General features: G+C 43.3%; 7 protein-coding genes across 16 annotated transcripts; 3 read left to right on the top strand and 4 right to left on the bottom strand.

Annotated features, from left to right (window-relative positions):
* The first annotated feature begins 10,679 nt into the window (after positions 1-10,679).
* Positions 10,680-62,682, top strand: KPNA3 (karyopherin subunit alpha 3). 2 transcript variants are annotated; one of them, XM_076363969.1, is made up of 17 exons: positions 10,680-10,808; positions 29,946-29,990; positions 42,310-42,399; positions 42,613-42,642; positions 42,724-42,776; positions 42,860-42,955; positions 45,318-45,403; positions 48,373-48,459; positions 48,856-49,025; positions 50,173-50,217; positions 52,791-52,922; positions 54,113-54,241; positions 55,965-56,069; positions 56,205-56,276; positions 56,375-56,537; positions 57,456-57,550; positions 60,098-62,682. In XM_076363969.1, the coding sequence occupies exons 1-17, from the start codon at positions 10,725-10,727 to the stop codon at positions 60,194-60,196; spliced, it is 1,581 nt and encodes a 526-aa protein (XP_076220084.1). In that variant the 5' UTR covers positions 10,680-10,724; the 3' UTR covers positions 60,197-62,682. The 2 variants fall into 2 exon arrangements, with proteins under 2 accessions (XP_076220084.1, XP_076220087.1); XM_076363972.1 differs by lacking the exon at positions 10,680-10,808 and adding an exon at positions 11,449-11,592.
* Positions 62,683-76,358: 13,676 nt separating this feature from the next.
* ARL11 (ARF like GTPase 11) lies at positions 76,359-85,679 on the bottom strand. Its single transcript, XM_076347289.1, has 2 exons — positions 85,661-85,679; positions 76,359-78,506 (listed from the first exon to the last, which is right to left on the bottom strand). The coding sequence occupies exons 1-2, from the start codon at positions 85,677-85,679 to the stop codon at positions 77,890-77,892; spliced, it is 636 nt and encodes a 211-aa protein (XP_076203404.1). The 3' UTR covers positions 76,359-77,889.
* Positions 85,680-90,864: 5,185 nt separating this feature from the next.
* RCBTB1 (RCC1 and BTB domain containing protein 1) lies at positions 90,865-123,200 on the top strand. Of its 4 annotated transcripts, none has more exons than XM_076363959.1 (12): positions 90,865-90,995; positions 97,187-97,357; positions 98,224-98,374; positions 98,852-99,018; positions 101,758-101,916; positions 103,024-103,131; positions 104,084-104,226; positions 107,288-107,478; positions 117,488-117,614; positions 118,106-118,257; positions 118,954-119,084; positions 122,228-123,200. In XM_076363959.1, the coding sequence occupies exons 2-12, from the start codon at positions 97,214-97,216 to the stop codon at positions 122,366-122,368; spliced, it is 1,614 nt and encodes a 537-aa protein (XP_076220074.1). In that variant the 5' UTR covers positions 90,865-90,995; positions 97,187-97,213; the 3' UTR covers positions 122,369-123,200. The 4 variants fall into 4 exon arrangements, with proteins under 4 accessions (XP_076220074.1, XP_076220072.1, XP_076220081.1 ...); XM_076363957.1 differs by lacking the exon at positions 90,865-90,995 and adding an exon at positions 91,108-91,373; XM_076363966.1 differs by lacking the exon at positions 90,865-90,995 and adding an exon at positions 91,175-91,194.
* Positions 123,201-124,431: 1,231 nt separating this feature from the next.
* PHF11 (PHD finger protein 11) lies at positions 124,432-149,992 on the bottom strand. Of its 2 annotated transcripts, XM_076363932.1 has the most exons (12): positions 149,934-149,992; positions 146,853-146,987; positions 146,145-146,263; positions 145,120-145,255; positions 143,363-143,470; positions 142,434-142,567; positions 139,284-139,330; positions 135,968-136,026; positions 134,381-134,447; positions 132,567-132,689; positions 131,188-131,259; positions 124,432-125,330 (listed from the first exon to the last, which is right to left on the bottom strand). In XM_076363932.1, exons 4-12 carry the CDS (start codon positions 145,225-145,227, stop codon positions 125,191-125,193), a joined length of 858 nt encoding a protein of 285 aa, XP_076220047.1. In that variant the 5' UTR covers positions 145,228-145,255; positions 146,145-146,263; positions 146,853-146,987; positions 149,934-149,992; the 3' UTR covers positions 124,432-125,190. The 2 variants fall into 2 exon arrangements, with proteins under 2 accessions (XP_076220047.1, XP_076220056.1); XM_076363941.1 differs by lacking the exon at positions 146,853-146,987.
* A 5,294-nt stretch (positions 149,993-155,286) lies between these two features.
* SETDB2 (SET domain bifurcated histone lysine methyltransferase 2) lies at positions 155,287-175,570 on the bottom strand. Of its 2 annotated transcripts, none has more exons than XM_076363896.1 (14): positions 175,500-175,570; positions 174,645-174,704; positions 172,181-172,303; positions 170,489-170,554; positions 169,575-169,677; positions 166,833-167,399; positions 165,368-165,487; positions 163,999-164,168; positions 163,341-163,569; positions 161,240-161,324; positions 160,122-160,230; positions 158,997-159,328; positions 157,723-157,811; positions 155,287-155,601 (listed from the first exon to the last, which is right to left on the bottom strand). In XM_076363896.1, the coding sequence occupies exons 1-14, from the start codon at positions 175,513-175,515 to the stop codon at positions 155,484-155,486; spliced, it is 2,187 nt and encodes a 728-aa protein (XP_076220011.1). In that variant the 5' UTR covers positions 175,516-175,570; the 3' UTR covers positions 155,287-155,483. The 2 variants fall into 2 exon arrangements, with proteins under 2 accessions (XP_076220011.1, XP_076220019.1); XM_076363904.1 differs by having other exon boundaries at positions 163,999-164,141.
* CAB39L (calcium binding protein 39 like) lies at positions 175,546-245,291 on the top strand. 4 transcript variants are annotated; one of them, XM_076363910.1, is made up of 10 exons: positions 176,474-176,609; positions 197,247-197,473; positions 206,313-206,461; positions 218,318-218,482; positions 223,043-223,161; positions 228,635-228,803; positions 232,318-232,377; positions 234,529-234,594; positions 235,281-235,424; positions 243,402-245,291. In XM_076363910.1, the coding sequence occupies exons 3-10, from the start codon at positions 206,360-206,362 to the stop codon at positions 243,579-243,581; spliced, it is 1,005 nt and encodes a 334-aa protein (XP_076220025.1). In that variant the 5' UTR covers positions 176,474-176,609; positions 197,247-197,473; positions 206,313-206,359; the 3' UTR covers positions 243,582-245,291. The 4 variants fall into 4 exon arrangements, with proteins under 4 accessions (XP_076220042.1, XP_076220033.1, XP_076220025.1 ...); XM_076363927.1 differs by lacking the exons at positions 176,474-176,609; positions 197,247-197,473 and adding an exon at positions 175,546-175,583; XM_076363918.1 differs by lacking the exon at positions 197,247-197,473 and having other exon boundaries at positions 176,473-176,609.
* Positions 245,292-252,940: 7,649 nt separating this feature from the next.
* CDADC1 (cytidine and dCMP deaminase domain containing 1) lies at positions 252,941-271,714 on the bottom strand. The gene is made up of 9 exons (XM_076363891.1): positions 271,610-271,714; positions 268,297-268,391; positions 263,797-263,974; positions 262,366-262,944; positions 260,233-260,282; positions 258,974-259,143; positions 258,250-258,439; positions 257,525-257,585; positions 252,941-256,225 (listed from the first exon to the last, which is right to left on the bottom strand). Exons 1-9 carry the CDS (start codon positions 271,686-271,688, stop codon positions 256,152-256,154), a joined length of 1,476 nt encoding a protein of 491 aa, XP_076220006.1. The 5' UTR covers positions 271,689-271,714; the 3' UTR covers positions 252,941-256,151.
* Positions 271,715-286,848: the final 15,134 nt, after the last annotated feature.

Raw genomic sequence — 286,848 nt, 5'->3', positions numbered from 1 at the left:
ATGTGTAAATGTGGGGACTCGCCACTTTGATGACTTCTTACAAATTGAAGTTACTGAAACAAGAATATTATATGTTGTTCATAACAGCCTGGTACCAAATGTATAATCATTTGCACAAGAACATCTCCTCAAATGAGCAGGAGATGGTGGCGGTAGCCAGCTGTGGTGGGTCTGTGTTGGTACCAGAAGCATAACTACACTTGACTTTTCTTCCATCAAGGCACATAAAGGGAAGTGTCTCTTGTTCCAGATGCACATAGCACCGCATCTGTGACTTTCTTATCTCTGCAGCAAGACAAGCTATTATACAGACGTATATATAAATATATATATATAAAAAAATATATATATATATAAAAAAACTTACACCGGAGTAGAAACTAAAACTTGTTTTGCAGACGAGAAGTTATTGGAATCTGCCTCTACTTCTGTGTAATCTCTACAGTGAAGCGATCTCAGGCTGTGCTATCAGCTCTGGCAAATGAAGCGATGTCAGGGCAGGTTAATACTTGGATATGAGAACACAAAAGAAAATCCGCCTTTCTAAGGATGCTGTAATCAGAGCTGCATTAACCAGGGACAGAGACAGCCTGCTCTGGGTGGGTGTGGGGAGGCGCTGGTTGCACAACATGCACGCAGCGTGGAAATGCACGTTGCATTGCTGGGATCGAGGGCAGTGGGGGGAACAAGAAGCCCCTCAGATCCATCTCAGTTAATCTTTGCCTTGTCTGTCATAATTATTTGCATTAAACCGCCTTTGCTTATACAGAAAGTTCTTAATGTGAATTAGTGAAATCAGATCAAATCCAAGTGAAGGCTCCTGATAACCTTTAACAATGTGAACACTACAGATACTTTGGTGTCACTGCAATTCCACTTTGAGATACTTCTGCTAAAAAAAATGCCTATTTTCTGCAGTGCGGGTGTAAGTCCTGCAGCTCTCAGCGACTGAGTTTAGGAGAAAAAGTGTATTGCTAACATGTGCCAAAATCTGAAACGGGTCATTGCACTTTGTGATGGTGTGGTAGGCTGACCCTGGCTAGGCGCCAGGTGCCCACCAAAGCCGCTCTATCACTCCCCCTCATCAGCAGGACAGGGGGAGAAAAATACAACAAAAGGCACATGGGTCGAGAAAAGGACAGGGAGAGATCACTCACCAATTACCACCACAGGCAAAACAGACTCAACTCGGGGAAATTAGTTTAATTTATTGCAAATCAAATCAGAGTAGGGCAATGAGAAATAAAACAAAATCCTAAAACACCTTCCCCCCACCCCTCCCTTCTTCCCAGGCTCAATTTCACTCCCGATTTTCTCTACCTCCTCCACCACAGCGGCACAGGGGAATGGGGAATGGGGGTTGCGGTCAGTTCATCACACATTGTCTCTGCCGCTCTTTCCTCCTCATATCCTTCCCCTGCTCTAGTATGGGGTCCCTCCCATGGGAGACAGTCCTCCATGGACTTCTCCAGTGTGGGTCCTTCCCACGGCCTGCAGTTCTTCACAAACTGCTCCAGCGTGGGTCCCCCACAGGGTCACAAGTCCTGCCAGCAAACCTGCTCCAGCGTGGACTCCTCTCTCCACGGGTCCACAGGTCCTGCCAGGAGCCTGCTCCAGTGCAGGCTTCCCATGGGGTCACAGCCTCCTTTGGGCATCCACCTGCTCTGGCGTGGGGTCCTCCACGGGCTGCAGGTGGATATCTGCTCCACCGTTAACCTCCATGGGCTGCAGGGGGACAGCCTGTCTCACCATGGTCTTCACCACGGGCCGCAAGGGAATCTCTGTTCCGGCACCTGGAGCACCTCCTCCCCCTCCTTCTTCACTGACCTTGGTGTCTGCAGAGTTGTTTCTCTCACATGTTCTCACTCCTCTCTCCAGCTGCTGTTTTGCAGCAGTTTTTTTCCCCTTCTTAAACATGTTATCACAGAGGTGCTACCACCGTCGCTGATGGGCTTCAGCCTTGGCCAGCAGCGGGTCCATCTTGGAGCTGGCTGGCATTGGCTCTATTGGACATGGGGGAAGCTCCTAGCAGCTTCTCACAGAAGCCACCTCTGTAGCCCTCCTGCTACCAAAACCTTGCCATGCAAACCCAATACAGATGGTAACGTGCTGGCTATTCACATCTGTGCTAGCTAAATATATCTGGCTATGGTGGATCAAACCACCATTTTCCCATCCATCCATGGACATTAACATGTGTCAGTTAATGTATATCATTCAGTACCTGTTAAAAAAAGCAGTGTCACAGCACCATGGTGTTAAGGAAGCTGGCAGTACATGGGGCTTTCAGCATGGCTTCGCATCACGATTTGGACGTGATGAAGGTCACTCCAACCACAGAGCTCCAAACCTGCAGTTTGGTTACTTCAGAAGTGATCCTCCAGTGCCACCAAACCAGAGGCTACAAGAGAAAAGCCATCTTCTTCCTTTGTGCTGCTGAAGTACAAAGAATTGTCTGATGTGCATCAAAACTCTCATCGCTTGGGGCTGTCAGCACAAGGGAGTTTGAGAGCTAAGGCCTGCCCGGCAGACTACCAGTGTCCTGTCTGGATTGCCTTTGGGAGACCAACCAGAGCCAACCAGGTCTCTCCCATGTTTCACAGTCCAGCTGTAGCCCTGAGCTGGGTATACAGGCTGGTTTGCAGGAGCTTCAATACCTCTGGGGAGGACCAGCCATGGGCATGCGTCCTGCCAGCCAGCAGGAGTAGGCTGTGACGGCAGAGCTGCCCATCCACTGCTGAACCTCACCAACACCAGGCCTGGCTGGCACACCCAGCTCCGCATTGTCCATCTCATGCACACACTGCGACCACACTGAAATATGCAGTACCATCACCCTGCTGCAAGTGATGCTGATGAGGTCTGACCACGGAGGGTTGCCCCAAGCTCACCCACAGTCTTCAAGGCAAGGCCAGATGGTTCATAGCAGGTGGATCCTCCTCATGCTAGAGCTCACAGGCTGAAATATCCCATCCCGCAGGGGTCCGTATTGGGACCGGTACTGTTTAATATCTTCATCAATGACATAGACAGTGGGATCAAGTGCACCCTCAGCAAGTTTGCAGATGACACCAAGCTGAGTGGTGCGGTCGACACGCCAGAGGGATGGGATGCCATGCAGAGGGACCTGGACAAGCTGGAGAAGTGGGCCCGTGTGAACCTCATGAGGTTTAACAAGGCCAAGTGCAAGGTCCTGCACCTGGGTCAGGGCAACCCCCAGTGTCAATACAGGCTGGGGGATGAAGAGATTGAGAGCAGCCCTGCCAAGAAGGACTTGGGGGTACTGGTGGATGAAAAGCTGGGCGTGAGCCAGCAATGTGTGCTCGCAGCCCAGAAGGCCAATCGTATCCTGGGCTGCATCAAAAGCAGCGTGGCCAGCAGGTCGAGGGAGGTGATGCTGCCCCTCTCCTCTGCTCTGGTGAGACCCCACCTGGAGTACTGCGTCCAGCTCTGGAGCCCTCAGCATAAGAAAGACACAGACCTGTTGGAGCGGATCCAGAAGAGGGCCACAAAAATGATCAGGGGGATGGAACACCTCCCCTATGAGGAAAGGCTGAGAGAGTTGGGGTTGTTCAGCCTGGAGAAGAGAAGGCTTCGGGGAGACCTTATTGCAGCCTATCAGTACTTAAAGGGGGCTTATAAGAAAGATGGCGGCAAACTTTTGAGCAGGGCCTGTTGTGACAGGACAAGGGGGAATGGCTTTAAACTAAAGGGGGGTAGATATAGACTAGATATAAGGAAGCAATTTTTTACGCTGAGGGTGGTGAAACACTGGCACAGGTTGCCCAGAGAGGTGGTGGATGCCCCATCCCTGGAAACCTTCAAGGTGAGGTTGGCCGGGGCTCTGAGCAACCTGATCTAGTTGAAGATGTCCCTGCGCACGGCAGGGGGGTTGGACTAGATGACCTTTAGAGGTTCCTTCCAACCCAAACTATTCTATGATTCTATAAATATGCACCGTGGCTGATGACAGTTGTCCCCATGGGCCCAAGGACCATCTCCTCATAGATGGAGAGCAGCAACCTTCAGCTGGGCCCAGGACTCTTGCAGGATGGAGTACAGGGTGATTTGGGTGGCTAACCCTTAGTCCCAGGGCTCCAAAGACAGGCTTTCCTTCACCCACTGTGACACTCTCTGCCTTGCCACAGTCTCTACAGCTTGCATGAGGGCTTTGAGGACTCCTTTTGCCCAAAGGATGCACCAAGACAGGGTTCCCCCAGTGGCATCAGCACAGCCTGGCACTGCCACAGCTGATGGGCCTGGTTCCCTGGCCAGGAGGGACACCTGGGAAGCCACACATGATCATACAGTTGACACAGGGCTACCTCCACCATGCCCCCAGGGTCATAACACATGGACTTGCACCACCAAGGATATCACCCAGGAGCATTGACTCTCCCCTCTTCTTTGCCATGACACAGAAGTAATCCTTTTCTGCTCCAGAAGGTGAGGAATGTGTTATCCCATACACTGTGACTAGCACGTTTAAAGGAAATCTTTATTACCTCTGCAGTTTCCCAAATAGGATGACATTTAGCTGGTTGCAGACCACTTCTGCAGTTACCTCCCTCCCAGACATGCTTCCCTCTCGCTGTCTCTACTACTATATTCTGTGCATCCATAATGAAGAGAAGAAAGAAAACTCCCAATTATGCCAATTAAATTATCCACTTTGAAATATAAATTAAGAGAGCCATCCTGCAGACAGTCACTCCCAGGTCCTCAGGGACCTTTCCTGTAAACTGCATCCCTTTGCTGTCTCCTTCAGGTGCAGCGTAGTCTGTGTCAGGGATTTCCTGGCCCTTTTTGCCTCTGGGGCTGGGCTTCAACCAGTGCATCTCTGGGCTGCCTGTGCTGAAGGCTCTGGGACATGGAACAGACCGCCCAGAGCTGTTTCCACCAGGAAAACCAGCGAGCCCATCAGGTTTTGATGTTTGTGGCACACCCCAGCTCAGCCTCCTGAGCACCTGCATCAAACGGAGCTTTGCTTGGATTGAAGCTCTGGGCAGGATGGCATTCTGGCTGCTGATCACCTCTGCCTTAAATCTGGGAGAGCTGGCCATGCCCTCGTGTAAGTCTCTGTGACCCCTCTGGTTCTGCAGCAGCCTGGAGCTCAGACATCAGGAGAAAGGGATGTCTTCAGCTCCAGGTGGGTGCCTGGGCCCTGAGGACATCCCTCTCTTCCTGGGGCTTGGGCTGCCTGAGCCCAGGGCCAGCTTTGACAGTGCAGCTGGCTGGCCTTGAATCAAAGAGCTGTTTGAGAACAAGCTGTGAGGAGCCTCGTCAGGGACTCGCTCCCCGTATCTCGGGAACTGCTTTTAAGCAGGGCTCTTGCCCTTAGTCTCTGCCTGAGCTACACTGCAGCTATGCCTGTACCTGGCCATATAACTCACCAGTCTGGACCCTGACATGACCTGGGACCTGCCTCATCACTGTGGTCTTGTCTGGTGATTGGGCTTTTGAGTGACCTCAGCTACCATCACGCAACCAAGCTCTTCTTGCTTGGGTACTGTGGCAGCAGGCCCTTGTCCATGAAGCCCCTGCCCCATGCCCACCTTGCTGTCACCCTCAACCCCAGCTCACCTTCTTGTATGGAGCTGCCTGACAGTGGGAAACAGCAGAAGATGAGGAACCAGTGTGCACTTACTCTGGGGTTTCTTGTGAGAATAGCGGAGGAGAAAAGTGATGCTCTGTCCCAGGAGGAGCTTCCCCTAATTCTCCTGCCGGTCAAAGTGTGGACAAAGATGCTGAGACAGCAAGTTGGCTCACACTGAACACAGAGGGCCTATGAGTAACCAGAGGTTTTATGGTTCCTCCTTCATTAACAACGTCCCCCAGATTCTGGAAATGCTAGCAGACCCGCCAGCTGCTCCCTCAATGCTTCTGTTCCTGGTCTGCAGATAACGAGGCATTTATAAATCCCGACCCTGGGCTGTTCACTGGCTCTTCCAAAGCCAGCCTCATGCCAGCTCCTTCACCAGCTCTTTGTGTTGCCCCCAAAAGCAACTTCTCCCAGCAGCAAGGGCAGCCCTCTGGGACCGGTCCTGGCACAGATGTACTGAGGAGGGTCCTTGTTTCCCTGGGCCCTGTACCAGTCCACACTCCTCCTGATAGCCCAGTGGAGCTGCCTGTTTTTGCAAAGTGCCATTGAATGTGCTGACTATGGGTAGCGGGATATGGTGCACTGCTGCAGAGAGGTATTTAAGACTGCCAGGTCCATTGAGACACTGTTGATGTCTTAAGAAAAGCATAAGATCAGGAAAAAATGTGATGCTTCCCCCAACGCTTTCCCAGCTTTCAACCATTTTCAGATTAGGGGTTTCCTGACCTGGGTGTGGATCTTTGTACACAGCAACTTTCCATGGGCTTCTCTTCGGTGAACCTATCTCATCTCTCCTTGAGTGTGTGTTACCTCATAGCATCCATGGTATTTGATGGCAGCCTTTGACAAAGTTGGAGTCTTTACCAGGATTTACCTCACATTCATTACTAAGCCTTAGTTACCATGAGGTAAGAACATAACTATGTTCCTATGAAGACAAATTTTTACTTCAGTGATGGAGAGAAATGCAAACATGCATTAATAGTCTCACTGAAATGATACATTTATCTTAAGGGAAAATGAGTGTCAAAGGCATTGTTTGTAGGGGACTTTGCCTTAGTTTACTTCATGCGTTACTCATCCTTTTTTGTCAGAGAGCAACACCCGATGAGACGCTGCTCAGCCGGTTGCTGGAGAGCTGTACGTATGGTGGGGACAGCTGCAGATGATGCAGGCAGGGACCTCGGCCGCACGCGTGTCTGAGCCTGTGCCAGTCACGCTGCCTCTAACAGACACAAGAAAGCAAAGTTAACATCTGCTGGGAGTTAGAGAGCACACGAATAGCAGCAAATTTTGTAGGGAAAAGCTCCCTCCTGCTCTGCCGTGCCAATGGCACTACACAGTTACAGCTGTCATGCAAGCCAGAGATGCTTAAGCATCCCGTTTTGAGATGGGCAAGCAAGATGCGAGACTCATGAGTGGTTTAGATCAACTTAAAGGCTTAAATAACTGTCCTTGTACCTTTCTGTGATTACAAGTTGCATGATTTTACACATTGCTCTTGACAGGTCTATAACCAAGTCAGCAGCAGTGGTTTAAGATGATACCACCTCGCCAGCTGCCCCACTCTGCTGGGAGCAGCAGGAGGCATCCAGACCTCCTCCACCCCACAGGTCTTGGCTTCAGCTGCTCGTGGCTGTGAACAGAGAGACTGAGGAGCTGACACATGTTTTATTTGCCTCTCCTACCTCACCTTCTAACCTCCACTAGCAGGGTGGGACTGACAACAGGTAGCGTCTTAAAGCACTGCACCTAAATCTCCCCAATCTTTCTTGGAGGGACTGCCAGCAAGAGGATGACTCAGGTTCATTGTATTTCTTTTACATGCTAGTTTTCTTGCAGCTGTATCAACTGGTGGATATAGACAAAATTACTGACTGCAAAAGAGCAAGTGACCAGCTACCGCGGGGTCAGTGGCCTCTGACTCTGGAGCTGTAGGTGGGGTCCTGAGCTGATCACGTGCACTTCCCAAAATATGGCAATATCACCTGCTGGGTTCATTTTGTTCTGCTGAAGCCAACAGGTCATCCCAGAAACAAGCACAGCTCAACTCTGTTCAGCAATGGGACACCCGAAGAGTTGTTACTGTTCCACATCTTTGAATTATGAAAGATCTTTCCTCCCCATAGCTCTTTAAGCTATGAAGTTTATGTTGTCGGGGCACTGAAGGCACCCACAGACCTCGCTGGCCCTAACCATCCTCTTTTTCTTCCCTTCACCCCTTCCCACCGCCCAGGAGTCCCGTTTCAGCCCAGCCAGGACATCAGCCTGCACATCAGGGCCAGGGCTGCGGTGGAGTTGGAGACCGGCACCGCTGCAGCGTTGTTGAGGCAGGGACTGACAGCCCCAGGGGGCTGAAATGGAGTACAGGGAGGCTGCTCAGGGCCAGTAAATCCTATTAGTGTGCTCACAGCCCTGATGTATGTCTTGCAGGTCTTGGTGACAAGAACACATTGATATGAAGCTCATATGGTGAGGAAGAATGGCCACCCTGAGCCACATGGTTCGTTCAGTTTTCAAAGTAGCAAAGTACTTGTTCCTTGTATTTTAGTAGTATCTGTTAATTACTGTGCCAAAAAGTAGTATTTGCTTAACTACATCAAAATGTTTTCTCTCTGAATACATGCAAGTTTAATTATCTAGTCAAGAGCTCCACCAAGAAGCTTTATTCAGGCAGTAAAACTAATCAAACTTCCATGTAGCTCCGTCTAAGAGGCGTTCAATTCCTGAGTGTCTACTAAGACTAATGAAATGCAGTATCGTAACTCTGAAAGGCTTATATCATGGATAGGAAAAAATGGGAAAGAAAAGACATCACCACTGTTGTATCTATAAATCCTATCTAGTGGAATGGGTATAGATTTATGGATTGGTAAATGGAGTTGTCCCAGTCTGGAGACACCCCATTTTTTATTTGCAAGTTTTCCTTTTACCTCACAGATTACGCTGGATGGAGCTGAACAAAGCGCTTTTGTTCGTGGTAACGGTGAGCACCTCCTCCAGAGGATAACTGCAACACCCCTGCCTGGCAGGGATCGGATCGGCATTGCTCTAATGTCCTAGCAGGCCTGAGTAAGCCACAGCTATCATCTATGGCCACCTTCCTTGGCGGGTAAAACAAAGTTCTCAGCTTCTGAATCTGCATTAGTTGCTCTCTTGAAGACAGCTGGACAGCTGGATCCAATTCCCCTTCAAAAGAGCAAGTGTCAGAGCCTAGAAGCCGTCTCTGACATTAGCAATCTTGACAAACACCGTCACATCGGTCATGCCATTTGGGCTTTGCCTGCCTCCGGCTCCTTCTCTTCCATTGCTAGCAATAATGGTGCAGCACACCCAGACAAAGCCAAAAGGCACGGAGGAATGCGCATAGGGAGCCGAAACTACTTGAGTACGAGACGGATGGAAATGCTACATTGATCCCTCAGATAAGAACATTTGGCACGCAGCTGAACGACAGTGAAGAAGAGCATTAGTCTTCCAGATTTTTATTCATCTCCATCAGGCTGCAAGCCTTATTTTGCCAGAACTGTGAGTTACAAGTTACAGTCATTTGAATGATACAAAGAAGGGCTGGGGGAAAGCAATCAAAAAGCCGAGCTGTCAATTAGAGGGAGAGACTCTGAAAGAGGTCTGTGAAAAGCTTATATATAGCTATAAGGGTCTGTTGCTGAACCTGATGTGGTATAAGATGAGCTAGATATGAACGTTACATGTTTTTGTTATTTTTGGTTTTGGTTTTCTTGGATGCTTTTCTTCCAAATAAGTAATACTGTGCTTTATGGAAGGTGTTAGATCACTGCTTACCATTGTCTACAATTACCCCCACACATCCTCTTTTCTAGCCTGGAAATACTGGGCGTGACTCGAGGCGCTGCGTTTGACCCAGCCTGCTGTGCCCGGGCTACTATCGACCTGGAGGTCCTGGGTCTGTTTGCAATGTATACAACTACCACCCCAGCTGCACTGACGGCTTCGGGGGGGTTGCAGTAATTTTGAAAGTTTGCGGACAATTTGTTGGATGGGCAGAGACCATTTGTGCTCCGCATTACGGTAGATACAACACCCCCAGACGCACGCAGCCACTGTGTGCGCGAAGGGCGTGTTCGCAAAGCGCTGGATTTGCTTTCCCAGTAGGGCTTGCTTGCACGGCATGGGAGCTGAAGGAGTCTCAGGGCTGTCCAAAACATCTGGATTTGCTAGATGCTGCTTGTGCAGCATTTCCCAGGCGACGTACTGCGTCGTTAGTGCAGACGTTGGGAGCAGAGGGAGGCACGGAGCAGACCCCCGACACCCTTGGCTGGCTGAGCCGCCCGAGGCCGGCTTTGCAGGTGAGCCACGCCAGGGGAGCCACCGCACCGTGCATTTGGGGGACAAAACCTCAGCGAACAAGGGCGCGGGGGCTCAGGGAGCTTCCCGGGGACCGGGGCGGCCCCGAGCCCACCGCAGCTCCCCCGTCAGGGTTGATCCCGATGGGGCGGGCAGGGCCCCGGGCCGCCTCAGAAGCACGAGGCCACGGAGGAGCGTATGCGCACCACTGCCAGGCCCTCCCCGCTGCCCCCGGCGCTTCCCGGAGTCCCACAACGTTCAGCACTGAGCCGGAACCCCCCCAACCGGACCCACGCAGTCCCGGGCCGAGGCGTGGGGCCGGCGGCCTCCCCGCTCGCCCTGCAGGGCGCGCTCCCGCCCGCCCCACGTGCGAGGCCTCCGACGGCCGGGACTACACCCCCCAGAATGCAGCGCGGGGGCCGCCGCGGCGCAGGGCGGGGAGCGCGGTCCCCAGCCGCCGGCCCCCCGAGGCCTCCCTCCGGTCGGTACGCAGGGCGGGCGAGGCGAGGCGGGGCGGAGCGGGGCGGGAGGGCCGCGCCGCGATTGGCGGAGCCCGCCCGCCGCGTCACGTGCGCTCGCGGCCGCTCTCCCAGTCACTCAGCAACGGCGCGCGCGCTCGGCTCCCCCCTCTTTCCCCCCTCCCTCCCCCCCTCGCGCTCGTCACGGAGCGTCCCGCTTCCCCCCGCCCCCCTCTCCTCCCCCCCCGCCCTCCCCTCGCGCGAGCCGCCGGGAGCCGCCGCCGGAGCCGCCTCGCAGGAGCTGGGAGCCGCCGCCGCCGCCGGGAGCCGCCGCCGCCATGGCCGAGAACGCCGCCGCCGCTGCCGCCGGCCTGGAGAACCACCGCATCAAGAGCTTCAAGAACAAGGGCCGCGACGTGGAGGTAGGTGCGGGGCCGGCGGGGCCCCGGCCGGGCCCGGCCTCCGCCTCCGGCGGGCGCGAGAGGAGGGGCCGGGGCCTGGCCGCGCTCGCGGCGCCGCCGGCGGGCGGCGGGAAGGAGGCGGGGAGCGGCCGCCCGGGGCGGGCGGGCGGCGGCGGGGAAGACGCCCGCGGGGTTTTTTTTTTTTTCTCCTCCGTCATGCGGGCGCGGCCGGCGGGGGGCGGAGGCGGCGGCGGCGGGGGGAAGGGTTGGCGCGGCCGGGCCGAGCGCGGCCCCGGCGGGCGGGCCCTCCGCGCCCCCTCCGCCGTCTCCCCGGCTTGCCGGGGTGCGGGAGGGCCCGGTGGGCCCCGCGCCGGCGGCTGTGCCCGGACAGGGCCGGCAGGCGGCGGGATGCACCACCCCCCCGCCCGCCCCGCGTCCCCTCCTCCCGCAGCGCTCCTTCTTTTCCCCCACCCCAGCCGCCTCCCCGTCCTGCCTCCTCCCCGCGCCCCCTCCCCCGTGCTCGGCGGGATCGGGGCTCGGATGGGGTGGACAATGGTGCCGGCTGCCTTTTGTGCCAGCCCCTCTGGGCGGTAATAGCCCTTCCGCCGGGGCGAGTGGCTGCCCTGCCCGTCCTGCCGTGCCCCGCTGTGCCGCTGCCGCACACGGAGGCCTGTGCTGGTGGTAGGGGCCGCTCCCACGCTCTGATCAGCCTTTTTACAGTGTACTGTGCTGGCCGATTTTGCTCCCTGCACTGCCTTAAATCAACCTTTTTTATTTCTTCTTTTTTAAAAATGCTGGTAGGCACGTAAGTAATCGTCTGCTGGGCGTCTCCATCTAAATGGAGAGGGAGCGTGGTGCTTACTAAGGCTTCTGGGGTAGTAGTTTACTCCCCCGAATTTGAGAGACGCTGGGTGATTGGAAGCTTATTCCCTGGAGGTATTCCGAAGGTCTTCTGAATCTGTGTGTCATTACCGGGGACATCTTTCATTCTAGTTGCAACTGAAAAGGGAGGAAATCCCAAATCTTGTGTTTAAGTTTCTGTAATAGGAAAGGAAGGGGGAGGGAGTTGTTCTGAAATCAGACTAGGGTTGAAATCGGATTAGGATTTGCTAGGGTGAAAACCTAACTGTGTGTCAGATTACTTCGACTTCACCTGAGGGTGTTTTCCATGCTTCTGTTGATATTATCACTTAATTTCACTTCTGTAATCAGTAGGGCTGGAATTTTAGTGTTTGAAAGCAGTTTTGTATTTTAGCAGAATTCACACCTCTGCTGCTGTTGTTTGGGTGGAGACAATTTTATGCAGGTCAGGCTTAGCAGCAGCAGCAGTGTCTTTAAGATGACATTCACAGTGTAAACTAATCTTGATCTTAATTTTTGTTTAACTTGGTGACAGCGAATCTTCCTCACAGCAAATATTGTATGTAAGGAGTATGATAACTTCAATGCTTCTGGCTAATGTTAGTAAATGTTAGAAGGTAACTAAAAATTGCCCATCCTTCTGTTTAGCAGTTTCTTTTCAGGGTGAGGAGGAGGCGTGGTGGGTTTCTTTTTCCCTTCTCACCCAGTGAGTCTCTTCCTGCTGCTCCTCATTCATTTTGTCCTTGTCTCATCCCCCCGTATTGGTTACTGGCTTTGTTGCTGCTTTCTCAGGCACTGGCCTGAATCCATCAGAGCGCTAAACAGGGAAAGGTTAGGTATGTTCATGCCTAGTGTGAACTGATCTGTCATCCATACTTGCTTATATTATAACATGCCCGAGACTAGGGGAATTAAATATCTGCCTCTATGGGGGGGGAAGAGGAGACTTGACTGCCTAAGCTTTACTGAAATTAGTTATACCAGACCAGCTAAGGTAGCTTAGCTCTCATTTCTTCCTGAAGGGGAGTAATTATTTTGGAATAGGGTATTTGCTGTTATGGAGAAGTATATCCTCTAGGGTTATCTTCCAGTGTGCTGTCTGACTTCCTTTTGTGGCTGAGCCTAAGACTGTTTGGCAGATAGCTCCAACAATGTTAATGTGGTTAAAGCTTTCATCCATGCTTTTGAAAAGGGTTAAAATCTAAGAAGCATCTTTCTTTTAGGGGCAACAAACAGATAAAACACAGAAGTATGTAGAAGATGTATACCCATGGAGGTATGCTAAAATGAAACTTAGATTCATTTAAAGGACTGTAAAAGATCAGAAATGTGTCAGCGTCTTTCAAAACAACTTAATTTGTATTAAATGTCTGAAATTTTCCACTACACCTCCTTTTTGACTCTCCTGGTCATGGTGCTTAATTAAAAGTTCATGTTAGAAGTACCCTTCTAAGTAAACTTTATCTAACTTAAGTCTCTGGAAGTGAAACAATGTAAATTAAGTTTGTAGTGGAAAATGAAGGAGCACAGCAGTGCTATAGAATTGCCATTACTTACTGTGCTGCTTTTGAGATACTGCTACACAGGCTGACCTGCTGATTGGACAGTTTGGCTGTATTTAGTGAAAGTTATCAGTTCTCCACAAAATGATTCTTTTCTAAATCAAATATTATACGTAATTCCCAACTGTCAGCAATTAAATACACTTGTTTTGGTCCCTGTGCTGCAATAAGGAATTTTACATAGAGATCCTGCCTCCAATTTTCTGTACTTAACTTTGAAACCAGGAGGCATCAGTGCTATTGTTGGCATTGATCTGCATCTACACATTTTGTCAAATTCCACCAATGAGAAAATAAGTGGTTAGGATGATGGAGTAATAAATCATGGTCTGATATCTAGGTTATATCCTTTGGAAAATCTAAAATATTCAAAGCCGTACGCTCTCAAGTTCAGTTTGAAAACAGTGCCGTTTGAGTCACCTTCTGCCTGGAGACAGTCACTGCCTTTGAACTCATCAGGTTTGAATACATTCTTTAGTAATCTTCCTTTGGCTTCTAATAAATACTGGTGAGTTATTATTGATCCCCTCTGGATACAGACTCTTCTGGCAGACCAAAAGAGTCTTACTTACTCCTTTAATTTGTAGTCAACTCATATTTTATTACTGGGTTTGCTAGGCCATATAATTGTCTTGCTTTTTGTTAATGCAACTTTAAGGGAAACAAAAGATGAGTAAGTGCTTTTGTTTTATGTTAAGACAGACTTCAGTACCCCATGCAACTTCTCACTATGCTGCTTTTCGGAGAGCAAAGAAACGGATTTTTTGAGCAGAAGCCAAAGCTTCTGAATCCTTGACCAGCACATGTTCACTTTGCTTTTCCTAGTTTCAGGTTTGGGTGGAAGTTTCTTTCCTTTTTGTTGGCTTCCTCTGTTAAGGAGGTAGAGTTGCGTGTATGGAACTGGAAGTCTGATTTTGAGGTATTAAGACTTCCAAAAAGTGTTTAACCCCCAAAAGGGATAATAGCAAAATCAAAATCAAATGCCAGAAATGAAGCGTTACTCACTTAATGAGTTTGTGTACTTGCTTTTATTAGTGAGACTCTTATATTTTTATAGGTACTGACATGTGATTAGCAGCAGACAGCTAACCTGAACCTGCAAAGCTGAGCAATAAGGAGCCAAGACACTAGCGGCTTCATCTGGACGAACAACTGCCAGAACAGTTTCTCCTCACAACCTTCTCAATTTTATATTCTCTAGAGATGTGAAAGGGCTTTTTAAATTGTCCCATATATGAAGAGAAAGCTTTCCTGTGTTGATCATAGGCATGTAGTCTTAAGTCTCAGTGAGTTTCTTCTAAATGTACGGCACTGACTATTCCAACAGAATTGAGGCTTTACAGGTCAAGATTAAACAGTTACAATCACTTAATTCGTAATAACCCTTGTAACTGCTGCATTTATTTGTTTATATTGACATCTAAGCTAACCTAGCTTTCAGAAAACCTAATTTGAACCTTCTGTTTTTTCAGTTTGCAGTTCTTCAGCTTCATTTTTTGCTTAGTAACATCCTTCTTAGACTTTTTTACTTCTCCAACTTCTTGGACCAGAAGTGTTACTTATTCTTTATTACAATAGCAGGCACCCATACGTTGGCTCACTGTTCTGATGTTTAAGGTGACAGATCGAACAATTCAGCCCCTTTCTTTTTGTCAGGATTAGTCGGCATCCCTGACTGAAACTGAGGAAAAATTCTTGACGAGCGGGGATATTATAATTTGTAGGGCTGTCTGCATGACTTACTTTTTGTGTGTGGTGCAATGAGACTATGTGGTCATGTCATTAGCAAAATGCATACTGCATCAAAAGTAAAGCTCCATATGCACTCACTAAAAAAACCCCAACAACTAGTGAGGAGTTAGTGCGTTATAACCTAAATAACTTTCTGTAAAAACACTTCAATGACTGGGATTAAAATTTCCTTTTTGTATACTTGTCATACCCCTAATCATAAGTCAAAAGAATACAAGTCCTTGAACTTCTGTTGCTTAGGCCATGGGATTAGCCTCCTGAAATCTGTTGAAGGCTATTTACCAAAAGGAGACATAATCACTCTGTCATCTTTCACCTACTCCTGCTGTATTTGATTTTAAGCTTCAGAAGGCCTGGCCACTGATGTCTTTTCCCCAGTTACAGGTTTTTTGGGGCAATTGTATCACCTCTTGGTCTGTATCATCTTTGGGTCCAGGGACTTTGAAGGATCCATTTTTATTCTGTACCTTCAGCATCCCGACCCCAGATGAGGCAGAGGAAGAAACTGGGCTTAGCCCGGATCTCCATCATCAGCTCTGGCAGCTTCAGTGTATTTACTGTTGCTGCTTTGCTAACAGTGTGGATCTAGTTCTTGAGGATGCTTGAATTTATTCATACTTTTCTGTCATGCTGCCATGAATTTTTTTGCAAGCAGAGGAATATCATTCTGGGGAGGCCAAATCTGTGCAGTCTGTGGGCATCTGAGAAAGATACAGGTTGACTTAAAGCCATGTTCCCGTCAAATGTCAAAGGCTTATTGCAGTGGAGGTACTATAGCTGTGCAGTGTTAATGAATGAGCAGACATGCTGCTACCAGCTCATTTCTTGATACTGTTCTGTGCACGGACTAGTGTTTTTGCTGTCTCCCTGTACTCCCCTCAAACACTACATGAAACGGATAAGGCTTGTAGCAATCCCAGAAAGCCTGTTACTCCCAGCTACTTTACAACAACCCAGTTTCTTTCAGGAGCTCACTTTTACAGATTGATCAGCTTTCTGCCTTTTGCTGGCACAGGAACTGATACTGGCAAAAGAAGAGATGGGAGGGAATAGGGCTGTAACAGCTGATTTAGGTTGGTTTAGGGTACTGTGGACCTGCTGTCTTAATAGCCTCACTGGCTCAGTGAATCTCAGTAGTTTAAGTGAAAACACAGGTGTCAGGTAGCTTCCTGTTGGGAACTGGATTTAATATAAGATCCAGTACTCTCATGCAGAGTTTCTAAGCTCTGACTCCTGCAGTTTCTTTATTACCCTTTCAGGGCAGTGTACTCTTGGGAGAATACAGGTGTACATGTTTGTACCTTGGAAAGGATTACATGGGTAGGAAGTAAGAGGTAGATGTGGGAAGCCTCCTTGGTTGCTATTGCTATAGAGATCTCCAAACTTTAGTTAGTCGGCAAGTAAATAGTACAATGCTGTGAAATGTTTGTGACTCTTGGCAGAAAACAAACACCTGGTAAGTCCACTTACATATACTGTCTTATATTTTTCTTGTGAGGTTCAAAATCAATTGAATGCATTGCATTTTAAAATGTTTAAACACACAGATACCTTAAGAAGTCATTGTTTGTTTCAGAAATATCTGTGGAGAAGACAATTTGGAGATGGCATCTCATGATGAACATAATCTTCATTAGCTGATTGGGATCTGTGCTTGCTGTATTGAGGCCCAATTATTGCTGTTTGTTGTGATATACCAAGCCTTAGCTAATCTTCCTGTAATTACAGAATTTGTTTTTCTTCATTCTTGTGTATTTCTAACACTATGGCAGTTGCTCTGGTATCTCTAAAGCTGCTTCTATTAAAGGATTGATTTTTAACTTGTAAACTGTCAAAGTCTGGTCAAGGTTGGTAGCAGCGTAACTGTCATACTAGTTTTAAGAGCTCTAACTATTTTTACGTAAGTTCTTTGAGGCTTTCATAATATTTGTGCAGTTCCAGCACAAATCCAAGCAGGACGTTTTGTCCTCTAAAACTGTGTTATCTGAAAAGATCAGCGATTAGGAGGATGTATGAGCTATGAGTGATCAGATCTGTATTTATTGTGGGATTGGAAGTGGAATGAGGCGTCTAATTTATAAGACTAGGCTAGAAGAGGCAATGAACTGGTTGAAGCTGATGGGGCGTGTCATCAAGTACTAAAGACAAATTGGCAAGTGAACTGACTTGAAATGAAAAAGAAATCTAAAACCTATGTATCTTCCAAGAATAGAATTTATCTGTTGTTTCCAAAATACCCAGCACTGTGAAACTCTGATACTGAATTGTTACTCCTGATTACTTCTGTAATAGCGGAAGCTGTGGGCTTTGCATTCCGTTTCACAAAATTTGACATGGGTAGTCAAAAGAGCTAGTTTCTTCCAAAAAGTTAGTCCTGCATCAGAACCATCTGTGCCTTGGAGTGAACTAGTTGCAAAGCTCTTCATGTTTCTTTAATTTTCTGCTCCCTTAGCTTCCTGAGCCAGCCCTTCACGTCTGGAGAAGACCAGTGCTGGCTCAAAGAGGTCAGTGTGAAGGGGAGAAGGTGTACCTTGTCTAGTGATATTTAACTGTTGGATTGTTATGCCTTCACAGTCAGAGTGACACCATTAAATCTGCTCAGGAAGCCCCATATCGTTTCTTCTGGGTCAGCTGACACTTATCTCCTTTCTCAGGTTAAGCAAATGTTAGTCAGTTTTAAACTTGATTTTGTGTGTGTGTTTAATAAATACAGCAAGTACAAAATAGGAACATATGCTGTACAAATGGCTGCAGAACAGGAGACAAAATTAATATCTTCCCCATTCAAACACCTATTACTGAATGACTTGTTTCCCTCATATTCTGTCATGTCTGACCAGCTGAGGGTCTCTTGTGCATTTTTAACCTTGGTTATTGTCAGATTCAGTAACAGGTGGACTTTGGAGGTAGTGATAGAATAGGTGATTTGCAAAATCAACTTGGAGAAATGGCTTCCTTGTAGTTTGACTTGTTAGCCTTGATAGAGATGTATTTTAATGAGTGCTCAAGCCCGATTGCAAACTTGCTGGTGTGGAGCATAGTGAAAGCTTGTCTGCATGAGGAGAAGGTGGTTAGAAGGTGATCAGACAGGGTGCTAGGGTGACTTGTGGCCAGGTTTTCAGAGGTGCAATAAGGGATTCCTGACCAGGTGCGGTGTCAGATTCCAGGTTTGCAGTTCTCAGAACGTCCTCGTCCTTGCCTTTTCTTAGTCAACTCACTGTAAGTCAGAAAGTTGATGGAATTATGCAGAGAGACATTGTGTGTGTCTCTCAGGTAAGCTAAGGTCACCTTAACCAGCAGATACTGTCTTTGCATGCAGCTTTCTGGCATCAGGGTCTCTTGCTTCTTTTCATGCACACAAATGTTAGATGCAAAGTCAGTGGTAGTGATTTCTCTGCACCAAAAATCTGACTTACAGCCAGATATAGGCGGCTTTCCACATCAAGAGAGAATCCTGAAATGAGAGCACCCTGCTAGGAGTCAGCAGGATCCTGTTAACCACTGTTCGTCAGGCGTGCAAGAAGAACGTAGGCTGTTAATGGGTGGTGTTCATAACACTGAACAAACAGCAGCGAAGAGCAACCTTCCAGACAAGAAGAGACGTTTAAGGAGCTCTGACACAGGCAATCAATGTGACAGTGCCTTCGAGCACCATGAGCTGCCAGCGGCAGTTCTGAATCTGGCAGTACCCTCTTCCCGCCCATTGCCGATAGGGGTATGGCCCACTATACCACTGTGCTCAGTGTAACCTGTGTTTTGGTGGGCCCTGTAGCTGTGAGGTTCAAAGGAGTTTTGTATTGATTCTTGTCCATCAAAACCAGACTGCTTTTGGTGGTCTAAGCGACTTCTTAGGGCTAGCTGATACCTTTTTTTATGGAAAGACATATAAATTGGAATTTTGAGAAACTGCAGGTATCCTCAAGGAGAGGGAAGTGTGATACCCAAAATGTTCGAACGGCAGAAACATGGAATCAGGGCTTATGTCATGTTAAAAAGTGAGCTAGAAGCATCTAGAATTCATGATGCTGAAATGATTAAATCGGAAGGGTTGCTGACAGGGTTCATAAAAGATTGTGGGGTGTTGCTGGAGTGTATTTTCTAATTCCTAATGCTCCATCTTCTTCCTGGGTTGTCAGCTGGGTTTGTTGTTTTCTCTTGCATCTTGAGCAGAATGATCTCTTCATAGATTTAATTAGGCAGCTAGCACATGTTTAATCTTTTTTGCCTTTTGATTATATCTTTCAAAAAATAGAAAAAAAATCTGATTTCATTTGAGCCATGTACTATTATACCAAAAAAGCTTGCTGTGGTTGAATATAGACTAGCTCTCTAGGGACTTGATTTGTTGTTTTTTCATGGCACCCTGTGAATGTATGCAAATTGCAATTATTGTTTCCCGTTTTATAGATGGAATAATAGCACTTTTTTTCCTCACTTCACAGGGAGGTGCTTATAAATACATCATAGAATCATAAAATGATTGTCTGAGGTACTTTGATATTACAGTTGAAGGCTGTTTAAGTATCTGGAAAGGGAGTGTCTTTGTTCAAACATAGATTGCACAAGAAGGTATCTGGCTAGTATTTAGCCTAGTAGGTTTTCTTTCTTTCTTTCTTCTTTTTTTTTTTTTTTTTTTTTCTCCTAGGGGAAACTACTATAAATATTTGGCAAGCTTAAGAATGTCTGGTCTTCTGTGGCATTTGCCCCAGAAGTCTGTGAGGCCTTTCCGACCAAACATTTCATTTTGTAATTAGATTCTTGAAAGCGGTTATCTACAATTTTAAAAAAGCTTTTACATTTAAAAGAATTTATTTAAGTCTTTATGTTGATCAAAATTTTACTCTGATGTTTGCACCTAGTTACCATGAACAGTCATTTTAATTTTGCTCTGCCGTTTTCATGTCCTGTACACAAGCAAAGATGGTATTTTGGCTGTGAAGTATGGCCTTAAAAGTGGTGGATTTGGTTTCTGGTAACACCTGTTAGAAAAAAACTGAATGTATACCTCTGAATTGGGGTATTCTAGACTATAGAAGATGAAAGGGACTCCTGCTCTTTTGCAATGGCAATTAACTGTTCTGCTTGAATAGACAGGTCGGTGTACTTTCCCTCCTCGGTAAGGGAATGGGAGGGACGCTTGCTTAGAAATTCTAAGAGAGGACAGAGGTGGTGTCATGTCTTGGGAGAGACCAAGGAGTCATGTAGGTGCTTTGCTTGTTCTTCCTCAAGGACAGGATAAACTTCTGTTTCTAGGAGATTCTAAAGCGTCTGCTACACTGTCCATGCAATACAGGAAAATAACAAATATCTTTTTAGTGTTCACACATCTGAATAGAAATTTGTGTACTGGCAAAAGCAGATTCCTGTAACGTAAAACTGTACCAAATTTCAAATCCTTGTATGTATTTAGAGTGTGTCAAGAAGCCTTAATCTTCTAAATTTTTAGAAAAGTGTGAATAGGAATCACTTGTAATTAGGCTATCTCGGTTATCCACTGTTCTTGGTGCTTATTTCGCCTATCACAGTATTCAGATAAGGCAGAGCTGGCATCATTGTAAAATTCAGTATGCCCTTCTGTTTCCAAAAAGTACAGTAAAAGAAGAAAGACTTGATACAGGTATCCTTCAGACCAGTAGTTTCTTTTGGGCTGTAGCATAAATGACCAAACTCCACAGTTAAGTTCTTCAAGGTGGGCCCTTGTCAAAGTGGAGATAGCAGTGGCTGCATTGCCACTGCTCTTTGGAACACTACATGGACAGGTTCCTTGCCCTCTTAGGACCACAGGACAAAATGAATACTTTGAATTAGTTGGTGGTCCTTGCTGCCTGCCTGTTGGTCTGCGCAGACCAACTGTTGTGCAGTGATGAGTTAGCTTGGGGTGCTGTGGGATTACCTGGAAACTTCAGTTTGACTTCAGGTGGAGCCCATATGGCTGCGTTGCAGTCTTTGGTCTGATGTTAGTAAAAGTGTGATTAACAGTGTTAAGATCTACATCTGAATGGAAATGCTGTAAAACTTTTGACTAGGTATAATGTCCTTGATTCATGTAACAGCAGTAACTGGAAATCTACTAGATTCTGTCTTCCTTCCCCCAGTTGAGTTTTGACATTGAATAGAGAATTTCAGCTCTTCTTTTATTCTATATTAAAGCAGGTAACATGTTGATTGTATTCTGGACTGCTTTGTGTCCTTCAATATTGCTGCAATTTATCTTGAATGCAGCCAACTAAATTGCTTCAAGTCCAGTCTCCTGAGGATTGTTTGATATGTCTGTACTTGTAAACTGGGCAATTGGTATATGGAAATTAAAACATGAGTGCACACATTTCACTCCTTTGCTGGTAGTTGCTCAGCATGCAGGTTAAACAAATGCAGAGAGGATATCAGGACCTCAAAGAATATGCTTACAAAAGAGCTGGTAAGAAATAAACTTAGCAATTGCTTTTCTGTGAAGATCTGTTGGAGCAGTAGAAGCAGATCATGTGGATGGGCAGCTTTGTCTGCTTCCATAGGGCTTTCAGGTGAGTCAGCACCATGAGCAACAATAATTGGAGGCTTGTGGCTTTCCATATTGGCATGCATGTCTGACTTCAGTGAGTCATTACCCATCACTAAGTAAAAGAGTCACAGTGGATCTCTCATGCATCCCGTTTGCTGAGGCTAGCCAGGTTCAGATACTTGAATTATCTTGCCACAGACTGGCTAACAAAAAGCAGCTGGTATTCATTTTAGGGGCCCCAAACTGGGGATTAAAAAAAAAAAATAGCATGGCAGCTCCAACTGCAAAAGAACTCATTTTCCTTCAGTGGCCTTTATTAATGCTGAGGAACACAAGTCCCAGACAGATTATGGCATAAAATACAGTAGCGTAAATACTGCACTCTGCTCCTAATGTACCTAGTGCTGCGTTAAAGGTTACAAGCCAAAAGGAAACTTTATAGTATTAAGGTTCTGCAGCATGCAGAGAATCTGAACCAAGCTCTAATACTTTGTGCAAAATAATAGAATGTTTCCCTAAAAGAGGAGCAAATACCTTTTGGGTCAAACAGTAGTCAAATGAAATAAAACTCTCTTGGAGTCTCGGGTCAGGGTACAGGTACATTGTAAGTGTATTTGGCTGCTTTGGTAGATCTGTTGCTTGTACTGTGGAATCCATGCCCCCTGCCTGCATTTCTAACTGGGTCAGCATAATTTAATATGGAGCTATGATAACAAAGCCAGAGGTGAAGTTGTTCTAACTTTGTAGTCTATATGACTGAAAAAAAAAAATTACTGTTTTTCTTAGAAGCACAATTTGGAGCTTTATGGGAGTACTTGGTAATTAGGTAAATCTCAAATTGGGTTTGGGGAAGAAGAGTCTGCCTAGAACATAGGCTGGGGGGTGGGGGGGGAAGGCTGGGTAATAATCCATGATGCTTGTAACTAAAGGAATAAACCTAGCAGGAAGGGTTAATTTTGACTAAACATTTGGTTTAGTTTGGCATAGATGTCAAATCTTTTTGTATGTCCAAAAGAAATAGTGGGGATCAGTGTGCGCAGTGTCATTGGTTTTAGTTCTTTAGTTGTGATTAAGTAGTTGCATTCAGAACATCATGATGCTGTCCCAGAATTTTGATTTAATAGTCCCAGAATTCTTTCTTCATGTATTGTGATTTGCTTGCAATTCTTGGAGTACGCTATATGCACTTTGAAAGTGTGAACAGGTAGAACAGCAGTATCACCTTCTATTGGTGTCCCTTTGTCTCTTTGTTTTTGGCTGAAGCCAGCTGTACCAGAACAAGTAGAAACAATATCATCAGTCTAAGCCTCAATTTTACACATACTAACAAATTGTGTTCCTATGCAAATACGGAATATTTAACTTCTAATGTTAACCAAAGATAGGCAGCTGACAACCGTAATCATCTCAACTATTCTATACAAACAAGCACTTGAATTTTTTTTTTCTGCACAGAACCAGCCCAGCTCCTGAGGCTTCTGCATTTTCATGTGCATTGCAGTATTTCATGCTCGTTAAAAGGTGTCAGAGAAGGAATAAGGAAAAAAGGCTACTAAAGCAATTTCTAGGGATGAACAGTGTTTACTTCATCAATGCAAACACCTTCTCCTTTCATTGTATTGCACCCACACCTACCTTGTAAAGTATGTAAACTGTACTCTAGGGTATGCTCATATGCAAGAGGGGAGGTATTAGTTAAATCCAATCCAGCTGTTGGAACTGGGCCATTTTTTTTCTTTCAGTTAGGCAGGTGGAAGTAGTCTGGAATTGACTTGCAAATGCTAAGCTCTTTGGGTACCCTGTATGTTTAATCAAGCTACTTTACTATCCCAGCTATATATTCAGGGTAGCTCTTTCTTGTCAGCATGTATCTTCTGGTTTTCTGACACTGGTTCCTGTAATGTTGAGAGGCAAGAGCAGAAATAAAGAATTTAAATGACCAGGTATCTTTTAATGAAGTTTGTAGATGCAGAGAAATTAGAATCAATCAGTGAATTTGTTCTCTCTTTTCCACTTAATAGCTGAACTTTCAAAAGCAACTAAATGCACATCTTACCAAAGTTCCTGAAAACGTATCTTTTGTATCCGTGGAATAGCCAAAACTAGCATTGGTGTGTGGTGTTCATCTTTCAAGGTGAGCCTGGCTTTCCAACTTCTGTGGGCTAGCTGGAGGCTGATGCATGCTAGTCGGCCTGCAGGAGAGCAGGGATAGCCAGCTAGCTGCTTGCGGGGCAGCTGGCAGGCCAGCCACACTGGCAATACTGATATACTGGCTGGCATAAAAACATCTTGTTTCCTGCCTCTCCACCTCTGATGTTCTCTGGACTTGCTCTTGTTGCAATGGAAGTGGTGTAAACGTGTTGATTAAAAGATGACACTCCTCAGGTATCCCACTTAATGAGGTGGCTAGTCTGGGTGAGCACCACACTGAACTCCAGATCTCGTTGTTACAATGGTAGGTAGATTTTTAGTCATTAAATGGTGGTTATGCTTTAATCTTCCTTCTGACACAATTGGTATAGCTAAAAATGGTTAAAATGTTTAAAATTCATACCACTTACTGTTGCAGCATTTGATTATTTTTTTCTGTACAGAGAATGTACATTATTAAATACCTTGTACCTGAAACTTCATTTTTAATTTCATTTAAGAAATATTTATCCCAGTATAACAAGGGGAATGTAATGACTTGAGCTTCTCACTAGTTGTATCATTCACATGTTTAAATAGTTTTGGTGTTTTGATTTGTACTGTAACTGGGGATGAAGTAATCTTATCAAGTATCCAGAATTTCTTGTCTCTGAAAGTGATATACTTAAGGGACTTTAAAGTGCTTATAATCAATTAAGATTGATTTTCAGATGCAAAGTAGAAACTTCAAATTAACAGAAACCCTAAGACTAGTTCTGATATTTCACTGTGAATGAGATCTAACTTGCATAAAGTAGTACCAATGTTTTAAATCATTCTTTCATAAATAGAAGGACTATTCTGACTGCTTTGTCGCAGATGTGATTTTGTCCTTTTGAATTAGCCTAAATTTTCTTCTTCTAGTCTTATATAACTTTGGTAGGGTTTTGGGTTCCCCCCCAGGAAAAACCCACTACATTATGTATTTGCTACAGAAGGTTTTGGAAAATGTTATCTTGTTCTGATGTATGTTAGACAGGTACAGCTGATTGGTTTTGGGATTCCTTGAATATTTTTTTTAGTTTACAGAAGCTATATGAGTTGCCTTTTTGGGTAGTTTAATGTATTATGCAGTTAAACTTTTCTTATGTTAAAGAAAAGGCTCAAGAAGCCAGAGAAGCTTGCTAGACTTAATTCTCTCCTTAGAATCTCAATGCTATTCACAACTTCAAAGTAACCTTTTTTTTTTGTTTGCCAGGAAGGTGTGCATGGGCTGTCTTAAGACATCAAGTGGTAGTGTTACAGCAGTGATACTTGCTCTTTAACATGTAGTGAGCATCTTGTGCACCTTTGTACAGGGATTCACAAATGGTACTTGTGGAATATGCGTGGTTGAGCCAGAGGGTCCCAAATGTTTAGTCACTTAAAAATAATTCTTTGAGTGTGCTGGCGGTAAGGGTTACTATTATGCTGATAATTCAGAATTTCACAAGGTTATCTTTAGCCATTGCTTTTTGATATCAAGAGTTTTAGGTACAGTTTTGTGTTCTGTCATAAACCAAATATCAACTGAAAAATCAGGAAGACGTTCCCCTTCTCCACAGGTGGCCCTGAAATTGAGCTTTGAGTTTCTTGTCAGCTTCTTGTTGGAAGAGAGATACCAGTTGAAACACTGATCTGATGAGGATGGCTGTATTCTGTGTTGCTCCTGCCCACTGAGTGTGTTAAAGGCAGTTTTACAGGGACTGTGGCATTCTTTGAAGCCTTGTTTTGGGCATTGACTTGAGGCTTGCTTTGTTTTCAGGGTCTAGTGTCTCTTAAATCTCTTGTCTTTTGTCAGCTTAGCATTTTTGTGTTTTGTATCACCGTGAAACAAGGTTCCCTTGCAGCCCTTAACACAACAGCCCTAATGTGTGTAGTGATTGTCTTTATTGAAATTAATTTCAGTTTTGAGACTTTGAGGGAACGAGGGATTATTTTTCTTTCAAGTGGAAGCTGTTGGGGAGAGATTCTTGGCATGTAATACTTTGTATCTGGCTTTGGAAGAGTATTCGGAAATTCAGGGTAGAAGTGAGAACACTGATTTATCTAACAGCATCTAGTAGATCTTTTGGTTAGTTAACAATTACTGGTAAGTAATTGTTCTTCACAGATGGTGAACTGGGGAGAAGAAATCTCTTGTTACAAAAGCCTTATGAACTTAAGTCTGACTTGAGACGCATGTAACAACTGAGATGTAATGTTGTAGCACAACTTAGTAAGTGTTGTATGTTCTTGTTTCTTACATAGTAAGAAATAGTACATGCTGACTGATAGTTACTCATTTTTACTTTCTGCACCTTGCGTGTGGTGCATTAATACCCATGTGTTTAGGAGTGGCCTCACAGTTCAGATTCTGCAGGAATAAACTGTCATCATTTTTGTGATTTGTAGGATTTTGCCTATGCCGAGTTTTCCCTTTCTGAGATTTGGAGTCTGATTTTATTCAGTTAAACAGTTCAGATCTGTCTTGGGGGTAGTTTTGACATGTGCTGTTTCAGCGTGACATGAAGTTACTTCTTTGAGTACATTAAGCTGAGAAGTGACTGTAGTCAGATGCTGTGGATGTCAAACACTGTATTAGATCCATTGGTAACATCTTGCTAGGCTTCCACTAGTATTGAATACATAGACTTTAGCAGAAGATTGTCCTCCCAGCCTGAAAGCTGGAAATGAATCCGTGGGGTTAAGTTGCAGAATAATTTGGTCTCTACTCTGTTTTAGCTGACCTGTGTTAACTGGGGAAAATGTTTAACCTTTCTACTACTGTATAAATCCCTTGTAAATGCCTATCGGTTCCCTATGTGCTGGGGCTTGCAGGTAGTGTAAAAGTGTGGTATTCTGCCTACAGTGGTAATGCTTCCTTAAAGGGAGGCTTGCTTTAGTGCTTAAGACTGATTCTTTTGTATGCTGTGGGATTATAGTATGTTTATTTCTTCTGAGGCTGTAGGATGGTGCTGATAACCTGCTGTATTTCTAAAATGCTTCATCTGAAACACAAGCTTTAAATACCTACTTTTTACGAAATGCCAAGTCAGGACAAAAAATGAACTGGATCACTTAAGTCTGTTTTTTGGGGAATAAAATTTGTGCATACATGTGTTTTTCATGTACAGTCTATAATTGCAACAATTGACATGTATTGAGTGGAATTCATGGTCTTAAATATATTCGTATATAATGGTCATCTTATATATCGGGGACATGAAGTGGAACACTAGTATCATCAGGTTAGAAATAATGTCAGCATACATCTAGCTGAGAACACTGGTCATGATCCGACCATGGCAACCAAGTTTAACTGCCAGAATGCACCATAGGCCCTTTGGGAACTTCAGTCCCATATACTTGTAGGAAGATTCTAGCCCTAACGCTGTACTGCTGATTCTTGGATGATCCTGGTGACCCTGACATGCTGAATTTTTAAAGATGCTGTGCTGGCAGGAGACTCTGCAAGACTGGGAGCCCTTAGTTCAGTGGAGGCCAGATAACGCTCCTCAGTTCTGTGAAGTTAAGGCTGAGTGATATCCCCAGTTATCAACCTACTTGCTCTGTGAATGGCGAAGCAGCTCTGGACTTAGTGTCGAGTACTGCCTATTCGCCCTTTTAAAGGAGGAAGGAAAAAAAGAAAATGTACCAGAGCTGCTTTGAAAGAGAAACTACATATAATAAGTTTAAAAGGACATAGAAAAGAACAGCTAAAAGGGTAAACCCAGGTAGTATGGAGATTGCCTTAAAAAGAGTATTAAAGCTCAGAAAATGTATGCTGCTAGTCAGCAAAAATGGCCGCGTAGTTGATAACCTATTTTGAAAGATTTTGAAGAATCTTTCTAAAGAGTGGTAGCTCTCTAAATGAGGAAAAGATGGGAGATTCTTGCACATTAAATGTAAAACCATAATGGAGTAGTCAAGTATTTTGAAGATCAGATTGATAAAAGCAAAAAACTAGTAAAAAAAATATTGAGACAGAATTGTAATAGGGTAGGATCAGTGGGGCTGAAATAATGGAAGTATGAAACAAAGGTAAAACCCTAATTGAAAAGCTGAGTGAATTATTTGCCTTTAGAAAGAAGCTTAGAGTCTTCCCAGTAGAGCCTTTATGGATGGATGACTCTGGGTAACTGTCTTTAGTCAAAGCATTGTTAGAGGAGGTTTTAGAGTAAATTGAAATGAATAGTAATGCCTTGCCTGGGACTACACTGTGTTTGTTTTTTTCTAAACCAAAAATATTAAGCTGCTGAACTGTTGAACACAGCATATAGTCTTAAATCTGCCTTGCTTCCAGAAGAATGGTGGGTGGCAAATGTTATTGCTGTCCCCTAAAGAGCTTCAGATTTGGTCTGATTTTTCTGCTCAATAGAAAATATTCTAGAGTATTATCACATAGATAAATGAAAAAATGTAGGAGTAAATTGTAATTAGGGAGCAAATGTAGAAGTAAATTGTGCCTTGCATCAGTGAAATCACTGAAACTTCAAATGTGGCACATACAATACTGGATTTTGGGGAAAAAATGCTAATGGACACTCAAGTTAACTGATTTGTCATGTGATGGGGTACCCCTTAAAATTTAAGATAAGTAGCAACAAAAGATTAAAATTTAGGGGGAGGTGGGGCGGTGTTACTAGTGGGAAGTTCCATAAAGGACTTTGGTGTCTAGCACATTCAGAATGATCAAGAAAAGGAGGTTTTGTAGCAGAAATCCAAGAGCCTTGTCTAATGACATTTTTCCATTGAAATGCAGAGTTATCATGGGGAAGAAGTATTGAAAAACATTCTTAGGCTATTCAGTGCCCTTACATTTGATGCAGTTTTTAAGATAATTCAAATGTAGAATTCTAATATAATGAGAAACTTGAATGACTAGTCTAGCTAGTTACATGCAATAACTTTTCAGGTTCTTTATTTGTCCCTTCCCAACCTACCCAGTGTTCTCCTATTCCTCAGCAATCCAGTCCTATCATACTGAGCTTTTGCAACAGGCTCAGATGGTCACAAGAATCAAATGGTTTAGCAAAATAATGAGGGGGGGAAGAAAGTGTAGCTTTAGTAGATTCTCTAGTGCTAGTGTCCTCTTACTGTAATGAGGACTTGCTTTGTTTAAAGTAGTATAGTTCACGTTTGTAGATGTCAAAGGAGGATTGTGTCTGTGTTTACTTGAGTGAGTTGGTTAATCAAGCAGTGGACAGGAAGACAAGGCTTCCTTACTCTCAAGTCAACCTAAAATAATTAAATGAACACTGCTATGCAAACTGGTTGAGAACAGTGAAGTTAAGGTAGTGTTCTAAGCACTGAAACTACGTCCTGTATAGGTTCATGGTGTGAAGTCTGCTCATATAATTTACCTGTTTTTGAGCTTTAGCACGTTTGGTATTTCCTCCGATGGATGATGGGGAGTGCTAGTGTTTTCTCTGTACTGCTGGCTTTCACTGATACTTTTGAGTTCAGGGAAGTTATTTGCCCTAACTCAAAAGGAACGTGATAGTAGCAGTGAAGGTCAGTAGCAAGGATAGGACATAGAAAGTATTTTAAAAGGCTAATTTTAGTTAGTGTGGCGGATCTTTCTAGGCTGCCAGCCGTCATCCAGTCCTGATTTTCTCTGAATTGCATTCTGATGGTACGTGTCTTTTCCACTGATTGTAAAATGAACCTAGGGAGATTGCCTTCACTAGGCTAAAATTGTTCTTTCTCCATCTTTTGATCTCTTTTAGCTAAGAGGTATAGCAGCATTGTGGGGAATGCATCCTGAGTGCCCAGTATCTTAAAGGAGCCGAGATATTTATGGGCTGGTTTTCCTTTACAGTGTCTAGGCTATAAATCCTAAGTAGACTCAGTGCCACTGTACTACTTTGTTTCCTTTTGCCACAGGCCTAATCTGTCTTGTTTGCATGGAGCTCAGTCATCTTCTGTCATCAACTCATTGTTGATTTTGGCCAGATAACTGGCACAGCTAATGTGTTTAGGTTGTGAATGTGATCATATGTGAATGTGAGTGTCTAACCTGTATTTACTGCTTCTTTTGGTGTGCACATATAAACACCCCGAGAGTCATTCCAGTGAAACTCCACGGGGAAGTAAATGTTTTCTGCCTTTGGGATACTTACTGTGGTTTATGACAAAGCTTTCTGTAAGGTATATAATCTTTAAAAAAACAAAAAGCAACTCGTGCATCTTGCTTGGAAAGATTGAGTTATAAATTACGCACACTGTTTTCCTTTTTGATGAATAGCTGCATTTTTGACCTAGAAACAACTGACTCCAAAACAAAACACTTCTTTCTTTACATACAAATCTCTCTTATTTTTTTATTTACAGACTATGAGAAGACACAGAAATGAAGTTACAATTGAATTGCGGAAGGTGAGTCTGCTTTTGTTTATGAACTGTGTTACTTTGCTAATAATGCTCTGGTGTCTTAGCTAAATATTTTACCGTAAGCTTTGCTTAATGGCCCCAAACTGATATAAGAGAGTTGTACATTTGTAGATTACTAACTGCAGATTCTAATGTTAGCTTTACTCTCCAACTCCTTAAGCTTAGTACAGCAGAACAGTACTGCTTTACTCCAGTGTATTGCTTGGAAATAATCCATATTCAGTTTCTGTACCAGTTCTCATATTATTACGGTAAAGCTGTCAGCTGTTTGAATGTTTTAAGTCTCCAAATAGGAAAAGGGAGAGTTTTAGCATTTAGAAGGTACAGATGTTCTTGTATTTTGTTTTCTGGAAATTACTGCTTCTGTGCTGTAGAGGAAGTTAATTTTAGGGTCAGATTTTGGTTATATTGGGTAAATGCCATTAATATGGAAGATCGTGACCATCAGAGGTGATCTAGTTCAGCACTGCCTAAATACAGGATTTATTACAGCCTCGTCATTCATAACACTTCCAACAGCCTTTCTAGGCACCTTAAAGGCTTGCTGCTGGGGAGGACATTTTCACAAGCTAAACTACTCTTGGGCAATATGTATAAAGAGAAGGGGTAAACTTTTATCTGCTTTTGGGTACCTTCAGTATACTTGAGGACTGATACTGGCCCCTTTAGTTTTATCCTGTTGAGACAAATTCAGTTCTTCACCCTTTCCTTGAACATTCTGTTTCCTAGGTTTGACTTGTTGCTGCTCCTCACATCCAAATTGCCTGTATCTTTCTGGAAGTGTGGAAGTCTGGAAGGATGCAGGCCACAGCTGAGGTTTAAATGGGACAGTGAAAAGCAATTCTTAACACAGTATTCCTATTTATATTGAGTATGTTGTTGACTCGCACTCAGTCTGTGATCTGTTATATCCTTTGGACACTTCCTACAGTACCGCAAAGCAAGGGTAGTTGTTTACGTTCTCTATTTGCATAGTTAAATAAATGCAGAAGTTTTAAACATGATTGCTTCTTGTCTTTTGAATTGCATCTGCTTTTTCCAGACTTTCTTAACTTGAATTCCCATTCTGTTCCCCAGTATGCTTCAAGGCCTCCCCGGCTTAGTATCCACCCATGTTTTCTAATATTTTCATTAATGACTTGATGGAAGTGTGTGCTTTGAATATTCTAGATATAGGCCAAGCTCCTTTGGGTCTTCCATTTGATGCGTATCTCCAGTTTGCCAGTTGAATCATTGACAGTCTGAGTGGTGCTTACTTAGGAGTGCACATCCACCCAATTTCATCTAAATTTTTTTTTTCATTATTCGCAAACCAAGAGAGAAGAAAAAAGCCTTGCTAAAAATCAAAGTGAAGCATTTGTAAATAGAAGTTATGTTGATAGAAATTAGCTTGACTTGTTTTTGAGAAATTTTGTCTGCACTTATCACCTGATTGTGTAGGCACTACCAAAAATCTTGTGCTAGTATTTTCCTGGGATCCTTCTGCTCTTCTTTAAAAAAAAAAAAAAAAAGACTTTTTTTTTTCCAGGTCTTAGAAAAAATTCTGTATCTCATTACAATATCAAAAATAAATATTTGTAAGATTCATCCTGAGACTATAAGAATTAGTTGAAGAAACCTAATTGGATCCAGATGACTGGAAAAAAAAAAATCTTAGTACTTACATGAGCATGATGTGTCATCTAAAAATTGTTTAATGCTTTCATATTTTCCTAATCAAAGAAACTAGCTGAACATGTCTGAATGTGTTGTGTAGCTTAAGCTGGCTATGGCCTCATCAGTACTGGCAGATGACTGAGGTGTGGAGAAAGCTACTTTTACATACAGTGGCAGGTACCAAGTGAAAAATGAAATTAGCCAGTTTTTGCTTAAAATGAGATTCAGGTAATTGATTTTGATATCTGAATTATCAGCAGTTGAAGTTTATGCTGACATGTTAGAGGCCCTCTCTGTTCAGAACTAGTGTGTTGACTCAGTGTAAAACTCACTGTATAACTGTGAAATCTGCATTGGGTAGAGTCATTCATAGCACTCGGGCAGCCTATGCCTGCTAGCAAAGCAATGCTGTAAAAGATGGCTTAGCTAATGCAGCGTATCCTCATGCATCTGGTTAAATTGTGAGACTGCATGCGAGCATTCCAGTGCAGTCTTTGGAGAGACCTTTGCAATGCAAAGTGAGAATTTTAATTTTAATTTAATTCTCATAATTGGTTTTTGTAACAGGTCACAGTTTCAAGGCTATTTTATTACAGAAGCATGGTGGGGAGCAAGTTTTATACGCTTAAGACAAGTCAATGGATTGTCTGTGTGGAAGGAATCTTCTATGTGCCAGTAATACGTGAATGAAAATGAGGAAGAGGAAGCCTATGAGCTGCTAGTGGCTTTTCACTGAAAACTGCATATGCAGAGATCAGTTACACACTTAGAGAAGCCTAAGCGCTGGATGTAGGTCAGGCTGTAAATCAAGAGTGAACAGCAGCTGCAGAACTTTTAAACGCAGGAAGTTGTGTTCTTCTGGAGTGTTTGCTGAACATCTTCCACTGCAGAGACCAGAAGAAATCTGCTTTAGTAAGAGATTCACCATGTGTCTGAGTTGTTGGTTTGCAGCAACTGAACTGGTGCTGGTGGGCAGCTGGTTTGCTCTGGGAACACTGTGGCAGATGTGAGGCCATTGCTTCTGGTACAGAATTGGGACTGAAATGTAAAGGGATATTTGTTCAGTCTGGAGAAGAGAAGGCTCTGGGGAGACCTTAGGGCAGCCTTTCAATACTTAAAGGGGGCTTATAAGAAAGATGGGGACAGACTTTTTAGTAGGGCCTGTTGCGATAGGACAAGGGGGAATGGTTTTAAACTAAAAGAGGGTAGATTCAGACTAGATTAAGGAAGAAATTTTTTACGCTGAGGGTGGTGAAACACTGGAACAGGTTGCCCAGTGAGGTCGTGGATGCCCCATCCCTGGAAACATTCAAGGTCAGGTAGGATGGGGCTCTGAGCAACCTGATCTAGTTGAAGATGTCCCTGCCCACGGCAGGGGGTTTGGACTGGATAACCTTTAAAGGTCCCTTCTAACCCAAACTATTCTATGATATTTTATTAGGCTCCAGCAGTGGAAAGGATAAGCTGCAATATCATTGCTTCAGTTTTCATCTTTATGGCTAACACTGCCACCCTAGCATGAGTATGCCAAATTCAGGAAATGTTTGTGTTGGCATGACCTTAGTAATCCACCAGTGCCTCTTCAAAACAAAGGGGTATCTTCCTTTTATCCTAGCTATCCAGATGCTGAGTGTACACCTGGCTTTTGAAGAAAACAGGCAAATTGAGCACATTCTTGATCTGTACAGTTGAAGCACTACATAGTCATGGGTTTGTCTTTTGAATCAACTTTTGTATAAATATTAAATGAATGGATCTGATGAAGTTGCTTACATCTCTGTTTTGTAAGATGGAATAAATAAAATCACAGCTTTGAACAGTAGCAAACAATTTCTGCATGCATTACTGTGAGGTGTTTATGCTTTTGAGATTACAGACATCAAGGTGCATTTGCGACACATTCTGTGTTTCAAGAATATATTATCTCTATTCACCATCTTCACACCACACCACAGCTCTTATTCAGAGAGAAACTTTACTTGGTTTTCCTTTTTTTTTTTTTTCTTTTCCCAGTCACTTATTTCATTAGGAATTGAGCTAACAAACCTATCCCTGACATAAAAGGGTAGCAGTCGTCTGGCAGAATCCTGGCTGAGGCATGGGGTTGGCACCGTGAACCAGTCAGATAACACTCCTGATGGTCAGATGCCCTTTTCTGATTCCATATTGGCCTTGCTGAACATGTGTTTTATGCATTTTTGGGAATGGACCTATTACACTTCTGGAAAGATGGTCTTGGTCTCTGGCTATGTTGTTAGTGCAGCAATGGGCCTAAGAGCTTAAAAAGTAGCCATGTCTCTTTCCAGACAGACAAGATAATGATGTCAGTGTTGGTGATGGAGAGACTGTCTCAGGATTTAGAATTTAAACTTCTCAGTGTAGTGTCTTGGAGGAGTCTGATTTAGAATGTTTATCACTTAATTTCAGCATCACAGAAACCCAAAGGCTTCTCTGTTAGCAACAGGGACCCTGGAATTAATTGGCTAACTTAACTGATTAGTCTCACTCTAAAGGAGAGTGGGGTGGGTGAGTAATGGTTAGGATTCAGTTTAAGGTTCCATACCTAAATGAAGCCTATAACACCATTGCTGTGAGAGATCCTTTGGTTCTAGGTGCTTGACTTCCTATGAGGAGGAAGCTTGACTTAGGCTGCTTGTGTGCTTTAAGAAAGGTAGTCCTTAGCCGGGTCAATGCTATGGTCACTGAGTTAGATGCCACCCTTCAAAGGAAGCTTTAACACTCGTAACCTCAGCAGAAACAGAGGATCTTGTCTTCCTTTAAGGCCTGCTAACTGGAATCCTAAGAACTTCCAGGATCTCTCATGAGGTTTATTTTTGACTTTCTTAGCAAACTCAGCTGCCTCTGAGAGCTCATAGACATGAACTCATGAAAGCTCTAATTGCCAATTAAGTTTGATGCAAGGCAAAGCAATTATTTGCTAAACAAGTGGTGGATTAAGGAGCCATGGGCATATGTCTTTTTTTACCTGTTTCTCTGGCATACTGTACTTGTCCCTCCTGTGATCTTTCTTAAATAAGATTGCTTATATCCACAGTAGCTCCTAAATAAACTGGTGAGCCTTGAAGAAAGGAGTCTGTCTTCATCTTGCTGGGAGAGCTAGGGTGGGAAAAATCTTTTTCTGATTCTCAGGAAGTCTGAGAATGCAAAAGAAAAAAAATCCACATTTTCAGGTTCAGGATAGTAAAACTTGCTTCAGTTTTACATCTTTTCCAGTTCAGTGTGAATGTGTAGCTTTTCATTCACTGTAAAGTACATTTTTTTTTTTAGGCATAAGTCCACCAACTTTAAAAAAAAAACAGCTGCAGTCACAGGGAGACTGAAGCACTACTAGTATGTTCTTCTAGAGGCTTCTCTATCCAGTGTTAGTAGCACAAATTCTCAGGAAAGATCTTGCATCTACCCTGCCTTGGTTGATTCCTCAAAGAAAAGACCCTAGGAGGAAAATTATATTCTCAATGTATTCTTCTGGAGACTTAGTTGAAAAGGGCTATGAAGAAATTCCTTGGAGGCTTGCTTGAGTCCATTTTAGTAAGAGCATGCTTTTGCCTAACTTAACAGGCCTCAATCTTTGGAATCTGTGCTTGGGGCTATTGGGCCATACACTAGTGTACACGTATGCATCTACTTATTTTTAGTCAACCTGCTCATCTTCTGAGAAAAATGTGCACTAGCCAAACAGGAACATTGTGACTGCTGTCTGTTGTCACAAAGGTGAGTTAGCAGAACTCAAATGTAGAAAAGTTGCCTTTGTCTTCTAACTGCATATCTGTAGCTGTGCTCTTTATCTGAAGAACAGTCTTGGAATCTGCTTGACTGCCTTTGGATGCAAGGGACCTAGTTCACTAAGCATGTAGGATATAATTTTGATACCCATGGATTGTGGGATCATCAGATTGACCTGTTCAGCCTTTTAATAGGTTTGCAGGGGTTTTTTTAAATCTCTAGGTGTTAATGAGTTCTAAGACAGTGAGTAGAGCCAACTAATGGTCCTTTCCCAACCATTAAAGAAATTGAATCTTTCCCCAGGTTCATATCCAAGAGCTGTTACTAGAAATTCACTTAGGCTAGATAGCCCACCTAAGAAAACTTTCATTAAGAGGATATTCAGTAGAGGTTTTCAGAGCATCCCTATAACACAATGAGGTTGGAGTGGTAGACATTTTCTTTTTCTTCATGATGGACTGTGGCAGGTGCTCTCACTCCCCAAAACCAAAACTGGAGATTACATGTAAGTGAAACCTAGAAGTTCAGCTCAGTCTGTCACAACAGTGGTAGCTTAAAAGGGACATACAGACAACCTGAATCTACCTCCATCACTGGCCTGATCCTTTAGTCTTTCCTAGGATGTAAGAGCAGAGGAAAAAGTTGCTTGTTGTCATCTGTAAGTATAGCTGATGCTGGCTAGCACTCCAGTTCCTAATGTTGAGATGTTCTTGAAGTTCTGCTCTTTGTCCCCAGAGGACTCAAACATAAATATCGTAACTTTCATGCCAAAAGAACTTCTTCCCACTAGCTCCTGAGTTCCTAAACCTTTCCCTGACCTGAAGAGGCATTTCATAATGGTGCTTGTTACCTGAGGGCAAAGATTTTCTTGTTTATTTCTTTTCCCTTTTGATCTTGAAGTTTCCCAACAGAGTTGAGACTCTACATAGAGTTTTCCCATGCTGAAAAGCATGTATACATTTATATTTAATGCCTTTCACAGCTCCATTAGAGTGTCCTATTGGCCATGTCCTATAGTACGAAGTGGAATGCAGCACAGAGCTTGGTGGACATCTTCTTTGCACACAAGGATTCTTCTTCTGTTAATCATGTTGTCTTTGAAACTTGTTTGCATTGATAGGCATTTTTTTGAATCCTGTGGCCATCTTCCAAGAAAGTAAACAAGAAGTACTGGGATCTGCAGGATTTGCATATTTACTGTTCGTGCAGCCAAATTATGGGTATCTGTCATCAAAAACTCTTAACAGATCATCACACTGGACAAGAAAGTGCACTCATGGTATCATCACTGTTGTTTCTAACCATTTGGCATTTTTGCCTGGCATATATGTCCACATACCTTTCGTTTGTACGGAAACCTCTGTAGACTCTTGTAGTGGGATCTCTACCAGAATGTTGACATGCTTATAACAAGCAGTCAGCTGCTGTTTATAAACTTTCAGACTTCATTGTACATAGCACGCATGGTTCGGGCAGTGGTTGAGGATCTTCCCTTTTGAAGGAGACCTGCTTAGTTTTGTTAGTGACAAGGTCTTACCCTTCATCAGGGATTCCAGTCTGATGCCGCTCCCTTTGAAAGGGCGCTCTCACCAGGCTTTGAACAGGACAGCTGTATCCAGGTATGCTCATTTGTCTTCATTTTCACCGCAGGAGCCTGCAGAAGAGGCTGGTGCTATGATTTAGGCAAAAACTTTTGAGTTTGTTACAGTATGACAAAATGCAAGCATTTTAAGGTCACGCCAAGCTGCAAATCATGTTCTTTTACCTTATGCAGGGGAGTGATTGGTCTATCAAATTACTGTATACAATGGTTTAGTTGTCCAGGAATTGGATGCTTTTTCAAATGGGCATAGCTGTTTCAAAACAGCCACTTTCAAAGAGCCACTTTTTAGGACTGGAAGGTTCCACGAACACTTTGACTTTATAAGAAATACTAATAAGAATCACTTTTTCTTAGTAAGAAAGTTTTAGTGCTTCTCAATAAGTACTAGCCGCTCTGCTTCAGGCTGCTGTGGAAGCTCCTCTATGTATGTTCTTGACAGTTGTTTTTTCAGGCCAACCATCTGCAAACAGTGAGTAGCTACAGGAACATTCTTTCTCACTCTTACTTTCCCTGGCTAAGGTAATTTTTTCTGGAGCCCATTGTGGCATATGACTGACAGCCTGAAGATGTTGCCTGCATTTGCAGAAATTTTGGTGTCAGCCTGTGGTCAATTATGTCCTATGGAGTTCATCTCTCTCTCTCTCTCTTAAGGAGGGTAGAATATCTTGGCATTAGAACATACACGCTTGCTCAAACTTATTTTGGTTAACATCAACATTAGGAAGCATTCTCTTAGGCATACTCATGTTGCCAAAGGAATTGGATAGTTGTGTATGCAGGTATAAAAGGTTCTCTAAGGAGCTAGTAACTTGCTTGCTGGAACGGGAGGGACCTAGGCTCTTGGTTAGCTCAGTTATGGTGTATATTATGGCCATCTTTAACATGCAGCTACAAATGGAAGGCTTTTCAGTGTTACTCAGTCTTACCATGCTAAAATTTCTAATTAGTCTGAGGCAGTTTTGCTCTTGTCAAGAGACCCTGTCCCATAGTGGAATTTAAACCTAGGTTATATATGTTTGATAGGCCAGAATTTGAAACGTTGTTCCTTTGTTACCATCTTCAGCATCAGTAGCCTCCCAGTGGGATATCTCCATTCCTGATAGCTGCAGAACAGTTAGCTGGAGCTCCATTTTATTTCACCTCTCAGCATGCTGCTGCCATTAGGAGAACAGTCCTTCAGTGTCTGTTCATCTAGGGATTCATGGGACTCTCCTCCAGGTAAATGGAGTTTTTGTGAGGAGTAGTGTTTGGAGGTACCCACTGCATCAATGTACGCATGGGCAATTGCTTGAAGGAGAGAGGCAAGTTACTGTTCTGTTACTGTTCTTCTGTGACTATGTGTTCTTTTACAACCTGCCCTCCTTTCCTCTTTGTCCAAGTCCCTGAAAGATTTCTAGGGAATTGGAAGAACTTAAAAAAAAAAAAAATTTGCTCACCAATTCTGTGGCCACAAGCAGAGAGAATTTGTGCATGCCCCTCTAAATACTACTCAAGCAAATTATTTCAGCTAATGGTACTTGTATAGAAGCGCGCTCACTGTGAATAAACATGAAATGTGTATCGAATAATGGTTACAGGCAGGTAGTCTTTCTGAAGTTCTTCAGGTGAAGTGGCATGGAATAATTCAGTGCTTTGTCCACTGGCATGCTCTAGACTTACTGCCCGGTGTTTGTGGAAGGTGATTTTCCAGCTGTTCGGCTGCTGAAGGCCATGCAGCTCATTCCTGCCATTCTGTGAGGATGCTCTTCAGTCACCCACGGCGGGACTCTTGCTTTGTTCCAGCTATATTCTCTGTATTGTATTGGGGGATTGGACTAGATACCTTTAAAGGTCCCTTCCAACCGGAACCATTCTATGATTCGCTGCTGTATTCCAGCCTCTGCCATCCTGGTATGTCAGGATGTTTGAGAGAGGATCTCAAGATACATCTTCGTTCTTGCTTTCTAGAGTAACTAGATACCATAGCCTTTATGTTACACTCTAGTAGAGGCACAATCCTGACAAACACTGATCACTCTGAATGATGTATATGTTGAAGAGACACACACATCTGTAGAGGGATACACACTCAGTACCACAGCTGTTGCAGTGTGACTTTGTTTTTTGCATCCAAAAAACTTTTAGATCTTTCAAGCTAGAAAATGCATGATGTGTTTTCAACTGTTTCTGGTTAATGTCTTTTGGGGAGGAAAAATAGTGAGGGTGGAAGTAATGCGCATTATAGATGCGGCCCACATGTATGTGAATATCTAAAATTATTTCCACTTTAATAATGTGATCTTTGTTCCGAGTGGATGCCATCTATTTAATGTCAACACAATTGAGAAGGCTTTGGCCTTATTTAAATTTCCACTTACAATAGCAGTGAAGTAGTATGACTTCAAATGGCTCTTGCATACCTTCTGCATTTTGGAGGGATTTCAGTTGAAGCTCTCTGAGGTGCATCCATTCTGTGCCAGCATAGATGCTTTTGTGGGGAGCAATGTGGAATGTTGGTGTACCAGTTTCTCTCTGCAAATACAGGGACAGCTCCTTAAGGTCAGAGGATTCAGTGGTGGGGGAATCTGCTAATACAGTGGTGTGAAAGACCTAAATGGGAGAATCTACTGTTTGAACTCTTAAAAAGCTTTATCTTTTTTTACTGACAGAAGAAACCTGAAAAAACAAATGAGATAATGTGACATTTCCTAACTAGAATTTTCTTTTCAGTAAGTTCAATAAAAATAGTTTGTTTGCTAAATTCTTGACTATTCTAGGTATTCCATCATTTTTTTGAATCAAAGGATCTGCAAGAGGCCTGCATCTAAAAGGCTTTTAAACAGAAGTTTAAAAGTAAAGATCACCTGTCTTTATTGCAAGATGTTGCAAAACACGTAGTTGAGCGCCACTGATACTGAATCATTTGTTTGAAAAACAAGTAGGTATCACCAGGTGAATCAGTGTGGATAACAATTCTTACATCAAACATACTTTAGAAAAACCCTGCAAAGCTCTTTCCCTGAATTTTCTGAGCATGAGCTATAGAAAATCGATCCAAATATTTTAGGAGGAACAGAATCGCAAAACCCTGCCTTGTACCACAGTAGTTTGCTGCTAATGACAAGGAAACTTTACCCTTCCCAGTAAATGATTTAATATGAAACGTTTAACTTGCTCGAGCAGACAGTGGCGATGGTTCTGCACTAAGACCCCAGTTGCTTCGGGCTGCACCTTTTCTGAAGACAGGGAATGTCTGCTGGACCAGTCTCTGCCACCCTCATAACTAAATACGTCTCCCTGTACATTCATGCATGTGTGGGCTTGCTCACCACCATAATCTGTGATGATAACTCTGGGTAGCAAGAGGACAGTTAATTGAAGACATCAGGACCTTCCTCCAGCTTCAATCCCTTCTCCCAGTATTGCCTTGTTTTACCATAACAGCAGAGCTGATCCTGTAGGAGCCGTTCATCCGGGGCAGGAAGGAACTGCTTCCTCCACAGGTGGATGTGTATAGTAGCTGTGCTTTGGGGAGGAAGGCTGACATGACCATGGAGAGGGCCTCTGGGAACTGGGTCCGGTCCCTGCAGTTGCCAGAGTATAGGCTATGGTTTAGACAAACAGTAGGGAAAGGAATTGTACTTGAGCAAAGCCAGATTGACTGGGGTTGAATGATGTTTGCTCTTTGCTTGAAATGGCAGTGCCAAGTACTTGGTGTGGAAAAATAAGAGAAATACATTATAAGTCTTTTTATGGTGAATCCACCTGTCAATGTGTACCTGCCTGATACAGTTTGTCTGTATAACGCTATTTTCTCAGCATTTAACTGCCTGCTCATTTCTATCTTCCTTCAGTGCAAAAACACTTGACAACAAAATACCTTTAGTGCTTCTCTGTATGGATGTGCTCAGAGTATGCTGCCGTTACTGTACAGCTCTGCAGAGGCTGTCATAGCTAATCTAGGTGATCTTGTGCACTCTTTGAGGATTTAGTTTCTGTACTTGGACTTTACAAAAATTAAACTGCACTAAGTTTGTGGAATGTTGTCTTCCACATTAAAGGGTTATTTAATTCTGGTGCTTGTTTATTGTTTTAGCATTCTGCTATCTGAAGAAAAATCTTAATATATTGCTTGGGAGCCTTTCAAACTGAGGCTGGAAAAGTTGTTTTAAATTCTTTTTAAAATGTCTAAAAAGTAAACAAGTCCCAGAAATTTTGGACCTGAGGTTGCTTTTTTTTTTCTAACATAAAATAAAATATTGGGACTCCTTCAAAACATGATTCTGTTTAGAGGCTTTTTTATGTATTATAAGCAAGGCGTGATATAATAAAATCTCTACAGTCAGTACTGTTTGGTTATCAGATAATTGTTTGGAGACTGAAAAGCCTGCCTTTCCTTGCTAGTAGAATAGATTTGTTTTAGGTGTTACAGCTGTTTGTTACACCTTTTCAATGTTCTGCTTCATTAGAGATTGAAATCTTAATGTGCTTATTAAAAAAAAAAAAAAAAAAAACTACAAAAAGGTGTTCAGATATACATGCTGCATCATCATCTTCCATTGCCCTTTCTATCTTTGATTGTACCTCTAGACATACCAAACAAAAAATAAAGTCTAAAATTTAGAAAAGAGCACTTCATACTTTTAGAATAATACTTTAAATACATTTTAAATTTGTGAAAAAGTACATTTGGATACAGTTACAATTGATCTTTTGATTCCTTTCTTTTTAAATTAGGGCTTTAGGTGTTCAAATATTCTAATTAAGCATGGTAGAAAAGTTAAATGTGTACTTTACCACTGAAAAGGTAATTTTTTTCTTCAGTAATTCCTTAAAGGAGCTAAGGCTGGAGGGTGCTTTGTTTTAAGTCAGAAATTAGACTAACAGTGTGAGTGGGAAATGTTACAAGTATCAGTGTACATGGAGCATGCTACTTTACACACAAGATGAAAATATGTGTAACTGAGGAACTTTGAAGTAGGTTTAGCTGAAAACTAATCTTATACTGGAAAATAATTTCTGTTATGTGTGGCTAAATGTTAATGTCATGCAGATCTATGTGTATTGTAAATGTCTGTTAGAAAATTGATCCCCAAACTGTAAGTTTTAATTCGTTCAAATGTCATGGATTGTCATAGTTCTGTCTGTGATTAGCAAGCTTCTAGATTCTTACAGCTGAAATACTGCAAATTCTGTTGACAGTTACAAATGCCTCTAAAAAAAGGCAATCTTATCTAAACTTTTATTTTGAAAGGGGCCATTATATCGTCACCCTGTACTAATAAACATTATGTGTCTTTATTTTTCGTCATTCCTTTACAGAACAAAAGAGATGAACATCTTTTGAAAAAAAGAAATGTTCCCCAAGAAGAAAGTTTAGAAGATTCTGATGTTGATGCTGATTTCAAAGCAGTAAGTTCCTTGATTCTGGAATTATTTTTAAAACTTTGGTGGTGTCTCAAAACAATGTATTCTGGTTTTACTTTAACACTGGAAGTCTTGCAGTTATTTGAAAGCAAAATTATGAACTGATAGGCTGTTAAAATTAGTTTGATTGTATTAAATGTTTAAAAAGAATATAATTTAGCAACAAAATTACTAAAACACTTTCTTTTTCTTTTCAAGCAAAATGTAACACTAGAAGCTATACTGCAGGTATGTTACATTTAACTGTTTTTTTTATTAGAAGTGCGTGTCCTGTGCATTTTTAGTTTTTACTGTTAATTTTTTTTTCAGAACGCCACAAGTGACAACCCAGTGATCCAACTAAGTGCTGTCCAAGCTGCAAGGTAAAAATAAATAAAGGCACAGAAATACATTTCTTATACGTTTTTCATGATGAAAGTTACTTATTTTACTTTTAATTTCACAGAAAACTCCTATCCAGTGACAGAAATCCACCTATTGATGACTTAATAAAATCAGGAATTTTACCAATTCTGGTAAAATGCCTAGAAAGGGATGATAAGTAAGTATACTTTTAAAAATGTTCACCTTTAACTGAAAATCTGCATTCAAAAAACCATCTCATTATTTCAAATGAAACTGGGGATTCATAGCACCATATAATCTGACACAGTGGATCACGTTCCATGATGATAAACGATAAATTCTCCAGGAGTATTTATTCTGCCACTGAAAAGTCATTTTATTTTTTTAGAGCTTGCATGAGCATATCCAGCTAATGGAGAAAACCTTACTAAATTTCTCATTGGTTTTGAATATTTCAGACTTTTTTGTTAACTGTTTTTAAGAAACCTGTCTCAGACTTACTGTGTGTATTTGTGTGAAGGCAGAAAACGTGCCTGGTTGTGAACAGGGCTCTTCTCTTTGTCAGAATACACTTGTCATCTTTTTCATTAAGGTTATTAGCATAAGTTTCTAGCTTCTTTCGTTCTTACTGCAAGGTGGATCTCCTTCTGGTTCTGTGCTGCTCCCTCATGTGATGGTACAACACAGTGAGCATGCTCTCTGTTACGATTCTTTGTTGGAAAACAAGAGCTTCAGTAAAGGAGGTAGAGAACATTGAGCATGTAGTTGTGAGAATTTAATGACATGTAAGAAAAATGCCATATTCCACAATCCGTGAGACCCTTATTCAGATAGATGGGGATGAACACATTTGAGGTAAATGTTTTAGCCTATCTTTGGTCTCAGTATTTACAGTATTTCTATTTTCAAGGTTATTTCTGCAGCCATGAGGGCTAGAAACTTCAAAAATGCAAATTGGCATTTTGAGTATAATTTGGTGGTTGCAAAAACATGAAGCGTGAGTAGCTTTGTTTCTAGCTTGCTTAACAAAACAGTTGCTTAGAAGGCAGCTGGCAATAACGTTCAAATCAGGAGAGCATTTTAAAATGGGTCATGAATGCCTGTCTGTTCTAGAAGTAGATGGTTCAGTGCTGTGAAAATTCTTTTAATTTGAATTTTCTGTCTAGTTTTTGTATGATTTGCCTTTGTAAATATTTAATAAGCCTTTCGAAATTGAACTCAACATTTTCTTAAGCAGTCCTTTTAATTGTGATTGCTATATAATATTTAGTAGAGGTAAACTCTGCAAAGACTTTGTGTAACAGATTGTTAAAGCTGTTGTTCATGTTATAACTGAAAGCTTATCACTAGAGGAAGAAAAGAAGGACCGACCTAGAACTAGAATTTTAAAGCATTTGATCCTAGAATTTTTTATAGATTTTTATATACTACAAAGGTTTATAGATAGCTGCTGACAGGTGCTATTTGTTTTTACAACTCTTTATTTACACATCTTGGGCCCTCCTATCTAATTCTTCTGCAATCCCATCCCCAATAAAACCTTAAAATGCTTTGGAAACTAATGCACAAAGAAAAAGCTTAAAGGAAGCAGGTGCTATGGCTGTATATAAAACCTTATTGGTAAAGACCCAAAAAAGCATGGAAATGAAAAATAGTTACCTAACAGTAAATATTTTCTGCTCCTCCCAAAGCCAGACACCTTACTGTTACGCTAACCACCATAAGCTGTAAACTCTTTTATAGCTTCTAGAACTCTTAACCTTTAGCATTTGCTTGAACAACAGTTTTCATGCAAACTGTTTTACTAAACTGCTGTTGGCATAGACAACAGTTGACAGACATCTTGGAAGAGATGTTCCCCCAGCTTTCATAATATTTGTAACTAATTTTATCTGCATTTAATAAGTCAGTTTTAATACAGGTACGATGCTGTCTTTTGATACTGATGCTAGATCTTTCCCCTGTCTGTGGTGGAGCAGAAAAATGTCTTTATCCCAGTATACCAGCTTACGCTTGATCTGGGATGTAGTGTTAGAAGGGCCAAGTTTTTATTAGTTATGGTCAGACATGGTTAATTTCTTGAGAACTACTAATGGCAGCAAGACAGTTGCACTTTCTTCACTAAATATGAATGGTGTTTGGATCAGTTGGATGTGAAGAGGTCTCTCTTGCCCATCGGAGAGGCATAATTAAATTTTATGATGAGGGGTGCTATACAGGAGAAAATTAGTTGACTAGAGTAATGGTCAGCTTCACTGGTTGGTATGTACTTCAACAAGTATTACTGCTTTTGGGTTTTTTTTTATTACTAATATGAAGTCAGAATGATGGGTGGTTTACAAAAGGTCATAGAATGTAAAATCTTCTTTTTCTTATAGCTTTTCCTCTGAAATGTCCAGGCTTAGAGGTTTTTGGGGTTTTTTTTAAACTTTTAGCCCAGTGGCACTGCTTAAATGTAGAGTGTGTCAGAGTGGATACAGCTAGTAATACTGAAATGAACCATAAAATAATCTGCAGATCATGTTTTAACTTATTACTATAAAATTATTTCATTACAGTCCTTCATTACAATTTGAAGCTGCATGGGCATTGACCAACATAGCATCAGGCACTTCTGCACAGACTCAAGCTGTTGTACAGTCTAGTAAGTATTACAGTTTGGTTTTTGGGGGGCAGTGGATATTGTGGGTAAAAGGGAAAAGGGGATATTTGAGTAGCAAATGCATTTGTTATCAAAACCAATAAAATAATAAAAGCATGTCTGTCCTCTTTCTAAAAAAATTTCTACATTTGCTCTTAAACATTAATCTGTTTGTCACTAACGATTAATATTAAGGATCCCAGACCCGATTTTCCCATAAAGAAGATAGTGACAGATGATATAATGAGTATGACAAAAAATGTTAGTCCTTTCTAAGTCTTGGGTTGATTTCTGAAATCATGTACTGTTAATTCCCCTATGGCTAAAACTTATGTTAGGAAGTAATTCTTTCTACCTCAAAGGTATGTTCATAAATCTTATTAAAGTTGTTAAATACATATAGTTATGTAAGGTTGCCCATTTAAATACAAAGTTAAGAAAATTACCATCCTTTCCTTGACTGTATGATTAGTATCTCCTGTACACACTGAGTTTGTTGTGCTGCCTTTGTTTTTTGCTTAACCAGCCAGTGAGACTTCCATTATGAAAAGAGATAGGAAATAAACTCTGAAGTTGATTGAAGATAAATTATTCAAATTAATTTTTCAAGATTATATATATAGCTTTTCTGTATCAGCACGCTTATCTTAAAACAATCACCTTTATGCTAAATACAACATTTTGTCGTTAAACAGGAGACTATAGATAAGCAAACATATAATAAATTGTCTTGGCTTATTCATATTCAGTGTTCTTATATGGGAAAATGGTGGCTTATTTGATTTCTTTTTCTTTTTAAGTGTATGAACCTGCCTTTCAAATCAAAATGCTGTTTTGTATGTTTTAATAGCTAATAAAATATCTCACTAATTGTTAGATTCTGTATAGTTAAGATATTGGAGCAATAGAATAAGAATGCTTATCAAAATAAGCTTTGGATAAAAATCCAACGCCTTTTAAAAAAAATCGGTCTTGAATTTGCTTAAAAAAATCCTGATGTGGTTTGGGCATCTTTGTTTTTAGATTGCTTTTCTGATGTCTAAATATCTTTGAAAAATCTATACCCAAGGTTTTTTCATCCTTCCCAACTTGTTCATTGGTTAGTCATTGTTTTCTTCCTTTTTCAAGTCCCACAATGTTACCATATTTGAATAAATGAATCTAATGAAAAGGCTGTTTATAGTATTAGCTTTGCAGAAAAAAATCTGGAAGAAATCATAAAGTAAAAATTAAAATTAGAATGAAAATATGTACAGCACAGCCAAAAGCATTGCTGTTACCTGAACAATTACTAGAAGTTCAGGCTGGGATATGTCTCTCCCAAAATCTGTTTAGCTAACGCTTGAAAAGAAGAAAATGTGATAAAATGACCTTAAAGAAGCAAAAAGCTTTTTCCAAGCTTTACTCCTGAAGAGAAAATGGAAGAAGTTTAGTCTAAAGTCTTGCTGCTTTGGCTGGGAGATGACTAAAGGAAAACAGCCTCCCAACTCTACTCCCATTAGATAAGGGACTGTTTGAGGAGACAAAGCGATAGACCCTTGCAGCTATAGAAGAGGCTGGTGCAGCCTAAATACAAAAGGCGGCGGCCTCCTGCAATCAAGAGGGACAGATGGCAGTTGGAAGGCCCAGCAAAAGAGAAGTACGATATACGCAGAATAGATCTTGGCAGGAGCCAATTTGGAGGAGAAGTAATTAATTTTTCGAGAGCAGTAGATCAGATAGCCTGCAACTCATGCTTTCTTAGACTGTCCTTCTGCCGGAGTGCTGATATGAAATAATTTCATTTGTGCTTTTGAAAGCATACCAGGATTGCAATCTGATATAAACTACATACTTGACCCTCCTCTCTGAAATATGTTGAATACACATATGGCTGAAGTGTAATCTCAGTAATCACTGAGAAGGAAGCTAGAATATTCCACTTGAGCTAATGGAAGTGGGATGATTGTTACAAGAACAGAGAGTGTGTTCTTAAGCGACGGTGTGTTGCTGTCCCTCCTAACTTGTCAGTTGTAGGCAATTGCTGAATTATTCATCTAGGGCGGGGAAGGAATTTTAGGTTGTCTTTATTCTTCATCGCTCTGTATTTTTAGGAAGATACATCAGGAGTTTTTGGCTCATTATCACATGTTAAATTATCAACAGAATATTGATTCACAGTTGCTCACAAATTGTGTTGCAATTTTTAAAAATTTCTGAAGCTATTTCTACAAGAAAAAAATATTATTTCCTTCAACAGTATATAAATTGATCTATTTTACTTTGCTCAGAAAGACTATAGGACGAGTATGATCATATATAGATTTAAAAAATTGCTGCAAGAATTACTGTCTTTTCAACAGTATGGGTTATCCAAAGGGAAGTAGTGCATGGGAATAGTAGAGGGATGGTTTCTTAGCTCTATTAAATTTATTTAACTCAGCAGAGACTGATATCTAAAATCAGTACCGCTTTCTTAATCTGGTATGTTGCCTGCGATATATAAAAGCAAATTAAAACGTGTCTTAGGACTGGCAGATGGATGTAAATCTTCACTGCATACAGAAACTAACTATAGCCACCTCTTGGGAGGAAGCTGTTTTCTTAAAGTCAAGATTTGAAGCACGTTTGCATGAGTAGGGATGTCATTCTGCTAGGTATGTATTGTGATGTTGGATAACTGGAAAATCTGAATTACCAGGACATTAAACCTAGCATCTACATACTCGAGGCTCTTGCATATCACTTTGAGAAATCTGGGGAAATATTTACACGTGGGGAGCATTGTTGTTTAATAGTCGCTTCTCAAGTCTATTTTTTCCCCTCTCTAGATATGTATAGAAATGTTTAACTGAGGTTTTGTATGCTCTTCATAATAGAAACATGTATCTTAGTATAAGGCATGGTAGTGAAAGCTTTTTGTATTAATCAGTGAAAGTATTGTGCATATACCATGTCCCAGTAAAAGCAAATCTGATCTTTGCATTCTGTAGATGCAGTACCCCTCTTCTTGAGACTACTTCATTCACCACACCAGAATGTTTGTGAGCAAGCTGTCTGGGCTCTCGGAAATATTATAGGTAACTCTTGTTGTTATTATAATGATTTGAATTCAGGGAGCATTTTATTTTAGAATTTGACTTTTTGAACATTGGCATTATCATATGAGACTATGTTTCCTCTGAATTCTGTGGCTTAATATAATTTTTCATGTGGCCAGAATTACATACGTACATCCTATTTTTTTCTAAAGAATAGTAGCACTTGCTGCACAAAATATTAACAGGATAAATTTTGTGTCTCGTAAAATATACATACATGTCTGCACGTATGTATATTTATTTGAACACGAACTGCTAGTAGTAGACTATTGGTGAGGAAACATAGAATTTCAGTATCCCAACATGTCATTGCATACATTTCAGGATTTTCCATTTTTAATGTAATTTCTTTTACAACAATTTTCATTTCTGTAGGTGATGGTCCTCAGTGTAGAGATTATGTCATATCACTGGGAGTTGTCAAACCTCTTCTGTCCTTCATCAATCCCTCCATTCCCATCACCTTCCTTCGGAACGTCACATGGGTCATTGTAAATCTCTGCAGGAATAAGGACCCCCCACCGCCTATGGAGACAGTTCAGGAGGTAAATAAAGAATTACAAGACAGATAATTTTTTATACTCTGGGCTAGAGGCCAAATGTTTTACATTGTCATACTATGAATTTATGCATGTTTTTTGCCACTGTCTTGTGCCACATACCAGTTGTTAAATTAAGTAGTTTGACCGATTTGATGCTTCTTACTAAGGCTGTTGTAAAGGTATTTGTAACATCGGAAACTGAGTAAGACTAAAGACTGACGAGCCATATATTAAAATGGACACAACAAGAAATTAACACACTAGAAAGTGTTAACATACTCAGCATTTCATGTTTTTGTCAAAAGAAGGCTACGAACGTGATTCTGTATATAGAAGTATTCAAATGTAATTATTTTCTGTAAGAGGAAATGTAAGTAAACTAGTGAATGTAGTGCAGTTTGTGTTTCGACTACCTGTGAACATGCAGTCAATGTCAAGTCCCCACTGGAGAAGAGAAGCATCTGAAAATCCTTTCAAACTGGTGAACAGAGCAAATGCAGTGTTTGTAGAGTAGGCACAGCTAAAGTGATGATATTTGACTAGAACTATAGCTGTAATGTACGTAAAATTCTTCATTTTAAGATAAATTCCAAAGTGTAGATATAGTTTTTGAAGCCATGTGAAGTATAATATTGTTAGCAACTAAACTTTAATGAAATTTTAAAAATGAAACAGAGAACGGGGAAACCTTTAGAAGTAATACTTTACCAAATAAAAAACCCTGTTCTAAGCAGTCTTATCATGGCTCAGTTTTATATTTTCTCCGTAAGTGAATACAAAATTAAAATTTTACTTTAATCCAAGAGGGTTTTATATATTGATAGTAGGCTAATGATTTTTATTATATTGTGTGGTAACAAAGCTTTCAAAATAGCAGGGGGTTGTCTTATCTCTGTTTGCTTGTTTTCCCTCAAAATATAGTCTGCTCTCTGTGTGTCTTTGAAATATAGCACTGTCTTGTATTTTTACAAATTTTAAATATTATATATATATTTTTAGACATACTTTGAGGGAATGACCAGCTGCTGGGAAGTGTGTGAATGCAATATGCTAATGCAATCTCAAGCTAAGCTTTGTGGCTGCAGTACTTGGATTCATGATTGTACAGCCAATTTTATTCTACTGTAATGACTGATGAACTTCTTTTCAGATTTTGCCAGCATTGTGTGTTCTCATTTACCATACAGATATAAACGTAAGTAATTTCTAAAGTTTTGGATATTTAGATTGTTTGTTTTCTCTAGAGAGAAAATGCTGCAAGATTGTGTTTAAGTGGCAAACTTGTTTTTGTGTGTTAACTTATGTATAATTAAGTAGTAAATGCACAATTAAATGCAAAGACTAATACAACTGTAGTTATTCAGAGCATGAAAAAAAGTGCAAACACCATTTCTGAAATCTTTTCTAGAAGTTTTTTTTATCCTTTACATTAGAAACCTCATCAAAAAAATCCTATCTTGCAGAATTGAGCACTAGAAATTTAAAGTGCCAGCTTTACCATCAGCTTCACTTTAATTCTGCCCCAATTTATAATTTTGCATAGGTGATATATAATGCATGTATAGAAAAAATACATATAATTCTACATATCAGTCCAATCAAATATTGTGATCGTATGGGTTAATCTGACTTTTGTAACCTGTTGAGTGCCTGACTTTGCAACCTGTTTAACTAAGGAAATCACATATGAAAATATACTTAAATAAACAGTAATAAACTATTGTTTTGTGGCACCTTTGACAACTTTTCTTCAGGTTTTTAATACTAAACCTTCAGTACTTCCCACATTCCAGATCCGTGGGTTTACATATATTTTTCTGAGTAAAGTCCTAGAGGGGTGAGTGAACTTACCTCCTGAAGTCACATACTGGGATTTCAGGAACAAAGATCTGTGTAACTAAGGAATACTGAGCTGCTCTTTTCCTCCTCCTCCTGTCAGGACTTTGTAATGTCTTTGACCCTTGCTCCCTATAGTGATCCTTCAATTTAGGGAAGCAGGAATTGAACCCTTGTGGTGGGTCTGGGGATAGAGCATAAGATTGGTGGAATTGTCTTTCATTACTTCCATGCTGTGGTAGTGATGTTTCTGCTGCTCTTTTAATGGTGAAGTGGGCTTGGCTCCACAAAATATTTGCAAATAGTTTAATTTGCGATTTTGCCAGGGTTTTCCCAGTGTAATGTGAGTGGGAGACAGCACATGGTGACATTCCAATTTGTAATTTGGACAAACCTGAATGGAAATTCATAGCAAAACCCAAACATATCTCTAACCTATAGGCTTTTTTTCCCTGCCAAATTTGAAAGCTTTTGCAAGCGATGATTGTGTGAGAGCTTCTTGAAGTAGATATGAGACTATGTGATGCCAGGTTTTGACTGATCTCAATTAGAGTGCCCGTCTTTTTGATCCTGAGAGTCAGGTGCTAGTTTGGAGGTACCAGTCTGGTCCCAGCCTCTCTGTACTGGAGCAGCAAACCTATCTTTGGAGATGAGTCAGTGATGCAGGTAGGTCAGCCAACAGTCCTGTGAGCGCTTCTGGCGGCTGCTGCTCTCATCACCAACAGGGCTGTGGGGCAGCAAACTGGTGAGGCACCATCTCTCACTGCTTCTGCTGCGATACTGGCTCCACTGCAGCACATTCTGCTGTCCCTGTGGCATTAGCAGGTGAGGGCAGCAGCAGGCTGTGTCAAGAAAGCATTAGGTCTGTGCTGTCTGGTCCCTGGAGCTGGGTGGAAGCAGCCTGTGGGTCAGGACTTTCAAGTCCTTCCTATGTCTCAGTACTGTAGTATTTAGCTATCTTAACAGCTGGAAATTTTAAATGGGTATCTGTTTTAAAAGTAGCGTAGATCTAGGTACCTCAACAGATGATGTCCTCAGTGGGGTGCAGATTTCTCTTCCGGCAGTTCCTAACAACATCTCTAAGTGATGGGATATCCCTCTTTCTGCTGGCTTTGTTTCTGCTTCAGATCCTGCCTTCCAATGACTGTAACTTTTGTACCTTTCTTCTTTTGAGGGCTCTCAAGTCATCCTTACCAAGTCATCAGTGACTTAGTCTTTTATTTTCTTTAAGATACTAAGATTGCCGTGCATGATAGTCATTTCTCTGTGGGTTTTTGCTTTGCTTGAACAGTTGCCACCTTACAATAGTTGCTAAGTCCTGTAGTTGGTATAAGAACTCCTTTCCTTTGCTGTGGATTTTAATCTTAATATGAAGGCAAAAAAAGGCATACCTCCAGAATAGTGTGGAGTTTCACTTCAGAACTGCACTATGGATCAGAAATGCTAAGGTGTAGATAGATGGATTAGAGACTAAGGGGACTTAGGTATTCTGTCATCAAAAGATAGCCCAGCTAACAAATTATAGCAGTGCTAGGAGGCTGGGTCGGTATTTTCCTCAGAAAGTTACTAGGACAACTACGTAACTGAGCTGGTTGTCTTATCTTTGAAATGCAAATCAAGCCCAACAGTTTACCTTTGTGAGATGCTGTATGCTGTCACTTTATGCACCATTTTTAATTAAAAAATAATTTTGAGAGAGGACATATAGAAATTGTTACTATGGAACAAATGGCCCCAGTTTTCATAGTTGTACATAATGATCTAACATTTTACTAATTAGGTCTCGTCATAATGTTTGAGTTTTTCCTGTAACTAAATTGCATGCCCTTTTTTTTTTCCCCCCAGACATGTGGAATGTTGATCACTAAATTAAGACTCCATTATATGGATTTTACTGTTCAATGTGTAAACCGTGTTCTTTCCAATTTGTAGATTCTTGTGGACACTGTTTGGGCTTTGTCCTACTTAACAGACGGTGGAAATGAACAGATACAAATGGTGATTGATTCAGGAGTTGTACCTTTTCTAGTTCCCCTTCTGAGTCATCAGGAGGTTAAAGTTCAAGTAAGTCTGGTTCAGTTGCTATTGAATAGTCCTTCGTAAGCTATTTTCTAAAAAATGTGCCTTAGAGTATTTATTGGTGGAGTACCAAGATGAGCATTTATAGCTACATTTGTTGCAGGTAAAACTGAACAAGTGTTGCCTACAGTGGGGAAAAAAGATTATTAAAATGAAAGACAGCTCTAACAAAACAGTTCTAATATAGTTTTTAAGTAAAGTGGCAGGTTAAACATTAACTTCCATTGTGTGATTACCAGGGGTGCCTTCCTTTTGTAGTCCTAAAAGATTTAATGACAGATTTTACGTTTTCCAGAATTCAAGTTATATGCACTCTTTCTGTTGCTGCATACATGGTTGTGCATATTCTGTCTGAATAGCTCATGGAAATCAAGTAATACTTGAGGACCTTTTGAATGTTAAAATATTTGCAGATGCCGAGTCCTTTTAGTAAAGTAAATTTCTAATTAGCTACAAAAGGTAGGTTAACTGAGCTTGTCCGATTTAATTTCAAAGGCAAAGAGAAACTAAAAGTTAGTTAATGTGTGCTTGATTTTTATAAACCAACCATTGTAATTGGGAGCTTTTTTTATGTATCTGTGCATTTGTCATGTTTGTTTAGTTTGTACATTGGATGAGACTTGGCTGTATTGAAATTTGTCAGACCGGTTCACTTGATGAAAAGGAGTCTCTCCAGTATTCTGTCACTTGTAAAGCATTTACTAACCAATACATAAAGATATAAAGTCCATTTCTGAAAGTCAACTGAGAGTCAATAAGAAGAAAAGTAGTCGTGGGTTTTTTAACTCTGTACTGGAGAGCTGAATGGAGAAGGAACCAACCTTGGTGGACATAGTCAAAGCCTAGAAACAGTTAATGTAATTTTGACTCTTCTATAAGATAAAAACTCTTCTATGAATTAACTCTTCTATTGTTTTAATATTGTTCTAATTTCTCATCTTTACACTTTCTGAGTTGAGCTGCAGTGCGTCTATTCAGTAAAATGCTGTACTGTGTGTTTCTGTTTTGATGAAACAGTACCCATTTTTAGGATGTAGCTCAGAGGATGAAGTGCTAAATTGTATTTTGCAAAGTGTTTTTATAAAGAGATGTCTTAAAATGATGTTTGTTTTAGCATAAGTAACAGCAATGTCTTTAACATGCAATTTTTTTTCCTTCCCACTTTGGATATTCAGACAGCAGCACTGAGAGCAGTAGGCAACATAGTAACTGGTACTGATGAACAGACACAAGTTGTTCTCAATTGTGACGTTTTGTCTTATTTCCCAAATCTCCTGACGCATCCAAAAGAGAAGATAAACAAGGTATGATTTGTTTCTTCCTAACTTAATCTTTTTGTTTAAGAAATAAAACAGTAGTCTGTAGAATATTACAGAAGAATTTCTTACAGCTATTATTTCCGGCATGTGAGCAATTTAGTATAAAGATGCAGCCTTTGAGGCTGATGCTTAATTAGGGCTAAAGCCAAACAGCCATAGTGAGGATCCATGCATTGGTGTTGATGCCTAGTGCTTTTTGGGAGGACTGATGGTTTTTGCTTTGGAGCATGATACTTTTTTTTCATTTGCAAAGTGAGTAACTGGCTAACTTGCATTATAGTTTTTCATAACTAAAGAGTGTTACTTTTGGTTGAGTCCAGTGAGTTGAGTAAGATTGATCCAGTTTTTCCACTCCACCTTTTCATAGTGGAGTTTGTTCTCTTGTCCAACTTCACCTTCAAGGAAGTAGGGACTACCACTGTCCTTTTCTGAAAACGGTCCCTGCATTTCCTCTCCTTCCTTTTGGCAGAGGTAACTTCGCTACTGCAAGGACTGGATGGAATAGGGGGAGTTAGATGAAAGTGGTCAGTGCCCTCTTTTCCACAGCTGTATTTCATGTTATTTGCATTTTTGGTTTATTTAATCATCATGCCATCTTCCACTGCAAAGATGGGGCTGGCTGAAGAGGAGACTTTTTTGTTTAGCTTACGTGATTCCCCTATTTAGTGTACCATTGAGGGGAAAACTGTTTGTGAGGAAGCTCTGTTTCTTCAGGCCCTGTCAACTGCCAAGAGGTCTGAAGAAGTTATCCTTGACAGTTCAAACTGCTGTGATTTGTTTCTGCCTGCCCTTCTAGCTGTCAGAAAAGAATGATGAAGAGCTCCTTTTGAATGCCAAGAAAGGAATTATTTTTGTATAAGGGGAATCTATAAATGCTTTGAGTTTTGTTTTAAGTGTGTGTTGTGAGGGGCTAATACAAATAAAAGCCAGATATACATCCCTTAAAAAATGAAACCCATTATGTTTTTTTCCTGAAGTACTTCACAATTGGTGGCTTGCCACATCTGTTTGTTTTTAACTTAAGACTGGAGCCTTTTTAAGATGTTCTGGATTGCCTTGACACATATCACCCTTTGTAACCAGGAATTTGTAACTACCATTAGATAGATGTTAGCTATGCCGATGAACCACCTGAAGGAGATAACTGCTGAGTAAGGTCTCAGGACTGAGAGTCCTGTCTGATACTTAATGGGAGGCCTTGAATGAGCTTTCGGAGCTGCACTTCATGTTTCAGGAAGAAAACGGGAGCTGGAGTTGGTCTTCCTTGTATCAGCACAGAAAGCTACTACTGAGCTGTTAAATATTACAGGATAGGTCCTTTTTTATATGAGGTTTTACCAGTTTTCCTATTTTCTTTGCAAAACTGTTCTCAAGTTTAAAACATGGCTGTGACTCCAGCAGTACAAAGTGGATATAAGCTTTAAGTCAGTATTGCTCCCAGTGTATGGAGACACTCCTTGTGTAAGTAATAATCTGGCCCTGTGAATTAATCATATCAATTTTACATTGATCCCCTGTGTGTTTGGCTTTCACAGTGCAATAAAAGTTTCTGTGCTAAAAGTGCTATTGGGGATGAAACCTGGAGACTCTGTTTAGTGATTGGTCATGGTATGCTTTTAGGTTTTGAGGTTGTTTTGTTTGGCTGGGTTTTTTTTTATCTGTTGACTTTTTTAAAGTGTTTTGCTTTTTTTATTTTGTCCAATTGTAGGAAGCAGTTTGGTTCCTTTCCAATATCACAGCAGGAAACCAGCAACAAGTCCAGGCTGTAATAGATGCTGGGCTAATCCCTATGATCATACACCAGCTGGCTAAGGTCAGTCAAACTATCAGCTACGCGAGTTGTCATCCTCTTTTTATAAATCTGACATGAGGAGTCTGTGATTTTTAATAATAAGCTTGACAGATGTTTCCATGCTGATTTTAATGAGCTATTAATTTTATTTTTCAGGGGGACTTTGGAACACAAAAGGAAGCTGCTTGGGCAATTAGCAATTTGACAATAAGTGGGAGAAAAGATCAGGTATGTGTAGTGGGATTTCAAATTGTCACTAAAACATTGCACATGCAGCCATTTGTAAGCAGCACAATGTTGAAAGCCCGTTTCTTTTCATTATTTAGGTTGAATACCTTGTACAGCAAAATGTAATCCCACCATTCTGCAATCTACTCTCAGTAAAGGATTCTCAAGTGGTACAGGTGGTGCTGGATGGTCTGAAAAACATCCTGATAATGGCTGGTGATGAGGCTAGCACAATAGCTGAAATTATAGAAGAGTGTGGAGGTAAGTGCTTATTAGGCTTTTAAAAAATTTAATTTGCTGGATATTATTCTGTCTTCCCCTTGCTGATTTTGATATTTACTACAGCATTTTTTTACCATGGGCTGTTTGAATAAGCAAGTGAGACTTTTGTAATGAGAAATGACTTTTTTTTTCTATTTAGTTCAGTTTAAAGATGGTCATGTTGGAGGCAATTGTTGAAGGAGCTTTCTGTAGCTTAGGGTTTTTTTAGGTTTAAATGAGAATCGTACTTCATTTGATTATTGCATATACATTGTTCTGTGGTAAAAAACACAATTCTTGCTTTAGTTCATTGCCTTGGAAGCAGTTGTTAGGATCACCATTTCATTACAGACCAAAGCAGGATGAGGAGTCTTTTGGATATTGCAATCCAAGTTTTAACACATGCTAATTAATGTATTATAGTAAGATGGCAGTAAAAGGATGTTGAAGAACGTACTACACTGGAAGTTTTTCCCTTGTATTATTCCATACCCAGTTTAAAAATGGGACTAGTCTTGGTGTGAGGCTTTGTTGCCTGTTGTTTTAAACTCGTATGCAACACACAAATGTAGCCACTTCTTTTTGGTGATATACAGAAAGCACAATGACTAAAACAAAAGCTGTGTAGTAGACAGAAGTCGTCTTAAAAAAATTAAATACAGAGAGTTTTATCTAAAAAGAGAGGATTATCCCTTGTTTATAAAATGGGATATTCCATGGCATGCAAAGGTTCACAAACTATTTCTCTTCCCTTTTAGAGACAAAGATAGCTACTGTGTAGATAATATTTGCAAACTGAGCTACATCTTTTCTAGTATGTTTCAGTAGTAATGTTTCATTATTTTTCTTAGTTTTTTCAAAGTAGTCAGTAACTCCAGTTTAAACTTGTAAACCTCTTCTCCGTTTTCTTTTATTCAGGGTTAGAGAAAATTGAAGCCTTGCAACAGCATGAGAATGAAGACATTTATAAACTAGCATTTGAAATCATAGATCAGTATTTCTCTGGTGATGATGTAAGTATGCTAAAGATTGAAGCGTATATGCGCTGTGCTGTTAGCTAAGTAAGTACATTGTCATTGTTCCTCAGTTCCAATTGTCATGAACATATAGGTTATCTGGGAAGTCAGTTTTCCTGCTCCTTTTTCAGTACAGCTTCCCTTAATTGGAAGTCTTTGAAGAGTTTCTCAATATCAAGAATTTTCTTTAGCGACATCAAGATGACTACTCTGGTTTTGCCTAATAAATTGACACTGACCTAATTTTGTCACACTGACATGTAAATTGACATGTAACTACTTGTGATTAGAATATAAACAGTTCTCTGGCTCTCCTTTTTACTTTCTCGTACATCAGTCTTTGGAGGGGGGGAGTGGATCCTTACTTTCAGATAGATTACTGTATTTCAGCTCTATAATTGCTCAGTCTGGGTTCTGCATTGAAAAGAGTCATCAAAACTGTTAACACTTTCTGCAACTGATTGATCTAGATCATCTGATATTTTGTTGCACCCTGATTAGGTATTTTGACCCTTTGGGGTCAAATTTGTGTGCTTGTGTTTGCTGAGTGCCTCAGAAGCACTTCAACAAGCAATTTGAAGACAAATAATAATTATCTTTTCTAGGCCATCCAGTGTGTCTGTAGTTCTGCAGCCTAGCAGAACTATGTCTTCAGTTCTTCTCTTAAATTGAACTCTTCAGATACCAGCTCTAACTTTAGGACTTGTTAATTTTCAATTCATGGGCCCATCAAGTGATTGCGAAGTTAGTCACTAGAACTTAAGATATGTGAAAAGTTCCCTATGCTTGTAATGATTCTGTGAGCAGTGTCTAATAGTCTCCATAATGGCTCTGAGACTTCTGTAGCTAACTGAAGAGCACAGTCTAGTTGGTGCGGGTGGAAAAATACCCCTTTTGAGGTTAGTACTCCCTTTTGTGCATTTACTTTTTATATAAACTAATGCAATTTAATCTTCGCCTGATTTGCTGAATTTACCTCCTTTACTCAGGAGCAAGACTTTACTTCAGATTATTGTTCATACTGTTACCATGTTTTCTGGGGCTTCTGAAACTTGAAATTGTAGATTCCATGATTGGGAGATAGGAGTTAAAACATAAACCCAGACAAATTTTCAGGCAGTAACTGTAAGTAGGCAAATAACCCTTGTCATTTGAGGACTGGTGCAAAAATAACACAGAAAAAAATCCAAATTGCCCTAGGGAGACAAGAGACTGGTTATGTTAGCCTGCTTTTGGCAATGTTAAGATTGACTGCCCAGGAGTATTCCTGCCTTCTGTCACTTCAGGATCTTCTGTATTCTCATGAGATGTTGCTGGCTACTACATACCCCTTCATTGTTAATCCCATCTGCTCGTTTGCTGAGCCCTGTGAAGTGCACAGGCCTGTACTTTAGGACCAGCACTAATGCCTTCCTGACTTTAGTTTTTGTGTTAAAGGCATGTGAACTTAGGTAACGTTACTTGGTAGTTCCCCTGCAGAAGGCGGAAGTGCTAATTTATCAACTTACAAACGTTTTGCAAAGCATTTTGAAACCGGATTCGATCTTCATTTGGGCATGACATGCCCCACTCTTCCTCCTGCTGATGGTTGCTGTTGCCAAAGGCCTTAATCTCTTCCCTCCAATTTAGGTATTGTCACCCAAAGTAAAGAGAAACAAAGATTTTTAGGTGAGTCAGTTCTGATGTCCGCACTACTCCAAGGCCAGATCTCAGAAAGCTATTTAGACCCCCACACACAAGGGCTCTTACCTGCTTCAGAATGACACACGGTTTGAAACGAGGCATGTGGCTCCTGCAGCCTGGTTTGTAGAGGTGGCATGTTCGGAGAGTAGATGCAGTTGGTGATTTGGAGGAGGACGGGTGGGGTTTGAAGTTGTGTGTATTTATGCTACTGACCATGTTATGTGCTGTTCCTAGAGGCAGTAAATACCTAAATTCTAACAGCTGTGAGGAAGTTGGGTGAAGTTGGATACTGACGCCTTTCATTCTATATCCATAGAGTAATGAAGTACTTTTGGTTTAAAAAAAAAAAAATTCAGATTGCGCTTATGAGAGCTATATAAAACTGCTCTGAAATGAGTAATTCTAAATCCTTCAGATTCTGATAGGAGATACTGAGTACTCTTTTAAGCTTTATGTAAGTCTTTCTATCAGCTGCCGATAAAAATGATTTTCATGTTGAAAGAAAACAGAAAGTACAAAACTAATTTTGGAATTCACAACTAGTGATTAGCCAACTCCAGAAGTACTAAAAATTGGCATTGAAAATTAAATCGTACAGCTAAAATAGCAACTGCTTTGACCCAGCGGCAACCCAGTCTCTAACCGTTACAATTTTCTGTTTCCCTAATGGTATTAGAACAGAGTTGATACGTTGTTCTTTTTAAACATATTTGAGGAATTGAGTTGCAAAAACTGATCCAATTTTATTGCAATAATGTTTAAAAAAAAAAAAAAAAGATGAACATTTGTGAATCTCTTCTACGTGTACTGAATTGCACAGGGATCTGGCCTCTCATGTATTTTTGTTGTTGTATTTTATAGATCGATGAAGATCCCAGTCTCATTCCTGAAGCCACTCAAGGAGGTACTTACAACTTTGATCCAACAGCCAACCTTCAAACAAAAGAATTTAATTTTTAAGTTCAAAAAAGTGCAGCTTCTCTGTCCCACACCAGTATGAAGCACCACCAGATGGCTACCAAGTGAAGAAACAAAAGGCTCCAAGACACACATGCCTCTTCGTTTTGATGCTTCTAAAGCAAGCCATGTATCGGTCACTTTGCAGTTGCCAAACGTCACTATCACATGGACTGTAAATGCATATGCATGATCTCTTAAACTGTTTCAGAATTCTTTTTAACAGTCCCAACTACCTTTTTTTGCCTTTTTCCTGGTGCCACATGCTGACAACCGCAATCTGCAGTTTTGTTAAGAATATTCCATAGTGGTGGCACATTGGCTTTCCACGGAAAAGTAGCTTCTTTGGAAAATGGTGCGCTGTGGATCAAGACACTTTGGTATGATGCGTACATTTTGGAAGACTTTACAGGGGCCCAGTTTGCTCTGAGCCTCCATCATCGTCCTCCACAAACATATTTTCATATACTTTATGTGGAAGAATAGATTCAAAAATGCAAGCCAAATGAATTTCATTGGTGAAACTGAAATAAAAGTAACTTAAAAAAAACAAACAAACAAAAAACTTGGCAATTGATTAAACACTTAAGTTTAAAACAAACAAAAAAACTACTTCAGCTATCAATAATTGATGTGTGTTCATTAACTGCCTCAGAAACCAGGGTTGGAGAATGAACTGTAGATTTGGACTGGTAAAGCTTTTGCCATTATACCTAATTTTTGAGAACAGCGAGCCCTATTTGACCACTCACTTCAGCCTGTGTGTTCCTGCTGTTTTGAAGTAATCAAATGCTGTGCATGGTATTTTACCTGAGCTACAACCTGTTATGGACTTGAACTTCTGTTTAAGCTGAAAGCAAGAGTCCCAGACTGTAGGAGGAAAAAAAAAAAAAAATCTGTCCAAAAATGTATTAGTTAAAAAGAATCTTGCTTTCAACTTTCAGTAGTCAATATATTTTGTTTTAAATTGATAATTGGATATGGTTGATTTATATTGGGTTTAAACTGTGGAGCTTTCATGTTTACTGTAATTTAGTCTTAAACTATTTTTTACTTAGTAACCAGTGCTTATGATGATGTGGTTGGCAACAAACCAGCAACTACTTAGAAGCGTCATAAAAGCTTCATTCTTGGAGTATTGGAAGAGTAATTCAGAAATTAGTCTCAAATCTATTTCACGTGATTAAAAAAGATACAAACTGGTTGATGTGTGAGGCTGTATGGAAGCTGCCGTTATTCAGCATAAACCTGATGTGCAGCGCACATTAAATAACTTTACATAAGGTATGTGAGGTCACTGCTTTTGGAAAATCGTCTGACCCAGTCATTTTCAAAGGGATTTTGGTATTGCTGGGGTGAAGATCGATAATTCTGAAATTCTGTAAGCTATCACACAAACTGGTTTTGTTGCTGTTGTTTACTGGGTGTAATTTCCCAATGCATTGATGTGAAGGGATAGAAAAATCTAAACTAATTTAGTTATTGGATGTGGGTTGTATTTACTGTGATGAAGATAAGGACAGATGCCATCAGAGCTTTGTGGATCAGCTGTTTTTCCACTGATGAACAACGCATAGCAGGTGTGCATTCATTAAATATATATCTGCCAAGGTGGAGCCACTTTAAAGAGTGAGTTGTCTTGTATCTCAACTGGATACAAGCGTATGTTTAAACTGCAAGATTTTTACTTGCTAGATAATCTGTTTTAATATAGTGGTTTGGCCTCTGATTATTTATAGGTTTTATAAATTTTAGAATCAATTTCTCTTTAAGGTGGCTCAGATTTTTCAACTCTTGTGCACATAAAATTGAGTTGAAGTTCATTGTGCCTTTTTTCTTTTCCCAAAAGTTGAGTTGAAGCTTCATATGGTAACTGCATCCTATTCACACACTATAGTCTAAAATCTTGAAACTGTGTGGTGTTCGCTAAAAAACTAAACAATAAAAAGTCAAAGTTAGGTAAGGTCACAAAGTTTTTGTGAAATTAGAGTTCCAGCAGATGTTATTGTGAACAAATATTTCCCCCCTTCTAATGCAATTTAGTCTCCCTACATGCCATATAGACTGACGGATACCCTGTTCAGCCTGCACTCGCTGTTATCCTAGAGATTACGTACAAATTGATATCGAAACAACAGTTTTCCAGTACTGTGAAGATTTGATCCTTTTCTTGCACTCAATGCATTACATTAAAAGTGAACATCGGAGAACTGGGTAAGGCAGGACAAAGCGTTTGCTCAGTTCTTTCTGTTGTGACCTTATCAGCTTTTGATTGGGATTGCACCATTTCATAGTTAATAAAGGAAACAAAGTATATTGCTGCACTTTTACGTTTTCAGAACAGTGTTTAAAATTGCATTGTTTTTATTATTTTTTTAAACTATCAGTTAAAATAGACTAAAACGTTCTTTCAAAGAGGCATCTAAATGTGTTCCTAATTTTGTATATGGGCTTAGGTTTTGTAACCAATAAAAAGCTGCTATCAAATACTATAAAAATTCAAGAACTTATTTTGAAGATTATGAAACTGCTTAGTCTTCACAGATTGACTTAGGGGTTTTTGTCTGTGACTAGGTATTAGTCAGCAGAACTCGGCATCAAAGTTTGAAGTATGTTACAAGAATGAATAAAGTAAGCTAATGCAGTCATCCCTGAAACTTTGGATACCGTTCCAGTACGGAGTTTTATACTTTTTAAGGAGATGTTTCCCAAATGTGTAGAGGAGGCTGTGGTAAGTGGGGTGCAGCTGATCCACGTAACTATTACATAGTGACTTCAGTTTAAAGGTTTGAAGGCGCACCATAGTGTCAAGGAACTGTCACAGTCTTTTTCTACCTCCAGAAACGTCCTTTCCAGGCTCCCAGTGCTGGGCTGATTGCTGATTCAGCACTAATTTTAAGCTCGGGATGCTGTACTAGCAGGCCCAACTCCTTCTGCCTGCTGTGCGTTGGGAGGGGGTGTGCACCAAGACCGGCTTTAGGCAGGGGACTCGCCTTCCATGGCTCTCCGTAGCTGGGAGGGATGGCCAGCATCCCTCACCTCGGGCACGAGTGACCCCGTTGGGGTGCCGCTCAGGGAGAGATTGGAACCATCAGAGACTTGCATTGTCCAGCAGACCCCTAATTAGTACAGTCCTGCTTTAGTTACATGACAGCACCAGTGGAGGAAAGCCTCTGGAACTGCTTGAAGGGTGCCTGCGACTCTGCAGCTGTGGCTTTGCCATCCCTGCTCCGTGTCAGTCGGGTGAGTCACCTGGAGAAGCCCCTCTCTCTCCATGGGTGTGTTGATGATGGAGATGAGCTTCCAGTGCCGTATATAAATCCTTGCAAATGCTCTTCCATGAGGATATAAAGGATAAAGATTTCAAAAGAGCCCAACTCCCATTTCCAAAAACAGTTTAATCTCTTTGGTTCCTTCAGCTTTCAGTTGACAAAATGAAACTCTTGAATTGTGTTGATTTTTTTGTGACCTGTTAATCATCCAGCAGTCCTACCTAGATGACTTGAAAGACACTACATTGGAATAAAGAATGCATTGTTTTAAGAGACGTCTTATTTAGAAAGAATAAAACCTAGAGGATATCTTAACATTCCCCATACTTCTAAAAATACAGACATTTCCATTTTGCTTACTTGATCTGCTAAACAGAGAAATGAGTAGGACGACCCACTGACAGGCATATTTTTAAAAAACGCTTTAAAATCTCAGTGGACTGAATGATAGTTAAGGCCCATTTTGTTATTCTAATCTGATCTGTAACGCCCTCTAGATTCTGTGTGTGTTTCAAACTAGTCATTTCTACCAAAGCAGCCTAGTTGTGTTGTGTTCCTTCTATTTTGTTGCAGAAAAAACCCTCCCTTTGGTGGCATAATTATGCTTCTATTCAAACATATGTAGGACAACAAATTATGCCAAGCCATTAGAAAGCACTTTTCAAGAAGAAAAGGAAAAAAAACAGTAGAAAACCATGGGCTCCAACAGGCAAAGCCTTGGAAGATTTTGCCGCAGGGGCTTGTCATGATTGCCAACGTCAACTCCACGGCAGCCCGGGCAGGGTGAGCTGGAACTGCCCGAGCTGCTCAGGTCTGCTTCACGTTACTTCAGACTGCTCAGGAAAATTGCCTCCTGTTAAGATGCGGAGTTACGAACTAGAGCAACTTTGCACTTTCCCGATTCTGGTTTGTGTACGCGTTATCCTGCCGCAGAAGCGGTAACGGGCAGGTCTGATCTGTGCTGCTGGCTTAGACCCAGAGATCTGCAGCTGCCGCTGCAGCAGCTTCCTTTTCAAATGCAGTCATGATACAGCTTTCTTGAGCAGCTTACAAGTTCACAAAGGAACATAGGAGCTGGTTTTTTCCGACCTTAGTTTTAAAAAAGTATGTTGGGGACATTACAGCCTTGTGTATCACACCTAAGAATATTAAAACCATGATTCATGTGTTTTAAAATGAAGGCTAAAGTCTTTATTGCTCTCTGCCTTCACCCATCAGCAGTAAAATAGGGTGAATGTCACCATGCACCCTCGGAGGAAAAATTTCGTGAAGGATTTAGCCCACAGGAAGGCTCTTCCCTGGACACAGCGAGGGGACTGCAGGAGGAGGTTAGTTTTCAGTTTGCTCAATGTACATTAAGTAGGGCCCAGGGACGCACAAAGATGCGGAAGATGGATTAACCATCCTCCTTACCAAATGGGGTCCTGCAGAAGACGGTGGTGGTTGGATCTTTCTAATGTGCTGAAATGAAGCATAAGGGAGCTCATGTCTGCATCCTAATTATTTGCAAGCTGATCATCTTTAGTGGCTTTTTTTTCCTTTTGGGTTTTTTTTCAGCCTACCTCGTGAAGCCGGATGATTCCCCCCTACAAATTCTCTGTACATGAAAAAGGAGGATGAAATTGCAGTATTTTGCCGGTGGCTTCAGCGAGTTCAATTCTGGGTTTGTGCAGGGAGGTGCTTAGGGAAGCTGCACCTCTTGCCCTGGGATTAGACCCATCACTGTTCGTTTCTGTTTGATGTAGTTTACAGCTGGTTTGCCCTGCATTTCGTACTTCTACATCCTGGTAGGGCTCCCTGAAATCTAGATACTGCCTGCATTTTATCATATTGAAAATAAGGGATAAAGTCCTTCTGTTCTCCTTGCCATGGTGACCCTAGCTTACAGGAGAATTGACCGCAGTGAGGTCTGGCCCTGTCCCCGTAATTGTGAAAGAGAGTATTTGACATTAGTTCTTTGGGAACAGTTTTTGTGGTCTTAGTTTTTGCTCTTTAGAGCACGGCAGCGCGTAAGAAATCTCAGGGAATGAAATGTGTGTATGCGGAGTCTTTGGACTTGTCAAATTCTCACATTTAAATCAAAGACATCCAAACTCTTCCAAAAATGTGTAACTTCCTCAAAAATGTAGTCTTCCAGCTTTTGCATCCCTCGATCCCTGTCATTTTTCACGTCTCTGAGCCATTGCCTTTACTGGTTTAGAACAAGTATTAAAAATAAAAATTTAAAAAATGAGAGTTTAAAAACCCACCTTTTTTCTGCATGTTTGGAAGTGGGGGGGAAAAAAAAAGGTTCAACTGCCACTAAAACACATGCTGATGCCTGCGTCTCACATGGAAAAATTTCCGTCCAGAGGGCTCGTTTGTGAACACTTCCAAGGAGCTGGATGTGCAGACACTGTGTTGGACACTGAGCGATAATACTCACTTCCAGCTCTGTCTGTAATCTCAGCGTTTCAGGGCTCTGTGCTGAAATGTTTAACCCATTGCTGAGAAAAGGGCGCAGTCCAAAAGGAGTATTTAGCAAGGTGGCATCGTGCTTCTGCAGCAGGAGCATGTTCCTACTCTCCCTGTTAATCAAACTGCTGGCGTTTTAAACCTGACCTCATTGCCAGCAGCGCGGAGCCAAGTGTCTGCACTGAGCTTTGCATGGCTATCAATATCCAGGGGGCTCAACCAGAGGTCTGTGCCTGAAATATTGAAAACTGATGGAAAGGGAAGTAGTCACTGCTTGTAGTGGTCACGGTTTTCTCTGTATTTGGTATTTTAGTCAACACCTGAGCTCTCAAAATGCTCCAGGAGTTTTACTGACCTAAGCAGTTGCATATTAGCCTAAATTGAATAGAAGAAAGATTTGGCCCTTAAAGATGGGAGAGAAAATTTGAAAATGTGAATCCTACAAGTTTAGAAATGGAAGTTTATTAACTCCATGATTCTTCTTGAGGTAACCTGGGGACTGCTTCTCGTGCTTTCACTTGCAGGAATACTGCTACAAGTGTTCCTCAGAGCCCTTGAGCCCGTCAGTTTTTTGCTCTTACCCCTACCCCAATCACCTACTCAAAGAGAAACGCTGCAAGCATTTAAGTGTTAACACTGAGGACCTGGGGGCTCTTTTCTTCTCCCCTCTCACTTAGAAATCATCAGAAGAACAGGTTGCTAAACTGCATCAATGTTCCTTCCAAGCTAAGTTTGTATGAGACCTAAAAGTAGCGGCAGAGGGGCAAAAGCTCCTCGCTGGGCAAGTTTCATCGCCGGCTGCAGGCTCCGTGCCCGGGGGCTGACCTCCCAAGTCAGGCTATTCCCCTCCGTTACACCTGAGAAACTGCGCGTAACTTGCTCCCGACTTACTCGGTGTGTAGTTACTCAGAGTTGCGAAGCGGCCGGCTGCACGGCGGCGGGCTCGCTGCTTGTCCCTGGAAACCAAACAACTGACTTGAGGAGGTTTGCTGCTTTAAGAGGCTTTTGGTGGCAGTTTGCACCTTGGGGAAGGTGACTGCTAACTTACAAGAGGTTAAAAACCGCCCCTTTGCAACATCTTATGTGGGCGTATCGCTGCATTAGCTTAGGTTACTGTCACCAGATTCACTTCGGTGATAAAAGCCGAGCCGGGAGTTTAGCCGGTCTCACCTCGTGCAGGACTGCTACAGTCAGAGCTCCCGTGTGCACTTCTGCTTTGTTTCACAGATGAAAAACCACCTGGGACAAGTAGCTCGATGACCAGCTGTGTGCTATTTGGACAGGAGCTCTGGCTGGCAGCTGCCTTCCTCCTCCGCGTGACCGGGCTCCTTCGTTTCTGCTAAAAAACAAGGAATAAACTATTTTGCCTTTGCTGAGGGTAAAGGTGGCCACTTGGCAGTGATGGACTATAAACTGAAATCTAGCTTCCCTTTTTGTAACCTGCTGCCTGCTAATTGGCAGGTATTGGAGCAGGGCACCTTGCCCCCAGGGTGTCTTGGAAATTGCAGTCTCCGTGTGGCAGCCTGAGCAGATCAGGCAAAACCTGCTCCTCAGTGTATTTTATCTGAGTACATTTGGGCTTGTTTCTCATGCTCCCAGCAGAAGGGAGGTGAAGAAAGTGTTTTGGGAAGCTTCGTACAGCTGGGCTTTGGGTCTGAAGGTCACAGGCGAGGTTTGGAACTTCCCCTGGGACTCCTCACCAGGGGCAGCCTCCTGGTGGCATCTCCATACACATTTGAGAGACTGCCTGTCCTGGCAGCTTGCAGCTCCATGACACATGTTCCCCCGTGGGACAACAGCCGCTTGGGACGCTTGCCAGTTAAGTCCTTGGCCTCAGTGCAGTGCATTGCCCCAGCACCAAGGACCTGCCACCTTCTGAAGAGCCTGGAAATCTACCGCGAGGTGCAACAGCTTTCCTCCAGCTCTGCAGGGATCGTCTTGGTTATCAACGCAGCTTCTGGAGGACAGCTCCAGCTTTCCAGCACCACCAGCTCTGCCGGAAAGTGTCTTTCCCATCAGCTCGGTGAAGAGGTTGGAGCAAACTCCCGCAAGAGCCATGTCCTAGCCTAGACCTCACCTACCTAAACTCAGAGTTTAAAGCCTCCTTAAGTATAATGTCAGAAGAAAATGCTGAGGGGAGGCTTAATGTTTTAAACATATGAAAGGCAGCTGCAAAGCTGAAAGGAATAGATTGGTCTCCATGCCCACTGGGAATAAGACAAGAAATGCAGTCAGCAAAGGAGTCTGGGAGGGATGCTAGAAAATGTCCTACGGATAGGGAGAGAGTCACCAGAGAAATACACAACCTTTATCTTCTACCCTGTTTAAGGACAAGTCAGTGAAGTCCCGTGGGAGGGAGCGGGGGAGTGACCAGTAGACCTGGGCATGGCCATGCCTTCTTGGCATCTCCTCTTGCCCGGTGGGTACCAGAAGTTGCATTTCCCTGGGGCGATGGGAGATGAGGCCAGTGATTCCTCCAGTCTGGCATCCGACTCTGTGAGCTGGGCAGAGAATGGGCAGTTATGGCCTGGTTGCAGTACAGGAAAATAATTTATTTGGGAGGGATCTCTCCCCAGTTTATCATCGATCTGTCACACGAATTATAGTCATGCCTTTGGTATTCCTGTGCCCACAGAGCAATGCCCAAATTTGCTAAAATGGCTTGAAGTGCTGAGGGGAACATCGCTCTGCAGGCTGAAAACCACCTCTCAGGCAAGAGCTTTGCATGGTTGCAGCAGAACCAAGCCCCTGCTCACCGCTACCTCCTGGCCACCCTGGTGGGTGAAATCCCGGTCCCTCATCCCCGGCCCTCAGTGGAGAGCAGACAGCTTTGTGCAGCCTTGTGGGAAGTGGGGGGACATGGGACAGACATGTCTGGCCCGTAGTGAGCAGCATGGGCACCCAGGCGCTTCGGAGGCTTGCAGGGTGGCTGGCTGGAGGCTTGACCCCTCCAAACATGCAGGGCACGTTGGATGGAGAGGTCCCCTTTTTTTGGCTCCTGCATTTCACATCTCTCTTGCAAAAGGAGCTCGAATTTTTCCCCTCTTGCAGCAGGTGATTTGCAGCGCTGCTCCTCTCCTGCAGGCTCCCAAATGTCACACTCAGGTGTTGTGTTGGTGCGGGCAGTGGCACGGCAAGGTAGCAGGAGGGGGGTCTGTGCCCACCAGGGCCCCCGGCACATGTTAGGGCAGGAAGGGTTTGTTGACTGCTGCAGCAACCACCCGCACCCCTCCCTGCCGCCTGTGGTGGGACCAGCAGTCAGGGCACCCCTGTGCTGCCCGCTTGCTTTTTTTATTCCTTTAATCTGACACCTTCTGCTGGGCTTCATGAGATCTCCATTAGCTCCGTTGAAGATTAAATGCATTTCAGCCGGAGCAGCAGTGGTTGTTGGGCATGGTGTTTCAGTTATGGCTGCAGACAGACCAACGCACACTTCTGCAGCAATTCCTGCAGTGTGGGAATCTTGGCACCTTCACGGTTTTCTGGAAGTTTGCTCCCCAGACAGGTCCCTCAGCTCGAGAGCCCCTTGTTCCCAGTCCCTCCTGCTTGCCAAGGGTGTTTCCTCATGTCGTGGTTTAATCTCAGTCAGCAATTAAGCACCACGCAGCCGCTCGCTCACTCCCCCCCACCCGGTGGGATGGGGGAGAGAATTGGAAGAGCACAAGTTAGAAAGACTCGTGGGTTGAGATAAAAACAGTTTAATAATTGAAATAAAATGATAATAATAATATGATAATAATAATAATAATACACAAAACAAGTGATGCACAGCACAATTGCTCACCACCCGCTGACCGATGCCCAGCCAGTCCCCGAGCAGCGGCCCCCCCGGCCAGCTTTTCCCAGTTTATGTACTGAGCATGACGGCACATGGTATGGAATGTCCCTTTGGCCAGTTTGGGTCAGCTGTCCTGGCTGTGCCCCCTCCCAGCTTCTTGTGCACCTCCAGCCTCCTCAGTCAGTAGAGCATGGGAAGCTGAAAAGTCCTTGGCTAGTGTAAGCACTACCTAGCAACAACTAAAACACCGGTGTGTTATCAACTTTGTTCTCATCCTAAATCCAAAACACTGTACCAGCTACTAGAAAGGAAATTAACTCTATCCCTGCCGAAACCAGGACACCTCAGGCGAGAGCAGGTGTTAGGCAGGATGCTGCTGCTGAGGAGCTTGGATAGGACAGCAGGGGAAAAACACATTCTTTTGCTTCCAGGTCATTTGGAAAAAAAAAAGGTGTCCTCCTTACCCAAAGCCTGCTGTGGCTGTAATCCACCAAGTGCTAAACCAGCGTGAAGGCACGGCGAGATTCCCACCGACCGTTCCTGCAATTGATTCAGGTGAGCATCACCCACACATCGCCAAAGCTGGAATGACAAAGTCTCCTAGAAAAATTACCGTAGCTTTTAAAAATTATTTTTATATCACTGCTTCTAAACCTTTAGAAATTAAAAGGAAACTTTTATGGAGCACTGATAGTTTCTGTTTCTGGGAAGATATTTGTCCTGAAGCTACAGTGTGGAGCATGTACTGCCGTGTCGGCTGTGGTTTATTCCCTTGGACTGAATGTGCTGCGTTCAGTTGCTGAATACAGAGATGTGCGGTGCTGGGAATACATAATGCTGTGGCCCAAACTAGGTATAAATAAAGCAAAATCCAGGCAGGACGTGACAAAAACAAACAGTCTGACCCCGACTTCTTAATTTTCTTGACTCCATAGTTGATGACTTTAATGAGGCAGCCTGGTTTGGGTGTAGCTTTTGTTTTGCAGCTGAAACTTCCTGCACTGTCCCTGGTTTTTAGGGTTTGGGGGTTTGTTTAGCTTTTTTTTTAACAGATGTATTATTTACATTGCTACCTTATCTTTTTTCCTTTTTAAAAGGTTGACGTGACTTTTAGTGCAGTAGTTGTACTAGCATCATGGGTATAACATGCAGTCTCGAAATTCACCACAAGTATGTTCTCAAAAGCTCTTTCCTTGCCCCTGTGTTCTTTCCTGGGGCACATCACCTCCAAGAAAATGGCAAGAAGCTCCATTAAGTTCCAGCACCAAAATGAGACTGAAATCATTTAATTAGGATGCATCTCCCATGAGGAAGATGGCAGAGATCGTGATATGCTCACGTGTGGCTGGAGCGCTAGTGGCCGTGAACCGGGTGGCTGGGGAACCGCATCTCAGCAGACTGCTGCCCGTGACGAGATCAAAGTGACAGGCAAAAGCAGGGCGAGCCAGGGCCAGCCCCGAGGACGCAGTAAGGCACAGCCTGCCATAAGCCATTCTGTGGTGTTTTCAGCTTCTCCCTCTGGCCGAGGCCCTGATCTTTCCCGGAGAGTTAACGCTCGCCAGGGCGCCCACCGTATTTTGCAAAGGACCTGTTCTCCTGCAGTTTTCCTGCGTTAGTGCTTTCCTGTCAGCAGCGGCGCGTGAGATCCCATGCAGCGGTGGAGGCGGCTAATGGGGTCTTCAGCTCTGGAAGGGGAGGGAACAACAAGGTCATTTGTTACCTCTGCTGGTGGTGCTGGGGGGATAGATGGCAACGTGAGCAATTTTTTAATATGGGATGAAGATAGGGTGCAGAAAAGAACAACAAAAATATTGAGGCTGTTTTCTTTATCGAAGACAGAGCGGCATCTGATTGAAGTAAGTCACAAGTGCAGGGAGAAAATACGGGAGAATAAAGGTCTCTGTAAGGGAGAAAGCCCAGGGGGAACCAAGGGGCTGAACCAGCGCCTTTCTGCCAGGCTGTGGTGCCCATATCGTCCTAAGCCCTGGGGTTGCCCTCAGCCACCTCCACCCGAATGCACCCCCCACCCTCCCAGTCGTTCCCATGTGCTGTCTTTGAAGAGCTGCTTTTTCTCGGGGGCACGGCAGACGTTGTCTCCATCCCTCCCGCGGCAGCTCTGGAGGCTCGGGACCGCTTTCCCGTGATTGCAGCCCAAAACCTGCTCTTCCTTGCTGAGCTTCCCTTGCTTTGCTGGTGACGGGTCCATCCTGTCTTGCAGAAATGGGGCATCCTTGGGAATGGTCTGTCATATTTTGCCTCTGTATTGACCTTCCCCCAGGAACAGGGGGAAGCTACTTCTCCATCCTCAACCCTGAGGCATGCTGTGCAGATACCTTACAACTGGTGCGGTGCTGGACTCCTGCTCCAGCCCTGTACTGACCCAAACCTCGTGTCTCTGGAAATACTGCCTGTGTTGGGGGATGGACTTTTAGCATGGGTCTTCATTTACACTATTATCAAAGAAAAGGACTACTGTTAAGTGCTGTCAAAAGGCAGAAAATAATGAGGAGTAAAGTGCGTGTCTTTATGAGCAGAATAGACCCTCCACCTGATCGCACGCCCCCCGGGAAATGAGGGCCCCAGCTCTGCTCTCAGCTGGTATTTTTCTTCCCGAGGAAACCTCCAGTGTGGTCTTTCCAAAGTCCTTTCCCTCCATTATCAAACCTCACGTGGGCCCGCGTGAGTTTGTCCTCCCATTGCAGAAACCAGTAGCTTCATAACCCCACCACGGTTTGGTTAAAAAGCAAATATTGCTCCTACATCCAAGGCAAAGCGGAGCGTTACCGCAGAGCTGCCGATAGCCAAGCGGTTTTTGTTTGTGTGAGTGGTTGCGGCCTGTTGAAAAACCCTCGTTACCACATCCAAATGCGGTTAGCCAGCACAGGCCAAAAAAAATTTAATAAAAATCTGAGGCCTAAGGGAGAATTTAAGAACAGTTCATCAGCTCTGGGAGCTCCAGGGAGATTGTTTCTCACAGCAATTAGCAGAGAAGACGTTGATGGTGCTGGACTGATTTAAAGCATTAGAGCTTTGGGGGTGACAGGTGTCGGATTGGGTCGGAGCAGAGGTTTACGCTTCTGGTCCGACCACAGAGAGGCAGGCAGGGGCGCGGGCAGAGGTCTGGGTCAGCATCGCCTTTCACATCAGATGGCTAATTTATCTTTTTTTTTTTCCTTTTTGCAGGAATTTCATACAAATTTCGCATTGTGTGAAGTACGAGGTGGGGGGATGACGTGCTCCCAGCCATGGGTGCATTGCTGAGGTCCTAACCCAAACGCCAGCCTTCACCTGGCATTTTTAACGTTATCTGGACGGCAAGCTCAGGGCTGCGGCTCAAGCAAACGCATCACTAACAAATCAAGTATCGGAAAATTTAGATGAAGGCCAGTTAATTAAGCCTTTGAAGGCTGTCATGTCTTGAACTGTAGTTTGTCATTTGTCTTAGTCATAATTGCATGACTGGTTTTTAATACCATTTGGCAAGGTTATTAGGTTTTTTTGAGAGGTGGCATCACACATGGTTTTACTCCTTGTTTTTTCTTGGTGAGTTACATGCGGTGAATCTTTCTAGGTGGTATTTCAGGGTTTCTTTAAGAGGAAGAAATTAATTTACAGCCGTTAGGTATATTAAAATGACAATTAAGACATTCCACTGCGTTACACAGCCTGTCTCCTAACAAAAGGGTTTTTTTTTTCAATCTTTTTTTTCATGTTGCATTTGAAAAGAAATCTCTTCTTAGCTTTTTTTAAAATTCTTATTGACCTTTTTTCCCCCAGGCCTTTCCCAGGTCTCTGGCTGCTGCCCTAACACTCTTCTCCCGGCATTACAGCTGGTCACAGCTCCCTCTCATGCGCCCTGTGGCTGCCTGTTCCCTCTTTAAATAGTTCATTGGCAACCATTCATGCCCTCGCCCTGCAGCCCTGGGATCGCCTGGTTCCCCTCTGATCTCAGGCCCTTCAGCAAGACCATGGTGAAATCCATCAGAGAAGCCCCGTCAGTAACTGCGGGGCAAATGCCATGTAGGTCCATCCAAAAACAAAGAAACAGTGCCAAGAGCAGAAATCAGCTAACGCACAAGTAGAAACCGTTTTGTGTCATGGGTTGGCTGAAATATGGAAGTTGTGAAGAGACCGGCGAAAAGGTGAATCGTCCTTCCTGTACTGGTTTTTAATGTTGTTTTTTTTTTTCCAGCTTGCTGCTTTCCTTCTCTCTGGGGGCGGATGGAAAACTCCTTGTCAGAAATTAAGAAATAAATCTGCACGGAATTCATAGTCATGAAAAGGGTTTGTTGAAGCTGCTTTAAAAACCAGTCCCACAGAAATGTTAGTAAATCCGTGAGTAATTAGCTGTGTCCTTTCATAAAGAGTGTGAAAGATGACCAAAGTGTCTCGGCTGTCCTGGAGGCAGCTCCTGCTGCAGTGATCCCTGCAAAGCAGAGAAGGGATGGGAGGTCCCAGGGCTGGAGGAGCTGATAGCCCTGGGCAAGGAGGCTGCTCTGACAGCTCCAAGCAAGGGCAGATACTTACCAGTATGGCTTTTCTCAGTGGAGTGGTGACCTGGAAGATTAATGCACAATTATGGATTCTGGTTACGTTACTGTAAAGGTTACCAGAGTGCCTCTAAAGGTGTTGGGTTGTTGAACCTCCATCCTTGGAGGCATTCAACACTGCTGCACCAGGCCTTAAGCAACCTGATTTAAGCAGGGTATCGGACCAGATGTCCCTTCCAAACCTTGCTATCCTATGAATCGGCCACTTTGCCAATACATTTAGCTCATAACCACCAGATTCAAGATCATGGAAAAGCAGACCACATTAACAACTAAATACTGACCAGGTCAGTTAAAGAGAGCTGATGAAACTGTAGGAAGCTACTAGCAGAGTCTGGAGGCGGGATGCAAGTTATAACCAGGGTGGTAGGGGAAAAAAACAGCAGTGAAACTATTCCCAAGCAATACTTTTCCTTTATAAAGAGAGCCAAATAAATTCTTTTTGCTGAAAAAAAAACAGAAAGGAAATAAAAGAGAAACAGCCTGCTGTTCCAAACATCTCCTTTTGGCTTTGAGATAGCCAACATCAGGGATAGCAAGTGGATGGATTTAGCATCCAGAAAAGCTGCTAAAAAGGAACCTTGAGCAACCAGAGCGGGCTCTGGGGCCAATAATCCAAAGGATACTTCAAATTTGTGAGGAACCTGAAACAAGAAAGTGTCCTATGGATTTTTCTTTTGCCTGCTACTAAGAGAGAAGCTGTGTTATTTTAGAAATCAGCGCAGAGGCTGTGACATCTATCACACACCCAGGAAGATGGAAACTGTAAGTTCAAGGGTGCCCTCCTGGCTGGAGTCCCTAAGTGCAGATGTTTAAGGGATTAATACCGCTCCATGTGGCAGCAGATCTCCTGCAGAATTACCAAGAAAAAGAGGCAACAAACTTCCCTCCCTAGAGCTGGCTTCCTCCTGCAAACCTCCACGCCGCTCCTTTTGAACTGTGCAGGAGTTTTGACACTGAAGCATTTAAGTGCCATTGGGTGAGCATCCTGCAAACATTTGATTAGAGCAGTGCAGGGCTCATTAGATTGACCTCTTTTAACACGCTTTCCGACACAGGAGAGAAGAGAAAATAATTACAAGTAAACTCTGTGTTGCTGTTTCAAACATTATGACCCAGCATCGTTTTGACAGTCTCTAACAATGGCATAAATGAACTGAGTAATATGACCGAGCATCTAGAAAAGACTTATTCCAGAAAACAAGGATGGTAAATCACATGACGCCCCATGAGATGGGGTATTTTGCCAAATTACTGCTTCAGGGGAAGTGAGAACACTTTCAGTAACTGGGATGTTGCTTCATCAGTTTCAGGCATTCAGGGTTATCACTGCCAAGAACCACCCCTTCTTCCCTACCTCGCTATTTTAATTTTTAATTGGCGATATCTAACAAAGGCTGGTGGTTACCCCTATTTGCTGCTAGAGGAGCCTATTTTTTCTCTTTAAAGGGCTTAAAAAACACTCATGGGGAAATGGGAAGGCTTCAGTGCCTTTTTTAACCAGCAGCAGACAATCCTGTAGAGTCAAATGCACACATCAAGAGCCAAATAAGAGTAAAACATCATCAGGACAACCCTGCAGTCTGTGTTGAGTTTAAACTATTCCTGATCTCCCACCCTAATGTACAATACTCAGCTTTGTACCACATGAGATGCAAGACCAAAACACCAGCGAACTCAATAAAGAGAATTTTTTTTGGCATGGCAATATGACACAGAGCCTTTTGCATTGTGCCTCTAGGACTGGTGATCAAAACAGCTGGATGGGCCCCTGAGAAGATGTGGCTTTTTCATGTACTGGCGACTGGGTTGCATAGATGACCTGAGTTCATTCATCTCTGTCAAGATACTAGCATGTGTGCTGCCTCACAAAAACTGCTTGGTCCACCTCTGACAGCCAAATACCCAACATTGGCCTTGGAGACTTGTGTGTTAGAAGCAAACAGTGACCACCTACAACAAGCCAAAGGCAGATCAACCTGCTTATGTTAACTGCAAAGATTTAAAGACGTGATTTTGTCCTCCTTACCATGCACACAGCTTTGTCATATAATTCATTATACAATTCAGTGCTGTTTAAGTATACTCATAACCATGATCACTTAGGCCAGATCAACACTGCAGTACTATTTTATAGCATATAACAGTTCTTATATATTAACACAGCCAAAACCCGTGACTTCTTCCACTGGGAAGGATTTCTTTTATTGAGACCTTCCTATAAATGTCATATTCTGTTTCTTCATGACTGTTTAAGCCTTGTTTTCCAGCTGCTGCCTTCTACGAAATGAGGCTAATAACAGTACCAGTAACAGCTGGATGATTAATTCCTTAACAACTGTAAAATGCTCTGGTATGAACAGAAGAGGATTTCATCGTGTATTTCTCCTTGGTGTTTCTCAGTTGAATAAGTTCTTCCTTGAAAGCAGCTGACTTCTGCTGCCTGAAAATTTTGTGTCCTTTCTCTCCCCTTCCCCCACCACTTGCATTCATTTAATAATAAAGTAGGGACTACTATGAAATTTCTTAATTTTAACCCTGAATAACAGAATTTTGGGTACAGGGAGCCCTCCAGCACACATTTTATAGGTCTTTCCAATGGTAGGTTCAGCAGGATCGGACAAAGACCATCACTGCAACAAGGGACCCAGCCCTATTGTGAGCTGCCAGGGGCATTTCGACTCCCCAGATGCAGCTGAATGCAGAGAGCCCTTTGGTTACCAACTTGTCTGTGCCCATAGGTGCCCATGGTTACCAATCATTGCCCGCAGAGTGGCCTCATCCAGTTTCAAAAAGCCTTAGAGACGGGGCTTCAACTTGGCTGTTCAGGCCACCATGAGGATATTTAGAGGTTGACTGGCCATGCAGACAGGTTTCCAAGCATCTAGAGGTCAGATTTGATTTCTTTATATTTAAATATAATCCAAAGAAAATGAGGTACCATTTTCATGAAATCACTATTTGGTAAAAATAACAAATGGAAAAGAAAGACCCAAAACAAGAAACGCAGAAATTAATATATACCGCATTACGCCATCCAATCCTGACTCACATCCATGGCTCAAAGATTATACCCGTAGATGCCACATTAAAACCAATTAGCTGTCATCTGTTCGAAGTCCTGTGCTTACGCTGCTCCAGTTCAGCCATCCCCTTTTAGCAGCTGCTGCTTTTCCAGCTGATGAACGTGCGATTAGAGCTGAGCGAGAGGCGGCATGGGGCACATTCAAACACCCCCCTGTGGGGATCACCCCATCAGAATAGCTGCATCGGGGCTGGGAGCCGCGGAAAGAAAATAACCCCCTCTGTCCCTTGTGCGCATCTCTGGTATAATTTATATTGCTCTGGCAAAAACCATCCCTGCTGAAGCACTGGACACACACACAATGGATGAGCAGAGCCTGGCGACTGAGGGACAAGCTGCGGCCGGTGATGAGAGTCCAAGAGATGGAGCCAAAATTGCTCCACGGTGGGAGTTTTGCTCAGAGATCTTCCTGGTGGGTTTTGGTGGCAAGCAGCTGGGTGTTTTTCGGCGTGGCATGTGCCAACTGCAGGTCTGCTCATTTTAGGGGTCATCTGGGGGCTGGGATCCTCCGCAGCAAACCTGCAGGCAGCAACGAGTGGGAAGGGTCCACTCAAGGTTCAGGTTTGCACGGGGGCTCGCCTCCTCCCCGCCGGCCCTGTGAGGGGCTGCTCTTGGGACGGGGAGCTCTGCTCCAGACCCCGCAGCAGCTCTCCCAGGACGGCCAGGGCTTCCTGCAGGCCCTGTCCGGTGTGGGCGCTGCACCCCTGAAGCACCCAGCGGCGCCCCGCCAGCCTCCCCCGCTGCAGCCTCTCCCCCAGCTCAGCGGGATCCAGCGCTCCCGGCACCTCCTGCTTGTTGGCCAGGAGGAGGACGGGGACGCCAGCCATGCTGGGGTGGCTCAGCGCTTCCTCCAGCGCCGCTGCTGCTTCAGGCAGCCGGGCCGTGTCTGTGCTGTCGAGCACGAAGACAAGGGTGTTGGTGTCCTCCAGGTAGTCAGGCCAGCTTGCCCGCAGACTGCCTTGTCCACCGACGTCCCAGAGGGTGAAGGATACGCGACAGGGAGTTTGCAGAGATTCCACATTGAAGCCCACCGTTGGGCAGGTCTCCACAGCCCGGCCGTTCTTCAGTTTGTACAGAAGGGTGGATTTGCCAGCGAAGTCGAGCCCCAGCATGACAACTCGAGCATCTCTGTTGCGCCGGCCTTTGGAGATCAGCTTCCCCATCAAGATGTCGCATCCGTGGCAAAAAAATTGCAGCCAAAAAAAAAGAAAGAAAGCGTATTTCCTCTATAATGTCAGTTAATAACAGTGCTCAGTTCTGCCTCTCCAAGAGAGCACCTTAGGTTTGCTGAATAAAGACACAGGCCACTTGCTTTTGCTTCTCTTTGTAGCTAAAATGAGGTGAGAGCTATTATTTATGAGGTGTGGAACACAGCCAGGGAGCGCCGGTGGAAACAACAATTTCTATATCCCAGCTCTGCTGCTGCTAACTTCCATTTTCATTTGCGACCTGAAGTGATCGGTGCAAAAGAGAGCCAACGTTTTGCAGGAAGAGGTGGGGAGATGGTGGAGCAAGTTTCCTCCTCGTCATACAGAAATAAATGAGCTTTTGTTCATTGGCTTCTCTAGAGGAAATCCACCCCTGGCAGGACAGGACAAGGAGGAACCCGGCTTTCAGACCAGAGTTACTCCGGGAATTTGCTGAATCACAGCTCATGGGTGTGGGTTTAAACATGAGCAACAAGACAACTGATAGTTTTTCTGCCAGTCTTACAGTAGAAAGTACAAAACCAATCTCCGTAGCATCAGCTTTCACCACCTGTTGTGCAGATGGTAACAACAGCAATTTTAAAAAATGCACAAAAGCATGATTTTTTAGTATCTCATTGAAATACGACCAGTCAAAAAGCTTTCCCTGGGGTGAAAATCTATAAAATTCTTTATATCAAGGTATTTACTACATTTTAACTTTTGCAAGTGAAGCAAAGTCAGTCCTCTGTGGCTGAGGGGGTAAAAAAATCCCTTAAAAGAAGGGAAAAAATGTTTAACAAGATAGCAACACTTGAACTTTACACGCCAGAGGCAAGAATGTGCTGCTGAAACAGCTCCCAGAGTCGCTCATGCAAGAGCAGCTGATGACAGCCAGGCAGAGGCCCAGCAAAGCTGGTATTTACCTTCTTTATCGGTTGGGGTTTGCTCCTAAAAGGCTGCCCAGAGGCATGCAGAACTGAAAGCATCTGTAAATCTCACATCGCGTCGTTAACGCAGAGCTGCTCTCCAGCCACTTTTATTTGAGGATGAAGAAGGAAATGTGATTCATCTGCACTTCCCTGGGACTGCGGGGGACTTCCACATATCTGTGGGAGATGCAGTTTCCCCAGCGATGATCTCCACAAGACGCCTCTATGTCGCAAGCCACCATTGCTGGGGATGAAGTTCATCACGTGAAAGGGACTGTCTGGTCAGTGACCAGGTCACTGGTGGCCAACCAGAGACATATTTCTCACCCTGGGGGCAAGATGTGTCAGTTTTCCATCTTTAGAGAAAGGAAGATGAATGAGAAACAAAACAAAACAAGGAGTCCAGCCCAGATAGGCTGCACGGGATTGCAAGGGGTCCTACAGACCATATTTTGCGAGATTTTTCTGTGATACATCTCTCCCATAGTTAACCCACAGAGCTGGTTGGCACCAAGAGCCTCCACAAGCTTTGTGCAGCTTGTGGGTATGTAAGATGTGTTGCTATGGTCAGGCTTTATTCAAAAGCTAATGCTTATTTACAGCAGTTGTTGCAGAGTTAATCTAACAGTATAAATGTACCACCACGCATGTGATAAATCATGCAGTATATGGTCATGTGTGATCTTTTCTGAAACCAGTCTATAAATGGAAAAAGGGCAGGAAGCTCTCTAGATGGGAATAAATAGAGAACTATGATGTGCAGCGGATCCCGATCCTTCAGGGAACTGTTTGCACACTCTGCAGTGCATGCTGCTGCCTGAGGGTTACCCATTTGTCTCAGTTCTTCTTTTTTAAAAATAAGTTAAATTGTTGTCTGGCTCCTTAATCTGCTTGTTCTCCATTTTGGGAAAACCTTCCTCCCCATATTGCATCATGCTGTAAGATCAATGTAGTTGGTATTTTTTGATGTACCAGTGGGTCGAATGAATTTTCTCTTGATCTTTCCATGTTTCTCCTGCCTTTGCTACTGCTCGTCTTCTCCAAGGCTTGATAGGAGGCTGTGGCACACATCTGTTTCACCTGACCAGACATTCACAGCACTGAAATTTCTTTTTAGTAAACTAAAATATAGACACAGGAAGCAAGGGTGGAGATTCTACCATCCGATGAGTAATTGAGTATTTGAAATATGATGTGATGGAGTCTTTATTGCATCACTCTCTAACATGCTACAGAAGTAGGCTGCTTCTGTAAAAAAAAAAAAAATAAGAAAAGAAAAAGAAGAAATAAAGCCAGAATAAAGAATGCAACTAGGGTACAGTTTTATTGAAGATTGCTTTCAGGTTTTCTATTTATTTGCCTATGAATTACTCTATTCTGTGCCATGGGCAAATAGAGGCAACTCTATATTCTTTTTTTTTTTAACGTTCTCATACCCTATGTATTGAACCGCAGCCTATTTTCTTTCTTCCTGCCAATTATTCCAAATATGGGGTGCAAACTGTGCCTACAGAGTCTGTTCCACCCACAGCTATGTTATAAAAGCATAGTATTTCCAATAAATAATACATGGGAGCAATTGCAATTCTGTTTAAGAAAGAATGAAAGAAAAGAAAGTAAAAGCAGACGAGATGACCTCTGAGTGAGTCTATTGCCGGAGCAGAAAGGCCGCATGCAAAATAATTCAGAAATTGTGTTCACAGACGAGGACAGCCCCTACCCCAGCTACATCTTACATGGGCAGAACAAATGTTCTTGCCTTGTGTTTCATGTCTCCGAATTCACAGGAGCAAAGCCAGTTGTTGCTAATTCCATTTATAATTTCATAGAATTTCAGTCAGTTTATTTGTTTGCTGTTTGTTAGGCATGCATTCCTCTGTTTCCTTGATATTCATCACAAGGAGCAATAATCAGGACTAGCACTATAGGAGAGAATCCCCCCTCCTCCCCATGCCCTAAATTTTCTAGTAACTGGAATTTTGTCCCAATTACTATATTCACTGTCAAAGCATTTTGCCCTCACTCCATGGGGCGCAGACAGAAGGAAGAAAAAGACTTTAAACTGCAAGAGGGTAGATTTAGACTGGACATAAGGAAGACATTTTTTACGTTGAGGGTGGTGAGACACTGGCACAGGTTGCCCAGAGTTGTGGATGCCCCATCATTGGAAGTGTTCAAGGTCAGGTTGGACGGGGCTCTGAGCAACCTGATCTAGTTGAAGATGTCCCTGCCCATGGCAGGGGGGTTGGACTAGATGACCTTTAAAGGTCCCTTCCAACCCAAACCATTCTATAATTCTATGATCCTCTGACCTGCAGTAGAACATGAGATCCAAGCTTTGGAGAAGAAGCCGATAGTTGATGGTTCCCTAGGGAGATCACGTCATCACAGGGTTAGACCACGACGCTCCTAGCATGGCTGTCAAGAAAGTCTTCATGGATGTAATGCCATACACCAAAACAGTGTGAGCTCTGAAGCAGGTAGGTCTAATTCTAACCAATTCACTGGAAATCAGTGTTAATCATGTAGTAAAAGGTGTGGCTGAGTCCATCAGAAACGCTTCCTGAGAAGGCAGTGCCCCTTATTACACATTACCAAACTACCAGAAGTATCCCGAAAAGCAAGGCAGAAACTTCCAAGGAAACTGCATGTCGATCTTTCCCTTTTGTCAGTGCAAAACACTTCCCATTAATGGCCTCACAGGCATTGCGCAGCCACTGCTGCTCTGTCTCTTCTGTTAGACATGCAGTGACCTTTGCATCAAAGAGGTAATTAGAGGCATGTGAAAGCTGTCCCCCTTGCCACTGAAACCAAAAGATTATTTTTGCTAAAACTATAAATACTTTTTCATCATAAATAGTTTTTCATCCAAAACTGAATTTCTTTGTAGATAATACAAGTATATGGGTCATTTCCAAATGACCTCACAAATCTCACCCAAATAATATTCACAATACCCATGTGAGTGTCAGGGCGCTGAGGGCACTGAGGGGCCCCACTGTCCCTAACCAGCCTCCCTGGGGCTGTCCCTGCAGTGTCCCCAGGCAGTGTCCCCAGCAGTGATGTTGTGGAGCTCAGGAGACAGGTGCTTTCCCCCCCCAGCACACCCCTCTGACAGGCATGACCTGGAGGGCATGTCCCTGCCCAGTGGTGGAAGGAGCTGGGGCGGGGGGTTTGGTCCAGCCCATGTCACCTCTTTGGAAGGCAGCTCCGGGGGACACAACCCTCAGCAGAGCCAGGAATAACAGGAGTAGATCTGGTCCTTACTGTGAGTGTTCGTCCTAATGGCATCTGCTTGGAGCAACAAGTAGATCCCAGCCCGGTGAAGGCACAGTGTACCTCCCCATCCAGACTTGCTTGTGTCTCTGAGGAAAGCCACCAAAGCTGCCATTCACCCAGCCCTGCCAGTGTTTCCTGCAAGATCTCCTCGCTATATCATACGTGGAAGGACCATCGATGGAGGGGATGTTCAGATTAGCAACTGTCGAGAAAGCCTGCTGGGAGCTGAAGGAGGCCCTGGACACAAGTGGATGTGTTGACCTGGAGAGCCCACCTGCCTACCTGCTGGCAGTCATCTTGAAGGGGACTCCTTCCGAGTTTGGGCTGTGAGAGCTCCTTGCAGAGCTGCAGGGGACCACTGGCTTGACCTAGCCAGGACCCCAAGCTAAAGCCACAACAAAGCCAAATGCGACGGTTCAGGCTTAGGGAAGTTTGGCCTTTTTCTTTTCTGTATCCTGGTCCATTCCTCTTATTCTGCCCCTGACTTCTGGTGTGCCCATGGGAAACTCGCCTCTCGCTCTTCCCCAGTGCTCTCCTGCTAACAAACTAATGCTGGTTTGCTTGGCACGTGGCCGGGAAGCTGCCTGTCCCATCAGGGTCGATGGGTAGCTGTGAGAGCCAGCAGCTGAAGGCAAGCTGCTTCTTCCTGAGACAGAGTCCCAGAGGCTTGAAAGCTGGCTTAGCATACTCTGAAAGCTACACAATACAACCAACCACAGGCTTTGACATGCCTTAGAAAAGCCTGCCTGCCGTGACATCTCTTGACAACATATGATTGCTCAAAGTTGTTGACTGACTCCCAAAAGTTCAGCGTGACAAGATTCACAGAACAAAACGCACAGCAGATGTTAAGCACCTGCCCTTCAGGTGGTCATCAAGCACTCTGAGAGAGGTGTTGGTACCTCTGGGGCATTCCTTGTGGGGTTGGAAACAGGGCATTGCTCTGTCAGCCCAGCTCATCCCATGGTCTCTGTTTTGCCCCTGCTTCTTGGGACAAACATTTGATGAAGGAAAATGCTTTTTGGTAGCATAACTGGCAGTGGATATGCTATCAGCTTTGCCCTTGCCTTATCACAGTTAACTCTGCCCAGAAATGTGACTCTAGCTGGAGAGCACAAAAAGTCACCTGCTACGCCCTCACTGATGCCTTGTCACAGTTTTCAAAGGAGAAAGTTTGGTCCTTGTCTCTTCTTAGTCCCCACCTGTCCAGCCTGCTGCAACCCCTGTGTCAAAGGACAGCAGTCACTAGGACACAAACATGCCCACAGGTGTGAGGTCGTGCTCCCTGCTCAACACAGTGGGATACCATGAAAGGGGATGAATGTTTGTTTGCTTTCCATTTCTGAGCACCCTGCTGTCAGTGAGACGGACAAACTGCAGAAGAAAAAATACAGCTTGTGGTACCTACCAGTTGCCCAAAGGTGTTTGACCAGGAGCACTGAACTGGCCATGGCTAAGCTCTGAGAAGAGCTCACTTCAGAGCTCTGCCTTGCAGAACAACCGTGCAAGTTTCCCCCCATGTCACAGGCTTGGATTTGAAAACTACAGGATGGGAAATCTCAGAGACCTGCCCTGCATGTGGCTATGGCCTCCAGCGGCCTCCTGCTTGTGATGAGTTCAGTGGCGTGACAGTTCAGCTCCTTCTGTGGTTGGGCTCAGCGTTCACAGCAGGTTGAATGGACACAATGAGCTGGTCCTCGTACCTGGAAATGTCAAGAGTGCCCAGGACAGGTCCAAATGGAGTCTCCATTTGAACTTCCATGAGCGATGTTCTCCTCATCATGACAGACCAGCACTGCCTGAAACAGTGTCAACCATGACATGGTGTTGATTTGTTTGTCCTCAGCGCTCCTGAAAAGACATGGTATATGCTCCAGGGTATCTGGGAAAGGTTTGATGCTTTTTTTGGTGTTGTTTAGTGAACACTTCCCTGTTGTTCAATTTCTGTATGTCTCATACAGCCAGAAGAAAAAGCTGTTGAGAAGACATCAGGGCCCTGAGGGCCTCAGCCCATCCCCTTTCTTAGGGAGGTGCCTGATGCCCAGGGCTGGGGCTGTCCCTGCATGCCTCCCAGCCTGCCTGCTCCCTGGCTGGGGGCAGTGGGATGGGTCCTGGCTGCCAGGCCCTGCCCTGACACCCCCTTGGGAGCCCTCATTGCACCCTGACAATGAGGTAGATGTGGAGAAATACGGCACAGAGCAAAGACTTTTCCCTCATGTTCTCATCCCTTAGCTGGCAGGTGTTGCAACAACTGATGAGGAAAGGAAAAGTACTTACCTTGCTTTGATTTTTATTTGAACCACTACATCTTTTGTATACGACTGCAGAATATTTTTCATAAATAGTTACCCCAATCTCTGAATTTATAATTTCCAAAGCTGTTTAGAATTTTACCAGGATGCAGGTCCTCTCTGTAGACTCATTTATTCAAGTGCTACCCAAATTGTTTTAGTTTTTCCCACATAAATTGGCAATGTTCTGTACTCTTCTGTCTATACCTCTGGAACTCTCATTCCAGGTCCTTCTTCTTATGTCTTAAATTCACAGATCTCTTCCTCCTTGACTCCTGACATCTCAGCTTTGTCTCCTCAGGGCAATTCAAAACTGAGCTTCTTTGGCTTCCTTACCTATCCTAACACCATCACTCCCTTTTCTGAGACTATTCATTAGCTCTTCCTCTTACGGTTGGTCTCTATCTCAGTTTAGGTCATACATTCATCTATGCTACATACTGCATACATGCTGTTTTCACCTTAAAAACAAGTTAAAATACAGCTCTGACTAGCTTGAAATACCTTAATCTCAATTCTTCCATTATTCTTAATGTTTCTAGCTGAAAAGAAAAAAAAGAGCAAAAAATGGGCACACTTACAAAAACATCAATGTTATGTATGCCAAAAAAAGGCTTTTACTCCATCTTCTCAAGTATCCTAGTATTTGCTCCTCCATCTGTTGAATGTAAAAGCTATGAAGCAAGGACTGTTTTTTTTACTATTCCTTCAGTTGCTATCAAGAAGAAGCCCTACAGACGTGATCTAATGATGCTTAACCATACTGCCTACCTGCACTATATATAATATAGGTAATATCTCACCTGTTACTTCTATGGGAAGTAAAAATTACAGCTTGGAGGTACGCTGATAAAGCTCATCTCTCCAGATTAGTCTGGAGGAAATTCTGCTTTGCGATATACAAATACAGTTCCCCTTAAGGGGCCTTCCCTCGTTCCAGTTCCACAGGAAGAAATGTGATTAAAATGACAATGTAAGCATGGACCGGAAAATGCACTTCGTACAACTTGCCAAGTTCCAGAGCAACAGTGGAGTCTCACTCTCAGCGCTCCTCAGATTCAGGGGTTTTGGATGCGACATTTTGTTCGATCTTTTGTTTTTAGTTTTTGTCTTAGCTTACGTGTTTAGGACATTTTATAACAATAAAGGAAATGTATTGAAAAGATACTGGAAATTATCAACGAGAATGAAAGCTACAAACTGATCTTTACTGCCTTTCTGTCTGGTAAAATGGATGAAAGCAAAGAAAACCAGTGAAAATTCAGAAACTGCATTTTATATGGCTGGCCATGGAGTGTCACTGTTATCCCACACATTTCTCAACGGAGAGACTCGAGAGGACTCAAACAGCTCCTGCCAAACCACAGATGTCAGAGCTCCTGCTTTGATTAGGGGAAGGCTTCCCTCTGTAGAGCCCTCAGGCCTTTGGCACCCTTTTGCGGCAGGATCACCTTGAAACAGGTTTTCTGTACCTCTTCTTTCACATCCATAGAAAGCTGATGGTGAGGATTGTGGAACAGAGTTGGAATAAGATGCCAGCTCCATGCAGGTGACATTTAGGTCCAGACTGTTTTCATATCAGATTTAGCTGGCATCGTATCCTAGGACTCTGCAGTTTGAATGAAAACAGTTAACCGACTGACGAAAAAAATAATGCTGAATGAGGAAGAGAGAAACACTTTGAAGAATTTTCTTCTTTTAATATCCTTTAACAGGTCACTGACAGTTGCCATCATGACTCTTCACTGTGGTCACTTATAGAGCTGCAGATACAGAACAGACTTTTTAATCTACAACTAACAAGATTATAAATTCTCCTAAACTTGGATTTATCTGTGACTACGCACACATTTGTGATCTCCAGTTTCAACAATGTATACTTAGGAATTAAACTGCTGATTCAGGTTGCAGTAGGGTTAGGGGTGTAATTCCACGCCATGCTATTGTCCATTTTGAATCTCAAATGTTCCCAGTTTGGTCACTTGAGAAAAGCACTTCATAGTCACCCGCTACTGTTATCAAAAGAGAAGTAAGCTGAGACTATCAGTGTAAGAGAGAGGGATCAGCATCTGAGCTAACCCACCAAAGTCAGCAATGAGTTACACACGTTATCTGTATACTGTCTTAAGCAATAATTCCTTGTATTCTACAAAACTTGTCTCTGAATATCATTGCTTTGCCTGGTTGACCTATTTAATGCTTTCATAACATTTCCAGTCTGTCATAACTTTTCCAAGAAGGATATAAGGTTTCGTATCCCTTTTCCTTCTAGAAAAAAATGATGGGGGAAGGTTGCTTTTTGTTGCTGTTGGCTTTTACAAAAAGCCAAACTGAAAGAAAAAGAACCAAAACTAGTTATCTGCAAGATTATGAAATTACTTCTGCTCCATACAGAGGACTTCTTTAGCTGTTTCAGCCGACTGTAAAGCTCAGACACAGTATAAAATGCCTGCAACTGCTGTTTAAGGACTTATTGCACACAGTAAAAACTAATTAGTGATAACTAACAACAAGAAACTTAAACCCACGTGAATAAAAAAACCTGACTGGGGGCTTGTGTTCCAGTAGTTGTTAAAACAACTGGGTTTCTGTATGTTGTAACTAAGCAGCAGGTCTGTTCTACAGTACTAAATAGGATCAAAGTTCTGTTTTTCACAGCTCCACCTTTGCACCATTTCCTAGCAATGTCAGGAAAGGCGGTTGTTCTTGACAGACGATTCCTTTGCGGAGCCACAAACACGAGCTGAAAATAAGTGTTGTGTATGTTCCATTTCTGGCTCTTTTAGGGCTTCCCATGGAGGCTCTGATGACAGTTTTCCACATATCTTCTTATTTATGCTTTTTCTTTTTGTTGCTCCAGAATTTGCACAACCTATTCAGCAGTGCCTTCCTGATGCCAGCTAAAGTCACTCAACAGCGCAGTAAGCAGGAACTTGGCAGGGAAAATCTCTTTTTACCCTGGACCTACTGCTGTGCCTTCCTTGCCTCATATTCCAGGGCAGAATTTCTTCAGCATCACTGATTCCCTCTCAGAGCAACCCATCCACACTTGATTCCTTGGGTACTGAATTGATTTTTCTTCTTTTTTCCCTTTCTTTTTTATTTACAATTTCTTCTTTAAACAGCTTTCTCCTAAATTGACCACCCCCAAAGACAGGTTGATACTTCCAGTGGACTCTACCCTACTGCTTTGTTTCAGATCGATCAGCTCCCCACTCACTGCAAACACCAGCTGCCTTCTGACCCTGTGCAGAGTCAGGAAAGTAAGTAAATTTTAAGAAAAGCGGAAGCCATTTCCTGGTAACAACTCTGTGTAACAAAAGAGCTCTCTTGGGAGCGCTGGCCTCCAATCTTCCCTTTCCCGGATCCTCCCGCAAAGCTCTGTCTCCTACTTGATCTGCAGGTATAGACAGAGAGAGCTGTAAAGAAAGATTACGTCAATGGTAAGTTTTAACCGGTACTTAAAAACCGGCTAAAAACCTCTGAAGGGAGAGAAGTCTTTATGTGACTGTGTCAGAAGACCCTTAACACGATCTCTAGCAACCACCTGGTATCAGACATTACAGGCGCTAGCCTGAAGTATAACCAGCACGGATCTTGCCACAGCCCTGCGAAATTCTGCTTGATTGTGACCAGGGCAGGAAGCCTGGGCTGGCTGCAACCCTGCCTCATTTTCATAGAATCATAGAATCATTAAGGTTGGAAAAGACCTCTAAGATCATCGAGTCCAACCGTCGACCCAATGCCACCATGCCCACTAAACCATGTCCCTAAGCGCCTCATCTACACGTCTTTTAAATACTTCCAGGGATGGGGACTCAACCACTTCCCTGGGCAGCCTGGTCCAATGTTTAACCACTCTTTCAGTAAAGAAATTTTTCCTCATGTCCAATCTAAACCTCTCCTGGTGCAACTTGAGGCCATTTCCTCTCATCCTATCGCTTGTTACTTGGGAGAAGAGACCAACACCCACCTCGCTACAACCTCCTCTCAGGTAGTTGTAGAGAGCAATAAGGTCTCCCCTCAGCCTCCTCTTCTCCAGGCTAAACAACCCCAGTTCCCTCAGCCCCTCCTCATAAGACTTGTTCTCCAGACCCCTCACCAGCTTCATTGCCTTTCTCTGGACACGCCCCAGCATCTCAATGTCCTTCTTGTAGTGAGGGGCCCAAAACTGAACACAGTATTCGAGGTGCGGCCTCACCAGGGCCGAGTACAGGGGCACGATCACTTCCCTACTCCTGCTGGCCACACTAGTTCTGATACAGGCCAGGATGCCATTGGCCTTCTTGGCCACCTGGGCACACTGCCGGCTCATGTTCAGCCAGCTGTCGACCAGCACCCCCAGGTCCTTTTCTGCTGGGCAGCTTTCCAGCCCCTCTTCCCCAAGCCTGTAGTGCTGCATGGGGTTGTTGTGGCCAAAGTGCAGGACCCGGCACTTGGCCTTGTTGAACCTCATACAGTTGGCCTCGGCCCATCGATCCAGCCTGTCCAGGTCCCTCTGCAGAGCCTTCCTACCCTCGAGCAGATCAACACTCCCGCCCAACTTGGTGTCATCTGCAAACTTACTGAGGGTGCACTCGATCCCCTCATCCAGGTCATTGATAAAGATACTGAACAAGACCGGCCCCAGTACTGAGCCCTGGGGAACACCGCTCGTGACCGGCCGCCAACTGGATTGAACTCCATTCACCACAACTCTCTGGGCCCGGCCGTCCAGCCAGTTTTTGACCCAGTGCAGAGTACACCTGTCTAAGCCGTGAGCCGCCAGCTTCCCTAGGAGAATGCTGTGGGAGACAGTGTCAAAGGCCTTGCTGAAGTCCAGGTAGACCACATCCACAGCCTTTCCCTCATCCACTAGGCGGGTCACCTGGTCATAGAAGGAGATCAGGTTGGTCAAGTAGGACCTGCCTCTCATGAACCTGTGCTGGCTGGGCCGGATCCCCTGCTTGTCCCGCTCATGCCTTGTGAGCACCCTCAAGACAAACCGCTCCATAATCTTCCCCGGCACCAAGGTCAGACTGACAGGCCTGTAGTTCCCCGGATCCTCCTTCTGGCCCTTCTTGTAGATGGGCGTCACATTGGCAAGCCTACTGGCAAGCCGTTTTCCCCTCGGCTTCACTCCAGTGAGGACGTGGAAGCAGAAAGGTGCCTTCCGGCATTGCTGCCGCGGGGAGCGGCAGCCGTGCCTGCCAGCCTGCCCCTGCCGCGACACCACCGAGCGAAACCGGTCCCCGGAGATGCTCGCCGGGCCCGGTCCGCCACGGAGCCCCGCCCCGAGACCTCACACGAACCCGCCGAGCGACGGAAGAAGCCGCCGGGCCCGTCTGAGCGCCCTCAGGGCGATGCCTGCAGGGACGCCAGCCAGGACGGGGGGGCTGTGCCGGAACAGGAGCCGCAGCTGAGGGGTCAGGAGGGGCCTGCGAGCTCTCGGGACAGGCCCAGGCACCACCCGCTCCCCTCTCACGGCGGGGACCGGGGCCGCCCCGGCGGCGGCGGCGGCGGCGGCGGCGGCGGCGGCGGCGGCTCCCCGCTTGAGGAGAGGTGGCTCGCGGCGCCGGGCGGGCGAAGGGGGGATCACGTGGCCACGCTTACAGCGTCCAATAGGCGGTGAGGAAAGGGGGGGAGAGCCACCCGCCCTCGTGCACGTGACGGCGCGCGCGAACGGTCAAGCGCGAGAGGCCCCCCCTCCCCGAGGCTTGGTGTCACGTGACGCGCTTCTCTGCTGCCCCCCCCCGCCCCCTCCCCCTCTCCTCCCCAGCCCGCCGCTGTCACGTGCGCGGTGCCGGCGCGCGCCACGCACCCCTTCGGCCCCTTGACGTGCGGCGCGCGCCGGCGGGGCAGGCGCCGAACGGCCGTAACGGTCCTAACGGCCGTAACGGCAGCGGCTCTGGCGAGGGCCGCTTGTCCTGGCGCGGGGGCACCTTGGAGGCAGCGGGGCCGCAGGGAGCCTGCCGGGTGACGTCGCGGGGGCCGGGTGAGGAGCGCTTGGGGCGGTAGCGTGCGCGGCGGGGTCGGCGCCCCGCCGCCGCCAGGCTGGGCGTCCCCTGCGTGGGGCCGCGGGCTCCCCCCGCCCCTTGCGTTTCCGTTAGGGTGCTGTGAGGGCTGCGGTTTGGCGTGGGCGGGAGCTGTCGGCGGTGGGGAGCGGCTGAACGGAGGTCACGGCGGGGACCCCGGTGAGGGTCTGTAAGGCTGGTGATACCCATCCGGAGGAGGAAAGGGCCCTTCTCACGTAAACAGGGCTTGGTTAGGGGTCGTCGTCCGAGTGACTTGGCGAAGCTTTCTTTTGGTCCGCCTGTGGATTTCTCCCACACAGCTCTCTGAAAGTCTCTCTTCCTGCTTGGCGTAGCTCACAGTATGTTCTTACAGTTTGGGGTTTTTTTTTCTGATTCATGGTGTTTCAGTTCATCCTTCCCTTTGTTGTCTGCTTCCTGAAGGCTGAGAGCTAGCTTACTGAAAAAGCAGGGCTCTCAACAATTTTCTTTCCTTACTGGGCTTTATATAAATAATTAGTGTTTCTTCAGTTTTTAATACAGTTCTTCTAAATTAAATATTAAAGGAAAATTTACTTTTTAAAAGGAACTTTCAGAGTTCTAATTTAGGCAATTTAAGTGATCTCTTTTGGAAAGCATGTTGTCTACTGTCGAAAGGTAAAATGGACTTTAATTGTTTAAAGTAGGGGTGGGGTTGTGAGAAAAAGATGCTAAGCATCGTGAATGGAAATGTGTTTGGAGCACAAAGTTTTTCAGGAAAAGCAGTGTTTGGGAGATGCAATAATTCTTTAGAGCCTTAGTATGAGTATTTTCCTTTGAATGCTTGTATCTGTATGCATCAGATTGAAATATAGGTATTGCTTTAGAAGATGTCCTGAGTGAATGGCTTCAATAAGTTGCAGCAATGGCTCAGCTTAAAAACAAAAAAAAAAGAAAAAGAAGGCATATCGTGATTGTAATTACAGTTTTGTTATGGTGGGTAGATGACTGTCATCCTACTAACGGTTTTTTCCTGTGGCTAAACCAGTCTTATGTTCAGTAATATTCATGTACGTGGTGGTTTTTGCTTGCCTGTATTTCTTTCAGCTGGTTACTTAAAGCACATAGGAGGTCTGGTTGTCAGGTCTTAGATCAGCAGGCTTTTCTTTCCCTGTATTGCTCATAAAAGGCATCCAAAAATAAATCGTGTAGAGGTTTGAACATGCAGATTTTGTCATAGAAATCTTGCCTTATGCAAGGTCTAAGGAAAGTAAGTTAAGGCACGTGATTTCAGGGAGTGCAATATCTTTTTGTTGGCAGGGAGAAAACCGCAATAAAATCACTTGGTTCATGCATCTGATTAATGTCAATAGTATGTATTGTTTCCCTGTTCTTTCTCAATACTGAAATACGAGATTAAAAAAACAAACATAAACTGGAGAAAACATGGGGAAGATTAGTGTTATGTCTAGGATTTGACTCTTTCTTGGTTGAGGTGTACTTAAAATTAAAAAAAGATCAAGTGTGCCAGTCATTTTGTGTTGTTCTAAAGCCAGATATCCCAGCTTTTGTGTTCTCATTGCTGTTTATAATTCCCACAGACAATTGGGAGAAATGAAGGCCTGAGCCTGCAGTTTCTTTCTGTGCAGGAGTAAGTCTGCCCAGCTAAAATAAATTGCACCATTGGAGCCTGAGGAAAGAGTGAAACAAACAAACATGCAATTGTGTTCAAATAGCCTTTACAAATAAGGGGATTATCTTTGAGGAGTTAACTATAGTTTTTTGTTGCAATGACAATTGGTACTGTTTTCCCGGTAGGATGTTGTGTTAGGTTATTGTTCTCTCCAGCATGGATTTGTTTAGCTGAGCTATAAACACTGTAAAACTTTATCTAAAATCATTTAACAAAACATTTTGTAAACACTGTCTTTTTTCCTTTTTTTTTTTTTAAGGCAGGGATTCATCTTTGTCCACATGTACCACTGAGAATCAGCCTGCACACTGTTTCTTTAAGAAAGCAAGCTAGTGAGAAGTTGAATGCCTAAGCAGCAGTTTAGCATAGAATTTTTGAAGGGCTTGTCTCTGAAAGTGTGTGGCTTTTTTTAATTGTGAGATCTAGATAGTTTTTTTCCCTGTTAGTGACTGCTCCGAGTTCAAATTCTTTTTTATCACAATATGCGGCCAGTTCAGTTTCCTTCTCTACAAACCATCCTTTCTTGCTTATTTTTAGCCTCACTGAAATTCAAACAATCATCTTTGTTTCTGTTCCTGTTTGTATACTGATATTGTTGGATAATTTCAGATGTCAAAGCAGTTAGAAGAGGTATTGTTGATATAAGCTCCCTCTGCTGGTTAGTTCTGCAGTAGAAATAAAGCTATATGGTATATAGTTGTTTGTCACTGAATCATGCAGGAGAAATGAAAAGACAGTTAAAAGCAGTGACATACAGTGTTTCTAAAAGCAACTATGTACCAGAGCACCAAGTTTAAGCTTATGACTTTTACACTTATAAAGTTTTTGATTGCAATTAACTTAAAAACTAGATGTTGATATGTGAGTGACAGATACTCCTTAGAACTGCTGCTGCCATGTTGCATACAGAATCTAAACAATAGCTTGAGAGCCAATATATTGAGACAGCTATTTGCATGCAGATTAAAATAACTTCATTACTTTGGACTCCATCTGGTACATTTGCTACTACATTGCACTTAAAAACTTTCAGTTAAGGTGCAGTCATTGCATAGTAGTGGGGTCCAGGCCTCTATGTGATTATCAGGAGAAGTAAACAATAAACTTAGCTCTCTTATTGATGCAGTACAGGAAGGGTGAGTGAAGGACACTGTGTTTCTTTGTGCAACTGCTTGCAGTGACATGACTAAAGTCTCGTAGATGAGCCTTTCATAGCAAGGATTTGCCCAGAAGAAACTGCACACGCCTTCCCTCCCCATATTCAGACAAATGTTGCACAAGGATGAAGTTTGAGTGTGATTGGTGTGAGAGGTCAATTGCAACGTTGCAGAGTGTCTATCCATTTGGAAAGTGTGCAGTATGTCTTAGAGGATGCTAAAATTAATTGGGTTTCTGTTTTGGTAACACTGAGTTACTTTACTGACATCTCCATTTACAGTACTATATATAAATATATACTCCCCAAATACTTTCTTCCCCACTGTAGACCTTTTTTTTCCCCTCCTCTGGCAACTAGAACTTTTATTGGAAAACTAGGAAAGTGGCTAAGGTTGTTAAGGAATCCATCTTTAGAGAGGAAAAAGGTGGTGCTTATGCTTAGATTGGGCATTTATTTTCTGTGGAAAATGGAGAATAAGTAGTTAAAACAGCTTTCTACGCGCAGTTAAAGCTAAGAAACAGTAGTCCATGTATAAACCCCAGAACTTTCAGATTTGTATGTTATTTCACTTATTTAGACATAAGCATAAACAAAAATAGCTGCTGTTGCTACTGTAAAAATGTTTCAACTGAATGATGATAGGTACTCCAGCAAATGGCAGCATCTAAGGACAATATTTGTAGAGGAGGGGAAAAGGGTGTGTGTTTGGGGAGAAACAGTACATATTATATAAGAGGCAAGAGGTGGTGTTTGTTGTTTGCTTGGTTTTGTTCTTAAGGGTTTTTGTTGCTAAACCTAGAGAGACTTTAGGATTGAGATTTATTAAAGAAACTAACCTGCCAGTGGCAGATCAGTTGTCATTAAAAACCTTCTAGGGGAAACCTTTGAAATAACTTTGTAGGATTGTACTAACAGTTGAAATTGGAAATACACAGCATTGTTTTAGATAAAGCAGTGTTACACCTGTCAAAAATTGTAAGGCTCTTCATCTGTGGATAGAGTTCATTGCTCATGTCTTCAATCTGGAAAGTCTTGTGTGCTTGAAAGCTTTTCGTTATCTACTGGTATTAGTTTGCCTGACAAGATATCCAGTTGAGCTTTGAGGTATGGGAAATGCGGTGTAACTCGCATAGGTTTTGGAAGTGCTTGGAAAGGTTTTGTCAAAGAGGAGTGGTTAACTGAGTCATACAGTAGTAGAAAATAAGCCAAGCGGATTAAAGACCTAGTGCAAAGATCAGAAAGGGATAGATGAAGTAGCGCATTTTAAACTGGTTACCTTTAGAGTAGAATAGGTTCTCAGGGTGCTGTAAAACTTGTTAATGTTAATTTACTAGGACATTCTCCATCAAAATAACATTTTGTTTTCATGTCTTAAATTGACAGGATGTATTGAAAAGAACTTCAGTGAAGAAAATATTTTTCTTGATGTCCAGTTTGTGCCTTGCCAGTTGTATATTATATGAGGCAAATTAAATAGGTAAAGTCAGAAGGGACAATTACTTGGCCTGCTCAAAAGAACACGTCATTGCTGTCTCCTTTTAATTGATTGATAGTGTCATATGTTAAAAGATTTACCAAAGCGAGGTAACAAATCTTAGCAGCTAACTAGCCTGAGTTTGTAACTGGAGTAGAAATTAAGAAGGCTTAAATGCATTCACATCTGTTTAGCTGTGTAGAATATGCTGTGGTCCTGGCATCAGGTAGACTTTCAAAAGCTGTTCTATAATACATCTAGTATATGAATGTGCCATCTGGAGACTTCAGGTGTTTTCAAGACCTGCTTCAAATGTGAAATGTAGAGTGAAGTCAGGCTCTTAGTGATAGAGGTGCCTGTAGAGCAGATCTGGGTTTGTTGGAGCAAGGTTATGAAATTTGATAAGGAGACAAGTCTGGGTTTTGTGTGTGTTGGGTTTTTTTTGTACACATACTTCCACTATGACCTCAGTGTTTCTCAAACTTCTTAAAAATAATAATAATAAACCCCTTCCTTCCAAAAAACATGTGCACTGAACAACCTGTATTTTAGGATTGACTGCTGGTCTTGAATAGCTTTCTGAAGCCATGTTTTGGTTGTCAGCACAGTTTTGAGAACCAAGCATCAGAAGTAAAGGAAAGACGCTTTCTTTTGTGTTCTCGCTGTTGTCCATATCTGATACCCAGGCATCATCAAGAAGCAGCCTGACTTGAAAGCAACAAAGCAAAGAATAGAGGGATACTATAGGACTGGAGCAAACAAATGAAAAGGAAAGAACTAAATGTTGATGAGAGGATGACATCTGGATAGAGACTGCATTTCTTACCCATTGAATGATTCCTTAGTCTTTTTTTTTTTTTTAAATAAGTGGTTTATTGTGATTTATATCATGTCACTGACATTCTGTGGAATTCTCCATCTAGTGCTTTTCAGATTTCACAAAACTTGCTGATACTCCTGAGCGTGGATCATAGATTGTCAGTGGCAGAATCCCTTCAGGGTATGAGCAATGGTACAATTTTTATGTGCAGGATTGAAGGCCTAAATAAGCTCTGTAGGTTTGTGTTGACTGTCAGCTTTGTTCTTGAGCTGGTGCAATTGCCCTGAGGAAACAGGGGAAAAAGGAGCATTTTGGAAGGATGGATTGTATACATCTGTGTTCACTGACAGATGATGTCTATACTCAGTCATGTTTCCAGCTTTTAATGTGGTCCAGCTTGTTTCTAAGTAACAGATTACAATTTCACTTAATCACTTTTCTCTGATGTGTTTCACTGCTTAATTGTACAAACTCATGAGCTTACCTCATGCTTTTGTGCTCTCACAAACAGTTTTTGACCATAATAACGGCTTTTGATTACGCAAGAGATGGCAGATTTGGGTCATATGCTCAACAACCCCAGCTTTATTTTTATTTGCAGGTTTCACATATACATTAACAGCTTGCTTACATGGCATATATAAGTTGTAAGACTATAAGAAATTGTCACCAGTGAAAATTTTATAAATGGGAATTCCACCTGAAGCTTCCTCTGAAAATGCCCTCAGAATCCACTCTGCCACCAGTGGATATTTGCTAGATCACAAGCTTTTAGTAAGTTTTCTTGTAGAACAGCAGATGTTCAGTTGTACTGAATATGGTTTACTTAAATATCCCGTTAAGAAAAGATCTGTTCTTCCAATGTCCTACCAGTGACTTGCTATTTGTTCACCTTAATACATGGAAATATAATTACATATTTTATATAGAATAGAATGTTATACTATCAGAGCCACAACACGTCTTTTCTCTCATTCAAAGGAAATCATCTTATTGCCGGTTGGTGAAAGTGCAAAATACACTTTTAATAAGCTTTTGGTTTTATTACAGCAATGTCATCTTACCTGTAGAAACGTCATGACACACAGCAGCATCATGGTGGATGTAGGCAAGTGGCCAATATTTACCTTACTGTCACCTCAAGAAATAGCATCTATTCGGAAAGCATGTGTATTTGGTACATCAGCCAATGAAGCTATATATATAACACACAATGATGAGGTAAGGCTGTAATAAAGTGGAACATATACTCTACAATTAGTTGTTTTCAGAGTCCACTGAATACTTGTAAATTAATAGCTTCTCAAAAGCATTGTGTGAGATTTGTGTATTTCAAAACATATTGGATGTAACTTGTAAGTTTTGGGGCTTTTTTTTCTTAGTCTTGTATGGGGGCAATATAGATGGAGTTTTAGAAAACTTACAAATGACAGAGGCCAGGATGGATTACATGCACTTTTGAAGGCAGTCAGAATTCAAAAGAAGTTGTGGTAGCTTGAAATTAAGTGCAAGCACTCCAGGTATGAAGATATAAAATGAGGTTATGGCTTGCTAAGTAACAATACAACAGAAGATTATCAGTGGATTTTAATGATTTGGAAACTCAGTGTGAGTTAGCGTTATGCTGCTGAAAGAAAACAAGCCAGATGTTCTGGGATGTATTAATGGGAGGGTTTCTTCTAAGACCAGGTAGAGTAGGATTTTTTTTTTTCTTTTTTCCCTTAAGTCCTATCAAAGCTGCCTGTAGGTTGAGCCTCTCACAGTACAGGTGTGGCTGCTCTTTACAAACTGCTTTTAAAAGGTGGTGTCTTCCACTTTCACAGTTTAATACTTTTCATAGTACAGTTTCTGCCAATGAGAAGGCTAGCTTCCAGGCCTGCACGGATCTGAAGAATTCAGACTCATCAGCTAACTTCCAAAGTGTCCCTGCGCTGACTCTTGAGCTTGTTAACTTCCATGAAGGAGGTCTCCGGCCCTCGAGAGTCCATGGCAAAACTCTGTCCTGGCTTTATGAAGACCTGGATATTACCACCTCTGTGCATACCTGAGTATGAATCACTTGAAATGAATATTCTTCTGTTTTTCAGGTATTTGTTTTTGGACTGAATTGCAGTAATTGTTTGGGAACTGGAGATAATCAGAGCACAATAGTACCAAAGAAATTAGAAGCCTTATGTGGAAAGAAGATTTCCAGTCTCAGTTATGGAAGTGGGCCCCATGTTGTACTTTGCACTGAAGGTAGAAAATTAACATTTAGTATAGAAACATAAGTTACAGATTTTAAGTTCCACTTGCATTTAACAAGAATGGATTAAAGTGTAATTGTATTAACTTGTTAATTGGTTAATCTACACTAAGGGGTTCTCATTGGTCTTAAGTGGAACTAAATGTATTCTGTAATAGGTAAAGTAAGTTTCTGTTACATTTCCATTATGTTGCAACTGTAGAGTTTTATGCTATTATTTATGACATACTCAGTCTTACCTGTGCACTGTCATGTATTTCCACAATAAATCTAGAGGTTATACTGTGGTATATGTATATAAAATAGTTGTATACAAAGTACATAATTTTTTAGTATACAGATGATTCTTGTAATAGTTTCACTACTTGTTAATGTCCTTTCGCTTTCATGTTGGCATTTGCTAATTTCTTAGAATTCTATCTAAACTTCCTTGGAATTTTTGGTGGTTTTTATCACAAATATTTTTGCAGATGGTGAAGTGTATGCCTGGGGACATAATGGTTACAGCCAGCTTGGGAATGGCACAACCAATCAGGGCATTACTCCCGTTCAAGTTTGCACGAATCTGTTAATAAAGAAAGTGGTGGAAGTAGCTTGTGGCTCTCATCATTCCATGGCGCTGTCGTTTGATGGGGATGTAAGTTGAAACCTGTTCAAACCTCTTAATTTCCTTCTTGAAGTGAATAGTGCAGGTGACCTTGCAGTCTGAAGTTCTCTCTTTCTCTACATTGTAGTTACAACATAACCCGTTCTCTTGCTGCCTCAAACTAGAGTGTCCTTTTCTTCAGAGCAGACTTGAAAACAACTCAAAAAAAAAAAAAAAAACCAACACCCACAAACCCCAACAAAAAAACCCCAACCCAACCACAAAAACAAGGAAATAAAAGGCTAGTAAACTTTTGTCTTTCATTTGTTGTATGTCTCACAGGGATGAGACCAGAAAGCTGTGCCGCTTACAGGTGAAAGAATGGTTTGTAAGGTGCAAAATGTAACGTTATTTGCTTGCAATTCTGTTTTTTAAGGGGTATATTGAGTTGTTTGTACTCGCTGATTAGCCTTTAGTCTGTTTCTTGCAGTCTTCATGATTTCCACACTGGTACTCTGAAAGAATGTTGCTCTGCACACCTCTGAATATTTCTGTGTGTAGCTAATGAAAGAGCACTTGGTTTATATCCAAGTCTCCTTTATGCTATTTGTTGACGTGGCTTAAGGCTATGTGTAATGGGAAACATGTACAATTAGTTTCCAGTTAGTCAGATTTGACTAGTGTCTGTGTATCCGCTTTGAGTTGCGTGTTACTTCATGGAGGAAAGCCTGGTTTCAGCTCTGCTTTAACAAAAGAAGAGTTCTAATTTTAAAACCTTCCTAACAATGAAAATGGAAACTACAGTTCTTTCCATCCTGATAATCTGAGCATGTCTGTGTTATGATTCAGTATGGAGTCATAGTGCAACAGTAATACAAAGTAGCAAATCAGTATTTTGAGGGTAGGAAAGAGACATTTGGTTAATTTAAGTGATCTGTGTTGTATCTGAAAGGAGAGCCTACACTTAGGAAAGATCTTCATGCTGTCACGTTTGACTTGGTTAATCTATAAAATTTGGTTTGCATGCGGGAAGGCGAGGGTGTTCATGTATTAGTTAAACTAGTGGTGCGAGCTGCAGTGTGGTAGCTGCCTGTGATGACCATGCTGTCACTTGTAATAAATGTAACATGCTTGAAATCTCAATGGAAGCAGGGAAGTTTCATTGTATTTACCATGGAGTTGATATTTGCAGCTCGCTTGCCATTGTGTCTAGTTAATGTACTATAAATCCATCCCTAGCGTACCTTGCAGTAGCTTAGTCTATTTGTGCTCTGAGGTTTTGTCTGTACCAGAACTGATTATACTGAAAGCAGCGAAACGTGTTAAGTGGAGTTTTATTTACAGAAAGATTTGGCTGCAAAAACCCTTGTGACTTGATATATCATCGGAGTTTCAGAGTGGCATTGAAGTCAGAAGTATTTGTGGAAATGATTTGTACGGCTGGTTCAGTGCAATTTTAATGCAGTGCAAATTTAAAAAAAAAAAAGTATCTTAATGATAGACTTTAAGGACTGCAGACATTCGTGCTTCTCTGAGAAAGGAAACATATTAGCTCTTTGGCTTTTTGATCTACCTTCTGAGATTCTGTACCTTACCTGGAATTTTTTTTCCATGTTATAGAAGTTAAGTTATTTTATAGAGCATCTTCAAATATTCAGTAGGAATCAAAGATCCAGCAAATACAAGTAACAAAAAGCAAAGGACTAATGCTTTCTTTTGTTCATATTAGACATGGTAAATGAGTTGTGTTGGTGGGAGGTTTTTTCTTCTTGTCTTTGGTGGGGGTTTTTTTTTGGTTGGTGTGTTTTGGGTTTTTGGGTTGGTTTTTTTGGGGTGGGGTTTTTTTTGGTGGTGGGGGAGATGTTTGTTTCTAATGACTGACTTCTGGTTTGGTGTTGCAGTAAACAGGTGGCTTCTGGCACCAAAGGATGTGCAGACTTCACATTAGGGTATCTGTCAGAATGCTTTTACTGACTAGCATGTCTGTGGCTGGGTATTTCCAAGAGGACAAACTTTTTTTAACTGGGTGAAGCACCAGAGGATGAACTATCAGGAATAGTTTTATGCCAAGCTATGGCTGTGTATGCACATAATAAAAATTGAAAGAACTGAAAATACAAAACTGTAATTATTTTTCTATAGCAAACTACTTCCCTGTCTTCTGGACTTTTAGATGAAAGGAACCAATATTTTTGTTTTTATTATTATTATTAGTTTGCCACTAGCAAACTCTGAACTGTCAGAGATGGTGCTTTTTTCTTAATGCCATTGTGTAACAGAGTTTTGCTACTGGGAAACATGGGCGGACAAAACCATCTCCTGTCACAGCTCATGAAAGATGTCTGATGAGTGTCTAGCAGTAACCTGGTTTAGAGTTCCATGAAGAAAACTAAAAGCTGTAAATTGGGGAGTTCAGCTTGTCTGGGAAACAAACAACATTCTGGCTTGCATTCCTTTTTCCAACATCATGAAAGTATAAAGACAGTCCATTCACTATGCTCTTTGTCTTATAGTCTGACTTATATTTAATATGAAAATAAGTTTCTTTTGTTTCCTCTTGTAGTCAGATGCTCTGGTTCTGTAGCAAGAAGCTGAAAAAAGTGCTATGTTCATATTTGCTAGATCAGTCCTATTGCTGTTTACAATTTTCAGCTGTTGAAAATTAATTTTAAGCATTTTAGCTTGTTAAATAGGATAGTTTACCCAATCTGATGCTGACTACAGCAAGATTGTAATTTGTTACTATTATTAAGGCTTAAACTGCAGTTGTTTGTTTGTTTTTATGGACAGCTGTACGCTTGGGGCTATAATAACTGTGGTCAAGTTGGATCTGGATCTACAGCAAACCAGCCAACTCCTCGCAGAGTTTCGAACTGTTTACAGGGTAAAATGGTAGTTGGCATTGCTTGTGGTCAGACCTCCTCCATGGCTGTAGTAAACAATGGTGAGGTAAGCATTGCTGCATTCACACGTTCTCTCTCTGTTACCCAGACTTACAAGGTTAATGTCTGAACATGGAGAAATGCTGACATGGAGTGCTCAAGTTATAGAGTTATATTGATAGAGTTATATAGAGTTATATGGATAACTTCTGTGAGACCAGTTTAAGGAAAACTCTGCAATTAACTGGAGATGCTGTCTTTACACTAAACGTTCCTTCTTCTGGCAAAGACCGTATTGGAACATAATTCTTACTGAGTCTGCAACTGCAAGAATTTTAATGGTTATATTAAGCATGCCTATCTTCCTCATTTCAATAGATTGTTTAACATATGTCTTAATTAGATTTTTGAAATCATGCACAATTAAATAGTTAATCTTTCTGCAAGAATACACTGACTGGTCCTGGTTCTTAAACACATTGCTTAATTGCCAGCAACAAAACCAAACCAAGCTTTTGAACATTGCCCTAGTATTGTGCAACTGTTCCATTTGACATAAGTCTATGGTGCTATCTTGCTTCTAGGTATGAACTGTAACCTCGATTTTACTACATTTCACCAAACTTGGAGCGTAGCATTTCTCTGTGACTGAAGGGACTGTAAAAGTCCCTGAGGTTGAGATGAGCTTTCATTGTATATACTTTTGTCTTGATGTGTCCATCATGACAAAACTAAAGGAAAAATTAGAGCTAAACTGGGGACTTCAGTTTAAACTAATCCAATAACTAATCAGCTGATCAGAATAACTAATTTCTTGTTTTCTTTAAAAAAAGAAAAAAGTAGTAAGGAGAAAGGAAAGTATAAAAGTCAACTAAAATGTTGACGCTATGGGAGAGATTTTGGTGTATTGTAAGTTTATTGCAAAATTCTTAGTACTTCAAAGACAAATATATTTTAGAAAGCTTCTTTAAAAGGTAAATGCAGGATTAAAAAGTTGAATACAGTCAGTCATTGCAGTATATTTAATATCTTTCAGCCTTCTCTATATTGCTCTTGAAATAGTGTACAGTTTTTTAAGAAGATGTACTTTTTTGACTTGTGCTTGATACTAAGTCTTAAGCGTTCTGTACTTCTACAGAGGAGTAGCTTAATTTTGTTTTCCTTTTGCAATCAGGTTTATGGCTGGGGTTACAATGGTAATGGTCAGCTAGGTCTTGGAAACAACGGCAATCAACTAACGCCATGCAGAGTGGCAGCGTTACATGGTGTGTGTATACTCCAGGTATGTCTAACATGGAAATGAAAATGCATTCATGTTGCTAGCATCCGCTAAAACTGTATCTTTGGAATCTTATACCTGCTTCTAGATTTCACAGTTCAAATACTGTTTGGGTGGTTTTTGGTTTTTTTTTTTTTTTTTTTTTAGTTCCTGTAAATTATATTAGGTTTATAAAAAGTGCAAGTAAGCTGTAAAATACTTGCTTTTGTAAATGTTCTGAATGATTTAAAGTTAGCTGGTGTAAATATAAGTAAATTATGCTACGGATACAAATTGCATCTTTGTTACAAAGCTGAATGAATGAAATGCACTAGGCAAAGACAAGAAATGAAGGGGAACAAGAAAACCAAGATGTTCAAATTAGATTCTACATTAATATCCTAATTAGCCCTTCAGAAGTGAGTGGAGAGGGAAAATGAGTCATGGGTGTGGGTGTGGTTGTTTGGTGGTTGTTTTTGTTTCTTTTTTTCCCAGCTAAAGAATGAAAATGAAAATTGGGATTTCCTAGGTTTTTAGTAAGGTTCTGTGGAGTTTCACGTGGTAACTTGGGTTGAACGGTTGTTGGCTGTTGAACTGCAGCTCTCATAGTTTGTATAGTATTCAAAATATCGAATTCTCGAAGTGTTTCAGAGTTGCAAGACGTGATGATGAAGTTCGCTGTTCTTCGTGAGAAGAATCTGCAACTGAAAGCAAGTAAAGGCTAGGGAGACTTTGCAAGAGTGCAGTAAATTGTTTACGAGTAACCAACGAACGCTAAATTAATGAAGTTGGGACTTTTCCAGTACTTACAGTTAACGTATTTTGTGTTAGCTTTAAGTACTGAGAAATAACACATTGTAGTGCTAAATGAAGAATGCCTGAGATATTTAACATCAGCTAGACTAAGGTAATGTGCGATAATTTTGTTTCTCATCTCTGTTTTGTTTAGTAGTAATGCTTATACATTTACTTACAGATTGCCTGTGGCTATGCGCACACACTAGCACTAACAGATGAGGGTTTGCTCTATGCCTGGGGAGCTAACACTTATGGGCAGCTGGGAACTGGCAATAAAAGTAACCAGCTAAGCCCGGTGCAGATCATGATGGAAAAAGAAAGGTAATCTTGCTGGAGCTGTTTCTGGATTGATAAGTCTGAGCATGTGTTATGCAGTCTCTAGCACTGGAAGCATGCATATTTAGGGCTTGGTGGATTGTTTTTCTATCGCTAATGTTAAAAGTATAGGAAAGGATGGCAACTTCCTCTTTACTATAGACTGAGTGCTTTTTGCTATCTGTAATCATTATTGAAAGTAAATATACTTTGTATTTACCTGATACCAAAAGATAATGAATGACTAAGTGTTAGGCTATTCTAAATATGGTTCCTTTGATTAAAAATTTGGAGCTATGAAATCGATAAGCCAAGCTTTTAAGCTGTATTGAGGCCGATATTTAAAAAAACAAAAAGGAGGGGCGGAAGGAAGCACCACCTTTGTAAGAAGTGACGTGAGGAAAAAACAATTTTCTGAAAGGCTGAGAATAGCCAACCATGAAATCAGAACTCGATTTGCAAGGTTGCTAGAGCTAAGGGCAGATAATACTACTTTTATCAGTGGTACCAGTCAGTAGCTTGTAGTTTCTTAGCTTCCTAGACTCATAAAAGAATAACCCTAACCCCTGTCCGCCCTCTTTCAGCACCCTTGTCATCTTCATATTTGGGATGGCTCTTCTGCTGTTCACCTACAAACTTGGACCTCAGTCCCATTCTCTGAACCCATGTGTATACCTATAGATTAATGTACCTCAGCTTGGAAACCTCTTAGTCTATAAATCCCTTAACCTGTAAATCTCTTAACTTGTAATCTCTTCTTAACTAGGAAACACTTGTGGTTGGTTTTTCTCCTCCATTTCTGAACTGTCTTTCTGGGAAGTCATTCCTATTTTTTCCTGTTTCTCACACTTAACATTAAATTAAAAGCTGCACAGTACTGAGATTATTTAAGAGCTTAAAAAATGGGTGGGAGAAAGAAGAAAGGAACCATCACAATAGAAACCACTGAGGTGAGGCTGGCTTGTCTGTGAAGGAACAGACACTAGCAAAGCAAAATGAAATATTCTTTTAAAAAAGCACTGGAAGAGAAATGTGTATGTTTGCAAATAGATCAACTTTGTTTTCTTAGCAATTTATTTCTTGAGTGAACTAAGAGTAACTTGCATTTAGAATCGTATGTGAACTCAAGCATGGGATTATAATAAAACTGGCATTTGTTAAATGACTAAAGGAGGGAGAAAATACTGTAGAACTTCTGCTTGGAATCGAAGGGAGAGATAAGTCACTTGAACTTACTCATCTTGCTTGACTTGGCTCCCTTGGAAACAGTGCTATAAGTGGGTGAGCTGTCATTTCCCATGAAGCATATTAATGCTGCTTTTCCTGGTCCTTTCATTTATATAACTCTTTTGCCATTTATATGTAATGCTGGTGACAGTTCCTTAGGAGGTGGCATTTGATGCTGTCTTGAAGAATATTGCACATATAGCTTGCAAGGAACTTTTAGACTTTATTTTGTGTTACCTTGGAGGAACAGTTAAGAAGGTCAACTTCCTGAATTTTGATGTTAAGTATATGCTTAACATGTATCCTGTACGTGTACTGTAAGTACACTGTACATGTACTATACATGTGCTATAGTACATGTTCTACTATGCTTCTTAAGTATAGTATAGTTACTCTAAAAGTAAGAATCTGTTGTGCTAAGGAAAGAAAGTTTGGGCAAGGAGGTAGTTTAGGTGGACAGCTATGATGGACAATAAGTTGTCCCTAAAATAATTACTTTATGATGTCTCATGCAGAGGTGCTGAAAGATCTCAATGCTGCATAGAGGTTCATAAGTTGATAACGGTGTAAAACAACACGTTAGTCTTTTATCTGCCAGAAATTATTGATACATATACTGAAAGTGATTGTAGATTCTTTCTGTGTTTTATCTTGAAATAATTTTGCACTTAAAATGTGGGCTTTGTGCTAAAGAAGCTTTTTGCCTAAAAAGCTAACTCTTCATGGATATTGTTCTGTAAAGGAATAAACATTTTGATATGTATATTCTTAGACTGCTTGGAAAGACATTTATTTATCCCAGTTGATCTGTTTCTGGCACAAAAGCATGAAATCCTCTGATGCGTTTTTATCATGGAGAAAAAACAGGAAAGCGTAGCTTTTATTTTGAACTAACGCTGGAACTTCCTCTGGTTTTTGCTTATCATGTGAACTGAGACACTGGAAACGTCCTTGCGGTCCTTTTAATGGAAGGGCGATTCTTCTCAGTTCTTGTAATGTTTCAGATAGCAAGATAGGGATTGCGTGAGGAATGGGAGAATAGAATAGATAAGTGTGCATCAGCAGGTGTAATATTTTAAGGAAGTATGTGAGGTGGGTGAAAATACTATATAGACTTTATTTCAAATACAACCATAGCTCTTTGAGAATGTGGAATTAAGTGTGTGTATTGCCTCTCCTCAAATGAAGCACTGTCCATTTTCCATGCTGAATCTCGGTGTTGAGGAAAGGAAACTAACAGCAAAATAAGAAGTCAGAAATACAGGCAGTAGGTTAGATCTCTGTCTACACACAAAAAACAGATTAAAGGCGGGATAGAAGGGTTTCTTAATAAAGGATTTATTGAAAAATACATAGGATCTAAATCTCAAAATGAGAGCATTTTTACAACATCTGTTTGAAAGAAGTTCTGAAAAATGCTCTGCAAAAACCTTAATAGTTTAACTTTCCTGCCTGTTCCCTAACTGGGAAGTTTCATAAGCTCCATAAGCATTTCTTGAGAATAAGTGTCTGATGTACATAGGTTTTAAAGGGGAAAAACAAAACTTGGCTTTGCTTCATCCCTTTCCCATGGTTATGGAAGAAAAGGAGGAATGTCAACTGATGAGAATGATGTAATTAAAGCAATACCTGATTACAATAAAATCTACAAGCAGTCTGAAAATGTCATTGCAGTTTTTAAATATTGATCCATCTAAACAGTATCATATTCGCACAGGACAAAGAAAGAAGTACAGGAGTGTAGATGCATGGTTTGGTTGGCTGTTATTTTGGTGAGGCATTTGGAAAATCACTTGATTCCATACCTGTAAGTATCTTACATGGTTTCTTCTGTTTCCAGGGTTGTGGAGATTGCAGCCTGCCACTCTGCTCACACGTCGGCTGCCAAGACCCAGAGCGGCCAGGTGTACATGTGGGGCCAATGCCGTGGGCAGTCAGTGATCTTTCCCCACCTCACGCACTTTGCCTGCACTGACGACGTGTTTGCTTGCTTTGCTACCCCTGCCGTTATGTGGCGTCTTCTATCAGTAGGTGAGAACAAGCTCCGATATGACAGCCAGTACTATAATCTCTGTGTACATTTGTAGTGATTAGTGCAGGATACCACTTCTGTGGCAGGATGGTTCCGGCTTTAAGGAGAACCGGCAATTAAAACTAGCTCTTCTAGCTAGGTTTTTTTCTTCTGAAGAAAACAATCTACTTCAGCAGCTAAGGATCCAGAATAGGATTAACAAGATTGTTTGTTTGCCAGTATACATCTGGAGAGAACCCTGTTTTACCATTGCACCATGGATATTGTGTATTTCCTACATTTGTATTGTTTGAGCTCTAGCTCAGGACTGGGAAGGACCCCTGGATCACTAAACACAACTTTTTTCTCTTAAAACTATTCTGGTTTAACCTCAGTCGGCAACTGAGTACCACACAGCCACTCGCTCACTCCTCCCCGCCCCCAAACTGCCCCCACCCCTGATAGGATGGGGGAGAGAACTGGAAGAGTAGAAGTGAGAAAAACACGTGGGTTGACATAAAAACAGTTTAATAATTGAAATAAAATAATAACAACAACAATAATAATGTAATAATAATAATAATACACAAAATGATGCATAGTGCAATTGCTCACCACCCACCAACCAATGCCCAGCCACTCCCCGAGCAGCGGCCCCCCCCGGCCAGCTTTCCCCAGTTTATGTACTGAGCATGACGTCACATGGTATGGAATGTCCCTTTGGCCAGTTTGGGTCAGCTGTCCTGGCTGTGCCCCCTCCCAGCTTCTTGTGCACCTCCAGCCTTCTCAGTTGGTAGAGCATGGGAAGCTGAAAAGTCCTTGGCTAGTGTGAGCATTACCTAGCAACAACTAAAACATCAGTGTGTTATCAACATTGTTCTCTCCTAAATCCAAAACACAGCCCTGTACCAGCTACTAGGAAGGAAATTAACTCTATCCCTGCCAAAACCAGGACAATATCCACCCCTTATTCTATACCATCTGCGTCATGCTCAAGCCTCATATTTTCCAGTACATTTCCATTAATCATCACCCCTTTTCCTGGGTTTCTTTTTATTTTTATATATATATATATATACACACACACACACGCACACACACACAGAGAGATATCATTCCCTTAGTCTATGGGCTATCCCTCTAAAATGTTCGGTGAGTTCATTTAGTCCATGACTTTGGGCTCCATCTGTCATAATAATCTTCCAGGGCAGGAAAGATGGAGATGGTATGTGGTGTTGGATTGTTTCACATTGAAGGCAGTTCTGGTACCATCATCACTGTGCTTTGCTTGGTTTCATCAAAGTTCTTGTTCACTAATCTGGGTGATTCTTATTGTAATATCATTAGTATGGCATATGATATTATGTAGCACTTAACATCACATAATTCAGATCATTGGCTATTCTCACCCAAAATCAAATCCCCTTGAGGTACACATCGGAATTCCCCATCCTTCTGCGTTATCCACCAAGTGCACCCAGGTCCTTGAGCAAAAGCAGGCCCACAGATGGGTTTGCCTTTGCCCGAGGCAGGAATAACCCAAACTGTTTTCCCCAACATATTTCTTATGTGCACTACAGGGACTTTATTCCCATCTACAGTACGTAAAAGTTCTGACTGGGCAGGGCCAGCTCAATTGGCAGATCCCCTAGTGTTGGCTAACCAGGTGGCTTTTGCTAAATGTGTGTCCCAATGTTTGAACGTCCCACCACCCATTGCTTTCAGTGTAGTCTTTAACAGTCCATTGTATCGTTCTATTTTCCCAGAGGCTGGTGCATGATAGGGGATGTGATACACCCACTCAATGCCGTGCTCTTTGGCCCAGGTGTCTATGAGGTTGTTTCAGAAATGAGTCCCGTTGTCTGACTCAATTCTTTCTGGGGTGCCATGTCACCATAAGACTTCCTTTTCAAGGCCCAGGACAGTGTTCCGGGCAGTGGCATGGGGCACGGGATATGTTTCCAGCCATCCGGTGGTTGCTTCCACCATTGCAAGCACATGGCGCTTGCCTTGGTGGGTTTGTGGGAGTGTGATATAATCAGTGTGCCAGGCCTCCCCATATTTGTATTTCAGCCATCGTCCTCCATACCAAAAAGGCTTTAACCGCTTGGCTTGTTTGATTGCAGCGCATGTTTCACATTCATGGATAACCTGCGCAGTAGTGTCCGTGGTCAAGTCCACCCCTCGATCACGAGCCCATCTGTATGTTGCATCTCTTCCTTGATGGCCTGAGGTGTCACGGACCCACCAAGCTATAAATAATTCACCCTTATGCTGGCAGTCCAGATCCACCTGAGCCACTTCAGTCTTGGCAGCCTGATCCACCTGCTGGTTGTTTTGATGTTCTTCAGTGGCCCGACTCTTGGGTACGTGAGCATCTACGTGACGGACTTTTACAACCAGGTTCTCCACCCGGGCAGCAATATCTTGCCACAAAGCGGCAGCCCAGGTGGATTTGCCTCTGCACTGCCAGTTACTCTGCTTCCATTGCTGCAACCACCCCCACAGGGCATTTGCCACCATCCATGAGTCAGTAGAGAGATAGAGCACTAGCCACTTTTCTCGGTCAGCAATGTCTAAAGCCAGCTGGATGGCCTTTACTTCTGCAAATTGGCTCGATTCACCTTCTCCTTCAGCCGTTTCTACAACTTGTTGCACAGGACTCCACACAGCAGCTTTCCACCTCCGATGCTTTCCCACAAGACGACAGGACCCATCAGTGAACAGGGCATATTGCTTCCCATTTTCTGGTAGTTGATTATACAGTGGGGCCTCCTCAGCACGTGTCACCTCCTCCTCTGGCGATATTCCAAAATCTTTGCCTTCTGGCTAATCCATGATCACTTCCAGGATTCCTGGGCAACTAGGGTTTCCTATTTGAGCCCATTGTGTGATCAGTGCGACCCACTTACTCCACCTAGCATCGGTTGCATGATGTGTACAGGGGATCCTGCCTTTGAACATCCAGCCCAGCACCGGCAGTCGGGGTGCCAGGAGGAGCTGTGCTTCAGTGCCGATCACTTCTGAAGCAGCTCAAACCCCTTCATATGCTGCTAATATCTCTTTTTCAGTTGGAGTATAGCGGGCCTCGGATCCTCTGTATCCCCGACTCCAAAACCCTAGGGGTCGACCTTGAGGCTCCCCTGGTGCTTTCTGCCAGAGGCTCCAGGTGGGGCCATTCTCCCCCGGCTGCGGTGTAGAGCACATTTTTTACATCTTGTCCTGCCCGGACTGGCCCAAGGGCTACTGCCTGAACTGTCTCCTCTTTAATTTGTTCAAAGGCTTGTCGTTGCTCAGGGCCCCATTTGAAATCATTCTTCTTCCGGGTCACTTGATAGAGAGGGCTTACGGTCAGACTGTAATTTGGAATATGCATTCTCCAAAAACCCACAACACCTAAGAAAGCTTGTGTTTCCTTTTTGCTAGTTGGTGGAGACATGTCTGTTATGTTGTTGATCACATCCATTGGGATTTGACGACGACCATCTTGTCATTTTATTCCTAAAAACTGGATCTCCTGTGCAGGTCCCTTGACTTTACTTTGTTTTATGGCAAAACCGGCCTTCAGGAGGATTTGGACTGTTTTCTTCCCTTTCTCAGAAACTTCCTCTGCTGTGTTGCCCCACACAATGATGTCATCAATGTATTGCAGGTGTTCCGGAGCCTCACCCTGTTCCAGTGCAGTCTGGATCAGTCCATGGCAAATGGTGGGGCTGTGTTTCCAGCCCTGGGGCAGTCGGTTCCAGGTGTACTGGACACCCCTCCAAGTGAAAGCAAACTGTGGCCTGCACTCTGCTGCCAAAGGCATTGAGAAAAACGCGTTAGCAATATCAATGTCAGTTGTGGCATACCACTTGGCTGCCTTTGACTCCAGCTCGTACTGAAGTTCTAGCATGTCTGGCACGGCAGCACTCAGCAGTGGCGTGACTTCATTCAGGCCACGATAGTCTACTGTTAGTCTCCACTCTCCATTAGACTTTTGCACTGGCCATATGGGACTGTTAAAGGGTGAGCAGGTCTTGCTGATCACTCCTTGGCTCTCCAGTCAACGAATCAGCTTATGGATGGGAATCAGGGAGTCTCGGTTGGTGCAATATTGCTGCCGGTGCACCGTGGTGGTAGTGACTGGCACCAGTTGGTCTTCAGCCTTCAGCAACCCCACAACAGAGGGGTCCTCTGAGAGACCAGGCAAGGTGGACAGCTGTTTAATTTCCTCCATCTCCAAGGCAGCTATACCAAAAGCCCACCGGTACCCTTTTGGGTCCTTGAAATACCCTTTCCTGAGGTAGTCTATGCCAAGGATGCACGGAGCCTCTGGGCCAGTCATAATGGGGTGCTTTTGGCACTCATTCCCAGTTAGACTTACTTCGGCTTCCAATACAGTTAGCTGTTGGGATCCCCCCGTCACCCCAGAAATACAGATGGGTTCTGCCCCTATATAGCTTGATGGCATTAGGGTACACTGTGCACTGGTGTCCACTAGAGCCTTATAGTCCTGTGGGTCTGCTGTGCCAGGCCACCAAATCCACACAGTCCAGTAAACCCGGTTGTCCCTTTCCTCCCCCTGGCTGGAGGCAGGGCCCCTCTAGTCCTCATCACAGTATTCGTTTCTCATTTCTTGTAAATACGAGTCAGAAGTTTCTTCATTAAGATCAGAAGTAAGATCAGCCCTTCTACTCTGTCTGTGGAACTGCCTGCTGGAAACTGGAGCAGCAATTTTCCTGGAAGAACCCCTTTTGTGATTGTTTTCCCTTGCAACTCACGTACTTGTGCCCCTAGGGCTGAGGTAGGTTTTCTATCCCACTTCCTCATGTCCTCTCCATGGTCACGCAGGTAAAACCATAGGGTGCCCTGTGGTGTGTACCCTTTATATTCTGTCTCTTGAGCAAAAGAATGTTGACTGCTAATAGCCGAGATAACTGGTCCATACAGGTGGGGAGTAGGACCTATCCTCTCTGAGTTGCTGGACCTCCTGGGACAGTTTCTCCACAGCCAAGATGAGGGAGGAAGAGAGACTTTATTCATATTGCTGGAGTTGATCAGCCAATTCATCCACCGTTTGTTCCTCTCCATCTTTCCAGGTCATTACTGCCAATGAATTGGCATGTGACGATGGTGTGCTCCTTATAAACTTCCGCCACATGGGTCGTGTGCACTTGACTTCATCTGGATCTTTGGATAGCTGTTCATTGCTCAGGTCACCATAAATCACCTCTAGCACAGCTAATTCTCTCAGGAACTTGATACCTCTCTCCATGGTGGTCCACTTGCCTGGGTGACATATGACACCTTCCTTGAAGGGATGCCTTTCCTTCACGCTTGACAAGAGTCGCCTCCAAAGGCTGAGGACTTGTGTCCCTTTTCCAATCGCTTTGTCAATGCCTCCTTCCCTAGAAAGGGATCCTAGCTGCTTGGCTTCTTTACCCTCTAATTCCAGGCTACTGGCCCCATTATCCCAGCATCAGAGCAGCCAGGTGACAATATGCTCGCCTGGACAATGGCTGAAATCTTTCCGTATATCTCGCAGCTCACTCAGGGATAGGGATCGGGTGGTTACTGCCCCTTTCATGAATTCTTCCTCTTCTTCCTCCCTGAGCAGTTGCTGGCCCTCCTCTTCCTGTTTTCATGATGGCCCTTCTCCAGGGTAGTCTGCCTCATCCGCTTCTTCCTCTGGCTCCCTTTTAGAAGAAGCTTCTTCCTCCCTTACTAAACGAGCCAACTTCGGCTTCCAAGATTTCTTCTTGTGTACAGGGGTGACTGATACTGGCACAGGTTGGCTTTTTGGTTCAGCCACAGGGTGTGTCGCCAGGGTCGGAGTGGCCGCAGTGCCTGTCGCTGGGGTCGGAGTGGCCGCAGCGTGTGTCGTTTTACCGTCAGATCCAGAGACCTTCTCTTCCCCTTGAGTGTACTGAATAGTGTTGAACAGGGCTTGGTAGGCATGGGCCAGGCCCCAGCACGTTGCAAGGATCTGCATCTCTCTGGAGTTGCCAGGCTGACAGCATACTTTGTCCAAATGTTCTACTAACTCTTCAGGATTCTGCACTTGCTCAGGGGTGAAGTTCCAAAACACTGGGGGTGCCCATTGGCCTAGGTACTTGCCCATCTTGTCCCACACACCCTGCCACTCATAGCTATCCAGCCTTGGGGCAGATTTCTGGATGATATTCTTAAATTGCTTATTAACTTTAGACAAAACCAAAACAATATTCCAAAGAAATACCAATAGAAGTATCTTAACTACCCAAGGATATTCAAAATACTGAAAAGTTACTGTAGTGAAAGAGGAAGCATCATAGAAGAAGGTAGTGACACTGCCATTCTGTATTTCCTCCGTAAAAATACTCTCAGAAAAGTTACTGTAATTGCTAGTTGTCTCCACGAAGTGGTATCCGTAGTACAGTAATGGCTTCATTGCGAAATTCAGATACCAAATTAAGACCAAGGTCACTATTTTAAAAATAAACCTCCCAAGCAGAACATCACCAATCACTGCAGACTACAGCAAACTGCAAAAACCAACACCAATCTTTAACACGTACAGCAAAAAACCGAGCACAATGCAGATTAGACAAATCAATATCAAGAACAGAGGAACCAACATTGTGACCCACAACTGTTAACAGATATAAATTCCTTAATACGCTCTGGTTAATCTGTTATCTCAAACCCTTCGTGCCCCACGTTGGGCGCCAAAAAGGACTGTCGTGGTTTAACCTCAGTTGGCAACTCAGTACCACACAGCTGCTCGCTCACTCCTCCCCCCCCCCCCCCCCGGTGGGATGCGGGAGAGAATTGGAAGAGTAGAAGTGAGAAAAACACGTGGGTTGAGATAAAAACAGTTTAATAATTGAAATGAAATAATAACAACAACAATAATAATGTAATAATAATAATAATAGAATACACAAAGTGACACACAATGCAATTGCTCACCACCTGCTGACCGATGCCCAGCCAGTCCCCGAGCAGCGGCCCCCCCGGCCAGCTTTCCCCCAGTTTATGTACTGAGCATGACGTCACATGGTATGGAATGTTTCTTTGGCCAGTTTGGCTGTGCCCCTTCCCAGCTTCTTGTGCACCTCCAGCCTTCTCAGTCAGTAGAGCATGGGAAGCTGAAAAGTCCTTGACTAGTGTAAGCACTACCTAGCAACAACTAAAACATCGGTGTGTTATCAACATTATTCTGGTCCTAAATCCAAAACACAGCACTGTACCAGCTACTAGGAAGGAAATTAACTCTATCCCTGCCGAAACCAGGACAATATTCCTACTTGGAAGACTGCTCCTAGCACTTGTTACTTTGGTAACAACTTTGAATTATAAGTGTTGTCTCTAGCTTTCCCTCCTTAGTATTTACCCTTCTAATATGAATATGAAGGAGCAAATCTCTCTCCTAAGTTTCATGTTAGGAAGGTAAAGTAACAGAATTCCAAGTTTTCATTTTGAGACGATTTCTCTCAACTTGATTTAGTTTGACTTTCCCCAAAGACGGGCAGACTTGTAACTAATAGTCCCTGTATAACAAGACCCTAATATAATTGTTTTCTCTGTTGGAACTCTCTTCTTATACTATCTTGGATTATACTTTGGGATGCAGTCTCTGTACCAACAAATAAGCCCAAGCCTTTCTTCTTGATTATCTTTGATTCGCATACTGCTAATTCTTATTTAACCCCAAATATGCTATAAAGTGCTCAGCTTGCACTTCCTTGAAAACATGAAGGTGTTTCCATGTTCAAAACATGAAGATGTTTTCATCTTAGATCTGCCGCTTCAGTTCTTGAGATCGTTTAGGAGATCTAATCTGTTTTCATGTTGACAACAGATCCTAACTTTGTTAGTCCCTGTACAAAACTGGTTTTGTAGAGGGATCACATCCTAAGTAACCTTCCTCCAGACTCAGACTTTATCTTTGCATGTGGCTTGTCCTAACCCAGCTTCTCCACCTTAGCTTCTCATTTAGCATGTTATCACGTTTTTAGAGGTCTAGATAACAGCATCTCGTCTATAGAGGTAAGCTGAATAGTCTTACTAAAGAGAGAGAAGGTTAGCTTGGAGTGATCTGCTTCTGGGTAAATCCAGGTCTTGTTTTATCCCACTTCTCACTTTCTCCATTCTCTAATCCTCTGTGGTATGTGATAGTCTTGCCCTCTGTAGAGGTCTGATGGTTGTCCAGCTCTGTTGCCTTTTGCTAATAGTGAAGGCTGTTTAAATGACGTCTCCCCAGTTTCAGTACCTTTCGAGTCCTTGATTTTTATGAAGTATTCCCAAACTGAGTATAACAAGGTATTTGAATTTTATATCTGTATTTTAATTCCTCTTAGCCTTTGGGGGTTCTTCCCCTCTTATTCTGGTAATCCTACTTACTGAATATTTAAATCAAAAGCATTAATTCTGAGAGCATTTTTAATCTCCATTTTCCATATGCATTTTTTCCTTCCCCACCTTTTTTATTCATATAGGTTAAAAAAACCCTTTTTTCTTTTTTTTTTTTTTTTGTTTTTTTTCTTAGTGAGAGCTAACTCTGCATAAAGGTTATTGTTCTACTTCCAGTTATGATGTCTCTGCCAAAAAAATGAATCAGTCACTCAGGATTGGCTGTGGTGAAGTACAAATCTGCAGCCTTTTTTTGAGGAATGAACTTAAGGTATTTGGAGTGAAAGTTGATCTACTGCATAGCTTAAGCTAAGCTGATGACCTAGAAAAAAAATCACATGAGCAAATGGAGGGGGATTGGAGCATGGCTTAGTTAGCCCTGATGAAATGCAGGTTCTGTGGATGATCCATGTAAATCGGAGGAGCGTATGGTCTTTTGTGGCCCAAACACAACTTGTCTGTTACAGCAGTTTGTTATAGTAGTATTTCTTTTTAAAATACCGACTAATTTAGCTGTCCCTAATAGTGAAGAGTAATTTGTGGATTGTATATGGATGAACAGTACGCAGTCCCGTGGGACACAGGAGACAGGCCACATCCTGTTATAGTGGAAATGCACTTATTTTTCTTTTCCATACTTTGCTTCTTAGAAGCCACGTGTTTTGAAACACACTTTTAAGATGCATCAACAGAAGCTTCAAATAGTGAGTTAAATTAGGTTTTCTAAAACTTCAGAAAAACTTTAGCAACTTTCTTGCTTTACCACAAGCCTTAGCCAACTCGTGTTGCAACTCTTGTGTGATTTCTAGAGACACAGAATGGGACCTCTGTGGGACCAGTGCCATAGGCCTTAATGTAAAGAACTGTCAAAGAGCTGTGATATCTCAGCTTTAAACCACTTCCAAAATTGCTGAAGTCCTGTGTCCTTGGTAGTAGATACTGTCTTCTTGGTACAGTCTCTCTTCTTCAGCAGCACTGCTGTTGGATTTTGTGTTGTCATAACTGAGTAATAAACTGAGTATAATGGTGTCAGTGATAGTTCATGTTAGTGAGCCCTGGCAAAGACCTTAACAGACAACCTGCAGGCTATATCCAATCTGACAGCATAAAAAAGTGGCCAACTGGTGACATGTTTTCTTACTATTTCGGCTCAGATCACACTGTGTCAGTGCGGCTGAAGTACGGTACACCGTGTCTCAAGTGAGTTGCAGGTGATGCTGTAGATTCCCATTACTAGCAGTTTGCAGGTTAGCTGCAGGGACTAGTTTGCAGTTTGCAGAGCTGAGCTGACCCAGCACTAGCACTGAGCTGCCAGGAGGCTGGTGATTTCATGGGTGGTGCCCAGGCGGAGAATGAGAAAGGAAGTTCTCCAGGTACTTTCCTTGGTGCTATGCTACCTTTGTGCAATGAGCTGGAACGGGAACTGCTGACCACTGCTGCCTGTAGCTGTTGTGGAGCGGTCCTTGCCAACAGGAAATGGTATTGGATTAATTCATTCTTCCCATTTCACTGCTTAAGCCAACGGAGCCCTGATACTGACCTATTTTCCTTGACATGCTCTTAGTCGAGCTGCTAGCTTTAGTTAGTGATGTGTGTGTTCCATTTAAGGTGCTTAACATGGGGTTTTTGTTTGTTTTCAAATTGTTTCTGTAGAGCATGAAGACTTTTTAACAGTAGCAGAGTCTCTGAAGAAAGAGTTTGACAGCCCAGAAACCTCAGACCTAAAGTTCCGTGTGGATGGAAAGTACATCCATGTCCACAAAGCTGTTCTGAAAATCAGGTAGTTGTCATGTTTCATAGCTCTTGTTTATACAGAATAACCTCTTAATATCGCATCTAAGGGGGGGGGAAGTAAGGGGTAAGGAGGGACCCCTAAACCTGTAATATATAGCATCTATGTATCCACAATCACTTTAAATGAAGTGATTGTAAAAGGAATTGAATCAAAACTCTGTCTTAAAATGGTCCATATTCAATTTTCACTAAGCCTGTTTGTTGTTCCCAGGATAATAAGTTCTGTTAAGTTGGTCTGATTGCAATGTATACACAGACGTTTCTGTAGCATAAATCAAATAAGAGTTTTATCTTGATGCACAAGTATAACAATGCCCACAGTGTTAGGAACCAAAATGTGGACCACTGGCTGTGATGGGGTATGGTAAAATATTTGCGAATATTGCAGAGTGCCCCAAAGACATATTTCAGGGGGACTGTAATGTAACGTTCGTGTGTACATATAATAGTGTTCCAGATGATGTCTTTGTCTCTTAGGTGTGAACACTTCAGAACCATGTTCCAGTCATACTGGAATGAGGATATGAAGGAAGTGATAGAAATAGACCAGTTTTCTTACCCTGTGTATCGTGCCTTTCTTGAGTACTTGTATACAGACAGTGTTGACCTTCCGCCTGAAGATGCAATAGGTATTGCTTATGGTCCAATTATGTTAGAAAGCAGCATCCAGAAAACCTGAGACAGGGGATGCAGAATAAATGTATTAATACAGGCTTCTAGTCTAGCCTATAATGTGTTTTACTGGTGATTAATTAAGCTGTCTTTAAAATACTGTTGTAGCAAACTTACTACAGCAAAAGTGGTACATATTTAGAAATAAACTCTGAGCAGTTTTTTTAAGGTTGGGAGAGAAACTATTTGTCTGAGTTAAAATACTTGCGTATTTTACTAAATTAAGTCAATTATTGTTTAGGATAATATGAAAGAATCTCAGTAGATCTAATAGGGGAAACTCGGACAACAGAGCAAAGAGCAAGCTGTAATTGAAGCACAGATTTTTATAATGGTAGCTTTTTGCTCGTGTTGTGGTGCCTGTTTTGTGACAGTTCCACTCTCGCAAGCAGTTAGATATGCAAATCAGTAGAACAGCTTGCGTATTTACAGAGATTAACAGGATTGCGGCATGAGGTAACAAAAGGCCTTTCTTCCTGTGTAGTGGTAAAATATATTTTTCTGAATAGTGACCTACTTGCAAAAAGCATGTTATAGACATATAGAACATGGCATACAAAGTACAGATGCAACCTGTACCCCAGGAGCATAAACTGTTGTTGAAAGAGCAGAGATCATTACAAGTGACTAATATGATGGCATTTTAATTGCAGGGCTTTTGGATTTGGCTACTTCGTACTGTGAAAATAGACTGAAAAAACTGTGTCAACACATTATCAAGAGAGGAATTACTGTGGAAAACGCATTTTCATTGCTCTCTGCTGCTGTCAGATATGATGCAGAGGTAAACTTCTAAACTTCAATCTCTTAAATAGGTAGCTGCTTTCTGACTTAAACTATAGAGAAAAGTAGCCAGTTATATTTTCATATAAACTCTCTCTAACTTAGTATCAGATAATACTATTTGCCACTTTCAGAATTTGAGACTGTTGGAATTATAAAAACTGTATTTGCCATGAGAGATGTATCTTTCCCCCCCCCCCTCCCCTCCATAAACCAGTACTGGGAAGGTGAACTGGTACACAGGTATCTAAAGATGACTTAAGTCCCAGGCTGAGACTCAGTATCTCTAAATGTTTGCATTGCTTAATTTCATGGTAAAAGGCTATGACGCTGTGCCGAGCTTCATGAATTACTATTTCTGTGTGTGGGAACTGTAACAAAAAATTTCTGAGGATGAAAACACTAACTCTGAGACAAGGGAAGGGTTTAAATACAAAGCAAACCCCCTAACATTATGAAGAGCAGTCTTGTAAGCCTTAAGTTACTTATTTATAAGGTTGTGTGGTGTGTGTGATGTCATATGGTGGTAGGTTTGGGGATTGAGTGCATTGGGCTTTTTTTTTTGGTTGGCAGGGTGTTTTTTTGTTGGCTTTTTTTTGTTTGTTTCGTTTAGCTACAGTCAAATACACTTTCAGTCTTAACAGCGTGCTAATGAAATGGCAGGATAAGAACTGCTTTATGTGCCTAATAAATTTTGAAGACAGAAAGAGTGTGTGAAAAGGGGGGAAGGCTAGCAAAACTTCCCTACTGCATAATGTCTGATTTCACTACTAGATCATTAACATGCTGCTTCGTGAACTAATCAGGAAGTATTCCTGGGCTTGCTTCGGCTATTAGTGTTCAGCATAGTATCTGTGCATCATGTCTGCAAATTCGCGATTGGTTAGTTTTTAACTTGCTACTTCTGCTTATAAAGCAGTTTTGGTACTCAGTAAATCGACTCATTGCTTCTTCTTGTACTTAATATCCAGCAATTGGCATGCAGATACCCTAACTTATTTCAGAGCCTGGTAGTGTGTTGCTTGTTTGATATACCTTACCCAAAGGGCTGTTTTGGTGTCTGATTGTGGCTTCAGCTCTACTGTGAAAAATGATTTCTTTGGTGGGTGTTCATGGAAAATAGGAAGACTTCCATATTTTAGCTTTAAAAGATTTTTTGCAGGATGGGTCTTCAGTATGTGATTGGTTCTGCTTGTAAAGGGTAGAAGAAATCCAGTTACTATGCCTTGGCTGTACCTCACTAGCTAAATCAAGTTAGAACCGTAGGCTTAAGTGCTACATCAAAGAGAGAATGGGTGACACTAAGGGGCTGGTTTTTAGTAAAAAGGGATTTTTACATGCAGTAATGCTGGATGGAGGCTTGAAATGGCTTGGGTGATGTAGCTCGTTCAAGGGGCTGTGCGTCTGGAAGACAATAGTTAAAAGAAGCTGCTTCACTAATTTAATATACCTCCGTGACATGAAACTCTCCTATACTGTCTGTCTTTTGGTGATTGACTGAATTGAAGTGGCTAGAATGAGGTCAGGTCTGGCTTCTTATTGTAGCTTTTAAAATAATCATTGGATGTACCTTGTGCCTTTATTCACTTGAGTCTATATGAACTACAGTTTGCTGGGAGTGCATCCATCTGCAAATGAAATTCAGCCTTTTTTTATACAGAACTTTAAATTTTCCAAAGTTACTTACTAGTACTACAGTGTTTCTGTTTATTGTATGCTTCTGTTGCATTGACTTGGAATATGACTTTTTTTTTAATAAAGCAGTACAAAATATTGTAATGTGTACAGTGTAATTTTGTTTAAAATGCTAGTTCATTCTGTTATTTAAAAAAAGAAACCCCTCAGTGTTCAGTTCTAATGAGCTTGTCTTTTTTCGTTGCACAGATGCCACACAAGTCAAGATCTGCAGCTTCAGAATGCCTGGTTTTAGGCCAGGATATATTTTTATATTATTGTTGTGTCAAGAACTCTCACTGGCACACAGTTGCTCTAGCTTTCAATATTGACCTTAAGTGAAAACATGACTATTAATCAGTCTTTCATATCTCATGTGGCTTAAAAGAGCTCTGCAAATTTGTTATGCCTTACTGCAGTGCCTAGTCTGCTGAGCAGCTAAGGAAGGGTGTGTTCTACGTATAAAGTACTAGTTCTACAAACTTGTGACATAGGGTGGAGAGTTGCAATTTTTAAGGGCTGCAGCAGCCTCCTTATAGCAGCTTAGATCTGCACCACAAAGAGTAGATTTCCGCCTCAACTGAGGAGTTGGAAACAAATAATCTGAGTGGGAAGCGTTCTGTGGTCAACCTTCTATTGACAATGACTGTCTCTTGGTTTTTGGTTTTTTTTTAGACATCCTTTCTCTCTGACATCATGCGGGTGCAATGATGGTTGTTTGTGAGGTTTTTCTGATCCTTAAATGGAAGGCACTTCCAAGTAGACTCAAATGTCCAGAGCCTGCTTTCTGCAAGAATTGCTATGCTGTATTGTGCCACAGTACTTCTTTTGAATCATTTTGGGGACATCTGTGAAATACTTCATAACATGAGTCTCTTTCTAATGCTCAGAAAGGCCTTCTGCCTAAACTGTGCTTTGAAACTACCAGCTAGTAGGCACTTGCACTGAGCCTGGTGACATGCAACAAGGCTTTGGTTAAGCCCTTAACTAAGCAGGAAGTCAAGCAACCTTAGGTATACATTTGAGTTTATATTATGGAACAGAAGAGCTGAATTTTCTTAATCCACAGTCTTGGTTATATATCATTACCCCAAGATCTCCTGTTTGAATTGGGTTTTAATAGCTGTTAGTGAATGCAAATGAAACTTTTCAAGTGGGGAAACCTTTAAAATATATATTGCTCAGAATAGCTGATTTTTGTGACTGCAGCTCTATGTAGTGAGAACCAAGTTATAGTTACTTTTCCCCTTGCAACCATGTTACATGGGTAGCATTACTATTTTCTGTTGCATTTACATAGTGACTGTGTGGGGAAAAGCAAGGAGAGCCACTGGGTTAATGTGTTTGTCTAATTCTTTGCAAAAAACAAAGCATATACAGGCATTTGTGCCTGAATGTAACTTTCTGTGATGGAAGCAAAGATAATAACATTTTTTTCTTTTTTTTTTTTTTTTTTTCTTTTCTGTTCAGGACTTAGAGGAATTCTGCTTTAAGTTTTGTGTCAATCATTTGACGGAAGTGACACAAACTACAGCATTTTGGCAAATGGACGGTCCCCTGCTAAAGGAATTCATTGCTAAAGCCAGTAAATGTGGAGCCTTTAAGAACTGAAATGAGGCTGTAAGTTACAGGTGTTTGTAGGGTTTTTTGCAGTTATAACAGGATGTCATAACTGTACGGGTAAAAGCGAGTGTTACCTGGTCTCTTGTACCAGAAGACGTGAAAGGCCACAGTGAAAACAAATGTTTCCTGTGCTCAGGAGCGAACTGTTGTAAAAACGTCAAGCAAAATATTCACTTGCATTTAGCAAACCTGGACGGTGGAACCAGCTCAAGATTTCAGACGGAGAGAGGAAACACTGCAGTGCGCAGAGGATACCAGCCCGGGTATCCCAAGGACTTACCTTTTTAGCCTGGCAAATCTCAGTTCTAGCACCACTTGCTAATATTTTCAATTTGCTTTTTGGGGTTGGAGAATAGTCTGTCTGACCTGAGCCACTGAATCATGTCACTTAAATCATGAACTCCCTGGGATCATGGAGGAGCAAATGGCATGGATATCTCTTACTGCATTTGCATGATTGTGAATTAATTTGCCATTTGCTGTGTGTCTTTAACCAAGTGTATTTGGTGCTTAGAAAAGCGTGCAAAAATAATTTATCCTGAAAGCCTGCGCAAGTGACTTGGAAGGAAGGGGTAACTAGCACATCTAATTGGAAGTAAATCTATATTTGGGTATACCTTAATATAAGTTGTAATGTGTACTTTGTGTAATCTGTTCCAGCAATATTTATAATGGTTAATGGAAAAAATTCCCTCTGCGTTGACTTCAGATTATGCTGGTTCCCTTGGAGGGGAAGGGATACACTGATCTGAAAGCAGGGCGGTTGCATTTAAGTGTTGTAAAAATTTAAACTACATGTAATAAAATTCACTTTTTTGTACCTGTTCACTTCTTTCGACTTTGAAGAAAATTGCAAGCTTTTTGTATAAGTTGCTTTATTTAAAAAAAAAAAACAAACAAAAAACCGGAAACCCCAAAACCACGTATTACTGAATCTTACTGGTTTCACTGTGCTTGACAAATACCTGTCCACCTCCATTTCAGAAAACAGCAAATTTATTTGTAGGCACTAATTCAGACCCCAGTGATTGCCATCTATGGATCTGATTTTTTTCACTAATATGTCCGTATGTGACTGTAACCTTACAGCGGGTATGTACGGACATACACACCTACTTTATTGTGCACTTTTAAGGCGTTACCTCCCCACCAAACACAGGGCAGAGCGGAGAACCTGGAACTTCAGATTTGAAGTTGAGGTTAACTCGGGTCTAATTTTGGGGTTGTGACTTTGCTAAGTTTTGCAAAGCTGGAAGTTTGGATTGTTGATAGAGGCAGGGAGCTCCTGTAGCGCGACGTTGGGAGTTCAGTCTAGGATAGTTGGACAAAATGCTTCCAAATGTGTCATAAATGTTTCTGATCAACAACTTGTTTTGGATTGCAAACTCTAGACTAAAGGTCTAGCTTGGCAGGGGGGTGGAGCAGAAGAGTACAGGACTTGTCCTGAGCTTGTCAGCGATTCAGATCGCTGCTATGAGGAAAAAGAGCTCACATGAGCTTTTATGTCTTTCCCATGACAGTGGATTTGCCTCTTTCTGTGATCAATCCATGCTCCATGATAATGCACTTTTGGCTGAGGTGGCAGGTTTCTAGGCAGAACGGCTGTGAGCAGAGCTTGAGTCCTTGGCGCAGGCAGTAAATGGATTGTGTTTCTAGTCCTGGACAGCCAGCAGGCCTGAACTGTGGAAGCAAGTAAAAATACTGGTATTTTGTTCTATTGGGCACAGCTAATCGTTCTACCCCAAGCGCTTCCGTTTTGGAAGATGTTACTCTCTGCTTACTGATCTCCACCTTCATACAGAACAAGATCAAGTCACAAATTTTGACTAGTCGTGGAACAAGTGCAGCTCTCCTAACAGGACGGTGCTGCAGCCTGTCATGACAGGCGGTGTTTGACATGATCATCAGGGCAATGGGTGACTCTGGTCCCGCTCTGCTCGCTACTGAGAGGCAAGCTGTGGTTGAACCATGGCCTGACAGCGTACCCCCTCCTCGGCTGCGTCCCATGCAAGAGTGAGGCTAGCGAGCATGACTGAACACACCACTTTCTTAAAAACGTTTTATTTTGTTAACTTACCCTTTTGTAGCTAACCAATGCTTTTCTGTATTCAAACAATTTTTTTAAGACAAAACACAGGGAAGTCATAGCCTTTCTTAATGGAGAAAGGAAGATACGGTCCATTGTCTGATCCATTTTACATTGTATATGTTGTTTAGAGTACGATGCCCAACCATTTCTGGTCTGCCTGCAAACACTGTTTCATTGCTGCCATTGCAGCAGAACTAGTTATACATTAAGCAGTCAATCAAGCATTGTTTAATTAAAACAAAAAACCAACAAACTCCTGTTTATAATTCAGAAGGCTTCTTTGAGTGCAAGTTCTGCTAATTTATCTTCTTTGGAAAGCCAAAGCAGCCGTGTGATCCTTAAAACACCGCTGTCTAGCTGCAGACAGCGAAGCAGCTACCGCACACAGTCAGAAGAGGGCTCCCACAGTTAAACTGACTTTAAAAAGCTGATGCTTCTGTGTCTTTGAGAAAAAAGTCTTCACTGGAGGGTGTTGTTGAGCTTTAAAAAAAGCTAAGTTTGGTGTATAACACTCACTGATCCATAGTAAAATTTAAAGAAAGGGACAACTTAAAATTATTGCAACAGTGAGGTATAAAAATGAGTAAAACACCCAGCTCTTGCTGTGTCCCAATCTTGGCAGGGGAAGGGGGGGATAAATTCGACACTGACCAGACGTGCTCTATGGTTTCTATCATTAGAAAACCCTAAATATTGACACCACTACAGACAGACCGAGGGGTTAGTCAGACACTGTACTAGATGTATTAGCGGTGTTCTCTTGGGCCGGAAGGACGACTTCTTTTAAGTCCTGCAGCAGCTCAATCTTGTTATCCAGTCTTTTCCTGCTTTCCAGAAGTTCCTGGATTTTTTCCTCTGTTCCTATTATGAAAAAGAAAGGGATAAAAGCTTTTATTCATGTGCAACTATTACTAATTTAAAATACGTTATATATGCATTAACACATAGCCTACAATGAAACCTCTGCCTTTCTGAAGCCAAGTCTTCAGCCTGCCGCCCTGTACGCTTGGTCTCGTCATGAAGAGATGGACTGTGTGTTGTATGAAAGAGATGACAGCTGAAGTATCGAAGTGTCGGAAGAAAACACAAAGCAGCAGAGTTACATACTCTGCCATCCATATACTGTAGTCTCAGAGCCAGCTACCTTACAGATTTAATTTAAACCATCACAGCAAATGTAAAACTTACTAGTTTAGTTTAGTTACTAACCCCGTGTTATTTTGCATATGAGCTTTACCAGTTCCATTTTCAGAATCCATTTGTATGGGGACTCCTCCAATAAAGATGCATTTTGAATCTTTAAAGATAACATCTCTGAATTGCACACTTACTTAAAGCAAATTTACAAGCCTAATGGAGTTTAGCCACCACCACAATTAAACCTAGAAAGAGATGGTTTGGACAACTGCATTCAACACCTAGAGTCTCAAAAACGTGACTCAAGAGTGTTTAATGTTCCTGCTTCTGGCAAAACCGTTATTGCCAGTATGCTGATGGGGTTAGCCCCGTTCTTCACCTTACTCGCAAAGCCCTGCCTGACTGGGTTTCTGCTGCCATTTTTCTGATGTTGAAGACTATTGAAATCAGTGAGCGCTCGGTAACAGGCCTCGCTAGAATTCAGAAGCATTACCGTAACCTTATATTGTTAACTGTAAGTTTTAAATGAAGCGCCTCCTCTGTTCAGTAACAAAACACGCAGAGGTGTCGGTGACCTCTGAGCAGCAAAGTTAGACAGTGAACACAAACACGTTTTCTCACAGTGCGCGAGAATACCAGAGTTAAGATTTTAGTGAGAAGCAAAAATGTATTTTTCACTTTTTTAGGGGGGAAGACATTGAAGGAGGTCTCCAAAGTTGTAATGGGTGGAGCGGGGAAAGTAGCTCCAGCCGTTTACCCCTGTTCGTTCTGAATTACAGAGCCTGAACCACCCTTAACTGTGATTTCTAAAAAGAAAAGCCTTTGGCCTTCTGCCTTCCCCCTGCTTCTTCCTCTCTGTTCAGAAAGCCCCTCGCTGCTGCTGTTTGTGTGTGTACGTGGAGGACTGTGTATGTGCGCACACTTTCATAACGCATTTTTAAATACATTACCCAATGAGGTTGAGCGCGGATGTTGGAAACGGGCAGCCAGAACGACGGTGGCGTCCACCGCCTCTTGAAAATTCTGGGTAGCAGTACATTGAAGAGGGACCTGACGCCTCACCCTAGCTCTGACTGAAAAAAAAGCAGGTGCCCCCTCTCCTCTCTGCTTTCCTCTGCAGGCGGGTGTCACGGCCCATCGGTGTCCCACCATGGTCCGTGCCCACCCTTCCACAGCGTCAGCTCAACAGTTGACAAGACTGCAATGGAAATCGTCGTCTTCATTGCTTGCCACGGGCAGCCTTTATGGCGTTTCCACGTGGTATCAAGCCTACGTGGTTAAAAGAACTAGCAGGCACATACTTGAAGAAAAAAGCTGGACGTGCACAAGTGGGAGCTGGAGAAAAAACTCTTGGAGAATATTCGGATATGAATTAATAAATTATCAGAAATAAACAAAACTAAGAGGAAACATAACGATTGTGTCACTGTATCCAGCCTATGGGTGACCTACAGACGGAACACATACGGCTCCATTTCTCTTCTTCCAAAAGGATGTGACAAACAGCAACAGCCCAGAGAAAGATGTCAGTGATGGGAATGACTGGCCTACGGGAGCGCTTCCACAGGAAGGCAGATAGATAGATAACAGATTGGGAACCTTCCACCTCATACAGGAGATGACCTAAAGGGAAAGAGTATGTATTCCTGTAAAATCGGGAATGGCCTGAGGAATGTGGACCTGGAATGACTGCACTCGCTCTTCCGTAAGACAAGTGCTAAGGGGCTCTCGGTGAAGGTACCGCACAACAGTTTTAAAACGAAGTGTCGCCTTCTCTGCACAACTAAATTGCAGAATTCACTGCTACAGATCCCCTGAAAACAAATCCTACCAAGGAGCTCAAAAGCTACTGGACAGACTGCTGACCAGCAAGAAGAGGAGATTAAAGCCGACTGAGGTATCGCCCCAAGCAGGAGACATGGCAACAGAGCGGAAAGCAAAACTCAAGGAAGTCACTTTTCCTTGGAGGAGACAAGAAGAAACTCCAACCTAGAATTTTGAAATCACTGATGAGGCAATAGCAGGTCCCACACGAAAAGTTTTAAATGCAGCCAAGTTTGCAGTAAAGCTGCATGCTGCAAAAGGACTGTTTATCCCTGGATATAAAAGGGATTTAAAAAAGCAGTATCAACAACTACAGTTCAGAGTAACCTTGCTGTGCTGATGCGTAAGGCTTTGTAACAGGTTTTGCACGATGATCCAAGAAGTCAAAAAAAGATAAGATGAAAACACGGATTGAAGGTAAAGCACATCAGATGACCCAAAATCATCAGTTCCAGGAAAAAGAGCAGACAGTATTTATACTAGTCCTTCATACACCGTCAGAGAGACTGAGTAGCTAGAGCTTGGAAGACAAATTGGGACACACACACACAAAAAAATTAAAAAAAAAAAAAAAAAAAAAAAAAAAAGGAGCTATTTCCTTCCCTCCCTGCAGTTCCACTTGTAATTAACATGCTTATCATTCCTTTCTGGCTGGTTCATTTTAAGAGCTCCTCCTGGATCAGTTTTGGAACCAACCTTGATGTGTGTTTTCATTATTGACCTTGAAATTAAAAGTAGGCTGACGGGATCAGAAAAGAAGATTGTGTGGTACAGGAAGAACTGAGCTGCTCAAGTAGCGGGGAACTGGAGAGGGGACAGCTGTTACACACGAGCATCACACGGTTGTGTGTATGTAGGTGCCAGTATCAAGAATTTCTCCTGTAAGCGGAGAAGAGGATGAAATAATTGATGCAGCTGTGAAAGAAACAAGTGTGGTCCAAGGTGGTGTCACATGGGGAATTATGAGCGGAGATGTATTAATGCCCTCAGATGAGGCGCTTGCGGAACCCTGTGTCGGATAACTCTGCAACACCCGTCACTCCCATTTCCAAAAGAGGAATTTAAATGTGAGAACAGGACACTAGAGAGGGCCTGGCTTTCTCAGTCAAGTGAAGGTGGAACGGGGGAAACAGCAAACATCACCTTCACGCACTGAACCTCAGCGTTAGCTAATTAAACCCCACCTTTTCACAGGGATAAATTAAAGCAGAAGTTAGAACAAGGATGCTAACTGTTAGCGAGGGAAATGGGAGCAAGAGACCTGCCTATCTGACAAACGGTTTTAACCTCGTTGCTTACAATAGCTGAGACTGGAGTCCAGGCCCCAGGGTTTCCTTCCACACCAGTGGTCCCAAGTGACCGCTCCTGCCCTTGTTTTCATTTCACTCTGTGAGCGCTCTCAGCTTGTTTTTCCAAGCACGTTAACAATTGCCATCAGGTCCAGGGAACTTCTGCTCATAGTGTTTAATGCTCTTAACTGAAACACAACAGCCAGTCTGAACAGCATTCATCAGACAGGAGCAAAGCTGTAATGCAGGGAAGCTGCTGAAGGGAGGCTGCAGAGGAGGAAGGGAAATAACCTGCAGAAACAGGACACGAGTGCGCCCTGCAGGAGAGGGAAGTTCCTCTGGGGTGGAGACCCTTCGGTCTTTTAAAGCTGTGGAACTGTGACTTGCCTTCCCCTTCAGGTCAGCCAGCCAGATTTGGCATACTGTATTTCTAAAGATTCAGGTAGCAAGAGCTTTTATTCAATTATTTATATAATGTTGAGAAAAAAGTTCCTTGGCATTTTCATTTTAAATGGTCATTTTATCAAAATGCTCAGAAGAATAACCTCAGTGCCAAAAACCATACCAACTGCTACTGCAGGGAGAAAATCAGAAGGGCCAAAGCCCAACTAGAACTTAATCTGGCTCCTGCCGTAAAAGACAATAAAAAATGTTTCTGTAAATACATTAGCAACAGAAGGAGGGCTAAGGAGAATCTCCATCCTTTATTGGATGTGGGGGGAAACATAGTGACAAAGGATGAGGCAAAGGCTGAGGTACTTAATGCCTTCTTTGCCTCAGTCTTTAGTAGTAAGACCAGTTGTTCTCCGGGTACCCAGCCACTGAGCTGGAAGACAGGGATGGGGAGCAGAATGAAGCCCCCATAATCCAAGGGGAAATGGTTAGCGACCTGCTACACCACTTAGACACACACAAGTCTATGGGGATGGATGGGATCCACCCAGGGGTATGGAGGGAGCTGGCAGAAGTGCTCACCAAGCCACTTTCCATCATTTATCAGCAGTTCTGGCTAACCGGGGAGGTCCCAGTGAACTGGAGGTTAGCAAATGCGATGCCCATGTACAAGAAGGGCTGGAAGGAGGATCCGGGGAACTACAGGCCTGCCAGTCTGACCTCGGTGCCAGGGAAGATTATGGAGCAGATCATCCTGAGTGCCATCACACAGCACGTACAGGGCAACCAGGTGATCAGGCCCAGTCAGCATCAATTGATGAAAGGCAGGTCCTGCTTGACCAACCTGATCTCCTTCTATGACCAGGTGACCTGCTTAGTGGATGAGGGAAAGGCTGTGGATGTGGTCTACCTGGACTTCAGCAAGGCCTTTGACACTGTCTCCCACAGCATTCTCCTAGGGAAGCTGGCTGCTCGTGGCTTGGACAGGCGTACTCTTCGCTGGGTAAAAAACTGCCTGGATGGCTGGGCCCAAAGAATGGTGGTGAATGGAGTTAACTCCAGTTGGCGGCCGGTCACGAGCGGTGTTCCCCAGGGCTCAGTTTTGGGGCCAGTCTTGTTCAATATCTTTATCAATGATCTGGATGAGGGGATCGAGTGCACCCTCAGTCAGTTTGCAGGCGACACCAAGTTGGGCGGGAGTGTTGATCTGCTCGAGGGTAGGAAGGCTCTGCAGAGGGACCTGGGCAGGCTGGATCGATGGGCCGAGGCCAACTCTATGAGATTCAACAAGGCCAAGTGCCGGGTCCTGCACTTTGGCCACAACAACCCCATGCAGCGCTACAGGCTTGGGGAAGAGTGGCTGGAAAGCTGCCCAGCAGAAAAGGACCTGGGGGTGCTGGTCGACAGCTGGCTGAACATGAGCCGGCAGTGTGCCCAGGCGGCCAAGAAGGCCAATGGCATCCTGGCCTGTATCAGAAATAGTGTGGCCAGCAGGAGTAGGGAAGTGATCGTGCCCCTGTACTCGGCCCTGGTGAGGCCGCACCTCGAATACTGTGTTCAGTTTTGGGCCCCTCACTACAAGAAGGACGTCGAGGTGCTGGAGCGTGTCCAGAGAAGGGCAATGAAGCTGGTGAAGGGTCTGGAGAACAAGTCTTATGAGGAGCGGCTGAGGGAACTGGGGTTGTTTAGCCTGCAGAAAAGGAGGCTGAGGGGAGACCTCATCGCTCTCTACAACTACCTGAGAGGAGGTTGTAGCGAGGTGGGTGTTGGTCTCTTCTCCCAAGTAACAAGCGATAGGATGAGAGGTAACGGCCTCAAGTTGCGCCAGGGGAGGTTTAGATTGGACATGAGGAAAAATTTCTTCACCGAAAGGGTTGCCAAGCATTGGAACAGGCTGCCCAGGGAAGTCGTGGAGTCATCATCCCTGGAAGTATTTAAAAGACACGTAGACGTGGTGCTTAGGGACATGGTTTAGTGGTGGACTTGGCAGTGCTAGGTTAACGGTTGGACTTGATGATCTTAAAGGTCTTTTCCAACCTAAACGATTCTATGCTCTGACAGCTTTTTTCACATACCTGAATGAATATTTGTCAGTACATTTTCAAACAGTCCACAGTCAAAGAGTGATATCACCGTCTCTTCATACTCTGGGGAAAGAGATAATTTGATTTAATATTACTGAACAAAAGTTTACAGAACCCTTGCATTAATGCAGAGCCCTACATTAGAAGTAGCATGAAACAGTACTTATTTTATATCATACCGATTGCTTGAGGTTTTAAGATATCTTCCTTCTCATATATTGAGAAAGAAGGATCAATTTCTCAATTCTACTTTCTTTTTTTTTTTTTAGTTTCATACAGAAAACAGGAAAAGGGACCTACCTGTAATTCCCTTTCTGGGTCTGCACCAGGTGAACAGTCGTGTCAGGACTGCACGTGTAATGGCAGGACTGACCATACCAATTCCTCTTGACAGACCATGTGACAGGTGGGACAGTGCTATCGCTGTTCGATGTTAAAAACCAGCCCAAAATTATGTCTCAGTTTCATAACTGAGGCTTCCAATGAAACAAAACAAACACCTACAGAGTTTGCATGACTGCTAAGAGGTTTGCTTAATGGTGAAAACCTTTGAACCCCTAATGTGCCCTGGACTTCATTACTGCTTCTAGCAGCTGCTGTCATGTTACACGCAAGCTGCTCGCGAGGAAGATTTAGCCAGGTGGGACATTTCACTTTCCATGCATGTGCTTCAGTTACTTTGCATAAATTAGCATCCTTTATCCAAAGGTATTATTCATAACTTTGTAAAACTGGGAGGACAATAGGAGAGGAAGGTTTGAAATTCTCTTTTTTAACTGTGTTGTGGACAAAGCAGCATTAGAGTGGAATCCTCCAAGAACAAAGTGCTTCATACAAGCTGATAATTAAACCCATAAAACCCCCAAATACACACTAACAGTTGACATTAAAGTTCTAATTAATCATCCAAAGACTTAAAATGTACATACTCAGGGATTTCTCCCTCAAAAGAGAGGGCTGATTGATATTAACAGGTAGCTGGTCCCTCTGTGAAGCTGTAAGAGCAACACAGACTCATGATCCAAATAAAACCTCCTGGTTCTTTTCAGGACCTCTCTCTTCTTCAGTGCCTGGGAGAAGAGGTCTGGCTGAACCTACCTATGCTTATGCCAACGGGTAAAAGGTGGCTTCAAAAATTCAAAGATGAAGGCCTTACTAGAGCATGCTGAGTTGGCAGCTCTTCCCCTCTGCTGACATGGGTATACCAAAAAATACTCACTCTCCACATGCTGTGCAGCTGCAGAAATAAGACAGGACCCAGTTATTTGGCACTACAGAAGTATCCTCAGGAAGGTGACCCAGGGCCGAGTGCCTGGCATTCAGATCAGCGTTTCTGCTCTGAGAGCAGAGTCCCCCATGGGTCTCCATACCTGTTTCTGAAGTGTTGTCATCCATCAGTTTCTCCTGCGCCAGGTGAAGTGTGTCCAGCATTTCTTCAAATATGTCATCCAGAAGCCCGGCTTGCTTGCATTTCCTAAGAAAGTCTATTCGGACTGTTAAAACATAAAAACACACACTCTCATACAGAAGTGATCCTGACCACAGCTGCATGGGCTTCACTCGCTCGCTTCAGAAACAAAGACTTTGGTTTAAGTCCCTCTTCCAGTAACAAACACTTATGCAAATCTGTGGCTCCTCCAGTTACCCATTCAGCCCTTTTCAGTGGGAACAAAAATGTGGTCAAGCAAACGTAAACATTGCACTGGGTATAGAATTACCTAAGCTCTAGATTTGGCTTCATTCATCAAAAGCAAATATCTCCACAACTCTAAATGCACCATTCCTAAAGCCTCCTGATATCCCCTAGTATAGGAAAGCAAGTGCTTTGTCTTGCCTTTTTTTTTTTTTCTTCCAGTCCTCAGGACCACACCATGGACTGAACAGGCTAAAGGACAGAAAATAGTGCAAGAAGTGAATCAGTATTGGATTTGGTAAGAGAATTAAGTCTATTTTTACTCCAAGTGATCCAGGCATTAAACTTGGTTATTACAGCCCATTTTATACACCTACTTTGTCAGATTTGGACTGCTAGGGAAATAACTACCTATTTTTTCTTCATCTCAGAGTAGCAGGTCAGTGACAGGTTTCAGTAAGATCAGTTCAATGGGCTGTTCAAAAGGAAAGGGCTATCAGACAGCTCACAGAAGTCTGCCAGTCTCCATTAAAAACAATGTTACTTTTTACTGGAGACATTTGTGAGAAAAGAAAAGTCATTTCACTTACACCAGATGCCCTACAAGTATTTCAGGATTCTTTATAGGTTCCCTGTTCTTTATAGTGGTAGTAAAAATTCAGAAAAAACATTAGGCAGCCACCTACTGTTACAATACCATGCCCATATACTAAGCATAGCCATGGGAAGGCGAATAATCACCACTAATGCCTTCCAAACTTCCAAGCGACAGCATAATCCCGACAAGCAATTGCAGCAGGACTTTTGGGGTAACATGAAAACTGCAGAACTGAAGGATGGGTCCAGTGGTTGATTTCACTGTTGTAATACCATATTTATGCAGGAAAATACCACATTGTGCTAAGCACCCTATGTACATCTAGCGTTCAAAATAACATAAGCGTGCGGTGGCAGCAATAACTGTAGCAGCGTTTAGCAAGTCCCATTCCTACCCGGTGAGCCAGAGCTCCTGTTCAAGGTGTGCTGAACTCCTCTCTCACTGCTGGGTTACTGCTCAAGCCCCCGCTCCTCACAGCACCTCCTCTGCTAACCCATTCCAGAGCACCACCTGGCAGAACTGCACCCTTCTCCTTCAAGAGGAGCTCAGCCCAAGGAGACCGAGGTGAAGAAGAAATGATTACATTTTACATTTAACTGTATTGATATGGAGGCGGGGGCAGTCAGGCAGAGGCAACCCTGTTTGCTGGAGACACACAGCTGAACACAGCAGCCAGCCAGAGCAGGGGCATTCCCGGGTGAATTCACCGGTTCACATCACACAGCAAGTCTCGGCCAAAGCACTGAGGTTTGTTTGCCGCACAACTATTAAAACCTGCACAGTCACTCTGCAAATCAGACTTCCGCTCCCTTGCCAGAGCTTGGAGAGTCACTCGTCTCGGGAGAATAATAAAGATACCTTTGCAGCATCGCTGCTGTCAACCATCTCCAAGCTCTGAATTTCAACGTAACAGATCACAGTATCCCCTAGTTGTTCTATAAAGTGAGTCGCACCTTTATGCCTGTTGTTTTTTCTTTTTAGTATCCGTAAACTGTTTTCTTCTGCTGTCTCTTCTGCGCTCTGTAAAAAAATCAAAACAACATATTTTTACATCATACTGACATTTACTGCTTTGTTTTCATTATCTTACCTCTGTATTAGCAGAAAGATAAAAAGCAGCCCATACTTCTGTGAACACAGTCAGCTTCTCTGCACAGCTAATGATATTCCTCTCCAGACATTCCATTTTTAAGAAGGGAAGCAAAAATTGCTTCAAAGCACAAACTCTATTTTTTCTTTAAGAAAAGCCCGACACCTGGGACACCACCCTCCTTAATTACTGCATTTGCAAATGGCACAGATGTTAACAAATGCCTACTGCTAACTCCCAGTGCAAATGATGTTTAGCTCCCTAGACCTGATGTAACACTAGAAAGGATTTGAGAAGAGCGGGGGAATATTTTTCTTTCCCTTTGGGCAGGACGCAGTCATTCTCTGCTGTTCCACGTCATAGCGCAGTACTACAAATAATTCTTAAGCTCTGCCACAAAATGCCACCGGTGTAAAAATGCATTGCTTACTCAATGGTAAACTATCCCACAGTGCTAAATCCTGGAGCCCCCCAGCTTCTTATTTGCAGTGTTTGTACTGATTTCCGAGATCGCTAGCACTGGAGAGCAGCAGAAACAGCACATTACCATGGGTAACAGGTCAAATGAATCTCAGTTACAATACCAGGAACGTAAGTGGATTTACAGCTGAGAAATTCTTGGAGACAAATAACCTACCCTTATAAGAGTACTACATAAAAGCTGCAAAGATCATCCACATCCCCTCACATGACCTCCCTTTAATCTCAAGACCTGGAAAAGGCAGAAGTTTTTCCCCAAGGAAAGCTGGATGCTAATCCCTCTAGAAAGGAGAAATCCCACCCCCGCTCCCCCCAAGAGTCAATGGGAGTTCCCATGCATACTTCTGTGGAGCCAAGAGAATCACCTCAAAACTTAGAAAACCTGTAAGTACAGCTTATTTTAACAACAGCCTCTAAAACAACTCCCCCTCCAACCAGAGGGATGCTCTGCTTGATAGCTCCCCAACCCTTGGGAAGGCCATCTTCACTGGCAGAGCTGAGAACTACCTGATCTGCAATGAAAATGTGCCAGATTTACCACAAGCGCAGGCTCACAAATGAGTAAGTGCCAGTTTAAAAGGCCAAGTGACTCATCAAAAGCAGTTTTTCATGGAAACTGAGTCAAGCCCTAAGCAAATCTGAGTACTTCCAAAGAAAAGGAGCCCCCAAAGGGAAGCTCTTTCTGGTCATGTCAAGATCACAGCCACCAAGTCAGCCTGGTTCGGAGGTTCCTATCACATTTGTGCCGTGTTACCTGAGGGCAGCATTGGCTCTGCCTGAAGCAGCTCCAAATGCAAACAGTTTTGTTTTAACAGAATGACAAGATCAAAACAAGGCAGCTGTAAAGGAAAAGTTATTGCTTCTGTGAGGAAGTCTCTTTCTGAATACACTGCCAAAATACTTCACTAACGAAGTCCTTTGCTATAGCAGATGTGGGTTCCTGTTTTAGAACTACTTAATTCAGAATTACCATTTGTTCCATGATGGTGGAAGATTTCAGTGCATGCCTTCTCCTCTTATTAGCTGCATCTAGGAATCAAGAAACAAAGTAACAAATATGTGTCAACTTCAAACCGACGATTTCACATCATTCAAATTCTTTTTCCCAAAAAGCTACAGAAGTAAGGCACTTCGGGTGGCAAGGCAAGAGTATGTTTCAGCTTCCCCAAATACCTGACATTTCAGTGGAATTCACATTATTTCCATGTAGGAAAAATTACAAGCCTGAACCATTAGGAAGAAGTGCAAATCACTGTAGCATTAGGGTATCACTTTGCCTTTTACCTCAGTAAATCAAACCCCAGTTTTTAACATAAGATTTTTCACTGTGGCAGAGTGAACTTATTCTCCCTGGCAGCAGCACTACCTCTAAGTGGTAAAAACTTCAGGCAAATTTATGAAAGATGACTGGTTTTTTTCCAGCCAATTCTTGTTTATGTTACTACACCGTCAAAACTAAGACTGCATAAAGAATTATTTCAGGTGTCCCAAAGACACGCAAATGGCATTAGGTTTTTCATCATTACGACGACCCTCCTAGAAAGCCTCCAGAAGCAATTTGACTTGTAAGTTTAGTATTATTTATGCTACAAAGTGGTTTTAGTGACGTGGTATGAGATCTCCGCAAAATCATCTGCTTTTGCTCTGTCCTTTCTATTAGCATGCACCAGCCTCTCTCCAACATCATAACTGGCAGCTGCTGAAAACAGCTACAGCATCACAAGCAGAGAAGGCTAACTCTGGCAAGGAAGACATGGCAGGAGCAGAGAAAGCTAGAGAAGAGTTCAGCCACCCACCAAAACCTGAGGGTTTTAAACGCAGTGGGGTTATATGCCCCATTCCTGTTTAACTCTACATCCTTTGGGCAGCACTTAGTAAGGTTTTTCCTGTTAGAAATCATCCTATTAAGAGGAATGAGGAGTTACTGTTGGTACAGGAAGGCTGTTGAAACAAGTTTGGGTTTTGGGTACCGGTGCTGTACATTTGCATTTTTCATGGCCTGAAAGGAAATCATAGCCTCTTACTTCATCCAAAATAGAGCTGGGTGGCCTGATTTGGAGCAATCTAGGAGATGCTGGTGTAGGTACAAAGTGTTCCTTGCTGTCTAGCACATCTTCGACCTGTGGTAGGATTTTCTCAGCTCTTCCTGATGTTTGCTTTAGGGATGTCTTATAAAACGAGAGGAACACAGTCCGAAGAGCAGCCCAACTCTTCCTGCTCCCCACAGTGTTCTCCGCTCCTCTACGTTTGTCAGCCTTTACTCTGGGCACATCCAACACTTCCAGTTAAGCAGAGGTTGGAGCCTGTTTCCAAGTCCAAACTGCCCTCCCATCCCTGCTGCACAGAGCTGCAAGGAGACCTCTTGGCCCCTAAGGCACCCTATCCCCTTCCAATCACACAGCAGAGCCCTGACATTTCAGCACAGAAATGTTGTCTGGACCAAGAACAAGGGGGTGTTCCTTGACCCCATTTTCTCTAAGCTACTGGGGAAAACAGGCCTTGAGAGGCAGCCCTTTTGTACCAGCTCCTGCTCTCACACGGCCCAGTGCTGGCTCAGCCTGCCCCAGGAGAACAGCTGAGCTACTTCACCTGGGTTGGATCCTGAAAGTCAAAACTCTACCATGGAGCCACAGCGCTTCCATCCCAGCCTGTCTCGGTCCCCGCCCTGTGCGGACCTGCAAACACCCTCAGCACACGTGTCCCCTGCCTGCCCAGATGGGCCAGGAGTGGGCCAGAGTACCTGCTACTTCAGCCAACTAATCAGCAGATACTCCTGGCTATTGAGCACCATGCACACGTCTGAGAGCTGCTCAGAGGCAGGAGACATTGGGCTTGGGGAACCAAGCATCATTTACCCAACTCTCACAGCTGCTCCCCACCTCCTGGGGTACAGCTACTCTCTCAGACAGAGGTGGGAGAAGCTCATTCAGGAGGCAAGGCAGACACTGCCAGCAGAATCCATTTGCCCCTCATAAACAGAGGGTTTCCAAATTAAGTGGCTCTGGAAGATCTCCTCTAGGAGAAAACTCTCTTCTCAGGGAACAGGCCATACATTGTATATGCAGCACCTGAAGGCACTAAAACCTTCAACCTTGTAAGATTTAAGCCTTCCTTATGAAGGAGGTGACCTAATGCCTTAATCTCATCTCATACTGGAAACGAAGCAATCCTGGCCCTGTCTAGTACTTGGGCAGGAGACCACCTGGGACCCTGGACAGACCCAACAAACTAACAACCATTAGACCACAGAAATCAAATTAATTTTAAAAAGGGAGGGATTGTCAGGCCTCAGAACTACAGATAAGTAAAAAGCAAAACTACTACGTGAAATAAGAAGCCGCATTTGTTTAGTGAACCATAGCAATATCAGGAGTTAAACGGACTGTATGTCTGGCTAAGAAGCCCCAGGCCCTATGGCTAAAAGTTTAAACGATAATCACCTAACCCACCCCTTGAGTGGCATCAGGGTGGAGCCAGACTTTGTCGAGAAGATTAGCCAAAGTTTGCTAGACTTCAGTGGGAGCACACCACTCTTAGCATTAGTGCTCACAGTCCGACTGAGCTTAACTTCAAAGTGAAGGCCAGTCTAGGACTCACTCCGTTTTGAGCAGGATTGTATGCATTAGGTTAACAAAGTCACAGCTTTGGTTGGTTAATTCAGTGAGATTCCTGACTACCCCTGAATCAGCAAGGACCAGGACTGCCAAATTAAGCTGCATTTCTGTAGCAAAGGAAGCAATTCTTAAACAGGCGTTGTGTAACCCTTTTGTTACACTTCAAAAGCTCTTTGGGATCCTTCAGAATGAAAGGCCCTACATAAAAAACTACTGCTGTGAATATGGAAGATGCAAATATGAACGTTTTAACGTAACTACAGATAAAAATCCCAAGGTGACCACTCCTGTAACAGCCCCCTCTTTGCTAATCAAGTGCAAGCTTGCACATCACTCGTTAGTGTGGCTCTCATCCCTCACGTGGATTTTACAAGCTGCTTGGGCCTACCTGCCCGCACACAGAATAATTCCATGAAGGATCAGGTCCACAGTGTTTTAAGTCAGTTTTGAGGGAGATTTGGAGAAGAGAAAATATAAACATTTCCTACTTCAAAAAACCTTCTCGATTTTTGTGCATATGCATGGATCTCAACCAAACCACTCCTGCAAGATTAGAAATCCACCACTCGATATAAAGGTGGAGTAACATTTATTTTGTTCAAATGAGTTATTGACTGTAGGATGCAAACTTTTAAAACAAATGAAATCAACGAAGCCATTAAAGAAACTCACCATAGTGATTGGTCCTATTGCCTGGGTCATGTTTTGGGCAGAACACTCTAAAATTTAAGTTCAATTTTAAGAAAAAGAGAAAAAGTATTAATAAATATGTAAACAGTTATGCTGACTGATTTTAACAGATATTTTCCCCTCTTTTCATTGAATGTAAATTGAAAGACGCTTAAAAAAATTATCAGGATTTTTGTTCAGCCTTACCCACCTAGAAAAGCACCTGCTGTAAAGTCACATACATGCGCAAGCTTGTATTCGTACTTTTAGAGCCTCGGTGGACTCTGAACACTGAAGCTTTGAATTATCAGTTCCATTACCCCACTCTGTTTGGACTTGCTCACTGTTTAAATCCTGAGTCAGACACATTTCATCTGGTGTGGCGATCAAACACTGTGGCAGAGGTACTCTTATTGAAACACCTTATTAAAATGAGATTCATGCTGTCAAGATGAAATACCACAGTACTAATATTGCTTGATTGTAGCTACTGCTGTTCTGCCCCCTTGCCCTGTACCACTCAGGCCAGGTCCAGAACCTCTTTAGATGTATCTGCTTACCAGTGAGCTTCAACTTATAAGCCCTGCCTGACATGCTGGCACAGCCACACAGCACTGCACTGCCACGTGCAGTACCGGTTACTTGCCTGGAGACCTCTGTGCCCCTCCATTTCCACTGCCCAGTGCTGATGAGGTGGTCCCCAAATCCTGAGGAAGTAGGGCACCCCGTCTGAGATCCAGTAGCTTAAAGCTGTTCAATCCATTCATGCCTTAAAGACTTTAGTAATATGCGAGATGGGAATATTTTCTAGGAGAGCAATGTGAATTCCTTGGAAGAGGCAAAATGCAAGAAATACAGCTGGAAATATTCCTTATCTTCTGGATACAATAACGTGTACAGAATGTGAACCAGCTTCTATAATATGCCTTTCTTACAGAAGGATCCCAAATCACTTTTTAAGCAAAACTGCCTTGTCAAGAGTGTGGTTTGGCAGATCTCTTCATTACAAATCTATTTGCCAAGTCTAATGCTCAAGTGTTTGGAAGCAATTTTTAAAGGGAACTGCATTTGCTAGGACATTTTCTAATTATTGTCATTCTTTTATTTTAACAAAATAGAAGCACTGACCTTAGAAACGCAGTCTGTTTCCTTGACGAGCCAGCTTTTTTGCATGAAATTCATTTTGATGCACAAAAAAAGAGATTTATGCATGCCTAACAATTCAATCAGAAAGCTAAGTACTGGAGGCACCTTATTTACAACTCTAAATTTCTAATATTGCCCTTTGGAGGTTGGTTTTTTCCTCCCCTCCCTTTAATTCTATTCTGTCCCAGTTAAAAACAACCTTCCTAAGTACAAGAACATCTTATAAAGAACAGACAATACCTTTTACTACTCAAGCCACTTTATTTGGAAGCACTTCCCTACTATCATTTTTGCAAGATGGCAGTACAAATTACGCTTATTTCCCCACCTCTGCTCTTACTAGCCACTTCCATAGCACTGTATGCCTTCTCTTTTTTGTTCTGCTCTATTTGTTTTGATAATCACTGCTCATCATCACAACGATGGCAACTCAGAATTTGAAAACACCATCTCTCTCTCGAAGGAAGTCTCTCTTTTGGTATGCTTTTCAGCATGTTAGATTTCACCATGAAAAAGTGTGTGGGGCTGTCAATCCATGTCCACTGTTTTTCAATTCCTGTTAGTCTTCTCTCCAATAATTTCAGGCTAGCGACAAATTTTGTGCTTTATTTATGCCGCTGGTACTGTGCAAAAGTCTTTGGGTTCAAATCCCTGAAACCTGCCTCACCATCTTTCTCTAATCCAGTCCTTTTTCGTCTCTTCAATACAGGTTGCTATAGCCTAGTTTCCTGTATTTCTTTATAGGACAAGCAACTAGTCTCAGTGACTTAATACAAGGCATTTTTAAGGGTCCCTCTTCCAAACCTCCAAGGTCACCAGCTCAGAAAACCACCAAATCATACTATATATTCAACCACTTCTTTATCAGTTTGTATGTAGACTGTTATCAGTCCCATTAATTTTTCAACATCTTGAGAAGTTCAGTCTTCTTCAGCCTGAGGTATCCTTTCTAAAGCTATATGATGAGAGCCATTTATTCTGTGATCACGGAAAGCTTCCATCTTCCCAGCTACACTCTTTCATGGGCTTTGCAGAATCCTGAAGGCTTTATAAGCATAAACTAAACATACCATCTTCCCTATACAGATGGGCTTACAGCCTTGCAGAAAGACGTATTTATTTTGGACTGAGCGCCCTAGTGAAGCAGCCAGGAGTGCAAGTGTTTTGACACAAAAGGACCCACCTTCCACTACTACTAAGGACTGCACTAGTCCATGTCTTCCTGAAACAAGTAGTGATTAGATGGTCTACCAGGTTAATCTAAGACTAACATGGCCTGTGATCTCTCTGGCCTTGCACAGAAATGGACATCAGGGGTTTTATGCACCTCAGACTTTACCTTCAGCACTCCAAAAGGTCCCTAAAGTCCCAATTTCTCAACCCCTTCATCTGCATCCTCCAAACAACTCGTTCCATCTAATGGCAATGCAGGCAGCCCAAGGGCAAGGGAAACCAGGACTAGCATGATCAGGACAGAAAATTTACTTAAAGTCTGTTTAATTGTGTTAATGCTAGCAAAGTACTTGAAATATAAGAAGGTATTTGGCAGGAATACAAAGTTCTCTGCTGGCATATGGAGGGAAAATGACCAGAATTTGCCTAATGTGAACAGACCTAGAAGTGCTATAGCCTGGTCTGTGCTCAGACAACATTTACTGAAGCTTCTGAACCAACAGAACTTGAGTGACATTAATAAAAATCTTGGTCCTTGAAGACTAGCTAGATAGCCAGTAAGGACTGACTTCCTCAGTTTTGGCCTCGTGATCTTTCAGGTGTGTTACAGGCTCAAACACTGAATAGATTCCTTCCCACTGCTGTGATGTTTTCCTGTGAAAGGAAAACATTTCCCCTATTGCTTGGGAACAGAGGATCAAGCATCACTTTAAGAGAGGAGAACATATTTCCTTTTTAAAAAACTTTAAAAACCACACAATTTTTAAGTCTCTCTTCCTGACACCACTACCAAAACTTTGACAATAATTAGTTAGAAAATATTTGGTTAAATACCGGTAGACTCCATTTACTTCATCAGTTTCTATTGCTGCATCATCGCAGCGTGCACAAAAGTAGTGATAACTTCTGCGACAGGCTCTTTCCTCACATCCCACAGTGGCTCCTTTCTTACGACAGAAGTTGCACACCTGGAACAGGATGAGGTTTAGCAGGTAAGCATTACAGGCAGCTACTGAAAATCTTGCCACAGAAGGCAAATACTATCCTCTGTGGGAAAATCAAATCTTTCATTGCAAGTCGCCTCTGTATAACTCCTCAGGCAAGTTCACTCCTGCAAACTCGTACCCTGGTCATTATTTCAGCCACTTTTTTGCTATTTTGACTCTATTTCATACTGATGAATTTGTAAAATGATGCAGAGCGCTATGTGGGGGCACTGGGCAACTTTCCCCCCGCCTCCCCTAAATCTTGCCCGAGTTATTTCAATTCCTATTGGTATTAGTGCTTGTATTTATGTTTTCTAGGCTAACTTCATAATGAAAAGAGTTCCACCCAGGAGGTAAGGGAAGAGGGCAGCTGAGGACAAAGCCAGTAAGAAAAACCTCATACAAATAACCTTCCTTCTGCTAAAACCAGAAGGTGTTTCCCTTTACACTTATGGATTGCATAATTTTGTTTCAGGCACTGGCTTAGTCCTTTACCTAAGTCTCTTAGGAAACTTAGACTAAGGACTTAGTCTCTTAGTCTTTTGTCTTGGGGGAGGGGGGAAAAGAAAAACCAACACATTTTAATACAAAATGAACTAAATTTCACCAAATATAATGTCAAAACAATGCTTCTAACTCTAAATCTGTAATTTCCCTAATCTTAGTAGAACAGAAGGACCAAGTACTCTTCTGCATTTTTTTAAGCATAAAACAGGCCAGACAACCTTCAGTACTATGAGATAGGACTAAGTGCAGATTCAGAAAGAAACTCCTTACCAGCCGCTTTCCTCTCTTGAGTTCTTTCAACACTGATGCCACATCAAACCTTATATCCAGATTATCTGGGTTATACTCTTCAGATTCCACAAATCCTGAGGAAAATAACTGAAGACAAAAGAGACGATATTAAGAATTAATAGACGGACTCGGTCACCAGTGCAGAAAAGAGGGGAAGGGTATATCTTTTCTTCTTGCACTTGCCCTACCTAAGAAGGCTGATTTTTCTCTGTGTTTTTAAGAGGTTTCACCTACACTGAACAGGGAGCTGTGCTTAAACCTTTTCCCAGTCAGAAGAAGTTCCTCTGTCTACATAGGAGATTTCACACAACCTGAAGGTCAACTAAGAAAAGATAACAGGGTGAGAAAGTGAACTTAGTATGAAATGTGAATGAAGAAAGTCTGGAAGTCCAGGCTACCCAGAGTAAGGAGGAGAAGCTCTTCGGCTGACAGACCTCCACACCTTGAACATCTTGTTATCTGCCCAGTTTTTCAGCCTTACAGCTAGATGCAACATTTCTCTGTAATAAAGTTTCCACACAGTCCAATGCTGACAACAGTTGACTGCATGAGAAACATAGGAACATTGTACAAAGCCTGGGAGAAACCCACAAAAAATTTATACATGCACATTCGGGCCACTTTAATTCCCACAGGAATGCTGAGCCATGACAATAAGTGAGGAAGGGGAAGTTCTTAGCAACTTTTTTCTAATCACTATATATAGCTAATTCCAAACAAAAGCGAGCTACTCTTATGTCAACTGGCAGGCACAGTCTGTCTGCTCAGAAGGTGATAGCTAACTGCAAAAAACCCAAACAGCACAGAGAAGCCGAAGGCAGAGAAATTAGTAAAGTTGTCGCGCAAAAAAAAAAAAAAAAAAAGAGAGCTAGAGAGAGAAAGTTTCAACATTGTAGCAACATTATAGTTGTAACAAAACCTGTTCCAAACAAAACACCCAAGTAACACTGTAAAATAGGTATCAGATGTTTCTGAAACATTCTGCTAAAAAAAAAAAAAAAAAGCAGTAGAAAAATAAAGATGTAAACATAAAACCTGCGAGAATAAGAAGGCTGGAACAGTGAAAGCCAGAAAGCTGTTCCAGCAGCAGATCCATCTCCTGCAGTAAGCGACCCTCACTGAAGGGAAAATATGGCATCTGTAATTGATTCTGCACATCAAGAACCAGCGCCACTAAGATCCCAGAATAAAGGGAAGGCATTTTGACAGCAAGAAGAGTAAATACATTCTAGGATCGTAGCATGCTTAGAGCTTCACAGATATTTTTATACAATCAACTTCTGCTATTTTTATTCCTTATTTTACATAAGGCACAGACTGGCAAGTTTTTTTACCTTGATATATCAAGTGATGTGAATATTTTCCTGCAAAGGTTTAAGTAAGCACACAACTTTCTGTGGTCTGAGAAGCCTCATTCAATTTAGTGTCTCAAGAAGGCCTATTCCTACTGCTAGACTGTGTATCTAGAACTGTTGATCAGGACAGACACACATGAAAACACCACAAAACAACGTGTCCAGCTGTGCAGCCGTGTCCTCCTCCTCCTCCCCCTCTCCAAAATTCTGGCCAAGCCCTGTTGCTTTCCATAGCTTTTCAATCTAATATAAGCTTGCTGGTTTGGGTAACTAACCATTCAGACACCATTGTAGAGTCAAAAATAGACAAGCAGTGGAAACTTCCCCTTTAGCCCTTCTTCTCCATTCCTGTTAGATACCGACCAACTAAAAGCCACTCACCAGACAATCCTGATGAGCTGCAATATTTCGCTCTTTGGCAATATACATTACAGAACCAGCCTCCCCGTCTGAACAAAACGCACATGTTCTTCTCACCATCTTCGCCATTATCCGGAAAACACCTAGAGCAGGAAAACTGGGACAAAACATAAAGCAATTGATGCAACTATCATATGCCAAGCAGGATGAATAGAGGAAAGCAGAGCTTGCTAGCACTTGCCCTCTAACTGCTCCTTCACCTACATCCCCTGAACTTTGGTGCTTTGCTCCTCCAGCAACAACTACTAGTAGAATAGGCAAAGCCCGCCCTTGGGCCAGCGCTGGCATGGAAACCAGCTCCCAGGAGCTCCAGCAGTTAGAGCAGGAGGAAAACTGGTTTCTTTCCTCTTGGAAAGTCACTAACAAGTCATAAGGGGTAATACAAGAGTTTTCAAGCTTGCTCGGCAATACCTGCTCCAACAACAGGCCCAAGAGCGGGCCAGCAAGTCATGCCCTAGATGTGAAACCCCTTTTATTTGGAGGAGGTCAATCATTCATAGCAGTGCTTTCCTTAAGCTAGTTCTGCCACATGTGGGTCTGCAAGTCAACCGAGGAGAGTCCCCAAACTTTTCCAGTGCCTTCCAGGAGTTCACAGAAAACAAGGAAGAAACACCAATTCCTTACTGTAAAAAGGATGTAGCAAAGAAGCGTGGAGAGGCTAGCAAGTAAAAAGGGGCAGAAGGCAGAATCAGAAATGAGAGATTTGAACATTCCCTCTCAATGAGGTGGAGCGCTAACATGAGTGACATATTATCATGTATCCTGGGATTTGCCCAATGGACACCTGTTCCCTTTTTCTGGCCATATCCACTCAAGTCTTAATTGTTCTTCTTCACACAGTCTCTCTTTTCCCTCAGCAGCTGCAAAATTTTAAGGCCAGCTACTTATTTCACAAAACAGTCTAAATGCTTCTGGATAAGCCTTTACCCACATCCCCCACCAGTAGTTTAGAGCATCATGCCACACATTAGTAGCAGAAGTTTTACTTTGTCTGTAGTTTCTGTGCAAGTCCACTGCAGAAATCTTCAACAATTTCCCACTCCTAGTAGGTGTGATACTCCAAACTGCCCTTTGCTGGAGACGTCACCTCTGACAGCACAAACTCCTGTAGGATAAGGGTAAGAAAAGTCTGCTTTTACTTTCAAGAAATAAGAAGATTTGAAGGTAAATTATTCTAGTGAGAGAGAGGCAGTAAGGTCCAAGTACAAAACGGGCAGGAAATCTCACAGTCTAGCAAATCTTGCAACCTTTCTGTGGCTTTCAACAGCCAACCTCTGTTTTCATTAGTTCCCATCTCCCTTCCATAAAACGGAGGGGATAGTCTCAAGTGAGAACAACACCAGACTAGAAGGGGATTTTTTTTTTTTTCCTCTGGCTCTGCCACTGAGAATTTACTTAATCACAGCAAGTCACTTCGCCTCCACACACATCTGGGGTTTTTTCCCCCATCCTTCTATCTCTTGTAAGCGAGGTAGGGTAGAGACTGATTTCCAATATCCATCTATACAGTGATCATCACATCAGTCTCAGAACTTAAGCATTAAATAAATACGACAGAAAGAAACAGAAATGTATAGAAATAGAAATATTAGAAATAAAATAGAAAACAAAGACAGAAAGAAATTAAAAAGCAGAACAAGCTAGAGTTTGAACGGTCTAGAACTCAGGAAAGGTTCTCTGCAGCAAGCTAATACCTGGAATCGATGCAGATACATAGGCCCTGCTCAGGCCCAGTCAGAGGATCCAGCTCTGGGAATTTCGTGAGGAAGAGGCTAAAGGTGGAGTCTACAGTCCCTGGTGTTCTTACAGGCTCGGGAGAAATCCTGGTGCTGCAGGAGAACAGAGGACCTTAAGTCAAGGTCAGCTTTTGGGTTACTCCAGCACCTCTGCAGGAACCCTGAAGCGGTGGAAGGACAGCCCTTGGCCATTCCTCACTGCAGAAGCAGCCAGCTTGCACCCGCTGCCCCATTTAGCTCAGTATCCTGCCCCCCACAGGAGTGTTGCTTCGGCCCTGTGCTCTTCCCTAGCTTTTTGCTACAGATTACTGCCAGGGAGAGGATACTGAGCTAAGCAGGGCAATGGATCCGGCTGGCTGCTCTCAAGTGAGAAGAGAATGGCTAAGGGCGTGGTTCCAGTTCCATAGTTTAAATACATTTCGCTTAAACAACCCCTTGTTTTCACAGATCTTAAGCCTGCCACTCACGGATTCCATTTGACACCCCAGGATCTGTCTGAAAAGGCAAGACAGTTGTTCCTTACTCAGCTCCTCCAGTAACACTCGTGACAGCACAGATCTGTTGTTCTTTCTCCTACTGTCTCTTTTTCAAGTTGAAGAATCTGAAACAATTTAGTTGTTCCTTGTACCGAAGCTGCTCCACATCTTTGATCATCCCTGTCACTTCTCAATCTCTTCGCTACTCCTGCTATGTTCCAAGAGGAGCAAACGACCTTCAAAAGGGTGGGCTACCATTTACAATGCAAAATCACAATGGCATTCTGCATTTTTCTCTTCTTTTCTTAATAATGCTTAATGTTTCAATCACATTTTAGAGTGCTTCTGAGCATGGAGCTGGCACTTTCATAGAACTACGTATCATAGTCCCCCAGATCTCTTTCCTAAGTGGTATCAGATAAGGCATCAGCATTATGATTGTTGCTTTGACACATGCATCATTTTCCACTTATTAATGCTGGATTTTCACCTGCTATTTTATAGTCAAATCACTCGCTGTCACAAAGTCCTTCTGCAACTCTTCACAGCCAGCTTTCCCTTTCACTGACACTCCACTAATGACAGAGCAAATGAAGCCGCAAAACAGAAGACAGAGGAGAAGCAGCTGAGGGAAAGAAACAGTCACGTGCCTCTGGCTGCTTCTCTGGTACCTGCGCCGTTTCCTACAAGCAGGGTTTACTTTGCAACAAAATGGAAGAAATCGGGAAACGAAACAGAAAGTAAAAAGGGACAAGAACGTTGGCAAGTGCACAGGGATCGTGTCACTTCCAAATACAGCTTGCTGAAACACTACCAGTTTGTCTAAGTATTTTCTCTCCAGAACCAATTCTGAAAGCGTCTTTGCACATAAATACACACATTTTACACAGGAGGAAACTACGGCACAGAATGTCACTTGGCATACTTGTAGGGGAGTAAGGAAAAGAACCCAAGTCCCCTGACTTCCAGCACGCTACCGAAACCCACTGCCCTAGCTCCTGCTCTGCTCTCCTCTTCACCTCAGTATAGTTAAAGATTTGATTTATTGAAGTAGGGAGAAAGAAAGAAATTACACACCTGTTACCCCACATTCACTGCGTCCTCCATTTGCACTTTGTGGGGAAAGAAGCACTGATGGTCATATATTAGCTGGGCATGACCTACACAAGCCCCCTCCCCATTCTCCCCCAAGTCATTAGCAGCTTAAACGCACCCAGCCTTTGCAAGGCTTTCAGAACAAAACCAAAGAAATCTATCTTTCTGATTACCTTTTACTTGCTACAGGGGAAATATTTTTAAGAATATAAAAAAATATTTTCTTTAGAAAGGTATATGTTAACGTATCTGACCCAAGTGATGGGGGTGACTGGAGAGCTCCTCATTAGATCTAAACTCTCACCTATTCACAAGATCACAGAATCATAGAATGGTTGGGTTAAAGATCATCTAGTCCAACCCTCCCGCCATGGGCAGGGACATCTTTCACCACATCAGGTTGCTCAAAGCCCCGTCCAACCTGACCTTGAACACTACCAATGATGGGGCATCCACAACTTCTCTGGGCAACCTGTGCCAGCGTCTCACCATCCTCATCATAAAAAACGTCTTCCTTATGTCCAATCTAAACCTACTCTCTTTCAGTTTAAGACCGTTGCCCCTTGTCCTGTCACAACAGCACCTGAGAGAAGGGCTCAGTCTTTCTTATAACCCCCCTTTATATACTGAAAGGCCACCGTAAGGTCTTCCCGGAGCCTTCTCTTCTCCAGGCTGAACAACCCCAACTCTCAGCCTTTCCTCAGAGGAGAGGCGTTTCATCCCCTGACCATTTTCGTGGCCCTCCTCTGGACCCGCTCCAACAGGTCCGTGTCTTTCCTGCGCTGCGGACCCCAGAGCTGGACGCGGCACTCCAGGTGGGAGATGTTTGGACTTGTACTGTTAGAGGTCCTCAAACGCTCCCTGATGCGCTTTATAGAATAACACCTCACTCTTTACTGACACGCCGCTTCCAGCATTTTAAAAGTGGCAGTGTCATTTTTAAGACACTAACGGCTCCCGCCTTGCCACGACCACGAAGTGCCACGCGGTAGAACTTGAGGAAGAAGGATGCGGATCGACCCTCCGCCGATTTGGACACCTGGGCGCTGAGGCGGGGCTGGGATGGGACATGCTGAGGTGATGTCTTCCCTCATGTCCTGGTGCTTCGAGGCCTAAGCAGGGCGAGCTGTCATCGGGCCGGGCCTGCCTCGGCCCTGAGCCTCCCGGGGCGGCAGTGCCGCCCCGGGAGGCTCAGGGCCGAGGCAGGCCCGGTCGCGGGGGGGGGGGGGGGGGGGGGGCGGTCTCCAAGACAACGGCCACCTCCGCTGAGGGAAATCCGGGGTCGCCCTCACAGCACCTCCCCCAGCCCCGTTCTCCCCCGAGCTCCAGCCGGGCCCATTCATTGAGACTCGGGGGGGGGGGGGGGGGAGGCGGGGGGAGAATGGGCCAGGCACCGAGAGGGGCGCCGAACACCGGGTGGACCCCAGTCCGTGTGTCGTCCCCCCCCCGTTTCCTCAGTGAGACTTACCGCGGGGCGGTGGGAACCATCCACCCTCGTCCTCACAGCCCGGCCCGCACAAGCAGCCACTTCCGCGCTCGCTCGCCCCCCCCTCCCCTCCCAACTCTCCCGCGCGGAAGTGGGCGTGCCCAGCCGCGGCAGGGAGCATGCTCAGTGGGCGCCCGCCCATGCCCGTGCGGGGCGCATAGGGAGCGGGGCTCCGCGTGGTGCACACCCCCCCCCACCCCCCCCGGCGCTGATTGGCTGCGGCGCCGGCGTGGAGGGGAAGGGAGGGGGGAGGGGGGTGGTGCGCCGCCGGTCACGTGGTGAGGGAGCGGCGCTCGGCCCATCCCCCGCGCCTTTGGGCGTGCCGGTGCCTGGGACACCGGTTCGATACCCGCGCCCGGCAATCCCGGTGGCTGCCGTTAGGCAGCCATTTCCCAAGGGATTTACCCACAGGAAAGGGGGCGTCCTGCATCCTCCCATCGCCTCCCGTTCATTTTTGCTCGTCCCTTAACCAGGACAGGGGGACAACATGTGAGGGGCCCGATGTGATGGGGAGGTTGCGATGGGTGCCCAATGTGGGGCTGGCAGGATGACACCTGACCAAGCAGCCGATTCAAGAGATGGGCAGGAAAGGCCAGGACAAGGCGGTGTGCCTCTCGCAGCCATCAGGACCTTTGTTAAGTCGGTCCCTCCACGGTGGAGGAGGAGGCAGTGGCTGCAGCGCACTGGCTTCATACCCGGCCATCGCGGTGCTCACCCAGCACATGAAGGACCAGACCGTTCCAGTGCCGCTAGTCAGCGCTTTCCTTGGTCAGGAGGTCAAAGACAGGCTTGTCCTCGGACAACCGGGGATATAAGACTTCCTACCGTGCCAGTTCCTCGCTGCAGGCCTTTCCTGGTGCTGCCTTGCTCGTAAGCCTGGCGGTTCACACATAGGCTGATCCCCTCCAGCTGCCCGCTGCCCATGTAAACGGATGATGAGTGCACACCAGCTAACCGCAAAGCATAAGCAATACTGGGAGAAGCTCGTTGCTCTGCAGCTCTCAACACAACACATACCACCGAGATATTTCCTCTTCCTCCTTCATAAGGGTGCAATGTTTCTGCAAGCTCTTTGAACATCAGCGACTCAAGGCTTAAGGCAAAATCGTGCCAGTGAGACCAAGGCTTAGGCCTACATGAAGTTCCCCTGCATTGCGTGGGATAATTAAACAAACCCTAGATTTCCACCCCCATGCAGCTCACCAGCCACAACGTAACAGGCACGTTCTGGCCCGTCAGGAGGGCACACCAAACCCAGTTCCCTTTACCAGCTAGGACAGCTTTGGCTTTTCAGCACTGCTGGCATTATGCCAGCTGGTTTCCCAGATCCCTTTGCGCCTGTCCAGATGCAGCCTTTCAGAGCTAAGGTCAGCCAGCCCCTGTGCCCGGGCTTGCAATTAGATTGCATCTATTAGCCAGATGCTGCTACACACCACCAATTCCCAATTCTATTATCTAGACGGTACTTGAATGAGTCAGCTGGATTCAAGCACCCTCAAAGGTGCTTAAGTCTTAAACTAGGAAAATTTTCCCAACACAAATCTCTTCTTCAGTACAGAAAAAATAATTTTCTGTGGAGGAAAACCAACTGCAAGTCCCTTGTGATCTCTTCTTCCAAACCCCTGCTCTACAGAGCCATAGAGTTCTGCTGAAATAGGTGGAGCTGGAAATTAGTGCTCAGTAATTTTTTGGCAAAAAAAGATTATCAGTATAATGTGCTCCAGTCCAGTTTCTTTTATACCTATGCCACAGGTGATCTTCAACTGTCTTTGCATTTGTATGCTCACCTTGGGCACTAATATTTATTTCCCTGTAGGTCATGGTGCCCTTATATGTCCTCATATCCCTACTGTCTCTCCGTTGGGACAGTCCTGCTCACCGTAGGAGTCAGCAATGTCCACACTGCATGGCTGGACCACACCATTTCACAGGAACAAGGTACCACCCTGAAAAAGCCTAAATTTGTTTCAGAATTGCCCTCTGCTGGTCCTCAGTGTTGTAAAACCTACGGTTCCCTGCAGGTCAATAGAAACTGTGATTTCAGGGCATCTCCAAAGCTCTGCCTCACGCCTCAATGCCACTAATTCCCATCAGGCACTCTTCTTCTCTTTTGATACCCCTGACAGGCTGACAAGAAGTCCCAAATGTGTCAGTCCAGAGGCACTTTCGAGTGTTTCACTTGGAACATTTCCTCCTATTCTTCCGTCGGTGCTTGTGTTCGATGCTTTCATGTGATACTCTGCTAAAGCACGGGTGGCACAAGGGGCTACGTTCAGAAATACGCCCATCTCTGAGCTATGTAAGGACAAGCAGAGGAACTGATAGCTGAGCAGAGAGCAAGTTCAGATGAGCACTCTCACAATGTCTATTGAACTGGCACAGCCATTATTTGCAGAGGATACTTGCCAGCCACCTTCAGCAGAACCCATTCTAATAAAATCACAAGAACAGGTGGAAAACATAACTTGTAAGGTAAGTTTGCAAGAGGATAGGTTATGATCTCTGGTCTGGTACACTGGATTCACAAGCAGTGAAAACATCAGACTGCGAAGGGACTAGAAGCTGGGTTGCAACCGCTATATCTAGTGTATCCTCACGTGGAGGAGGAGAATGAAGAAGCTTCAGCCTGAAGACAGACCTGATAAACACAACTAGCCAAAAAGACCCGTCTCATACACATACCTACTGTAAAATTCACGCTGACAGCAGGCTCTGGGATAGTTGCAGACCACACAGAGCAAGTAAGTGCTTTATCTTTCGAAACATCAGGTCTGTTTTCTGCAACAAGAAACAGAGCTTTTCCTCATCAGCTCAGTACCGTAATTCATACCACCAACCTGGGAAATACAATCACCGGCAGTAAAATGTACTTTTTCCCCCCCTTGATGCTTTAATGACATTCCCATCTGCTTTTCCACATTCAAATTGAGCTTGGAGACAGGTATTTTCCACATCCTCACTTGTTTAAAAGGCTTGCACCAGTGTTGGGTTACTAGTGGGCTTGCCACGCAGTTCGGCATGTCTCTGGAGGTTTTTACATTGCACGACATTATCCTAAGGCATATTCCCTCTGAGTAGAGACAGATCTTCAATGAAGCAAGAAGCAACTGAGCTGAATGCTGACTGCTGCTAACATGGTGGTGCTCCTCAGTGACAGAGGGGTGGAAGGGGACTGATCAGGACAAGAGTGGGTGGCTCTGACGCTTTGAAGGGGTACTGCACCAACACTGCAGGTAACCCTGCTCTTCTGCATTTAGCCCTGAAGATGCATGATGAAACCATACACAAACCCGTAGTGTGATGACTGGGACAAAAGCTGAAGAGGGGTTTGCTTGATGGATATGCCAAGCTCTCAAACAGGGCCACGGGAGAGAAGAGCTGAGGTTTCCTTGTGAGCAGAACAGTTCACAGGTCTGACATCTCTGTTAAAGGTCCATTTTTAACAGGCTTAAACTCCTCATGCATGCTGAGACTGTTGAGAAATGTGAAAGGGCCGTCTGTTGCAGCACAACCCCATGTTTTTTAAGCTTGAAGCATCCAAAACAAACTAAAAAACCAGGTTGGGGCCATGGGTACCATGTTTGTCCACAGTTACACAGCAGAGATGCAACCCAATTAAAAGAGGACTAACCCTAAGCCATGTGGACGTAAGCCATCCATCGCCTCTTGGCCTCAGGGCCAAGAACTGGTTCCTGCTTCTCTTTCATTTTGCGGTATAGCTGCAGGCTTGAAATCTCTATTCCATGGCCATGGCAGTCTCTGACAGGCATATTTCATTCCCATATACAATTGCCTAAATCATCACTAACTCTTGCAAATAGTACTTCTCTCTGCTCTGTAAAACAGGAAATCCAATGACAAAATCTGCTAATGGCTGAGCAAATACCAACAGACAATTCTGCATGATCTGCCATGCACGGCCTGCCACAAATTCAGGAAGTAAAGGTAAGGTGAACTGCAGGACCAGCTTTAAATCCACCTGTGACGGATGCGCTCAACTCCTTGACCAAACTAGCAGTAGTTTGGTTCAGGCTCCAAAGGAGGTAAAGGCCTCGGCCATAACCGGGCCAAGAACTTCTCTAGTTCCAACCTGTTGTCTGAAAACCCACACAGGAGCAGGGTGACACGGGGAGCATTGGTGCATATGGGCTTGGCAACTGGAACACCGATCATGCGATTAACGCATGAATAGCAGGTGGTTCTTCCAAGACTCATTTATCAAGGAACAAAGAAAGTTGTCAAGACAAGGAGTCTCACGCTTACCTTTTCCATCGCATGTCATTTGACTACAAGCCAACCACTTTATTCCATAAATATGACAGCCTGAGCGAGCCGCCTTTGAGCTCTCCCTGCTAAGCAGCTGGCTGCACAGCGGTGATCTCCCCTTGTGCTGGGACGCCTCCCAAGGCTACTTCTCTAGGCTGAGAGACCCCTTACCAGCTGCAGATCTTTGGTAAGTGACCGATACCGCACATAACCTTGTATTATAGTGCACTAAGATTTTGTATTGGTAACTTTGAATCATTATTGTATCCTCTGCAGTAAGTAACAGAGTGAACCTTGCCACAGAACTTTGTTAAGTCTCACTTTTACACCACCTTACTTCAGTAAAAACACTTTTGCTGATACCTTTGGCAGTGGTTCTTCAAGCGGTCTAAATCGCCTGTCCACGACACCACCACCTTTGCACAAGGCTCCAACACATTCAAAAGCCACACACCTGCACACCCATCCCTTGCTCCACTTCAGAGCCACCTCCTGCATCTGCACTCAGTGTCACCTAATGTAGCTTGTTTCTCTCTTACCAACAAACCACATGGCAAGGACTTCTGTGGCCCACCTGTCCCACACTACACAATATGGCACTGTAATGAGGCACACTCGATTTCTCAAGGATTTCTCTGTGTGTCACAAACATGGAGAGGGATGCAATCCAACAAAAAACAGTCATTTCTCTCCTGCAGCAGCAGGACTTGCCCAGCTCACTCTGTAGCACGAACACAGCTCTGCACGCTGTTCTTATTAATCTCATCACTGTTCAGGACTATCTGTCTCACTGGATCCATCGGGCTTAGGTATATTTTAATACTTCTTAGCCCCCAAACAGGCAGACTTGCATTCATATGAGTTTCAGAAAACTGCGTTTTGCTAACTCAGCATTGTGGAAGGGCACAGAAAACATCAACTAACCATTGCGCTGCATCAGTCGTGTCTCTGCTGCAAATGGCACAGAAGCATGAGTTCTTCCAGTGCACTGTGAACTTTGCTTGCGAATGAAAAGGAAGGGGGGAAGACTAGGAGCACAGAAATTATCTAGGAAAAGTTTGATGCCTGCTCTTATGACAAACAGTTCTAATTCTGCAAACTACAAAAGCGACATTTAAATGTAAATTTAAAAAACGATCAGGTGAAAGGCATTTTTGTTGAATGTAATTAGCACCACAGACTTAAGTGTACAGTTCGATGTGTAGTAGTCCCTTCCAGCATATAAATCTCCAGGTACATGATGTGTTGACCCTAAGAAGGCTTTGCCTATAAGGTTTTTTTCCTGCACTTCTGAACTCCACACTGACAGGAAATCTCTGTCTCTGGCATGCTTCCAGCTTCATAGCCATAATCCCACGTGAGTTCGGTTCCAGCTTTCACATGCCTAAGAAATAAAACACTTGGTCAATTTGTTTGAACTAACTGAAATAGTACTGTGCTTACAATTTGTCACCAATGACTCCCATGCAAACCCCAAAATCATAGGGGGCAGGGAGCATCACACAAGCAGCTCTTTGGGAGAGAGCCAAGAGATATAAGGAGTGTCTGGCACATGCATGCTGCTTTGCCTGCCAGAGCTATGGAGAGTGCAAATACCCACGCCTAGGAGAAAAGAATTTATCAAGCAGTACGATAGGGTCAGAGTCTAAACAACCTGCTCTAACTTCGAGGCAAATTCTGGGAAACAAAAAATCAAACAAAAAAAAAAAGGAAAAAACACGTAAGTGAATACATCTAAATGTGAACACAGACAGTTTTGTTATTTTTACTATGTACAGTGCGTCACTGACGTTTGAACAGATCTCTAGATACACTGGTGATGAAGACTATCATCTTTGGTCTGACAAGCTATGTTTTAATGCAATTGTACTATCTATATGCACAAAGCCTAAGACTCAGAATTAAACACATGCTTCTCATGAACCAGCTGCTCTGACAGTACACAAAAGAGAAGAAATGTCTAAAGTAGGAAATTCATTGCCCAAAATGAATGCCAAATTAAATACCTGAGACTAAGATGCTGAGGGACAACTGAGGGAAAATACAGTAAAATATGAGTATTACAAAGAAGAAAGTAATTCTCTGGTATTTCTCACTGGATACGATATAAGGGACATCCAGTGAACTACCAGGCAGCAGGCTGAGAACAAACAATGAGGACTTTTCAAACAGCACGTAATTGCAACCTGGGACTTGCTGCCTTAGGATGTTCTGGAGGCCAGAAATGTAAAACAAATAAAAAGGTGACCGGGCAAGTTCATGGAAAATACACAATTAAACTCGATGATCCAGATGCAGTCCTTATGTAGAAAAGTTGTAAAAGGGTGATTGCCAGAAAGCAGGAGGGCCAGCCAGGCGAACATTCCTTCAACAATCTTCTTCCCTAAGTGCCTTCTGCTGACCACTATCACCTCTCTCCACTGGCCTCAGTCCCCACTACACACTTCTTTACTGAGTACCTGAGCAAGAAAGACTCTAGCTAAAACAAAATCTTTTTTCTGACATATTTCAAAACCTTGTCTTCACAGTTCTTGGAAGCCCTCTTCAGTGCAATCCACAGCATCTGTGTCAGTATGGACCAGGGTTGCAAGGCTCCACAGAGGATCAGTGTTCCCTGGGGTCAGTTTGTCTGGAACGAATCCTCTTCTCTCTATTCTAAGTTCTCACCTAGTATTCCTGCTGTCATGTGCATCAGCTAGCTTCATTCATACAATTCATCTTTCCCCTCCTGGGTTTAGCTGCCGCTTTCTTGTGTCTCACTGGCACCAGCTCTCTGTACCTCCCTTTCTATCATCCACTAAGGGAAGACCCACATCTTTTGCTTTCAGAGGAAGTTTTCACCTCTGAGTATCCTAGTGCCACCTCCCCAGGACATAGAATAGAATCATAGAATCATAGAATCATTGAGGTTGGAAAAGACCTCTAAGATCATCGAGTCCAACCGTCGACCCAACACCACCATGCCCACGAAACCATGTCCCTAAGTGACACATCTACTCGTCTTTTGCTGGGTTATGTTGGGCTACACAAAGTCCTGCTTCTCTTGGTAGCTGCGAGGAGAAGGCCTGGAGCCAGCTTGTTTGGCCCACAAAGTGTCTCAGCCTTAAGACCCTGTAGGGTCCAATCCTGCCCTATGGGACCCAGATCTGCTGGCCATTCCTTGAGACACAACACTGGGATCAGTGAGTCTTGGCTTTCAAAATGACCGTGCTGAGTTAAACCTATTTTTCCACTGAAGAAGATTATCACTGAAATAGACACATCAAAATTAAGCTTCCCCACTTTACATTTCAGTGCAAAACTGAAGAAAAACTCATTAGTGATAATCAACAGCTGTATTTCTTCAGTCTTTAGTGCACAGTAAGAAGTCACCAATAAGAAGGTAGTTTTATGGTTTCATGCTCTAAGCATCTGCCCCCCCTTAGCATAATTATTTCCTAGTAACTGAGCACTGCTTTTTCTCCTAGTGCCTCAAATGAACAACATTAAACTTCCAAAAATTCACCTGTTTGTGAAGAACGCCACCCATGGGAAACTTCTGTTGTGAGTCTCTACAAACACACTCTGTGCAAAGAGATTTGGGCAGCAGCTGTGCTGTAAAACAGAATATTTGAATTAGAAACAGTGAACACCTCATTGTCTGCTGAAGAACCTATTTTGTGTCAGATATCTGTCACTAGTAAAGGTAGTTTCTTCCTTCCCTTCTCCAGCCCACACAGAATCTCTATTACTCGATGCCATTGCCACTTATTTTTGCAGTAACTATGTCTCTTTAAAGTATTATTTCCATCATATTGTGAAAGTACTTTTGCCTAGGAAAACCAAGTTCTTTTATCAAGCTGTCTTCCAGAAATTTATGGTGAGAATTCATCTTTGATTCAGGATGCACCACAAATAATCAGTATGTGACAGATGTATCTTGCTGTCAGCCAGGGGAGCAGTGCTAGGGAGCAAGCAATAGATCAAATGATTGTGTATGATGGCAAAGAGATATGAGATGTGAAAGGTCATTCAGGTGCACGTAGAACACGCATATGGTCATGGATGCAGAAGAAAGGTTTCAGCAAGATGCACTAATCTTAACACCATATTACCTCTGCAATGAAGAACAGCTTAAACACATGCAAGGATTTTGCTGTAAGACCCATATTCATGCCAATGAAGAGAAATAAGTTACTTGCAGACTACATGCAGTGGCGTCTATGAAACATTCATCTTATTTGGAGGTACTTGGTAATTCATTACTATTTTTTGGCAAGTCAAAATTGAGACTTACTTAGCAGATACATACACAGTATGACAGACCACTTTCTGAACCCATGATTAAACGGTAGAAAAATTTCCTCCGATATCATAACACTTACCCTAAATCAGCATAAGCTAGAATTTACAATGGTTGGGGAACAAAAACCAAGGCTGGGAGAAGGCTTGTGATTCAACAAAATGTGCCATTTGCTCTCTGGACCCCCAAAAAAAGCTGTTCAAAAATTCAGGAGAAAGATGTCACTCATTACTGGGGAATATTTCATTCAGGAACCTAGTGGTGCCAAAAACTACAGCTGGTACGTAGCATGCATCATCTTATGGAGGCACTAACAGCTGGTGTGACCCAACCTGCTGTTCTGTCACTTCAGAGTACAGGGAGCACCACATAGCTTGCCTTGTCATTCACCTACCACATATATGGCTTATGTGCAAAAGCTTTCTAGTTTATGCAAATACATAATTTATTTATTTAAGCTAAGACAACTAAGAGAACACATGCAACTTTTGACTTACGTTAAGAAAACGACCCACATTTCCTTCTTTTGTGGCATCCAGTACATAAATATTTTCTTCATTAGCATTCTTCAGAAGTGTCCTGTCACCATCAGCCTCCTCACAAAATGCGTCTTGTTTTGACTGCCCGTGATTTTCCTCTTTGCAGTCAGCTTTTAGTGACACGTTTTTGGATGGCCCCACAACACATGTGTCATCCAGCACACCTGACTTGCCACAATCAACACCCTGCAGAGACAGACTCTTTCCTTCGCATTCTGCACTGTTCACGTCAGCAGACTCAGTCTGTCTAATTTCCATTGGATGTTCTTCCTTCTGCTGCTGAGTGGATTCTGTCAATGGACACGCAAGTCATTTTTCAATGCTAGTTTAAAGCCAAAGCCTTTCCCTTCTTTGGCCCTGAACTCTTATCCACCCACCCTTCTTTGTTCTTCAAAATGTACGCAGCTGCCTTGCTATTTACAAGTCCATAACACAACTACTGTTTTCCATGCCTCTCATCAATCCTCCCGCAAATGACTGTTTCCTGCTGCGGTGCCTAAAGCACTTGCTCAAGTCTCCTGTGAGTGACCTAGTCTCTCCCTTCTTCTCAAATCCCACTCCAAATTGATTTCTTCCACATAGCATTTTATTGTCATTCTCCCCCTTAATTCCCGAGAGAATCACAAACTGTAATTAAGACAGAAACAAGATGCACGTGCAAATAGCATCAGTTTCACACTGCCTCTTCAGCTTGAGGCCCCCCCAGTCCCGCATTATATCCTGTTCAATTTTTGTTGACTGGAACATGTATTGGGTGTGACACAGTAAGATTTGCAAGACTGACTTTCCCACAATTGCACTGTATTTGAGAAGCTGCTGCCAGGACTGTTCAAGCTGTCCCAAGTTCAACTTTGCAGGCAAAAGATTGCCCTGTACCAGCTAATGCATTGTAATATGCAAGGCAGCAATAATTTCTGTACCGCTGAGCTCTCTTAAGACAGCCTAAGCATTATATGGACAACATCATTCTACTCTGAGAATAGGCCTGCCTGCATCTAAAGACCACTTTCTACATTTTAAGTCTATCACCTGATGGAGCACAAGTGTACTAAAAGCACAATATTTACAGCTCTGCAGACCTACTTTCTTTTCCTTTCTTTGTTCCACTGGTTAGTTTTGTTTTGCTTGACTGATGAATCTGAGAACTATTATCTTCATCTGAGCTGGCACTGTGCACCAGTTTATCAATTTCCTTTAAACAGAATAAAAGATAATGAAAAGGCTGTGATGTATTGTTGCTGTATGCAACTCTGGGTCAACACAGGATAGCAGGTGGGTTTTAGGACTCTAGGGTTGAAGTTTCAAACCTACTGTAATGCACGGCTATGGCTGAGTTTCAAAAGTCCATACATTTATTGCAATGCAACATTTATCTTAATTTCAAATTATCCTTCAGAATAACCTGGAAGGAGCTCCCCACTCAACAAAACATTCAAGTGCTTAAGTCCCAACAATTTCACCAGAATATAAACATGTTTGTGTAAGTTGCTCAACCAAAGCCCAAACATGTTTTCTACACGGTTTCAATAAAATGAACAAAAGTGGCAAGATTTCTCCTCTCCCACCACAAAAAGGCGATTAGTTATGGGAGCTCCAGAATGGACAGCACTGCCAAATGTTAGCATGAAAATCCCACGTGCATTTCTTAAGTGCAATGAAACCAATGAAACATACAGAGTAAGTTTACCCCAGTTTCCCTCCTTTGCACGTATTTGCAGGCAACACTTCACACCCAGGTCAGATCAAATTCTCCCAACTGTGCCACTGCATGAGAAAACTGCATCCAACTCCTGAGATTTTCTTCTCTCCCTGCTATGTCATTCTTTGGGGAGACATCACAAAAATATTATCGCTCTGACCCCCTAACTCTGCAGTCAGTTACAACAGAGGGTGGAAGGGGAGAACGATTTCTTAAGACTCTCAAGCTGGAGTATAAATGAAGGGTGGAGAAGGGAAGGCTGTGAGAGTAGTGCTGGTCTCAGGGAACATGTTGAAGGACTGATAATGGAGAAGGGATGGGGTATAGCTTCCAGCACGTCAGCTTAGCTCAGTGCTAAGTCAGTGTGTCACAGTGTGACACAATCTCATGAAGAAAGATCATTAGAACTATTTAAATGTATAAGATGAAAAGGTCAAAATTAACATACATATTCAGCACAGTGAAAAATGGATCTATTAAAGCCACTTATTATTATTATTACCATTTTCAGTTGGTGATTATGAAAAAAACCTGTTCTAGTTCCAGGCCTTCTCGAGGTTGCAATACTTAAATTCCTTGGATGAACCCTGTACAGAAAGGTCAAAAGGAAATTATAAGACAAAAAGACCCATAAGTAACTCTCACAACACACATTTCTCTAAGAGTCTCTAGTTCATAAAGAACAGACTACAACAGAGCCTGCAGTCTGGCCTCGCCCCAAGTTCTGTGACTATTTTGCCTTCAAGAATTGAGGACCTAGGTTAGGTTCTCAACAGTATTTGTAAAAAAACAGTTGTTCATACTTTTTGAGAGATCAACAGCTGCTTTTACATCCTTTCCCTGTTCTCCTGCCAAGAACCAAATTCTCTGTTGTTTTACTACTATTATATCAGATCATCTCAAAATAGAGCACCTACAGAGTTTCGCCTTTCTCCTGCTACCATTTTCAACAGTTTTGACAGTGCAGCTTTCAAACAGGAAAGTAAAGATGATGTGGGAACAAAGGATAGAAAGGGGCACAGAGGGGGAGACAGTCAATATATGGCAGATATAGAAGATACTCTCCTACAAAAGAACCTCACTCCTTCACATGAGGAGAAGGTTGAGGAAGGACGGGAAGCAGTATCTGGCGTATACATTTAAAACATCTAAAATCCCATTCATTTGGATTACATTCAGAGTGCAGTAGAAAACACTCATTTCAAAACCAATCTTAATATCTGTACAATGTCTAGCAATAAGTTAACAGCTCTTATTCAAGAAAACTTTCTACCTAAAACATTTATATGTGTTTTCGTTCCACGAAAAACATCATGGTACTTCTCTGGGCTACTGATAATGGAAACAAATGCTACTCTTTAAGGCTTTCCTAAGATTTAAACCCCTTTGTAAATTCAAAAGGTGCAGTAGCCACAAGAACTTGTGACATTATTACATGGTTACATCGTTTGTCCTTTTAAAGGCAATCTGTTTGGGTGAATGACATGTCAAGCTTAGCACACTGATGTCCTCTCAAAGGTTTCTCAGATCAACTGGATTGTAATTTCTTAAGAGACAGAATAACACAGTCTTTTTGTCTGTCATATTTTTTTTACACAGCCCACATGCAAAACATTTTTATTCTCAAGAGAGGAAATTTATGAGATTTCAGGGAGTAGTGCAGTAAATGCAACTTTAAAACGTGCTTCCCTGCAATTTTTAGTAACACCACTTAGTAGAAGTAAAATCTAGGTGACTGCTGATAATTATGCAATTTACAAAATCAGTAATTCATTAGGTTTCCAAGCTACCGAAATGCAAGTAAAAATATCTTGGCAGATATTTTAAGGAGTTTCCATCTGCAATTTCATGGTGCTTCTCAAAGATCCACAATAGTCTTCTACTACGAAATGAGTAAGAATTTGCAATCGTGTATGAGTAGTACAAAGATAGTGTTTACAAAGTAGTGTGGCAGAGCAAGGAATTAAGTTTAAGAAAACAAGCTCCCAACTTCCTTCTGAAAAGACCACAGCATGCTACTGACAAAGCCACGTGGTTATTTTATAGTAATTTTATTTTAGGAATCCTGATAGGCTATGAGACCCTGACTGTAAAATGAAAACAAGACCAGAACTTTTGCATAATTCACTGCAAAAGCGAGGTGTTGTCAGACTCCTAACGGGAAAGGTTAATACTCCTAGCAGGAAAGGTTATGTTACAAAGAACAAGAGGTTTAGAGACTGAGAGCAAAGGACAGGACAGTTAGTGGCTAATTTGTTACCAAACCCTTCAGTGTCATGAAGTATGTTTAAATCATTTATCTCAAGTATCTTTTATTAATTCTTTCAAATTAGCATAATGATTAATGCCCTGAACAGATTAAATACACCCAGGAGATGAACTGGATTTCTAGAAAATGCCAAGTGGTACACACAGTTAAGTAAAATTAATATAGAGGGAAAAACTCTGTCCCACTGGAAGAAATAATCAGGAATTAACAAAAAAGTTAAAAAACCCCCACCCTCAGCTGAGGACATTCAGTTCTACTCTAAGTTTTACAAACGACTTTCTAGAATAGCAGAGTATTAGTTTTGTTATGCTTAAGTTTGCTTTGGTAAACTTACAGGGTTGATTTATTTTCATTATCCACAGCCTGAGACAAAGATTTCTGCTTCTCAAGAATGTAATTTTTGCCAGTCTGCACTAGTTCAACCACAGAGTCTGAACAATCAGTGTCAAGTTTTCTTTTTTTGGAAAAAAAGCCATGGCATCTGTCATTCACAGCGCTCTCCTCTTTCAGCTCTTGGCTGCCATCTCCCAATACTTGAACTTCAGCTCTGCTCATTAATCTGCCTGGAAGAAAAAGAAAAGGTTTGGTTTTTTTTTTTAAATTGTTTGTTTGCTAAGATGGGTCACACTCACTATCGCAGCTCAAACTTACATTAAAAAAATACAAGAACATTATTTGGGAAAGCAAAATATGAATGCATTTATACTGAAGGAAAACTAGCCCTGGCACGGGATGCACAGACCTGTGAGGGAAAAATCAAGAGTCTGAGACAGGCTTTGCTCCAGAATGTTTTGGCTGTTTGTCTGGCACCATCGCATTGCAGAGTTCTTCAAGGTTCTTCTGTCCGTTTGATCATCTTGCAAGTTAAGATTATATTGACTCACTTCTCTTCCAACCCCGTATTTCCCTGTTTGGTTCTCAAAAAAATTCCAGGGCACAGGCCACAGGAGAGGGAGAATTATGCTATACATCTTCCACAGGTCACCTGTTACCTGAGTAAGTACAAACAAATGTCCCCTTGTCGATATCATCTAGGCAGCGGACACCCCATCCTTTCTTCTCTGTGTTGAACACTTGCAACCTGACTTGAATGCCATGCTGTACAACTCTGTTCTGACACATCATCTTGTCACACCTGCACAACACACTACACTCATAAATTCTGTCAAAAGGAAGCAAAACAAAACACAATATAAAAGAATGCATTACCAAAACAAAGTTGCTATTATTAATTTCCCTCCTGAGCATTAATAAGGCAGTTGACTGAAAAGATAAAGACTCTGGCTAAAACTGATTGTGCAGCAGTGCACTGAAGCTCACGATTGCTGTTTCATCAATTTTAAGAGTCCGTCAGCCAGATTTTGATATAAGTAGACAAGAAAAATAAGTGCTACCTTTTTATGTTATAGGAGTAAATCACACAGAAGCAGAAATCCCTGTGAAGCACCTCATTCTATGCTGGAACAGATTTTAGCAAAGACAACCTGTCTGCCCGGACCTCACTGTAGCTGTCATGAGTTTTAGGATTTAATGAAATAGTTCTAAAAGAATTCACAATTGTGGGTTTTTTTCCATTTGTTTCTGGGCTCACTGGCAGCTTTAATTCTGCACGCCAACCGTAAACTAACATCACACTGCAACAAAGGACTGAAAGGGGCTCCTTAAGCCTGTGGGTTCAGCCCTTGGCTATTGCAGAAAGCTATTTTGCACAATTCCTTTCCTAAACACCTGAGGTTACTGGCATCTTCCCCAGGCCACATATTAATCCACGGGAGCTGAATAACAGATAGGGCAAACACTTGCAGCACTGGGACAGCTTTGGAGACTCTTGGAAGAGTCACACATAACCAAGTCTGGCAACAGCAGCTGGCTGATATTTCTTTAGGACTCTGGTCCTACAGAGCAAATGGATGGTCAAGATACAGGGCAAAAACCAAGATGGCTACTGCTTCCCACTTCGTTGGCTGATATACGCTGTAATGGTCTTGTGATATACCTCCTTCCCTTGTGGCAGGTTTCCTTTCCCTCTCCCTTCTCCCCCTGGCATGCCTGAATGTAACAGCACGTGGGCCAGATACGGCCTGAGCTCCTGGACCAGCTAATAACATATTACTCTTCACACTCTTCTTGGACCTTGAACTAAGCTGTGAAAATTGTAATATCTGCAGTACAGAAGTGTTTTTCCCTCTCCTACTACTCAAGTCACATTAATTATTTTTTATCATCCTGATATGTCAGTAAAATTGTGAAGGCTTCGGTAATCCACAAACTGCAGTTATTTTAGTTCTGTAGCACTTACACTACAGGAATAAAATAAGAGCATACAAATAAAATAACAGTTAATAGTTCTGTCTTTCTTACCCACTAGGAACAGGTCCCTCTAGTCTTTTGTAACTGTATCCACGGGGTGTTTTACTACTTGGAGACAGAGAAATTTTACTACAGCCTCTTGCAGTTAGCTGTAGGCATGCACATTTTGACCTAGAAGATAACAGTAAAACATCTCAGAAGGTATTTGGGGCAGCATAAATCAAACATAAATCTAGATAATTTAAAATGTACTTCACTGTACACACACACGCACATACTTTTATATATATACCTATATTTTTCCCCCCACTTTTACTCCACAAGGCCATTTCAGGCACCCTACCCTTCTCTTTGTCTCTTGCCTGGTTATGCGTGGTTTACAATAATCATGTTCTCCCAACCCCATTCTTCTGCCAAGCTCTGTAAAAGGCACATGCAAACAGCTGAAGTACGACAGAAATTTATTATAAACAGGACACTGTCAAATGGATTGAATGAATGAATGAAAATCACCTGTTCTGGCACAGCATCCCAGCCTGCTAGCCACTACTTCGTTACCTTTCTCCCACCCTAACCCGCAGGAAGTAAAGAATTTCACACTGCGGACTGGAGAACTCAAGCAATGCTGGTCTTCACCATCTTATGTCATGACAACTCCAAAGACCCACAGCGTTTGTGCAAACAGCAACGGACCAAATCCTGAACCCCAAAACCACACATCAAAAGCATCTCAACTCTTGGGGGAGTTCAGTGCAAAGAAGCAGCATGCCATGTGCTTGCTGTTCCCCACCGCTCAGCTGAAACTAAATAATTACTGAAGCTTCATTATACCAGGCTGTGATTTCAAGCTTTTATTAGGTCACAGGCAATTATGCTGCACACCAGCACATGCAACTGCCCTAGCTATCAATAATACATTTTTATACTGCTCAGAACATAAATGTGTTCTGTGACCAGAGTTTCATAGTTTCTGTTTAGACAAGGGGAAGGATGGGATGGAGAGGTTGTGAACAGGGATGTTTCTTCCTCTGCCCTCAGTAACCTTCTAAGTCCCAAATGATCTGATCTCTCCAGGCTGTCCCACCCCATCTCCAGGATACCATCCCACAGCAGGAGCTGCAGCAGAAGTTGTCATGCAGGATCCTTCCCTGCCTGTCAAAAAAATGAGCCTTCCTCTACTAGCACAAGAGTCTCCCTTCACCACTCTTTTCCCAAAGGCAAGAGAGATCTGCTTGCCAGCTCCACCTGGAGGAGAAGCACTGCCAATTTGGGAAGAAAGGGAAAGGAACACAATAATCCACCTGTTGATTGCTTCCTTCCCTACAACAGAGGCTGGACAGGTAGGAGCACCCAAGTTCTGGAGAAGACAAAGACACAGTGGTGTCAGTCAACACAGAGTATGACACAAGACAACTACCACAGATATTCCAGCAGCGTTGGTCCTTCACACTTACACCACCACCCTACTATTGAGGCATCATGCATCACTTGTCTGGGATTAGATTTTTCTACCTACCTATCAATGCAGCCATCTGTGCAGTCACATGAATCAACAAATATGCTGGAGAAATTGTTGAGATAATATCCACGCGGCCACGATGCCCTCCGATATTTGAAATAAGGTAATCTTGCGCGGTCAAGATCATTACAGAAGGAAACGGGCACAGACTCGGCTCCATTGCTAATATCAACATCAAACACGAGGGGTTCGGGATTTACAGTGTTCCTGCCCAACAGTACGTATGTGTTGAAGGAGAAGTGATCAACAAATAAGAAATTGCACTCTGTTTCAAACAGGTAATTTTGCACATCTTGGAAGCTTCTCAGACTTCGGCCACAAGGAGCTTTATAATTCACATCCAGTGATTTTGAAAGGCAGTCTGCTTTTGCATGGCGTCTTTGAAAGTGAAACAGGATTGGTATCTTAAGAGGATTTTCACCCTTGTAGGAGCCCGCTGCTCTGTTGGCAAGACATGCACTAGAGCACTTATGGTTCTGATACTGCAGGTTTAAAGGTAAACCTTGAATTTTATTAGATGCTTCTTTACTCCCTGAACCTGTTTTTTCCATCTCCTCCTTTTTGCTATTTGGAACAAAAAAGAAAAAAAAGAAAAAAGAGCAGCATCTTAGACAACCAGTAAAATGCTCAGTTTTTTAGTGGTTCAATATTATCAGCGCAGGAAAGAAACAGCCCATTGCTAGAAGTTCAAGGGTTTCACTGAATCACTGTTTGCATTGTGTTACTGTCCTAACATCATATGAAGACATGTTCAGAGGCATTCAAATAAAAAAAAAAAAAAGGCAACAGCTTCTTCCCAGAAAGAACTTACATACTAAAACACAGAAAGGACATAAAAAAAAAAGATAGGAACGATATCTTTACCCCCATCTTCCAAATCAGTACCTGAGGCTAAATACAGAGAGACTAAGTCATGTGCCTGACAATCTGCACAGTCTGTGAAAGCCTGAGAACTCAAAAATGGTTAAGTTCTAACCCCGATAATCCTGGTAATACTCATGGATCTTTATTCACAGCCAAATGCCCTGTTTTATTCTGCAATGTTGCTAAGCCACTATCCATCGTATTTGAGAAGTCGTGGCAGTCCGGAGAAGTTCCCACTGATGGGAAAAGGGGAAACATAACCCCCATTTTTAAAAAGGGAAAAAAGGAAGACCCGGGGAACTACAGGCCAGTCAGTCTCACCTCTGTGCCTGGGAAGATCATGGAACAGATCCTCCTGGAAGCTATGCTAAGGCACATGGAGGACAGGGAGGTGATTCGAGACAGGCAGCATGGCTTCACCAAGGGCAAGTCCTGCCTGACCAACCTAGTGGCCTTCTGTGATGGAGTGACTACATCAGTGGACACGGGAAGGGCTACAGGTGTCGTCTGTCTGGACCTCTGTAAGGCCTTTGACACGGTCCCCCACAACATCCTTCTCTCTCAACTGGAAAGGTATGGATTTGATGGGGGGACTGTGCGGTGGGTGAGGAATTGCTTAGATGGTCGCATCCAGAGGGTAGTGGTCAACGGCTCAATGTCCAGATGGAGATTGGTAACAAGTGGCATCCCACAGGGGTCCGTATTGGGACCAATACTGTTTAATATCTTCATCAATGACATAGACAGTGGGATCAAGTGCACCCTCAGCAAGTTTGCAGATGACACCAAGCTGAGTGGTGCGGTCGACACGCCAGAGGGACGGGATGCCATCCAGAGGGACCTGGACAAGCTGGAGAAGTGGGCCTGTGTGAACCTCATGAGGTTTAACAAGGTCAAGTGCAAGGTCCTGCACCTGGGTTGGGGCAACCCCTAGTGTCAATACAGGCTGGGGGATGAAGGGATTGAGAGCAGCCCTGCCGAGAAGGACTTGGGGGTACTGGTGGATGAAAAGCTGGACACGAGCCGGCAATGTGTGCTCGCAGCCCAGAAGGCCAATCGTATCCTGGGCTGCATCAAAAGCAGCGTGGCCAGCAGGTCAAGGGAGGTGATTCTGCCCCTCTCCTCTGCTCTGGTGAGACCCCACCTGGAGTACTGCGTCCAGCTCTGGAGCCCTCAGCATAAGAAAGACATGGACCTGTTGGAGCGGGTCCAGAAGAGGGCCACAAAAATGATCAGGGGGATGGAACACCTCTCCTGTGAAGAAAGGCTGAGAGAGTTGGGGTTGTTCAGCCTGGAGAAGAGAAGGCTTTGGGGAGACCTCATTGCAGCCTATCAGTACTTAAAGGGGGCTTATAAAAAAGATGGCGGCAGACTGTTTAGCAGGGCTTGTTGCGACAGGACAAGAGGGAATGGCTTTAAACTAAAGGGGGGTAGATTTAGGCTAGATATAAGGAAGCAATTTTTTACGCTGAGGGTGGTGAAACACTGGCACAGGTTGCCCAGAGAGGTGGTGGATGCCCCATCCCTGGAAACATTCCAGGTCAGGTTGGACAGGGCTCTGAGCAACCTGATCTAGTTGAAGATGTCCCTGCCCACGGCAGGGGGGTTGGACTAGATGACCTTTAGAGGTCCCTCCCAACCCAAACTGTTCTATGATTCTATGTTCTCATGTGGTAAATTAGACAAGTCTACTCAAAACCTCAGGTTTTGCATGTAGGTCAAGTTAGAAATATTTTCACTTTGAAAACTGTCAGGATTCAAAACTGGGTTTAAAACTTTGAATTTAGAAATATAAGAGAGAGATTAAAATCTCTCTCAAATGCACTAAAGAATATGTCAAATAAGGAACTGGAATAAAGTATTACACACACTGACCTGTGAGAACCTTCTACAAAGTTTGCAGTGTTCGCATCTGTAAGAAGACACTCCAATTTGGGTTTGGTTTCCTGTTTGCCATCTCCGTCAAACACATCACTTACTGAAAAAATTTGAATGCAAGCAAAAACTTCAGCAATCCACATTTCAATTTATAATCGAACTTACTTTAGTTACTAAAGAGATAATTGCCAAAATACATTAAAAATAATGCATTGCTATGAACTACAGCTAACAAAGAGCATGCTAGCAAGTGCCTTACTAAAAACAGAAGCTGCTTTTTATAACTTATACAAAAGTCATGTGTTTGCATATAGGTGTGCAAGTGAGTGACTAGCTGACACACAACACACACTCTCACACTTTCTCTCCTGATCCTCCTCTCCCTCCCTCCCTCTCGTCTCCTTCCCTTTCCCCAAAGGGGAAAAACTTAGGTGTGCATTGATGAACTTGAGGCAGAAATGCCCTTTTTCACAGACCATCAGGCGATTTGCACACTAAAATCTTCCATGTAGCTTTCAAAGTGCTTCGAGACAACACACATACGAAACACACGTACAGATTTATCTTCATTATTTGAGGTAAAATGGTGCCAGGGTATTACAGCTAGTGGAGCCAGGCACAAGATGACTCTGCTTGCAGCCAGCTCAGGTTCATCAGGGCTTACTAGTTCAAACTCTCTTCACTTGGTACAAGCCATATACACGTACACACAAACCACAGAAGTACAAACCCAGGTGAGAGTCCACAGTCTAGTACCTGAGGACACTAACAATTACGTTTTTTCCCTTGTAATGCTAACAGGCTTCTCAGATCTATTTTATTGATTTCAGCGAAGGGAAATAAGCTCCTAGTGAGTAAAACAAGACAAATTCAATCCACATACCAAATAAATACAATCGAGATGCACATACCATTTTTCAAGTTTAAGAGATCACCTAGATTAGCTTCATTCACCAATACCCAAGCCTGCCAGCATTCTACGCAAAAACCAAAACAAAACAGGTATGAAGTGTAATTTAAGTAATGATAATAGGGACAATGATAATAGGGACTACTAAAAGGGAAAACAAAGTGTAAGTCCTCCAGAGACATTAGTTTCCTCAGTATGCTAATCTAGAGCATTGCAAGACTCATACTATTAGAAACCTTTTGCACCACAGTCCTTAATAGACACATCTATGAATTACAATAAAATTACAGCTCATGTTAGTAGTTGTGAATCAGCACTGAACATCCTCTGGCTTTTGGAAAGCTGCTGGAATGTTTCCAAACCCACACAAACCAGTAGCCTCCAGTGGCAGTAATATACGTAAACACAATATAGTGTAAGTTTCTCTCTTTACTTCATCATCAGACTAGTCGTCATCTAGCTAAGAAGGGCTGGATCTTGGCAGACCAAATTAATGCTACTCCTAAATTGGTGGAAATGGCCTTCAGATAGTAAGAACACAAAGGAGAGACCAGTTCTGTCTCAACCTCTTACCCCATGCAATTAATATTCCAAGGTGACAGACAAATGTCAGCAAAATCCACGTTAATATTTTAGTTTGAATTTTTTACAGAACAAAGCATAGAAAAATTCAAATTTAACTATGTCACAGATTCATTGTGTCATCTGGGGATTCAAGTTCAACTTTTACCTATGCACTGCTGCTGTGGTTTAACCTCAGCCAGCAACTGAGGACCACATGGCCGCTCTCTCACTCATAACTGTTCTCATGCTAAATCCAAAACACAGCACTGTGCCGGTTACTAGGAAGAAAGTTAACTCTGTCCCAGCCAAAACCAGGACAACTGCTGTAATATTTTGTCATAAAAATCAAGATGTGGGAGCTCAAGTACACAAAAAATTGTGCCACCAATTTAGAGCAAGCAGTGCAATGCAGAGTGTGTGGCATACCAGTTTAAGAGCATCTTACACTACTGTATGTTTTCTTGCACAAAAAAAGCAATAAGATCCATAAATTACATTTACATGGGTGACAATAAAAAAAGTAATTTTTCTGAATTAAATAAACCAGTAAAAAGAAACCTGTGTACTGCTCCAGGCTTATCAGACTTCTGATTTTGATGTAGATTAAGGAAACTTATTTCCATGAAAATCAGAATGATCTTAAATGCATTGCTGTCACATTTTTCTACTAATGTTTCAAGTTATAATGGTGTCTCCAACATGAAATAATACTTATATGATTATAATCCCACCCCAAAACCATTCAGTTCACTGAGATCAGCTTGAAAGGCTAAAACTTCTGATGATAAACAAAACACATGGCACTGCAGATATTTCATTACTTCTCAAGAACAAACATTTCAGTTCCACGTGCTTAAGAGCCACACGTTGTTTGAAAAAGTATACAGACAAAAAGAGAAAATGGCAAAATGTATCTGAAAATGATTACTCTTTTTTTAAAAAGCAGATATATATATATATATATATAGATATATATATATATATATATATATAAAAGCGCTTAAAAACACCAACTACTAAGTAATTTAAATTCAGATGCATCTGAATTGTGGCAGATATCACACAGCCCTACACAAAGCAGGCCACAGCTCCCCTGTAGCCCAGCTTAACCATTACAAGGATTTCAAACCTTGGTTTGTGGCAGTTCCATTCTTGATCTTTTGCTTTAGCAACAGCAGCACATTTTGCACCTGCTCAAATATGACGTCCACTCTTCTACCTCCCAATTGTGTCCAAAATGTCTTCAAATCACCTGAAATGCAAAATTTCCATTTACAAGTCTGTACGGCTCCCAAGAAGTCTAAAAACACAAGTAGCTCCTGGTGGACTTTTCAATGGCTCCCACTCATTTGATTGGGAGGCACTTCTGAAAAACCAGCCAGGACAGCTGTCTTCTTTTGCAGGCTTTAATCTTCAGAAATCTATTCCTAAACTAATCACGAAAGTGAAACGGAAGTCAAGTGATGAACTGGCGTGGCTTCTGATGGTCCATCATGCTGCCTTCAAGTAACTTTTCTAGCATGTCTACAAAGGGTGCTGTGGAAGCCTTTCTCCAAACACCAGCAAATTAGTCCCACTATAAATTAATCACCACTGTAACTCATAGAAATGACACAGGAGAATATTTTCAACCGAATGAACTGAACATATTATTAAACAAAAGACATTTGGAATTTTTTTTTATAGCTGTAACCTCCCTTAGCTACACAAGCTGACTATCCTGTCCCATCAATATTTTTGATATGTTTTCTAGGGAAAAAATGTTCGAAATATTTTTGGATAAAAGCAGTTTGATAAATTTTGTTCACCAAGTGATATCAGTTGCAATAATTAAAACACACCTTATATCGTGCCTCCTTCCTCCACTAGAAATATTTATAAAGAACATTTTGTTTAAAGAAATGTTTTTTAAGCTACTGGTTCAGAACCTCTTCTCTTCCAAGTGTATGTACCTTTGAGGTACTAAGCCCATTCATGAAAGCTCTTGTTAAAACATTAGCAGTGCATCTTTGGCAAGGACTCTGAAAAGGGAACATGGTTCAGTGTGTCAGCAGATGATGCCAGAGAAGGGAACATGCTCTCTCTCATGGTTAACGTTTCTCCTCTTCAACGATCAAGCACAAAAGAATAAGTAAATCTGTTTTCCTACTCCGTTTCTAGAGGTAGAGTCCACTGTCACCCTACTAGGTTTACATTCCGCCTTCAGACAGTAAATCTTGGTTGGCAAATGTGCTATAGCGACACCGCCCTAGCAGTCATGAAATACTGTGTTCTTGTAAGGTTAGTAAAAAAGTATTTCCTTAATTTTCCCTTAGCAGAGAATGACTTCTGTTGCCCCAGATGCCAGAAACTAATTAATGCTATGGCAGTACAGAGTCTATGGTTACTCTCAAAAGTGTCATGACAGCCGTGAAGAAAGTAACAATCTTTTGTCACCACAACACCAACTAATTATGTCACCAGCAGCTAAGAGCATAATATTTAATATCAACAGGCAATGCTGAAAGTACTTTATCTTGTAAAACAACTGATTTGGCACTAACTCTCAACGTCATTTCATGAGCTTTTATATTCACAGAACTTCTAAAAAAATGTGGAAAGGTCAAAGTCCTGTTACAAAAAATGCCCACAACACTTCTTGGAAACCTACACTACTGCTCCAAGAGACAACATCTGCCCTGGGCCATTCCCACCCTTTTGCTGCACATGACAGTATCACAAATTTAAAATACCGAGAAATAAGTATATTTAACATCTGTGTTTAAAAACACACATGCAGAAATTCTAGTAAGAAGTTCCACCACTGCAGATTAAAACTGCTGTCCTTATTTCTTATCTGTTTTCATATATTTCAATACATTTACTAAGTCTGGATAGCACTGGTGGATAGATTACTTCAGAGGATGAGTGACAGAACATAGTTTTTCATTTCTGGGTCATCAGTTATAATCCTGCGTAGGCCAGAAGGAAATAAAACATATACTACTACGTGTAGTACTCAAACCACTCACTCACCTTGGAAATGCTTCCCCAATTCTCATCCTGGAGTGCCCTGAAACTCCAGCAGCAAAAACTTGTTTTGCATGGAGAAGCAAAGATTGCTTCTTTAATTAATTAATTAATTAATTAATTTTCATTTAAAAAAAGACAGATGTCCACATCACTAACCTCCTCTCCAGTGTTAATGCTGCTATTGTCAACCCCAGCCAGGAGGACAGGGAATGAACAGACACAAGATGCATCTACCTTGTCATCATTCAAAATGATCTCACCAGCTTATGACTCAGGATGTGGACTGGCATCCAGTGGCAATAGTTCTAAACCTGGCTGAGGCCATTACCTCCAGAGAGACTTTCTTTTCCCTCTATAGGATCCTTGTGGCCACATATCTCTTTTTTCAGCATTGTGCAGGGGAATGATGCTACAGCAAGAAGCCAAGGCCAGGGCTACTTATGCCAGCTACTGGAAAAAATACTTGGGTGCGTGTCTCCTTTAAGGCAAAACTATTGTTTTCTGTTAGCATTTTCACACCAGAAGTGGTACCAAATATATACTGCCTTCCCCTTTGCCTCCATAAATCCAAATTATACTACCTTCAATCCTCTCCTCTTTTGAGCTGGTAAGGTTCTCCACTTCCAAGCAGTCGCACGGCACTGCAAGAGATATAGAATGGACAAGTAAGTAAGAGATTAGGTGAGAAATTAAAATGGTTGTAGCTACTTAGTTTTTCAAAATTTATACAAGAAAATACTACAGCGGTTATCACTGGGAGCACTGTGTGAGAAAGTGTTGTGGTGAAATAGTCATCCCACTTTCAAAGTCATCCCACGTCTTGTCAAGACCCAGCTGAAGAACACTCACATGAAACAAGCTGTGTGAGGAAATTTTTTTTACATGGGTCACTTCTTATTATCCCTCAAGCATGAAGGTGTCATGAGATGACCCATACATTCCAGTGTATTCAGCTGAGCCTACTACTTCCCACTTCCTATTAGCTCACATTTCTCTCTTTTTTTTTTTTTTTTTAAATTAATGCTGTCAGTACAGCAGTACTGCAACTAAACTAATTTATTTAGGAAAAAATGAAGGCTTTTTTAGGTAAAAAATTTACTGAATCTGTTTCACAACAGATGCAAGATAAAGCAAGATCTCTCCACTGGAATAACACTAAGGAAAAGTAAGGCAGCATTCTTCAACCACATTGAAGATACCAAAACCGACTATTGCCACTAATGACACAGAGAGCATAAAACGTACCTTACTTGTAAGTTAACTAGTTAGTCTTTTCTACGCTATAACTGAAAAAACATTTCCATTCATTCTGGCACAGAAATTTCATTTGGTTGCCTGGGAGAAGAGGTTAAGTGAAGATTGTTAATTCCTATGAAAGTTTCTCACAAGATCTGCCTGATGACTGTTCAAAACACATTTTTTTTTTTAAGGCTTACTTCTTTTCTCTTCCATCTTCCGGGGCGGCTGCACGGAGGCCTGTTAGGCTCGTTGGGGTATCGCCAGCGCCGAGCCCGGCTCAGGTAGGAGAGCGGTGCGTTGATTTCGCTGTCCCCCGACACCGCTGCAGGGTCAAGGCGAGGGGCCTGCGGACAGGAGCCGGGCTGCCTGTCAGGCTGGGAGCGCTGCGCCAGCGCTCGCCAACGGCTGACATGGGGCGAGACTCTGGCGGGGGCGAACCTGTGGCGGGGGCGAGCCTCTGGTGGGGGGCCACCCTGGGACACTCGCGCGCCACTCGGGACCTGGCCCCGGCACCTTCCACCCTCCTCCGGCCAACGTCTCTCAGCTCACCTGGGGATTCAGGAGAGAAAAGGGTTGAAGTCGTGCGGCGCCCACAGAAGGGCACGCCGCCATGCTGAGGGGCGGGAGTTACCCAGACCCCCCCGCACTCCTTCAGGCACGCACCCCCCGGGGTGTGGGGAGCGATGGGCTGCGGACCGGGGGAGGCCGGGCCGATCCCCACCCCCGCCGGGTGACGGGCCCCACGCAGCTCCGCCTGGAGCACCCAGCGTTATTTGCCGCCCGCCTGGGCTTTGCTGAGGGACGGCGCGGCCCCGACGGAGCCACGGGCCGGGCCCCGGCCCGCCGCCCTCCTCCTCGTTCGCCACCGCCCCCAAGCCCGCCCCCGCTTAACGGTACCTGCGGGCGGCGCACGGCCGGGCCGAGCCGCGCTCCCCGCGCACCGGCACACGCTCCGCCGCCGGGAGCGCGCACTGCACCGGCGCTGCCGCCCGCCAGGGGGCGCCGCCCCGCCAGGGAGGCCCCGCCACCAGGGCGGCCATCGTCCCGCCCCAACGGCAGGCGCTGCGCGTGCTCCCCAACGCCACGCCGCCACACCCTCCGCCGGGCAGGGGCGAGGGCGCATGCGCCGAGCCCATAGCCCCTCCCCCTCCCTTGCGGCGCGGGATGGGGTAAGCAAGTCCTTGATGATTGGGCGCCGAACCTTCCAGGTTCCAGGCTTTGCGCCAGCGTCTCCTCCTATTACGCATGCGCAAGGCGGGGCCGGGCCGCACGAGCGAATGGCGGTGCGCAGGAGGTGGGCCGCTCACGTAAGGACGCGCGCTTTCCTTTGTTGCTATTGGCTGCGGTGGGGGCACCGGTTCGCGCGTCGCTGGCCAATGGGGGGGGGGGGGGGATTCCGTGTGGCCGCAGAGAGGCCGCGGAGGTGGGGGGAGAGCGGAGAGACAGGAGGTGTGTCCGCCATCTTGGGGGCGGGGCGAGCAGGGGGGCGGGGCGTCCCTGGGGAAGGGGCGGGGCGGTGCCGTAACCCCTTGGTGGCGGTGGCGAGGCGGGCTGGGCGCTGTGGGGACGCCGCCATCTTGGCGCAGTGCCGCCCAGCCGGGGAGGGCGAGGGGGAAAGGGCCGGGTCAGGCAGCTGATGCGCTTGGGTGGGCGTTAGGCTGCGCGGATGGCCCCGGCCGCTGTTTTGGGCCTGGTGGGGCCCGCCTGGCCTGAGGCGCTGGGGGATGCGATGCCTCTCTCAGCGTGTGGTGTGGGCCCGGTGTGGGGTGAGGCGGCCTGCCTCCCCCCCCCCCCCCGTGCCTGTGGGGCTTCTCACAGCAGACGTGGAGTCCGGGCAGTTGCTAGGCCCCTGTGGGAAGTTTTTTTGCCCGAAGGGGTCCTGGCGGCTGGCTGAGCTCTGTGGGGCTGCAGGTATACGGGTGGGGAGCAGGGGAGAACAAAAGCAATATACTGAGGGGTGTTTGGGCCTTTGATTCCAGTCCACTAAATTAAAATATTTGGTAAGAGAATGAGTTGCTTAACTCCACTGCTGGCCCCTACCATTCGCTTTTGCTGGTTACAGCTGTGCCCTATGATGTGTTAAATTATTACTGCCTTTTTGATTCAAAGTGTGAAAATAAAAAAAGTTTACATGGCCCTTAAAATTTTCAGCAGCATTGCTTTACAAGTGTTTGCATTGTGGCTATGTAAAGAGATTTTTCAGAGAGGCAAAAATGAACCCACTCTTAAAAGGTGGGGAGGGTGGTTTGTCATCACTTTTTTGTCTCTTCTTTTTTTACCACCACTGTAAACTGTAGAGATAAACATAATATGCTCAAATAACTGTCAAAGCATTTCCAATCTTGTGGATATTATTAAAAGTATTTCTTTAGGGGGGGAGGGGGATAGAAATTTAATTTGTCTGTGGGGGAGTGCTATGTTTACATGACTTGGAGCTCTGGTCAGACCCAGGATCCTCCAGAAGATTTTAATGTCCAGCACCTGCTTTGTACTTTTTATAAAACCTTTTAAATGTTTACATAGGCATGCTTACATCTGTGCCTGTGTTTGAAGTTCACTGATTAGCCCATGAGAATTGCCTAACTACAGAGAGAAACGAGACAACTAACAATAACATTGTTGGAACAGGGTGGCTCAGCATTACTAATGTGCTGACAAATCTCCCAATAAAAATGGTAGTTTATGTTTTAAAAGGAGATTTCTCTCCTGTGATAGGTTTTTTTTAAATTAAGTACAAGCTTTTCTTGCTGTTGGAATACACAGCATTGTAAGATGATGACTGCAGGTTAAGTAATTTCATTTTACTGAATTATTAATATATAGGCATGAGCGAGTGAATACTGACTGTTATGAAACACTTGTGGTGTTACAAATTGTATATGAGGAATATACCAAATACAGAGAAGGTGGAGCCCAGCATCATAATGATTGTATTAACTAGAAGTTATTTTAAAAGACTATTTCCTCATGAAGTTTTCCTTCTTTAAGTAAGTGTCTCCTAAATGGCCTTCTGTGTTTGCCTGCATGCTTTGAAACTATGTGGTAAGCATTAATCAGCAATATGGAGATGGTATAGTAATCTCATAAACAATGAGTGTTGTTAAATAATCATATTTACGGTTGGATAACAGGATTGTATATGTCTGCTTGCCGGATATGGTTAGGAAACGACTGAGGTTTTGTGATGATAAAGTTGCCATATGCTTCATGGTGACGAGCAGCAAATGAGCTTGAGCCTTTTTCCAGCAATAACTCATTGAAACGTAAGCATTAGGGATCTGACCACGATGGCAGTTTTACTTGGAAGCAGTCAGTGGTGTTACCCTGCAACACCGAGGAAAGCAGCCGCTTTGCTCTGAGCAAGCTGCTGGAGCTTACTCCGTCTGCCATAGCGGGGTCTTTCGCCTGGCGCTTGGCAGTGAACGCACACCGTGGTGTGTACTCACGGTGAGGCCTAGCTCCAGACAAGAGAGCAGGGAAGTGCTGAGGCTGACCCTGGAGACTAATGCAGGCAATCTACTAAAATGAAATTTAGGACCAATTGAAATCAGACTTGCGCGTTATTCACTCATATATAAATGTGTTTCATGTCAGTGCGATTGGAGATGCAGTTTTCTGTATTTTAGGAAGTGAGTGCAGAGGACATATAGTGAAGAGGTAACGCTGGTGTAATCTGTGTTATTCCCTATAAAGTGTTAGTAGCACTCAAAAGCTTTTATTAGCAACTGGGGGTGATGGAAGAAGCTGGAAGCACATGACTGCATGCCTCAGACAAAAGAGAAATTAGTAACATAATTTGCTTGTTAACTGAAGCAGAAGGAATGGGAAATACGTCTTTCTTAAAACAAAGATTAATGACTCTAAGGAGGCAGTTCTGAAACATACCTGAGTTTCCCTGGTTTTGCTTTTGTCTAGAACTGTAAGATACACTTTCTGCAGCGTAGCTGCTAGTTCTGCCCGTGAGCCAGTAAACTCAGTTCTTCCCAAACTTGTTAGGTGGCAGAAGCTCGCAAACAATGCTGATCCGACATCCCAGTAACCTGCCCGCAGCACTCCTGGCAGCGGTATAAGCTTCTTGGGGCTCTCCCAGCAGCTTCCGCAGTCTAGACCTGGACTGACTAACTTCACCGAGAGGTGAGGACAGCCCGTTCCACAATTGCTAGCACCTTGGTTAGGGTGACAATGAAAGGGCTGACTGTCCTGGTGAATGGTGCTGTTGATTGAGTTGCTGAATTACGCTTTTGTGTTACATAGTTCTGGTCGTATTTAAAGACTTCAGATGAACGATTGCGTAGACAGGCAGACTGCAAATGGCTCCTTTGAGTGGGAGGAGATGAAGCTGGTCCAAAAGGAACTATCTCATCCAGTTCTCTTCTCCGGGGATGTTTTTATCATCTTGAATGCGGTGGGGATTTGAGTATATCCTCATATGGCCAGATAGGCTTGGGTGAGGTACAGAGACATCGATCAGACTCCAGAAAATAGCAAAGCAGTCAAAGCCATAGACTTTGGAAAGCCATGGGCATTCAGAAAATGTTTCCTAATTCTCATTTAGCTTTTTGTCCTTTTCTGACAGGATTGGCTCTTTGTTTTATCGACTTTTTTCTTCTTAAAGTATCTTCATATCAGTTGAGTACTTTTACCAGCTCCTTCTCTGTCACATCCTCCCTGTTATCATTCTTGGTGATGTAACTTGCTCCCTTATAGATAAGTGTCCGCACTTCATTCTTTCAAAATGCAACTTTAACATAATGTTCTCTTTTATTACATTGATTAGTTTAAGTATGGTTTATATGTAGTCTCTTGGTTTTCACACATCTAATCTACCTTGAGTAAGATAACATACCAGAGAACAGGCAATTTTATACAGGTCAGAGATCATTGCTTCTTCACAAAATGTCTTTGGTGGGGCATCCTTTGGTTTGTCTTAGAAGTTTTGCTGTAACACATCATTATTTATGAAGACACAGACTAATATTCCCTGTAGGTGTGTTGCTTACTAATTGGCCTAATCACAGGCTATTTACAGGCCCTCAGTATGTTTTGTTACTATGTTTTGTAATTCTGTTGCTATTGTAGATATGTTAGGTTTTAATTAGGTGTCGTGGTTTAACCTCAGTCGGCAACTGAGTACCACACAGCTGCTTGCTCACTCTCCCCCCCCCCTCCGCCCCCCCCCGGTGGGATGGGGGAGAGAATTGGAAGAGTAGAAGTGAGAAAAACACGTGGGTTGAGATAAAAACAGTTTAATAATTGAAATAAAATAATAATAACAATAATAATAATAATAATGTAATAATAGTAATACACAAAGTAAGTGATGCACAGTACAGTTGCTCACCACCCGCCGACCGATGCCCAGCCAGTCCCCGAGCAGCAGCCCCCCCCGACCAGCTTTCCCCAGTTTATGTACTGAGCATGACGTCACATGGTATGGAATGTCCCTTTGGCCAGTTTGGGTCAGCTGTCCTGGCTGTGCCCCCTCCCAGCTTCTTGTGCACCTCCAGCCTTCTCAGTCAGTAGAGCATGGGAAGCTGAAAAGTCCTTGGCTAGTGTGAGCACTACTTAGCAACAACTAAAACATCGGTGTGTTATCAACATTGTTCTCACCCTAAATCCAAAACACAGCCCTGTACCAGCTACTAGGAAGGAAATTAACTCTATCCCTGCCAAAACCAGGACATTAGGTTATTTGGATATTAATTTGTCCAGCTATTAAATCAAAGGGACGGGAGATTTGGGCTGTAAAATGATTTTGTTCTACCTGTGATGTAAGCATGTTTGCATTCCTGGCAACTAAAAGTCAAACAAATTGTCTGTCTGAGAAGTGGAGCTTCTAAAATCATAGACTGTTATGGTCCTAAGGGAATCTTAAAACACAGGCAGAGACTGGCTATGAAAAGGAAAGGAAAAATTTGTGTCACTGTTTAAACAATAGACTTCTTTCATGTGGAGGACCTAGATGTCTGTTAATTACCAACTGGCTTGAGGGTTTTTGGAGTCTGGCCCAATATGCTGAAACTCTTAACCATCCACTAGCTGGCATATCCTTCAAGGTCTGCATTTGGAGACTGGTAATGTAATGGATTTCATCTTTATAGACTGTTTATGTAGTAAAAACGTTTTCATTTTTAGCTATATTTCTGTCTCGCAGTCTCAGTATTCATTGCCAACATAGATTCCAGACAGCTGCATGAACACAGAAAGAAAGGACTGGTTTAAATGTCAGATAATGCTGGACTAGGTCGAGCAGTATGCATTGTCTTTGCTGCGCCACAGCCCCACCACAATACGCTGCTCAAGACCTAAAAGTGTGTCCTCTAATTTTGTGTGACTCAGATGAATTAACAAGATCTGAAAGCCTGTGATTACAGTTGCACTTGAAAGGGCCTGAGATCTCTGGAAACCAGGCAGTAGATGTATATGATGAAAGGAAGCCAAAATAAATGCGTGCCTAAAAACTTTTCTATCTTCATTTCTCCATCTGAACATAACTATATATTTATCTGAAATAAATTTTCACTGGTATTTTCTGAAGTAAAGCTAGTGGCTGTAAAGTATTCTGACCCTTTTGATTGGCTCTGTTTGTGGGTTTGCTTGCAGATTAAAGTATGTGCACAAAGTATTTTCATTAAATGAAGATGTAGCAGACAAAAATTTCTAAGCAATGTTCAAGATTTAGTGAACTTGCGGTGTTCCCACTCTTAAGAGATGTTCTGTGGAGTGCTCCACAAATTCTTTCTGATTTGCCTTTTATTTTTTGAATCAAAGTGTAGAGGAAGCAGTCCTTGTGATGCCAGCTGATGTAAGGCTGATCAGTTAGTGCTGGTCTTGCTAGCAGCTGTACAAAGGCAAAGGAGTGAGTGCCTGGCATAGAATTGGACCTGACCTAACAAAAGCCATCAAAGGGATGTGTATAGCAAAAGATTGAATTCATTATTCTGTGTAGATGGAATAACCACTTTCAAATGAAATTGAAACCTGTAAGGTTTCAAATATACTAAAAGAAATTTGACTACAACCATGGAAAACAGGGTAAATACATGTCGTGGTGTAGAGGCTCAACAACAGCGCTTTTAAAAAGAATATTCTGGACTAAATAGCCCTTAGTCACAGCCTCCTGTGGGAAAACTAATTTAGCTGAAGAAAGCCCTGTTTTTTTTAGTTGATTGTTTTTCCTGATCCAGTTCACTGTGCTGCATCAGCAGTTGGTTTGGCCTAGCTTTGTAGAGGTGTGGAAACCTGGAATGCCCCATCCCCGGAAACATTCAAGGTGAGGTTGGACGGGGCTCTGAGCAACCTGACCTAGTTGAAGATGTCCCTGCCCACGGCAGGGGGGTTGGACTAGATGACCTCTAGAAGTCCCTTCCAACCCAAACTATTTTGTGATTCTATGGAACTGGCAGTAAGGTGTGGAGAACAGGAGGAGCAAGGATGGGAAGCAGTATTGTCCTATTAGTATTTATTGCATTTGGTTTTGTTAATAAGCATTATGAAGGGTCAGAGAAGCCACAGTCCCCTGAACTTATTAAATTGGCACTGGCAGAGAAAGACAGTTCTGTTCTCCCTGTGCTTCTCAGCCCTCCCCTGTTCATTTGTGTCATTGCTCAGGGAACTGGTAGGGTTTTAAAAAAAAAAGTTACTTATTTGGCTCTGCTGATTTTATCTGAATAACTTTCCCCATCTAATTTGCTGTGCAGCCACTTGGTATTTCTGGTTCTCTCAGGGAATTGGAGGTGGCGTAGGGGCAAAATGGGCATCTGGAGATAGATGGATTGCTTTCTAATTTTATTGTCGGTGTCATTTATCCCAGTTTAAAGTGTTTGTGCAACTACTTCTTTACTATGAGCAAAGTACTGGTATGGGCAGAACCCTTATTGTGTCCGGGTTTTTTGCGGATGGTCTTCATCACACAGCAGAGCTGTCTTAAGCCTGGACCTCTCTGTGTTCTCAGTTGTGCTAGACCAAAAACCCCTTCTGCTTTTTACAGACAGTGGAGATGAACGGGCTTCTTTTGGGGGCAACTGAATTTAACTTCATTATTATTTTTTTCTGTAAAATTCTTGAATGACTGGAACCGAAGAAACTACGTTGAAAATGTGTGAGACATCCTTTCAGCAGCGCTGAATAAGCGAACCGAACTGTGGGCCCAAACCTTTGTAACCCTTTTTCATAAGAAATGTTACTTAAGTGACTCTAATGTATGAATTTGGCACTCCTTTCACAGAAGTAGATACATATGCTATTTGTTACAAAGTAATACCAAACCAATTTAGATTGCGTGCAGACTGACATCTTAAAAAAGAAAGAAAAAAAAAAGCGTGCTTTACTAAGATTGAGCGCTGCTGGACAAATAGATTTCATGTGTATCTGCAAAAAAAAAAAAAAAGTCCACCAAATACTGCTGGTTAGCTTAGTTTAGTGTGCAGATATGGTTTCTGTCAAGTTTGTGATGAACCAGTTAAGTGAGTTGTGGTTTGGTAGCATAAATTTTAAGTGAAGGATTATTTTTAAGATGAATTGATTTTGTTAACGAATTCATAGCAAGGTGCTACAACCCTTGCAATAGCAGATCAAGACGTGTGGTTGCAACCTGGGTGTAGGAATGAGGAAGAAGGACAGGATTTTTTTTTTTAAAACTGTTTTTGCCACCACATATTGTAGAAATATTTTTAAATTGTATCACCCCCTCCTCCAAAAAAGTGCTCAAGGGTGGATGGATTTTTTTTCTTTTCTTTTGTTCTTTTAGTATTGTAGCCTGGATTGTCCATTTTAGAAATGACTGATAAAGGTAGTTCCAAAAATTTTCAAATTTTTAAGGGAAGTAAGAGGGGTTTGTTTTCTTCCAGCTGTTAAATTTTCAGGGTGCCCAGGGGGCTGATCTGTCTCCCTCTGCAGTCATGCCATTCCTAGAACTGGTGCAAGGGAGGTGATGGCAGGCAGGGCATGACTTCCCTTTTTGGCAGCAATGTAATCTTAGAGCCACTTAATCAATTGTGAAACAGCATCTTTAAATTATTTTACAGCATGAGTTTAAAAAAATCTGATATCTCAGTAATGTTTGTGCCTTGTGTTTCCTGTTGCAAGAGACGATAATTAAGATGGAAGAAAGTGCTGCTGCATAACTGGACTTTGAAATGTGGGGACAGTTGAGTGACAACTACTGGATTGGGTGATCTTTATTAAAGACCCCATGTCAATCTAGCACAAAGGCACTTGTACAAATTTATACGTACAAATTTATTGCAGCAAAGAATGCAGTTCACTTGCTCTGTAGTGTTGGAAGGAAATTGTGTGGGGCTTTTTAAGTAAGGGCACTGGAGATTATTGAACATGGAGAGATTAAAATAATGTGGAAAGAGAGTTCACTTCCAGCATCTGTAGTGATCCTAGCAACACATAACATTCAGCTCTTTGTTATGCCTTTTTTCATATGTCAGCAGGGAGGCACGGCTGTATCAACTTTCCCTCCTCAGGTGTACCTTTTAATTGTGTACTCTCACTTTCTGCAGTTCATTGGCAGTCAAGCAGCTGCCTTTTACTTCTGAAAATAAGCAGAAGACTACCAATTCATGGTGATCATTCACTACCTGTTGCTTTTGGATACAGGAGAAGCTGTCTGCAATATATGATTTATTTGTTGTTACAAATAAGGCACCAGACTGAAATTTATAGGGTGACGGCAGGATTGCAGGGTGGTTGTAGTCATCTGTTAAGGCAAATATCCTGAATATCACGTAATTAATCTCTGGGAAAAGTTTGTGGGTTTGGGGGTTTTATTTTTGTTAATTTTTGTTTGGTTTGGTTTTTGTTTGTTTGGGTTTTTTTTTGACAAATTGGTTAATGTATCTTAGTAAATGAGCTTAAGTAAGGCTGAACATTCTGAACACAAGCTTATTACATAGAAATTGTGTTGACCTTTAGTCCTACTCCTCCTCATCTGCAGGCCATTAATAGGTCTTGTCTTTTAGATTACAATCCGTGTTTAGGTCTGCAACTGCCTGCGACATCTGTACTCCTCTGTTGCAAGCATTGCACACAGCCTTGGGCAAAGTACAAAAGTAAAAGACCAAGTGCTTTTGGTCAAAGGCAGTTTGAATGAAGGCGGGTTTGAATGAACTCTGAGGTCAATCGGCTCGGTAGTCTTTAGGTTGTGCATTTTTTGGAAAAAGTTTTTCCCCTCAAGAAAACAACATTAATGTGAGGAGATACATGCCCCTACAATTCATCTGTGTTCCACCCTTTTGTCAGGGAAAGGAAAACGTTGCCAGAGGATTTCCCAAGATACCCGCATGCTATTCTAGTTTCTTGGGCAGCAGTTAAATGCTAAGAAAACATGCACAGAGATGTTACCCATTGTTTTTCCTCTCTGACTGAACTCTCTCCACCCTGTAAACTGAGTATCTCCTCATCACGGTTCATAAGGTCTCATCGCAGTTCATAAGGTTATGGGAGAAGATGGCTGCAAAACTACGTGATATTCCCATCTTTGAGGGTGAAAAACATGAGGGACTAAGCAAATAATCTGTTCTGCGTGATGTGACGTGCTGTTACATCACTAATATACTTCTGACATCGCTTACAAGAGTGTGTCTCAAAGTTTGGGGGGGGGGAGGAAATGCAAGAACACGTGACTATCTAGAATGTGCAGAGCTGAATACAAAAAGATAGTTTAAGCAAAGGAGGAGTCCCATCTTGATTTAGATGTGGTTCAAGGGTAGCAGCCAATATATAGGAATAGTATTTGTAAAGATGATTAAAGAAAACTCTCCAGATTTTCTTTAGGATCTAGGGCTAATAAGGAGAAGTTCTAAAAATACCAGGAACAAAAGGAACAGTGACATATGTCTGATGGCTGCGCTAACGTTTTCAACAATGATGCCGAGAAGTCAGAACTGTTATGTACATCTGTAGTGAGAACAAAGCTGAGTATTACGAATAATCATATAACTATGAACAAATCCATCATAATACAGCAGTAAACAAAGACTGAAAGAACACTTTTGAAAATTTGTGTTACAAATTTATGGAAACTGAGGATTTTTTTTTTTTTTAAAATGGCTAATGTAAAACTGTCCAAAATTTTAAGAATTGTCATGTAGCAAATGCTATTCAATATGATTAATAGAAAACAGGTATTATAAAATGTCTAGTATATCAGTTAGATATACTGAGAAACTGACTCCTGAAAATGTTACATTCAGTGAAGAATCATTGAATAAAGATATAATTCTGTGATGTTCAGTCACTGGATGTTTATTTGGAAAAAAAACCCAAAACAACCCCAAATTAACACACAGTTGGAAGAAAATGCAAAATCCTTCCTGACAGTTTTATCTAGGCCATGTAGAGTAGAAAAATAACAAATGATGGCATGGCCTCATGCATTTGATTGAATTAAAGAGCACATTAGCTGACTCTTTTTGAAAGATGGACTCAAAGCTTTGGGAAGTTAATCACCATGAAAAAAGGTTGGATGCACCTTAAGGATGAGGAACAGTATCCTGAAAAACAGCACTGCAAGGTATTGAGGCTCACAGGTAACAGTCAGTGGAAGAGAGACTCCCTATAGATAAGCAGCAGCCAAGAGCTGATAGTAGTTGAATACACTGAATGCAGAACGGGAGATTTCCTTTCCAATATTCTTGACCTCACTTCTGAGATATAATCAGGTTTGATGGATTCACTTTGAGACATATTTTTAAATTGAAGTCAGTACTGGTTGTACGTGTTGGAAAAACATATCTATACACAATGTAAATAGCGATGAAGAAGTAAATCCTGAGTTTGTTGAAGTGATTTGATCATGGTTAGTACCTATGCATGAACAAAATGGAGAGCCTTCAGGCAGCATACTTTTGCAAATACAGGAGTCACAGCAACGGGAAGTAGAAAGTAAAAAAGGATATAAACTTGCATAAAAGGAAAAAATATTTAAAGTGATAACTAATTAACTATTGCACTAGCTTATTGAGGGACTTCATAGATTCTCCAGCACTTGAAATTAACATCAAGAACCAAGATCTTTTAAAAAGCTGCTCTTGTTCAAGAAGCTGTTGAGCTACGTCAGACAATAATTCATGCTTTGTGAGAACCAGAGTAGATATTTTCAATATTTAAATTCCTTTGTTGGTAGTAACAACATTCATTTCTTGTTTTGAGAAGAGGAAAAAATCTGTTTGAAACTTTTTTTTCCAAATAAAGTCTTACTTCGTAAGTCTATAGGAAGCATTGGACATCTCTGCAATTTAAGTTCTGTGTAAATTGTCACAGATCCTCATTATATGTTACTTTTAAACTTCCTAACCATGTCATCTATATTCTTTTTAAACAGAAAAATGTAAAAATAGGTACTGTGGTGGTTGGGTTAAATGACAAGGTATTAAATAGCTTAGGTTTACATCTTTAGTTACTTGCTGATCGCAGCTGTTTGGATACACGTCTTTTGTGTGCTGAAATCTTCCAATGGAAGTTCTTATGCTTCTGAAAGTAATTCCATCCCGTGATGACAGCTAGTAGAGACACTTTTGCTGTGGTCATGGAAAGTTGAACTGGTACGACTCTCGCTAGGTGACCTTCTCACAGGATTCTGCCTGCTCTCAGAACTGGTACTTGGGTGGAAACTCCAAAATTGGCAATAATGCCAGACATAATTTGATGTCCTTATGAGCACTGCTGTTTTGAACGAAATGGTTTCAGGACTTTCTCTCACAATTTCACTGTTGGGCCTGCGGCTCTGAATCCTTGGGATTGGGAATCTCTGCTTGCTTTAGTAGATAAGAAATTTTGTCTCCTTATGATGTTAGGCTTGGACATTTGTTGTGGTTTAACCCAGCAGGCAGCTAAACACCACACAGCCGTTCACTCACTCCCCCCCCACCAGTGGGATGGGGGGGAGAATCAGGGGAAAAAAAAAAAGTGAAATATATGAGTTGAGATAAAGACAGTTTAATAGGACAGAAAAGGAAGGGAAAATAATAATAATGATAAAAGAATATACAAAATAAGTGATACACAATGCAATTGCTCACCACCCAATGACCAATGCCCAGACAGTCCCCGAGCAGCGGTTGCCGCCCCCTGGCTAACTCTCCCCAGTTTATATACTGAGCATGACGTCGTATGGTATGGAATATCCCTTTGGCCAGTCTGGGTCAGCTGTCCTGGCTGTGCCCCCTCCCAGCTTCTCGCTGGCAGGGCACGAGAAGCTGAAAAGTCCTTGACTAGTGTAAGCACTACTTAGCAACAACTAAAACATGGGTGTGTTATCAACATTATTCTCATCCTAAATCCAAAACACAGCACTGTACCAGCTACTAGGAAGAGAGTTAACTCTATCCCAGCCAAAACCAGGGCAATGGGACATTGAGGAATGTCATATGAGAGAGAGAATTGAGGTCCTGAATGCATATTTGATATTAGAAAATGTGTTCTGCTCTTGTTCAGACTCTGATAGCCTCTGACTATGATACAAGTATTTTTTTTTTCCAAAGATACTGGATAACTTCTCATGTCTGGGCTGATAGAGCTTGAGTCTCCTTTTTAATTTGTGAGGGGGTACACCTTACTCACTTTCAGTGCTAGTCATGACTTTTTTTTCTGTATTGGACAATAGCAGCCTTACCCTTCAGAAGTGTAGATTTTTATGGCACCTATTTTGTGAATGCACACTGCAAAAAAGCGCCCACAGAGGAGAAAAAGTTGCTTCCGTAGGAAGAGAGCAGATATGTAAACTACCATTATCATGAGAAAACTTTCATTTCTTGAACTATTTCCAGAGGGCTTTACAATGTTTGTAAGTATAGATAGATCTGTATGCTGTGTAATAAAGCAGATATCAGATTTTATTGAGATGTGCAAGAGAGTGATGTTTGCCGAGATTTCCATCAGTATATTTGACCTGATACAACCTATATATCTAGAGCTTGCCATTTATGTCAATGTGGTGAATTATTTTCTTCCAGGTATCCAGAGCCTGTCAGGGATCTTCACTGTTGAGGCTACCCAGGAGAAGAGTTAAATCAAAGCACACCCAGGTGCCTCAGTTGTGCTCCCTCCAAAACAGAGATCGTCCTGAAGACAAGCACACTGCTGCATGTTGGTCCTTGTTCAGGACAGGCTTCCTGCACTAAAAAATGCCAGCCTGCAGCCGTGCCTGCTGCCATTTAAGGAATTCAAGGAATGACCCTGGTTGATTAACTAAAACCAAAGGAACTCAGCCCTTAATTGGACACTTTGTGGTTGTGTGTGTCTGATATAATAATTAATTTGTAGTGTCAGTTGTTGGGTGACACAGATGGGGAGAACAGCGGATGGCTTTTTAGTAGGGTGGGAATGTGCATGGTAAGGTTTTCCCCAGTGGGGAGTAACAGTATTGGACTTCATAGAATACCAGACAGGTTAATTGGCTCAATATTGTCAACTTTTGGCCAGGATGGACTACATAGCTCCTTAGAGAGGCAGTGGAGGCTCCATCCTGGGACCAGAAGAATATGTGACTAAAATCTTTGATAGGGGATTTGTGGCAACGGGGACCATTCATCACATAACAGGAAGGGTGATCCCATTATGGTCGTGTTATGATCCTTACCATGGGACAGAAAGTGCAAGCATCCAGTGTCGTATGATTGACCATGTATCTGTCATATGAAGGCAAATATATTTGCAATCTGACAAGTGATGAATATACTTAATTGTTTGTCAGGAAGAACAACTTTGGCGTACTTGTGAAGACAATGTCTCCACTTGCAGCTTGAGCTCGATGAATTCTCAAGGTTCCCTATCCTGATCCAGTATTTTAAACTAACATTGTTGCAGGGCAAAAACTGTTAAAGAGCAAAAATGTGAGAAGATCTGGGTTCTCCTTCTCCAGGGGAACAGTGTTGACTGCTGGAGATTTTCTTGTGTGACTTTGGGCAAGTCAGTTTAGAGCAACACTTGCTTAAAAATAACAGCTGTTTTTCATGAATTGTAGTAATGCTTAGGTTTCATTATTTGACACTTGAAAAGTCTGTAATTCTTCATCTGAAAGCAGCAGTTTAGACTCTTTTAGCCTAATACTATTCTATTTTTGGTTCAACCCTTCTGCTTTAGTAGGATTCTTAACTTGCATGAGAAGAGACTCAGAAGTTTGTTCTGTCTGTGGGTATGGTTTCTGGGGATGTACATCACACAAATGGCAAGATCGTTATCCCGATCTGCAAGAAAAGGACGCAGCAAGCTGGGTACTGCCTAGTAGGTTTGTTTGGGTTCCATCACTATAGTGTCGAAGCACCTTATGGTCTTGAATGCATTTGTTTTCCCATGGGGAAACCAAGTGGCTTTCCCAAGATCACGTAGAAATGTGTGATGGAAATAGGAACTGACTCTTGGTTTCCTTGGTCTGAAATAATTTCTTCATCAGTACAACACCCTACCTCCATATGGGACTTTCTGGTAGTAGTTGTTCTCTTGTCTGAGGCAATCACTTGAGAAGTACAATGGTTCTGTGGGTAAATCCTGGCCTTTGCTGCCCTGAAAAAATAACTAACTGGGATGCAGTAAATAATTGACGGTGCTGATTTCTTGTTTGATCTCTCATCTAGAGAGAATAGCAGTCTCTGAGTTCTCTTGACTGCTCAGTCTTGAGAATCAGAAGCAATCTGAAGCAATCTGTTGTATCTAAGTACTGCAGATATGATTTCAAAGTCTCCCAAGAAAAGGAATAGTTGTTCTTTTAGGACCTTTCAAGCAAATGGATGTGGAGCCATTTGTAGCTGTTTAGCGTGGTGATTTTGGATGACACTTCAGCAACTGTATAAGGTGCTAATTGCCAGAAGCTGGAAAAGTAGAGTGGTCCTTCTTCTGATATGTATTTCTTTTATACTTTGCACTTGGCGTCAGCTATGCTTGGAGATGGGATTTGATGGAGCTTTGTCTGATCTGGAATGATGGTTCCTAGCTACTGAGATTCTTTAACGATAAATTTTAGAATGCGCGTCTTTGCATGTTTGCTTGGTGCCACCTTAACTTCCTCATACTAAAGTGGGTGTTATGGTGAGTGTGTCACAGGAGTGTTTAATTTGTGTTTCAAATTAGGCTTAATTTTGTTTGTTTGCAAGTCATCTTGAGAGCATCTGATGAAAAACGCCTTAGACTTCTATAGGAGTGGTCAATAGAGGAAAAGTCGTAGTCCATTGGTTTTTATTTTCCCAATCTGCCTTCTCCTTTCTCAAGAACAGAGGCACACATTATGTATAAAGAATTATTGTCATCAAGAGGCAGTTGATCGGCCTAGTATTTTCATTGCACATCACCATTAGTGAGAAGAATATGTACTAACACAGCTTTCAGCTTCAAGCACTATTAGGAAGTTTAGAGTTCTGGTTAGGGATGCTCCATTGTCTTTCACCACCAGGGAAGTTGTAGGGAACATAGATAGGTTTTTTTGCAGACGTGAGCATGTTGGAAGGGGATGTCTTAACTTGCAGTACCCCACGCTGTCTTACTAACTCGTCCCTAACATTAAGAAAATTGCTTGCTGAACTTATGTGGAAACCAGCAACTAAATTCAATATTTGCAAGAAGACTGAACAGTATTAATATTGTTTGGATATTTCAGAAATGGGAGATGGCAGATAAATGCTCTTATACACATGAAAGAATTTTGCAATCTAATGAAGAAAAATGCTAGCAGTGATGCAAGGACTATCTGCCAGCATGTTAGACAGCGAGGGCTTACTTGGCTATGTACATCTTTTATTTGTTGCTACTGCAAATAACTGTTTTTTAGTGCGCTGCGATATGAACTGTAAGGTTGGGTCTCTTGGGGTACACGTGTGATGAGAGGTTAAATTTTAGATCTTCAGCAAAGCTCTTTTTCTTGTTCCTTCTGAAATGAGCTTTCCTTTTCACGTTTTTAATTCTGTGAATAGACCTTAAACAAACACACACGTCCACTGAAGTGGTTGACTATACAGAGCTTGGATAGAAGCAGTTTGAAGAGGTGAAGGCTTTAATTATATTAAAAATACCTGCTCAGCTCTCCAGGGAGTTACTGATTTTGGAGGACTACTTTCTGTTTGCATGCACCCGCAGGTAGAAAGCACGATATTGTCATGAGTTCACTGTTCCTCCACTCATAAAAGTGGGAGTGCAGGTATGGTTCTTAATTGTGTTTTATGTGGGGACACAGTAGATAAGGGATGCGATTAACATTTTATAAGTGACCCTTTAGAGCAGGCATAAAATTTTAATGTTTTATTTTTCAGCTGTTGGGCTTTAGTAACCTCCTGTTTAGACGTAATTCCTGTTTGGGGTGGGAACGTGCAGGGAAAGGGATTCATTTTAGCTGACTTTCTCTAAGGATGGAGCTGATGGATGCCTTTAAAATGAGTAAAATTTTAAATATGCTGGCCTGTACATAAAGTATTTAATAGATAAAGATTTCTGGTAGAAAGCCTGGTGTCAGTCTGTGATTGCTGGAGTGACGTACATGTGAATAATACGTTCAGTAAAAACTTCTGAGCAGTTTGTAAGAGTTAGTGCAGGTCTTAAAAAAATAAATCATCTTAGCAATTGTTTATATTTGCATTAAATAAAACAGGAAGAAAAGGGCAGTATGTGCTTAAGAGCACTAGAGGGAGCCAGGAGGAAGAAGAGGGGAAAACTGTTGAAGACATCTTTGCATTTTTAGGAATAGCTTGTACAAAGCATCCATTCAAATCCTCCCGCTTACTTCAGCTAAAATGCAGCTACAGGTCAGCCACTGCCTCTGGCTGCTCTCTGTTCCCTGACGCGTCACTAAAGAATTTTCAATTTTCTAGTCCAGAGAAAGGCCAGAAGCTTTTTAAATGGCTGTAGGGAAAGCCACCTGCCCCTCTGTAGACCGTACCCCTTTTTTTGCCTTGTTTTGTATTCAGATGAGCAGCTAAAGGTTAATTTGCCTTTCAGTGCCGGTGGCTTTTTTGGGGGGATCCGTGTATAGGCTCAGTTCTGAGTTCGTCTCCCTCTGAGATTATATGGGGAAGAAAGTAAGTGGGGATGTTTGTATTGGGGATCAATTAGATGAAGAAGAGTTTTAATGGCATTAATTTGGAGTGGCCACATTGCTCTTGCAGGGGATCTGAGGAAAATGAGTATCTGTGGATATAACATACAAGCACAAAGCTACTGTAAAGTCTCTCCTCTTATTTTATGAGGTTTTAGAAGTGTTGTTGGGCACACTTTTTATATTGCTTTGTCATCAAGCTAAATGCCTTCAGCTAAAGTGTAACAGCTTTACAATGAAGATAAGTAATTTGGTTTTAGTTCCCCTCCACCCTGATAAACTGTCATAATGTTGATATCTTGGGATCTGTAAGAGTAGGATGAAATCCTGTGTGTGTGTGTGTGTGGGGGGGGGGGGTTTAGTTTTCAGGTTTTGGAGGGTGGGGGAATCTTTTTAGTATTCTAAAGTTTCTCCTCTTGATATCCAGTGTTACACAACTAAACCTGTCGCTGTGGAGAACTGAATTTTGATGGCCTGGGGCCTTGGCATTGACCAATTTTGGGGGAAGGAAGGATGGATTATTATTAGTAGTATTAGTATTATCTGAGGCTGCTTAGGGCTTTGGAATGCTGGAAGTCATCTCGGAGGAGGTAGACAGACTGGAAGTGGGTGATTAAATGAGCAGAATTAATATATATGTACTGCGTGTTTATCATCTGCTGCTGTAATGTATTGCTACCACACTCATTGTTCAAGTTCCCTATTTTCTCTTTTCCACTTTAGAAAATAAATGGAAAGGGCAGGAATAATGGACTGGGGCTTTCTTCCTTTGGTCTTTACTAGATGGAATGATTTTAAGTTACGAAAGCAAGGACAAACATTTCTCAAAAGTACTCTAACCATGCTTTAGCCTGAGGACTCTGCTCACTTTAAAGGAAACAAATATAATGGAATTTAAATATGTGGAGGCTGGCGTCCTTTAGCAGTGCACAGATTTTTTTTTTCAGTGTACTTTGAGACTATAAAGAATTGTTGGCTATTTATAATGACATCATTCCAGATTTGAGATGGCTACAAATTAAGAATTGAAGAAAACATTTCTTTTGAAATATTTAATAACCTCTTGGCAACAAAAAAAACCCAAACAGATAAGAGTACTAAGTAATTATGGCTTAATTCCTGTTGGATGGTTCAGGGCCTTTTCCTGTCATCTGAGAATTAACTGCACTGAAGATGAAACAGAGTATTGGAATAGCAGGTAATTTTTTTTTTCCTCTGCCCCTTTAGCTATTCTGCTTTGCACTGTTTCCCCTGCTGCAATGCAGGGATGGGGGCAGGCGTGTTTCCTGCTCTCCTGGAGTGTAGAGGGCTCCTATTAAAGCCCAAAAGTATTTCCTCAGGTAGAAGACTGGCAAAGTTGAACTGTAAATTGAGTGCATATTCAATTTATTCCTCAGAACCAGGCATATTTAGTCCAAAACAGAGGATAGTAATTTTCTAGATAAATTTCTTATGCTTCCAAAGGGCTGCTTACTCAGAATGGTCTGTGAATACTTCAGGGAACTCAGTGATACACAGATTATCCTGCCCCTTAATGTGCAGCTAAACCAGCATTTTTGTGATTATTCAACTGTAGGGTAGCACCCACCAACGTTGAACTCCATGGGGCAACAGAGGGGTGTCTTTTTACCTGTTGAAGTGCTGGTGGATGCACTATGGAAAGGAAATAATTTCTCTCGGGAGAGTTAGAGGAAAAAAAGTTATTATCTTAAAAACACACAGTGGAAATTAATGACATGGCGTACGTAGATTTTTGTGTTGCCTTAGGAAAAGCCGGTACCTTCAGTAGTAGTCCAAGGGCAGAGTTTTTATCGTTTGACTTTTGCTATGATGTTTACCCAAAGGCTGCAGTATCCGATAAAAAAGAAAGGGCCAACCCCAGAGTGGGTGTAACGTGCCACAGGGCGCAGTGGCCCTTCCGTCTCCCCACCGAGCTGGGGCAGAGCAAGGCACCCATGAAATGATGCCCAGCGCCAGTTTTCTCCCCGAGTCCTTCATGTTGTGAAACGTCAGCCTATGCCGGTTGTTCACGTGCCCACTAAGCTTCGTGGAGAAAGATGCCGCTTTGGAGGGCGGCTTGTCCTGCTCTGAGCTTGGCGTCCACAGCATCCCTCACTGAGCTCTCTCTGTAGGTGGTCTAGAGAGGAAACCTGGCCGGGGGTGTCCAACATGAAGCCTTTAATTCTGTGCTGGAGGAATATTTCACTACGGGTTTGGAGCAGAAATTGCCACTTGGTGTCACTTGTTGCAGCGCTTTTGGGTGCAGCAGGAGCAGCACTAGTGCTTGTGCCCAGTACTGTTCAGGGCAGTCCAAAAACATGGGGCTGAGGTATCTTGATGATCTGTTAGGTAAAGCGTAAGCACAAACGGTGGTGCGCTTTACAGATAAGTTGAGAGCACAAATCTGCTGATCTGAGGTCAGCTTGGCACCTCCTGTGCAAACGCAGGAGCAAATGCAGGGAGATTAAGGGAGCAGGGACAACTTCTGCCTCTCTGAGCCTGGGAGGGACAGGCAAGTTCCTGATTCTTGGCTCTTCAAAGTGAGGATTTGGGATACTCCTGTTTGCCACAGTTAGGAGCTGGGATCACTGGCAAAGGATGTTAGCCTTTTAAAAGGTGGCTGTTTCATCTGTATTCCTCAGAAATGAGGTTTCTCATGCTGTTTTGGTTGCCTTTAATGTAGGGCTGTGAATAGCTACTGCAGGTGAGCCCTAAATCAAGATCTGATGCGACTGTAGAACTGGTATGTGGCAGGGACTGAGGTTAGCTCCCCAAGCAAATGTAGCATACAGAATTATTTTTAATAATGTAGGACTTTGGCTGGGCTTTGCCCTGAGGAAGAGGGGATGGGAGGTGAAATCTCCCCCCGAGCTGGTGAGCTCAGCAGAAACACATGCTGGGCTCTCATCCCTGCTGGGGCTCGGCCGAGATCCGGGTGAGGATGGATTTAAATCCCATCCTGCAGTGCCCACGGTGGCTGGTAAAGCATCCTTCTTTCCCTGCTCTCAAAGCCTGTTAGACAGCCGGGGGGGAAGGCACTCGCCATTCCCTTTGGGAATATGTGGCGCTTGCTGGGCAATAGCTGCCGAGAGAGAAAAGTGAAGCATTAAAAATTCCTTTAAATGCATTTTGCTGTATTTGTGTGCTTGGTAATAGCTGGTAGTACTTGTTTCAGAATACTTTAATTGTATGATTTTTTTTCCTCATCACATTAGCCTTTGAAAAAATACTTTAGGCTAATGTTTTTCTTCAGTGGGATTTAAATTTTGCTTAGACTATACTGCAGGGTTTTTTTCCCCCCTCCAGTATTATTGTGGAAAAGTATTCAGATCTTTATGTTATAATACATAGTCAGGCAGGAAGCAGCTTAACTTCGGCTTCTCTGGGGAGGACTCTGCTGAAAGATGTGGTGCGTGAGCATGTTGATTTTATTATTATCTTGGAACAACAACCAGCTGTTGGGCTCCCTTATTAGCATTCTCAGCAGGACAGCAAGGTGAATAATTTAATTCCAGCAGCCTCCGCCACGTGATGGTGCGAGGACCCGTCAGTGATGCCTCCCCTACACCGACAGACTTCGGAGGGGAATGGAAACTTACAGAAGTGATGCGAAATCGTCACATCTCCTCCCTTAACCCTGGAGAAATCTCTCGGCAGAGCGATCGCTTCTTCCTTTGCTTTTCTATGCGTTCCTCTGACGTGGAGTTGGGGGTGTGTGTGAGCCTGCAAGCAAGACGAGCGAGGGAGGGCAGTGGGGAAAAATGCACACCCAGCCACGGAGCTAGTCAGAGCAGGAACAGCGAGGAGCCGGAGCGAGGCCGGGAGTCTGGCGACAGGCAGTGGGGAGTGGAAATTTACAGCTGCTTGTGAGCGCCTGTGCATGTTCAAGAGATCCTTTCTGCTAACGCTTTTCCAGAGGCTGACGGTCACTCGGCAGAAGAAGAGCGGGAGGCCGAGTCGTGGGATCCCTTGCCTCTGCCACGTGTCGATAATCGGCAGGGGGGAATAAAGCGGAATTAAATGGAAGATAACTGAAGGCGGCTGCTGGCGGCGTGGGCTGCGGGGAGGCGGCAGAGCTGTCTTCAGCACCTGGCCATGGGGCTGCGCAGGGCTGCCTAGGAGCCCCCCACCTTTCCGCACGCAGTAAGTGTCAGCCGAGATGATGTCCTCCGAGTGACAGAAAGTTAAGTGATTTAATAAAACTTTTCTTTTTCCAGTTAACACCAGCCTTTTCGTAATAAACCGCTTGCCTGCTTGTTCTCGATAGTTACGCTGTTAGCTTTTTATAGCTTTGTAAACTGTGTTACCAGGAGTGGCTTTTTAAAGCAGGCAACCCTAAACAATACTCCTCCTGTTACATAAGGCGCTGGCTCCGCGACCAAGTGCTCCGTGTCCATGGAATATCTCTGGAAATGGCTTTATTTACAGTGCGGTTTCCAAAAATAAAATATCTGCAATATATCATTTCTCTTGCTCCTCTCCGCTGACTGCCTGCAGCTGCGGACTGGCTCTTGAGATGCAGAGGAATGAGAGTGTGGCCACTTGCATAAGACATCGGGAAATGGTTAGAGATGTAGGGAAGATGAGCGCACGTGTGAACTGTCACAAGAAATGGCATGTGTAAATTAACCATCTTGTTATTTATAGTCAATAGGTCTCATTAACCTGAAATGCTAATTCGTTGGAACGGGCTATTCGTGAAGTTGTTATCAGGCAGAACTTTCATTGAGCTTAAGGAAAGTTTTTTGTCTGAGCAAAGACTCTTTCTTGGACTAATATTAGTAGTAAAATGAAATTACTGCTACAGCAAATTATTTTAATGTGTTATGAAGCTATTGAAAGTAACACAGCAGGCTTGCTAAGGACATGGTCAAGTGAATGCTGTGTAGAGAGGTAACTTTCAGTAATATTGAACAAAAAGCCAAAATAGTATTCATGTTCCTCACTAATGGTTTTAGAGGAAGTCCTATTCCCTCCTGGCTGCTGCCTATGTTATTTAAATTATATTACCAGTTGCCATTATTTCTACAGTTATTATTACTACTAGAAATGGAAATTTAACTTGGTTTCCCTTAAGTAAATGAGAAGCTGTTAAGGGCTGTTCTGTTAGAATTGTGTGTACTTCAGAGACATTAGTTAAGAGACCTCTTTCTGCATGACTGAGCTTGTGGGAGCTTTGCTATGGACTACAGTTAGGCATGGAATTGAATTCTTAATCTTTTAGGTTTGAAAGACCTCCATGGTGACAAATGGAAATGGGGAGCTCAAATATTCTTGACTCATCAATCCTGCAAATTTGGTGGCTGTAAAACCGCTGGTTTCTTATCTTTCTAGTTTTATTCAACATAAAGTAGTAACCTACTACTTCTAGCTAGTTCGTTAGCATGAGTGGGAGAGCCCGTGTAATCCTGTGGTACAGAGATGACTGATGCAGGTGTGAGTACAGTGCCACAGGACACCACTTCTGCATGGCTTTAGAACCTGAATGTTACCTGGCATTGCAGTGTGCAAATGCTGGTTTGTAATAAATATTTTATAATAATAATAGATGCAGTAGCACAGGACTTGCTGCAATAAAAGGACACTAGGCAGCAAAGTCAAACACTCAAAAGGCTCCTAACTTGAAGTCTGGCATTTATCTGTGCCAGTGTAGTCTGTTCTCTGTACCCTACTCAGGATACTTTCATTAAGTTTGTATCATCACACATTTTTACCCCCTTTCCCATCATCACTGCCTCATTCTGGGTTTGGCTGGTGAACACCTGAGCTGTAGCATCTGCTCCAGCAGCCCTGTCTCTCTTCCCTTCTTTCATCCCCTTCTTCCCCTATTGTGCTGGTACAGCTCTTTGTAAGACTGTGGGGAGAACTGGACTGGAAACCAGTGTGACCTTTTTTTCCCCACCAGGTTATTTTTTGTTAACCTGGGTCGGTTCCCTGACCTGGCTCACCACGAGGCCCTGCAAACAGCTGTACCACTCCAACAGAGGCTGCAGGGATGTGAGTAGATGTGGAGCAGGGTGGCACTGTCACGGAACAAAGCGTTTATCAAACTGTGGCCTCAGTGACCAGATAGCTGTTTGGTGTTTTGTTTTATCCCCCGTGTTTACTGAGAGACTGTATAGGCTTTTTGGTTTTTATTGAACGGGCATTCAAGCACTCAATTAAAAATAGAATTATTAATTTCTTTGAGTGCTTCCATACAGCTACACCACAGCACTTGAGTGGAGCATCACCATGAATGCCTTCAGTTTCATAACAGTATTGAACAATTATGTGATATTATTATTATCATTCTGTAGAGGTGATCAGATTAAGGTCAGAGCTGCCTACTTATTTTCCATGTCTGATCTTCAGGGTGCTTGCCGTCTGCTAAAAAAACCCCATTTGTGGCAATGGTAGGCATTACTGCAATGTTATGTGTGTTCAGGTGAAGTTTCAGCCAATATTCACCTTCATTCCAGGTAACGCAACAAGTAGCCAACAGCAAGGCTTATGATGAGTAAATTCTTGAGTTTTTGGAATAATTTTGTTGCCAAGCAGAGATGGCATTCATTCACCCTAACCATAAAACTGTCCTCTCTTCTGTTAATCTTTTGTCTCATTTGCAATGTACCTTCCAAAATCTGCAACTCGTTAAGGAATTGCAGAGAAATTACTTGTTGTGTAGCCCTGATTCCTTCTGCATATCAAATGAAATGTGGGTTGTGTGAGGGGACTGCATGAGGGAGGACGGATTGGACTTCTCCAGGTGATCATCACACATGGGGGCTTCCATCCCCTGGTTTGAGTACGTGACTCTGTAATTGTAACAACTTTCCCAAATATGGCAGGAGGGAGAAATGAGGAGGGAATAAAGCGTCTCTTCCATTATGTAGAGACTGAATTAGGCAAAATTATGAAGAAAGTGTGCTAATTCAGGCCCCAAATATATAGGTCCTGGGTGCACTGGGGTGAATGGAAAATGAAGGTCTTTTTTTCCATTCAAGAAACTCTTACCCAATATGAGTTACTGAAATGTTTTGATTCTGATCAATTAAGTCGATGAAGGTTAGGAACTAAGACAAGACAGATGTCTGATACTTGAAGGGAAGGAAATTGTTTCGCTCATTCATTTTTGAAGACCAGATGGCTTGTCCGGAGGAACGTCTGCGAAGAGTGCATGGATGGGCTCACGCGCTCTCTCCCATTCTTGCCTTCGTGGGCAGGAGGAAGTGTTTGTTACCGAGCTGCTTAACTGAGTCACTTCATAGTGGGATGGGCCGGTGAGTAGAGTGATGTTGCTGCCTGCATTTTTCCTTCATCGTGCTTACAAGCTCAGTTGCGCTGTAATCTTTTGAGAAAGTATATGATTAAGAGCAAGGAAACTGGGGAGAGTGCCTATAAACAGAACTAGATCTCTTACTGTACTTTATAGTTGTATTAAAGACCTCAAGTTGCACTGATTTTTTTTTTAGTGCATTCCCTTTATGAGCACATAAACTGGCAGAGATATTTTGAAGACTGATAAAGCATAGGCTTTGGTGTCAAATGATCTAGGTTTCATTCCTGACACAGCCACTGATTTTTTTTATGTGGCCTTGGGTAAGTCTTCTAATCTGTCTGTGCTTCAGCTTCTTCCTTTGCAGAGGGAGCAGAGTAACAGCAGGTATAGAGGTTTTTTCGGAAGTGTGTTTTCCATCTTGGTTAAATGTTTGCAGAGTTGGTGGCCTCTGAGGGAAGGCATGCCCTGAGTATGAAGGGATGTTACGTTACCTTTGACAGGCTACTGAATACCCTAAAACTCACGTCTTGTAAACCTTGTCCACCTCTGGATTCAACTCACTGCTTTAGTCTGTGTGATGGTTTTTTTTTTTCTTTTTTTCTGACTTGAACAGAAACAGCCAAACATTTAGAAAGTGGTGCTTTAAAATTGCCTTTTGGTGTTTCTGTCACTTACGTAAAATAAAATCAGTGCCCTTTTTTTCTCCCAAACAAACACGGAATTATATTCCCTGAAAGTATTTTTGTAAAAGTAGGGCTCATAAAATGTGCTGGACTCTCCAGCTCTGGCGGCTGAAACGTCCGGTTCATACTGATGGCAACAGCAGGCTTTGGAAACCACCGTTCCTCCTACAGCGCTGCCGGTGCATTTTCCACATGAGCAGGAGAGACAACCTCCGAGGCCGAGAGAATCGGTCCGGTGAGATACAGCTGTTTCTTTCCTCAGTCTCATAAGCTCCTCACAAGAGCACCGGTGAAATAACATCATCACAACTAAATGTTTCAGAAGTTGGCTGGTCCCCCGTTACTAATTTAGGAGTGTCCACAATGCATTTCTGATGTTATAAAAACATATGTTGAATAACCATTAGATGGAAAAAGTTTTCCTAGAAAGTAGGAAAGAAAGGGGCTCATTCAGCCCTGTCCCTTGCTGCCAGACAGCAGTGTCAAAAATTTATGAACAGATGCTCTGTAGTGTGCCTGGTAGAGTAGGTCATTTCAAAATCTCAAAGCTCCAATGATTGGAAACGTTTACATTTTCAGCTTAAGTTTATTCATCGGTGGTTTATAGCCATTTGTTTCTGCATAAATAAAATGTTATTGTTATTTGAGCTGAAGTAACTTCTTCAGCATCCCTGTATTTTTATTCTAAGCTTACCAAGGCAAGCACTTTTAGCCTCCTAGACTTGCTTGGTCTTCCCATTTTTCTGGCCAGCCTAGGGTCCTTCTCTGCACCGGCTCTAATCTCTGTTGATTTTACTTGACTGCAGGTGTTCAGGATTGTGTACAATGTTCCATATGAAGTTCCATCAAAACTTTGTACAAAGACATGAATACCTTTGTATTTCTACTGGCAATTACTTTCTTAATTCATCACAGATTTGTGTCTCTTTCTCCTGTCTGTAAAATACAGGTGTAGTCACCAGGTGTCTATCATTTCTCATGGCAAATCCTCAGCTTGAAGCAGGTATTCATAGAATCACAGAATGATTTGGGTTGGAAGAGACCTCTAAAGGTCATCTAGTCCAACCCCCTGCCATGGGGGGGGGTGTTGGATCTAGATCTAGATCTTCAACTAGATCAGGTTGCTCAGAGCCCCATCCAACCTGACCTTGAATGTTTCTGGAGATGGGGCATCTACAAACTCTCTGTCTCTCCTGCCATTCAGCATTATCTGAAACTTTCTACTTTCAATTTTTATCCCATTCTTATTATCTCAGTCCTTGAGGCAATCCAGTTTCTCAGGTAATTATATTCCAGTTCTCTTCTGTGTTGCTAATATCTTCCTATTTTGAGTTACCACAATTTTTGGGTAGGCTCTTAATTCCTATGCCTCTCTAAATATGATCCTGTCCCCAAATTGCTCGTACCTTCTCAGACAATCAGTCTCCCTTTACATGATAATTTTCCTTCAACTAGTTTATTTTCTACTGTATCCAATTTAGTGTATTTCCATGTTAGATGCATGGGTTCTACTGTGTTTTCTCTGTCTAAAAATATATTCATAAGGGATTGTAGTATGAGCTACCTTTGGTAAGCCTGTGTTGCATTCTTTTCAGTTGTCATTCATCTTTGTATTTCAGTTATTTTTAGACTGGTTTCTTGAGAAAACGAAGCTGATGTGGTCACACTGTTCATCTCTCATCCTACTTCTCTTCCCATGGTAACTTTTGAACTTACTAGCCAATTTCAAGCAACCTTGACAGAGGGCTAGATGCCTGGAAAATATCGAGTTCCAAAAAGTGGACTGAAAATAAGTGATGAAAGGAATAGGGAATTTAAACCAAATTAGTGCCTCTACCGAAGAGAAGACCTTCCAAGTAAAGCTTAGAGAGCAGAAAGCTGATACAAGGAGGAGGACAGGGCAGAAATGCCCAGCTGTGTTAAGAGCTTAGCAAGAGCTCATGCTTTCTTTGATGCTGGAGAATCCAGTCATGGGGAGCAAAGCTGGAGGAGAGGAGTCCTTGTTTTGCCATGTGCCTTATGGAGTAGCCAGGCATAAGTCTAAGGAGTACAACTCCCAAATCTCAGCGAAGTAACTTTGCCTCCGTTTGCTTCTACCTGTAATTGTGAATAGCACATGCCCCCTAGGAGATTCCTGCATGGAGAAGCTAAAGGGACCAGAACCTGCAGCTGCCAGGTATATTCTGAAGTGATGGATCATCTTTTGCCAGCTGCTGATGGGTTAAAAACTGTCCTGAAAAGGGGTAAATCCAAAAATGTTCTTCAGTGCACATCTGGGGTTCTTCCCCTTTTTCTCTCTGCCTCCGCTTGCATACAGTGGATGCTTTGCTTTGCGTGTAAGACTGATAAATGAAGTGAAGCAGAGACTTGGCTCTGTTCAGCAGAGGGATGAACTAAACAGTCTCTTGAGTCCCTTCCTGTCCTATTATCAGTGATTTTGCTTTTGCGATTAGGACACTGGTAGGGTATGAAGTGAAGAGGAATGGTATTTTATCACTGAGCAGTGCTGTGGTGACTTGGTGGTGAGACTGGAACTACACAGTGGAAAAGTGCTAGCCTGGCTGTTGGAGTTTTATGGCAAAATTAGTGATTATTTAAATACAGACACCATAGTCTAGGCAGCTATGTAAGTTACTTTTTGGGAGGAAAATGTGTTTCTAATTTATAGTCGACATTTCAGTTAGAAATATGGACTTCATTTTTTTAAAATCTCAGAACCTCTAGCTCATGAGTACTTCAATTTAAAAATCAAATTATCTCCCCCTTTGCTTTTCCTTGTGTAGAGACTTCTAGAAGGGGAAGCTGAAGGAATGGCTTCAGCAATCTGAATAAACCTGCCCCACCTTAGATGAAAATACTTCTTTTCTGAAATGCAACGTGCCTGCTAAGCTCCTGCTCTCAGACTCTCTCTCTCTTGCATCTTCACATCCTCATGCTGTGTCTTCACGGATAATAAAAACATGTAGAATCAAGTCCTTCTCAAAGTGTGTTGTGAATTATTAATCTTCTAATTGCAGCACGTGTGGGATTACGGGGTGCTTGGTGCTTGCTAGCAGCGTTTAAACAAATTTATTGCATAATACTGGCATCCCAGTCTTTTCCAGTGCTTGTAATGTAGCTGAACGTGCCCAAATGAGTTAGTCGTTAGTATGCTCAGTCTTCAGTCTTGCACGTTGTCAGGTTGAGGTGTGACTCTGCTCTGTTGCTAGTTGGATGGTGCTGCCAAAGCTTGCAGTTGTGAGCTCCATGGGAGCAGGACTCCGCAGTTGAGAGCTCAGCCAAGGAGTGAGGGTTACGTAGCCAAAACTGCAGAAATAAAAATGAGTTTGAACTGAACCATGAGGAGCTTGAAAATGGAAATCCGAAAGTGGTGAGCTTTCAGACGTTGAACATGAAAATATTCCTGTAAAACTGACCTAGCAACAAATGAGAAGCTATATACAAATTCACCTACTCTGGACACTACAAAGGAACTTTTGGTTTAAATAAGACATTTAAAAATATTTCCTGTGTGTCATAGAAACTGTTCTTGTAAAGATAATCTGCAAAAATATTTTGAAATATTTTTAATAAGATGTTAGGACAGAGTTTGTACAGTTTTTTTTTTATTTTTTTAAAGTATTCCTCTATGGTTTGAATTTTGTACTCGGCTGTTTTATATGGTTGCTATTTATAGTTGTAATAGAATGTATATCTAATCTGGGTATTAATTCCATAGGATATTTGGGGATTAGTAATGCATGGATGTATGGCACAAATGGGCTCATACTTCCTGATGGACTCTGTAGTGTGTCAGTAGTAACAACGAAGCGTGACAGGAGTGGGTTCTTTGGGACCACTGGGTTTTCTTCTTTATCCTGTATGTATTGTGCTCGTTTAATTCTCTCCTTTAAAACCTCTTGTATAAAGCTTTTTTAAAATTGTAAAAGTTGAAGAAGAATAAGGAGATTGAAGTGGTTTTTGTATATATTTATGTTTTCACAACTAATCTTGCAAATGTGTGAGGGGAGGGACAGTGATGGTTGTCTTTTGTTGTGGAAAGAGATGAAAGTTTGAGATTATTTTTGTCTTTTTTTTTTTTAACCTTTTCTTCGTTATTGTACAAACTGGAATGCAGTCCAGAATGGTGCTGTGCTCTCCCTGGAAAGTGGTACTGCCTTAACCAGAGCGTATTTCTATTGATTTCAGTAGATCTTTGTATCAGACCCTCAGCAAAACCCATGGGAATTCACAACTTAATGCTATGTAGGATCAGAAACTAAGCTACTTGGTTTCTTTCATGTATAAATACAGTGATGTGATATTTGCCTTTCTAACCATACAGAGGAAGAATGTTTTAAATTAAACAAACAAAACCATTTTCATTAAAATGCTCAGTCTTTCATTTAAATGTCATGAAAACATTTGTGTCCTTATTTGGGCCTGATCCTCTGTTCCTTATTTAATTCAGGCTATGTTTTACACAAGTGAGATCTGACCCATAGATTCTTGAAGTCTGTCAGACTTAGGGGGTAGCTTCAACTGCTTCTTCTCGAGAAGCTTTAGGCTGAAAAAGAAAAGCAGCTGAAGAAGGAGGAGCAATGGTGGAGAAGCTGGGACCTTATCTTGCGATACTCTAAACAAAGGACGCTTTTGGTACGCTGGCGTCTACTGTTAGTTATCTGCATCGTGGTGAAACTGGTGAAGTTTGGCAGAAACCCCTATCAGAAATCTAGTGGAGCCTGCCAGATACACAGTGTCCAAAAAACGTTGGACATAGGCATAGACTCGCTGGAGTGCTGACCTGTAGGTCAGGGACTTTAGGAAGCATCCAGCTCCTGCGCAGGTGCCGAGTAGTTGCTTTCCATGTGCTAACGGTGGCTTGTGAATCATGGATGAACTTGCAGTAACTGTACGTGAGAACTTTTACGGCTTTACTGAGTAGCTGAAGCAAAATATAGTGCCTGAGGCATAACCTTTTCTTGTTCATAATGTCTTTGTTTTTATTGCATTTTTGTATAAACCTTAAAAACTATTTTTGTTTCTCGTTTGATTTAAGGCAGTCCTCTTCTATCCTGAAGGAAGAAATCCAGGTGAAGAAAAACCATGCCTTTGTTTAGTAAATCGCACAAAAATCCTGCTGAGATTGTGAAAATTCTGAAAGAAAACATGGCCATATTGGAAAAACAAGAAAAAAAGACAGACAAGGTATGAGGCAATGTTGTAGAAGACCAATAAGGTTTTTATGCCGGGGAAACAGTAGAATAAAGGGAATAAAATTGTGTTTGCTCACTGCCCTGGTTCTGCAAGTGCTTGCGCATGTAAGTAGCTTTGTGTTTGAACGGTCCTGCTGAAATCGGGGGGCTTTTGCATAAGTAAAGTACAACAGAGCTGGGGGTCAAAAAGAAAATGGTGAGATCCAGGAGCCTCAGCCAAAACGAAGGGTGATCTCCTACTACTTCAAATAGTAATGCACCTAACAAAACAGCTTGGAAGGCTATTTAAAAACTATCATACCGTTAATTGTTTTAGCAGGATAACAAAGGAGACTGCCAATTAATGTGTAGGTACCCACAGGGCAAAACTTACTTCTGATGAACATTGTTCGCATAAAACAGCAAACGTATATGTATTCATATGTATATAAAAGAGATTTCACTCTGTCAGTCCTTTCCAATCTTCTGTGTGCTAGTGCTTCCTAAATGAGCTGTGCTACTCGTATTCTGATTATAGTGCTAGGTTTTTGCTAATACTATTAGCAAACTCAGGTTACTATTAGTAACTTGAGTCACTTTTGCCACTCTTCCAGTGACCAGTTGAGAAGATGCATCCCAGCATACAAAATACTCCCAGTTAGGAATTTGTGCTTACATAAAATCAAATAATTTAATTTTTATTTTTGCACCTGAGACTCTGGCCCTCTATATTATTACTGTAGTAGAAGCATATGATTTTAATTAACAACAACAAACTGATTTTAGGTTAAAACTGAATGTCAGTGGAAACAGAAATAGCTGATAAGTGACATTAACACAGTTTTTGTGCAGCTGATGTTTGTGTGTGCATGTTGTGCTTCCCCCACCTTGTGCAGGAGCCTGTATTAGAACGAACCCAACCCAAAAGGTAAGCATAGAGCCCTTTGTGCCCTTAGTGAAATCCTCTTGAAATTTTTCAGTTCAAAGCAAGTAGCTCAGACTGTGTTAATTATGTAAGATCAGTCACACAGATTTCAGGGAGGCCTCTGGTATTTGATGTCTCATGCTGAAATACCTTCGGTTAACTGAAAAGCACTGGGAGAATTTGACTCTGAACTAAAACTTAAAATAAGTAACTAAATAAACCAACAGAGTCTGCCCTCCCCTGCTGAATTCATCCTTCGGAGCCTGATTAAAGAAGACATTCAAAGCAGAAGCTCTAGACTCGGGTTTCTTTTCGATTTGCTTTGCAGCATGACTCCTCTGGGTTGTGGTTTTGAGAATTTTTGGCTTTGAGTTCGTTTGTTTATTTGGGTGTCAGTGACAAAGGAGGAGAAATTCAGACTTAGAAAATCGAGAACTCGATGTAAATTTTGCATAAAAGTCAGAACAGCTGGTGTGTGTTTTTCTCACAAAGCAAAAGATACGGGAGCGTTCCCCCGGCATATTAGGATGGAAACAGCTCGTGAATTTAATGACGATGCTTATTTTACAGGAGGAGGTTGGTTTTCAGTATTTTCTGCCGTACTTTATTGCTATGGGATGGAGGCTGTTCCTGGGGTGAATGTGGGTGATCGGGGGAGGAGGGACAAGGCAGTCACTTCAGCAGCAAGGCAGAAAGTGAAGACGACAGCCTTTTTTTGGACGGTATTTACACATACGCTTTACACGGCTTGTTGACTCAGGACTTTGCACTGCGATGTAGAGGAAGCACATAGGGCCTTTCTCCCTTCAGAAGGGAAGGTGTGAGACTCCTCAGTAATGCTACCTTTGTGTTGCACTGAGCTGTCCTGAAATAAATACCTATTAAAGAAAATAGCCGGATTCATTCTCCTGAGTTTAGGGAAGTAAATCATAAGGAATGTCTTTAGTACTGTGACAACGATGATCTTTAAAAAATGACAGGAAAAATAACTCTTGCAAAAACAATCACCCCATCACATCTCTTACTATCCATACAGGTTTGTGGGCTTAGTAAAACCATTTTTAAGTGTTGTTTGCATTTTGAATTGGAGAAGAAAATATGATGGGGAGACTTTCAATGGCACACAGGTTTTCAAAACTCACTCGCTTAGTAATACTAATGAATAACATCTTGTCTTTTCATGAGTATGATTAGAGAAATTTAACTGAAAACAAAAGCAAAGAAAAACAAAGCACAGTGCTGCACTCTGTGCTCTTCAAAACCTGGCAAGGTTTTTAAATTTACCTCCAATTTGATTTCCAAAGAGAGCTGAAATGTGTCAAACTTTCATAAAAGGGCCCAGAGGTCTGGCTCCTGCAAGAGCCACAGACACTGGATATCCCAGAGCTGGTTTTGGACCCTGTGGGCCTATGAATGCAGAAGTTTGGGAATCAGGGCTCTCCGATTTTTCAGATTTCTGGCTCCTTGTTGTCTTCCATGGGAACTGGAGAGGTGCTGCTTTGCCTCACCATAAGACCGAGGTTCCCAGGACTGCTAGGGTATGACTCCACAGCATCCCTGATTTTGCTCATGTGCAGAATAGTTTTCAACTAGGACTTGCCTCAGATGCTTAAACAAGATTTATCCTGTGACAATTGTTATGGTAGCACAGCCAGTGTGGTATGTGGGCTGAGACAGCTAAAAGCTGCTAATACAGCCGGAATTGGCAGAGAAGTGTGGCAAAGCCTAAATTAACTGCAGGGCTAGCGGAAAACCTCCTCATTCCTTTCCCGGTTGAGAAATCCTAAGTACGAGGTGAAGATGCCCTGGGCAGCTGGGGGGACATGAGGTCGAACAGGGAGAGGCTTGATGCTTCTAATACAACTTTGTGCAACTTTCTGCAGGAACCATCCATGCCTCGGGGGGGCTGTTTTTAACTAATACAGAAATGATCATTCCTACCAAGCTATGCAGTAGGCAGGTAGAGGGAGCTTTACAGCAGATCAGTTAAGACTTTCTGAGTAATGGGAAGAGGGGGGAGGACACAACTTGATAGACAGGATGCAGAGAAGCCACTCATAAGTATAAAGGCAATTATACATCTTTTCCGAGACACATTTCCATGTACACACATAATACACGGAAGTTTGCATTCTTTCTTAATGATGATTTTTATTAGTCATAGAATAGGACCCAGTCAGACTTTGACTGAATTCTACAGACTGTGCTAACATCTATCTTCTTAGATAAGGATTGAATTTGACCCAGTTCCTCCATGTGTCTTTTTTTTTTTTAAACCTATTAATGTGTGTAGTGTTGCCATAATGCTTTTCAAACACTCTCAGCTGAAAAACAGGCTAAGTTTGAATGTTTAGTTCTTACTTTTTTTTTATGGGTGGGTTTTTTTGTTTGTTTGCTTGCATGGATGTATGTGTGCTTAAGCCTTTGCCATTTTCTCAGCTACATTCTGATGGTTGATAGACCACAGGTTGAGAAGTGCCACTACATGTGGCTTCTCTTCCTCTGAAGCACTCTTTCTAATACCGTCTTTTAAAATTTTTTTAAAATAACATCTATTTTAAAAAAGGTATTGCAGGACTGGCAAATTAAATGTAACAATTGGAGGATTAAGTAGGGTGAGACAGAGCTGGAAAAGTGGACTAAAGCCTTCTTTATCAAGCATCCTCCTCTCTTCCAACATCTGAAATAAATAAGGTGTTCTTGTGACATGTACAATTGCTGTCATCCTATTCAGGCTTTGATGCAGTGAAGAACAATTAATTACGTTTTATTACATAATTCTATAAATGCCATAAAAAGTTAATCTTGGTCATGTAGAACCAAACTGTGCTTGGATTTAATGAGAAATACCCATTCTGGAATTAACTAGAAAAACAGGGAAGTATATAAATACCTAAGAAATGAAGCCTTCAGAGCTTAGACTCTCTTCCTTCTTTCTGGCACGAACACCTGTAGCATTTGGAGGATGCACGTAAATAGGAAGCAAGAGGGGAGAAACCCTGATATCAAGTGGACAGATCTGTTGAACCTGAGGAAGAACAGACAGCATGTGACACACTGGTCATACTGCTTCATTTATTACTGATATGCCGCCATGTCTTTTGTTGATGGATGTTGTAAAAGAACATTAATAGAATGGATGCCTGACCCATCTCACAAAAAAGGGGGGGTGACATCCCGACTTCTCGAAGTCTTATGTTCGGCCACTGAGTCTGGTCAGCACAAAGCAGTGCAGGTGGCATCCAGTATGTCACTGAAGGATGTCCTTGAACACATCACCCTCTCACTGCTAACCAAACGCCTTCGGGTGCGGCACCCATGACTCAGTGCCATCTGCGGTGCCTACAGGTTTGGTAACATTTTCTGAACCCGCCCTGCAGCAAAAGCCTTCACAGTGTCACAGGCTTTTAATTTAGTTCAGCAAACAGATCTTTGCGCTTGGCCTAGATGGGCTGAAAGGTTTGCAGTTTCTGGCGTAGCGCGTCCAAGACTTGGGTTTGTCACGGAAGATGAACCCAAGTGAGTTAGAGCTGGTTCAGGGCGCCGTGCTGAGTGTTTTCCTGGCAGGCAGAACCGCAGGCTGCAGTGCCCTTAGTCAGTGTTCAGAAACATCGTGAAGCTAGATGTAAAATAACCTGAAGTGTCTAGCTTCTTCCCCTTTCACTTAAATATATCTAACGAGACTGCTTGTTCGGGTAGGTCACTGTAATCTGTCCTCTGTTTCATCTCCATGTACTGTAACAAATTTGTTTCTGTTCAGAAGGGTCAGGAGAGAAGCATTTTATTAAGGCTACTGTTAAAAGACTTTAAGATTTCTGGAACAAATATTTATATCAATAAATCCTGCTTTTTTACATAGCCCCAGTGAAGCCATTTTCAGCTCCTGTTCACCTTGCTCACTCCTGTGCTGATAAAGCGGCTGGGGACTGGTGTGTGAGATGAGGTGCGTGCGGAGGACGTGATGTGCACTTGCACGGAAGAACGGTTGCGTGACTACTGCAAATGCGAATACCCATGGATGCGATTCTGCAGCTGCCACAGTTGCAAAATTGCCTTTGACTTCATTGCTGCACACTGAAACCAAGAGAATGAGATAAGAAGGGCTTGGCACCCCTTCCTTCTAGCTCTGCGTGTCCTGGGGTTTTGTGGAGCGTTTCATGTTTCAGCTTCCCCGTTCTGCTAAGGCCTGTTATTGCTCTAGAGATGGGAGAAACTCCAGATACTATCAGGTGCTGGTGCCAAGAGTTTAAAACCTGTCTCTTCTGGTTGCTTTTTTTTTTTTTATTTTTAAGGACCTTACAACCTTTAGTTCCATCTTAAGTGCAGGATTAACAGTGGGAAAGGAATTTATGTCCAGGTGGGGCAAACCTGTCTCTTCCATTTAATCATACTGCTGTTTAGAAGGCGTTTCCCTGTTGTCCCTGCTTGGCCAAATTGTCTTTGTCAGCTTACTTGAGTACTAGGCCATACTATTTTGCTAAATGACAGAGTTCATACCTCCTGGTCCAAAACATTCTGCTGAAGTCCACGATTTGTTCCTATATATCCCTTTAGCATGACACTGCACCAAGAATAAGTCAGTTGGGATGTTCTTGAAGCTGCGTAGATGTTGGATTCAGATTTTGCTAATGGCTCTTCTTGGGAGTCCTTACAGTTGCATGTAGAGTGAGTTGTGTTGGCACTGCTCTTTTAGGAGAAAAATTGGTTTGAATCACACAGAATATTTTTAAACAGGAGTGTAAGCTAAAACAAGAGAAAGCCAAACCAAGGAGCTTTATGCTTTTGGTTGTAATGTATAGTGTGGAGTAGTGGCAGTTCACTGAATCACACATTAGAGTATTTTGCCTCACACTGGCAGGCATCTGTGTGTGTTACCGTCTGCTGCTGTGCAAGAGAGCAACAGTTTAGAAAGATAATTTTTGCCCTGGAAATATGCTAGGTACACAATCAGAAGCTGTACGATCCTATTCGCCATATTTTTATGAACAATTGAGGATTTCCTGATCACTGTGCAGATGCCAGATATCAGGCATCCTGTATTTTTCTGATGTATATTTAGCATCTGAGTTTGGAAAGGTGGAAAAAGTTCATGCAATCTGTTTTTTCTTCACTGTTATGGTTGTTCATAAATGTTATATTAAGTCCCCAGAGGAATAAAAGTAAGAATAAGCCCTTCTGATCTCTAACGTATGTACATATGGGTGAAACCTCTAACCTGTTGGTGAAACAGAGGTAAAATAGAGACAACCCACTGAAAACTTTGAAAAGTTGCAGTTCAGGTGTAGGAGCTCGAACTGTTGATTATTCAAGGCCTGATACTTTTCCCCTTATGGTTTTTGTAATCTTTCTTGGAGAGGAGTAAAAAGGTGCAATGAATCTAAATTGCATAAAAGGAGATCCATCTCTCTGTCTCTCTGACAAGCATAATAGGTCTGGACCACGAGCACTTAATATTGGCACTTTTAAGGCAGATGTGAAATTGCCGTAAGTAGCTAAGGAAAGTGGAAGGGCAAGGTTAGTAAGTAGAGGTAATTTTTATTAAGCCAGTTGGAATAGCTAGGAATTTAAGTTGCTGAAGTTGGGGATTCTTGGTAAAGTATCTTTGTGGTGTGCTATAGGGTTTTTAAAAAACTGCCTGTATGAAGTTTTGATTTCTGAAGCAGAAGATCTGCTTTGTTTATTTTGCTATATCATGCACAAGCAGTGTTGGAGATAAAACAGCTTAGCCTTTGAGTATGGAAAGCTTCATGTAATTATGGAAATAAAAATTCAGCTTTCTGCGTGAACCACAGATAAGACCTTTGCTTTAGCCTTCCATGCTACTCTTTAAAATCTCTCTGGAAGATTTTACAAGAACAGAAAAAAATTAAGACTTGGAGGATTTCTTTGTAATCCCTTAATGAAAAAAAAAAGAAACTCCTTATTGAACTGTCTTGTATAATTGTGGAATATAGAGAAAAATTTAACTGTTTTGCAGCATTCCTTAATAATGCTAAATTACTGCCCTAAGAACATTGTCATGCTCTTTGGCCCTCCTGTAGAGATCAGTCAAAAAAAAAAAAGAAGGATAAAACTCAGAAATTGTCTTCTAGACCTGGCAAAGCAAGTTAAACTGAAGAACCCAATATTAGCACTGTGAGAAAGGAAGATCAACACTGGAGTATGGAAATATTTCAGTATAGGCATAGTAGTGTGTTGTGATTTAACCCCAGCTGGCAACTAAGCACCACACAGCCGCTCGCTCACTCCCCCACGGTGGGATGGGGGAGAGAATCAGAAGGGTAAAAGTGAGAAAACTCGTGGGTTGAGATAAAGACAGTTTAACAGGTAAAGCAAAAGCCGCGTGCGCAAGCAAAGCAAAACAAGGAATTCATTCACTGCTTCCCATCGGCAGGCAGGTGTCCAGCCATCTCCAGGAAAGCAGGGCTCCATCACGCAGAACGGTTACTTGGGAAAACAAACGCCATCACTCCAAACATGCCCTGCTTCCTTCTTCTTCCCCCAGCTTTATATGCTGAGCATGACGTCATATGGTATGGAGTATCCCTTTGGTCAGTTGGGGTCAGCTGTCCCAGCCATGTCCCCTCCCGACTTCTTGTGCACCCCCAGCCTACTCACTGATGGGGTGGTGTGAGAAGCAGAAAAGGCCTTGACTCTGTGTAAGCACTGCTCAGCAGTAACGAAAACATCCCTGTGTTATCAACACTCTTTTCAGCACAAATCCAAAACATAGTACCTATGAAGAAAATTGACTCTACCCCAGCCAAAACCAGCACATAGCGTTACCCATTCTGTAATGAAGACTGGACCTTTGCAACAAAATCAGCTGGTCTTCACATGTGTGTTACGCTGTGGAGAGGAGAGTCTTGAGGTCTTTCAGGGAAGATTTTTTTCATATACAATTTCAGGGGATAATGTCTTCATAAGCTCCTTTTTCTGTGTTATGATCCCATTAAGTCAACGATGACAACACTTTGATCTATGAGGAAAACAAGCTTGAGACCAAGTATCTTCAACTCCTAAAGTTTCCAGCTCTCATTGTTGAAGCTGTTGGTAGGTTTGGAGAGACACATTAATGCTGACAAACTCCCAACTTTGTAAGCAGGGGTGATTGAGCACGTTTATAGTTTAACAGAGAAGTTATATAAGCTTATCTATGCTGTCACTTCTCAAGCTCCAAGGCTATTGTATGTCAGCTAGTCCAGTAGGGTTAGCAGAGTAATCCAAGAATTGTTAGACAACTTTTACACAAAATGTTATATTTCAAAATGGACCCAGGGTTGCTGGTCACTATAAACTATGATCTGTGGATAAAGAGTTATTTCTTGTTCCAAATAGCTTGTTAGTCTGTTGGGCCGAAGTAGAGAAGTGGCCATCATTGAAAAAACTGCCTTCACTGCACAGGTTGGTACGGGTTGTGGTCTCCTTCACTCCCCTTACACAGCCATTGCAAATCAACCTTGTAACTCATTTGAGACTTACCCATGTACCCGCCCTGAATTTTAGTGTTCTGAGGTGGAATTGGATCCTCCCAAGTTTGGACGCTGTGAACTGAGGTGCCTGTAGACTAGAAACCTGTGAGTTGCTTTAGGAGGTCAAGATCCTGACATCTGTGCAGTGACAGCAACACAAACGTTAAATTGATGTGTGTGCTGGGAATCAGCTTGCATTTCATCCCTGTCTGCAACTTGAATTGTCCGAAGTTCAGCGTATCCCACTTTTGACGTTTGTATGTAATATATATAAGCTGTTCTGTTTAGGATTCTGTGTTCAGTTATCTCCTCTCCCTCCTTTTTCCCTCTGCTCACACCAGCTTCTCTAAATATAATGGCATAAATTCAGTCATGATGTAAAGGACTCATAGCTAGAGGATAGAGGGAAAATCTTCCAGAAAGAAGATTGTGCTTGATTGCAAGAACGAGACAAATGGCTTAAAGTGCTTAGATATTTCATGAAACCTTTTCTTTTGCTCTATAACTTCTACTGAAGTGAGAGTGGCAGCACTTTGTTATTGTTGCTGTTGCCACTGATGGAGAATAAATAGTAGTACGGAGGTCATAATAGACTTTGGAGTTTCTATCAAATCTCTCTTTTTTTGCCACTGAAATTCTGTTTGTGGCATTGCTGGGGGGAAGGGTGTCTTGCTGAGGTTTTTGTTGGTTTTCACAAATTTTCCTAAAGAGGGTCAGGCGCAGTCTGGCTTCTTACGACAAGCTGTTCTGCAGCTACGTTTCTGTTGTCTCGTGTTTTCCATGTATTTGAGTGAATGTATTTGCTTTGTTGTTTGTTTTGGACAGATCTTGGGTCTTTGGATCTTGGAATGTCTTTTTTTTTTTTTCTGAGTCTTGAGCAAGTTTCCATCCCAGAAACAGTGCTTATGTACTTAGGGTATTATTCTAAAAATGCTGTAAGATTAAGTGGAAATGTCAAAGTGGAGGCTAGAAGTGGCTGTTAATTTAAGAAGCTGTGTTTGGGATTGTGGTTTTCCTCCAGATAGATTATGAAGGCTAGGCACAGAAGAGCGGTCCTTAGATTTGACCGGGAATAGCTTTTGGTGGCGGGTTGAATGTCAAGCCACAGACTATCCAAAGGATACGAAGGGGAAGGAAGTTAAACACGAAATGTAAATTGCATGTAGAAAAGCCGAGAAAATGAGCGGATGGGGTGGCAGATGATTAGAGAAATACAGCTGTGGTGCTCAGTTGTGCCCATCAACACCGTGGTGTTCTGTAGTTTTGTTTTCTCCTGCAGCGCTTTACTTTTTGGCCTCCTTTTTGAGAATTAAACCTAAAGATGAGTCTTGCAGACATTTTTCTACATATCAGAAAGGGCTACTTGTACTTGAAAGGAAAGGTATTATTTTTTTTTTTTAACCACAGAATGCCAGAGATATTCACACCCTACCCAGCAGAATGGGTGAAAAGCCAAAAATGTATGGGTTTTTCCTTTGATATGAAAATATTTGCACAGCTCTTATACAGATTTAGAGCTTTAGTTTCCAAGATAGCACCCCTGTTGTTAATCCCATCTGTACTCTGTGGGATATCTCTAGTGACATACCACTAACATTTGAGGTAAAAATAGGCTCTTTTGCTGAGCAACGGTAGGGAACAACAAGACTTCTGCTGTGGTTAAGGTTATCACATAGTCATATTCATTCACATGCCGCTCATGCTGACCTATCTCAACTAGCAGAAAACTGAGAGTAGGTACAAACAGATTGGGGGAGAACATTTCTTTATGCTGTGCAAAGTCAATGCTTGAATCTTCCAGGTAGATGCAATGTGAAAGTGGCTTTTTATTGGGTTTTTTTAGGATTTCTAGGCTTTTTCTAGGATTTTTTATTCACTAATGTGAATAAAATCTGTGATTTAAATCAGTATTAAAGCGTTGGGAGATCAGCAGCAGTTGAGAGATGCCTCTCCGGAGCACTGTGGGGTTATTTTATGCAGATTGATGGGGTGGTATTTGAAAGCATGACATTTTTCCTTTCAGTTTATGTGAGAAATGTATTGAAATTATTGATCTGGCTTTGAACACCCATTAATGTCCAGTTAGCTTTTACAAATGACTCCTGGGTTTTCTGTGTGTGTCTTGATTCCCCCCCTGCTAAGCTAACGAAACACGAATTTCAAACAAATGTTTTGCAATATAGATGTGAAATGCTGTCCTATCTTCAACATCTTTAACCGTCTTGCCTGGCACTTTGCTGTCATTCTCAGCTTTGCTTTCAAAGCTGTCCCTTACTTCCTTCCCACTCCCTGCCAAAAAATCCAACCAGCCTTGCTGCGGGTCACACGTGTATTAAATATACCCCGACCCAGAAAGAGCCATTGTCTCCATAGCCCCACGGCTAGAGCAGGTGGGATTTAAAGCACACACACACGTGAAAAAATAACACTTTTGCTCCACGGAGTCTTTATTTGTACAAAGTGGAGCAAACCTGGGAGGAGAGTGTGAGCCAGAGCTGCCGTGCTGTGGCCAGCAGTCATTTACCTTGGGAAGTGGGATGTTATCGTTCACATCTGATTTAAACCTGCTGACTGCCACCAACGCTAAGCTGTTACCTGTTTATACGTGTTTCTCTTTCATTTTCCTGTTGTAAGCTTTCTGGTCAAGATATTTTGTAAGGTAATTCCTGATTTGTCCTCTACATTAGGTACCTGAAACATTGCACAGAATTAGTATGCACTAGGTGGGAGCAAAAGATGAAAAACTTATTTTAGTTCCCTTGGTGGCAGCTGTGGAGCTTTGCTAAAGCAAATTGTTAATTTAATTAATTTCCCAACCTGAGACTGAAGTGCCTGTGCGCTCAGTAGGCAAATCCCTTGCGGAAGATGCTGGCTCAAACCACACATGATGAGGAGAAATAGGTGGTGGCAATGCAAAGCTGGCAGGGGTACAAGGCTTTATTTGGGTTACCAGTAGAGGAGCCGGGACAGTGCACCAGCAAGCAGTTGATGGGGAAGCAGCACAGCGGCCACCCTGCCGGCGGGAGGAGCCGGCTGGTTCGGTACCTCCATCTGGCACATCTCGCCCCATGTGTGTCGATGGAACCCAGTGGGGAGGACGGGGGGAGTGATGTTGAAAGTGCTGCCGCTTCTGCGGGGCAGCGCCTGTCTCTAAACTCGTAAAGGATCTTGCTGATGTCGGTTGGTAATTGCACTCCTGCCCCTATTTTATGCCCGTGGTCTGTAAGTGATGGCATGCTGTGTTTAAATTGAATATATCTGTGTGCTTGTGTAGAACCCGCAGGATGCGGTGTGGATGTTCCAGCCTCAGGGATTACATAAAATTATTAAAACCATTTTACAATAGATAACAATCATCATAGGTACAGTTAGAAGCTTTTGTTTTGAACTGCTTGTCTTTTAAAATAAAACACTTTTTTTTTTCTTTTCTGTTTTCTTTTTTTAAACAAAACCCTTATGTGCTGGTGAACAGGCATCGGAGGAAGTGTCAAAATCTCTGCAAGCAATGAAGGAAATTTTGTGTGGGACCACAGACAAAGAGCCACCTACAGAAATTGTGGCTCAGCTGGCACAAGAGCTATATAACAGTGGCCTTCTAGTGACACTTATTGCCAACCTGCAGCTGATAGATTTTGAGGTAGGTCAGCGTCCATAAACCTTTTCATCTCCTTGGTCTCAGTGTTGTCAGTGAGTAGAGCTGTATTTTTCAGAAGTCTAAATAATGTTATTGCATTCGAAACTGTTTTTCACATGCCGAAGAAAGTAGCTGCTGTAGATTGGTCAGTGTCCTGATAGACATGCTCATATACTGGAAGTAAATGCAATGCATCTGATTTATTTTTTTTATTAAAACAAAAACAATAAAGAAATATTGCCATGTGTATCCAAACAAGGTAGGAAATGATGCTGAGAATACTATCTGTGACCGACCTTGTAAGCTGCAGTGATGAACCTCTTACTTTGGGATAATGCAACTAGAGCCAACCGCCGACTCTGAGGAGTGTGACTGATTTAGAAGGGGTCCAGGGACATGAAATAAAAATAATTGGAAGCATGGGAAAATCTCATGTGAAAAAGACTGAAAACAAATTAGGATAGTTTAGTTGAGAGTAAAGGAGTCGAAAAAGGTGTTAAAAACTGACGGCAGGTGGCAAGGTAAATTGGGTTGCCCCCACTTAATTCTTTGGATTAAAAGAAGAAAGGAATATAACTTTTTTTTTGCCAGCAGAAAGATTAATGTGAACATATATGTGTGTGTGTATATATATTCCATGGAACTCCTTGCTGGTTTTGTTTTTAAAGCCAAAAACTTAGTAGACAACTACTAAGACAACTGAACTTGCTTATAAATAAGGAGAAGAAGAGATATGGTAGAAAAGATTGCAGTAATTCAGGATAAATATAAACCCTTTTAATTGACCTTTGACTGGTGGGGACTGGTAAGAAACTTCGTCACTGGCAGGTCATTATAGTATTCCTGTGGTCTACGGTCAGCAGGGACAGTGGTCCCCAGGGACTGCTGTTTATGAGTCCTGCCATTTCTATGGCTCCCAGGCGCTGGTGAATCATCACAAGTGTCCAAGCATCTCTGAGCAGCGAGAAATGCCAAGCTCCCAGGAACCAAACCTCCGCCGCTGAGGTCTGAAGCAGGAGCAGTACCCAGCGTATAGGGCAGGGCGGCCGCTGAATTTAAAAATCAGTTCCCCAGAGAGATCATCTGATGCTCTCAGAGCCACCTTTTGTGGGAGTTACTTTCTTGCAGAAGTTTTCTCCCATTATTGAAGTTATTTGTTGTTACTTTACTTTTCTTTCCATTTTGTAAATGAATGAAAGGGAGGAACGATGGGAAATTTATGTTTTCTTTTTTCCCCTCTTCCCCCTACCCCCAGTGAAGCCAGGATTCAAGGCACTGACTTATTTATTTTGTATTAATTTTTAAATATGTTGTTAGTGGAGTTCTCTCACTCTTCCTCAGGTTTTCAGTTCAGGAGATTTTTTTTTTAATGCTAGAATTTATAGAGATCCTTTCATTTGTCTTCTCCCTGCCATCCCTGGTTACTGTTAAATGTCTTAATTACAAAAAAAAACCAACCCAAAAAACCCAACCCAAAACCCTAAAAATCCAGTAATTTATTTATTTGTTTTTAAGAAAAAAGGAGAGGGGGGAGGAGAAGATACTGTTCGCAAAGATACCACAGAAGGTTAACTACTGCATTTTTTTAGTTACCTGACAGTCTGTATTGCTTTTGTCAGACAAAAAATTCTGTATGGACATATTGAACCCACAGTCTTCAAATGCAAGCACTGAATGAAATACCTAATCTGTTGCTGAATTACTGTTATTATAAACAATTCTAATAACTCTTACAGCAAAATAGATTTTTCCATGATAAAACCTTTTCAATCATTTAGCAAAGCTGTTATACATACTCTTTTGGCAAAACAGTAGAAACGAAATGTCATTGAACAAGAGGATAGTAAGAGCATGTGCTGCTTTGTCTTCATATTCCCATTGACTTTTTCAGTTTATCAACTTTTCTGCTTCCATTTTGTTATATTGGTGGCCACAGCTGGCATTTAGGTTTCTTTGTTGAACAAGCAATTTCATCACTTTATAACATGCAAATTAATTTTTTGATCTGTATGTAATAGTAAAAAGCAAAATCATAAATTGCTTGAAAATCTGATTTCTGAAGGGAATAATGTTTATGTAGGTTACTTTGTTTTGTCCTGACTCCCTGTCTCCTCCTCACCAACCCTGCTGCCCACTTTGATCCCAGTTTTGCACAGCTGTACTTCCCTTTGAAGATGCGTTTTCAAAAACTTCATGAAACTTGATGGCTGTTTAGAGGAGCGAGACCAGAGTTAATGCCCCCACCGAGAAAAAGGCAGAAGCACAGACTCGAGTCCTGTCTCACTTGTGTTTCATCTGCCAGTACACTTACAGCACGTGTGGCTGGGGGCGGGTGTGCGTGTAGGGGAGACTTGCACATGTCCATCACACGTCTGCAGAAAACACAGGTTTATTGCTTCCGCCACTCAAGAAACAAGATGTAATTTTGGTGATGATACTGTTATGAAGCACTAAAGCTGGCTTTGGGCAGGAGCCCAGAATCAAGATCAGACTGGATTTTTGGAAATTTAAAATATTAAATTTATTGTTGAACTTTGAAGAACTGAGGAAAATGTGCATACAGAAAAAGTCGACTAAAAAATTAGGTGTTACTAACTGCATGTAAGCCTAAAGGTTCACAAGCTGTAAAGCCACTAAAGGAGGCAGTAAATAGCCACAAGCCCAGGACTGGTGATGTTAGGAGCTTTCCCTTACTTTGTCTTGAAACAGGAGCTAAATTATGTTACAGGTATCATGCAATTTGTTATTTATATAATGGCATCCTTTGCAGTTTTCTTGTTCTTGTCTAGCCACTTTCTCTCCATGCTGCCTTATCTTATGCTTCAATGGCCATATGTATTTCATTATAAGGCAAAATTGAATCGCAGATCCAAGTAAGAAGTGTTGCAAAAGTATTCCTACAATTTTTATAGATGTCTGGTGGTGAGAGAAGTCTGCCTTCATTCCCTCCTACCTGCCTCCATTCCCTCCAGGAGAACCTAGAGAGACCAACTGGGTCTCGGGCTTTCACCATCGCTGGTCTCTAGAAAATTGGATATAATTGGATATATATACATATCTCCTCTCTGATATATATATACATATAGATATATATCTCCTCTCTGCTATTGGATATAATGCTGCAGTGCACCTAATATTAAGTAATTAATACAAAATCTGGCGTAGCAGAGGGGATCACTTAATTTTTGGCCATTTTCGCCTCACCCTTTCAACAGCTCTTCTCCGTCTGGATTGTTTTCATCTTGGAGTAACTGCTGAAGCCGCTGGGGATTACAGGATTCCAGACATACGTTACAGGTGTTGTAAAGATAGGGGAGAATGGGATGACTTTATAAAGAATTAGCCTAATTAAGAAACTGTCCAAGGGTCAAAAGTGTTGCAGACAAAGGCAGATGGACTGGCCTGCTCTGATTTGTTTCTCCTATTTAATTCCCTGAGTCCCCGAGTCTCCAAGCCAGCTGGATTGGAACGAGTAGGAAAGCAGAATATTTTGTGTTTCTCAGCAGTGATTTATTTGTAGAGGTGAAACCAGGGAATTTCCCTCTGTGTGAAACTATCTGCTCCTTGGCTTCAAATGTTCAATAAGTTCTCTGCCAAGGAATGTTTGTCCTCTCGAGACAGATCAATGAGCATGTACAGATTATAAGTAACCTTTTGCTTTAGTTTGCCCTGTGCATAGTGACCCGCTGTTGACTCAGTGCCTTGGTTACTGGTCATTAGTGCAGCAGTCTCCCCCCTCCATTAATTTCACAAATCAATTTGTCTCCTGCGGCCAGGAGAGAAAGCTGTGGGGGAGGAAGAGGACTTCTAATGCGAGATGTATTGGCAAACCCTGTGGCTGAATAGAACATAATTTGGAAGGGCCTTCTGAAAAGCTGTTTGCACGGGGAAGCATTCGAAGACAAAATGTGATTGTGCAGATGTGTGTATATAGGAGAAAATTAGGATAAAGTGAAGGATCTTAGTTGTGACTGAAGCAGAGACATGTACGTGATGCAGCTTTTCTATCAGTAGTAATTATTTCATTCGTCATGGTGAAATAATGGGCGTTTTAAATTTAACCCTGATTTTCAAAAGTGCGATCTCACATGACATTGATTGCATTTGACTAATGAAAAGCTTTAGCTTTGTAAGTCTAGGCTGTGGGGCGGTGTACTTGGTACTAGCTCGACTACTTAAATTTGGAGGCTGTGGGAGCAATAGTACGTACTGAAAAAACATGTTTGGCTCAGGGTGGTGGCTTGCTTTTTTGGTACTTCAGTGTTGCTATTTAAGATAGCCAGGGACTTGCTTGACAGAATAAGGGGGATGCGCATCTTCATTTAGAAAGAGAGAGGTGTCAATGGGAGTGGGGGGTTGGTAGTCTTCAGAGCCACCTGATGGAGGAAGCCTTCTTGTGGCGTTGAAGAAACAGCGAGTATGAGGTGGTGGGACTGTGGAGAGCCCAAAAAGGAGACTGACTTGTTTTGTTTTCAATTTCATTTCTACTTTAAATAGACGTTATAGTAAGTGGTCATTTGTTCATGTATTTCCAGTTGAAGATATATTTTGCTTCTTTAACAGGGCAAAAAGGACGTTTCCCAGATATTTAACAACATCTTGAGAAGACAAATTGGCACACGCAGCCCTACTGTGGAATACATTAGTGCTCATCCACATATCCTATTCATGCTTCTAAAAGGGTGGGTGCTTTAATTTGATTTTCATTAAAGAGCATTGCCTGGAACATGCTGGCATTGCAGTTGATCTACTTTCTCACTTTTAGTTTAAAAAAAAAAAAAAAAAAGGATTTTCAGATTTCGTTCCAGATTTCTTATTTTGTTTCTTTCATATTGACTTTCTTTCTACTTAACTGTATTCTTTTTAATGACTGGATTATTTTATTTGGCCGTTATTTCTTCACCAAACTTCATGTTGGAATAATTATGTGCTGATTGTTTTTGACTGCTCCCCACGTGACATGTACTTCAGTTCTTGCCCTAAACTTTTGTGTAGCTTTGTTGATGACTGCTGAGTTTCATTTAGACTTTTTTGCATTGCAGGAGTGACTTGTAGTGGTGTCTGTAAATGACTGGAGTCAAATGCTGGACCACCATGTGGTAGAACAGAGAGAAGCAAAAATGCATAAAAAGAATAGTTGTGTCTGTTGGGCAGAATTCTTCAACGCTTGTAGCCACATGTGAGCTTCACCTTTAAATTAATTCAGTAATGAACTCCGTGACTTTCAGCATTAAATCTTTTTTTTTTTGTCTTTTAACCTTTGAGGGAGTCAGTGCTCAGCTGTAACCCAGTGGTTCCCAAGGTAAGTTGGCCAAGGAGGGGGAGTAGACTGCTGTGTGGAGAGGACATCAGCTGTAGTTGCATTCAAGAGTGCACAAGTGTTGGCCTAAAACTCTTGAGGTTTCTGTCCCCTTTACTTTTGGCCAAAAGTACCTTCTGTTCAGCAAGAAGCTTTGCTTTTCCAACCCTTGAAGTCTAATGTTTTCTGCTCAGTTCTCTGTGGTTTTCTAAACCACAGAAGCCAAAGAAGCCAAAACTTCAGGATTTTTTTTATTTTTCCCTAAGGAAAGGAGAATATATGTGATTGGGATTAAAGAACTGATGTAGAAATAAATGCATTTATTAACTGATCAGTATGAAACAACATGGACTCTCAGTAGTTGTATGGTCACACTAGCAACAGCCATTCAAAAACATGACATAAGCCTTTTAAACTAATGGTTCTTAAGAGAATGAATTTTTTTAAATGTCTTTCTTGCTCTCCAGGCTTAAGATTTGCATTTTTACCATTTGCTCCACAGCCAGGGTTAGGAAAATACTTAAGCACCATCTAAGGTTTGTGCAAGACAAGGCTGCAGCCCCAAGGGTAAAATTCCCTTCAGCCTCCCCCCTCTCCCAGGGGCAGGCCCGAGCTAGGAGAGAGATAGGCACGGGAGTCCTCTAAAATAGTAATTATTTCCTTCAAAGTTGGCCACATTCCAGCACAGCTGAGCAGGGAAAAAAGTAACCGAGAGAACTAGTCAGTACCAGGGATTTCAAGAACTGCGAGCTTGCGTTTGAACGTGGTGGCAAAGCTCTTGGTTGCTGCGATAGGAGGAGGTGTGGACTTGCTGCCTTCCTCGCAGGCAGGGTGGTGGGGAGCCCGGGCAGGTGGCTGGGCTGAGCTAGGTCTTGCTCTTACAAGTATAGTGATTTGTCATGATTTAGCTTTAATTTTGAAATTCTTGACTTGTTTTGTGTTACTAAATGCCAGCTTCCTCAGAAAGGAAACCAGTAAGCTAGTTAAATGGATTTTGGTTTCATTTGTTCATTAAAATTCACCACTCATATAAACCTCAAATTAGTTGTTTTGGGACAGTGATGATAATTCTCTCAGTCGTTGTTAAGTTGTACAACTGTTTTCAATTTCATATATAGATACAATAATTTTCTTTCCTCTTCTCTGTCTTTGCTTTTGCGATCTGCTCACTTTTTCACTCATTTTGTTTTTGCACGTTGCGCATGTATCGCTACCATATGTCTGGGCTTTATTTAAAGCTAAAAAATATTTTTGGATCATGTCCCAGATATTCTTTGGCATCTGTAACGACCAAGAATATTAAAATGATAGTAAAGATTTTATGTTATGCATATGTACTGCTGACAGACATTTTACTGTAGGTGACCTGAGCCAGTGGATATATTTAACTGGCATCACTTAGGTGCTTTTTTGCAGATTGCCGCTGCGTGCAGCAGCGTGTCCGTGTTAGTTTGGTCCTCACGCTCCTTGTTCTTGATCTCTTGGCTACCTCTCCACAGCACTGCCCTGTATCAGAATTGCCATTTCTGGAGTTTCTCGTTAGAAAGTGCTGCTGAATTCATCAGCAGCAGTCCAGAAGACAAGTCCTATCCAGCCCTGATGGTGTCTGAGCAGCTGCTGCAGAAGAGTGTAATGTTCTCAAATGCAATGCTGTCTTACCTGCCTATGTCCTGCTGCCAGGACTGTCTAAAAACGATACTTAAAATATGTGCCTAAAGCAAGGGCAGGGCCCCGAACGCACGGCTTGCTGTGTGCAGGCAGAGTGCGGTACTTGTGTGCAATCAGCTGTGAGACTGGGAAGCACGCAGTTCATGTTAGACACCACCACTTGAAAACGTGACTTGAGGATGAAGTTAAATGAAATATATGATAGCAAGATCTGCTTAAAGGAAAGTGGATTTGGCTGGCCTGTACCATTCAGTGTTCGTTATATGACATTATTTGGAGAGGGAAAAAAAAAATTTCAACCATGACTGTAAAAGGAACAGCCCGGGACTATTGTGAAGGCTTGTCATTGTTTTACTTGTATTGGATGCAAAATTTCCCAACAGCATCAACAAAAGGTTGCTTTTTCATTGCATAATGTGAGCTCTGTTGAGTGGGAAGGATCCTGAATCAGAGCTCCCGCCCAGTGTTTCCTGCCTAATACTCCAGTGGCACTGCCAACTTGAGATAACTGTTCTTACCTTTTAGGCTTCGTTTTACTTCTTGGCTACTTCCTTCCAGCTTCTCAGCTTCAGAAAAACATACAGCACATAGTTCACTCCTATTTTTTTTTCTTTTTTTTGTAGGTTAATTGACCTTCCTGCTGCATGAGGACTTGCTTTAATATCTTATTTTCTGTGTGTGCAGGCTTTGTGTATGAATAGGATTTCAGATGAATACAATGTTTAGTGTATATAGAGTACTGGATATATTTGTGCCAAGTTTTTCTCTGGTGTCAGCATATTGCATTAGCCCAGAAATAACTTTGGTCCTTTGTAATTTAAAATATTTTCCCTCTAGTACCATGACTGTAGAGGACTTGAAGTTTGTGGCACTTGCATTGTTTCTCACAAGTGACAAATTTATAAGCTCCTTTGCGAATATATATCATGCCACATGCTATCTAACATACTCAGTCACTGCACCAATCTGTTTTGTGATGATCTCTTCATATTACAATGCAGTTAAAGCTTTAATGGTATATTGGCTAAAGTTGCAGAATTACCCTTGAGTTTATCCAAGGATAAACTCCTTATCTAATGATAAGCTCAAGCTATAGAAGTCAGTGTAAAATCAGATCAGAATATAGCTGTTTGTCAAGACCTTGTGTCTCTCAGGCTCAATGCCTTCCTAATCTCCTGCCTGTGCTCCTTACCTTGTACCATCTTCTGCACTAGCCACACAAGTATGATTCCCTTTGTGCTGAGATGCGTCTCTGCTCTCAGTCTTGCCTCTTTCAGCCTCCACAATAAGTATTTTGAAATATTTCAAGTCCATTATTTCCTTTTCTGGTTGCCCCTGGTAGTCAGTATGTGGGAGTTTATTTAGGTTGTAAGTTCATCCGAACAGAGAAGAACTCTATATTTTTTTCTGCTGCAGGAGTACTTCAGCATAGAGCACTAATTGCTCATTAGAAGTGATTTTGAAGCACATCTCTGTCATTCCTGCCTGGTGGCTTTGCATGTAAGTGTGGGTGCAGAGAACATGCCAGTTATGACCAGGCAGCCTGTAAACTTCTTCCAGGCATATTCCAGGAGCCAAACCCAACTTCCCTCGCTTATGTGAACAGCCAAAGGTCCATAACCCACTTCCAGATAATGGAGCATTTGACTAAGAATAATTCTGTTGATAGTTGTGTTTTAAAAAGTTATTGTGCTGGAAACAATGTAATTTGCTTTTATTCCAACCAAAATATTCCGTAGCCAACTATTAAATATTTTCCTGGCTGTGCTCCTAGGAGCAACTCCGCCTCTTTTTGCTTGAAAATTAGTATTCCTGTTAATGGTGTCGAGGAGAGGTACGCCTTGACAGAAAACATCAGCGAATCTCCATTGTCTAAAGAGTTATAAATTCACGTTTGCAAATGTTTCCCAAAAGGAAACAAATAAGGGCTTGAGTGCCTGCATTTCCTTGAGGGTGGGAAGTTTCATTTGCCTGTTTGGAACAGCAATTCATTTTTCATTAAGCCAACTATTGTTGACATCAGGTTGAAGTATGCAGCTCTGGTATGCTCGCAAAACACAACCATTCTTTTAAATTGCAAGCTGGTGGTAAACTTGAGGGCCCACTCACTTACAGCACAGATGGCATTTTGTGTTTTTCTTCTTTTTTTCTCTTTTGGCCTAGTGATAGGAATTAACTGTGCAAAGGAAAAATGATGCTGATAAGCTCTGGGTGATAATACACAGTTCTGATATAGTATAGCCAGCTTATTGAAACAGAGCGTGTTTTCTGTCCCCTTGGACTTCACTGTTTTCACATGACTGAAGATTGCTGGAATAAGTTCATTTTAAGACCTTCCTGACTGTTGGATTTCATCCTTTCTTTTTTTTTTTAAATTGTGTTTCTAACAGTTTTGTTTCAGATTAATATCAGCTTTAAAGAAATCAAGACTTTATAGAAATAGAAGATCATCTGAATTGCCTCCCCCTCCCTCCCTTTCCAAGATCGAGAAGCGTGCTGGCTCCTGGCTATTGCGATGCGTGTGCCATAACAGGATTGTAACTTGAGAAACAAATATTTGTCTTCTGTACAAAGTAGTAGCCTCTGCAGGGGAGGGATTGAGCAGAATTCTTCCTAAACTGCAAAAAAGATCTTCAGAGCTACAGAAAGCTTAATCCTGTGTAGACTGCCTGGATAGGCTCTTCCTACCTTCCTCGTTAGACATTAATATTCTAGAGCAACGTTCTCTAGAAGATGAGTGGGAGGTGATGGGTGGTCATGAGGTGTTATTTTTTTCTTGGATAAACCGAGGAGCTCAGAATTAAATCTGAAAAGGTATATTGTTATATTGTATGGGCTTTGGTTTCTCATAAATCTAAAAGGGTGAAGGAGCTCTGTTGAAATGTTACGCACTCCCCACCGTCTTTCCGCAGAGAGGAGGTGTAATTACACCAAAATGTGTTTTGGCTTGCGAAGGCAGAGGTTTGCGATGGGAAACACTGACAGCCTTACCTCTGCGTCTGCTCCTTACCTTTGGGCTGAGGTTCTGAAGCGGGGTACAGTGCTCTGGGTGGGAGCTGCCGTCCATGTGTTGTGTTCCCTCTGGCACACGCATTTCCTATGCTACAAAGTTCCCCATTGCTAGAAAAGTGCCCGTTTATCTTTTTTCTTCTACATTTAGATCTTTTCTGTTTCTTTTCATTCTTTAGATATGAATCCCCAAATATTGCCTTACGCTGTGGAATTATGCTGAGAGAGTGTATCCGGCATGAACCCTTGGCCAAAATCATACTTTTTTCGGAACAGTTCAGAGACTTTTTTAAATATGTGGAAATGTCAACATTTGATATAGCTTCTGATGCCTTTGCTACATTCAAGGTAAATTATTCGATACCTGCGTCACAGTGTTGTGTCAAAAATGGCACTCCGTCAGTAGTCATCACTGAATGTTGTGTTGCCTTTAAACTGGGTGGCTTTTTTATTGTTCAGTAAAGGATATAATTAATCCTTGGTCTGTTTGTAACAGGATTCACAACAGTGATTAAGTCTGCAAAGAATCTTTAATTCAATACAGATTTACATTTTACTAATGTTCTTCATCTTGATAACCCAAGGCTTTTTATGCAACCATTTAAAACTCAAATTAATCAAGTATTACGTACAGTTCTTGTAAAATGCATAACCTTTTTCTCTCCCTACCTTCCCCTGGAGACAAAACCACTACCCATCATTACCACAACCAGTAAATAGAAGGAATCATTTAAAATTCACTTTTAAAATCCTCTAATTTTTGCTGACCCTTCTGAGTTTGGCAGTCAAGTTTAGACTAATGCCGTGTCCACTGATTACTTTACAACTTATTTGTGTGCTTACTCTTGTGACCCATGGTTCAGTGTAAGGACCGTACTGCTACGAGCCAAGTAGGTGAAAGCACCGCGTAGACTCTGTATAGAGTCTCGGTGTTGTATTAAAAATGAAGTTGGGTGAAGCTTGCCAAATTTCTTGCAGTTTGTATGTGACCATCATCTTGCCTGCAAGGTGCTAGTATAGTCTTTGAGCAAAATTTGGTGCCTATAAGCTTAATGTACAGGGAAGATTACTCTATTTCTGAAAAATAATTTAAGAAAGCTGGGGAAAATTCTTTTCAGGTAAAGACTCTTCTAAATATAGACATAACTCCTTTTTTTCTTCTATCACTGGGTTCCTTGCTGTCATAGAAACACATTGTTCATTCTTTCCTCTCAAAGCTAATTAGAAACATGATTAGATAGACCTTAGGAATAACTGGAAGGAGTGTTAGAGTTCAGCTCAGTGATTCAACGCGTACTGAAACCTGGCCTCAGATTTTACTAACCTACTGAATAGGGTAAAGATTTGCATAATGGAGGTAACATTGCATTCGTCAGTAATGAGTTGAGCAGGATTACCAATTCAAACACCCATTAATCAGTAGCAGCATCTTTCAATTATTTTAAGTTGCACTATCATTGTGTTCATTAGGTAAATGTTATGAAAGTGGAAGTAGCACAGAAATACAGACAAGTAAAAATACATGTGTAAGACTGTATAAAAATGCAACTGAGATCCTCTGTCTCTGGCATTTTACCCTATGCTTGGAAGAGTATTTGTCTCTGGTCAGAAAAAGTGCTCCTGGACTCTGTTCCCAGCTTGGCAGAAGAGATTTGCATCTTTTGCCCAGGTCCTGCTTTGAGCACAACAGCAGAGCGTGTGGTTGGCGACGGACAGTCTTCACCCCATCCAGGAGGCAGGATGGGGACAAGAGTCAGTTAAGTTGTGGCAAGGACCGCAGACTGCTGCAACCCTCCCGGAAAAAGAGCGATTGATGTCGTTCACGGATCTACAGCTGTGGAACTTACTTCTGTCCCCTGTGATCCGAGTGTATTTTTAGCAGGATTTAAAAATAGTATTCTGCATCCTCACGTGCACTGGAAAGAGAAGAGTATGAGGGCAGTTCATCCTCAGACATAGGTCAGAAATCACCTTTTAAAATGCTTGGGGAAAATCTATAAACTGCATTTTTTTAAATTGCCTCTTATTTTAAATTGCCTGACTTGATACATGGACAGTTCTGGAAATAAAACAGCCTATTTGTCTGTTATTCTGAATAGCTTGAACAGCAAGAAGTGATGTAGAAGCAACTGAATCATGAAATATGGAGCTACCTCATTTCTAATGCCGTAAAAATAAGTGCTATGATTGCTCGCTGGCTGGATTACTGAACTCGTGTTTCCAGTTCTGTTTCCCCCATGTTGGGTTTGTAGTGTTGCCACCAGGGTGTCTGGTTCAGAGCTGAAAGCCTTGGATAGTCTATGCACCAAAGGAGGGCTTAATTAAATGTGCATTAAAGTCTGAGGATATTTATAGTAGGGAAGTATTGGAATTTTTGATGATCTGGAGATGTACTTCTTAATTAAATTCAGCCAGGTGCACTGCAGAGAGGAAACAGAGCTGCTAAAAATGCAGAGGAAAGCAGCTTGTATTTAGAGATACAGTCGGCTGTGGAGGGTACCAGCAGCAGTTGGAAAGAGTGCTGATTGAATATTGCTGCTCCACACTCTCTCATGATTTTGTATGAAAAACTCATTTTGGATTATATTCCATTTGTGCCCCCTATTGAAAAATGCTGTACTTGCCTCCTAAGTGCCCTGCATAAAAGCTTGTGAAGCACGTTTGTTGCACGCAGCCCTTTAAACTGCTATCATCGCAGTCCTGCTAAATAAAGGAATGTATTAAAACTGGATTTTATAGCACTCTGCTTTCCTCTTATAATTGATGGCAAAAATAAATTAAAGGATTAGTATGTAAAGGACTTCTTCTATTTGTGATGCTGTAGAGGATGTGTCTGTGTATCTGCTTCAGCTACTCATCAGCATCAGTCTCTGACTGTGGGTGAGGAAACCAAGGAAAAGGTGATGAAAAAGATAGCAACTGATTCACTGAAAAAATATCGACTTGAATGGACTTCATCAGGCATTTATTGTGATCAGTGCTATGTTTTACAGGAGGCAATAGGATAAAAATTAAACTTAAATGCCTCAAACCGGCCACTTCATTTCATAGATATTCAACCAGTAAAGAGAGTTGATTTCTTCTGGAGCTGAACATTTGCATCTCTGTCGCTGAGCACCAGGTTCCCATTCTGTGGGAGGGGTTGCTTTAATTTAAATTTGAATTAGTTGGCCTTTTAGGATGGAATGCCTCCCACAAAGCTTCAGCTGTCTTAAAGGTCTGCTACTGCTTGTGTCAGTAAGCCCACCTTGGGCAGAAAACCAGCCACAGAAGAAATTCATCCCACCTACCTGAGACCCCTTTCTGGGGATGGAGTGGCTGTGGAGGGAGCCTGGATGGCTAGGTTAGATTGGTGCCTAACTTTTAGGTTTTAAATAAATAAATATATCCAGTGGTTGAATTGAGTCTGCCTTGTTGTATTCATTGGAGATGAGCAATAGCAATTGATCAAACTTAGCATAATTTTCCAGCTCTGGGGTAGCCTGTAGGTCACTTTTGGCTTTGGGACCATAGCTGATCCCTCCATAAAAGGTTAATTTACTTTATTCCTTTCCCCCACCCCAGTTTATTGTAAGAAGTGCTGTGCAGGATGACCTTAAGAAAAGGTGGGAGTGAAAAGGAATATAAAGAGCGAGTGTTAGAATAGTTTTATATTGATTCTGTGAGCATTCACTGAATTCTCCTTAAAATCCTAATAAACGCACAATGCAGTATTGTTTTTAAATGCTTTCTGCCTATAGAAATAATGTTGTAAATACCTTCTAAAAGATGACCTGGTAAAAAATGCTAAAATACATTTGAGAATCAGGGGGCAATCAAATGAGCACGCTCTCTTAGGTAACCTTTCTCTGTTCTTCCCCAGGACCTGTTAACGCGACACAAATTGTTGGTAGCAGAATTTCTGGAACAAAATTATGATGCGGTAAGTGTACATGATGGAACAATTTTTTAAAAATCTGTTCATGCTTAGCTGGAAAAAGTGTGCTTTCAATAGCAGAGGGTTTCATGCTCCACATAAAATAGGCACATAGGACTGCAAAACTAAACATTGCTTTTACTAAAGCAGAATCCTTGCATGGCGTTTGAAATACAATGTTGTGGTGTAACCCCAGCCAGCAACTGAGCACCACACAGCTGCTCGCTCACTCCCCCCCAGTGGGATGGGGGAGAGAATCAGAAGGGTAAAAGTGAGAAAACTCGTGGGTTGAGATAAAGATAGTTTAATAGGTAAAGCAAAAGCTGCACACGCAAGCAAAGCAAAACAAGGAATTCATTCACTGCTTCCCATCGGCAGGCAGGTGTCCAGCCATCTCCAGGAAAGCAGGGCTCCATCACGCGGAACGGTTACTTGGGAAGACAAACGCCATCGCTCCAAACGTCCCCCCCTTCCTTCTTCTTTCCCCAGCTTTATATGCTGAGCATGACATCATATGGTATGGAGTATCCCTTTGGTCAGTTGGGGTCAGCTGTCCCGGCTGTGTCCCCTCCCGACTTCTTGCGCACCCCCAGCCTACTCGCTGGTGGGGTGGTGTGAGGAGCAGAAAAGGCCTTGACTCTGTGTGAGCACTGCTCAGCAGGAACGAAAACATCCCTGTGTTATCAACACTGTTTCCAGCACAAATCCAAACCATAGCCCCATACCAGCTACTGTGAAGAAAATTAACTCTACCCCAGCCAAAACCAGCATGTACAGGTACACCTGCTGCACACACACGGGGACACGTGCTAAGGTTTCAGGAGCACTCCTAGTTTAAAAGCAAGTTTTGTTCCTCTCTGCATGCATCATATCTCCTCATATGTGAATGGAACTGTCAACTTTGTATGTAAATAGATCATGGGGAAAAAAGAGTGCACATTTTTAAAGAGTTTTGTGATATTCCAGCACCGATAGGGCCATACTGGTGTCATATATAATACTTTGGGACAGAGGAGAAGAGTTACTAGAAGTTTTAGCATTTCTGGAAATTATGTGTACCTAACTGGGGGACTGAGGTGTGAGTATTCCTCTTATCATCCTAAGGCAATTAGTCCCTTGGTTTCATGCCATTTTTCACATTGATTTTTTGGCTCGGTTTTGAACCAAATGTGGGTCAGAAAAATTCCATTGGAATCAACTAAAATTGGACTGATACAGATCATGGAATTATACTACGGGTTATGTTCTCATGTTACCTGAGGCATTCTTTATTTCATTGCCAAACTGAAAAGGCCGAAGACTATTTCTTTCATTCTAGAGTTACCAAGAAGGTTAAATAAAGATCAGACTTATTATTGCTGAGTCACAAATGCAGCTTAACTGGAGCAAAATTAGTGTCTCTGCTAATCTTTTCTCTTAGTACTGGAGCACTGCATTGGAACAGTCCCCATTCTACCTTTATTTAACATTTAAAATTTTAAGTATAAATTGTGGACGCGAGCATTTTTTAGGTGATTTTTGGACAGCAGCGTTGGGGTTTTTTGCTTGTTTGGTAGATGGTTTGAACACATCGTAGCCTTCTCTCTCAGTCTCCTTGACCACAAGGTTCCCTTGGACCAATCCCACAAAAGCCAGCACTGACTCCTAGTGACCCTCATTGGGAAAACGGCTTTAATGAGCTGCTCAAGGCAGGTGGCACCTCACAAAAGGAGTTTTTGGCATACGCCAGGATGGGATGCGCCGTCACCTGTTCGGGGTATTGCGTTAAATCACAAAGCAAGTCATGACCACGATATGAGAGAGTGGATGTTACATGCTGGACCCATGTGTCCTGGCAGCAGATTCACCCTCTTGTAAGAGAAGTCTGTACAGGCACTGGCTTACTTCTGTCCTAGTTGGCTCACACTAGCTCCTGATACTTCCAGTCCATATGTGGTATCCCTCTCTGCAGTATTTGGAAGAGGAGTGTTCCTGGGCATTAATTCACTGCGTGATAAGCAGCCAAGAAAAAAGGCCGTGAGAGCTGGGCCTGGCATTGCAGTGAAGTGTTAGAGTGTGGCACTGCTGTGGCCTCTGCTGCTCCTCTGGGGTGGGAAGGACCGGGAGGAGGAAGGATGGACATGAATCGGATGCATTTGTGTTTTCTTGTTATTCTAGATCTTTGAGGATTATGAAAAACTCCTTCATTCTGAGAATTATGTAACAAAGAGACAGTCTTTGAAGGTAAAGTAAAGTTTCTCAGCACTTCCCTTCTAAATTTGAACTCCACGTTATGCAGAGTATCAAGATGCATGTATGGCAATGGAGCAGCCACGTCCTTTCTAACAAAAAAGAAATAAGTGCTTGGGGATGCTGCTCTTAAAAGGCACAAGAGCTCGCTGTGACTTTCATTTCCTGGATCTCTGGTGAAGCATTTGGGCCGTTTCTATGGAACAAGCACTATCATTTTTCCTCTGACCTCAAATCTGTACTTTGGTTCAGAACGTAGGTTAAAATGAACTTGCGAGTAATGTGATAGTCTCTGTTTGTCTGGTGCTGCTTGCTGCTACAGCACCAAGTCTGACATGACCTGCAGATGGGAGCAGATAAGCGTGTTAATGTAACATCCGAATGAAATGAAGGTGTCTTTGTGGGACAGCTGCACTACACTTGCTTCTGTCCTAGCTGACTCACACCAGCTCCTCTTACACCCAGCCGTATGTGGGATCCCTCTCTGTAGTATTTACAAGATGAGCATTACTGGGCATTAAGTAACTCACTGCATGATAACAAATGTAGTTACTTTTTTTTAAAAGGTAGTGACATTGAAACCTCTTAGGCAAGCATTAAAACATGTTGCTGCTTTCTTTACATTCAAAAATAATGTGGTGCACTGAAAAACCTGAGGGTTTTTTTAATTGTCTCTATAGCTGCTGGGTGAATTGATTCTGGACCGACACAACTTTGCCATCATGACAAAATACATCAGCAAACCAGAAAATCTGAAGCTGATGATGAACTTGCTGCGAGATAAAAGCCCCAACATTCAGTTTGAAGCATTCCATGTGTTCAAGGTGAGCTAGTATGAGCTGTAGAGGTGGCAGACTTCCTCTTTGCCACATAAAAGTGTCTTTCAGGATGGGCAAGAGGAAGCCCAGAAAATTAAGGCAAAGGTTGGGGTTTACAGTCACTTCCAGTATTTGAGAACGCCTTAATTGAAAACCTTTCTATCACTCAGCCTCTGATTTCTGTTTGCTTTCCTTCAGGTGAGATCTAAAGCAGCATCATTTTGGTTTGGGCTGAGGGTAGTCACTCAAGTAGCGATGAGGTAGATGCTACGGGTAACAAAATACACAGCTTCTAGGTCGTATCCAAGGTACCTTCCCCCAACTCTTAGGTCATTTTACCATGTGATCCTGGGTAAAGATTAAAAAAAAAAGTCCTAAAACTCTACATTAAGACCAAAAGTAGATGGTGCTAGCGCTGTGCATCAGTATGAAAACAATTTGCTTTTAAAGGTATTAAAAAGATTTGGTAAATCTGAGCTTGAAATGAGTTTAATCCTTCCGTCCTTTTGCAGTGATCATTAATGCCATCTTAAACAATTACCAGACCCAACCAGTGTCCCTTTTTTCATGATGATTAATGTTAATAAGTGAAAAGTTTACTGTTTTCCTATCAAAAAAATTCTCTCCTCTGGGACCGAGGGTGAGTTGGATTGTTATTATGCAAAACTACCTTTAATTTGGAATGAACACATTAATTTCAAGCTATGTAAATAGAGTTGTTAATGATTTTCAGAAGAGGAATATTGAGCCTGTAAGGATATTCTTCCCCAAGATGGTTAAGAAAGATACCAGATCATGCCAAAAGGCATGCTATTGTGAAAAGGTTACATCATCCTCCACAAATTCAGGGTGACTTGTTGAGTTTTGTACTTCTGCCATTTCTGATTTGGAAAAAAGCTTTCAGATTTTCAGTGTGGAGGCTTAGAGGATGTGTGGCTTCTCCAAAAACCTTTTCGATTCCAAAAAAAAAAAAAGCTTCAAGGAGGATTAAAAAAAAAAAAAATCCCTCCCTGAAATAAGCAGCTTGGTAAGCTGTTCCCTTGCTGACTTCCTCCACAGTCAGCTGAACCACTGTGAGTAACTTCTACTCCTCCTCCTTATCAGGAGGTATGTGGCTCCAAGATAAGAGAGCAGTCAGGCTCCAAACACTTGCAGCCTTTGAGGTGCCTGTGGAGGGAAGGAATCAGAGGATTGGAGTCTCTTAGCCACTCTGTGAATAAATGCCAGATTTTTATGTATGAAACACATGAGTTGCTGTTCCTGAATTAATGATAGGCATGACCCAGGCCTTGGGAACAGCTGATTTTGCTTATTTTAAGAGGCATTTGAAAGTATTTGGAATAACTTGAAAGGATTCCAGTGTGCAACCATGTCATGCATTGCTGTTTCTCCCATTCCTCCCTTCCTTTCCTTTTCCAGAGTGTTGCGTCCCATTTCCAGTTAGAGTGGAGATACTGTAGGCTCAGCCTTGCTTGACCGCTTGCGACTGCTACCATGTGGACATAACGCTGAGGCCTTCGGGTGCCCAGCAAAACAAACAGCGCGTGGTGTTAATGTTCTGTCTCTTCAGTTCAAAGGGCCAAACTCTGTCCAGATAGTAACCTCCATGGGAATGCTGTTGGTTTTTTCCAGCGGTACCCATCAGCAGCATTTAAGCGGTGCCATGGTGTGCCTCACGCTATCTCACATGCACAGTGCTCATTGTGGGGAAATTGCAGACTCAGAGCAGAACCTGATCAGCTGGAAACTGTTTATAACTACCAGCAGTGCACTGGAGTAACTCTAGAGGTGCAGTAGAGCCCCCCTTTGAGGTCCTCACTGAGGATCTGGGCTAGCTGCTTGTAGAAGCACTCAGCTTCTCCCTGGTGGGCAGGGTAGTTACAGGGTATGTTACAGAAAATTGCATTGTGAATTAGCTTTGTAGAGAGGGTCAGAGAAGAGCGTTTTTCCTTTTATTTCACTTCTTAAATTGAATTCTAACTTCTTGAGAACTACTAAAGGAAATCCTTAAATATTTAAGAGAATGGGGGAAAACACTACTGGCTGGTTGTGCCCTGTTCTGCAGTGTCCCTGCCTCCTGTTTCTGGGTTAGTGTCCCTCAGCCCGGTTCTCGTCAGCTCTAATAATTCCATGTTAATGTAACTCAGAGAGGAATCTTGTGCTCAGCTTTTAATCTCATAAATTTTAAACTGTGCCTGCATTTTTAAATTGTGCTTGCAAAACACCTGTGCAGTCCTGGTTGAAATTACAGTAGGCTAACCACAGTGATCTGAAATCAAAGGTCTGCTGAGAAGTGGACACTTGCTGCTCTGTCTGAGCTGCCAAAAGATCTGGGTTTAAATTACCTGATTTAGATGTTTCACCAGTTAGACACAGTTGAAATGAAAAAGTGCTTGTTTTGTAAGCATCCAGATTCCAACACTCCCAGGCCCCAGCTGACCCCAAAAAATGACTCTTACCTCCTTGCAATTTCTAATTACTGAAGATTCAAAACTGTAAGATAGAGATGAAAATGATGAGCACCTCTAGTGCAAAAATATTTTGCAGGAACATTTCGTGGCTGAAAATGCCAGTACCCCTTCAAGCTCTGAGAACATTTCACTCATCCAGGATGGGAAATTGAAGACAAACAGAGCGCCCACTTGCAGTGCCTCCTTCCATTCTCCATTGAATGCTTGATCTTCCTCCTAGCTCCAGCTCCTTCTCTTCCTTTTGCCTGAGCAAAATGGAGCTTCTGCCTTGTGGCACCATCCTAAAGGCCTGCGGCTGCTTTGTAAAGCCGGGTGTCCCAGACAATGTATGCATGAGGATTAGCCAGTATTTAATCATCAAGAAAAGCTAACACACCTCACCCCTTTCCTCCTCCTCCGTAAATAACCCAATGGGGTTACCTAGAGTTGTAGGCTTTGAGAGTCACCGGTTCTTCTCTGCACTGATTTCAGTGGAGAGGTCTCCGTCTTGAGCATGCACCCTTTGAGGACCAAATATTGGGAAGGGCTCTTCAGCTCCTGTGATGGATTTGTGACTCTTTATTAGTGGAGCCTGCTTTGAGTTTGCCTGTAGGGGAGACCAAATCTTTCAGACATATGTGAACGTGGTGCGGGTATTTCTTTGACCTTACGCATTTACAAATAAAGGCTAATAACAAGCTCTCTTGGCTTTCACATAAGCAATTAGATTATTTTGAGGAAAACACCCTGTAGCGGTAAATTGGGATTATGCAACTTTCTTGTTCTTAAGCAGACATTTAGCAAGATATATTTTACTGTTTAAATCTAAAAATAGAATGGGTACACTGTGTTTTGTGACCTTAGTTTCATTTTTCCGTTCTCTTTCGTGCACATTACAGAGCTACCTCCTGCAGCTTGCTCTGCAAATGGTCTCACATAATTTGACTGTACCGACAGTTTCCACTTGGTACGAAGCTGAAACCACGTCTGTGGGGATGTGTCCTCTCTGTTTCTTAGCTGGAGAGTTTATAGGGCAAGAAGTGTTATGCGAAGCATTACACTATAAGCAACATGAACCGTAAGGCACTTTTGTGTGCAGTTTCCTGACACAGTAAGATTGTGCATGACCCCAGAGTAAGTCTTAAAATACCTAATCCAGGGTATCCAACGTCTGTAATCGCTTTTGCTCTGCTGTAGTCCCAGCGGGTGGTGATGCCTGGTTATTAATTGTAAGGAAACAAGGTCAGGTTCTCTAATCAAGTGATTTTGGTATTTGAAGAAATCCAGTGTATGACTTTTAATGGAGAAGACAGCAACAGTTCCACTTTGGACAACTTTTGAAGCTTCAGAGTTGATTTTCATTCCAGGCCTTTTGCAAATATTCACACAATGGAACTGTGCCGAAACAGCTATGTTTAGAGTTGGAATTTTAATATGAGTACTCTCTTTATTTTGGTCTCTGTCTCTCTCATATATCTGAACTAAGTGCTCTAGAACACGCAACCCTTCATAATAAAACCATAGGTTAAACAAAGTTCTCTGCGAAGTGTTTTAGCTTCAGTTAATACTTCATTTTAGTAGAAATGTTCCAGATAGCATTAAAAATGATTTCTGTTTTCAGGGATTTATCTCCTCCTCTGTGACAATACAGAGTTCTGAATGTGGGGGGCTTTTTTAAAAGTAAAGCCTTGTGGTGGTCCTAATGCTGGGCTTTGTGAAGCTGATTAGTTGATACTGGCAGAATTGATTCTGTTTGCTTAGCCGAAGTATTGAATAGCATTTCAGGAATTTTCTGGTCCTTTAACATTCTCTCTTTATGAGTCCCTGTTGACACTGAGCAAGACTGGCAGTCAAGATGATCTGTGTTTGAATGTTCAGTTTGACAGTTTTGCAAGGGGAAGATTATAATCTATAACTAATCGAGCAGGAAGATAAACAGGATGTGATGTCTTCTATTAAACTAAGTTCTTTAATTATTTGCTCTGGTAATATCAGCTGTAGGACCAATATGAAACACTGGTATTTACTACAGCCTTGCAGTTCTGTTTTCAGACCAGATAGCTTTTACAAGAAGAATGATTTAGGTTTCTTCATTTTGAGAGTCAGCCTTCAGTTATCTTTATAAGGAGGCCTAATATTCATTGAAGGAAGATGTTCAGCACTTAAAGGTCAGGCCGTAATCAGATTATTTCTGAAAATATGGGTTCTGTCAGTTTACTTGATCATTTTCTTCTCCTGGTCACAAAGAGTGAACTGAACTCCAAAATGAAAAACTTTTAATGAAGATCTGTAACGGTTACCTTCCTCACCCCTGGCCGTAGGCTTACGTACTGCTTTTCTCAAAGGAAGCTTGTCCAGACGATTTAGGGCTTAATCACGGTCCAAATCCTGGAAGTATCCAGCCTCCATCAGCATGGTGACCTGCTGTAGGTCAGCACGTGGGGAGCTGCATCGTGGGGCTGCTCGAGCTGAGAGCATGAACTGCCGCAGTCTCAGCCAGAGCCAAACATTCATACCCACGAGATTTCAAGATTCATATTCCTTAGATAAGGCACAGACTGGAAGCTGTAAAGTACATTCAGTAGTGATTTACACCCCCAAACCCTTTATTTCTCATATGGGGAACCAATGCATCAATAGCAGCATACCAAAGTTATTTGCAAGGGAAGGGATATTGCTTTCAGATGCTGCAGGCAGTGACAGAACAGTCAGCTATCAACAGTCCATCAAGTGTAGTGAGAGCTGTGAACTGGCTGTCCGACCCACTGATAGATGTGTCCCTGGTAAGATCATAGGATCATAGAATCATAGAATAGTTTGGGTTGGAAGGGACCTCTAAAGGTCATCTAGTCCAACCCCCCTGCCGTGGGCAGGGACATCTTCAACTAGGTCAGGTTGCTCAGAGCCCCGTCCAACCTGACCTTGAAGGTTTCCAGGGATGGGGCATCCACCACCTCTCTGGGCAACCTGTGCCAGTGTTTCACCACCCTCAGCATAAAAAATGTCTTCCTTATATCTAGTCTATATCTACCCCCCTTTAGTTTAAAGCCATTCCCCCTTGTCCTGTCGCAACAGGCCCTGCTAAAAAGTTTGCCACCATCTTTTTTATAAGCCCCCTTTAAGTACTGATAGGCTGCAATAAGGTCTCCCCAAAGCCAGGGAGAACAACCCCAAGAACAACCCCAAGAACAACCTGGAACAAATCCAGGCTGAACAACCCCAACTCTCTCAGCCTTTCTTCACAGGAGAGGTGTTCCATCCCCCTGATCATTTTCGTGGCCCTCTTCTGGACCTGCTCCAACAGGTCCATGTCTTTCTTATGCTGAGGGCTCCAGAGCTGGACGCAGTACTCCAGGTGGGGTCTCACCAGAGCAGAGGAGAGGGGCAGAATCACCTCCTTCGACCTACTGGGCATGCTTCTCTGGATGCAGCCCAGGATACGATTGATGATGTTGCACTTGGAGTGCTTGGAGCATCTCGCGGGAAAGCTGTTATTTTAGAGTGGCTGCTCTGAAGGGATCCTTGGGAGTTGGGGCTGTTGGTGCTACTGTTAATAAGTTTTAGATGGCAAGTAGGCATAAAAAGAAATTATTTGAGATCGTAGCTCAGGGAAATCAGAGAAAGGCAATGTGGAGGCCTGTGCAAAGATGGTGTGAATAACTGTAGGTACTATACTGTCACAGGGACCGCAGCCTGGCCACTAGATCAAGGAAACCTTTGTAAAAGACTTGGGGCCTGGGAGCGTTCACCCAGCATGGCAGAGGTTGCAGCTCTTTCCCCAGAGCAGAGGGAAAAGTACCTTGAAGCAGGGACTCTTAGGAGTGACCTGAGGAGGAGGGATCCAGAGGAGACAAAAGCATAGGCAGGGATTAGGGCTCTTATGGCATCAGGATGCCAGGGTTTAAGAGTAGATGCTTTGCCTCACCTTTATGGAATTAAAAAAATAGTCTTACCTCCCTGTCTGGGCAGAAGTACTTAGTGTGGTACTGTTGATGTGTGCCAAGCCCCATTCCTTCCACACATTCCCCACGTGTGGCATTTTCCACACCACTCGTATAACATCCCCTAATTGGGATGTATGAAGCCGAACGATGTGTCCGGTCTGAATCCTGTCCCAGGCTTTACCAGGCATTGTTTCTGGGGGCTGTAACGCAGCCCCCTAGGACGGTGTGTGCGTGTTCCTCATCACGTAACGCGGCAGCTCCCTGCGCAGCTGCACGTGGCCCAGGTTTTCATGTGGGCACAATCTCAGCGGAGATAAATGAACCTGCAGAAGAGGCCCAGGTCTGGAGCCAGCGGCCCCGGGGCCGGTCAAGTGGTGGTGCCGCCTGCGCTCGGCCGGACAACATGCCATTCTGTACTGTCAGCAGATGTTTGTTTTCATTCGGGTTTGAACAGGCTTGGAGGGAAACTGGACATTTTCCAGTCCTGTCCATCCTTAATTTCTTCTCGTCGGGTAGAGAATAACTCGAGTTATTTATGTCGTTGCACAAGCGCTCGGGCGGTGTTTTGTTGACCAGCCATGGTAACCTCAGTGTGAGCCAGATGTGAGAGCTCCTCTCGGGGTGGCCAAGGGTGTGCTGTGCGTGTGTTCGCACCACCGGCCCCCTGCCCCGTCTGCCCCTCCTGACTGATGTCCGCAGAGCCCCCATCCTGAGGTCCCTGGGAAGAGCTTGTCACCGCTGGCCTTTACAACCAGCCTTAAGTTTCCTGTCGTCAGCCCACGTATAAGGCAGAGCAAATGTTAAAGAAACAGTGTCACAGCACAGGGGGTTGTGTTCAGAGCTGGAAAACTCTGCGGCTTTAGGCATTACAGGAGGAAAAATCAGAGCATGGCTAGGTTTATCCTTAAAAACTGCTATCTGAGAAGACCAGTAAGCCCACAGCACTGGGCTGGCTGTGCCAGGTGCGTATCTGTGTCTCACATCACCTCCCTGCATTGCCACCCTCCTCTGCTCGGCGAGGGCAGCAAAGGCACTGGGCGCACCATGGCGCTCCTGCTCCTGCTCCTGCTGCTGGAAATTTCCATGCTCCCATGAATGGATTAGGCAGAGGGAAGTGGAGCCTCTGACTTATTTTTCCAAACCAAAACAAAGTTGGCAAGTCTAAGTTTAGACCTGGTTTAGTATGGAAATGATATCAATACTGACACAAAGCTTTTCCATTCTCCTGATAATTAATTTCTGTGTATTTAAGTCTTGCATGTGGAAGAGGCTGAGAATTGATAGCTCGCTCTCAACAGCTGGGTTTACAGTCAAATGCTTTTATCAACAAAGAGCAAAATTAAAGGGAAGCGATATCACACACAGGCATAGCTTTACTTCAGTTTGCTGTTGAACCAACATGTTTGTAACTCCTCTCTCTCTGCCTTGGGACAAGGTGTGTAGCAGCAGAGTATCTGCCTGCCAGCCTTCAGGTGACTTGTTAGAAAATAACTCACGGGGATGTTGTGACTGATGTTCCTCTCCCTCTCCCTCCCTCTCTCTCTCTCTCTCTCTCTGTCTCCCTGTGCCTGGTTTTGTTTGCGTGTTAGGTTTTTGTGGCCAGTCCAAACAAAACACAGCCTATTGTGGAGATCCTGTTGAAAAACCAACCTAAGCTAATTGAGTTTCTGAGCAATTTCCAGAAGGAGAGGACGGATGATGAACAATTCACTGATGAGAAGAACTACCTAATTAAGCAAATCCGAGACTTGAAAAAGCCAACGGCATGAAGAACTCCTCTCGTTTTCCACTGTAGGCATTAATCTCATTTGTTAAGTTCCTCTGTGTCCCTTAAACACCACAATAGTGCTTGAGAAGGCACAGCAAGTGCCTGGTTTTTATTTTGTCTTTGTTCCTAGATGTCAAGAGTATAGGGGTTTTACATGAAAACTAAAAAAACAAAAATCTAGAATAATATATTATTTTTAATCAAGACTATAATTATTTATGTCAGTTTAGAATCTCTCTGTAATAGAAGCTGCTTTGATGGATTTTCATTTGTGCTCAAGAAGAATGAACCTCTTTGCTTAACTTTATCAGCAAACTCAAGCTGTTGGTGAGTGCACAGAGTAGGTCTTCTGAGGACTGTAACGTTGTTCCTTTGCACCTGTAATTGTGACTTTGTTCTAGTGCTGCACACACACAAGACTGTGAAAGAGTACGTTCGTCTCTGGAGTTAGCTGCACTTACAGATCAGGTTCTTTAGTCAAAACAGCAGGAGATGAAAAAGCAGTAAAGGTCACGTTTTTGCTCTATTTTTGTGTTCTTTCATCTTTAAGTTTTCTTTTCCCCTAGATCAGAGGTTTTCTATTCAGTGCTAGGGAATGGATGAAGACATCAGCCAGATGAGCTGTTTCTGCCTGCCTCCCATTTTCCTGTACGTGGTCTACCTTGTGCTAGAGCACAGGCTATTCCCACCAGCTCCCAAGCAGGCTGATGAGGAGCAGCCCCAGGTACACGGCACCCATGGACCCCCCAATGGGAAGAAGGCAAGAGCAACCCCCTCCGTCAAGGCCCATGCGGTATTGCTAATAAAGTGATCCTGCAGCTACAAAAATCAGCAAGAAGCCTGTCCCCAGTTTCAGTGGGAATAATATTGGGTGGTGGCCAGAGCTATGTGGCTGAATCGTGCCAAGCGCTGAGCCCCAGCACCAGTGCGAGAGGAGGGTGCTCAGCGTCTTCCCATCCGGATTCAAATCCCAGTTGTGTGAGGCAGGGTTGAGCTGAGTTCAGCAAGGGGATGCTGAAATGGCCTCAGCCTGAACCGCTGAGTGGCCTGGGGTCCCCGAGCCTGCCGGTGCTCTCAAAGCTGAGAGCATTTACTGGATACCCAAATCAAGTGTGGGAGGCTGTTTAGCAGCTCCAGGCACCAGCAGCTACTTGCAGTCTGGCGTTGTCTATCCTTGTTCATACCGATGTGAATTCAGGTTCTGTGTTGAAGTTGTAGAAGGGGAAATTGTTGCACTGTTAATTTTTTAAGTTTAATAAGCTCTGTGGTCCAAACAGTGTTTCCCAGGTGTGTTTGAAGAGTTTTTGGGGTCTTTCGTTTTCTAGTGGGAAATGAAAATGTTACTCTGATGCTTTATTAGGAAGTGGAGTTTGAGAGCAGGGAGTGGAAATTTCTTGACTTTTTCTGGACAGCCTAAGTTCTGAGTTTTCCTATTTGTTGTAAGACAGTTATCTAGCTAAAACTCTAGCTAATGCTTCAGATAAAAAGGTGACACTGAATTGTAAAAACAGAACAAGACTTTTTTCTTCATAAAACTGTTGTATATTGGGGTGACTGATACTTTAATTTATGTGCTTTAGAAAAGGGATGAAACGGAACAGATTGTGGACTCATTTTTTTCAGATGTCAGATATACACAACAAATGTACATCTTAGTTGCCTGGAATTTAAAAAAATATTTACAAGCTATTAAAGGCATGATTACTGATCACCTTTTATTTCTATCTGTTTTTTTTCCTCTTGCCTTTCTGGATAACCAAGCTCCGCGCAGTGCTAAATTCTTTCTCTCCTTTGCCAACCAGTTTCAGCAGATGGAGAGAGAGAGAGAGATGAGCACTTTCTTCAGAGCTAATGCACTCTGCAAGCATCACATCTGCAGCCCTGGCTGGCAGGGGGCCTGGCAACCCAGGCTGCAGTCCAGCTTAGCCTGACTGCAATCTTCACCCCCAGCCCCGTGGGCAGTGCTCACTGTCAGTGGTAGCGTGTGGGTCGATAAAGGACCGTCTCCAGAATCGCAGTCCTCAGAGCTAATCATTTAAGTCTGATCCTCTGAGATTCGGAGCCTGAAACCAAAGGGTGCTTGGCTGTGCTCTGAGCTCCTGGGGTGGGGCTGTCTCCAGGGCTGGGTTAACACAGAGACACGTGTCCGTTGCCTCAGCTTCTGGAGTCACATGAGAACACTGGGCTTCCAGCCCGCGCGTGGAAAAAGTGTCTAATGGTGTATCGCTGGGGAATGCCTGCCCTTGACAACGTGAGTGTAACCCATGCATGTGCCCTGCGCATCTGTGGAAATAAAGAGGGTGGTCAGCGCCGTGAGCTGCTTTTGTCTGCACAGTCTGGACGCAGAAGAGCAGCTGAAGACATCCAAACCTGGCTGTAATACGAGGAGTGAGGTCACACCCACACCCCGGTGTTTGCATAGGCAGAAATGTGGCAGGCCAACAAGGAACAGAGCCGTGGGCCCCATCCCTGCAAAGGCAGCCTTTTCCAGTGCGAGCAGCCAGCAGGCCACAGGGGTAAAAGTGGTGAGGAGGGCTTGTGAAAAAGGGGAGTGTGTGCATGTGTGTCTGCAAGAGCAGTCTTACAGTAAAATGACACGTGCCAGGCCCCTTGCAGCTTATCATACAAGAAGCTGATCCTGAAGTAAATATTGCCAACACACCTCAAAGTAATTGAGTCTTCCCCAAGCTCAACTTGCTTAGCTCTTCGAAAGAAGAAAAAGCAAAAGAAATGGTGAAGATGAAAATAAGCACCATAATAATATTTCACAGCAGGTGGGGACATGTCCCTAATTAAATGAAAATTAGGTCTTTTCTAGTGCGACTTTGAAATAATGATAGAACTTCCAATTGCCTTTGGTGCATTCAGTCAAGGTGGTTCTTCTGCCTAAGCGACTGCTCCCACCAGGAACTCACAGTTTCTCAGAAAATAGTATCTGGGGGAGCTGTGTGATTGCAGGACACAGTTCATCAGAGTGAGGACAGGGAAGAAGATTCTAGTCCGGAAAGAGAAAGAAACCGGAGGACGCTTGGGCAGCAGCCCCTCCATTCCAATCCCCACCCAGCATTTGGGAGGTTTGGATCGTACGAATGAATCTCTGCCAAGGTGCGACGTATGATCCTGCACATAAAACCTCATTTGATGCAGCAGAGTGCCAGGAATCTGAACCATAAGCTTCTGTCCTGGGATTTGGGCAGCTTGTGCTACTAAGAGAAATCTGATTAGAAGCAGCAACAGCCTCCCCTGTCTGTAATGGCAAGTACGCCAGCAGGTGTGAACCCGGGGAGAGGATGCAGGACACTGGCCTTCAAGAAACATGGGCGTTAAGACCGCTTGAGCCTTTTAATCTGCATGCTCCGGGGACAAGATCAGATGGGGAGGAAAGAATGACTTGGACCTTATAATCTAATGATAAAAGCACTCGCATCAGGGAGCGGAGATCTGGATCCCATTTGTTCTCTAGTGTGTGCTTTGCTCTTGTCTATGAAATTGGAGCAGGGCTAAGAGAACCCAGTCCTCTTTCCAAAGGGTGCAGCGATGTTTGGTCAGTAGAGAGGCTTTTTCTTGGGGCCAACAAATGCTTCATTTTTCTGTCTGAAGTAGAAGCACTTCAACATTTTGGCTGGAAGCACCTTCCTGCGGAACATCTTACGCCTGGCGGTGAAGGCCATTAGGAGGCAGAGAGGATATGGGTTTTGGTCTCTGTGACGTGAAAGGGAATTGTACCTAGCTCTCCCCCTTCTTGACTAAGCACTCTGGCATAAAAATATAGGTTTGCATGGCCTTCCACCAGTTTTGGACTTGCATTTTGGCACCTGCCACTTTCCTTGTGTGGAGCTCAACGCTGTGTTTGCCTTGAGCACCACTCACTGGACTTGTACGCACTGCCTGCAGCTGAACAGCATCAAGCAGCTGAGGACTATATAGACCATAAGGATTCGCTGCATTTACTGCCAAGCAGTGATCTGAAAGCCCGTTTCATAGCTGTTACGCTGATGAACGTGAAGTGGCCAGTTGCTTTCCTGTCAGAGCAGATAGCTGGCAGAAATTCTGCTGATCTGCAGCACTCCTGGGGTCTGAGCAGGAGACACCCAGCACTCACTGATGCCTAGTGACGAATGCAGGCTCCTAAGGGCCTTCACTGCTGGAGCCTAAGTCCTGGAGCTGCTGGTTTCTATCAGTTTTTGGCGCAAATGCAGGCCCAGTCTCAGGAACTGACACGTTCCCCTTTCCAGCCAGCACCTTAACAGAGAGCTCAGTCAGTCTTTCTACCTGTTCAGAGCAAATCCAGGGCTCCTCTCCCAGTGAACGACAAGCCCAGTGAGCTACGGAGTTACTCACTCAGGCCCACTGCACGTGTATTCCATACACACGCACCAAGTGGAGCAGCACAAGCTGTTAAGACTGGGCATGACGTGTCCCAGAGCCTCTGGTGGGAGGCCCAACCCCATAGCGAGAGAGGCAATCCCGCTGGTGAGAGCTGCTGTGGTCTGGGGAAGAGAAGGAGCTAAAGTCCCTGCCACCCCAGCCCATGCTGAAGGGGAGCCTTGCCTCTAGCAAAGGCTGGAATCCCTCAGCCTGTGATGCATGAGGCCACAAGGCAGCAGCAATCCAAGCCAGCTCTGAGCACGGTTGGTGCTGGGCAGGCAACGCGGGACAAGGCTAAGGGAAAACCCAGGACAAGGTTGGCAGTTTTGGCCGTGTGGTTCAGCTGTAAGCCAAACATCTCACAGGGCTGTGACTTGGCCCGGCTACCCCGAGAGCCCCAGGGAGAGGCAGGCGGTGAGCCCAGCCCTCCTGACTCATGGTCCTGCACCACAGCGCCTGCCTCGTGCTGGCCCCTCTTTCCAGGAATGTGAAAGGAGGAAAAACAAACAAGCAACCCCTTTCCTATGGCATCGGTTGTGAGTGGCTTTGCAAAAACCACAGTAAAAACAACCTTTTCCACTTCAGGCTGTGTCACAGCATGAGTGGCAGGAGCATGGGAAAAGCCTGTGCCCAGGGTGCAGCACCAGCTCGGCTCTGGCCAAGCCATGGTCATGCCCAGCTGTGCCGCAGCAGGGAGGGGGCTCCCCCCCCCCCCAACACCCACACCTGTCTGGCTTAGTATTTACTGGGGTACTGGGGACGGGGACAGGGAGTGTCCCAGCACATGCTGTGAGGCAGCATTCCGCCTTGCATCATGCAGCTGAACACTGTAATTCACCATTGCTACAAGAGCCCCATGGCTGTTCTTCATCACCGAATGGCACTGGCAACAACTGGGAGGGCTTTGCTACTGAGCCTTAGCCTCAGGAAAGCATGGCACTGCCCTGGCCATCTGTGAGACTTTGGATACCCGCTGCAGTGCAGCACGTGAGGTATGGCTCAGGTATGTGTCCCATGCCACCTCAACCTCCTCCCTCCCTTGGTGTGCCTGTTTTGCTTCTTGCTAGTGCTGCTTGTAGGGGCTGTGAGCCTCTCCCCCATGTGCAGATTTGGGAATGAAGCCCCATTGTCCCATGGCCAAATGTGTAACCTACTTCTTTTAACTGCCACGCCGTGCCAGCAGGCACCTCCAGCATGTTGAGGTTTTACAAGTAGTTGGGCAACAAGCACCTGACCACCAAGGTGACAGGCACAAACAAAAAGTCCTTTGGCTGCATGACAGGCACCAGCCCAGCCACGGCACCATAGCCCAGCTCCTCGTAGTTAAACAAAAAACGCCCAACTCCCCAATGCAGCTCTCCTGGGGAGAGCTACCAGCCTGGTAATAAATGGACTTATTTCTTCTGAGGGTACAGAGAAGACAAGAACATGTCTTTGGGCCCATGAAAGTGCCTTGCTCAACTCTTATGAATAGAGGCCCTTTATTTCCAAATTGCCGGGTACGTTACCTCTACTGACGCATGGCTTTGGCAATGCCCTTCAGTTCACTTGTAGAACAGCTGGCTTGACAAGGGTTTGGAGCGGATTTAAAAATACCCTTGTCAAAGCAGAGCCCGTTGCATCTGTTCAGAGCTTTGTGCAAACATGCAATCAGGGCTAGCTTTTCAGCAGGCGGCACACCCAGGCACAGCCCTGCCCCGGCGGCTAGCAGGGAGCAAACAAACCTGTCATTTGCTCAGGCAGATGGTCAGATGCCCAACGGGCTCTGTGTGCGTAGGACAAGCGGGAGCCTGCAGGGAGCAGGTCTCATGAACTCCTGTGGGGGAAGCGGAGAAAGGCACCTCCTCCCCATTTTAAAGCTGGGTGTGGGGGAAAAATGATATTCACAGACGGACTCGCCTTGCGCCCCAAGGAGTGTCAAGGGCAGAGCCACAATTAGCTCATGGGACAGAGCAGGTTCTCGCTATGGGCTGACAGCAATAGCTCATGCTTCCTGTCAAAGGCTCAAAGGAAGGAGGCACCGGGGACAGGCCTACTGGCAGGCAAGAAAGCAGTATCTCCCAGGGGATGGCAGGCATTGCTGAGGGGAGAGAGGCATGTGTTCATTCCAACAAAAGACCCAGCTCTCCTGCTAATACCACTTCTAGCCATACAGATGGGCTCCTCTCCTTCTGCCATTTTTTGCTTTTGCTAGATAAATCTGTCTCACTCCACGATGGGAATGAAAGACCAGCAGCTGCTGAACATACTGGCATTCATACTATTTTAAATACATCTTTCAGGTATTTCTGAAAGGACATTGGGGGGGAGGGGGGCGGAATGTGTCTATGCTGGCATTTGTATGGCATGTCCCTAAGGCCTGGCTTCAGCTAAAGTTATTGTTCAAATGCTTCATGGTTTCCCCAGGCTTCTTCAACCCCTTATTTTTCCTCCAAGTTAGAAATTTCGCTGCCCTGGGGGAAAATTTACTGGCAAAGCAGTGAGGTGACCTCACCAGAGCCAAAGTAAAAAGAGCTGAGCAATGAAGGCAAAGGAGGAGGAAAAAATGCAGGCAGACTGCAAAGGCTTCGGTTTTGTTAATATACCTCTATAGTTCAGTGATTAACATGTTGCAGAAGTACCATCTACATTCAAGCTGGAACAGACGCCATCCCTTCAGCAGTGGTGGGAATGCACAGTGGTCCTGTAGCTTCAGGAGGACCACCCAGTGCTGAGGCAGAGCCTGGCTCCTCAGAAAAACAAAGTGGAAAGCTTCAGGTACAAAGAGATGATACTTGGAGTGCAGAAGATAAATGTCACACTGCGAAATACTCCAGGGAAAAGCCATGCTCAGCGCTTTCCTCCGCATGTCTGTTCCTAGCCCAAACACGGTTAAGCCTGTGCTGTTGCCAGTCAAGCAATGCCCTTTACCTACATGACAGTCACGCCAGCCTCCTTTTTTGCTCTTCCTACTGACGAGTTTTGAGCCGTCTCAAGCGTTCCAGCATTTGAGCCGTCTCAAGCGTTCCAGCATTCACAGCGAGCACCAGCACACCTTTGTCTTTTGCCGTCCGCGGCAGGAGGATTATCTGGGTGCCTGCTGCGATATTGACGGTGAAACACATCCCTGCTGTGGCAGACGTACAGTCACTCGCTCACTCGCTCCCCCCCCCGCCCCCCGCCCCGGCCCAGGGGCAGAGAAGCCGCAGGCGAAAGCGGGAGCCCGGCACCCGAGCGCGGTCCCTCCCCGGGGAGCCCCGCCGGCGCCCATTTCCCTGCTAGCGCCGCCCCCTCACGGCTGCGCTCGGCACTGCACCCCGCGGCCGGCTCACCGCTGCCGCGAAGGCGCGGGAGCTCTTTTTTGCAGCAGCCGAGGCAAAATAGCCCCAGTTTAGAGCTAGGGAACCAAACTTGAGGAGCCTTCTCCGGCTCGGGGTCGTTAAGCCCGCCACAGAATCAGCACAGCAGCTCTTTGCCTCTTCTCTCCCTGCACCGAAGACTTTGCCGTGCCGCCCTTCGCCTTCCCACCCAGGGGCTGCAGGATTAGCGTATGACTGCGACCAGCAGCGCACATCACGGAGGCACATCAGTACCCTTGAGTTTCAAGGGAGTGTTTTGGCACGTCATGAAGGTGACGACCCCTATCTTGGCCCTACATTATCAGGAGGAGGTGGGTTCTAGTGGAAGACGTCTTGTGCTACCAGCCCCTTTCTCCTTCAAAGAGGGAACAAAACTGCAAAACACTGAGCACCGTATTCTGCCCGATATCTGAAAATGCTTAAGGCTAGATGTTGCCTGTGTATATGTATGCAGGATACAAAACTGTCACGTTAGCAGATAGCTATGCAGGTCTGGGAAAACAGAAGGATCCCAAAGAAGGTCAGCAAGTGTTTGACAACAGTCCTCTGCTATTACCTTTCTGTGCAGAATGGAGTTCAGCTCTGCATATGTGGCACTGTGACCATCTTCATTAATGATACAGCAATCCAGACCTATTAGAAATCGGCATGCGCCATCTGCCGCCTTTGCCTTTCTAGTCTCCAAGCAACGTCGCTTACTGGATCTAACAAATTAAAGCCAAAGTCTGGTTTGCAGGCAGAATGGCTGAAACAAAAAAATCTATTTAGAGGACTGCAAAGCTTTTCAGAGTAGTACTCGCATTAAACGTGGCTCTGGGAAGCCTGTCCCATTGCCAGCCTGGCTGACCACGTCCCGCTGACTGCTCACTGTGTGTCTACAACGACATTTCAGTTCAAGAGCACTTCTGAAATGCATCTCCCATCTGTCCCCGCTACTGTGTGTGGCTCTGTCACACGAGCCAGTCTTCGAGTGCATTGAGTGGATTCCTTTCAGATGAAGTTAAACAGGAAAACGAACTGTAGGAATAGCCCTAATGCACTCCGCTGGCTAACAGGCCTGTCCACGTGCCCGGGCTAGAGCTAGGCGGATGTAAAACCCCTGATGGGTCAGGCCTTCAGCATCACCTGCTTCACGCTACAGACTCGCTCCCCTTCAGCCACACTGCTGACCAGCATAGCCCCCATCAGTACAGCGATCCCCCTCTGCGGTGACTGTGAATCAAGACGCCTGGGTATGCCCATACCGGCAATCCAGGGCAGCAAGGCAGGAGGTGCAGCAGGGACCAATTTTACTGCCGGATGGTCAAAGCTTTGCCCACTTATACCTTTTCCAACCAAGAAATAGGCTGTGGAGGTGGCAGCTCACGCAATGCTCCCTGAGGCAGTTCTTACTCTCCCAAGGAAGGGGGAATTAATGCTCATTAATGCTCACAGGGCCGAGGGAGGGGATCGCAGCCCTTCCCCAGGCTGGCAGGAGGCACAGTCTCATATTGAGACAAATTCTTCAGGCAGAGCAGAGGGAAGCGATGCAGCTCAGCAAACAGCTGGGACTGCAGGAGCAAGGACAGCACTGGGCTGGTAAAGGGTGTGAGCATTTCAAAGCACTCTGTAATGTTTCTAATAACCCAAAGCACTTAAAAATACACTTCAGTACTTACTGTTGGATTCATTTATTAGCAGAAAACATGTTTTGCTGTAAGGCAGACAATTAACAGAGAATTTCTGTAATTCTCAGTCAAAAGGCCAAATTATTACTGATAGTTAATACCTGCAATTAAAATGACTGCTCCAAAATGAATGGAAGAGACCCAAAATGCTTACGGAAATTTCATACAATATATAAAATATATACCTTTTACATTTCTTAATTTTAAATACATTGTTCTTTTTATGTAAGAAACAAACATCTTAGAGTTCATTTGCAAAATAAGCACTGCAGGAGATGGCCAATCTTCCGTGGCTCTCCCTGGTAAGCAGATGACATGCACAGCAACGCCTACAGAGTCCATGGGTTGAGAGAGAAACCCCATTCACATTGTTCCTATTGTCCGGGATGAAGACCCTACTTTGTAATCCCAGCAAGAATTAAAAGAAGTAGAGTTACACTGATAATAAAAGCCTACAGAAATTTGTGAGCCTTTGGAGGAATCTGTAGAAATACGGCAAGACATAAAGCCAGACTTCCAAGCCTTCAGCCCTACAAGCAATCCCAAGTTTCATGGAAAGTTTTGTACAAAAATCCTCTTTTTAAAAAAACGATAAAAAGTAAAGGTAAAATCTTAACTCCTCATGACGTACAGGTTACCAGCAGCATTCACTGCAGCATAGTTACTTAATGTGTGTCATATTTGACTTGTATCCTGATTTACTGCTCCATGTACCCAGGCCACCTATGATGTTTCAGGGACTTTTCAATTTCAGCTGTTCCTATAAAGACAGACTTCTTTACCGATTTTGATACCAGCTGACTGATCAGTATAAAACTTGAAGGGGCCTTAAACCTGCCCCTGTTTTTTTCCCTGCTTCCACCTCAAGTAGAAGAGCATTGCTAATGGATTATGGAAACAAGGTTTCAGTGGGTAGGGTGGACTTTTTACTCTAATCTGGACAGTGTTCTTCTGATCTGAAGAAAAAGCCAAGAGTAATTATTCTAACACAAGAACTTACAAGAAGTGTGTGTGTGTGAAATATGCCAAAGTAAAATATTTGTGATTTAAAACCAGATTATAATCTCGCTTATGAAACACCAGCATTTGACTTTGACCTCATATGGAAGTTACAAGCAATGAAAATATATAATCCTTCATGAGAGGAAAAAACTGTCTTTCTGAGGTTTGTACAGCATCCAGACCAATAACTTAATCCCCAGACCCTGGACTCTGAATCTGACAGGTGAGACATAGAGCTCTTGCAGCTGGATCTGCTGGTCCTATATTCAGGACCCGGCTTCCCCCACACTAGATTACAAAACCTGGTGAAGTGGCAGTTCAGCTATTTCCTCCTGAGCTGCTGTGAAAAAGCACTCTTTTGTGGTGCGATGCAAAAATGGATTTCACCATCCTTCCCTTAGTTGACAAACAATGTCAGATTTTTCTCTTTCATTCACTACCTGGTCCCGGGAAATGAAGCTGTATGCACCCTGCTTAGCAAGACAGCGGTGGTGCAGGAGGTCAAGCCAGCTGCCTGATGAGATTGCTGCTGCTAACTCTGCATGCACTGCACTCAACCAGCAGCCCTAGAATAGCCTTCAGTCTAACCAGGCTCAGAGAAACAGCAGCTCCTCCAGCTCCAGTGAGAGTGAATTCTCATGGTGGTAAGAGGATATTTATGGGAACATTCCCCAGTTCTGAAGTCCAGGTACTCAAGAATGAAGTTATACTATGAGCCGTGGGGAATCACAGCTCCTTGCTGCAGCTCCAAACATCAAGAACTGTACCTTAAGTTACAGGACCTGTAGCCAAAATGTGTGAGAACAGACTCCATATAATTAATGCCACATTAAGGATGCTTTGCAGACTATCCAATCACAGCTTTGCTATCTAGTTCCAACCTTTTCCAAAGCCTAAAAGAGACAAACAGAACCTACAGCAGCATCTTAAGACACGATTCCCTTTCCAGGACTTTAAGGAGGGCAGCAAAGACAAGATGCATGAAGGAACTGAGAAAATGCCATTTATATGTCCTACCACCAGCAGCAGAAAAAGGTTTAAGGTGTTTGCACTTGAGAGCTGAGCAGAGGAGTGAACAGAAAGTCTTGGAACACCTACTCAAACAGCCAGCTAGAGGTCATACTCAAAGCAACAAACAGATGAGAGTAAGGAGAGCGACTTGTCAAAAGATGCTGGGTACAAGTCTCTGTTCTGGTTACCCATTACCTACCCAGCACCCCCTCAAAACTAGCAACAACATTAGACTGCAGTTTCACTGGCTGTTTTAAAGTCACCCTTGCTCCACGTGTAGTCATCCAAGAGATTGGCACCTGAAAAGATTCGGGCTATTCCACTGGTTCCATCCTATCTAAGAAACAACAGGATGTCTGGCAGTTTATTAGCTTCTGTAGTCCTAGAAGCCTGTTGGTGAAGATTAACAAAACCTAAACACTAGCAATCTTCACATAGTATGTTGGGACCAGTGAGATGCATACAGCCAAATTCTTTTAGGCCTGCATCCAGAAGCTGAGAAAAAGCAAAGCTAGTATTTGTCTACACTAATTCAGATGGGACGCACTTGAGGAAGCACACAGAGCAGCAACGCAAGTACCACAAAACAAAACAGCTCTTGCTGCTATGGTAGTTGGAAGAGGGTATGTATGAGAGCCAAGCTTGATCTCCAAATCACTTACCTAGCAACGACTGCCATCCCAATGGCTTTATCTCCTTTATATGAGCAGACTGAGAAGCAAAAGCCACTTTCAGGCACAGGAATAATTGCTAGTGATTATTTATCTACCATTTCCTAGAAGGTTCCCTTGGCGATTGTACTTGAAGAACTAGGGCTTATTTCTGCATTCTGCTACCTCAGAACTTAGAAATCCATCCCCTTGATCCATACAGCAAGCACAAAAGATACCATTTTATTATTACTCTGATCTACCAGCAATAAACTTTCAGTGTTTTTTTTTTAATACGTTAACAACGATTAGCCACCCAGTTACTTTCACAGAAAATACAAGCAGCATTTTTTTCCCCGGGTACTTCTAAATTAAAAAGACCTTCAGGTAATTCTGTAAAACACTTAAGACATCATAAATAAACTTATTCTAAAAATCACTTTCCAAACAATAAATAAAACTCTTCCTTATTTGAAAGTGCAAGCAGGCTGCATTATAAAAAGTACAGAGCAAGACTGCAGAAGTGCTTAATTATTCAATAGTGACCAAGACACAGTTTCTTGTTTTGGTGCTGCTGGTCATCTAGTGATTTTGTTTTCTGGACCCCATCTAAAGAAAAAAAAAATATGTGTGAAACCTTAATAGTAAGCATAGTCTAAATACTCAGCACATACAGGCACACTGGAATAACACTGGGTAGGGGGCTGGGGTGGGGGAACTTTTCTTCTTCTCCATACAGAGGAACATGCAATTATCATACTAAAAGAAACACACTATGAAAAAATAGCAACTTAAAACAGTTCAGTGTTGAAAATGCAAGCATACCATCTCGAAGAAAACATTGTTAGAAAAATGAGCCCTGTTAAAGGTTGTCAAACAAAGTACCCCAGGATGAATCTTTCTCCAGCTGGGTCTAAAAACCATTAGCAGAGAGAGGGACAAACAAGCCCTAATATTTTGCAGTGATTACTAATGCTATAAACACTACTCTGAGCCCTTCCCTCCCCTCTTTCCCCCCGACTCATAAGGAAATAGCTAACAAAGAGACTTCTCCACCAATCTAGCTCACTACATGTTAGGAATTAGCTTGTAGTACGTAGCTATTCATGTGCTACAAAAACCACCTTCAGTCTTTTTTACGCTCCTAGCATGGTGCTCAATGCTGTGAGTAACTGCCAACTCCCTATCTTTACGCTTCGTATCTTCATGCTTGAGGCACGAAGCTTTTTCCACATTATTTTCCCCTCTGGATGAGAAACATTTTAAGGACTGGTAGCTGACAGTAGATGCCAATGGTGGGTCTCTTTTGTAGCACAAAAAGTCTTCAACGTAAGACTCATCTAAACTCTGTTTTCAGATGACGACAGCTCCCTTGCTACAGGGGTGCAGGTCGACAAGGATTTTGTGGCCTTTGTATTATATATGCGTATATATATACACAAAAATAAATGTTGATTGAAAACCATTGGCATAGATTCTACTTCATAAAAGAAGCACTGAAATGTCCTGCAGAACGTATTTAAATGACTTGGAGGAGTCCAATTGCTCGTAAAAAAGAATGGCACTCTTTATAGAACACAATATAAAAAGTCTTTATAGAGCAAAATTTAAAACATGATAAAGTAGTCTGAAATGACTATGTGCAAAACAGCACATTGTCGACCTTGATAATAGCATTACTAGGTTTTGTAACGTGTGCGCCAATGCCAAGCATTTGTTAAAACAAGCTTGTTTTCAACCATTAGTTCATCTATTCAAAAAGCTCAGAGAAGTTTTCATAGCAAACTTTAACTAATCAAAATCAAGATTAATTAAGACTAATCAATCCCAGAGGGATTCAGGTTTGTTTAAAACTCGATCTCACTTATTGACCTCAGTCATGAAATGAATTAATGAAAAAATACTTACTTTCCCTGGCTGTGGGGTCATGGAATTCAAGGGCATTAGTGTGCAATGGATTTAGTTGCCACTGGTAAAAGAAGAAGAAAAAGTTTACTTATTCCAGAAGACAGAAGAAAGAGCAAAGGGAGAAAGAAAAAGTACCCTACAGTCCTTCACTGTAAGGCATGACTAGGGGTGAGGCAGGAAATGAAGGGCTCCCACTCCAACACACACTTGCTTTGAGGATAAAAAGCTATTAAGGGATGTGTGGCCATTTACTCCCTTGAGAAGGGGAAACGAGCCTGCTCAAACCGACAGTGCTGCAGTTTGTCATGGTGAGCACCCTGAGTGCAGGTGCACTTGGCCACCTTCAAAACCCACCGCAGCTCTTTCAGGAGCTGCTGGAAGGGCCTACAAAATCACACAGTGATCTCCCACATCAGCTGCCGTGCTGTGACAGGAAGGCTTGGAGAGAACTTCAGGGTGTGAAGAGACCACTTCAAACAACAGCAATAAGTTAGAGGGAAATCTGCAAGGCAATTAAAGAAGACAGACATGCTTGGCCCCACCATCTAGCATATGGCACTTCTTCCCAGCGTCATGACAGACCAACCTCTCAATTCCACTCACTTGACTAAACAGCGCAAGAAAACACTCCTCTATGCTGGCTGCAGATGACTGCTCACTGCCTACTCCACCCTCCCCTCAATGCTGCCCAGAGTTTTTAGAATATAGTACATTTGGACACTTACTGTAAATTTGCTTACACCCTCAAGTTCACCAAACTTCATATAGGATATGTCTGCTTTCTTTTTTCCAGCATCAACATCTCCTGCATAGATCTGCTTGATACCAGCCCCTTTGATTAAAGGGACACATTCATCACATGGACATTTCGTCACAAATATCATGCTTCTCTCATCTGGCTTTATTTCTCGACACCTACAAGCAGTCAGAAAACAGAATTTCAGAGTTTGTATCTTGATAGTATTAAATGGTGACAAACTTGATACCTCACAAGAGCAAGCAAAGAAGTGTTGTGTTATCTACTCTCAGAAGCAACTTATTCCTAATCAAGTGCACAAGTACACAACGATATCTGGTTTGGTTTTACTATCTGTGAACAAAACACCCATCCCACCTCTCCACACATATCATTGTCGGAAGCCTCAACAGTTGCCACACTTCCATATTTCACGTTATAGCATGGTCCTAGCAGGAAGCAGAGGCAGTGGCTTGTATCTGAAGGATAGCTGCCATTCATTGGAGTGTATATCCTTTAAAAACCAAATTCACTTAAGAAGTCTGAAGAAACCCCAGGAGCTGACTGTGTCCATGCACATCCAAGTTCTGCATCATAGGCATAAACATGACCGTGACTGCAAACCACACTTCATCCCAGTGACATCATGCATTTGTCATGGAATTGTTTCCGAACCATCTCATTCTTTTCTGTGGTAAAAATAAACCCATTACCTGAATGTCAAGGCGTTCTGCTCCGCATGTATAATGTATCTGAACTTTCTGATTTCCCGGTCTTTCTGTTTATCATCCATGTGTGGAAAATCAGCATATTCAGATCCAACAGGAAAGGCATTGTAACCACAGCCTACAAAATACATTGCTCCTGTTCCATCACAGCTTCTCTGCAACAGTAAGCAAAGCATCAAATTTGGAGACATTTAAACTGAGTACTTAGTCAAAGTGTTGTGCAATGTATACTTTCACATTATCAGTTCATAGCAAGTTACTGCAGTTAAAAGAGAACGCAGCTCTTGCTAACTGCTCTATGCCTCTACGGAGCTTTTCCACTAAGCTCCATAGGAGCCATATGGGCAAACTGTAACACCACAGGCAACACACTACACCAGGCTTTAGAGGCTTTCCTTTTAGCAAGTAATACTGATAGCAGGAACAAGAAGTCTGAAGGATTTAGTCCTCGAGCCTTCCTGCAATGTACAAGATTAAAGCCCGCTGGACTTAGTCCCTGATGTGCCAGAGACTGTGTTTCACCTGTCTCTCAACAGACCCAGTGACCAAAGGGCTGACCAAGTAGCAACTGGCAATTAAAATCAGAACAAGAAACAAGACAGCAATAAACAGCTGATGACTGAAGCGCTAAAAACAAATGAAGAGTATGTTGCAGCTGCATGAAGAATGAGGCTTCCTGGGATTGGTAACATGCATCATCAGAGACATAAAGAAATAAAAACTTTATGTTTGGATGGGAAAAAGCACAGTAACAATATTTGTAGAAAAATATCACTTTGACCCAAAAAGGAATGTGCTAAAGCCAGTACAGCATTTCAACTGCAACAAAAATCCTCAAGAGATTGTCAGGCTATGATTGCACTGAGACCTCTCCAAAAAAGAGCTGCAGAAAGGGACCATGCAGGGTAGGCACATGCCGCCCAATCAGCAGCTGTGGCTAAACTTTGCAGCCAGGACACCTGGAATAACTGACAATGACTAGGGAAGCAAGCACACACTGAAAAGCGAGGCAGAGACACTATGGTAGTTACTAAACTTATTTATACTTCCCCTTCATCCTGACAGCATAACAACGAACCAGTCATTAACTTACTACTAAAGAATGAGAAGTGCAAGCTTTCTAAAACACTGTGCGTGTGTATGAAAAATGCACATGTATAAACTTAACACAAAATAACAAGCTCAAAGCAGATACAAGTGTATGAATTGAGAGTGCAAGAAAAAGTAACTTTTTCAATACTTACTGATTTTTCTTCTGCCCAAATAATAGCTCCAACTCCCGTTTTATGATCCTCTAAAATACATAACGTTTTAGCAGTAAATAACAAATAAAGCACTTCTGAGTTACCTATACGTTAACATATGACATCCTAGAGTAAGGAATAACATTAATTGTTGCTTCGTGGACATGAGAAAAGAAATGCAGAAAGATTAAGAGATTTGAAGTCACATGAGTCTACTGCAAAAGCTGGATGTGCTTTAACTGCAAGGCCAGCCATTCTGTAAGACTTTGCTACGTACATTTGTTCACAAATACTAAGAAGCAACCAATACATATATCAGATAAGAAAATGTGTGCCAAGAATATATGTGGACAGGTTCGCTGATGTGAGATGGCAAACTGATAAAACCTTCTCATTGTTTACTACTTAATTTAATTACTGAATTTCTGCCATTCCTTAAGTTTATGGTTCTGTGGTCTGAATTCCTATCAAAATTAGTTGTATTTTATACCTAATTCAGAGATAAAATGTTATAATTGGATTTTGGGGGGTGTTTCCTATTACCACCACAGGAAAACTGGAACAGAACTTTCATTATGTGACTTGGAAGATTTTTATGGAACTTGGAAATCTTCCCCAGTAGCTATTGATGAGAGTCTTGACCAGTTAAAACAGAGCATATCAAGGAGAAAAAAATGTTTCAGGCTTCCAGTGATTAATATTGTAGAAGACACTGTTTCAATTAACCATTTCCATCATCCTTAGTATCACTACCATATACAATCAGTCAAAGAGGGTCTTTCCTGCCAAAGGTATGTTTTATGAGGGCTAACTTTATTTATATTCTGCATATTTATCAGTCACTGATGTATATTAAGCCAGCATAGAAAACATCCTATCATCTTGCTCCCCTTATATCTACCTATATAATAATGTAAAGCATCTAAATATGTGTGTGTGTGCTGTTACTTATTTTAATTTCATTACAGGACTAAAGTGGAATAAGAGTTTGCTCAAAAAACAGACCTGAGTCCAGGCTGAACAGCACAGATAAAACTGAATTTTGCTCCCCCAAGAATGAGTACTCAAGCTTGGTCATTCTATCTTGCTCTGTACAACAGTAGTCGTACAAAAAACTCACAACTGGTTCCATGAAACTTCTGAATTACGTCTGAAAATGCAATCTCCTCTGCAACTTTCGGTAATCAAATTTGCGGAGGATACCCAAAAAAACCTCCACCCAACCAAAAAAGGGAAAGGTTCTAAAATATGAAGATTCACCTTTACAAATAACAAAATCTGAATAAGTCAAAAGGCACATTCACCACCTGACTTGATACGTTGGTTTTGTGTGTGTGTATTGGGGGGTTAGTTTTGTTTTAAGCTTTAAATATGTACTATTTATTTGTTTATAAGGGTTTTTAAAAAGCAACTATCCTATCTAGATGAAAAAAACATCACTAAGTAGTACCACCAAGTTTTAAGTCTTCATATTCTGTTCTCTGGAAGAACTTACCAGTTTACTGCATTGCTACCCAGACAGAATAAAGTAGCTAACAGAAGTCATCTGTATCAAAAGATAGTCAATCAAAAGATACTACCCTTCCACCCTGAAAGCCTGTACATCAAAACCCCAGCATCTTTGCAGAGAAAACCCCCATCAGATACCTAATCACTTTCACTAATAAGATTGGAACTAGGAAACTTAATATAACTGTACTTAATGCCCTACTGGAAGGATATTCTTTCACTGCTCTTTTCTGAAGAAGTGTACATAATATGCTTAAAATATTGGCACTTATTTGATAACAGAAACATCTTGTGAAACTCTGTAAAAAAGAGCCTCAGAGCAGCTTGAAGAATTTAAATGTCATTGTAGTCTATTTTCAGATAGGTGTTGGACACGTTGTCAGGGCAGGCTTTGCTAGCACTGTATGTGAAATACCTGCCCTGATTTTCTCTTGGAAAGCTCAGTGCTTTTACACACTAGCTATGAACCCCCGTGGAATTTTTACTACTACTGCTGCTCCTGTTTCACAGATGTAGGAACAGAATTCAGCAGCTTGCTCAAAGAAGTATTTGGAAGTAAAACTGCAATCAGGAACTCGCTCTACTCATGAGACCCGTTCTTCCTCCGCTAGTGTAACAACTCACCTGTCCGGTATGCAAGTAATCTGGCTTGTATCATACAGTGCCTTGCAATTTCTTGGGGCAAACCCTGATGGTCTGTTTCATTTGTTCGCCATGATTCACTGTTGTAAAATCCAAAGCATCCAAAGACAGGGACACTGGCAGCCACTGTCGCCAAGACCAAGACCAGATCTTTCATATTTTGCCTCAGGTTGCTGAAGTACGGATTTTCACAGAGGTTCTCCAGTCCTATTGTCATCAATATTTGCTTGTGCATTTCCTCATTTGAAATTAGGAATAAACTTTCATACTCTTTTATTCTCTCTTGTCTACATGCAGTATAAAAGTCAGTATTCGAGTCAGGCTGAGATTTTGCTATTTTTTGAATAAAATCAAACTTGGTGGAAGTTTCTTCAACAAATTGCACCATATAGCACACCAAGGGCTGAAGCAACACACATACACGAGCACGACTGTTTGACTTCAGTCTTTCTACTGCTTTGGCATCTAGCTTTGCATCATCAGTAGTCATGGGATTGGACGCCTCAGTCTGCAAGCTGATTTCAGGATCTGCAGGCCAGTAAGAAATCCTGTTCACCCCAGCTGGAAGAGAAGATAATGCAGCAAAAGGAACCATGCAAGCACAGTGGAACATAAACCTCATTTTCAACACACTATTGCCTAACCCTGTTTTTACTCCTTTAAGGCCATGAGTGCTGTTTCAGTGGTGTCTGGACAACAAAAATGCTAGCATATACAAGTACCAAGAGCTTAGCAGACTTGATAATCAGACTATAGACAAAAATTGGAATTTCCTAAGTTCCAAGATCTTTGGATCTTTGGCAGCCTAATTTTGCATCTTACCTACAACAGATACATTAACACCACACAAAAAAGTTAGCACTAATAGAAGTTGCTGCCAAGATTAAAAACAAATACTTGCAGAAGGGCTGTACCAGCAGATCCCATTTCAGGAAGTGAATAATCTGACTTGTCTTCACCTCACTTGGGGAAAGAAAACCCTAAAGTATTCCATGTGCTTTCTGCATAAAAAACACCCTTCCTCTGGTGCCACTGACAAGTAATGGGAGGGCAAGGAAAAATGTAGCAATCTAGGCCTAGTCATCAGGCTTAGGGCTGCTCTGGCAAAGTGCAACAGATGTATCAGAATCTCAGCAGTGCATCCCAACCAAGAGACAACAACCACAAGAACCACCCATAATAATAGTTGCACAGAGAAATAGGGTCTCAGTAGCAAACCCTAGTTTCTTGATCATCAGCTCCAGGAAATGCACATTCAATACTGTTTTCAGCCTTGTGGAAAATAGCAGTGCAGGCTATACAAGTTAGGGATTGGCATTCACAACTGGGACAGTCCAAAGAGAAAACAGGCTTTCCGATACCACCAAGCACAAGCATAACATTTACTCCTACTCTACTACAGTCATTGCTTACCATTTACAATCATTTTTAAACAAGTCGAACATGGTTTTCTGGAAAAATAAAGATCACAGTTTTTAAGTCTTGATCCGTGTTTAATGAGTGCAATCTGGCCAGCATGCAAGTCTGTACTGGAACAATGAAGACCAATAATCTTCATGTTTTTCACCACAACTAGACCACTCTTCTTTACCTAAAGAAAAATGCATTACTGTTATTATTATTTTATTTTTTTTCAACATCAAGTCCATAGAGATGTTACAGCTCTTCCTTGGGTAGCAGTAATCAGCCAGGATCAGAGCATATGGCTCTTCAGTACAAATTGTGATATGAATCATTAAACAATCTCTGTTACGCTTCCCCTAAACAGTATTTTTTTTTCTGGTGATTTCTACATGTGCCTGTTAATATCAGAGTGCTGTGCCCCTGTCAAACTTCAAACAGGGACTTGTTGCAAATTCCTGATTTTTCTGGTCATTGCTTTGGCCATAACAAAACCCAGATGAAGCATAGAAAAATCTGTCAATTACAGCTGAAACCCATCTGAATCATCCAGCATCTGGAAATGCTCAAGAATTTAATTTCTGTCTCAAGCTTGACCATCCTGGGAGCCAATAGCTTCTCTAGCTTTATTTCTGTCTCTTAATTTATAGAAATGAATCCTGGTTCTAAAGACTCTTCCATGGAAAAAGTCTGCATACCACAGACAAGAGCTCTTACATCTGGATTCCCATGTATTGTGAGGAAACTGGATACAGGCTAGTTTGATGAAGCTGGTGAAACAGATCTCATTATGCAATCCAGCTGCTACCAGAACACTGTTGCCTTAGATCTGTAAATTATTCAATTTCTTTGCGGTTACAGATATGAGGCTGTACTAAAGCCCAACATATAACCCAAGTGCCATTCCTAACTGAATTACTAAATTTGAAACTGCTTTTGAAGTCTGTATGGTGCTGCTCATCTATCCCTCTTTCAGCTCTAGTCTGGGACATACCAAGCTCTGAAAATTAGGCCTAATTGTTACTCAAATTATTTTCCTATCTTTTCTTGTCCTGGCTGATACATGTGCTATGGATCTTAGCACATGGGTATGCTCTGCACAAAGCAGTAATCATTTTAAAGAGCACAATAAGAACTCTGAACACAAAAGGAAACACCCTGTTCCAGGACGCTCTGAAAATGCCACTCTACTTTGAAGTGTAACTGGCAGCTATTTAGAAGACCCACTCTCAAGGACGGTTTCTTTTCATTGTCACTAAGGTAGTTATCTGCAAGTTCTTGATCAGCAAACATTTCAGGTAGTTCTGTGCACCTCTGCTACATTTTCTTCAAGAAGGAAGTCTTAAAGGTGCAGGAGCAGGCTGTCCCCATATGCCGTAAGAAGAACGGGCGGGGAAGACGACCGACCTGCAATGGATGGCTATAGACTCTTCAGAAGGGACAGGTGAGGAAGGAGAGGCGGTGGGGTGGCCCTGTATGTTAGGGAGTGTTTCGATTGTATAGAGCTCAATGATTGTGATGATGATACGGTCGAGTGTTTATGGGTAAGGATGAGGGGGAAGGCCAACGAGGCAGATATCCTGCTGGGAGTCTGTTATAGACCACCCAACCAGGATGAAGGGGCGGATGAAGCGTTCTACAAGCGGCTGGCAGAAGTCTCTCAATCGCTAGCCCTTGTTCTCGTGGGGGACTTTAACTTCCCGGATGTCTGCTGGAAATACAACACGGCAGAGAGGAAACAGCCTAGGAGGTTCCTGGAGTGTGTGGAAGACAACTTCCTGACCCAGCTGGTAAGTGAGCCTACCAGGGGAGGTGCCTCGCTTGACCTGCTGTTTACAAACAGAGAAGGACTGGTGGGAGATCTGGTGGTCGGAGGCTGTCTTGGGCTTAGCGACCATGAGATGGTAGAATTCTCGATTCTTGGTGAAGTAAAGGAGAGGGGCCAGCAAAACCGCAACCATGGACTTCCGGAGGGTGGACTTTGGCCTGTTCAGGATGCTGATTGAGAGAGTCCCTTGGGAGACGGTCCTGAAGGGCAAAGGGGTCCAGGAAGGCTGGACAATCTTCAAGAAGGAAGTCTTAAAGGCGCAGGAGCAGGCTGTCCCTGTACGCCATAAGAAGAACGGGCGGGGAAGACGACCGGCCTGGCTGAACGGGGAGCTCTTGCTGGGACTCAGGAAAAAAAGGAGAGTTTACCGCTTGTGGAAGAAGGGGCAGACAACTCAAGAAGAGTACAGGGATCTCGTTAGGTCGTGCAGAGAAGAAATGAGAAAGGCAAAAGCCCAGCTAGAACACAATCTGGCCGCTGTCGTTAGAGACAACAAAAAATGTTTTTACAAATATATTAATGACAAGAAGAGAGCCAGGGAGAATCTCCATCCTTTATTGGATGCGGGGGGGAACATTGTCACTGAGGATGAGGAAAAGGCTGAGGTACTCAATGCCTTCTTTGCCTCGGTCTTTAACAGGCAGACCAGTTATCCTCAGGGTACTCAGACCCCTGAGCTGGAAGACAGAGACGGCGAGCAGGATGAACCCCCCATAATCCAAGAGGAAGCAGTCAATGACCTGCTATGCCACCTGGACGCTCACAAGTCTATGGGGCCGGATGGGATCCACCCGAGAGTGCTGAGGGAGCTGGCGGAGGAGCTCGCCAAGCCACTCTCCATCATTTATCAGCAGTCCTGGTTAACGGGGGAGGTCCCGGATGACTGGAGGCTTGCCAATGTGACGCCCATCTACAAGAAGGGCCGGAAGGAGGATCCGGGGAACTACAGGCCTGTCAGCCTGACCTCGGTGCTGGGGAAGATTATGGAGCGGTTCATCTTGAGGGCGCTCACAAGGCATGAGCGGGACAACCAGGGGATCAGGCCCAGCCAGCACGGGTTCGTGAAAGGCAGGTCCTGCTTGACCAACGTGATCTCCTTCTATGACCAGGTGACCCGCCTAGTGGATGAGGGAAAGGCTGTGGATGTGGTCTACCTGGACTTCAGTAAGGCCTTTGACACCGTCTCCCACAGCATTCTCCTAGAGAAGCTGGCGGCTCACGGCTTAGACAGGTGTACTCTGCGCTGGGTCAAAAACTGGCTGGACGGCCGGGCCCAGAGAGTTGTGGTGAATGGAGTTCAATCCAGTTGGTGGCCGGTCACGAGCGGTGTTCCCCAGGGCTCAGTACTGGGGCCGGTCTTGTTCAGTATCTTTATCAATGATCTGGATGAGTGGATTGAGTGCACCCTCAGTAAGTTTGCAGACGACACCAAGTTGGGCGGGAGCGTTGATCTGCTCGAGGGTAGGAAGGCTCTGCAGAGGGACCCGGACAGGCTGGATCGATGGGCTGAGGGCAACTGTATGAGATTCAACAAGGACAAGTGCTGGGTCCTGCACTTCGACCACAACAACCCCATGCAGCACTACAGGCTTGGGGAAGAGTGGCTGGAAAGCTGCCCAGCAGAAAAGGACCTGGGGGGGTGCTGGTTGACAGCCGGCTGAACATGAGCCAGCAGTGTGCCCAGGTGGCCAAGAAGGCCAACAGCATCCTGGCCTGTGTCAGAAATAGTGTGGCCAGCAGGAGTAGGGAAGTGATCGTGCCCCTGTAGTCGGCCCTGGTGAGGCCGCTCCTCAAATACTGTGTTCAGTTTTGGGCCCCTCACTACAAGAAGGACATTGAGGTGCTGGGGCGTGTCCAGAGAAGGGCAACAAAGCTGGTGAAGGGTCTAGAGCACAAGTCTTGTGAGGAGCAGCTGAGGGAGCTGGGGTTGTTTAGTCTGGAGAAGAGGAGGCTGAGGGGAGACCTCATCGCTCTCTACAACTACCTGAGAGGAGGTTGTAGCGAGGTGGGTGTCAGTCTCTTCTCCCAAGTAACTAGCGATAGGACGAGAGGAAATGGCCTCAAGTTGCACCAGGAGAGGTTTAGATTGGACATGAGGAAAAATGTCTTCACCGAAAGGGTTGCCAAGCATTGGAACAGGCTGCCCAGGGAAGTGGTGGAGTCCCCATCCCTGGAGGTATTTAAAAGACGTGTAGATGCGGCACTTAGGGACATGGTTTAGTGGACATGGTGGTGTTGGGTCGACGGTTGGACTCGATGATCTTAGAGGTCTTTTCCAACCTTAATGATTCTATGATTTTAAAGAATATCTCTACACCATCAACCATACTGATTTTAAAGTTATAATTAGTATATACTAAGAAGTGCATGGTATACACCATGCCTCCTTTGTTATGCTCTTCAAAATACCCACCATCATTTTTTATTGTTTGTTTCACCTGTCGGGGGTATACCTTGCCTTTCAAAGTTTTTCAGAAATAGCATGCTATTTAACCATTTTGCTATTTTTCTCCCACCAGTGGATTTTTTTCTACTTCTAAGAAATATTTGAAAAATGTTTATCAGCCTTTTTTTTTTTTTTTCTGGACTATCTGTCATGTAAAGAGCAGTTACGTTAAATTCACTGCAGGAGCTATTAGCATCTGTTCAGAAAGACCAATTAACAGTAAACGTGGACATTTTACCTGTGATTTTTTCTGTTGCTCAGCCGAGGGAAAGAGCTCCATCCAGAGACTGAACAAAGTAAAAAGATTGACCTTAGAAAGTCTTGGCATTTGACCTGTCATTAGAAGAAAAAAAAGAAATATTTATTAAAGAATATTTATAAAGAAACCCCACATAGTTGAACAATATTCTCCAAGTCTTCTACATCACAGCTGCTACAGAAGCCGGTTCTTCAACCACTTCTGCTATTACAGCAGCTAAATCCACACTGTCCTCTTCAGGGCAGTAGTTGTCAATACGGAATGCTTACATCTGGATGCAGAGATCAGATTTGTGCAACACGAGAAAGTAGTGAAACTCACTGAAATTCAGTGAGTTAATTCCACTCAGAGGTGAAGAGCAGAAATCGCAGATCAGATCCCACATAACTGAATGTGCTCAAATGATTCACAGATGCTTACAGAAATTTGAGACATAGCTTGTGATTCAGCTTCAGGCTCACCACAGAAGAGAGCAAAAATATCTAGGCATACATCATGATCTTACACTGACACCCGCAGCAAGAATGGAAGAGCCATTGTGAAACCTGCCGGTTACATTAGTTCTGGAGAAACCTGCTTCTGTTTTTTACAGTCTGCTTAAATTTTGGTTAGATTTTTACAAAAATGTAAACCTATTGGTCAGGCTGTCACTTCTGACTAAATAACCAAAGAGGTAGCAAAGAATCCCTTCTCGGACCACCACCTTATGCTGTGTTGTGCTTCTACTCAAAATCTGGGCATTGTCCTATGAGGGCCAGCGCTCAGCATTACTGAGTGTCCCACAGATGAAAAAGGAGGAAGTACTGCATTGCTCACTAATGCTTGCACCATTCCAGATGTAAAGCTGTCTTGCCTCACACCTGGCAAGAAGTTAGTTAAGCCTTTGAAAAAGCTCCAGTCCCTATTTCAGGGGTGCTTACAGAGAGCTGTAATGAACACATATTCCTCTGCAGGTCTCACGTGTGCTGTCTGACAATAGTATTATTTCCGTTTTTATCCCTTCCTGCAAACATTAAAGTTTTTGCAAAGGAAGAAAAGGCAGAGGCAAGAATAGAATAGAGAAAAACATTTCTTTAAGTAGTTCCAGTAGTTTGGAAGAGATATAAACAGATACTAAGATTGCTTTGGTGGGGGAGAGGGTTAGTTTAATGACATGTCTGTGAACCCAAACAATTAGGACAGCAGATAAACATATGCAATCCATGACTGGAATACCATTTTCAGACAGTATTTTGGCAGCTTTTTTCACACAGAAGTGAGAGCAAAATTACTAGGGATTTTGGATAGCAACTATACACCTCTCAGCAGCACCATCTGATGCCACACTGTCCACTACTCCTTAGGCTGCCCAGTTATGCTATCCCACTGTGCACATGCACTGCAAGGGGCACTGGTTAGCACAGACACATGTGCTAGAAATGTACATGGCAAGTAGCACACATGAAGATTTGTTATCACTTGTACTAAAAACAAACTGCAAAAGTAAGTCTACAAGCCACATCTAAAGAAGTAGAATTCAAATGGGCATTTGAGTTCATTCTCATTACAGCCCCTGTTCACGCCTGTTGTAGCACACACAGGTACAGTTCCCAAATGGCAAGCTAAAATAAAGTGTGGTTTATACCAACTCACATGTATACTGTCTTGTTTTCTAAAATGGATTACAATTTGGCATATATAGATTTAAAACAGAATACACCAGAAACAAGTTTGAATTACTGTTTGTTTTCTTGGACCTAATCCGAGTGTGACCTGTTGAACACATGGGAAACAGACTGAAGAATTTACCGGTTCACAACGCTGTTGTGAATTGACATGAATTTATAATGAGAAGCAGGAGAATATTATGATGAAAAAGACCTGTGGTCACAGTTATTATATCTATGTATCTGCATCTTTATTCACTTATGTAGTTAAAAGTTCCCTTAAGTTCAACAGAGTGAAGAGAATACTGATTAAAGCGGCCTGGGAAAAAGGTAGAAGACATCTTACAGAATTTAAAGCAATTACAGAAGATTGGGGAAGAAAAGGAATCAGGCTCTTTGCTCCTGAGAGCAAAACCATATATGAAAGGAGCGCTCTTTTCAGGTGCATCAAGTCCTCACAGCTTCCCTACTTTACACAGCTTCCCTACTTCACACAAAGGTACGATTTTATTCCTCCAGGTTAGGGATCTCGCTCCGGTGAGGCAAAGCATGCTCCAGGGAAAGCACGCTGTGAAGGCCAGTGTCGAAAACTCTGCTGCTCCTGCACCTGCAAGCAAAAAGGAGCAGGGCACTGCCCATCTGGACATGGCTCAGATACAGGATTATGCCCCAGTTCCAACGTAGGAATCCCTAGTTCAAAGTCTGAAAGGCTTGTAAGAAGTCATCTTGCAAGTATGAAACTAACACTGTGCTTTGACACCATCAAGGAGAAGGACATCACTCTCCTACCTGGGAAAAGGAATCTATAAACCATTTTCAGAGTTCATCATCTTTGCTCACTTGGAAGCAGGATTTTCATAAAACTAGGAAGAAACAAACCCCATTTACCCATCAAGGAGAGCTGGCAACCCTATTGTGGTCCTCAGTCTGAGAGCTATACATACAGCCCATGGGCGATCTGTATGTACACACCACTCCCCTGGGACTGCAGCAACAGGATATATGAAATCTATCAAAATCCGCTTCATTTGGGCATCCCCAGCTTTGTGTGAAAGTTGCTCTCTACTAAATTCGTACATGGGCCCTGCTATAGGGGTTAGTAAGAACACCCCTCCGAGGGCACGCATTTTTATACACGTTACATTTTATACACATTAAATATACACAGTATAGAACTGGAAAAAGAAATCATTTTGACAGGGGGGGAAATGCAAAATACAAGCATATGTTATCAAAAGGCCTTATGAGTAAGAGCGCAGGCAAGCAGCTGGCGTGGTGGTGGTGGTGGTGGGGATACTTTATTGCGTTCCTGTAGCGGGCAGGAGCACTCTATGGAATAGCAGTCGAGGGGGAAGGCAGGAGCTCTCCGAACAGCTCCGGGGAGGGGAAAGCCTTACAAGCGCCCTGAGGGCAAACCGGACGGTTCCGGGCATTTCGTTAAACACCTCGAAGCACCCGGCGGGCGAGAAGAAACCCGCGAAAGGCTGCTCAGCGCACCCCCCCACCTCCCTCCCCTCCCCGCCCCTCCCGCCGTTAGCGCCCGCTCCCCACCGCGGCGGGGCCGCGGCTCCCTCACAGCCGGGGCAGGCCCCGGCCCAGCCACCCGGCCGCCAGGCCCCCCACGGCGGGCACGGGGCGGCACTCACCGGCCATGCTGTCGGTCTGCGTGCTCGCCGCGCTCACCCGCGGCCCCCCCGCCGCCACCGCCTCCTCTGCGCCGTGCATCGGTGCCGGTGCCGGAGCCGGAGCCGGAGCCGGAGCCGGAGCCGGTGCGGGTGCCGCCCGGCGCCCCCGGCCTCCTCCACCCCGCCCCCATGGCCGCCCCGCTCCTCCCTCAGGGCGTCGCCGTGACGGGGGCGTCCGCATGGCAACGGCCGCCGACGGGCGGGCGCCTCGGCTAATAGGGAGCGGGAGTGGAAGGAGAGGGTGAGGCTTGTCGTGACGGGGCGGGCCGGCGGCTGAAGCGGGGCGGTGGCTGCTGGCGAGGGGCGGGCGCCGTCCTTCGTAGCGAAATTTTAACGTTGAAATACCCCCCACCGCCTCGCCCTCCCCAGCGGGGTTTGACTTCTCTGGGTGTCGGGGAGTCTCGGCCGTGGCTGTCGCGCTGATACCCGCTCCTAACCTCCTCCCCCGCCCCTTCCCGCACCCCGGGCCCGACCCGGTCCCTCATCCCCGGCCATTGGTGGCCTGCTGGGGAAAATCCAAGCCCGCGGGCAAAAAAGGGATCTGAGGGACACCCTGGCTGGGACCCCGGGGCTGGGCCAGCGTCTGCTCCCCAGCACAGAAGTTGCTTCTGCAGCCGGCTTGCCACACAGGTGGCTCGTAGCATGAGGTTTTCTGTTTGTTGGGGTCATCTCTCTTGTGCCCTGCTAAATGTTTTGTTAGTTTAACTGCCTTGGTTAAGTGTGTGAAAAATCGTGCTCCCCATCCTTTCACCCACGCTGCTTGCTTCCTCTGGGGAACGAGAGCAGCTTCCCCAGGCATCGTTTTGTTGGTAGAAACTGTGTCTTTCCAGTGTGGATTTATTATATGGTGATCACACCTGTGTAGGAAAATGAGCAAGGCCTTGTCTGTATAGAGCAAGCTATGAAAACAGGGTTTTTTTCATCTTTAAAGATATCTGTTGTGGCTGCTGTGACTAGTTGACAGCAGCCGATAGAGATACCAAAACTTTTCATCATGTATGAATCAACGTTCAGGCTTGGGAAGACTGGCTCTGGGGTTGCCACTTTGGCTACCCAAGGCCATAGTGAGAGAAAGGTTGGAAGAGAGCAGAAAAGGATTGGGGGTTTTTTGTTTCTTTGTTTGTTTCTGTGCCTTTTGTTGTTCTGTTTTTTTTTGTTTTTTTTTTAAACAATCTTTGTCTTGATTTGAGTCAATAACTAAGGGTATATTGCCTCTTGGATATCAAGGCATTGGGCTCCTGAAAGATGAGCTGGTTTGATGGGATTTGACTGTCTCTGTTCCTGGGCTAACAGGTTAATGGATGTTAAATTAGAATATACCCAGACTTCGTGCTTAATATCTCCTCTTCTATGAAGGCAATGACTTGTAATTAACTGGATAATTCTTACTGATTACAAAAGGGCTGTAGTATGCAATAGCTTCAAGATTTTGAAACTTAATACAAGGCAGTTACTTCGTCCCAAAACTGCGTACATTTATAAAGAAACAATTAATGGTTTGTGGAAGAAATGTGATACATCCCTGAAAGTGGTTGAGGTATCAGTTGAAAGTACATGAAGTCTTATGGTCCCAGGAAGGCTGTGGACAGAGTCTGGAGTAAAGAAAGAGGAGGAGAATCAGTTGTATGTTGCAGTCATTAAAAATAAATGCCCAAATCCTTTTCCAGGAAATAATTCTCAAAGAGCAGGCTTTCAGAAGGAACCCGGTGCCCACAGGAGGACACTCAGACTTTTTGGCTTGGTTTTGTGGGTCAAATCTCTTGCCGATGCTGTGGAGAGATGAAGAACAGACAAGGTACTAGCAGGCAAATCTGCTGCACAGCTGAGGTGATGTTAACATCCCCTAATTAGTTTGCTGCTTGGGTTTCCCCTTCTTTTTCTCTGGCAAGCAACTATTTTCCTGAAGTAATGCATGTGGGATTCAAGGGCAGAAGGTTTTTTTCCTCCCTGGGAACTCTGTTAAAAATAATGACTGTTCAGAGAAAGATCTGAAAAGGAGGCAGCTGAAGTTGCCCTTGTGACGTTTCTAGGAACGCTAAACAGGATGCATTTGATGGAACTCCTGAAGTAGCTGCACCTCACCGCAGAGGCAGTATCACCCTGTCTCAAGTGCTTGCCCCAAAGTTTGGACTCTTTGCCAGGAAAACAGTGCAGCAAAAGTATGCTTGCAAAAGTCATCTCCCCTGAAAGTTATGGTTGTGTGTGTTTGTGCAAGTGCCATGTTTAATATATTTTTATTTCTTTGTACTTAACTCAGATGTGGTTTAGTTGTACGTGGTATTTTACCCTCTGAAGAGAATTCAATATTTGTGTACTGCTATGGAAGTGTGAGAGAAGCAGGAAGAAGCCCAAGACTGACATACCACTTCATGCCTATGCAAAATTAACTGTTTGTCTGCTGTCTCATCTCCCCACTCCTAGGAACTGCTTGTAAAACTGTGATGTTTGGGTCCTGACGGCTATCTGAACAACTGTGGTTAGCTGGGAAACAATGTTGGCTGTCTCAGGTAGTGGCCAAGAATATAGTTTTAGAGTTCAGTGGTGTTTACCCTCGCAGGAGAGGCAGCTACCTGCCTGGACGGGTCAGCCAGACTGGAAGGGGGTCCCAGAAAGTTATTTTCCACAACAGGCGGCTCAGCTGCAAATGCTGCAGCTGGAGCAAGAACCAGAGCCTCTGCTGCTATGCTTTACTTTCTGCTGTTATGAAGGATTCGAGGTTTGTGCTCTGGTAGTTTATTCAGCTTTCACCATAGGCATCTAGAGGGATCAGCCTTCATTAATAAGCTCTGCTGGGCTTCATGGTCTGTATAAACCAAGGGATCTACCTATGACCTATGGGCGTTTTGACCAGAGCCTCTGTGGTGGAGTGTTTAATGTCTCTGCCAATTTTTCTAAATATCAGGGTATGTAAAAGCTGTTCTGTGGCTAAATTTTCAGAGATAAATCCACAAACTGCTGTCATGTATAAAAAAACCAAAATAATTATTCAGAGCCAGTGACTATAAAATCCCATCCTGAAGAGTTTCAGAAGTGAGTCCTAGACCATCTAGACTAAAAGGACTAGAAATGACTAAAAGGATTCCCAAGGACATGACCTAAAGCAATACAGAATCTTTTGTGAGTCTCGAATAAAGTCAATATAAGTCTAGAAACTAGATGAGAGTATGAATTGTTTCTTTTTGAGGATCCTTTTGTTTCCTGTATGGCCTAAAATGGATTCCTTTGCTGTGCAAGTTACCGCTTATAGCATGACTTATCTAAGATGAACTTTTTTCCCATTCGGAAAAATTCCTTTCTAGACCCAGTCTTTATGAAAGACTACAAAATGACGTGTGCATTTTCACTTACCAATCTCCCAAATGTGTCTGGACCACTGCTGAAAGCAGAGGAGAGACGTTTTGTGTTAAAATAGACCTGCAGCAAGCTAAAGGGTAACACCTTTCAGTATGATCATCCCCTGGTATCCCAAAACCAAACCAACGCTTGCAAGAACTCTCCCTGCTCTGTTAAATTTTGTGGTGTTTTTTCCACTGTGTTGGAGAATCAGTTTCTCTTGCTAGTAGCTTGTTGATTCAGACCACAGTATTTTACTTAAGCGCCTAAGTGCTTCCATTCACAGCTGGGCATGGAGACGGGGGTTTTCAGGGGTCAGCAAGCCCAAAGTAAGTGGAAATCAAATTCACAGCAACAGTCACTTGTAAGTTGCAGTTACTTCATTGTGCAGGAGTCTTCTTCGTAAGAAGGGAGGCAGCATGATTTATAGATATGTCCCATCCTACGCTGGTTTTTCATCTAATTTGGATCTTGAACTTGAAAGCTCTCAATGTACTGGGACTAAAGGATTTGCTGCTCCTGTTTGCTTCCCACCAAAAGCTGCAGCTAAAAGCTAGAGGGCAGCTGATGACAGCGTCTCTGTGGAGCATGAGGAGGGTGCTCACTTGCTCCAGGACCAGGAGAGACCATGTCATTCCTGAAAATCTGTCAAAAGGAGAATGGCACCAACCCTAATGCAGAAAGTATCCCTGCCCAGGGACTGAGTATGCTGCTTTTGGTAAGGTATCAGTGGAGAAGAGGATGGTAGAGGAACATAATGAGGAAAATATGTTCTTAGCCTTGCTGTCCTTTTTATATACAATTCAAGGCAATTCAGCCTTTCCAGTTAACCAGCATGTTAGCCTCCGAGCTGCCATTTTGAGTATGTCACTTTACAGGTCAGCAAGAATTTCTGGATGAGCCTTTTCTGCTTGAATCAGACCTGCTGGAAAAACCTACTGCTGCTCTCAACAGCTGCAGTTTGTTCCTGCATCTGTGTCTTAAAAACCCAATTCATGCAAGTGATTGATTGCTTAACGTGCCTCTCCCCCCACATTTTTCTTTACTTAGCAGACCCATTTGCTAGGATTTCTCATTCTAAGTGCGTGCCCCGGAAGGCTTTAATCTCTGCTGTGTTATGTTTTGATCTGGTAGATGAGAGAAAGCCCATTCCTAAAGCTCACTCTGCCAAAATGTCCTTTGGAAGTTGTCATGTAAGATTGTCACATTGCTTGTGTTCTCAGACCTCTGACAAGTCTCTGTTTGTGAAGGTACCCTGTGATACCTTCAGTGCCATGAAGCTCCGTGATTGTCTTGGCTCATGAGCTTAAGTATTTTTATCCTTTTGAATAATTTAGTAGCCATTCAGTATAACAGTGTTTGCAGTGTTTACTCAGAATTTATTGAGCTGTTTTGCTGGGCTTTTCTGGTGCTTCTTGTATCACTGTCAGTACATTTTTACACCTTCATCTTGATGGTATCCATGGACCGAGAATCTCATTCCTCACCACCACCTGCTTACATATCTTTTGGGGTTGATTTGCTGAGAAAACTTATTCCTGCATCACAGTTACCTGCTTTGTAGTGTCTTTCTGCATCTGTGCACTACAGGTCTGAAATATGGTTTCCTGCATTACCATTCACCCTCTTAATGCAGATGACTTTACACTTATCCCAAAGTCTTAGCTGGGGTATAATGATAATGATCTACAGTGAAGCTGATTATCTGTTTCAAAACTAGTAAGAAGGGAGTCCCTGAGAAGAACTTACTGTGCTTAATTCCTGGAGTTTTGGATCTTTATTCATCTCCAGTAGTTCTACTCTGACCCTTGGTTTGCCTTCTAGATTTAAAAAAAACCCCAAACAATAAACCCTCCTCTTAGAAAGTTTTATCAGTGAGCTATTAAACATTACTTTAACAGCTAGGCGCATCAGTTCATACAGGAGTGTTGTGGTTTAACCCCAGCCAGCAACTAAGCACCACACAGCCACTTGCTCACTCCCCCCCAGTGGGATGGGGGAGAGAATCAGAAGGGTAAAAGTGGGAAAACTCGTGGGTTGAGATAAAGACAGTTTAATAGGTAAAGCAAAAGCCGTGCGCACAAGCAAAGCAAAACAAGGAATTCATTCACTGCTTCCCATCGGCAGGCAGGTGTGTCCAGCCATCTCCAGGAAAGCAGGGCTCCATCACACAGAACGGTTACTTGGGAAGACAAACGCCATCACTCCGAACGTCCCCCCCTTCCTTCTTCTTTCCCCAGCTTTATATGCTGAGCATGACATCATATGGTGTGGAATATCCCTTTGGTCAGTTGGGGTCAGCTGTCCCAGCTGTGTCCCCTCCTGACTTCTTGCGCACCCCAGCCTACTTGCTGGTGGGGTGGTGTGAGAGGCAGAAAAGGCCTTGGCTCTGTGTAAGCACTGCTCAGCAGTAATGAAAACATCCCTGTGTTATCAACACTGTTTCCAGCACAAGTCCAAACCATAGCCCTGTACTAGCTACTGTGAAGAAAATTAACTCTACCCTAGCCAAAACCAGCACAAGGAGGTATCTGCTCTTTGTTTGTACCATGCAAATACAACAAGCTTCTTTTTTTTAATCTCTTCAAGCCATGCTTAAGGAGTTTCTGCTGGTGATATGTTTTTTAACAACTCATTAGAAGAAAGCTAATCATCAAGCAAGCAAACAACCAGGAATTAATTACATTAATTAAAACAATTAAGAGAGGAAAATGAATCAATTTATAAGCAAGTTGTCAATTTCTTCCTTCCAGTGCATTGCATTAAGAAGGGGTTGCACGTGCTGTCCCCCTGTTGGAGGACAGGCTCTCGCCTAGGGACAGAGGCATCTGTTGCACATCAGCTCAGCCACAGCTTGGTGCTCCAGTGGGATGTAAACCTGGGAGCTCTGACACTCCAGACTTAGAGTCGAGTTTGCTGGTGCTCTGTTCTCCACAGCTGCTACGTTTCACCACTGTGACGGATGCGCTCAACTCCTTGACCAAACTAGCAGTAGTTTGGTTCAGGCTCCAAAGGAGGTAAAGGCCTCGGCCATAACCGGGCCAAGAACTTCTCTAGTTCCAACCTGTTGTCTGAAAACCCACACAGGAACAGGGTGACACGGGGAGCATTGGTGCATATGGGCTTGGCAACTGGAACACCGATCATGCGATTAACGCATGAATAGCAGGTGGTTCTTCCAAGACTCATTTATCAAGGAACAAAGAAAGTTGTCAAGACAAGGAGTCTCACGCTTACCTTTTCCATCGCATGTCATTTGACTACAAGCCAACCACTTTATTCCATAAATATGACAGCCTGAGCGAGCCGCCTTTGAGCTCTCCCTGCTAAGCAGCTGGCTGCACAGCGGTGATCTCTCCTTGTGCTGGGACGCCTCCCAAGGCTACTTCTCTAGGCTGAGAGACCCCTTACCAGCTGCAGATCTTTGGTAAGTGACCGATACCGCACATAACCTTGTATTATAGTGCACTAAGATTTTGTATTGGTAACTTTGAATCATTATTGTATCCTCTGCAGTAAGTAACAGAGTGAACCTTGCCACAGAACTTTGTTAAGTCTCACTTTTACACCACCTTACTTCAGTAAAAACACTTTTGCTGATACCTTTGGCGGTGGTTCTTTAAGTGGTCTAAATCCCTGCTGCGACAACCTCAGACATGTCTACTTTCCTGTGAAGCCGCCCCTGTGCCTAGTTTGTATCTCTGTTGGAAGCAGCAGAGGGTAGACATTGCTATATAGTGAGGGGTCTTTATTTAGACACAGTAAAGCCATGGTGTTGCTCTGGTGTCAGAAAGGCAATCAGGTTTGGGTCATGCCAAGGTTATGAAAGACTGTGGGGTGAGAGGCTAATCCTGTGTCCGTGCCCATGCACTGGTCATCTGGAGTAGCTGCTGATTTAGATGCTCAGAATGTACATATTCAGCAGCTGAGTAATGAACCATTGTTTCACCAAGCCATATTAACTGACTGCATTTTATACCCATATTATGCATTTAATCTGCAGTGCTATCTAAGGTTCCTTCAGATACTTGCATGTGCATACACTCGTCTTTGCAGATATGACAGGAACACAAGAATTTATTGAGGCATTGCTACTGTGCTTTGAATCTACACAAATTAACTTTTTAATTGCCAACAAACACTCAGTGGTGTCCTAGACATCAAAATGTCAAGACAGGATTTTATGTTATAAGCTATAGCTCGGGAAAAGATAAAAATACACCTTTCAGAAGTGGCTGGGATAAATGGCAAACATTTTCCACATGTTTAAATTCTTTTAAGAAACTGTTTGTATAACTGATACAGATAACAACCCGGATATCACACAAACAAAACCTGTATAAATGAACTTGGAACAGATGGCAGAGTGCTTGCTTCATAAAGCAGCGTACTGAAGCGTGTGCAGTGGAAAGGGAAATATTTAGAGTGTGTGGTGGCAGGAGTGTGATTTGTGACAGCTGAGATGCTGTGCAGGGAAACTTGCCCCAAGCAGGAGCCCCTCCAAGAGCCCAGCCCTGGGGACATTACTGTGGGAAGGTGATGGAGTTTCAGCCAATCTCACAGGGCACGTTGTCTATGCCTAGATTGCAGTGTAAGAGCAATCTTTCAGGTGGCTGTAAAAAGAGTACTTCACTGTTTTTGGATTTTCTACCTATATAGCTGCTATATGGTCTTTGCAGGTAGCCACAGTGAGGGTACTGGCATGGTGGTTGTTGCTGGACACCTGGGATCCAAGGTCCTGTGCAGGTCATGCCTGCCACAGGCTTTTAATATAGTCTGGTGCTCAGCGTGGCTGTCTGTAACACGGCACAGAGCTTGGACATCTTCCTGCCCGCTCTCCTACCACAGGTCACCCAGCCTGGTTTCCATGCTTTCGCCCTGCTGCAGGTGGAGACCAAGGATGGTGGCACTGAGGTAGGAGATCCAGGCCCGAGAGCTCAGCTCCTGGGGGTGCTTTTTGGCCCACAGTGTTTCAGCTTCTGAAATACTTGCTTTGTCAGGAGAAGGTGAGGCACTTCTCTTGTGGCTTGTCCTGCTGGGCAAGCTGCAGGGAGGGTAAAAAGGAAGGAGATGAACCAGGGATCTCCTCCAAAAGTTTGGGCTTTAAGTCTTTATGTCAGACTCTGTCTTTAGCACTCACTGCCTTTTTCATTGCTTTGAAAAAGAGCAAGATTAGGAACTGTGCAAAAGTCAGTTTGACAGCAACGAAGACAGCATCTGTCAGCTCCACAAAATGGAGGCCACAAAAATGGCTGCACAAACCCTCCACCCCTCTCCTGCTGTAGAAATCCTAGGCCCTAGTCCCTCCCTTGTAAGGGCAGAGTTCAGCATCCTTCCTTGCTGGCGGCACACGGCACTGCTGGTAACTGGGTTATGAACAACTCTTTCCATGCTGGTCACCGAAAGCAGCTAGTGATGCCTCTTTCTTCCTCCTAACAGGGCCAGGTTTGTGCTGACAGCTTGGAAGTGATTGCTTCTGCAGTTACCTACAGGTACTTGGAGTCCAACGCTCACCTGGTTATACCTTCTAGTAAATGACAACCACTAAGGCATGGCAGACATGTCCTGCGAGGTGGTGAGCATACCTTAGCTGCGTTAGGGTTCCTCCTGAATGGTGCTGAGCACTAGCGGAGTCCTTTGGATGCTCAGCAACCACTCCGAGTTTGCTCCACTGGCTTTAACATGAGTGTAAGGCCTTGGGAACTCCACACCACCCTGCCCTGTGGGTCTGTGACCCAAATTTGTTCACAGTCCAACTCCCCTGAGCTCAGGCATGGGATTTTGTTCCCTGTCATTCGTGTGATAAAGCTTGTAATTCCGTTGTGCTAATATCCTGAAGGCTGCTCAGCACAAAACTGGCACCCTGTCTGCTCTTCCAGTCTGCAAGCCAACAGAGACAATTTCTTCTAAGGTTGTCTTTTTGGACATCGGTTATAATGCAGTGATGTGTGCTGTCAAATGGTCTGACTTGGATTTTTCTCCCATTCTGTAACAGAGATTACCTGTCAATTTTTCTTATTGTTATGTGTTTCCTTTGACAGTTCTGTTCCATGTTTTGGTGACAAGGAGGCAAGAATTCAATTTTGTTTCCCTATTTAGAAATAAATGCAGTATTCCTAGAGCCCAGACTAAAATGAAATACATTTGACATTTCTACATGGAAAGGTGCCCTGGAGACAGATTGCTCCTCATGCACACATACACTTCACAAGGCAAGAAGTGTCTGAAAAGATGGAAACAAAATGAAAATGAAGACTCTGGCTATTACAAGCTCCTGACAAGAGCTGTTATTTCTTATCAACAGCTGCAGACAGACTCCGGAGACCAAATCAGTTAGTGAAGAGAAAGTATGTAAGGAGGGAATAGAGCATATGAGGAAGAAATCGGGCTGGTGGGTCTCTTCTGTGTGGTAGGGGGATTCTGCTCCATGGGAGCACCTCCTGCTGCTCTTCTGTGTTTTCCTGTGCCTTTCCCAGGCTTGTCTCAGCCAGCGCTGTTTTCAGGCAACTCCATCCTCCCCTGCTTCCTTCCCATTCCCAGGCTCTGCAGGAGGGATCTCCCTTCACAACAAGAGGCATGGAAAGGAGCAAATGTTACTGTGTTCCGAGTTTGTCCCTTCTGCATCTTTATGGTGACTTCCCGGAGGCAGGAAAAACATGCCATTGCTCTGTGTGGGAGCAGCTCGCCTTATCTCAGCTCCCTCAGCCCAGCTTCTCAGTCTGGGGGCACGGATCCTGCAGACCTGTGATAACGCAATAGCTGCTGAACAGGGGTCACTTGTTTCCATCTGGGCGTGCGGAGAACTTGTTTTTGTGAAGGTCTTGCTGAGAGAAGGAGCTTGTGTAAGGCAAGGGGTGAAGGCCCCTCCATCCTCCTCGGCGGCTGAATGCAGCAGCCTGCCCTCCTGCCCTGACCCGGCAGGGTCAGTCCCTTGCGCTATGGTCAGCACGCAGGCTTGCTCCGAAGGAGCGGGATGCTGGGGGTAAGTGGATGAGATGATTCCCTTGCACAGATACAGCTTGTCCAGGTCAGTCCAGCAGGCTCTGCTGAAGTCTGTTGAAATGAAGCTCTGTGAAGAGGTAATGCCTACAAGTCTCAAATAACTTCCAGGGCTGGGAACGCTGCCTGACTTGGCGTCAGCAGAATTAAAGCCCTGGGTTAAGAAAATGTTCCCTGTGCTGTGCTCAGCTGCTGCAGGAGAGGGGGAAACTCAGCCTCTCTCCAGATTCCTCTTTTGTGGTTGTGGACAGCCTCTGCTTTCAGAGGGTCAAAACACAGCTTGCCTTTGGGGCGTATTTGCACAGCACAGACAAAGAGCAGATCTAAATTCAAATTAGGGAACGAATTTCCTTGTTAAGATGGGCAAAATTTGTTGCACAGGACCTACACATTTGTTGGGCCTTATGCTTCCCTTTGTAATCAGTTTAGCTGCAGGCTGGTCTGTGCTGGTATCCTTGATTTATAGCAGAAGCAGAAGCCAGGCCATTTTTTTTGTTGCTTTCAAAGACTTCCTGGAATTGCTTTGCAACCTCTGCAGAGCTTTAGAGCGCAGAAACATTGCAGAATGCTGCAGTGCACAGGTACCTCCGATATAACAGCAAGCAGGTACTGAGTCTTTTGGAGCTGTCATGGGCTTCATGACACTCACTGAGCAGGAACGTAAGCATTTGTAGTTGTCTGACATCATAGCTGAGTTTCTGAGAGGTGACTCGCTTCCACCGTGGGTGGGTGTGAGGACTCCTGGGATCCCACCATTCTTTGTGTTCTACCATGCTGCTCCTTGTCATGTAGGACATCTTAAATAAGTTCTGGAAAAAAAATAGTTGCTTTTATCCTTTTGCTGCCCTTTATCTCCTGCTCTGGCCAGGGTGGCTGTCATCTGCGATACAGCGATTGTACCACCCTCCAGAGGGATCCAAGTGCCTCGTGTAGCATCCGTACACTGGTGGTGGTTCTCCTTCCATTCCAGGTAAATACACCCTCTCATCTTACTTGCATTTCTGCCTCTCTGTACTGGTTTCAGTGATTTCCAGATGATGCCTCTCAGGCTGGTTCACTGTGCCGAACTTGGGCTCTTTGTTGCTAACTGCAGGGTTATTTGGTCAAGTCCCAGGTTTAGGACACCGTTGTAGTACATTGTATCTGACTTGTACCCAGCTCTGGTTTGGAGATTTTTCAATAAGCATCACAAGAAAGGTGAATTCTTAAGGAGAGATTTGAAGGACGATGATGATTAGCTTCGAGGGCATTTAGGGGGAGACCTCTTCCCAACCATGCAAGTGGGCTGGGGTGCCAACACTGTTGTCTGGGAACTCCCTCCACCCACCCGCAGCAAATATGGATATGGAGATGGGCATCACGGGATGCTTGGGAGCAGCATCAGCCTCTGATGAGATGACTGGCAAGGAGAGGGCAAAGCCATGAAGTGCCTGAAAGGTGAAGAACAACTTGGTTTAAAGCTGACATATTTGTGTCATGTCTTGTGCTTTTGTTTGTTTTTATTTTTGTTTACTTTTATTTAGTGTTTCTATTTGAAGTCCTCAGTCCCCACCAACTTTGCTGGGGGCTGAGCATGACTTTCCCCTGTCTTCACGTCTGCTACGGTCACCCAATTTCTTGGTTTTAATCTATCTGCTTCACTGCACTTTAGGGGGCTCAGTTCTTGCCCACTTAATTGAAGTGTATCACTTTTTGACTGCCTGACAATGGTATTATAAATGACCTATTGCATTTAAACACGTCTGAGAAATTGGTTGAGGAATCCTCGCATTTTTGCTGTGCTCGGGGGACGTTTCATCGCTCTCAGAAGATTCCCCAGAGGGTTCATGGAGTCTCAGAGCATCTTCCCTAAAACTACATTCTGCCCTGTTAATGTATCTCAATGTACAGCATTGAAGAAGTGGTAACCCAGAGTTACGTGGTGTCCTATAGTTAGGACATCTCTCCTCATGAGGCCAGACAGCCCTTCTCTGAGGCAGCAAGGGAAGCCACGAGCCCCCCGCCTGCCACTGGGGCTGGTGAGCTCAGCTGTGCCTGCTGGGAAGGGAAGGAGAGCGAGGGCCTCTGAGTGAGCCATGGGCACCTCAGGAGGCTCCAGATGGTCTGTCACAGCACGAGAGCGCGAGGCGAGACGTCCCCATGCAGCAGCCGGCGGCTGGGATGCAAAGATGCACCCTGTGCTGAACATTGACCTTGTGGTTATGTCCCTGGCTTGCACCCAGGGGACATGCTGGGGCTCAAGGGTGGCTGTGGGGTGGTATGAGGAGCCCGCAGCTGGTTGTCCACTGGGGAGCTCCAAGAGTGACATCTGTTTATTTTCCTTCATATTCCTCTCAGAAAGAAAAATGAGTCCAAGGAGTCAAAGTGTACGACACAGAGTTGAACCTGACAGGCTAGATCAAGGGAGGTAAATCTGATCTCAGCAAGAGTCCTGAGTCTTTCTATGCCTCCTCAGTGCTCTGCGCTGAGACCTTCTGGTGACAGCAAAAGTGGAAACCCTGGCCTGAGATGAGCTGAGTAGAAGGGACTTTGCGTATTGGCTCACAGTTTGCCTTGAAGTGTCATGGGGAAAGGGAAGACACTTTGAAATTCATCTCCTGTCCTGCCCTTTTTCCTGAGCCATGCTTGGTTCTGTGCGCCCTGGGACAGTGTCCACGGGAGGCTGTGGGACCCGTGCTAGTGCAACAGCTGCTCTTCCAGGGTGAACTTTCCCACCTTTAGCTGCTAAACCAGACTGAACTGAGATGTATTGTGGCCGCTGGGAGTTTGAAGTTGGGTTTAGTGCCCCAAACCTGAAGGCATGTAAAGCAAGGGCTTCCTCCCCCCATGTCTTGGGGCGGGGGGGGAACCACCCAGCCCTCACCACCAGCCCCTGGCAGCCTGGACGTGACCCTTGGCAGAGATACTTGTCACAGACAACTTCTGAAAGGGAAATAAATGAATCCCTCTGGTGAGTCCTGGCTGGAAGGAGGAAAGGGAAAAGGCAGACAGGGTTATCTGCACTCCACAGCGAGGGGAGGAGGATGCCAGATGGAGTCCGAAGGTGGAGATAGAAGTAGGGGAGGCTCACCTTGGAAAAAGGGTGGCGTGCAGACAGGGTGACCCAGGGGAAAGGCGAAGCAAGCGAGGACAGAGCTGTCAGCCCCACCGTTCTCTGTCTTCCCCCTGGGTGTATGCCACCCCCACCCTGGGTGCGTACCATTGGACTTCTGCTCTCCAAAGGGGACTTCAGAGTCCCCAGCTACTCTGAAGGGGACTGAGGCTAAGTGTAGGGATGCTCTGCCCCTGGCTGTGGGGGGCTGAGGACAGGGACTCTTGGATGCACCCATCCCCAAGATGGACAGAGCAGTGGGCACTGCTGCTTGGAGCTGCTGCAGGAGGAGGTTTGGAGCTCATCTCTATTAAGTGCTTCCCTAACCTGGACAGCCATTTTCTGGTCCAAGGTTGGCTTTTCTAAATGCCCTGGAAGTCACTGGCTTAGATAGGGTGCTTGGAGGTTTGTGTGGCCTGTGGAAGCACTGGGTGGCATCAGCCTTGACATCTGGGGTCACCAGAGGGTTCCCACAGTAGGGACGCTGAGCAGAAGACAGTGTTGCTTTTGCTCCCACTGGTTGGAGGCTCATCGGGGTTCCATCAGTGACATCTGGGCAGGCTCCAGAGATCCTTGGTCACTTGATATTCACCCCGTTATTGCAAGCCTGTGCCTGCCTTGTCATCAGAGACACCGCATTGGCAATAAACAATATACAACAACTGGACGTGAGCCTGTGGCATAGTGGAAATGCTGTGCTTTGTCCCATAAGAAAACCTTTTAAGATCTACTGGTACGAAGTGCCCAAAAGGTTTAATTTCGTATCTGCCCCCTCAGCTCCTCAAATGCTAACCTTGCCCCAAGCCCCAGTGCTTTCCCCCAGTTTTCTTCTGAGCTCCAGGAAGCCCCCACCAAAGCTCGACTGCAGCATCACAGGTGCCCAGGAGCATATAGTAACAGTAAACCAGTTTGTGAATAGTTCCCTAAAGCAGTGGTAATATACCTCTGGATACTAATTTTAACATAAAAGTGGCTTATTTTGGTGAAGGTAAGCTTGTTCCTAAATCAAATAGGAGGTGGCGCCCCAGGGACGCTGGTGCTTGTTCCCATCAGGCTCAACTGATCCAAGGCCGGGGCGGTGTTCAGTCGGTTTAGCTAATTCAGAGCAGTTTGGGTCACACCTGAGTCACTTTGTACCTGGCTCTTCTTCCGCTTACTTTGTATAACCTCTCTGAATTGCAGAGGTGGCTTTAGGCTTTGTGTTTCCTGTGGGAGCGATGCAGCACGGTACCAAATGGGATTTTTAAGGGGATGGCTGTAGGGAGAAAACATGTGTCCCTGCACCCCTCTGTTTTGCCAGGCCAGCTGCAAAGCACCTTTTGGAGACAGCATCATTTTAGCAAGTAAAAGAGCAGCTTTGAACTTGGAAGGTCTTTGTTGACCAAAAGGTCAATTGCCATGAGCGTGTCAAACCTCTGTATAAAACAGTGATGGTGCTTACCTGGTGGCCCTCTGGCTAGCGTCCAGCCCCGCCCTCCCCGAGTGGGTCTTTGCTGCTGCCCCAGCCTCATCGCAGCATCGTGCTTTTTCCCTGAAAAAATCCCACAAAGCCGGTGCTGCTATCCGGTTGCTGGAAATGACTTTTTGGAATGGTGGCATTTGGAAACTGATGTTTAAAGGTTTCAAGTCCTTGCAGGAGATGCCCTTGGAAGAAATCTTGTTTACTTGGTTCACGTGACTTCCAAAGAGACAGGGGAAAAGAAAATAGGATTTGTTTGTCTTTTTGTAATAAAGCACTGTAAAATTATTTGTAAATTGTAAAACAATTGGTAAAAAA

The sequence above is a fragment of the Aptenodytes patagonicus genome, chromosome 1 (genome assembly GCF_965638725.1).
Source record: "Aptenodytes patagonicus chromosome 1, bAptPat1.pri.cur, whole genome shotgun sequence".
Taxonomy (NCBI): Eukaryota; Metazoa; Chordata; class Aves; order Sphenisciformes; family Spheniscidae; genus Aptenodytes; species Aptenodytes patagonicus.
This window is presented reverse-complemented; position numbering and strand designations above follow the sequence as displayed.

Bases quoted from the DNA above. Each gene is read 5' to 3' on its own strand.
- KPNA3 (XM_076363969.1), top strand. From the start codon at position 10,725: ATGGCCGAGAACGCCGCCGCCGCTGCCGCCGGCCTGGAGAACCACCGC. The intron at 48,460-48,855 runs GTAACTCTTGTT...TCATTTCTGTAG, and splicing joins GGCTCTCGGAAATATTATAG to GTGATGGTCCTCAGTGTAGA. The intron at 56,538-57,455 runs GTAAGTGCTTAT...TCTTTTATTCAG, and splicing joins AATTATAGAAGAGTGTGGAG to GGTTAGAGAAAATTGAAGCC.
- RCBTB1 (XM_076363952.1), top strand. From the start codon at position 96,824: ATGGGAATTCCACCTGAAGCTTCCTCTGAAAATGCCCTCAGAATCCAC. The intron at 107,479-117,487 runs GTGAGAACAAGC...TTGTTTCTGTAG, and splicing joins GTGGCGTCTTCTATCAGTAG to AGCATGAAGACTTTTTAACA. The intron at 117,615-118,105 runs GTAGTTGTCATG...TTTGTCTCTTAG, and splicing joins AAAGCTGTTCTGAAAATCAG to GTGTGAACACTTCAGAACCA.
- PHF11 (XM_076363932.1), bottom strand. From the start codon at position 145,227: ATGGCGAAGATGGTGAGAAGAACATGTGCGTTTTGTTCAGACGGGGAG. The intron at 131,260-132,566 runs GTATGGAGACCC...CTCTTTCCCCAG, and splicing joins TGACAACACTTCAGAAACAG to AGTATGAAGAGACGGTGATA. The intron at 125,331-131,187 runs GTATGTGAAAAA...TTTTCATAATAG, and splicing joins ACTGACAAATATTCATTCAG to GAACAGAGGAAAAAATCCAG.
- SETDB2 (XM_076363896.1), bottom strand. The intron at 170,555-172,180 runs GTTTGAAATCCT...GTTTTTGCGTAG, and splicing joins TGGAACTGCCACAAACCAAG to AATGCTGGCAGGCTTGGGTA. The intron at 159,329-160,121 runs GTAGGTCTGCAG...GTCCATTGACAG, and splicing joins AACAAAGAAAGGAAAAGAAA to AATCCACTCAGCAGCAGAAG.
- CAB39L (XM_076363927.1), top strand. From the start codon at position 206,360: ATGCCTTTGTTTAGTAAATCGCACAAAAATCCTGCTGAGATTGTGAAA. The intron at 206,462-218,317 runs GTATGAGGCAAT...GCTGGTGAACAG, and splicing joins AAGAAAAAAAGACAGACAAG to GCATCGGAGGAAGTGTCAAA. The intron at 228,804-232,317 runs GTAAATTATTCG...GTTCTTCCCCAG, and splicing joins ATGCCTTTGCTACATTCAAG to GACCTGTTAACGCGACACAA.
- CDADC1 (XM_076363891.1), bottom strand. From the start codon at position 271,688: ATGCACGGCGCAGAGGAGGCGGTGGCGGCGGGGGGGCCGCGGGTGAGC. The intron at 259,144-260,232 runs GTAAGTATTGAA...TTACTGTTGCAG, and splicing joins TTTGGGCAGAAGAAAAATCA to AGAAGCTGTGATGGAACAGG. The intron at 257,586-258,249 runs GTAAGTGTCCAA...TTCTTTTACCAG, and splicing joins AGGGTGTAAGCAAATTTACA to TGGCAACTAAATCCATTGCA.